This window comes from Polistes dominula, unplaced genomic scaffold (assembly GCF_049000335.1).
Source record: "Polistes dominula isolate Pdom_NZ unplaced genomic scaffold, Pdom_raw_medaka contig_31, whole genome shotgun sequence".
In the NCBI taxonomy this organism is placed as follows: domain Eukaryota; kingdom Metazoa; phylum Arthropoda; class Insecta; order Hymenoptera; family Vespidae; genus Polistes; species Polistes dominula.
This window is the reverse complement of record NW_028300925.1, coordinates 4,270,121-4,537,500: the sequence shown is the minus strand read 5'-3', so window position 1 is coordinate 4,537,500 and position 267,380 is coordinate 4,270,121. Positions and strand designations below refer to the sequence as shown.

At 30.3% G+C, this 267,380-nt stretch overlaps 22 protein-coding genes across 57 annotated transcripts in view; 16 read left to right on the top strand and 6 right to left on the bottom strand.

Annotated features, from left to right (window-relative positions):
• Meltrin (disintegrin and metalloproteinase domain-containing protein meltrin) overlaps positions 1–16,412 on the top strand; it is an 81,650-nt gene extending 65,238 nt beyond the window's left edge. Inside the window, exons 4-13 of the mRNA XM_015334819.2 lie at positions 326–515; positions 2,520–2,584; positions 2,944–3,108; positions 3,934–4,103; positions 4,347–4,538; positions 4,741–5,337; positions 5,406–5,607; positions 5,709–5,913; positions 6,004–6,133; positions 10,135–16,412. Of these exons, the coding sequence (XP_015190305.2) occupies positions 326–515; positions 2,520–2,584; positions 2,944–3,108; positions 3,934–4,103; positions 4,347–4,538; positions 4,741–5,337; positions 5,406–5,607; positions 5,709–5,913; positions 6,004–6,133; positions 10,135–12,949 (4,731 nt within the window). The 3' untranslated portion in view covers positions 12,950–16,412. The remainder of the gene's footprint in view (positions 1–325; positions 516–2,519; positions 2,585–2,943; positions 3,109–3,933; positions 4,104–4,346; positions 4,539–4,740; positions 5,338–5,405; positions 5,608–5,708; positions 5,914–6,003; positions 6,134–10,134) is intronic.
• Positions 16,413–16,637: 225 nt separating this feature from the next.
• PIG-U (phosphatidylinositol glycan anchor biosynthesis class U) lies at positions 16,638–18,494 on the top strand. The gene is made up of 4 exons (XM_015335035.2): positions 16,638–16,898; positions 17,058–17,260; positions 17,356–18,064; positions 18,138–18,494. Exons 1-4 carry the CDS (start codon positions 16,769–16,771, stop codon positions 18,389–18,391), a joined length of 1,296 nt encoding a protein of 431 aa, XP_015190521.1. The 5' UTR covers positions 16,638–16,768; the 3' UTR covers positions 18,392–18,494.
• Positions 18,495–26,654: 8,160 nt separating this feature from the next.
• On the top strand, positions 26,655–38,187 carry Esp (Epidermal stripes and patches). Of its 2 annotated transcripts, none has more exons than XM_015334594.2 (12): positions 26,655–27,216; positions 32,251–32,300; positions 32,389–32,561; positions 33,540–33,793; positions 34,309–34,510; positions 35,188–35,408; positions 35,496–35,667; positions 35,835–36,002; positions 36,228–36,389; positions 36,918–37,058; positions 37,144–37,289; positions 37,522–38,187. In XM_015334594.2, exons 3-12 carry the CDS (start codon positions 32,390–32,392, stop codon positions 37,894–37,896), a joined length of 2,013 nt encoding a protein of 670 aa, XP_015190080.1. In that variant the 5' UTR covers positions 26,655–27,216; positions 32,251–32,300; position 32,389; the 3' UTR covers positions 37,897–38,187. The 2 variants fall into 2 exon arrangements, with proteins under 2 accessions (XP_015190080.1, XP_015190081.1); XM_015334595.2 differs by lacking the exon at positions 26,655–27,216 and adding an exon at positions 30,733–30,827.
• A 194-nt stretch (positions 38,188–38,381) lies between these two features.
• Positions 38,382–93,111, top strand: Dora (zinc finger SWIM domain-containing dorado). Of its 16 annotated transcripts, none has more exons than XM_089171381.1 (22): positions 38,382–38,644; positions 43,797–44,877; positions 74,185–74,452; positions 75,203–75,369; positions 75,921–76,231; positions 76,498–76,930; positions 77,018–77,269; positions 77,372–77,665; positions 77,753–78,358; positions 78,764–78,946; positions 79,033–79,219; positions 79,633–79,762; positions 79,834–79,990; positions 80,071–80,264; positions 80,336–80,828; positions 80,914–81,042; positions 81,133–81,397; positions 81,624–81,949; positions 82,046–82,153; positions 82,235–82,602; positions 82,691–82,840; positions 82,927–93,111. In XM_089171381.1, the coding sequence occupies exons 2-22, from the start codon at positions 44,482–44,484 to the stop codon at positions 82,991–82,993; spliced, it is 5,484 nt and encodes a 1,827-aa protein (XP_089027507.1). In that variant the 5' UTR covers positions 38,382–38,644; positions 43,797–44,481; the 3' UTR covers positions 82,994–93,111. The 16 variants fall into 16 exon arrangements, with proteins under 16 accessions (XP_089027507.1, XP_089027513.1, XP_015190069.1 ...); XM_089171387.1 differs by having other exon boundaries at positions 38,564–38,721; positions 74,201–74,452; positions 78,770–78,946; XM_015334583.2 differs by having other exon boundaries at positions 38,564–38,721; positions 74,201–74,452.
• Positions 93,112–93,938: 827 nt separating this feature from the next.
• Positions 93,939–94,931, top strand: l(1)10Bb (BUD31-like protein). Its single transcript, XM_015335017.2, has 3 exons — positions 93,939–94,288; positions 94,393–94,515; positions 94,647–94,931. Exons 1-3 carry the CDS (start codon positions 94,195–94,197, stop codon positions 94,862–94,864), a joined length of 435 nt encoding a protein of 144 aa, XP_015190503.1. The 5' UTR covers positions 93,939–94,194; the 3' UTR covers positions 94,865–94,931.
• Positions 94,932–95,437: 506 nt separating this feature from the next.
• Positions 95,438–97,158, top strand: LOC107074007 (5'-AMP-activated protein kinase subunit beta-1). 2 transcript variants are annotated; one of them, XR_016176179.1, is made up of 6 exons: positions 95,438–95,596; positions 95,682–95,885; positions 95,961–96,224; positions 96,320–96,550; positions 96,639–96,894; positions 96,995–97,158. XR_016176179.1 is itself a non-coding variant. In XM_015335016.2 (5 exons), exons 2-5 carry the CDS (start codon positions 95,700–95,702, stop codon positions 96,783–96,785), a joined length of 828 nt encoding a protein of 275 aa, XP_015190502.1. In that variant the 5' UTR covers positions 95,438–95,596; positions 95,682–95,699; the 3' UTR covers positions 96,786–97,158. The 2 variants fall into 2 exon arrangements, 1 of the variants encoding a protein (XP_015190502.1); XM_015335016.2 differs by having other exon boundaries at positions 96,639–97,158.
• A 516-nt stretch (positions 97,159–97,674) lies between these two features.
• LOC107073979 (small ribosomal subunit protein eS6) lies at positions 97,675–99,556 on the top strand. Its single transcript, XM_015334972.2, has 5 exons — positions 97,675–98,034; positions 98,266–98,470; positions 98,552–98,697; positions 98,963–99,163; positions 99,254–99,556. Exons 1-5 carry the CDS (start codon positions 98,029–98,031, stop codon positions 99,452–99,454), a joined length of 759 nt encoding a protein of 252 aa, XP_015190458.1. The 5' UTR covers positions 97,675–98,028; the 3' UTR covers positions 99,455–99,556.
• Positions 99,557–102,340: 2,784 nt separating this feature from the next.
• Positions 102,341–103,617, top strand: wrm1 (wurmchen 1 transmembrane protein). Its single transcript, XM_015334970.2, has 3 exons — positions 102,341–102,481; positions 103,031–103,246; positions 103,407–103,617. Exons 2-3 carry the CDS (start codon positions 103,057–103,059, stop codon positions 103,604–103,606), a joined length of 390 nt encoding a protein of 129 aa, XP_015190456.1. The 5' UTR covers positions 102,341–102,481; positions 103,031–103,056; the 3' UTR covers positions 103,607–103,617.
• Positions 103,618–103,808: 191 nt separating this feature from the next.
• Positions 103,809–106,509, top strand: wrm2 (wurmchen 2 transmembrane micropeptide). Its single transcript, XM_089171392.1, has one exon. It carries the CDS (start codon positions 103,809–103,811, stop codon positions 103,986–103,988), a length of 180 nt encoding a protein of 59 aa, XP_089027518.1. The 3' UTR covers positions 103,989–106,509.
• A 34-nt stretch (positions 106,510–106,543) lies between these two features.
• Positions 106,544–130,028, bottom strand: LOC107073885 (uncharacterized). 6 transcript variants are annotated; one of them, XM_015334724.2, is made up of 6 exons: positions 129,891–130,028; positions 129,557–129,679; positions 111,227–111,367; positions 109,294–109,452; positions 108,607–108,774; positions 106,544–107,976 (listed from the first exon to the last, which is right to left on the bottom strand). In XM_015334724.2, the coding sequence occupies exons 3-6, from the start codon at positions 111,357–111,359 to the stop codon at positions 107,942–107,944; spliced, it is 495 nt and encodes a 164-aa protein (XP_015190210.1). In that variant the 5' UTR covers positions 111,360–111,367; positions 129,557–129,679; positions 129,891–130,028; the 3' UTR covers positions 106,544–107,941. The 6 variants fall into 6 exon arrangements, with proteins under 6 accessions (XP_015190210.1, XP_089027516.1, XP_089027517.1 ...); XM_089171390.1 differs by having other exon boundaries at positions 129,821–129,966; XM_089171391.1 differs by having other exon boundaries at positions 109,294–109,449; positions 129,557–129,912.
• PAN3 (Poly(A) specific ribonuclease subunit PAN3) lies at positions 129,737–134,882 on the bottom strand. The gene is made up of 8 exons (XM_015334717.2): positions 134,258–134,882; positions 133,877–134,134; positions 133,362–133,737; positions 133,147–133,263; positions 132,820–133,059; positions 132,460–132,742; positions 131,964–132,318; positions 129,737–131,760 (listed from the first exon to the last, which is right to left on the bottom strand). Exons 1-8 carry the CDS (start codon positions 134,333–134,335, stop codon positions 131,644–131,646), a joined length of 1,824 nt encoding a protein of 607 aa, XP_015190203.2. The 5' UTR covers positions 134,336–134,882; the 3' UTR covers positions 129,737–131,643.
• Positions 134,883–135,495: 613 nt separating this feature from the next.
• On the top strand, positions 135,496–138,124 carry CRIF (growth arrest and DNA damage-inducible proteins-interacting protein CRIF). Of its 2 annotated transcripts, none has more exons than XM_015334723.2 (3): positions 135,496–135,636; positions 137,171–137,542; positions 137,671–138,124. In XM_015334723.2, exons 1-3 carry the CDS (start codon positions 135,593–135,595, stop codon positions 138,002–138,004), a joined length of 750 nt encoding a protein of 249 aa, XP_015190209.2. In that variant the 5' UTR covers positions 135,496–135,592; the 3' UTR covers positions 138,005–138,124. The 2 variants fall into 2 exon arrangements, with proteins under 2 accessions (XP_015190209.2, XP_015190208.2); XM_015334722.2 differs by having other exon boundaries at positions 135,500–135,636; positions 136,570–137,542.
• LOC107073882 (transmembrane protein 184C) lies at positions 135,497–141,845 on the top strand. Of its 2 annotated transcripts, none has more exons than XM_089171388.1 (8): positions 135,497–135,636; positions 138,875–139,214; positions 139,298–139,552; positions 139,628–139,664; positions 139,745–140,022; positions 140,133–140,339; positions 140,444–140,659; positions 140,730–141,845. In XM_089171388.1, exons 3-8 carry the CDS (start codon positions 139,305–139,307, stop codon positions 141,031–141,033), a joined length of 1,290 nt encoding a protein of 429 aa, XP_089027514.1. In that variant the 5' UTR covers positions 135,497–135,636; positions 138,875–139,214; positions 139,298–139,304; the 3' UTR covers positions 141,034–141,845. The 2 variants fall into 2 exon arrangements, with proteins under 2 accessions (XP_089027514.1, XP_015190207.1); XM_015334721.2 differs by having other exon boundaries at positions 135,498–135,636; positions 138,857–139,214.
• A 283-nt stretch (positions 141,846–142,128) lies between these two features.
• Positions 142,129–144,165, top strand: BBS5 (Bardet-Biedl syndrome 5 protein). 2 transcript variants are annotated; one of them, XM_015334968.2, is made up of 8 exons: positions 142,129–142,270; positions 142,502–142,650; positions 142,727–142,767; positions 142,858–142,985; positions 143,066–143,201; positions 143,295–143,396; positions 143,498–143,689; positions 143,789–144,165. In XM_015334968.2, the coding sequence occupies exons 1-8, from the start codon at positions 142,230–142,232 to the stop codon at positions 143,996–143,998; spliced, it is 999 nt and encodes a 332-aa protein (XP_015190454.1). In that variant the 5' UTR covers positions 142,129–142,229; the 3' UTR covers positions 143,999–144,165. The 2 variants fall into 2 exon arrangements, with proteins under 2 accessions (XP_015190454.1, XP_015190453.1); XM_015334967.2 differs by having other exon boundaries at positions 142,727–142,776.
• On the bottom strand, positions 144,082–148,310 carry adp (WD and tetratricopeptide repeats 1). Of its 2 annotated transcripts, none has more exons than XM_015334965.2 (14): positions 148,093–148,310; positions 147,645–147,774; positions 147,414–147,544; positions 147,227–147,338; positions 146,701–147,084; positions 146,510–146,615; positions 146,219–146,398; positions 145,990–146,105; positions 145,726–145,853; positions 145,538–145,618; positions 145,282–145,424; positions 145,057–145,204; positions 144,765–144,957; positions 144,082–144,680 (listed from the first exon to the last, which is right to left on the bottom strand). In XM_015334965.2, the coding sequence occupies exons 2-14, from the start codon at positions 147,711–147,713 to the stop codon at positions 144,468–144,470; spliced, it is 2,004 nt and encodes a 667-aa protein (XP_015190451.1). In that variant the 5' UTR covers positions 147,714–147,774; positions 148,093–148,310; the 3' UTR covers positions 144,082–144,467. The 2 variants fall into 2 exon arrangements, with proteins under 2 accessions (XP_015190451.1, XP_015190452.1); XM_015334966.2 differs by having other exon boundaries at positions 148,153–148,310.
• Positions 148,311–181,547: 33,237 nt separating this feature from the next.
• fd102C (forkhead domain 102C) lies at positions 181,548–184,052 on the bottom strand. Its single transcript, XM_015335042.2, has one exon. It carries the CDS (start codon positions 183,640–183,642, stop codon positions 182,323–182,325), a length of 1,320 nt encoding a protein of 439 aa, XP_015190528.1. The 5' UTR covers positions 183,643–184,052; the 3' UTR covers positions 181,548–182,322.
• A 13,339-nt stretch (positions 184,053–197,391) lies between these two features.
• LOC107072266 (mitochondrial import inner membrane translocase subunit Tim17-A) lies at positions 197,392–198,134 on the top strand. Its single transcript, XM_089170957.1, has 2 exons — positions 197,392–197,484; positions 197,664–198,134. The coding sequence occupies exons 1-2, from the start codon at positions 197,392–197,394 to the stop codon at positions 198,132–198,134; spliced, it is 564 nt and encodes a 187-aa protein (XP_089027083.1).
• Positions 198,135–204,850: 6,716 nt separating this feature from the next.
• On the top strand, positions 204,851–228,567 carry fuss (SKI family transcriptional corepressor fussel). Of its 3 annotated transcripts, none has more exons than XM_089170922.1 (7): positions 204,851–205,412; positions 212,994–213,093; positions 213,174–213,466; positions 213,580–214,172; positions 214,336–214,676; positions 225,068–225,197; positions 228,304–228,567. In XM_089170922.1, exons 2-7 carry the CDS (start codon positions 212,995–212,997, stop codon positions 228,402–228,404), a joined length of 1,557 nt encoding a protein of 518 aa, XP_089027048.1. In that variant the 5' UTR covers positions 204,851–205,412; position 212,994; the 3' UTR covers positions 228,405–228,567. The 3 variants fall into 3 exon arrangements, with proteins under 3 accessions (XP_089027048.1, XP_015190272.1, XP_089027047.1); XM_015334786.2 differs by having other exon boundaries at positions 213,165–213,466; XM_089170921.1 differs by lacking the exon at positions 204,851–205,412 and adding an exon at positions 212,678–212,785 and having other exon boundaries at positions 213,165–213,466.
• Positions 228,568–236,312: 7,745 nt separating this feature from the next.
• On the bottom strand, positions 236,313–251,813 carry EndoA (SH3 domain containing GRB2 like, endophilin-A). 6 transcript variants are annotated; one of them, XM_089171368.1, is made up of 13 exons: positions 251,620–251,813; positions 246,220–246,315; positions 243,454–243,522; positions 242,927–243,143; positions 242,278–242,411; positions 242,110–242,176; positions 241,619–241,681; positions 241,006–241,091; positions 240,822–240,925; positions 240,611–240,729; positions 239,968–240,060; positions 239,086–239,201; positions 236,313–238,882 (listed from the first exon to the last, which is right to left on the bottom strand). In XM_089171368.1, the coding sequence occupies exons 2-13, from the start codon at positions 246,262–246,264 to the stop codon at positions 238,763–238,765; spliced, it is 1,233 nt and encodes a 410-aa protein (XP_089027494.1). In that variant the 5' UTR covers positions 246,265–246,315; positions 251,620–251,813; the 3' UTR covers positions 236,313–238,762. The 6 variants fall into 6 exon arrangements, with proteins under 6 accessions (XP_089027494.1, XP_089027493.1, XP_089027495.1 ...); XM_089171367.1 differs by lacking the exon at positions 251,620–251,813 and adding an exon at positions 247,082–247,433; XM_089171369.1 differs by lacking the exon at positions 251,620–251,813 and adding an exon at positions 247,082–247,432 and having other exon boundaries at positions 240,632–240,729.
• Positions 251,814–252,004: 191 nt separating this feature from the next.
• On the bottom strand, positions 252,005–257,644 carry Impbeta11 (importin beta11). 3 transcript variants are annotated; one of them, XM_015334772.2, is made up of 18 exons: positions 257,514–257,644; positions 256,779–256,910; positions 256,531–256,631; positions 256,266–256,379; positions 255,782–256,188; positions 255,439–255,702; positions 255,162–255,317; positions 255,033–255,073; positions 254,771–254,953; positions 254,546–254,657; positions 254,209–254,429; positions 253,968–254,132; positions 253,692–253,884; positions 253,364–253,601; positions 253,171–253,270; positions 252,805–253,058; positions 252,566–252,707; positions 252,005–252,465 (listed from the first exon to the last, which is right to left on the bottom strand). In XM_015334772.2, the coding sequence occupies exons 2-18, from the start codon at positions 256,899–256,901 to the stop codon at positions 252,346–252,348; spliced, it is 2,934 nt and encodes a 977-aa protein (XP_015190258.1). In that variant the 5' UTR covers positions 256,902–256,910; positions 257,514–257,644; the 3' UTR covers positions 252,005–252,345. The 3 variants fall into 3 exon arrangements, with proteins under 3 accessions (XP_015190258.1, XP_015190256.1, XP_015190257.1); XM_015334770.2 differs by lacking the exon at positions 257,514–257,644 and adding an exon at positions 257,319–257,486; XM_015334771.2 differs by lacking the exon at positions 257,514–257,644 and adding an exon at positions 257,220–257,481.
• A 380-nt stretch (positions 257,645–258,024) lies between these two features.
• On the top strand, positions 258,025–259,813 carry RpS6 (ribosomal protein S6). Its single transcript, XM_015335024.2, has 5 exons — positions 258,025–258,183; positions 258,573–258,777; positions 258,862–259,007; positions 259,273–259,473; positions 259,567–259,813. The coding sequence occupies exons 1-5, from the start codon at positions 258,178–258,180 to the stop codon at positions 259,765–259,767; spliced, it is 759 nt and encodes a 252-aa protein (XP_015190510.1). The 5' UTR covers positions 258,025–258,177; the 3' UTR covers positions 259,768–259,813.
• Positions 259,814–259,966: 153 nt separating this feature from the next.
• LOC107072263 (uncharacterized) overlaps positions 259,967–267,380 on the top strand; it is a 7,697-nt gene continuing 283 nt past the window's right edge. Inside the window, exons 1-8 of the mRNA XM_089170956.1 lie at positions 259,967–261,884; positions 261,963–262,129; positions 262,260–262,289; positions 262,435–262,514; positions 262,593–262,786; positions 263,551–264,117; positions 264,175–264,291; positions 264,376–267,380. The exon at positions 264,376–267,380 is cut by the window's right edge and continues 283 nt beyond it. Coding sequence (XP_089027082.1) covers positions 260,533–261,884; positions 261,963–262,129; positions 262,260–262,289; positions 262,435–262,514; positions 262,593–262,786; positions 263,551–264,117; positions 264,175–264,291; positions 264,376–267,253 — 5,385 coding nt within the window. The 5' untranslated portion in view covers positions 259,967–260,532 and the 3' untranslated portion in view covers positions 267,254–267,380. The remainder of the gene's footprint in view (positions 261,885–261,962; positions 262,130–262,259; positions 262,290–262,434; positions 262,515–262,592; positions 262,787–263,550; positions 264,118–264,174; positions 264,292–264,375) is intronic.

Below are 267,380 nucleotides of genomic sequence, written 5' to 3'. Positions count from 1 at the left end.
ATATTCATCGAGAAAGTTGAACAAAACGATAGAGAAATGGCTGTTGTTACAATTTCAAACAAATATCGTGGAATTTAAATTTAATCCTATTTGAGAAATAATCACACTTTTAGTTTGTAAACTTACAATTTTAATTCTTGTTTAAAATATTTGTCTTTTCTCGAAAGACACACACAAACATATTATACACTCACAAGAAATGAGTATATTGTACCAACGTATTAAAAAGTTATTCGTTAATATTTGTTTTGATTATTGATTTTAAATGAATTTATATAAATTTTGATTTAAAATTGTTTAAATAAATAAAAAATAATATTTTCAGGAACTCTGTCACTATCAAGGTAGCGTACGTGATGTTCCTGGATCATGGGTAGCCTTGTCCACTTGTAATGGCTTACATGGTGTCATCTTTGACGGTGAAAATCTTCATCATGTTCAACCAGAAAAAGATTCCTTGGACTCTAAACACTATCTCTATAAACAGGATGACCTCGTCGCAAATAAGACTTGTGGTAAATTGCACATTCTACTATCCTATGTAGTCCTAGTTTCTTTGTGATAATTATTGAAAACGGTTAGAAATGTAATTCTTTATCACTTCAACCTGTAATACTTGTGGTTATTTTTTGTTCGCTTAAAAATATTCATAAAAAATTCTTTTTTTTTTTTTTGTAATGTTTATTAATATTTTATCAAACTAATTAATATTTATCAAACTTGTCCTATATTTGTGTTCATTTCGTTCTCAATGATGTTGTTGATTCATTTTAATAAAATTTGTAGTAATTAATTGTAATTTATTATAGATAGAATAATTAATTATGTTTAATTAACGTACTACACTATCTAAGAACGAAACTGCATTTGATATTAAAAATATCATATGAAATAATAATAATCGACCTACTAACTCTAACGATAACGCATTGCCTCGTAAAGCCAGACTTGCATTTCCGTTAGAAAGTTTTCATTCGTCGTTGCCCGAAGCTAATTAAACGGCATAACTTTAAAGAGAAAAATAAAAAAATAAAAAAAAATAATATATATATATATATATAGACGGACAGACAGAAAGAAAGAAAGAGAGAGAGAGAGAGAGAGAAAGACAGGTTAAAAGAACGAAAACTATTTGATTGATTGATTGATTGATTGATTGGCAAACTGAGAGAAAAAAATAAAAACAAAATAAAAAATACAGACGGACAAATAAAGGTAGATTAGTTAAAAAAAAATGGAGGGAAGGTGGCTGACAATGGAAAAGAAAATTGTGAGATAAATAAAAAAAAAAAAATAGAAAATAAATCATTAAAAAATCGATGAACAAATAAATGAAATAAAATGTGGAATAATTAATAGTTGATTACTCGTATTTTTGTAGATAGACGAATAAATAAAAAGAGAAAAGGGGGAAGTTTATAAAATTAAAAGTAGGTACAGATTAAAATATAGACAGACAAGCTGAGTATAGAAAATCAGAGAAAGAAAGGTAAAAAGAAAAAACAATAGAATATGACGGACAAAAAGATGAACGAAGAAAAATATGATTAATAATATTTTTTTTTATTTAAAGAAACAGAACTGAACAGAATAATCTTCGACTCATTTAATTTTGAAATTATTTTAATGTTTTAGTTTCAATTTGTTCAAAATTATTATTCGTCTCTGAAGGAAAATTTAAACGACAAAGAGTATTTCTACCAAGCTAATATAATATTATCAAAACTACATGAAATAGTAAAATAAATAGTAACCTTTGCTTTATGTGTCATGCGTATAATATAAATGAACAAATTATACATACGCTTAACAAGCAAACTTTGAAATATATTAAACGAACGAACTAAAGATAAATTATTAAAAAAACATAATAACTCTTATTAATAATTTCTACTTCTACGTAAGAAAAAGATACACGAGCAGAAATAATAGTAAGAAAAAAAATTGAAAAAGAAAACAAAAATAACATAAATAAAAACATATTAACTCTAATAATAATAATAATAATAATAATAATAATTTCCATTTATGTGTGAAAAAAGGGGGCATAAAAGAATGAAAAAAGGACAGATGAATTACCAAAGATGGAAAAACGTATGATTCTTACATAATAATTTCTATTTATATATCATTGAATCCTTGAACAGTTTTATTGTCAAGGTAGAATAATAATCGATCGTTTGAACTTCTTTCAACTTAAGAAGAAGAATTACATGACTCCCTTAGGAGCACCATATTCCTCTAGAAACGGTGTCCTTGCAAGATCCACAAGATGCACGCTCCTTTTGTGGACAGAAGAAGCGTGCTTGGAAACGACAAGAAATACTGGTTTCTCCTTAACCGTTTTAACGAATGTGGGAGCAAGATTTTGTCCTGATCGTTTAGCTCTAACTCTTTGTCCTTAAACTACCTAGGAAAAATTTACTCGAGGATCGTATCCTTGAAAAAGGAACTTTTTATTAACCCTTTTTCTTTTTCTTTTCATTTTTATCTTTTATTTCAACCCCATTTCGTTGCAGGTTACGAAGGAACACCGCACAACGTTCTTGACAGTCACCGTAGTGAAGCTAAAAGGTTGTCAAGGGTAAGTAATGACAATTGTTTAAGAAGCTCCTTCAGTTTTATATCTCTTGTTATAAAATCTCTGATTCATAATTTAATTATCTAAATTCACGTCTGATTTTAAAAATTGTATTTCAATATTAAGCATTCTTTTTTTTATTTTTTATTTAATGATAATACTATAACTTCGTCAGAATTTATTTTTATATTACGAATATCACGAGGAAATCAAATTATTAAAAAAAATGACCGCATGAATATACATCCTTTTCTCTAATATATTTTAATATTTAAATAATCGAAGGATTTGTCAGATTATTTCTAGGATTTGTTTTAAAATTGGAATGCCTTAATGATCATTGATTATTTTCACATTTGCAGCATAAAAGAGCAGCCGAATCGATAAGGGGTCCTTACAATGCTAATAGACAATCACGTTACATCGAGCTGGTTTTAGTAATCGATAAGAAAGGATATATAGCACTTAATGAGAATTTAAACAGGGTTTATCATCACTGCAAAAATATCGCCAATATCGTTAATGCTGTTAGTATATATCTATATCTAATATAGATTATATTTAAACACATTGCAATTGAATCACGACATAGATTTAAATATCAATAAAAAATATTAATTATTTTTTAAACAACTAGAGAAATGTGTGGTTTGCAATATTTTGTTTAAATTTAATATTCATCGATGCTATTGAGTACCGATATATTCAATAAAATATTTTTAATCGATGATTAAAATAAATATATAATTAGTATTTATAATAAAAATATCAATAATTGTGATGCAATCCAGCCCCGTATCATAAATATTGGTAATTTGTTTAAAATATTTGTTATTTAATACGTTCCCTGTTACGTGTACCATTTTTGATACATCAAACAGACATCTTTGTATTTGATTATTTTGTAAGTGATCCAACAAAAACGGGAGATAACATGATATAAATTTTTAATATAAAAAGAAAACAAAATAGGCAAATGTTGTAAAATTTATTAAAGTCTATAGCAGGTAACGCGCGTTTTAGGTATAAGTGGCATGGAAATGATACTTGTTGTCAAAGAAATACAGCTTAGCAGGGAAAGTTTTTTAAAATATTTAAAAATTATAATATTTATACCGAATAAAAATATTTACATGTATTGATCATTTAATTTACAAAAAGTTAACCACAATAATATTTATCCTTGTTTATTTGAATTAAAAAAAAAAAAAAAATCTATAAAAATAAACGTGAAAAATAAATTAGCAATGTGTTAAAAGTCAAGGTAAAAATCATGATTGTCATGATTTTTATAGCGATTTTTATTATGATTGTAATCCGAATAAAACGATTGGAGTTTTTTATTTTTGTAGCTTTTTATGCCACTTAATATATTCGTCGCATTGGTGGGCGTTCAAGTGTGGACTGAAACCGATGAAATAGCTCTCTCTCCAAACGGTGACAACACGCTTTCGAATTTCTTACGATATCGTAGAGAAAAATTAGTACATGATATTCCAAATGACAATGCTCAGTTATTGACGTGAGTATAGACAATGATATATCATAATTTTATATGACGTTCGTAAAAATAGTTCGGAAAATTAATTGTTTGTAAAAACAATATAAATAAAGTCATATTTTTTATTAATTAACAATTAATGCATGTACATTGAGAATATTTTCGTCGAATGTTATTGTGAATTCATTTCATGGAAGATACGTACTGAATTCATTTATTAATTAATTCGTAACAATTTTGATGAATTGTATTTTACGATCGCAGGAAAATACGATTCGAAGGTGGAGTTGTTGGAAAGGCATTGAAAGGACCGATATGTACTTATGAATTTTCTGGTGGTGTCTCTTTCGATCACTCGAATATAGTAGGCCTGGTAGCCGCCACTGTAGCCCATGAAATGGGCCATAACTTTGGTATGGAACATGATACTGCTGATTGCGAATGCCCAGAAGACAAGTAAGTGACCTTGTAAGTTGATACCAAAAGGGTGGGCAATATTTTCGATAATAAAAGTCGCGTTAAATATTTTTCATATACCTATTTTTAAAAATATATTCAATGATTGCCCACCCGTTAGTTTATATAAATCTTTAGCTTACAGATAGCGTAATTTAATCGAATGATTTAAATACATGCAGTCGTATTTTGTTTATTAAAGATGTATCATGGCACCATCGAGTGGATCTTTTGGTCCGTCACATTGGTCAACTTGTTCCTTGGAACATTTAGCATTAGCTTTTGAACATGGTATGGATTATTGCTTAAGAAATAAACCTCAAAAGCTTTTTGACAGTCCTATATGTGGTAATGGATTTGTTGAACCCGGTGAACAATGCGACTGCGGTCTCGAAGAGAAATGTGACAATCCTTGCTGCAACGCAACTACTTGCATGCTCTATACAAATGCCAGTTGTGCTACTGGAGAATGTTGTGACCTAAAAACATGTCGACCTAAATCGGCTGGCACAGAATGTCGAAGCGCCGAACATGAATGCGATTTACCCGAGTATTGTACTGGTCAGAGCGAATATTGTCCTGTGGATGTCTTCAAGATGGATGGCGAATCTTGTAGCATGGGAAAGGCATTCTGTTATCAAGGTTCTTGTAGAACTCACAATGATCAATGTAAATTACTTTGGGGTCCTACAGGTGCTTCATCTGATGCTCAATGCTACGATATGAATAACAAAGGTTCCAAACTTGGTAACTGTGGTTATAACAGGATAGAATCTAGTTACGTTAAATGCAACGATCAGTAAGTTTACTTTTACTACAATTATTGATTGTATTTGCGTCAGTTAAATCTAATCTCTGATATTATAGTGATATATTATGCGGAATGTTACACTGTAAACATTTGAATGAAAGATTGGAATTTGGTATGGAATCAGTAGCGATACTAAGTCATTCTTTTATTAATAATGGTGGAAAGATAATACCTTGTCGTTCAGCAATCGTTGACTTAGGATTAAATCAAGTTGATCCAGGTTTAGCACCCGATGGGGCTAAATGTGCACCTGATAAAGTAAGACATTCCCCTATATTAATCTTATCTATGATATATACGCTATTAACATAGTTTGAATAGTTTTATTTTGATTGATATTATTTTTCTATTTATTCCAGATGTGTGTTAATCAAAAATGTATGCCAATCGCTGACCTAAGAGCGTCCGTGTCTGGTGGTAAAGCGTGTCCTAATAATTGTAGCGGTAATGGAGTGTGTAATAGTCTAGGTCATTGCCATTGTAATCGTGGATTTAGACCACCTGATTGCACTCAACCAGGCGTAGGTGGTTCTGAAGATAGTGGACCAGCAGAAGATCCTAATGGTAGTAAATTAATACATAACCAATATCTATTGGTTTATCATCACTTAACAGGATATATATATAATTGTATTTCTTATTTATCCATTTTAGCGAGAAATGATTTCATTATAGCCATTTACATCATCTTTTTGGGCGTGGTACCTATGTGTGCTCTCATATCGATAGGATATTGGTACCTGAAAAACTGCGGTCAACATTGGAAAAAGGGTGCATTATCTACGTACGTATTTAGTGTCGACCGTTTAAAACCGAAACGTAAGCCGCATGCTTTTGCATCACGCGAACTTAGAGTGCCACAATTAAATTGCACCGCTGGTAAGGAGATCTACGAAAAGACTATCAGTTTCTTTACGACCAGGCAACGTGATTCGGAAGATTCGAAAAGAATTTTCATTATTAGCAACACAAATTTTCCCTCTAAGGAGAAACTTCAAATAACGAAAAAAGATTTGATATCGACTACAAATCCGGATGCCATTAATTCTAGCGATAAAATTGATTTTGTTAAAACCTCGATAGCACCTTGCAAAGTTGAAATTGTTAATAGAAAAAGTGATTGTATGGTTGATAAACCGTTGATTACGATCAATTTGAGAACTCAATCTCAGGAAAAGAAAAATAATACTCCGGTACGTTCGAATCAAATGGGTGCAAAAATTGCCGATCGTATTCAACAATTACAAAAGAGACAATCGAAAAATATTAAAAATTTGACTGTTCAAACGGATTTGAAATTAGACAATTTGAAAGATAATTCGAGCGCAACCACGGCCTATAACGATGTCAATGTTACGCCAAATTCGAGTGGTATTATGTTGCCTGAGAGGAAAGATGCTTTGAACAAATCGCCAGCTCCTTTTTATAATAAAAAACCGCCACCTCCTCCAGCACCAGCCCAAAGTCTTAAACCAAAGGTCTAAACGTCCGTTTTACACATTTATCTTACGTATATAAATATTTCTAATGCATATATGTATACGTGATCTGATTTTGAACAATGTCAGCAAAATATGTTTGGGTTATATATAGCATAGAAATTATTAATACTCGGCTTAATTTTTCTTAATATTAAATATTATACATATATACATGTAATAATAATATTTAAAATATTGATCGTTTGAAATGGCTGTAAGACAAGATTTTTTTTTTTGCAAAAGATAGCATTTGATATTTGCTTGTTTTTTGTACTTTTTCGTTTTTGTTTCTTTTTTTTTTTTTGTGTCCTTTGGAAAACAAGTTTTGCTTTAGTGCAAATGTCACAGACAATTCTAATCTCGGGCTGTGATCTTCGCATTACAAGACATGGTGATGGTGAATATAGAATTTCTTAATTTATACAATATATATAATATATGATGCCAAAATATATACTGAGTGTATATATTTTGTAACTGACGGTACAAACGAGCAGAGAATGATTCTATATGAAAAACTAAGCTGAAAATATAAAATCAATTTTCTTTTATATAAGACTTTGATTTAGAAAAAAAGAAGTTTACAAATTTATCTAATACTTGTGCATTTGATTGAACTTGTAACTCTAAAAATTAAAAACATGTTTAAAATGCTTTCCAAAATATTCAAAAGTAAGAAAATGAAATCAGTCGAACTGAAATAAAATTAAATGCACGTGTACTTGACAAATTTTCGAACTTATTTTTCTTCAAAACAAAATCTTATATTAATTGATTTTATTCTACATAGACGACGAATTTTTTATGTAAAATCATCCCCTAATCGCTTGTACCATCAGTAGTTACAGAACACCATGTAAATTAAATTAATTTCATTTGAGTTCATTGTGCGTATGATCATAATATTTCAATAGTTATAATATAATACTATAATATATAAAAACGTACTTATACGAATTATATTCACAAACTAAGATAAATTTAAATATTTGACATCGAATGATTTATTTGATTACAGTATTTTAGCAAATATAATCGAACATTAGTGGCTGACATATAGTTTTCATTAATATCGTCATATTTTTTGACATCGAATTTATTAAAGTTTATTTTTAATTAAATCAGAAATATTGTTGTTTTAATGCGATGCGTATTTTTTTCTTGTATTAATTTGATTTATTTTATTAGTTTAATGAAATTTCAATGGAAAAGTTAATGAAATTAATATCGTTTATTTTGCTATTAATTAATATATAAATAACAGTATTACACAGTGACAAATATTTTTTTCATTTATTTGAAAAAAAGTTTGTTGTTCCTAAAATCATTGTGAGAAGTTTAAGTATAATGTATTTTCTTTCTCGTGAAAACGAAAGCAAATTTATTGTAATCTCTTTTTTTTTTCCTGTAATAGGATCAACTTCATTTTTTTTTTAGTAGTTGCGTAATTATAAAATTATATTTGTTAATAACGACGCATTGTGATCAATAAAGTTAATTTTTAATCTATTTTTTTAGAGGGGCGGGGGAGAGTATGGAATTACTTTCAATTTAATTTTACGCTCTATCGATTAAACGTAATTTTTTTGTGTATAGTATTTTGTGGCGTTATTATTAAAAAATTTGGCGAGATTATAACGTAGGAAGCATGCGTGAATATATATGTGATCGCATGAGCATGTCTGAATCTCTCTCTGTCTCTCAGTAGCTTTGCATATTACGATGATTTAACATATCACGATAGATCAATAATAGCCTTAAGATAAATAGCGTTTAAAAGCCTTCACACATATTGACTTGGTCAATAAATTTTGTCGGAATTTTCAGTCATTTATATTGCAATAAATAATACTATTTTTATTTTATTCAAAAAATTTTAGTACGAATCTAGATACTTCTCATTAAGTTTATATTTCAATAAAAACATAATATATTTCAATATAATTAAATCTAATATCTTATTATTATTTTTAAGAGTGAAAACATTTTGACTATTATATTAAATGTAGAAATTGATTCGATGCCTCGAATATAAATATTAAATTTGTCTTTAAAAATTGATTTATATCTAAATCTAATAAAATGTAATCCTCTTGTTATGCCATCGTTTAGTGGGAATATTGTTCCATATAAATTCCATCTAAATTCCATATAAATTCACTTGTACATGAGTATCATCGCATGGTATATGGATCGGTCGGCCTTTGCATGAATGAAACTTTTATTTTTCAAAATATTTTAATACTTTATATGAAAACAAACCACATACTAGTATATATTTTATATTGAAAATTCCAACATTTCTTGTTGATCAAGCCAAATAATTAAAATAAAAGTCCTTTGAAATATTAGCGACAAAATGAAATCACGTTTTTATTAATCTCCCTTAGAAAATAAATAATGAAATAATATTTCATAGGACTAGCTTATAACATTTAGCTAAAAAAAAAAAAAAAGTTTATTTTAAAATAATCGATCAAATGAAGAAAAGACAAAGAGGGAGAGAATCTAAATCAATCGATGATCAATTAATTATCGTCGAGATATGTAACTTATCATACTCGTGCCTTAAACACTCTTTCGTTAATCGATAAAATGTTATTTAATGGAAATTAGTTGAATGTACGATCAACAAAATTAATAAAATTTTCGTACTTTCCATATGACGTATTTGTACGACTACAATATTTAGAAAAACAAATGAAAAAACAAAATGGTTTCCTTCTTCCACCGCTTGCTACTAACACTCTAATCTTTTACTAACATTTTCCTGCATTATAATTTTGTATAGTCGTCGCATGCGATTAAAAAGAAAATACCAAAATTCTTAAAATCGATGCGAACAAATTCTCTGTTACGAGGAACGAACTGCTTCTTGACGTCTTGTGCACACTGTTATTTTTTTGTTTATTCTGGTATGCATGCTTTTTCTTATGGCATAGTGTTCGTCCGTGACGTCCGTTTATATATACATATTATATATATATATTACAATATACACAATACACGTTATATACTGAATAAAACAGTTTTTGTTATAAGTTTTTCACTTGGCTAGTTTATCTTAAATGATTTGTGTGCAATATTAATTTTAAAATAAATAAATAAATATTAAATAATTATCCTTATTAAAAAAAAGATTAAAAAAAAAAAAAAATAAAAGATCTACTTATTTCTAAATCGAACAAAAGGGACGATCTAATGAAAAAGAAAAATTAAATTAGAAAAAAAAACGAATACACTGGTTATTACGCTTGTTATCCCAATATTCCTAAACGCTTAAAAATTTGCTTACAAATTTCAGGAACAATCGGTGCCACAATGGAATGTCGATAAAAACGATCGACCGTTCTAGCCCTATGCCACGTAACATCGAAACGATTGACTGCAGTCTAACTCAGGATCCAGCCTGCGCTAGTCTTCTGCCTAAAACAGAGGTCGATGCGCGTTACAACAACAACTTCTTTGGCCAATTTAAAGGGTTCACGATAACGCCTATTCAGAATCATTCAAAATTATCTGAACCAACGATATCAGCACCATCACTGCCTAGCGTTCCTACCGTAGCAATAAAGACGAATCTAAAGGCTAATCAAAAAACAAATACTATACGAAATCAATCATTGGCTGAATCATCTCAAACATTTGAAGATAATAATACTACTGCAGCAGCTCCAAAATTACCACCTATGAATCCAGGTTCTACGGCACGTCCATTAATAAGTAGTCCTGTTTTAGCAGCAACAACTTGTACGTCCGTAGAATTGGTACCATCTAAAGTACCAACTAGACCAGCTCCTGATATACCAACGAGAACTGCTCCCCCGCCACCTGTTCTATTTGCTATACCTAAACCTCAAAGACCCAATAGTACTCCCTTGACAAATTTGGTTGTTGAAGCTGAACAGAAAAAACAAGAAAAAGGTGGTGCGCTTAATAGATTAGCATCTATGTTACGATCGAATTCAAGTGTTACGAGATCAAACTCTCAATCTTCTCAAAAGGACGAAAAGAATATGAATTCTTTGACAAGGAATCAACATCTCAAGGCTAATAAGATGATAGATAAAGAGATATTGAGAAACTTGGAAATATCAAATCCTATACCACAAAAGGAGATTGAAATCCCAACACCGGTGATTCCAGTTGCCTCGGTCAATGAACTAAGTAACCTCGAAACTGAGAAAAAGAACGTTGTCATGCGAGCTCAATCGATGAGAGACACCAAAGTAACGTCCAGACCAGCGATACATACTTTTGGTTCTATGCGTCAAGCTGCACCAACTGTTAAAAGACCAACCAGCATTCCAGCGAGTATCAGACCAACCTCACCACCTCCTGGGCCACCTACCGCCGTTGTTACATCTGAAAAAGAGACGAGTAATGATATTAAAATACCTGGCTTACCTGGTTATCAAAATCCACCAGTTAAAACTCAACAACAAGTTCAACCAGCCAAACAACTGGAGGATGTGTACGACGATTGCATGAATTTAGTTTCTGCACCATCTTTAACCAAGATAATGGAGGAATCGCCATCGAACGATAATATTTATGCGGTTATCGAAGAATCAATCCCAGAGAAGACCAAGAAGAACGTCGAAGTACAGCAGAAGGATGCCGACAACGAATATAAATCACCAAAACGTGTTCAAGCTACACCAAATTTGTCCAGCGGCAGCAGTACTGGCGGCGGCGGTGGCAACGGCGGTGGTGGTGGCGGAGGCAGTGGTTTGGAATCGATGGGCCTTTTATCAGAAATCGTATCAGAAATCTCTAATAGAAATTTCGATTCTATATATTCGACTTCAACGTTGGCAAGAAAGAAAAAGGAAAAGGATGAAATTGCTAAGGCCAGCGAAAATTTAGGATCCAATAGTTCCCTCGGTGGTTACATGAATTCAAATCACTACAAATCACCGGGTAGTGTTTATTCCAATTCCGCATCCGGTTGCAAATTTAATTCATCAAGTTCGACGACTAGTTCTGGTTATCTTAATCCTTGTGCATTAAATGTACCACAATCAGTTAAGGAACGTTTAACGAAAGATACTTCAGAAGATAAAAACACTTGCGAAATTTCACCTTTGTTATCAGGAAATTCTCGTAATAGTAACGTCAATGAAGAAATGTCGAAGGAACTTGGTTTAGGGACGATTCAAAAACCATTTGTTAATATTAACACGGATCGGTCTAGTTTGATCTTATCGACAAACAACAGACTAAATGATAAAAAAGAGGATGGAAAAAGTGCAATCAGTAAGCCATTACAATTAAGTAGAACTAAGACACCACCGAGTCTTACTAATAAAGCTTACACGTCAATGAGAACAACAACTAAACAAAATTCTGAAATAAGTGCGAAATCACCTGTACAATCACCCGACGGTGGTAACAATACTACAACTACTACTATCAAAAATACTTTAGATAAAAATACTAAGGCGAGACAGGTGCCAATTCAAAACAAATCTAATGGCAATATTAATAAACAGAATAATAGCATAGATAAATTAGATTCAAATAATACGAGTGTTAATGGATCATCCGTAAAAAGTGTGCCTTTTAGTACTAACAATAAGGATGACTCCAGTAAATTAAATAGTCCTGATTTAGTCTCGAGTTGTTCGAATTCGAATCAAAATAGTACGAAATCACCGGACGTATTAGGTAATAACCATAAATTAAGTGTGGTACCTAAAACGCAAACACAAAAATCATCGACGTTGTCGAGGGCTACCAAAGCGCCAGCAATGCCGATGAAACCATTGAGTATCGTATCGAAGGCTGCCAGCTTAACGGAGAAAAAAAAATCTCCGTCGGGTAACGTTAACATTATCAAATCTTTTTCTTCATCCACAACTAGGGATAATACTTTAAATAATAAAATATCACCAACTTCGAATAAAAATCCATTGAAAACGAGTGATACGAAAACAACAACGGATTCTACGATCAATCCCGTTCAAAGAGCTGCCAATAGCAAATCGAACGTAGCATCGTTGCAACAAAGATTTGAGGCTAATAAAAATTCCCATGTTAATTCAACTAGAGCTTTGGCAAATGCTAATAAAAAAGCTCTTGGCAAAGTGTCCGATGGTATCACCGCAAAAAAATAATTTCTTTTATTATAATATACTATTATTATGTTCAACGATATCGTTGTGATTATACGACGAAAATATTAATTTTTGTCTTCGTTACGTTAAATTCTAGTCCATCAACAAACGATTAACATTGACACGATCTAGCGATACACGTGCGATATAACTATGAAAGATTGTATCTTTTCTGATCTATCTATACGTACGTACATATACGGGATATCCCAAAAGTTATAGATCCTAATTAAAAAAGATTCAATAATCTGTATCGTCGAAGAAAATGATTTTGTTTTATTCGCGTTAAAACATATAAATTATTTTGTACAAACACATGTAACTTGAAAACGTTTGAGAAATCTATGGGATGACTTTTTAGAAATGATCTAAACTGCACTCCCACCCTTATTTGTTGCTTTTTTTTTTTGGTCGATGATACATGACTTCTTTTGGGACACCTTGTATATAAAAATGCACATTGCAAAAAAGTACAAGAAATGATTTTGTTCCGAGGCTTTACGATATAACATGCTCGACGAACAAAAGCGTTAAGTATATTTTAACATGAGAATGGCGCTCGACTTGAGCGCGTCTTCCGAAGTGAAGATAAATAAACAAAAATATGATATATAAATATAAATATATATTAAAAGTTGTAAATAATAGGATTACGTAAAAATTCTAATATTTTTTGTAGAAGTTATTATGCCATAAAGTTCGAGTGTATATATAATTGTCAGTAATTATTCTAAGGCAGTAACAATATCAATGACTCTTTTGTGAGAATGCAGACGATTCATTAATCGTTAATTAATTAATTAATTAATTATTAAAAAAAGGAATTACGGAAACAATTGGTTTCTTGGAAGTTGATATAACGTAAGCTATATTTTCTGCGTTCCTGGAATGCGTTGATGACGCTTCTACAAAAATCCTGCATTTAAACAAAACACACACACAACAACAATATAACGATAAAATATATTCGAAATGATTCGAATTATTATAAAACGTGAAATTATTCAATTCTGTGATATATGTGTATTAAGAAAAAAATGTTAGTCCCTAAACAAAATAAAAATGATATATCGATGATCAATTTGAAATAATTCACGAAAACATGAGGACGTTAATTTGATTGTAAATTATACAAATGTAAAAACAATGTATAACAAAGAATATTATTAAAAAAACAAAAAAAAACAAAAAAAAAACAAATGAGATTCATCGATAATCAATGTGAAATAATAAATTAAACAGGAAGACGTAAATTTTACTGCAAATTACAACAGTTTAGAAAGTAGTAAGTGTAAAACACGTTCGACAAATCGAGGTTGTGTATTATCATACAATTGCTTGATTGATTAGGTTTTTTTTTTGATGTCGATAAAACGCTAGGGACTATGATTAAAAGAAAAACACTATTCTGTCCTAGATCATTATGCAACAGTTAAATAGAAATAATTGACAAAATTCTATCATTTTCTATGGTAATAATATATTAAATGTGTGTCGAATGAACTTGTACAATACATATACTAGAATCGGTAATATTTTTAGAACTAATATTATAAAAAAACTTATATGTTTAACAGATCTATTTGAACAAAACAACGTTTATGTTTCTTCCAGGTTTTTTTTTATTCATTTTTTCCAAAGAAAAAAGAACCGAAGTCTTGATAATTATATGAATGAATTGTAAAACAAAAAAAATGTATCGAGAGAATTTAACTGAATTAAATTTAAGCTTCTATTTAGATATATATTTTATTTATAATGCGTATTTGTGCATACATGATCTTTTTGATCATTTAAAAAAAAAATAATAATTTTAGGACTGATTACGAAACGTTGTCGCTTTTTTATTAATCGATTGGTCATGCCTAGGATTTAAATTATATTTTACGATTAGGTAACTCGTTTATTCATCTTTTCATGCTTGTATTGTTGTCCTTGTCGCCAAAAGAGAAAAAAAATAAAATACAAAAAAAGGGGTCAAAGCGAAAATATCAATATCATATTTTCGGTTTAATAATAATAATAATAATAATAATAATATTACGTGTAACGTGATTTATAATTGTATCGACGAAAGATATATTTATTCGACTGATTCATGTACATATGTTGATAAGATGAACATAAACATAAGCAACATTTTGTACCATGTACCTTTGTGCTTGATGCGTGTTGTAACTTTTAAGTTACAATCACATCCGTATACCTGCGATTTAAACACAATTATCACATCACATCGGGCAATGTGTTTATTATCATTTCATATATGCGATTAATTGCAATATCCACCTTGCTAGCTAAGACTTTTATTAAATGGACATTATTATAAATATATTTATTTATACATTTAACTTTAGACAAGAAACGATTTAAGTCTGATCTTTTGTATAAAATATTTCTTTTTCTTTTCTTTTTTGTTTGAATAAATTTCGGCTATTATTATTATAAATATTAATCGCCATATTACTTAATTTATTAGTTAACGCGAACAAAATACTGTTCCTACGAAATCACAATTTTCACACATCCTTGCAGCAGATGCAGCTTAATTTTGATATAAATATATAAATACGTATATAAATTTTTCATTATAATTATAAATATATATATAATAATTAAAATAAATTAAATAATCATCGCTTACGCTTGGTTTTATTCAAACGAATTCATTTTGTATGCAGCTATTTTTACGAAAGACAATCACACTTGCTCGAATTTATTTGATTTAATGATGAAAAGCAGGTTTTGAAATATATATATTTAAATACAATATTTTCATGCGTTATATTTATTAAGTTGTTAAAATGCGAAAATTTGAATAATGTAAATAATTATAATATACATTTTATGTAACCGTGTAAGAGGATTAATTTAATGTTTAAACTTAACTTCATATTAAATTAAGTTAATTATCGATGTCCCACGCCAAAGGGCGTGTAAAAAAGGCGAATAGTATTTTTAATTAAAAATTATCAATTAATTATTTACGTCACGTGTATTTAGTATAACTGGTTGTATGTATGTCGGAAGACCATCTATTTTAATTGGAATTTATTAAAAAAAGAAAGAAAGAAAAAAGAATAAAAAATAAAATTATTGAATTCTTACAAAATTCAAATAATTCGAATTTAGCTCTAAATCTTTAAATATCGATGATTCATGATCGTCAAAAGTAATTATTATACATCTCAGTATAAACAATAATTTCATAATTCTCTTTTTAGCACGTCATTGTATTTGTACAATATTATAATGATTGTCGTCATTGCAACAAGCGTTTAGCAGAATTGTCTTGCTTGTGTATGTACATTTAATACCAAAGATAAATAGCTCCTACTTATTATTACATTATACAATTCAAAATAAGGACTACGACAATTACATGAATAATCATTTATCAACAACGTGTACATTTCTTAATTGACAGTTATGTTAATAATAAATTCTTTATTCTAAGAATGTATTTAACTTAAACATTATTATACATGTATGTATAAACTAACCTCAAATTATATTCGTAACGTTCAAATGCATTTCGAATAGGCACAATAAACATTTAAAAGTAAGTATATATTTATCGACAATAATATTGTTTAATTAAGAAAATTTGAAGTTTGGAAATGAATCTACACATTTTTAAATTTTGCGCACTATTTCGTGCGCATGCGCACAATCGAACAATCGTAGAGCCAGGTTAGACGTAAATGTCTCTTTTCACATAAAATACTGTTTACTTGACCATTTAAACTGCCGCACTTAAGCATCAAAGGAGGTTAGGATGTATAAAACCCTGATATGATTAACTATAAATTATAAAAAATGTTGACAAAATGGTTACCCAATTTTATTTTGGCGGTTGCCGTCAGATTTTTATTGATGAACTCTGGATATCAAAAAGTTATTAGCGAACGTGTCGAAGTGTCAACAGCTTTAAATTCTTGGAAAAGAGGTTCATTTAAACTCATATTCTGTATTCTTTTTTTTATTTATAAAGATTGTTTTTTATAGATTTATTAATATTTGCAAACAATATTATTTTACAGTTGCAAAAATCCCTTTTCTTTTTTAAGTTTTTTAATTTTTAACACTAATAAAAAATTTTTTGTAGTTACTGAAGGAGTTTACCTACACAATAATGGTATAGATCCTTATTCCGGTGACTTATTCCATGAAACTCCAATTTGTCTTTACGTGTTTGATATTATACAACGACATTTCCCATGGTATATATTATGTCTCCTGTTTGTAGTCACTGATCTAATGACAGCTCTGTGCCTTGCTTATGTAGGTAATAGTTATGCTAATAATCAGGTAAGTGTATATATCAAATTTAAGATATTCTATATTTTTAAATAGTTTTATTAATTGGAATTGAAATCAATTTATATCATTTACTTTTATTGCAGCGTTTAAAGAAAAATGAAGATAAGACGGAAGAGGTATCACAAGAAAAAGATAATGATACTTCTAATGTGGAAAATGATGTCGCATTGTATGTCTTAATGGCCTATTTGTTTAACCCGTATATAATATTAAATTGCGTGGGATTCACGACTACAGTATTTAGTAATCTGTTAAATTCGATAGCATTAGTGGCTATGGTACGACATTCTATTTTCTGGAGTTGTATTTCTATAGCTTTATTAACATTGCAGAATCTTTATCCTATATCACTGTTAGTACCAATTGGTATTTATATATGTAAGGATAAATCAAAGAAAAATATCAAATCTACCATTTTCATTTTAATAATTACGTTTGTATCCATGTTCACGTTATTACTCGGAATTTGTTATTACATCATGGGCAGTTGGTCTTTCCTTTGGAATATTTTTGGATTTATTTTATTAGTTCCAGATTTACGTCCAAATATTGGACTTTATTGGTACTTCCTTACAGAAATGTTTGAACATTTTAGATCACTATTCATAGCTTCATTCCAAATTAATGTTAGTTTATTGTACATAGTACCATTAGCTTTAAGATTACGTCGTGAGCCAGTTCTATTGGCATTTTCTTATTTAGCCATAATGACTATATTTAAATCCTATCCCTGTGTTGGTGATGTTGGATTTTATGTATCTTTGTTGCCGTTTTGGATGCATCTGTTTCAACGTAAGCTATTAAACTTCCACCATTATTTTTAAATACTTATTTACTCAATTAATCCTATGGTCTTTCATTACAGATATGCAGCAAGGATTCATAATCGGTTGCTTTATATTGGTTTGTACTGGTTTTGCACCAATAGTATGGCATCAATGGATTTATGCCAGATCCGCTAATGCTAACTTTTACTTCGGAGTTACCTTGGCATTCGCTGTTGCACAAATATTCCTCTTAACAGACATTCTTTTTGCAAGTGTCAAACATGAATTTGCATCACGAAACAATATTAACAAAGATATAAATGGAAGTAAAGCGAAGTTACTTTTAGAGTGACTTTTAATTATTTACATGTTACATAATATAAATAAGTATTCTTTATCACATATTGAATACTGCCAAAATGCATTGTTTTATAAATAAATTATTATAAAAACAATGTTTAATATTTACTCATTTATTTATTTATTTCTGTAACTGATGGTTTGAGCGAACATGGAATCTAATTTTGATTTGTTTACTTTCCGTATAGAACATGAACACAACTGCATTTATATTTCTTTTTTATTTTCATTTTTACATTTTAGTTTTTTAGACATTTCTGTCATGAGATAAACGTCCAGATATTATAATTATAAATAGTTAAATTAATTTACCGAGTGTCCTCAATCGGATAAATTTAAAAAACTAGAAGTTCTTGATAACAAGAAAAATCACAGGAAACCCATCCAATAATTATACCGATAATAACGAATTTTATCTTTTTTCTTTTATTGCAAAAATTGAACAATGATCGTCAATTTTTATTTTCTCTATAAATTTTATTTATTTCATTATTTTTATATTATCACTTTTCTAATAGATATTAAAATATTTGTTAATATATATATATATATATATAATTTTTAATTATTATCAATTAAAACATGATAAAAGTATATAATACAGAATTTAAAGAAGCATTACGAGAAATTGCACAAAGAGTGGCGTACTTCAATTCACCTTACGGTAACCTCAACAAATTTGATAATAATTATTAAATAATTAATATTTTCGCGATGGGCTATAGCCGAATAAAATGTTCAGCTAAATACAGTATATAATCTATACAAATCTCTAACTGACATGAGTACGGCAAGATTCTTCTATTTGTATGAATTACAAAGGAAATACAAATTTTTTACATGAATATTAAAAAAAATCCCAATATAATGTTTATGTATATGTAGTAATTTGTTGTTCAAAGCTTTAAAAAAATGAAATATTACAAATGCGTATAGAAAAAATATTTTGTTTAATAAAATTAATATGTGTGATGACTTTACAGATAGATACATATAATTTATTTCAACTTCTGAAATTCCTAAAATTTTTATTTTTTTAAATTACTATCTCTGCGGTAGATCGTTTTTAAATCTACGACTTACTATATTGCCAAGATTTGAATCATCACTGCTTATATTATTTTTATTTTATATCCAAGATTACGGTCAATGTTACAAGATTTAGCATATAATTTAAAAAACTCGTTTTTGTTTCTATATTACGTATTTTTTATATATACACTATGAATAAATTTAAAAACGCCAATTTCAAAATAGTATTACATTACATTTCTTGTATTTCATTGAAGAAAATCTTAAAATACTGTAGAACTGTGTTTCTCGTCGCGAAAGTATTAAGAAAGTTCAGTTTCATCGTGTATCGAAAACGTTACACGTAGCAGAGAATAATGTATTAAACATGAATAATTTTATTCATATTGTTAATAACAAAGACCAATACAATACAATATTCTTATGAATTCATTTTTAAAAAAACTTTACTATAAAATATTATTGTATAAATGTTTTTTTCTTTGGAAGTAGCATAAATTTATTTGCAGTTTTAAAATAATCTTTGTTTTAATTGTTAATTGTATTAATTATTGTATTAATTGTTATCGGATAATGTAATATAATATGTTTATATCTTAAAACATTCAACCCAAATTCATTAACATATTATTTATCAATATTTTTAAATCAATTCACACATACGTCAATTCTTAAATATCTCAAAATAATAATAAATGAATTTATATCACTTTAAAAATAAAAAACCAAATGACACACTTATTGACCAATTCGATAAATTGCAAACAGATAAAGCAACTTCGATCAATTTTCCCTACTTTTTCTTTTTATCGGAGTTAATCGAATTAACCCCAAAAAAAATAATAAGCAACTGATTTTTGTCATTAACTTTAACTTGTATGATTTAGTATGATCTTGCAAAAATAAAAGATAAAAATAAATAAATGATAAAAAGAACAGATCGCATAAGGATCGTTGAATGGAGTCGTCGACTAGCCGGAATTCCAGACAACAGCAACGACGAGATGAAAAATCGAAACGATTACATTCAATTATTAAAAATAATGACACGAGGTGGTCGTTTGCATGGGATTTTTCTTGATCCACCACCCGATAACGATATACCTTCATTGGCTGAAGCAATGTGTAACTTTTTATGTAATAAATGTAAGGATTTACCAAATGCTGGCCCATTGGAACCAATAGTATCAAGACAAACCCCAGACGGTTGTGCTTATATTTCGTTTAGAAAGATCGAAAATAAAGGGATTTTGTGTTATCTGGCAGTTAGTCCCGATGGATTGACCATGCCCGAGAAAAAATAAATATATATGTCTACTTGAACAAATTAAAAAGTATTAATAAAGGTATACATATCTTAAGGCTAATTATAAAAAAAAAAACCAATAAAATGTAATAATGACAGTGCAATGTTAGATATTAAAAATGAATTAAGAACGATAGCAAGATTGTAAATTGATAAAAGTAAAAAAAGAAAATTAAATCTTTAATCCTATTTATATCTGATACAATCCTGACGCACAATCTTAAAGATAATAATAAAACAAACAAATTAACAAATAAAAATTAATAAAACGTGATACAATGAAATGAGGTAAACTGGTTTAACTTGATTAATTTATAGTATAATTATTTGCGTCATATAAATAATATATTGTACATTACGGTAAATGCTTTTATAACAGAATACAAATTAATCTGCTTTTTACTAACTTCGATTTATACTAATTTATAATCATTTTAACAAGATTTCTATTTAACCTGATACAAATTAATCGTGTTATAGGAGGGTTGTCTGTATTTGATTAAAATTAATATATAATTAAGTTATGTATAGCAGTATGAAACTAGTATCACACATATATAAGTGATTAAGAAAGTATAATTTAAAAAATAGTTACTTGTGTCCTAACTAATATAAATTATTAAAAAAAATAAAAAAAATAAATTTAAAAAAATAAACAAAGAAGAAATTGACTAATTTAATAGACTTTAACAAATTCTAATTCCATAATAATATCAATGTAAGTAGAAAGAAATGAATATGATAAAAAAAGAAAGAAAAAAAGGAAAAATATTCATCCTCAATCTCCTTTTGCTATAATTTGTTTTGTTGTTTGTTATACTACGCAATTATAATGCTTAAGATTACACTGTATTTAATTACACGATTGCATTAATTGTTATCACGCGGAATAGATAGCAATTAAGTATAATTCAATAAAAGATTAAAAATTCGTTCTTAATATCGTCAATAAGAGAAAATGAAAGATAACATTAAGTAAAAATGATTAATAAGCTATGATAAACTAACAATACATTAGTTGTACGTAATTTTCATGATCTATCTACATTGTTTTACGTTATCATACTTTCTACTAATGCATTTTTTAACGCGTTAAAATGTTAAATAAAATATTTCACAAAATATTTACATTTCGATGATATTAGATTAATTGATTAAAAACAAATTGATTTGTATTAAAAAATAAAGTGCAATTGTTCCTAGCGGCTTTATTGATGTATCTACACAAAAAAATATAGGAAGTTAGGATGTAAATGTTACATAACTTTTTCCTCTACCATTTGTCTTTATTTTTACTTAAAAAGTGAGCAATAACCTATCCCAGGATTCCCAGAATTATCCTTTATATGTATATACGAATAGCAAAGTGAATAAAAAAAAAAACACATTTAATGACGATAAATCATTACCATAAAAATGAAAGTAAAAAAAGCTAACAATTAATTTTTTTCTTAATATAAAAAAAGATATGAATCAGTTTAAACAATTAAACGAATAAAAATGATGGAAGATCGTTGAAAGAAGGAAGAAAATGAGGATGACAAGTAGAAATAATATTGTTAATCTGATGTGTTAATATTTTGTCTGAAAATGATTTATGAAAAGTATGAATTTTGTTTATGAGATTACTGAACATCTTTGTATTGATCGATCGATCGATTTTGATTCATGGATAAGAACATACAATTTTTCTTTGAGCGCGTATGTGTAGCTGTGCGTGTGAAAGTATCAATGATACAAAATAAAAACCTTCGTAATCCAGTGAGAGTCCAGACTGGTCATGAGACTAGTCACGCGCTTTAACACTTACACCTCCAACCAATTAAACGTATGTGAACGTATACTCAATACTAAGTTGAAACAGAAATAAAGGATTACTAATTACAGTCAATAGCCGATTATTAAGACGCGTACGTTAGGGCAGGCCCCGATGATATACACGATAAGATTACGCATAAAAGCACATTTTTTAACCTTTTGTTATATATACATATATTTTTTTTTTGTTATCATTTTATTTATTTATTTTCTTTTTTTTTACATATATACATACATTCAATAAAATTTACCTTTATTTATATTTTTACTTTTATATATAATCTCTAAATTAATTAATAAATAAATTAATAAATAAGTTAATTAATAAATTAACATTTCATTGATGTAATAAAATTGTTATATTTTTATTTTTATTTTCATCTTATTTTCATATTAATTCAATAAAAATAATCTTTCTTTGGTACAATAATATTTAAATTTATATTCATAAATTATGTTCTTTCGAATTACATTATTTCTTTTTCAAATTTATTTTGCATTTATAATGAATCAAATTCTTGGAAATATAAAAGTGTTTCAGTTTCAAAAATTAATCTCAGTTTATATCCACGCATCGTACAAATATACCGCAACATATACATATATTTATGTATATACGAGATTAATGAAAGATAACAAAATATTTATCTTGGAAAGTAAGATCATCGAGGAAGCATCGTATCCGATAACAAATTGCATATCCCGGTTAGCTTTTAATCTAACTCTGTTAGACTGACATTTTTTTTTATAAAACAAGCTATATAACTGACTCGTGATTTTTCCTCTTGTAAGTTAACCCCCACTTTCACCAAAGACTTGTATGAAAAAAAAATATTATTTTTCCAACTTTCTTTTTCTTATGATTACAGATTGAACATGTGATCAGAAATAAATGAATATGCAAATGAATAACAACTTAAATACACAAATACACCTTAACACATTTTCCTGCATATTCAATATCTTTTTTATTTTTGTTGTTATTTAAATGTTTATAACAAGTTTTAAATATATATATATATATATATGGAAAATGATCTCACGGGGAAGAACCCCTGATGTCAAAACAACGGTGAAAAAAAGAAACAATTGATACAAACATACTCTTTATTCTCAAAAATTTCCCAGGTCTACTATATTTGTACGTAGCTTATAGCTGGAACTGGTTTTAAAAAAAACCAGGTTGTTACCTTGAAACGGTTATCACACGTGTTATAAAGCAAAATATGTTTGCGCAAGAGAGTAGTCATAAGACTAGTCACGGGACATTGATTTAAACGATTAATTTACCTATATCATAATTGTATGTAAACATTTCATTAACTATATCTTTCTCATTCTCTTTCTCTCTCTCTCTCTCTCTCTCTCTCTTTCTCTTGGATGTGCAGACATTTAATACGGAAGATCAATTGGTTACTTGTCCTTGAAATCAATTTCTTTTGTATAATATATAGATATAAATGTATATATGTGTATATGCATGTATATATCGTAATGAATTATTAAAAAGTAAATATCAATTCAATTACATCTATTTTTATCATATTCATTTTTACGAATAACATCTTTGTGTGTCTTATAGTATGTACGTATCATCCTTTTTTAAATTTATTTTTTCAAAAATATGTACACATTGCTAATAAGAAAGAATTACCGTTTTAATTAGTATCGACCTAATGTTGGAAGATTTTCAAGATTTTATCTTGACATTTTTTTAGATTATTCTATGAAGAAACGTTTCTATCAATGTTAATAAGGTTAATCATCTTTTGTTATTTATTTAATTATTTTTGATTAATGATTTTGTTTTTAAGGAGTGTATTATTGATAAATAATAATCAGTTATATTTGTCAAGATAAAATACGTCGTTGGGGTTGACAAATTTTAGGTCCCTTCTTTTTTGTTTTTCTTTTCAATTAAAGTTTGACCGAAAAGAATTGTTTATATTAAAGTATATTTGAAATTAATCAATTCTTCTAATCTTTATAAATAATTGTATTAATTTATAATATGATGTTTGAATTAAATTACACGGACGATAGATTAAAAATGAAATTTAATTTTATTATTCATTATAATTTATTATTATTAAATACCACATTTATATATATATATCATAACGTAACGTTTGTTATCAACATTAAGTTATTTAAAATTATGTCATTGATAATAAAAAAAGAATGGATAAGAAAATAATATTTAAACATTTGATTTATTAATAATAATGAAATAAATGTGATGTTTTTTGTGTATATAAAGTTTTATCAATTTTAAAATCAATGGTAATAAATTCTATCAAAGACAAGCATAATTTCGAAATTTTTAGAAATCGTCTCTAACATTGATTATCTTTTTTTACAATTCTATGAAAGAAAATATCGAAATTTATTTTTTTCCTTTTTACTAAATTTCTAATACTTATTTCTCATAGATGTTTCTTTTTTTATGTTTTGCGAAACGTTTCCAACCATACCAATGATGTTCACGTGAATCATCAATTAAAATGGAAGTTCTTTTATCGTTTTATATAATTAGTACTAAAGAATACTATGTTTTTATGTACATATCTATCTTCTTTCAATGATAAATGTTTTTTTTTGGAACAGTACGTTATTATAAATTAGTTATTATTAAGTAACTAAGGAATTAACACATTTTTTAAATCTTCATAAATCAACTATTTCATCTTTCCTAATAAATTATATAAATAGTTAACACATTCTTTTTAAATCTTCATAAATCAACTATTTCATCTTTCCTAATAAATTATATAAATAGTTAACACATTCTTTTTAAATATTCATAAATATTTGTATTCATTAATATTATAACGTTATAATTATCATTTTCTTCATAAAATATTATAAAAATAAAATTTTTATATTACTTTTTATCATCATCATCATCATCATCAGTATCATTAATAAATACCATTTTTTATGTACTAAAACGTAACGCTATTTTAACATTCAGTACTTCTATTATATTTTTTTGTTATCATACAAAATTTATATATAAATCCTAATTTAACGATAGTATATCAATGATAACAAGTTATCATAACAAATCAATATATTTTAATTAATCTTATATTAATTCAGTTCCAAAAAACGCAATAACCTATCTGACTTGTACAAATCTTTATGATTGAACAAAAAAATACAATCTCTTAATTTTTCCTTTATAATGAAACAATAATTACGCATACATAAATTTTCTTATGCACCATTCTTATTAAAATTTAAATAACGTCGAACAAAATGGGACACATAAATAAAAAAAATTATTACATTTCTGATCATGTAACTCACATGTAAATGAATTATTACAATTGAGTAAACATAATGAAATACAAATTTCAATATAAAAATAGTAATAGAAATAAATTGTAAGATTTTAAATTCAAATTATATTAATGATATTTATCATTACGTAATATTGCATATTAAATATCAATTAAATTGAACAATCTTTATATTTCAACTTAAAATTAGTTGTTTTTGTTTTCATATAAATTAAAGCTAACAATTTCGCGATTGAGTAAACATAAACTCAACATAAAAGAAATAATTAATTTTGAAATTAAAATTGTATCAATGATATTGACCATTCGCTATTATATTTCGTATTAGATATTAAATAAATTAAAATATATTTTCTTTTTTTGTATCGATTATATTAACATTAACTTTTTTTTATCATAAAAATGATATATAAAGTATTTTTCATGATTGTATAAACAGATGCATATAAAGCTTCACATATAAAAAAAAAATCATAAACATTCAAATTAAAATCATATTAATATTTATCATTAACTGATATTTTTTCTTATTAAATATGGATTAAATTACTTAATATATCTCTCTTTCTCGTTTGTTTCTATATCTGTTATTTCTTCGATCATGATCATCGCATTCATCCCCACGTTTTACGTTAGCCACATACCTATACGTACGCATACAATTACATACATACTTATACATCATAGATACAACTACTACATACAATGTGTACCGTTTTCGAGCAACGTTACGACTTTGTAAAAGGGGTGGAGACTTCGAAAGGAATCGAAGTGGGAGTTCAGTTATGTCACCAGACCGGAGAGGTTCGTGAAGTGGCCAAATAACGCGGTGCGTTTAAACGTCTCGGTAGAACTCATTGCAAACTTAGTTTCATCTTCGCTTTGTTTGCGCAAGTCGTCGACGTTGTCTTTCAGATTCTCTTTAGATACTTCCATACGTTTATTTCATTTTTCTTTTCTATTTCCCTTTTTATTTTCCTTTCTTTCTTTCTTTTCTCGCCAACACTAAATTTCTTTTTAAGTATCACAGTGCGTTCTTTCATTCACCATTTTATATTCTCACAAATTTCTTAACAACGTCGTGAATTTATTCCGAAAGAACGAAATGCGACATTAATTTTTTTGTTTAATTGAGATTTTTCTCCAAAAAAAAAAGTCTGATTAACGAGAGTGATAGTTCATTGAAAAAAATTATACATATATTTTTAAATATATATATATATATAACTAATAATATAAAAAAAAAGTGGAAGGTGAGATTGAATCATTGTAAGGGGGATGAAGCCATTAAAGGATCAACGAAACTATTTCATTAGGAAGAAATAGAAGTTCCAAAGTGAACTACGGAGCTCAAAGGTAAGAAAATATGTTACGTTTCTTTTCTTTTTCTTTCCTTTTTTTATTCCTTTTTTTATTCCTTTTTTTCTACAACTGTTTATCTCAGAAACTTGTTTCGATGCTAATACATCGAAGAGAATTTCTTCTCTTTTCTCTATTATTATCTTTTTTCTTCTGTTTCTTTTTCATGACGTTTATAGGATCTTTTATTTTTTGTCTCTCTTAATATTTAGTTCGTTTATTATAAATACAGTTTCTTATTTCAACATAATATAGAAATTACTAAAATACAATGTATTACTCAGAGTAGAACGAATTTACGTTGACACATTATTTTCCTAGACAACGGATTGAATTAAGCTTTAATTGAAATAAGTATGCTTTTGATTGGGTTCTACAATCTTTTCGAAATTCTTTCGATTCATTTATAATTAGACATAGAAAAATGTTATTTCATATTTTGTCGTTTTTGAATTTTTTTTTTTTTTTTTTTGGTTACAGTTGCAGTTTAGTAATTCGACAAAATATATATAATTGATAATCATAAACGTTTCCTTTTGTAAATAATTTTTGTTTGTTTTAATTCGTAGTCTCATAATTCAAAGAAAAATATTTAAATAAATATTATAAACGTTTCCTTACTTTTGTAATTTTTTTTTCTTTTTTTAATTCATGACTACGAATGTACAATAAAACTTTATAGTACAAAAAAATATTCATTATCTTTCCTTCGTTCAGTTGTTCTGAACGTAACGATCTATTCGTTCTATATATCTTTATGAACTACGACTCGGTAATTAACGTTTAATGATGATCGATAGTAAACGATTACTAACGAGAAAAACTATTTATTAATACTAATTTAGAATATCATCATTATTATTATCATTTATCTTTTCTTCTTCAATATATTGAAATTTTAATATGAAAACTGTTCACGTCATTTGATCGTATTGACCAAAGAAAATAAAAATGATATAAAAAGAAACATTTACTTTTAAATGAGTTTTTACCATTTGACAATAAATAATTCACACGCGCGTATATTATTATTATTTTAAAAATTTAAATAAGTATTATTTTATACGATAGATATCATTTCGTTTCCTTTTTCTTTTAAACTTTACACGAAAAGTAAACTTATAAATGAACAAAATCTCTTTTAATGATCAGTGACGTATAACGAATGAAATAAAAAAGATTCAAAATAAAAATTAAAAAAAAAGAGCCAAAATTGGAAGGATAAACCAAGGAGAAGAATTTTGTTGTTTGATAAAATCATTCTTTCTATGTATGACGCATAATAATCTTTTAATATTCAGAACGTTAGAATTGATTTATGTGTAGTACCGAAGCCGATCGTAAGCCGATGAAATGCTTTTAAGCGCGATCGCATGATCCATTAAGTGGTCATATTGCCATTAAATGCGCATATTTTATCGGGGAAAGAAGGGTGAGGAACGTCGCGTGATTTGAAAATTGCTATACAGTTTGTTGATCAAGAGTTGACGAGCGATGTTAAAGCGGAATATATCATAGGCTAATAAACATCGTTCAATCGTTGGTTGAAATTTATTAGAAAATTTCCATTCAGGATTTAATATATATATATATATAATATAAATATATTTACTATACAATACTAAACTGTATCGTATATCGTGCAAGTATACATAGTATATATAGTATACATAAAATATAAAGTATAGACTATATGTATATGTAATATATAGTATGCATGTTATAGAATGATATATGTGGATATATTAATAATATAATACAGTATAGTATAAAAAACATATAGTATAATATGTTATAATAAATAAATAATATATATGATAATAGAGTATTTTATATGAATTAATATAAAAATATAAATATATTATGTAATATATATCATATAACAAATTTAATATGAGTTAATGCAAAATTTTTGTAGCATTAATGATATTAGAATTAACTTACTAAAGTCATTAAAATAATTCTAATGACTCTATGCAAAAGTATATAAGTATACAATGTACATATATACATACAGGTACATTTATAAAAACGTATCACATGATGTGTTTACTAATATATGCTAATAAAAAACTTGATCTGAGGTAATATCAACATATGTTACATCAGTGGAAATACCATTATTTTGTTTTAACTAGAAAAATATTTATAATTATTATAAATAAAAGTATATATGTATCGTGTGAATATATATTATATTTAATATTTAGTAGTAAATCAATTTTATATGAGATAATAGTATTATATATGTGTAATTACAATTAACATGTTAGAAATATAGAACTCACTATATAATTAAAAGTAGAGATTGGTATGAGAGGAAAACAAGTTTAATACAATTTATAGATTAGAATTGATTGTTATCAATTCTTAGTAAAGAATAAAAGATGCAAACAGTAGTAGGTGGTAGAAATATGTACCTATGTATAAAAATGATACGTATTTAATGAGTTTACTATACTGATAAAAGTTGAGTTCATTTGAAAACAGGTTTCAGATAATGCAAATATTCTTTTTTTTTGCAATAATAAACATGTACATAAACATTAATCAATCCGTCAAGTATCTACAATTTTACCAAGCTCGTTTTGTGTGGTATATTAAACGTAATATAGTAAGTCACGGAAATACTCGTATCCGCCTCTGTGCTGTAAATTGTAAATAATTGATATTTACTTGTAATGAAAAGAACTTCAAAATTCTTATACACAGAAACCTGTATTAGAAATATTCAACTTTCTAATTGATATAAATTTTATTGAGAAGAAAAATTGTATTTTTAGAGAAATACCAAATTTTACACGAATAATAAAAAATTAATTTCACACACACAAGAGTATTCATACCTATTCAAGATATAATATAAATATAATTATTATTTTTGTAGATAGTACTTGGTTTATCCTCTCTTGCATCTTATAATACTTTTGATACAATTAGGCATATCTTATAGGACCAACTTTTTTTATCAATTACGCATAATTTTATCTTCCTTATAATGTAATGCTCATTGAGAATAAAATTTATATCAATCTAAAAGTTTAATAATCATAAAATATATTTCTTTTTATAAAAACTTGAAAAAAAAATTTCATTACAAATTGTTTAAAATTGACAATAGTGTTACGAATATTCTTGTGACTCACTGTATTGTGTTTATTTCAAGTATTTCCGGTACTATCAATGTAACATTGTATAGAATATATATATATAGGGTGACTAAGGTATTTTTGGACAAACGGTATTAACGTATTCTGTGCACAAAAATAATTATGTATATAAATACACATTTAGTTTATCAAGCAATACTATGTTCTTAGAAACGTAAAATTGCGTGGTATTGATCTGCGCATAGCAGAGGGATAAAATCTGAAACTTATGAAACCAACCCGTCCCTCATAATGCAGATGTATATCCATTCCTATAACTAGACTTCACGTAACGCGACCATGTACGTGTATATACATCGATGTTTTATATATTCACCATCGCAGTTATAACCGACTTAGTTTGTGCGAAGAAGTATCCTATTTCTATCGTTTGATAATCGGCATTCGATACAAGAATCGCGTTAACATCAATTATTGATATGTCCGATGAGTATGATGGTAACATGATCTGATTCTATGCATTGTTCTTCTCGTGATCATACTATTACCATAATATTTCGTATGTATTTTTATCCACTTCCGGTGTAATCATTAATTACATACTAACATTGAAAAAAATGGGTAATAAATTTTTATATGTTCTATGTAATCGTAATACTGCATTTTCATTTTTGTATAATTTATACTATCGATTCTTCAAATTCCTACATAGATTCTTCAGACATTTTTATCTGGATCATTTAATTGGAATATGGATTTTTCATACATGTACCTAAAAATGTTTTTCATAAATGTTTATATAATAAATACTGATTTTTCAGATTTCTTAAGAAATTTTTTCTAAATTTATATCTAATTGATACAATCATTGAATTAAGTTCTCGTACCTTGGGATAAATATGTGATTAATTTCTATTTGATTTATTCAGTTTGCTGATATGATTTTTCACTTATTTGAAAAAGTATATTATAAATGTATATATAATTGATTTAATCGTTATATTGATTTAATAAATTATTAAACAAATTCCTCATAAATTATTATACAATTGATATAATCATTAAATTGACTTCTCATATCTTTGAGTAAATTTTTTCCAAATTTTTTATCTTTTCTTTGTTTATCCAGTTGATATATTGTTTCTTCGTAAAAAATATTGCATAAATTTCTATATAATTGATGCAATCGTACTGATTTTGTAGATTCTCAAAAGAATATTTCGTAAATTTCTATCTGCAATTACTATACGCTGATTGTCAATAAAATTCTTAGAAAAATGTTACATAAATATGCATGCAATCAATGTTCAATTGTATCGTTAATTCCAAAGAAAATTTCTCATTAATTTTTACCTGATTAATGCAAACGTTAAGTTGACTTTTAATATTAAAAAAATAAAAAAATAAAAAAATAAAATATAGACAAATATTATTAATTTTTATCATATAAATAATCGCAATCATAATGAATGAATTTCAATGCATAAGCTTTCACTTAGTTCGTGAAAGTTACGCGTATACGAATAACTCTTAACTTTCTTTAGATTAAATGGAAAAAGAATTTTTCTAGTAAAATATCATTTATCAAGTTTCTACTCCCTCAACCCCGCGTCCCCTTTAATAGCACATAATCACCCATTACTAATATATACCTATATTCATCGTTAACTGGAAAACGATTATATTTGACTATTTACAAAAATATTTTCTTACGAAAATAATAAAATATAAATTTAATTGATATTTTAATAAATTTTAATGAATATAATAAATATTCGTAAAACAGTTTAATTTTATGATTGGTAATATATTGTACTTCTTTTAATACTAAAAGGCGAACAATAAACAATGACTCTATACTATTACTAAGTATAACATAATATATTATAAACAAATCAAATGAATTTTATTATATTTACAGGCCCAAACATAGTGATATGCAGATTGTACGTAGTTTTTCCATCTGGAAAGGTATCATTATCAATCAATTCAATCAATCATATATTAAGGTGTAATAATTGTCACTTAATGTTAACACTTATTTTCCTTATTGATACAGGATGAAGGAAGGTAACGATATCGACGATCAAAAGACGGGAAACGATAACGGTGCTTACGTACACTGTTCTGAGAAAACGAGCGAAGATAACTTAAACGTTGCTTGCACAAAGGAAGTCATTAAAAATTCGCACAGTATCCATCACGAGATACAAGGCTCGTCGGACTTTATCTGTAAGTACCTATATATTTAACTATGTAATAGTACATTTTTATGTTCTTTTTTCCTTATTTTTTTTTTTAAACAATAGAAACTTTCAAAAAAGTTAACCACGAAAGTAAAAAAACGTTCTTCATGAATTAGTGCAACAACGCGATTCACGTTGATCGTTTAAAATGAGCGTTTTAGCAGTAAAACATAATTTTCATTTTCTCATGCTGCGAGGATGTCACAAAAGTAAGTATCGAAAATGTTATAGATGTATATATAACAGAATCACGTTCGACCGAGATGATCCGGCATTGAAATCACCGTAAATTACAACAGGCAAACCGATAATAGACTATTTTTTACTCTTTTAAACGTTTTTTCTTATAAGTTATGATACTAAACTAATTTGAACAATTTTATCTTTTACATCTTTACACATAAGCAATTTTATTTAACTCGAGAATTTCGACTAACTTTTGTTGCTTTTTAAGATACTAGACAATTTTAAAAGAAAGAAATTTTTCAAATTCAAATATAGAAATATCAATTCGAGTTAAATACTTCATTTGTATTTAAATAATCTTTCTTAAAGATGTCAAGGTCATCAATATCTTTATATATAAATAATTTATGTATATTAATTCGTTTATATAAAAAGAAGAATTGAATCTACTGTATTTATACTATATTTACATATATGTGTAGATATATACTATTATACTTATACTAAATATAATATATACAACTATATATAGGGTGTCTCAAGCGTTGTTTTACCTAATCGAAGAATTAAAATTCTTTTATTTTAGTGGATATTTAAAATGAAACCATACTGTTTTAACAACGAGAATTAGAGATTCTTATATTTAAATAAAATACAAATCATATTTTAATTCTATTGATAATCCTTTTTATTAATTTTTTATTTCGTTTTTCTTTTCTCGATAAAGCGACTTTTAGTATATTTTGTATATTTTTATTATTATTATTATTTATCGCAGTGATCGAAGAGCCAGGGGACAATGGCGCAAAGCGAAAGAATAATTTTTTGGATACGACGTTACGATACGCGAAACGTTGGGTTAAATTCACTTGCACCAAGAAAAAACTTTATAAAAGGTTACCAATTTTAAGTTGGCTGCCAGGTTATAACAATCACGATGCACTTGGAGATCTGATTGCCGGTATTACCGTAGGATTGACTGTTATTCCACAATCACTTGCGTATGCAAATGTAGCTGGGCTACCAACAGAGGTAAACTAAACTATTCTATCATATAAAAATTATTTATAAATTCATGCTATTTAGTAGTGTCTATAAAAGAAAAGTTGCAAAACGTGTTTTAATCGTGTCAAATATTTCTCTCGATTTTTTGGTTTTTATTTTATTGCTGAATATATTAACCGAGTGGCCCAACAACTGCTACTAGCTCAGATATCTTTCTTATTGTAATGTTTTATTTATTTTAATTTAATTTTTTTTTCTTTTTATATTACGCTATAATAATTATTCATTCATCCAATATACTTATAAATAACGAACAAAATGTATAAATTAATAGTTAATAAATTATATTTTAATTCATGCGTGATAAATGTTTAAAAAATTTAGATACACGTGGATATTGATTCTCAATTAATTTATATATTTACTTTTTATTTATATCAAATCAAAAATATTGTGTCCAACATCTTAAATTATATGATTGTTCATCAATTAAGATTACGTCAACGTTTCAAAATCATTAATTTAAATCCGAAATATTACAGTACGGATTATATGGCAGTTTTTTGGGATGTTTCATCTACATATTCTTTGGTTCCTGCAAAGATGTACCCTTTGGTCCAACTGCTATCCTCTCTCTGTTAACTCATCAATCTGTTGCTCATTTGGATGCACCAGAAAAGCATGCAATATTATTATGCTTTCTAGTCGGTATCGTGGAATTAATTATGGGGATTTTCGGACTCGGTGAGAAAATAAATATTAATTATATTATTCTTAAAATTAATTTAAATTTATAGTTGTTCAAACATCGATCCAATATTAATTTTTATTTAAATATAAAATGTCAATATGAAAATTAATATTAAAATAAATTGATTTTTCGTTGTATTTTTCAAAAAAATGAAACTTCAAATCAATCAAATTTATGAGTTTGCATGACATTAAAAATATTAATACAATTATTATTTATTTAACATAGGAAGATAATATTTTTATAGACAAAAAATTTGAAAATATTTAAATTTCAATAAGAAAATGTAGTTTATCTTGTAAACGTGACAGACATTAAATTAGTATTCACTTTCAATTAATATGTGTGCAATCATTTCCTAATTCTTGGAAGCCCTACACTATTAATGAAATATATTTATTTTTTTCTGAGAACATGTTTTTTTATATAATAACAGAATTATCTTTATATATTAATAAATAATAATATTATTACAGTATATATAATAATATTCCTAACACAATAAATACGATAAAATATGAACCCAAATATTTGTTTCAATTTTTTATTAACATATAGAGAAAATTATTCCCCAAACCAATATTACTATGTCAATAAATAGTAATTCTTGCTTAATTACGGTATACTACGTTGTAGTTTATTAAAAATAACTAACTACTTTCATTTTTAGGATTTTTAATCGACTTCGTATCCGGTCCAGTTAGTTCTGGATTTACTTCAGCAATAGCACTGATAATTGTTACGTCACAAATAAAGGATATCCTCGCAATATCTGCCAGGGGATCTACATTTGTACAAATGTGGAGAAGCATTGCTGAGCGCTTTTATCAATCTTCAATATGGGATGCTGTACTTGGTATATGCTGCATAGTTATTCTGTTAATACTCAGGGTAAGAATAACAAACTTCGAACAATTTTCTATCACAAATATTAACGATTTTATTTAGTTGTTTTTAATAATTTTCTTATTAAATTAGATGATCTCTTCCTTTACAATTGGTCCTGACGATCAAGAACTTCGTACAAAAAAGCAAAAAGTTATAAATAAGATTATATGGTTGACCTGTATCTCAAGGAACGCACTTCTCGTTATAGTTTGTGGTTTATTAGGATATTTTTTTAGCGAACATGCACCATTTCAATTGATCGGTAAAATCACGAAATATTGAATTACCTATAAACTTCGTACCAAATGAATATTTCTATAACAGATTTGTTTCTATATTGGCACGAACTTTACGGGTAACCCAATAAATATGTAATCATATAAATCGATTGTAAAAGAAACTAATTAATTTTTGTTTGTTAATAAATAGGTTACATACCAGGAGGTATGCCTAATGTACAGCCACCTCCATTTGGATACATAAAAGATGAAAATACTACAATTACTTTCATTGATATGTGTACGAATTTGGGAAGTGGAATTATCGTTCTTCCGCTTATTTCTTTGATGGAGGACGTGGCTATTTTCAAAGCATTTTGTAAGAATAAATCTTCATATTAAACAAAAAAAAATTTACTCTATACTAATTCAACTGGTTGTTCAGAAAAGTATTATGTAACCAAAAAAATTATTGCCGTTTTAATGGATAGAGGTAAATGATATACACACCTAAGAATGACAAGAACTTTTTTGGTTACCAAAAATTTACATAATTAATAGTCGGCTAGTATTAAAATTAAATTTTTACTGTTTGTAAATTCAGCACAAGGAAAGTCAGTTGATGCCACGCAAGAATTGATAGCGATCGGTATAGCGAACATTGGTAGTTCCTTTGTACAGGCTTTTCCAGGCACTGGATCTCTTAGCAGAAGTGCTGTGTATCACAATTCTGGAGTGAGAACACCAATGGGTGGTTTATATGCAGGTACATTACTTAAATATTTACAGGGTGATTCACTCATTATCAGAGTAAAACTCAAATTACTTGTAAGTTGTAGATAATATAAGAAAATATTTTAAACAAGTAATTAAAATAGTACACAAATAAGGCTAAGTTCACATTGGAAGAACCAGGAGTTCTACTGAAGTTTACACATGCAAGCGCTCCGGGTCAAGAGTCGTCAAACGTGCGTTGAGCGGGCATCAGCTGGGCGCCTCGAGATACATGAAGCGCCATAAAGTTGTACATTTGATCGCGTGATTTTGTTTTTGTTTGAAACACACAAGCAAACACTTCGATGTCCATTTCCGAACAAACAATAAGCCACGTATACTCGCTTTACTAACGCACGTCAAACGCCGTGCTAAGCGCGGTGTATGTACCACAACCAAAGCGCGCTCAACGCAACGCTGAGCGCCCAATGTGAACTTATCCTAAATCACTCTTACGATTCATATCTAATGATAAAACTTTGCATATAGAAAATTTTAACACATGTTTTTTCTTTTATAGGAATATTAGTTATGTTGGCTCTATTTTTCTTTACCCCCTACTTCAGTTTTATACCAAGAGCTACCTTAGCAGCGATCATCATATCTGCTGTTGTGTTCATGGTTGAAGTGAAAGTCATTAAACCGATGTGGAGAACCAAAAGTAAGAATCAAGTTATTAGCAAACAGAAATAGCAAACATAGTCAGTAAATATAGACAAAGTTTTTAATAACTATATCTTTTTCAGAGTCTGATCTAATCCCAGGAATAGGAACTTTCATTGCCTGTCTGGTACTGCAACTTGAAATTGGAATTCTTTGCGGAATTGGTATAAACGTAGTATTCATCCTGTACCACGCAGCCAGACCAAAAATATCTGTCGAGAAATTAACTGTAAATATATCTTTTGTATATTGTATGAAATATATATTAATTTTTATTTACCGTGATAATACATTAAACTATTATAAATTAATAATTTAATTAGATGATAAGACTGTCGAAACATTCAAGTTTATATTATATGCTTTTATAAATAACTTTATAGATTTTTGTCATATGTATCTAAATATATATTATACACAAAAATGTGTACAAGTATTTATACATATATTCTTCATTTCAGACGCATTGTGGAATCGAATACCTGATGTTGACGCCGGATCGTTGTTTAATCTTCCCTTCGGTGGATTATGTGCGAAACTTGGTGACTAAATATAGTCGTAGAACGGAAAACGTAGAAACACCAGTTGTGATAGATTGTTCGCATATTTATGGAGCAGACTATACAGCTGCTACAGTCGTAGAAAGTCTAACTAAAGATTTCGAAATTAGAGGCCAACCACTTTTCTTCTACAATCTAAAGCCTTCTGTTTATGCTGTGTTTGAGGGCATCGCGCCTACTAATTTTGTAGTTTATTATGCTCAAGAAGCATTGGACGATTTACTCAAAGAAAGAGGCTATCTCAATCACATTAAACGAGTTTCATTATCAGCATAAGTTTTAATTGATGTGTCTTCAAGGAACTGTGTTTATCACTTAGCAGTGTTCCATTTGACAAGGCAAAATAGTGCTGATGAATCGGTTATCACAATGACATGGTACAATTAAATAAACTAAATAATTACAAATCTATGGGTAGTTAAAAAAGTCTTTCTACTATTCATTTCTTTTCCTTCATCTGTATGTACATGTAATTCATAAGTGTATCATGAATACAAAGCAAAACTTTGATTTTCTTAAATCTATACACTTTTCTAACCTTTACAAAATACACAATCATTTTTCTTATTCTATTTACTTAATTAATTTTAATATTTATTAATAAAAATACTTTACTTATCTTGAATAACAATTACTGTGCATTCATTTTCTCCAAACCGGTTTAAGGTTTAATATGACAATAGTACTAAATTCCAATGTAAATTCCAATTCCGTGTACAATAGCCAATCCCTTATTGGTTCTTTCTCGTCGTGAACACAGTGCTGTACGTTATCGTCCAATGAAACGCGTATAGTCGGAACGGGTCACGTGACCCATAACTGTTGCATTGCGAACACGAATAGTGTCACGAGCCAATCCGAGTTCGTCCGAAGAGTTCAGATACGAACGAACTCGTGCAGTAACACATTATCCGAAGAACGGTTTTAAAAAGTGTTGGAAAGGAAAGGAGTAAGGAAAGGTTGCGCAAGTGGTGCCATCTGATGAGAGATTACAGAGTAGTAGGAGCGAAGCGATATGTAAAAGGTAGTTCTGCTCGCCATATTTGTTATTATCGTCGATGGGGTAGGCTAGCTGGCGGAGTTACGGAGGTGCGGTGTGCGGTGCGTAATGTTTGGATGTTCGTAAGATTAGAAAGACTTCTATCGGGCTAAGATATTCGGCCGTTGAGTTAACTTGCAAACAAATAATCCTGTATTCACGGTATAAGAGAAACGGTCTCTTATATAAAACTGCTAGGTCCACGGAGGCTCAGCTGTCTTGTTCAGTAGTGTCGAGTGCGCGTTATTCTGTATATGTATGCATGCCAATCTATCTCTATCTCTATCTCTATCTCTCTCTCTCTCTCTCTCTCTCTCTCTCTCTCTTTCTATCAATATATATATATATATATATACATACACATATTATATATATATGTGTATGTATGTATGTGTGCATTATGTTTGCATCTATGTATGCATGCATGTATGTATAGCACTGTGTACCTGATTTTATGCCGCTTGCATTCTTACAGTGGAGCTGGAATTACCAGTGCGTTTTTATTGTTGTTATCGTTGACATTGTCGATAGTGGTGGTGATGGTAGTAGTGATAATATTAAAAAGGTAATGCAGTTATACTAAAACTAATGGTTAAAAGTGGTCTGAAGGTAGTGAAGAAGGTGAAAACCGCTTCTACTCTCGCTGCTGTTGCTGCACTTGTCATTGGTGATAGTAGTAGTAGTAGAGTAGTGGTGGTGGCAAGATAAATGCAGCAGAAAGATTAGTATAGTATAGTATAGCATAGTATAATATAATATAGTAGTAGCCATTGGTAGCAGCATGATGACGATTATGTACAGAGAAGTAGGAAGGTTTAAGAAATAGGAAAAATATTATTACCAATCATTGTCAGGGCTATTTTGGATGTCACCGAAGATAGGTTAAGGGTTGGTATGTACATATATTAACAGGGAGGGAATGAGAAACATGAATAAAAAATGTTTAGACAATATGTACGAGAAAAGATAGATGATGATAAATCGAATGTGTAGAAACGCTTCTTGTGTATATCTCGTTTAGTTGTGTTGTGTGCGCATTCGTGATACTGTAAGAAGGATAAGAAAAGTAAGTGAGTGAAAGAGAGAGGGGTTGCTCTCCTGCACGGGGTCGGGGTCGTCGCACGTTCTTGACGCGGGTCTGTCGACCCGCCAAGGTCTTTGTGTTCCGTTTCTTCGGACTTCGGGGACTCGCTTCGCTAAGATATTTTTATTTTCCTTTCCTCTGTCCCTTCATTTCGTTTCCTTTCCTAAGAAAAGAAAAACTAAATAAGTCAATAAATAGCAAGCAAAACAACGGTGTTTACTTAAATCTATTCTTTATTTTCCTTTTATTTTTGTAGACAGCTTATTTTAAAAATTTTCTTTTTTCTTTTTTTTCAATCAACATACGCATAATATTTGTTGTTCGTAGATTAAATTGATTTATTTATTTATACAATGAATAACGTTTAATATCATGTTACATTTGAAATCGATCGCAAGGATCTAAATCGAGATTTCCTCGTGTCTCTTTTTCGAAGGAAGAAATTAAAATTTTTGTTTCTTACGGGACTCTGGGAATATCGAAAACAAAGAGAAAGAAGAGGGAGTGAAACAGAACGAGAAAACGCGCGCGGCAACGAATAGAGAAAGAGAGAATGAGAAAGAACGTGAGGGAAAGAGGGAGAGGGAAAGACAGGAAAAAGTCGATACGCGTATTTACAGAGAACAAGCTTGCCTGCCATTTTATATTGCACGTGAGCTCGAACTTCTGCCGCGCTTACGATTCGATCTGTCAAAACTAATCTTTCGTTTTAAAAACGTTTTCTTGCATTTTGCTTTTTCTTTTTCGAACTTTCGAGAAGGTTAACCTCTACGTCGTGTCTTCGTATATTTAGTATTTTATCTGGAAACCAAGTTAGGAGGATTTTATCGTAGGTAAAATTTGTTTTATTTATTTATTTATTTCCTTAAATCGTTCTAACCTGTAACACAACATCGTTTAAAAAATCGATACTTTCACTTCGATATATTTGGGATATATCGAGATAACTCTTTGTAGTTGTTGAGGTTATATTATTTGAATACTTGAATAATTTGTCGTATTATAAAGCGCTTGATATTCGTAAAAAAAATTATTGAAAGAATCGATATTTTAACTTCAGTATTCGAGATTTATAAATATCCATTCTTCGAAGTTGTTGACGTCATATTATTTTAATACTCGACTAAATTTATATCTGCAACTCGGTTAAAGGCTGCAAACTAAATTGTTGAATGAATCGATACTTTCACTTCGATATTTTGCCTATATCGATTACCATTCTTTGAATCTGTTGACGGTATATTATTTCAGTTTTTAAATTATTTCATATCATCAGTCATTTTTAAATTGGAAACAAAATTGTTGGAAAAATATAAGAAATATTTCCATTTCGATATAAATATTCATTTTTCGAGATTGCTAACGATATTTTTAAAAACTTGAGTTTATTCATACTACCAACCATTTTATTTTAGAGAATAGAAAAAAAAGTCAATATTTTCCCTTCAATATTCGTGATCGTAATTTAATTGTACATCAATATTCAGTTCTCGAAATTGTTTATATTGTTTTATTTAAATACTAGGTTAAATTCGTATTACAAGTTACTAATGTATAAAAATAATTGTCTACAATATTTTTTTACAAAAATATTTAAATAATTCACTATGTATAACCTATAGACATAGAATAGTAGAAATCGACGCTTTCACTTTTATATTCGCGATCGTAAATTCGTATTATATCGGTAGACATTTTTCAAAATTGTTGACGTTATTTTATCTGAAAACTTGAATTTCGTTTCAAGAGTTATCATAATCTATAACAATAAAATCGTTAGAAAAATTATTTTAACTTAAAAATTTGTTCTTTAACGATATCAATTCTTTGAAGTTGTGATATTATATTATTTAGAAACTCGAATAAATTTGTATTACAGTAGCTATAAGACCTAAAACATAAAATGGTAGAAAAAATCGATACTTCAAACTCAATTTCTAGACTATTATTAACTATTCATTTTTTCGAAGTTATTATTAACGTATTACAAACTCTATTAGGTTTGTATTATAAATCTCTATAACCGAAAAAATAAAATTGTAATAAAAATCGATACTTTCACTTCGATATTTGATCTATATTGATATCAATTCTTCGAAGTTATCAACATAATATTTTTCAAAAACTCTCAACTAAGTTCATATTTTCTAATTAATAATTCTAAAAAATTCTTGACAAATATTTAATTAAGAATAATATTAATAAAAATTATAATAAAAATAAATTTATAGAATATTATCCACAGGTGATGTTTTAAAAGATATAAATAAAATTGTTTCACAAATTTTATTGTAAAAATTCAGAATAAAACGTTAAAATATTTCTTTATTTGTTATTTCTCATGTATACTATACACTATTGATATTAAAAGAAGTTTTGCAAAAATTTATAAAAGTAATACCATCAGGTTGCAATATTTTACAAGGAAGGAAAACACCCTAATCGATATCAGGCAAACATATTTTCTAGTAGAATAATATTCTGCTGGACCAGTATTAGAACTCGAACCTTGCTTTTCAAGAGTTTTTCAACCTGCTTTGAACTACCGAGCTATTCTTCCTTTCGCTCAACCTGTTTACGAATGTGTATATGAATGCTTACTTCCTAAAAATGCACGTGCTCGCACTTTTCTCTCCCTCTTTTTACTTTTTCTTCTCATTGCCTTATTTTACAAAATCTCATTTCGTTTTTTTTTTGTGCATGTACATTAGGATTCTCGTATAACCCCAAATATACATTCCGCATTCTATGAATCTTGTGTTAGTGGGGAATTCAAAGGTCAAAAAAGCAAAAAAGGATTTTTGTTCATGTCACAAATGATTATTATTTTTGAACAATTTCATTGTTTGATATGGAAAAGCTATTTGTAGTGTAATTTGTACTCGTGTTATATGGGTTCCTACTGTATATCGAATTTACATGTAATTTTTCGAAAATTGGTAAATTTTATTCCTTTCATTCATTAGAAGAATATGTAAATTTATGGTAAATGGTAAAACAGATCAAATCATTCAGCAATGATATGTATATCCAGAAAATTTGTAACCATTACGTAATTAATTACTTACATCGGGTCTTCAACTTAAATCTAATTAAAATTTGCACGCGGTCGTACTCGTACGTATTCTACAATACTATATGTGCATGCATGAATAAATACATACATACATACATACATACATATGTACATATATATTGGGTTGCCTGAAAAGTTTTTGTGCAGATTTAAAAATACAATTCAAAGGCAACACCTTTATTTCTATACACTATCGGTCAAAATTATTTTACCATGTAGAAAAATTCCAAAAATTCTTAAAATAAATAAAGAAAAATAATAAATTACCATTTTCTTATTTTCGTGACAAAATTATAAAAATACTTTATTTTTAAAATTTAATTAGAAAAAACTAACACAATGCTTAAAAAATATTTTTTAATTTAGGCTTTATCGAAATTGTTATCTCTTGTTTTAGTATTGCATTATAGACATCCTAAATAACAGCTTCTGCAATGTTATGGAATTAAATTCTTTTAAGAAATACAAACTGAATTATAAACGCGATCAAAAAAATATGTAATCAATATATTAAAAATGCGTTATACATAAATGAAGTTTATGGTGATGTTCAAAACATTCAGATTAAACGTAATTATTAATTTTTGGAAACAGACTATTCATTTCCTTTACAAATATTTATTAATTGTAAGAAAAATTGAATAAGTCATTCATTTAATCTAATTTCAGATCATTTTGTAAAAAAATCAAATAATTTTGACTGGTAGTCTGTATATTATAGGATTCGTAATAAAAAATTGAGCGGTTGGACCAGTAGTTGATCCGTAGAACATTATTTTTCAAACTGTTATTACATGAATAATGTTATCAAAAGTTTTAATTTAACGAACGAAGTGAACAAATATTGTCCATTAGTAAGAATTGTCCTTTCTACTGTTGAATGAATATTAACAACAATAACAGTTTGAAAAACATATTTTCTTATTCTGTAAAAGAGTATAAGTATATTTATGTGTTTGTGTCTTTTGATAAAACAGAACGAGAGAGAGTGAGAGAGAAAGGAACAGTTGGAAAGGAACTGAGTTTGGAAGAAAAAGAAGAAGAAGAAACACGGCGAACGCTTGTTGGTAAGAAGTGTTAAACGTTGTGACGGAGAGGAGATTATTAAGAAAAGCCAATTTAGTGGTTTGTGAAGACTGGAGAATTGTGGATGTGAAAAGGAGCGTCGCCGGTGGCGGAAAAAGTTGGAAGAGGCTGGCGGAGAAGGTGGACGAAGACGAGGAAGAGGAGGAGGAGGCGGCGGTGGTTGGAGTTTCAGTGTTGGAGACCGAGGAAAAAAAGGTGAAGAAAAAGAACAAAAGGAAAAGGAGAAAGACGTGGGACAGTGGAGGAGGTGGTGTTGGTGGTGACGACTGTGGTGATTGTTTTAAGGGTTCATATCGGAAGCGCGCTCGTAGTATCGCGTGTGTCGATTCGTACCAGAATTAAAACTGGCGGGCAATCTGGCTCGATCTCCGGTGCCGGTGGGTGCTGGGGGAGGTGGTGTTGGTGGTGGTAGTAGTAGTGGTAGTAGTGGAAGAAGTGCTGAAAGAGCAGAAGAGGAAGGAGGAAGTGGCGGAGGTTCTGGGGGTGGAGCCGGCGGAGGTTTCATTGGACGAGGTGGAACCGGAACTGGAAATATCATCCCTGGAGAAGGATCAACAGCAGAAAACACTTCCGGAAATGGAATTCAGGCAAATGCGAGTCAAGCGAGCGGAGGTAATGCCAACAGCGGAGGAACTATGGCAATTGGAAATGCTTCCTCAGCTCCATCCACGGGACATTCAACGGGTCCATCAACGACTAATGTTCCCGCGGGAAATCCTACGGGTCAATCAGAGACGGCTAATACTACCACGACTACTCCGTCAGGAACTGCTGGAGCAGTCGATCAAGCTGCATCTAGCGGACGAATTTTGGACTGGGAGGATGTTGATCGTTTCTCCTTCGAAGATTCCGATCATTTCGAAGGAGATTCCATTTGTAGTTGGAGCAGTGAGCCCGAATCACTTTGTAACAATTGGCGAGGATGGCGCCGACCAACAGCTGGATTTACTACCATTAAAAAGTCATCAGAAGGTGAGTTATTTTTAATATTTCTTTGAATCATTATTTTAGCACACAGAGATGATTATTTTTTGTCGATCAACGAATCTCTTCGAATAAAACGTTCAGTTTCATTAATTAATTATAAGACCGAATTGGAAATGAACCGTCTGAATGGAGAGAATTGGAAATATGGAAAAATCGAAGTCTTAATAAAGAAGGACAGTGGTAGTCAGTAAGGAAGATGGAGTGGTTGAGGTCGAGCTTATGGGTCGATGCTGCGGCCCGGTTGTTCGTTCCTTGTAAGAACGAAAGGCACTGGTGTGTGTATGCATGTGCGCGCGTTTACAGGGGCACATTGGTATTCGTTTAAATTCTATGTGTAAGCTGAGAAATTTAGAGGAACCTCTCTATACCTTTAAACTACGATATCTCTTCCATCGAAACTTCGTCGGCTAGCAAGCTAGCTAGTAAGTAAGTTGGTCGTTTGCTTGTTCATGCTACTAAATACGTCTAGGCTAATGAGAAGCTTCCGAAAGTGGTGGTTTCTCCGAAGCACCTTATTACGTATCGCAGTATTAAGCCCTTCAATATCGAGTCGTAAATTTAATTAACTTGGATGATCATTAACACTGAGGCGTTACGTATATTGAACAATCTCATTCCCAAATCCATGAATTATCGTTCTAATCTTCATTCATTTTACTTAAAAGAGAGAGAGCTTTCTTACTAAAGAAAATATACGTTCTCTTATTTTTATTACAATTTCTGAGAAAAGGGTTGAATTATTTAGGATTAATCGAAGATCGTTGATTTTATTTTATTCTTTTACTTACCATTAGATTTATTTGTTTTTAACAATTTATTTATTCATGTTGTATTAGCTTAAAAAGATTACTATTTTCAAAAGTTTAACGATAAGCTTTGTTTTAACGATTTTTTTTTAAATATTTAAAAAAATGGCAGAGTGAAAAGAAGACTAGAGTTGAATGAATGTGAAATTATTGGGGTTTTAATTAGTTATTCTGAAAAATGGTAGAGCGAAAAGAAAACATTAATTGGCTTGACACGGTAAAAGAAGAGAATGCAATTTGATTGATGTTTAAGCGTTAGTTCGTTGATTGATTGTAAAATAGGACTACGAACGTCACTAATAGCGTGGTAACGCTGCTGCATCTTGCAGTCACGCACGTCTATCTATCAATAATAGAAATTAATTTCTAATTGGCTTATTGACGTCATCGATCTTATTTCTATGGCGTTGAGCACCATGAGCTTGATCGCTATATTCTTTTTAATCGTGTTATATGACTATCGAAATTTCTTATTATCTTCAAGATTTTCGTTTAATTTAAAAAATTGTAAAATTTAATATTCAGTTGTTCTTTCAAACTATTCGTTTCTTAACCAATACTAATACCATTGTTTACATTTTAGACAATTTAAGATAATAAAATTGTAATTAATTTAGAAAAAAATGAAATATTATAACGTAAAGAAAGAATACAATGAGATGAGTCAAAGAATAGTGAACGGGCGAAAGTAACTTGAGTAGAAGCTGTGTGTCCCTTGAAATGAAGGTTAGTGACCCTTTCTCTCTGCGTAATTGCGCCACAGGGTAAGATAATGGGTGGGTAGGCAGGTAGGTTGCTAGATATCGCTATCTGACCCATGTACTTCTCAGAAAATGCACATAAACGTTCTCGTGCCAAGGACGAAAGTGCATTTACGTGTATATATAATAGTTGTTCATAGTCATGTTAGGTTTAAATGTAGCTAGGTGACTTCATTCGAATAGAATAGAAAAGTAATGTTGTTCCTAGCCTCTCTCTTTCTCTCATTTTTTTTTCCTTAATTTTCTTATATTTCTGATTCAACAAATAATAAAAGATAAGCATCAAAACTAACGTTGATGAATAATCGTTGTATTAATCAAGTGACGTTTTATTTTTATTATGGATATATATATATAAAGATATCTCTAAAATATTATTTTATAGAAAATGAATAAAGATTTTTCTCTCTCAACTTTCTATCCTTTTTTTTTTTTTTTTTTTTAATTACTTTCTTTTTCTTTTTGTTTTTCTCAGTGACTACGCTACCATGTAATAACGAATAAATTTATTTTATTTATTAACTTGTATTTCAAGATATTTACTTAGAATCTAACATTATCTCAAATGAAAATTTTTATGTAGAAATTGCATGTTGGGAAGAATTTACACATACATTGATATTAAAGTTGATAAAGTGCTGGTGTGACGTCGTTATACTGGCTTTCAACGAAACACATGGAAAGCGTTCATGACGTTGGTAATTAAAAGCAAGCGACATGTTTATATAAATATGTATATATATATACATATATGTGCAGGTTAGACCGTAACGACTTTGCCAAGTTGCTACGTCGTTTTTCAACTCGCATAATATTATATACGCTGGCCGTGGTTCTTTTGATGTCATACTTCTTTTCCCGAAATGGTCTGATCCAGAGATACCAACAGGGGCTTTATGACTCACATGTGAAAACTTAATACCATGCAATACCAATTTTTCTGATTCTGTAAGAACAGTAAGATTAATACGACTGTAGAATCTTATTTTCTTATTTTTATTCGTATAATAATTGCAATATTATCATAATTATATTTTTTCATATTTATAAATGTAGTTTTTAAATTTATTCATTAATTTAATTAAATTAATTTATATCTGATAATAAATTAATCTTTTACACTTCAGCCTAAAACTTGCTCTTAAGGACTAATTATTATTTTTGTTTTATTTTTCTTAAAAAAAAAAAAAAAATAGAAAAAATATGATCGAAAATGGATGTTGTTAATAATAATGAAACATTATCAATATTATCAATTAAATATTGAAATCACATATAGTTCAAATCAAAATTATTAAAGTTTTTTATTTAAAAAGTAAAAAAAAAGGAACTTTCAGCTAGATCTAATAATTTAGAATTACCACGAAATAGTTAAATCAATAATTAAAAAGGAAAGTGAATCATCTTCCGATAGAACAAATATCCTACGAAAAGAAAACACTGCATTAGAATTCTCGAGAGTGATTAATATGTATTCCGTACAAGCGGAAGTAAAAGTTCCTGACAAAGATAGAAAGTGATAACGGCAAGTTGAAGAAATTATGAGAGAAGAAAAAGGATGGGGTTTAGTGGAGAGAAGAAGAGAAGCAAAAGAAACAATTTCAAAGCACGTACTTTTTATTTAATTCTTACATCTCCACCAACCACATCGTAGAGAAAATTTTAATGAATTTTAATATAAATCTTTATCAAGTTTTTTTTTTTTATAAAATTATAATTGTGCCATAATTAAACTTTGATTTATCTCGACAGGATCATTAGAAAGCTAGTCTTTGATCAAATAAATTTGACGATAATTGAAAACATTTTTATGACGTTCTTTACCACGTGTACATGTTGAAACTAATTTCTACGCCAATTTAATGGATCACATGGTTGACCTAAATTTGGTCATACTATAGTGTCCAAATATTTGTGATTTTTTAATGAGCAGGTCATCAGACATATAAATTCAAACATCACACTGAAATTTAAGTTGAAAGTTTCGTTATCGGATGAAATGTGAATGATTGAGGATTCATACATTACTACCATCAAAATTAAATATGTCCCATTTTGTAAAAATTGCTTCATTTGTCCATTCTAGATGTGAAAAAATTGTCCCTTTTCCATGTAAAATATTCATGAAGTTTGTCCAGTAAACTCCTCTATAAACTTGAATGTATGATTTTAAAGTTACATAGTATTCTAAAGAGTTGCATTCACTATTTTTTTCTTCCAAATAATATGTTTTCACTTAGGTATTGTATACGATTCTATCATACGAAGCAAATTATTTCTTTGACGTTATAGAATATGTAACATATGGTAAAGAAAACATAATAATGGTGAAAGTGTAACATATGGCTTTGTGAATATGTGCTAAAAATATAAATGTATAATTTTCTGTTACGTTGTTTTTCCTCTTTTATTTTTATCTATTATTATCGCATCTTTTGAACGAATATAATTATTATAATAACTATTTTTGCAAAGGTCATTTTTTTTTTAAACAATAAATTATAAAAAAAGAATTTAGCGTCGACCAGAAACCGAATCAGGAAAGTTTGCTGACGGCTGATGAGTATTCTACTTCTAAATCATCAATTATTGTGTTTACAAATAGTAGTAAAAATATCTATTACTATTAATATAATTATTAATATATTTATATTGATGATATAAATATATTTTTGCAACAACATTTCAATTACAAAATGTAAATAAATATATAAATGAAACAAAATATAAAAATTGATATATTTTATATATTTATATAAGCTTCTTAAATTCAGATGACGAGTCTCACTCATCAAATGTATCCAAAGTGTTAAAAAACATTCGTATGATTTAGAATTTGTAATAATTCCTTGATATACATTTCGTTTTGTTTATCTCGAAGATTTAAAAAAGAAAATCACGATGTTTCAGTTTGGTAAGCAATGATTCTTAAGAAATTAAAAGTAGATAGAATCTGTGAGGACAAACAGCTAGTAGCATGAAGCCAGTTAACGTAGTCTGTTCCGCCGTTTCTTTCTCTTTGTTGCATCGGAACCACAAAAGTGCAACGTCCGACCTTGAACCATAGTCATCGCACGAAGTTAACGCTCAATTCTTTATCTCTTTTTCTTTACGCGTTAAAACGCGATCGTACTTAGGAGTATATGTTTGCTAATCGACCAATCCATGGGATTAGAATTATAGAATAAATAACGGATGTTCATAAATGATCGATAACATTTCGTTTTTTAACAAATCTTTTTTTCTTACTCGACGATTCGCAATAATTTTGCAAATTTTTCCAACCAAAGTAAAAAATATAGATTTGAGTTAGCATCGTTGTTAAATTCGTTAATTAAGATCTGCCTTATTGTGTTTCGGGGTTACAAAATGGCATCAATTCAGAAAAAAAGGAATAATGATTATTACGGTACGCAAAATCAAAGACAATTATCAATGTTTAACGTAACTTTATGTATTATATTAAATATTGTACATAAGCTCCATCTTATGAAACAATTACGTGTCATGGTAGAACAAATTTACAATAAATGAAAGTTATTGAAATAGGGAATTTAGTGTAGGATATTTGAAAGTTTAAAGAAGAAATTTGATGTTAAAGCTTACTTTATTAATTGTGCAACCCAACGGAAAGCATATCGAATCATGTTAACTTCGTTAATTAAAACTTTAACTTTTTGTCTACTTTCTTTTTCTTTGTTCTATAAAATTAATTATCTTTTAACGTCGATAAATAATAACTTTATTAATGTTATTGATGTTTTCCATTATTTGTTAACACCACTCCCCTGTATTCGAACAAAGTCAATTTTGTTAGACTTATCGATTTTCTGTCTTTTTTATTTGGTTATTTTTCTTCTCTCACTAGTAACCAAAGAATTAAACGAATTCTCGACGATGACGATGCGATTGAGTATAAAGAAAAAAGAATGACGATGCATTACGCATGACGATGATTCGAATGTTCCGTTCATCGTACCGATGACAAATCACTTCGACTTCGCGTTAAATGCATCCTCTTGTAGTCATACCTTTTTTTACTTCGCATACATATTTTAAACATTAGCAGGTGCTTGTTCTCATGCAGCTTGGTTTATAATGTACTTCGATTAAGCAAAAATTTATTTGTAGTAGATATTTTATTATTAAAAAAAAAAAATGTATAGTACTACATTTCATTGGTTTTTCGTGCGATATATACTGAAGTGCAAAATTAAACCAATAATCAAAAGTTTTATAGAAATTTTTATTTAATATCCATACAAAAAATTGATGAACTTTTAATGAATCCAATAATACAGCGTGTCACACTAGTGTTCGTATCTCAATTATCAATTTTAAACGAAAATTCCATTTTTAATTGTATGATATTTAGTATAATTGAATACTATTATTTAATATACGTACAGATGTTTTCTAATATAATAACATGTTATTATTTATGCCTAACCAAAATAAAACAATACACCCTTAAACGTTTTTAGACTCGCTGGCCATGTGCTACTATTTACAATGCCAATATTCTGTCACGTAACAAGTTAATACAAAAGCATTAAAACTATACGACTACCAACTCAGAATTTTATTAAACGTTGCCAAATTTTATTTATTTCTTTTTTTAATATCCAACCAAAAGAAACATATTATGGCACTTTAATGGCCGCTCACACAATATGATAACCGGAACATTGGCCGTTATTTTATTTATAACTTTATATTTATTTACAATTATATATATAATTAAATTTGTTGTTAAATTGTTGTTTTTTGTTTTATATTAATTTTTTACGTGAATGACAATAAAGTTGTTTTTAAATTAATTCTTGAAAAATATTATTACCGGGCCCCTAACGACGTTTGACTGCGTATACGTGCGGCCATTAAAATGTTAATAATATTTTATATGTTTTAAGCTAACATGAATAATTGTTCTTAATTTTTATTCGATTTGTGATTTTAATTTATTTCTTACAGAAAATATTTATTGACTGACTCGTATTTGAATAGTTTTATCGAATAAGGTTTAACGTGTTGCTTGTTGTCAGTATGCAAAACTTTTCAATGCCTTAAATTTTCCTATGTTTACATAAAAATATTGTAATGTCAGTCTTAACACGCTGTTGTTTCTAACTATTTGGACAGATAACATCAAAATGTAAAAATAATACTTTATAAAAAAAGATTTCAACGAAACTTTTGATTATTGGTTCTTTCTTGATTCAGTTTTGCTATTTATCGTCATGGTACAAATGATAATATCATTCTTCGTATCTGCAAATGGAATTGAAACTTTTGAAAATAATTTAGAATAGTCCAATTTAAAATGAACGCACGCGTATTATGTATTTAATTATTAAATTATGTTGATTTAATATATCAATTGGATCGTGAAAATGTTTGACGATATAATTATCTTTGTCCAGCAAAGGACTTTGTTCCTTTATGCGCATTATATAAGGCAATATTTTAAGGTTGTAGTAAAATATTGATACAGGATACATAATGATATCTTATTTTTAATTCTGACCTTATAAATAACAGCCATAAATATATCCTGTTATATCTTATAAGGGAAGGTCCCCCAGGTGTTCCACCATTTTCAATTCAGAACCTATACACGAATGATACAGGTGATACCAATAATATATTCTCAAAGTTACAGCCCCTATCTCTTTGTGTTTAAAAGAATGACGGTGGACATAACATATTTTTAATTAAATAAAAATGCTTTGTGGAAACGAACGAAATGACTCGTAAAAAAAAAGGAAACAAATTTTAATGTAATTTATAATCATATAGCTCGTTTCAAAGTGTTTAATCAGTTTTTCAATGAATATACAAAAATAACATTCACTTTTATTTATTCTTCATACTTTAACATAAATAGTATAATGCGCACAAAAATATAATATGTGTATATGAATTATTATTTACGATTTTCTCTCTCTTTTTTTCTTCTATTTTTTCGTTGATAATTTGTTTAAAAATTTATTTCCTTTCGATTATAAATATATATATATATATAATAAATTATTATTATTATTTATAAATAATATAATATTATAAATAAAATAATAATAAATTATTATGTTATATAATATATATAAAAATTATATATATATTACATTTATTTAGTTAAAATGCAATCGATGTTTTAATATATTTTTCTTTTTGGTTTGATCGATATAAAAATGGCATAGAAAATTAGTTTAAATTAACTGTAACTAATAGATAAATTCTAGCCATCGTTATTTAAAGAAAGAATAAAAAAGAAGCAACATCGTAAGATTCGAACCGTACGCCTCTGTGTGAGGTTCACGGCCATTTCCTTTCAGGGACCATGGATCGATGCTGCAACGAGTTTCAGGAAGACGACTACACGAGAACGTGTTCGTGATCATCATCCTTCACCGTGACTCATTCTTCCTTCCGTAAAAAGGAAAAAAAATCTTACAATTAATGTGTCATAGAAAAACACGTACACACATACACATATGCACACAAAAGATGTAAATAAAATATATACATATATTTTGATACGTACTTCGTATTACAATGTAAAGAAATGTTCAAAATTGCAATATATTTCTAAATGTTCCTAATGTCGAATAGTTCGTTTTGTGTTTGAAAAGAATCGGAAAGTAGATTATTGACAACAAATGTCGGCAAAAGTCTTTTTTCATAATGGCAAATAAAAAAAAGAGAGGAAAAAGCAGCCGGCTGCGGGACAGTTTGTGTAAAGGAAAAAAAAAAGAAACTTGAGGATCGGTTCGACTAGTAAGAGGGGCCAGGTGCATTGACTCTACTCGTTCCATGGCAAACCGGATATCGGACTCGACTGCTTTACCTGCCCCCTGCCCTACCCCCTCGCACTTTTCTGAAGATTCGTCTCCGTCCGGAGTAACTGCTACGGATTATGGACCGACATTTTTCTCTATGTGTAAATGTGTGCTTATCTATGTGTGTTTGTGTATGTGTATGTGTGTGTATGTCTCTTTGCGTGTCGTTTGCGCTTCGATGCCTTTGGGAGAAACCTTTGTTCGCGAAAGCTTAATACGTTAGTTCGGAAAAACAGGTAGATTTTCTATCGGTAATCCTGTAAATCCCCGATTTACTTCTTGACTTCTTGTTTGTGATATTTTTTTTCTTTCTGTAAATTGTAAGGAATTATTATTTAACTATCTTTTGTAAACTATGTCTCCCTTTAACAGTATTCTTAAACCAATTTTATGGGTTTTAAGTCACCTTTCTACGAAATTGTCTCACACATGGGCTACTTTTCCAAAGAAATTGTCATCTTACCGTTTTTCAACTAAAGTCAACGAGATATTATAAAGAATTTCTTTTATCAGGAATACATTAAATTTTATTTATTTTTTTTTTCCCCCGTAGATTAAAATTGATTGAACGTTAAATTTGTAATAGGATTTGATTTATAAAAACATATCGTTCGAAGTACTATCACGTTTGACGTAATCATCCTCTCGCTGATTCAATCTCAATTTATCATTGAAAACTTGGTATTCGGAATAGCATTTATGATTTCACATTGTTGAAAAGTATTGATCATTGGTATCGGAACAATCACATTTCCATTCCTAGTTAGAATCGATATCACCGATTGGATACATTCACTGTTATTTTAATTCAATTCTTATAAATATTGTTTTCCAGTTAAATTCATTAAATATGTAATCAAGTTATACTAATGTATTTATTTCTAGATTGTCTTCGCTTAAACACACTTTATCTATAGTTTTTAAGCAAAAATCTAATAAAATCATTACGATATATTATTTTTAGGAAAATTCATTTTTTATATACATATATAGTGGTTTTCTAATAGTTCTTGGATCTTTGATAGGTACGTTTTCAAAATAAAGACAAAACTGCGTTTCTCTATGACAAAACAAGAAACAACATTTAAAATCTTTATCTTAGAAGCCTTTATTACTTTCTTTCGAATAAGCTTATATTTCTTTATGGAAAAATTTCCTCTCACTACTCTATTTTCCCATATTTTCCTATTGTATTATATTTCTACCGATGTCACTAGCTATGACATTTAGTATTATATATAAATACAATATTAAAGAAAAACACTATATAAAAGATACATGGTTTTCTTATATATATTAAATTTATTTATTCATATATTAAATTATAGATTAATAATAATTGAAATTATAAATTATAAAAAAATTAAATTTATAATTAGAGTTATAATAAAAATTTCTATTAAATAATTTATAATAAGTTTATAATAAATAATAAAAATAAAATATAATAATAAAAATTTAATATATAAATTAAAAATTATGATATATTAATTTTTAAATTATGTTAATAAATTAATTAATATTTTATTAATAAATGAATTTAATTAAATTAAATTTATATATTTCTAAAAAAAAACATTTTGTTTGTCTGAAAATTATTACGAACTTTCCATGCAATATTTTCAAATGTTCAATACAAATACACCAACGACTTATTCTTTTTTCTTTATTCGGTAATAAAGCAATTCTTCTTTTTCTAGGTTTTACAAAAAATAAAGTAATAACACTGATCGATCTTCGATAAGTGAATACATTACTGTTTATAAATTATTTGTTGAACCAAAAAAAAAAAAAAAGAAAAAGAAAGAAGAAAGAAAACGTTATGATGGGAGGTAGCTTCCACATGCAATTACGAGTTTTGCTTTTCCAAAGGAAGAGATCGTAAGTAGTAAATGGGAATAGGGAATAGGGAATAGGGAATAGTTCTCTTTTGCTGCCGAGATGGCCGTCTGCCGTTGTCGAGAATGAACAACAATTTTGCTAGGAGCACAGAAGTCCGCTGGCTTTCTATGAATAAGTGATTCCCCCTTTGTGCACGAACACGAAAAGTCTGGAACGCGAACCACAGTTGCGTCAATTCTCACGGCTACCTTCTCTTTCACTTACTCTCCACCACCACAAATACCACACCACCCTCTTCTTTCTCAACCCCATTACCACACTACCTTCTATCACCTGCCCTTTACCACCTCCTCACTTCACCGTTACTTCACTCGCTACTCACCATTTATGTTCATCATCGTGTTGAATCCTGAATCTTGATGAAATAAAAGATGGCGTCGATATTGTGTGGTCCTCCATATTGTCAGAGATTTGATTAACGTATTCCAAAGAAGATCTCATTGATAAATGATGAACGAAAATTTCATTATTTATTCTCTTTTATGATTAACACTCGTACCTGACAATAATTTATGTATATATTTATTTATATCACAAACGATATAATTACATCATCGTTATTTGAGAAAAATTGTTAAAATAATACATATTAATTTTAACATTACCCTAGTAGCACAAAATATTGAAAAATATTGAACACATGCGTATTTAATATTAAAAAGAGATTTAATGTCTTTTTAATATTAATCTATATTAATATATTAATATAATATATAATAATGTGTATTTAATATTAAATACACATGTATTCAATATTTTTCAATATTTTTTTGTGCTACTAGGGATTATATAATTTATTTAGTAGATATGAATAAAGAAATAGAATTGATTGTAAAGAGAGAAAGATAAGAACAATACAATCTGCTCGTTAAGGTATAAATTTTAATAGCATTACGTAAGATTTTCTTCCACAAATTTATATCAATTGTTATTATAGTTACGTTCGCGAGATTGCATTTATCGATAAGAAGTAATAAAGTATTTTTTAATGAAACAACATTTCTCACTTTAAACTCTAATTGGATACTTTTCTTTTATACCAAGACTATTATTCTTTTTTTTTTTTTTAATTCTTTTTCTCTGTTTTCTTTTGGTTTTCTTTTCTTTTCTTTTCTTTTCTTCACTGAACATCGTGGTTCAGCGCACACTTATTCCTATTATCGAGCTGTACTCTTCTTCTGGCTCCTTCATTCTCTCGTTGAACTTGCTTGGATGAGTTATTGATAAATAGATTAAGTTTGATGGAAGGCGAAGGAAACGAGGCGAATCTCATTTGGATCGGGGCTCGTCGAAGGGTGCCAAATGTCATCTAGATTCCCTTTCCTTCTCCTTCATTCTATACCAATCCTCCCTTTTTCCCCATGCTCAACAATTTCCTTAACTTTGCGATACCTTTCTAACATTCAAATATAGATACAATCGTAGAGACAATTAATTAAAACTTCACATTAATATTTTGTATACGAAAGTTTTAAACAATAATCAAAATGCAACCCTTATACCATTTTCCCCCGTATTGTTAATAATTACTGAACAAAATATTCGTCAAAACATTGTTTTCGTATTATACAAATCAATAGAAATATAACACAAAAAAATAATTCAACGATATTTTCTTGAAATTTTCCTGTTTTTTTTTTTTAATCCTTAGAGTGCTATGAACGCATACATGCATTTGGTAAAAATTACCAGAGTGGTCTATCGACGCATATACGTGTTTGTTAATATTAATGTAAAATAATATAATGTTTATATTAATTAATTAAATTATATTCAGAAAGAAAAACTTCAATTATTAAATATAATTTATTATTAATAAATTATTCCGTTCTTACAAAACATTTTAGTTAAAAGTATTCAGCACTCAAAGGGTTAATAAAATACAATTCATTTTAGGAATGAATTTATCCTTAACATGATGTTTATCAAAGTCAATTGTTTTAACAAAAATAATAAAACTTTGAAAAGTAAAGTATAGAATATTTAGATAATAGTGTAACTCAAGATTGGATTTCCTTTTGGATTTCAATGGAAACGGTATTCGCCATTAAACGTAAGTCCTACCCGAGGGTGTTCTCTAGGGAGATACACAAGCTTCATATAATGAGATGCTAGGAAGTAATGTCATAGACACTAGTCTGTGGATTTAATTTAATAGGAAAACTGGTAATTAAGTAAGGTTGGTAATAGAAGAGCCAGGTAAACTCCTCATTAAATTCACTTGATACGTTTGCGTTTATCTTAGCAATTTTCTAATTCGGATATCTCTTCCATTTTCTTTCCTTTATTTTTTTCCAATGCATAACATAACAAGAATAAAAGGCAAGGAAATTTGTAATAAGGTCTCTCACGTAAAAAAAAATAAATAATTTATTTTTATTTTTATAATAATATATATTATTTTAAAAAATATATTTTATATATTTTATTTTATTATAATAAATAACTTATTTATATTTATTTTTATTATTTATAATTAAATAAATCGAATGAAATATCAATAAATTGTAATTAATTAAGTTTATGCGGAAATCTATTACCAATCTTCAATGATCTGAGATTGAGTAATTTCCGTTTGAAGATTTTAATTTAAAAAAGTATATAATCCCATTTCTAGAGGATATATTTTCTATACATATTTAATTCATTTATTTACACCATTTAGCATAAAGAAAATAAAAAGGGAGAAAGTTGTGAAGTTGTTAGTTGGAAACTAACAACCCTCGATTATTTCGAATTGAGAAAATTTAATTTAAAGATTTTCATTTAAATATAAAAATAAAGTATCTTTATTTCCATTCGGGTATTTATTATTAATGAAATTTTATTTTTTGTTATCGTTTTGTATGATGCTTTTTAAAAGTTTTTAATTATAGTCAGTGTGTGGTATAATTAATATTTAAATATTTCTTAATTTTTTGTACACGTTTTTATTTTTATAATTTTTATTTATTATTTATTTATAATTTATATTATGTATATAAATATATAAATATATTATAAAATATAATTATTATAAAAAAAATCAAAATATATAAAAATATAATTATATATAATTATAATTTATAATTTTATATTAAAACGGTTAGTTCTATAGGTAGATAATATTTTTGTTGAAAAATAAATATTGCAATATTACGTGTTTAATTTTATCTTAATATTATAATTATTTATTATTACAATTTAATTATTATAATTTTTATTTGTTTGACGATTCATTAGAGATTTCCGTATAACCTACAACCAATTATAAATCAATTACAATAAAATTATTATAACTTTTTTATTATATAGACAAATATAAAATGTTAATCTAAATATTTTCATATTTTGGAAATAATTCAAATTTTGTTAATAATATTGCAACTTTCTTTATTATTTATTATACTCATTCTCGACGTCAATTAATATTTACACTCTATATAAAAAAAATTAATTTCACACAATTCTTCTCATTAAAGATCCTTTGCAAAGCATCGAAGTGTTTGCTTTTTATTGACAAACGTATGAACGAGCAATAGAAATATAAAGAAGCAATCAATGAGTATAGTTGTTCATTCATTTCGGTTTTGTTTCTACCAAGACTTACGCTTGAGTCAATTAATTTAAGGTCATTAAAAAAATGATTCACCGCGTAAGCGACTAACGAGAATATTTAAAATAAATGAAAAAATAGTCGGTTTTTAATTATTACGTTATATATATATATATATATATATTATATTAATTGAAACGATTTATAAGTCGTAATCGATACAATCTTTCCAGGAAGATTTATTATTAATTATTACACATTAATATCGAGTTATACTAACACTACTTATCCATCAGTAATAATTTTAGTATCATGCATTTAATAAACAATTGTTAAACACAAAATTTGGCTTCAAAAAGGGAAGATAATAGCGTATCAAATTTTTCTATAGATTTTTTAATTGAAGTTACATTATTGATTGTGTGATTTTTATAATAAATTGGTCATTCGATATTAATAATAAAATTTAATAATAAAAATCATGTAAAAAAAATAGTTTTACAATTATTCTTTCAATTTAATAATAAAAGTGATAGAAATAAATATACGCAAATTGTTGGTAGATTCACTGTTAAAACAATTTCGACACGTAAAGGTAGCGTCGGTAACAGCACAATATTTGTGCGCATATCTGAAACACTTGAGGTATTGAACCCACTGTTAAACAACATGATCCTTAGAATAGAAACACGAACAAAACAAACATTCCACGCGGTAATCCAATTCCGGTACAGAATTATCTTCCTTGCTGATGTTTATTCTTATTCTGTATTTAACAAATGTTTATTTGAAAAATTAAAAAAAAAAAAGTTAATTAAATTAATCTGAAAGAAAATGATTAATGTTTTATTTAAAAGATAATAGAATTAATTTATAACACCGAAATTCTCAAAGTTATTAAGAAAAAAAACTCATCAAATAAATTAACCTTAATGTTATACAAATGTTTTTTTTGTAAAATGACTATAAAAGCTCACTAGGAGAAAAAACAAATTTAAATAATGGCATCTTACTGAAACAATCGTTTCCGAGTGAAAAGGACAATCTCATGCGAAAGACATTGTCATTTGCTTTAATAGTTTCAAACACTACTACAGCATTGCAGTTTCTTTTTTTTTTTTTTTTGTAAAAATACTTATAGAGTATTATATTCTATTATTTGTTTAAATAAATTAAATACAAATTCATGATATATCATATCGATCTTATAAAAATCAAAGACGATAAAAATAATAAATAAAATATTTGTAAAAACAAAAACTCCTCAATCAATTAATAAACCAAAAATAGTGTATCCTCCGTTGCAAAGTTATCCGCCATTTTCAAGAAAGATGGGTGTACTGAAAAAAAGAAATCAATAAAAAGCAAATACCTTGTAAACACAAAAGCATTAAACAATAATACAATTAAAAAAAAATTATAAACAATAAAAATAATAATAATAATAATAAAAGTATTAAAATAAATCAGCAATAAACAATTTAAAGAAGAAAAAAAACGTAATATCCACCATTACAAAGTTATCCGCCATTTTAAGAGAAAGATGATGACTGTAGTATTTTCTCGAAGAAAAAAATCGATGTGAAACGTTCGTACCGTTTGAACTGGAAGGGAGGGGGAAAAAAGATGGGGGAGAATCCTTTTCCTTTTTTTTCTTTTTTTTATAGTCATGTATATGATTAGGACATGTCCCTGGTTCAAAAGTATAAGCCTATTCGCATTAACGAGCAGAGTAGAGAATTCACTGGCTGTGAATCGTTTAGTACATCTCTGAGGCCGGTGAGGATCGATACGGTTGCCATGGTAACCTCTAGGCTCCTCTATACCTTCTGAACGGATACAGGGATACATCTCAATACGAGGCTCTACTCAACTCTTCTCACAGTATCCGTTGCTTTCTCTCTTCTTTCTTCTAACACTTTTCTTCTTATTCTTTTCTTATTCTATTCTTGATCTTCATCATCTTCTTCTTCTTCTTTATTTTCTTTATCTTCATCCTCTTCCTACTACCTAACCCCTAACCCCTTCTCCCTCCTCTTCCACCTTTTCTATTTATTTTCCTGCTATTGTCATCTCGAACTCTGACTCCGTATAATATTCTTATCTTTTTATTTACTCTTCTTATATTCTATATATATATATTTATATGGTATACCTTTTTCTCTCTTTATTTCTCTATAATAAACAGTTTTGTATTTGGAGATATTCTTATGGAAAGTAATAATGAATTTTTGTATAAAATGTCGATAGAAATGACCCCTAGTATCACAAAATATTGAAAAATATTGAATACATGTTTATTTAATATTAAAAAGACATTGTGAATCTCTTTTTAATATTAACCCTTTGCACTTGAGGACTCCGCTACGGAGACAATAGAAAAAAATAAAAACTGAAACAAATTTAATTTAGTTTACAATATATCAACTCTGTGATCTTTTCTTTTAATTACACATATGTCATTAATTTATAATACGTGAATATGATTTTCTTTCCATTGAAATTGCTTTGTAAGTTGTTGATAATATGTGAAATGAAAAATATAACTTCGAGTGCAAAGGGTTAAATACACATGTATTCAATATTTTTCAATATTTTGTGCTACTAAGGGAAATCAAATATATATATAGAGAGAGTGGATGTTTGGTGAAAATTTGTCAACACAAAATAATAGCTTTGTAAACAACCATTATTATATGAACCTATAAAATTGTATATATACTAAAATATTATACGCAAATATATTGGTGATTTTCAAATGAGAAGTGTGTTTCGTCGAGCATATAAATTCAAATATTACACTGAAATTCGGGTCGAAAGGTTTCTTTATCGGCGATGGAATATGAATGATTGAGAATACTAACAAAATTATGCGATACTATTCTTTTGGTAAACCGGTTTTTACCTATTTCAGTATCATTTGTTTATAAATTTTGCAATTAAGTGTTTCGAAAAAGCTAACTTCAGATAATATTTTTTTGTATTCCTATTTCTATGTAAATAATGTTCACATAGTTTGACCAGTAAACCCAGAGATATGTTGAATATTATATATTTTTTGTATTTGTTTACAATTTATTCAATATCGATCGATAAAATTAGCAATCAAAAAAGATAACGTTGTCTGTCGAGAGTATACGAAAGAAGTAGCTTTTACGTATAAGAAATATCCCATAGGAGAAATATCCATGGTGGTATTCCAAACCGGACTGTAATATCGGCATTTTGAAAAGAATAAACTATCAAGATGAACCAATGGAATTCAATTACAAGACGCGACAGGTGCAACAGCTGATCTCGATCCTTTCGTGATCCTTTTTTGGTTTCTTTTTTTTTTTTTGTTTTTGTTTTTTTTTTTTTTTCCAATATCATTTAAAACGCGATAGAATCGAGTTTCATTAGTTTTTACGAACCTGGTGAAAATCTATACTATTAATTTCTCGAATAACAAACAGAACCCATTGTGTTGTATTCGTTTGTAAATGTATATGTGTGTTCATACTTGCATGTGCACATGTACATATTCTCGTATATTTGCGAATTTATGTTTTTGCGTTTCATATATTGGGTTGATCGTATAAAATTCGTTTATAACCCTTTGAGTGCTGAATACTTTTAACTAAAATGTTTTGTTGAAACGGAATAATTTATTATTAACTAAATTCTAATAATAAATTATATGTAATAATTAAAGTCTTTGTTTCTGAATATATTTGGTTGTCCGGGAGGTTCGTACCGATTTTCAATAGATGGCGTAGAGTATTTTTTTGTTGGAAAACCTGAAAAGTTCTTTACTCTTAAATTTTTTAATTAGTCCAGAAATTGTTGAAGTTACCCATAAATATTTATATATAATTTCATAAATATATATGTATAATACCAAAACAAAAGAAAAAACTTAAATGCGTTGCCTTTTAATCTTTCGTCAAAATCGGCACGAAATTTCCGAACCACCCAATAATTTAATTAATTAATATAAACATTAGATAATTTTACATTAATATTAACAAACACGTATATGGGTCGATAGATCACTCTGGTAATTTTTACCAAACGCATATATGCGTCCATAGTACTCTAAGGGTTAAAATTATATCAATTTAAAATAAAAAATTTGAAGACGATACTTTTTTCTTTGAAATTATTGTTATTAAAGAGAAATAAAGAAAAAAATTAATATACAATTATTTTCATGAAAATAATTCGTAAATCGATGTGTTTTACCTTTTTATTTTTTTAAATCGATACGAACTCGAAATAAAAACCTTTATACACGTGTGTCACTTATATGTATATTTATTGTTCTCTGTATTTTATCGATGATGATCGATAGATTTGAGAGAAAAAAAAAAAAGAATGAGACAAGAACATTTCTAAGTAGAAGGATATAGAAAAAGATGTCGTTCATCTGTGTCTCGTTCGTCGGCCATTATGATATGAATTTCGGACAAAGGTTCTTTTCGTCTTCTATTAGAAGATGAATTCTACGTGCTGGATTCTAAGGGGATCTTTATAAAGGGGGAGAATACAACACAAGCTTTCTTTACATTCCTCACTCTGATTTATTATTTTTCTTTTTCATTTTTTTCTTTTCTTTTCTTTTCTTTTTTCTTCCATTTCATTTTATATCTTTTTATCTTGTTGTTTCTCCAAGAAAATATTATTATTGAAATAATTTTCATGATTTTTTTAACGATCGAATTTTTTTTATTTATTACGAATATCGGACAATATTTTTTAAAAAAACAATGAATTTAATTTTGATTCGAGTTAAAAAAAAAAATGTGTTAATAGTTTAACTTACCAGTTAAATTGAAAAATTTAGTTTTAAAAATCTATCACAGGATGCTTAATTAAAATCAAACAATAACGAGTACATACACGCCGTACGTAGAAAAAATTCTCTTATTATAAATTTTATGAACAAAAATAAAAAAAGAACGTGGAATGATTACATTTTTATTCTATACATAACTAAATTAACAATTTGTCGTTGAAAAGTTTATTGTTATTAAACATTTAGACGAAAGTTTCAAAAGAATAATAATCAAATTCTTAAACAAGGAGAAAATATTTTTATAAAAATATATTAATTTCTTATTTTATTCCAGTAAGATATTTTCCAAAGCGCAGGATAACCCAGACGCATTTGGGAAAATAATCAACTCGGTTTGTAAAAAGCAATAAATTCTACTGGGAATAACTGACATACCAAAGAGAATAATCAAACTTTTTTCTTTTTTTTTTGTTATAAAATTCGTAACAGTTTTATTGATAATATAAATAAAACATACCAACAAGTGACATTTTTATTTTACGCAACTAGTGTATATATACCTTAAAACCGCATCGAAATAAAGTTTTGGATTGACGTACATATGCGTCGAATGCAGTTATTTGATTAAATAATAGATTTACTATATTAACTTTAAAATATACGGGTGAATTGAAATATGTCGAGCCTAACATATGTAAAAAAAAAAAAAAAAAAAAAAAAAAAAAAAAAAAAAACACGTTTTTTTCTATAGAAACTTAAAACTTGTCAACTCTTCCTCGTAGTATAATTAATATTAAAATATTAGTATATATAAATTAAATTGAGAAAATCTATAAAAATATTCGCTGTACTTAGTGATGATTCATTATTTGCCCCAATAAAATTAATTACAAAATATTAAATACAATACAAATGCGTAATAATATAACTTCAAAGAACCGTAACGTTAAAGAGAGGTTAAAAATAATTATACGGTAATCGAATAAAACTTGTTGGTAACCCAATACCTACGTACACCTTACATTCTCGATATGACTCATGTCTGTAATTACGGTTATCATTGAACTGTAATTAGTAAAATCGAGTATTACATGCTGATCCCTTCATAACAATCAATAAATACGTTCATTATTAATCAACCCTATTATTACTTTCAAACTCATACACACGCCTGAACGCGTCCCCATTGATCTTTTCAAAAACCCAAGAAAAGATGATTTCCAACAAAAAATTGGGTAAAATGGAAGATAAGAAAATTTGTAATAGACTTTGAGAAGAAATATTTCTTTCCAAATGATTTTTTCTTTAATCTCCGAACCTTCTTCCATCGTCAATAATATAAAAGTAGAAAAAAATCTCCAGAATAAAGCCTACTCGATGTGTTTTATTTAGGTCGAATAAGGGAGGGGAAAAATAATAAAAGAAAAAGGAAAATATAAAAAGAGAGATTAGGTGATGGAAAATGCTGACTAACCTAAGTCTTTTTTTTCTTCTCGTCCTTTCTAATCTCCTTCGGACAAGAACCTAAACCTTATTCGTTTCACTTCATTACCGTGATTTTCCCTTTTGCTTTTTCTCCTCGTCATACTACGTATAGTGAGAACAAATAATAGTTGTGTTGTAGCAAAGGATTATTATATATTTTCGACTTGCTTTTTTTAGGGTTGTCGTTTTATGTAATCCCATAGACCTTACCTTATGCTATTGTGTGTTTAGGATATCGTATAAATTACACTTTTTTGATATACGAATAAATGTAAACGCAAATATCAAGCATAAAAATTCATGTTGCTAACAAAATACATCGAACTCTGATTTTATTTTATTTTTAATATTTTTTTTTTTTTAATTTTATTATAATATGCAATAAAAGTCAAACGAAGTATATTATAAATTTGATTGATTCGTAAACTCTGAAATTCTGTAAGAAAAAGGTTATTTGTTTAATAAGCTTCCGTTCTATTCTACTTAAAGAAAAACAAAGCAGTTGTTATTTTATCCATGTCGTGAAAGTTTTATGGGAACGATGTTGAATGAAGTTCTATGTACGGCACAGCCTGTGTTTTAAGTTTTCCTTTTATCCCCAATCTACTATTGCCTACTCCCACGAATAAAGTAAACACAACTAAATTACATCGAACCTCTTAAGTTTTGCTCCGGGAATCGTAATTCTTCTAATTGATTTTTAAACGTATAAAATACCCCTGTAATTCTTTCGGATTATTTGTAACATTGTCGGTTGTTGTTGTTGTTTTTTTTTTTTTACACAATGTTTTTTAAAAGTTCATTTAACAACGAGTAATGTAATAAATACTATACTAAACTTTCTCTAATTTATACACTCCAAATGGAATTGTAATTTAAATTATTTCTTTTTTAAAGTTAATAATTATACATTAGGTTGTTCGGAAAGTAATTTCGTTTTTTCCTGACACAATAATGGCATTAGTTGATACAATAATGGCAAATAACAACACATGAGAACGATGAGAGGTTAAATTTATCAAATGCAACTGTTCATGACCACTTTAAAGGCCTAGGTTTAACCTTGAAGCAAAAATTGTCTTCACATTTACAAAAAAAACGAAATTACTTTCCGAACAACCCAATAATTGAAATATTATCTTAAGAATCAATCGCATGTAAATTTGACAAATATTCAAACTTATTTTTCTTCAAATCTGAATAAACAAATTGTATTTTACATTTTCATTTTTCTCATATTTTTGTGTGTATAATTACTTCCTGCTCGTTTGTATCATTAGTTACATAAAAGTCTGTATATTATATTTTATATATAACCCAGTACGCGAGCGATGAAAGAAATGAAAAAGAAAAAGTTGTTATAAAATTCTTAAAGGAAAATGTATCTTTTCGAAGTTAAAAGAAAATGTTCATCGTACCTCATAGATAAAGCGATCCCATTAATCTTCGTAAAGTTGACGTAGTAGGTGGATGTAACAATCGTTCAATCAAGACGTTACCGAAGTCCCTGAAATTCATGAATATCTACATCTATACAGAGAATCGAAATGAAATATTAATACGAGTAGAGAGCGTTTCATTCTAAGAAAGACCTTATTGTTCATCAATCATTTGATAGTATGAATGAAAGTCGTTATGTCAGAGTTAATATTAATTGTAGAACCCATAGAAGAAAGACGATTCAATTGTTAGAATTACAATTTTCTAAGGATTATGATTTAGCATTACATGTTTTACAATGTTTCTATTGTTAATTCTTTTCTAATAAAAAAAAATAATTATTTTATCGAATAATAAACATAACAATAAACAATATAATAGTGGGTGTAAAAAGTATTCGTACACCGATCAATTTGAAATAAAATGTTGTGAAATTGTAGTTTATTAAATAATTTTTTATAAACAATGAATTTGTACATATTCTTGAAAGTTTCTACAATAGATAATATCAATATTATTATTTATTATTATTTATATTTTATTTTTTACTATTATTATTTATTATTATATTATAATTAAATAAAAAAATAATTTTTTTCTGAATAAATTAAAAAATTGTTTGCGTGCGATATTGTAATAAATAATAATTTAATTTCAATTTAATTATCTAACTTTGATAATAAAAACACGTGATCAAATAAATTAGAAGAAGAACGCGTGTTTTAAGTTTTAGTGCTGTACAAATATTTATAATTTTTTTTTTTTTTTTTCATTTTAATAATGTGAAAATTAAATAGAAAAAAATTCTTCAACAAAGGATACATTAATGACTGTCGAACAGAATTTCCATAGAAATTTTACCGTGTTTTTGCTTAATTTTTTATTGTTTTTTTTTGTTTTTGTTTTTTTGAGGAATGAAAAAGAGAAAAATATTGAAATTACTCTCTCTCTCTCTCTTTCTTTTTTCTTTTTCTCTCTTTCTGTACAGTGTACCTTCTCATTCGTCCGCTTGCTTTCTACATTGTAAACTGGCCGCAATATCGATCGGTTCGTCGAGGTCGGTGAACGAACCCTTGTGCTTTGTGAAATTCATTTTCTGTTTCCTCTCTCTTTTTTTTTTTTTCTACCAGTGAGAAACGTTTTTAAAAATTTGTTGTCGCTACAAATCAAGCGAAAAAAGGACTTGTCAAATGATTTTTTTTTTCTTCTTTTTCCCTCCCCATCCCTTAGCAACAACGCGTCAGTGATTTTGAAATGGCGTTAAATGTTTTGGAATTTTCCCGAAACTCGCGTCACAAACGGTATAAAAACCAACGTTTATATTTAATAAACGAAAAATACAATATTTCCATTACCGTTTTGAAATATTTTGAAAAATATTTGATCGAATGAAATATCATACAATTATTATATTTTCAAAAATCATTTTTAAATAACAATACGTTTCAATGTATTGAACAAAAATGTATTTCTCTATTTTTTTCTTTTTTCTTGGTTTCTTTATAAAGAATAAAAATAATAATAATAATAGTAACATAATAATACGTTAGTTTTATTAAAAATATAATAATATTAATATATTTTTATTTTATTATTATATTATATAATAATATTATAAATATTATAAAATATTTATTAATAATATTTAATAATATTATAATATTATAAAATATATTATATTATTATGTTATATAATAATATAATATACGTAACGTTAATATATTATATAACGTTATTTTTATTATAGTTATTATATTTCTATAGTTATATATATTATTCTATAATTATTATACTATAGAATAATATATATAACTATAATAATATTATATTATTATATATACATTATTTTCATTTAATGAAATAAATTTGATTTTCAATAAAAAAAGAAAGAATTAGAAAAAGACGTTAAGAAATAAAATAGAAATCGTGATTTATCATATAAAATAAGGGAGAAGAAATCGCGGCAAAAACATCGCTTGGTTTTAAGCCTTTTAATCGAAAAGAAGTGGGTCTGTTTCCGATTCGTCGCTTCGTCAACCCTCTACCCTTCTCCCTCTTGTTCACCCTAGAACGCCACCTTCTACGTTCGGGAAATAGCGCATAAAAGGTAACGTAGTAGGCGTGCGCGACGCACTTTTGGCGTGGCTTTGGCACAGCAACCGTGTAAGAACTATCAACTATACAAAAAGAGAACCTTACCTATCAGATTTAAGATGTCCTCGGAGACATACGCTGGTTATTATTATATTATTACAATTATTTATATTATCATATTTTTTTTTCTTTTCAAAGTATATTTTTATTAAAAACTTGATGATATAAAAGTCTACTATTAAAAGCATACACATCGAGCATATAATAAATATTTTTAATTAAATTTCTGATATAGTTAAATAAATCATACTTTACTCGGTGGATATGTTTATAAAAAAAAAAAAAATATATATATACCGAGAGAGAAATAATTTGTAAAAATAATCTCATTATTTTTATCAAGGAAATATTTAATTCTCAACTACATTCGTGATAACCCATGAAAGTGATTTTTTAGAGATTATATTCATAAAAATCATGTGATATTCATTATCGAATAGGGTTTCATTTTCATTTTACTCTTTATTTTTATATGAATAAAAAATTGTTTCAATCATTTTCTTATCAATGTCATTGTTGCACTTTTCGTGTCGAGTTTGAAATTGTTTGTACCGCCAAATGTGAGATTGTGTGTCTCGTATCTCTTCTCCTACCATCTCCTACAAGTCTTGCCGATCGATATTTCCCCGTTTCTCTCTTTACTACCCTCTACTCAAATAACGCGTTCCCTTCAAAACCTTTCACTTTTTGTTTCACTTGACAATTTTCGGTACTCTCCCTAAGAAATTTCACTTGAAAAATGAATTTACAGCATTTATTATTGATCGAGGTATACAAACACAGTGTTCAGATAATTACACTTTATCAACGTGCCCCCTAGTATCTTCTATATTAAATCAACACTGTGTATGTGAAAATTCACAAAGACTGCTGTCGAATACGTTATGAGAACACTATAGTAACAAAAATTCGCGATCAAACATCACAAGACAATAAACACATATATTCTATACATATTATCTATTATGTATATGTTATATTCATTATCCAGATCTCTTTTAAAAGATTAATGTAAAAATATCCAGAGCAAGGAAATGAGGACCCTCGTTCTCTCGTTCAAGCATTATGGGTGCGGAATAAAAAGAATGTCAGTTAATAATACACACAGCGGCAAGAATTTAATAGATACAATGAAGACCTCAATGAATATAAACGAAACCATTATCGAAGTAATGAAGAAACTTATTATGTTAATAAAAGCAATGAATTATGATTATATATAATAAGGAATTATGATTACGAGGATTAAGATAATTATGATTATTATATGGGGATAATGAATATGGGAATGATTTTTATAAATGAATACATGAAGAACAGAAGTAAGGAATACAAAATATCAAAGAAGGATAATTTGAGGACTAGCTATACACTAACATCAAAATTTAGAATCAATTTTGATTTATTGTTAGAAATGTTTCCTTGATAGTAGATCAATTTTGATTTATTGTTAGAAATGTTTCTTTGATAGTAGATCAATTTTGATTTATTATTAGAAATATTTCTTTGATAGTAGACAGTAAGCATCTTAAAGAATTCTTAATGTTTATAATCGAACAATACATCCAGACCTGACCTAGTTAAAGAATGCATAGTTATTGTTCATGCAATTGTAAATCATTTATTCGCTTCTTGGAAGCTTATTTCTGTTTACTGTTAGGTATAAGTCTTCCTTCCATCATTCCACTTTCCTTAGTCCTATGTGAATTGTAGTCAGGTCACACCTGCGTTCTTGATGATATTGTCAACCCACCTTTGCTTGCAGTTGGATGACCGAAACTTATTTTCACCACTTCTGGGGCCCCACCACTGTGTATAAAAAAAATAAAAGAACCTTATACTCCACCTGTCATTTCTTCTGGTCATGTGCCTTGTCCAATACCAATTCGAGTTTCATAACTCTCTTACAAACGTTTCGAACTTTGCTTTCAACGTAAGGATTTCGGTATTTGAAATTTAGTCTTGGGGATTTAATGTCAAGAATACACCTCTTTGCACTACTGTAACTTTTATTATGTACATAACTACTTGACTTCAGTGTTGTAACAGACAGAGCAAATAAAAAATTGTATTGTTTATTTAGATATAAAATAGTACTAACTATTAGGTAGTTAAGTTAAGCACATTTTTATTTAAACGATCATAACTTTGAAAAATAGTCTTTTCTATATCGAAATGACAAAAATTTTGTTGATACTCCGGAGATATATGAAAAATATTTCAATTATATTATATACGAATATTTTTCTCTTGCCTCTCATTTTTATTTCTTTTAACATTGTATATTTCACAGTAACTGAACACCGAATGGAAATTAATCGAACTGATGCACATTGCGATCGGACTAAAAATAAAATATTCAAATATTTAATATTGTAGTTAACTAAACTGTTATTAAACGAAAATCAATCGTTTAATATTTTTAACAAAATATTCAAGACAATGTCTCCGACACTGTTAATTTAAAAGTTTGATATTTTAACATATGAATACAAGGAATTAAAATAAATAATAATATTTAATATTCGACAAGACTTATAATAAAGAAAAAATAAATGAATAAAAATAATCAAACAAAGAAATATGGTACAATAACAAATGATTATTGTTTGTTAATTCAGAGTTAACGTAGGAGTTTTATTGGAAATTTATACAGCAGTCTCTAACGTGACGTATGAGTTGAAAGGATTTAAGTTTGTAATGGAAGAATGCAGTTGATTCATCAAATAAAATGATTATCCGGATGTTACTTTCCGCAGACGGTCGAACTTCGTTTCCTTCTACCATAATTCGAGGAAATTTGCATCAACCCCAATGAATCACGGAGATCTCCGTCTAAATTTTCCTACCCCTTATTTTCCTGCGAAAGCCGAGGGATTAATAACTTCGTATTTGCGTAAACGCGCATGAATCTTCCTTCGCTTCCCTCTGTGTTTTTCCCTTTTCCCCTTGCGAAAGATTTATTTCCGAGTCGAGTTTCCTTTTCGTACAAATATCATGATATTAACGCAAAAAAAAGTCCTCAGAGGGTGATTGCTAACTGAACATTTTATTTACATTTTATCCATTGTAAATAAAATCAAAATTTCATCCAAATAAACATACCTAAATATATCTTTAGAAAATTATTATTACAATGGAAACTAGTTGGCTATCATCACAAATATATTATTTTTATAATTCATTTAAATCGATCAATTTGTATAAAATTATATTTAAAACAATCTTTTTATTATAATCAAACTTTGGTTATTAGCATTAATTTGAATAATTACACATTTGGGGGACAAACGCGCGCGATCAGTATTTTTATGATAATATTATTATAATAAATATAATAAATCATTGTTTTTTATTATAATATTATTATAATAAACATTCTGATCGAATAAATATTAATTATTTAATTGAATTCGATTTAATGTTATGAATACAATCCTATTTTTTATTAGAATACATAATAAATGTAATAAATTAAATAAGAATATTGACAACTTGCATTTTATTACATTGAAAATAAAATTATTCGAAAAAAGTAATAATGTAATTAATAAAAAAAAAATATAATATAATCATTTGAATAACAATAAAATGATAATCTCATTCTCAATCAAAATAATCAGGACATTATGCAATTAACAAACGTCTGCAATTTATCCTGTACCAATTTAATAGAGAACAATGCCATTTCGATGTCGACGCACTTCTACTAATGGAAATTTCGATTGCTCTCTTTAGAAACGAATGAGGGTTTAGAACGGAAGTACGTGAGAGGAGCATCGATCATGCATCAAGTTCCGATTTTAGTGAAATATCGGTAGCCCATGTTCGGTAGCAGGGGATCATAATTGCATGACGACAGTAACGAACGTCATAATTAATTATGTCATTCATTAACGGTATCAAATAACATCGGGATGTTATAATATAGATCACGTAAACATATACGAGGTGTCTTGGACGGGATTTTTTACCGGCAAAACTACAGAAACATATTGTACAAGTGAAAATGAAAAAAAAGAAAACCCAAAAATGTCATTTGAAATCCGATCAGAAAAACCTTATTACAAATTTATAAATAAATTGAATATAAATAACAAAATTCTAAAGAAATTTTAATGTATGATCACTTCATAGTATAGCTATAGCATCAAAAAATTCCAATACTGTATTATTACATCTCCAAAACTGTTTTATTACAGCCGTAAAGATAGGACGGATATCGTAGAGAGAATAAGCAGAATACCATAAATACTAATGCATAATCACTTGACGGTATAACCAGCACCAAAAAATACCAATATTATCTTATTAGATATCCAAAACTTTCTTATTACATTTGTAAAAATAGGATGTATATTGTAGGAACAATAAGAGTAATAGCACAAATATTAATGCATTATTACTTGAAAGAATCGCTAACATAACAAAAAATACCATTGCCAAAAGTAATACCAATACTATTTTATTACAATCATAAAAATAAAATAAATACAATTACTAATGCATGATTGTTTGACAATGCAACACATAAAAATACGAATACCATTAGACAGTTATTGACTCACACCTCTGTATAAACATTTAAACTGCAATACAATTACAAACAAATTTATTGGTCTGCGCAGCAACAAATATGAAAAATGCTGATTCGTATTATACAATTTAATCGTTTTCAAATATATATATTTGTGTTCATATAAATATGAAAAGAAAATAATAATTTTAATAATGAGATTATACAAAGCTAACAACCCCTTTCATCGTTCATCTCGAATAAAAAATATTATTTCGTTTTGCCTCACGCGCATTAAAATGGTCAAGACACGATAATATCTTGCTAAGGTATAATGATGATAATAAAAAGCAATGAAATAACCGATAAGCGGGAGTTGCACCCTCTACGCATTCGCATCGATCGTGTATTGAATTCCGTGTAGTAGCACGCTATCATCCCCACTTTATCATTTTCTGAATACCCATCAAGATCTCTTTTATTACTTTTTTTTCTTTTTAAAAACACATTATTGATCGTCAGACGATTTAACTGAACTTTCAAATTGATATAGATTTTATTTATTGCAAATTAGTATTTTATTTTTAAAGGATTTTAATTAGATATAAATTAGATAAAACAAAAATGAGATCTCACAGGTGATAATTCGTATCATTTAAATTATGTAATGATATAAGATCAAAATATTTACAAATCTACTTGGTTGGCCTTAGCTTCTTGTAATCTTGTTTCAAATAAGTAATACATCGTTAGTAGACAATATTGAATCATTTCGAATATATGTATGTTAGTTACGGATGAAAATGTCTGAAGTTTTAGTAAATGAAAGAAAAATAATTTATAAGTGGCGTACTAGAGATAAAAGTTATAAAAAAATATTGCAAACATTAATTTTACATGACATTAACAGTCGTCGTACGAATCCACTCTTTCCATTCGGTGTGTATAATCACGTACACGTATTATCGATTAATTATTAATCATGCACTACACATATAAGTAATACTGACTTATATATTTGTAATTTTATAAATGTATTATAGATAGTTATTGATAATGTATGTTAAATAAGGATAGGACTTTTTATTTTCAGATGATCCACCAGTGCCGACGTTGTGTGAACTCGCGGCACGATGCGTCGCTTCACATATACCCTTCGAGTTGGTCGAACACGTTTATCCACCGGTGCCGGAACAATTGCAGTTGAGGATAGCTTTCTGGAGTTTTCCCGATAACGAGGAAGACATAAGACTCTATTCTTGCCTTGCAAATGGCAGCGCTACCGAATTTCAACTTGGCGAACAATTCTATCGTACGAGAAATGTCAAGAATCCCTTGCAAATAGGTAAACGTCGTATAACGAAAATGATCTATACAAAAAAAAAAATAATAGATGAAATTCGCGTCGTATATATAAAATGTCTTTAATTCATTTATTCCGATATTTATATTCGTTTGTATGCATTTATTTATTATTGTTTACGATACAAAAGGTTTACCGACCTTTTTCCGTATAACGAATACCCCAACATATTTTTACGAATAAAAAAAAGAGAAAAATAATATACAAACGTAGCATGAGACAAATAGCTTGATATTTGGTTATTCTAATAAAAGTCATGGATTTGATCCTCCTCGACCTATCTACCGTTGAAATTAATGCTCATTTAATCATTGTCGCAATCACAATGTATAATGAATCGGACAGTCATTCAACTGTATCCATAATTATTGAACAATGACCTCAAGCAGTAAACACAGGTTGTATCAACAAATTAGTTAAATGCTACTACTAATTTGTTCTTGTACTGCATCGAACGAAAACCAATCTATTGTTATTTCATTTTTTTTTTTTGACTTGTTTTGTGACGTATTTTTTTTTATTTCTTGTCTTAGAATATGCTGACATCGTTATGTAGAGAAAGAATTTCTTTTTCTTCTTTTTTCTAAATAATTAGACAATATAAAATTATTCAATGCAAACAATAAAAATATCGATGCAAGTATATGCATGTATATTAGATTTAATAATATATATATATATATATATATATATATATATATATATATATATATATATAAATCTTTTCTATAGGTTTCCACCTAAGCGCCAGCGTGAATCCGTCATTGGTACCTTCATCTGTTTTTAATGTAGCAGTAACTTTTGATCGGCGAAAAATCACATCGTGCAACTGTACGTGTTCCTCCAAGGCTTATTGGTGTTCACACGTAGTTGCTGTTTGTCTTCATAGAATACACATGGTAAACAATTGATATTGATTGTACCATCTTTAAGGAATGTTGCCAAACTATCTATACAAATTTTAACGAGGAATAAGGAAGAGGGCAAACATTTGTTCTTGATAAGTGTATTTCTGTTGAAATCATCTTCCAGTGCCAAGTACGTTTAACGGGATGTTGTGAAGATAATCCGATAATAAATATAAGCTACAGTGGCCAAGTTTAAGCACACAGAATGTGCTCAAAGTTGCGACCATGAACAACGTGGCATGCGCAAGAAGTTGAAAAATTTTCAGAATGCTCTAAAATTTCATAAATAGTTCCAATAGCCTCCTTGTAACGAGGTTTTTAGTGACGTCAATCCGTTCCATTAGTTCGCTTGTTCGGTAGAAAACAAATACACGACTCTTATTATGAAAATCCTCTAGTACTAAAAGGTGACGTCAGTTGGTACAAGTTCGCCAAAATAAAATGTTTGTCTTCTATCTCCCACAAAAATTTGTATAATTTTGTAACATTTTGTATACAAAGATTAAAAGAAAAACGATGAAAAATTTATTAAACATTTTCAGCCGACACAAGTCTGCCTAAGAGCACCAGTTAGCGAATCCCTGTCGCGATTACATCGAGATCAATTGCAAAAATTTGCTCAATATCTTATCAGCGAATTACCACAACAAATTCTACCCACTGCACAATCACTCTTGGACGAACTATTGTCGGCCCAACCAAATGCCATCAATAGCTATTGTGGTGCTCCTGACCCTACAGCAGGTGCTTCGGCACACGATCAAACATCTTGGTATTTGGATGAGAAAACGTTGCATAATAACATTAAGAAAATTCTTATCAAGTTTTGTGTACCAGCGCCTATTGTGTTCAGGTAAACTTTCTTATAGTTACTATAAGCTTAGTTTCTAATATTTGATCAACAAAATGTTAGTAATTATAGATGCTTTATGGCATGGAACTTTCGGAAAAGCCCAATAAGTAATCATCATTGCTAATACACTTAATTAAAGTCCTATCGAACAACTTTCTTGTTTTTTTTTTTTTTTTTTTTTTTTTGTTAAAATATTTATATTATGAAATGAATGTTCATAATAAAATAATTTCGTAGAATGAACATTGCTTAATGACATTTTACAGCGATGTAAACTATTTGAGCACCACCGCACCTCCAGCTGCTGCCGAGTGGTCATCGCTTCTAAGACCATTGAGAGGTCGAGAACCAGAGGGAATGTGGAATCTGCTCTCAATCGTTCGTGAAATGTTCAAGAGAACAGATCGTAACGCAATTCCGCTTTTAGAGATTATCACGGAAGAATGCATGGCCTGCGAACAAATAATTGTCTGGTGGTTTAACACCAAAGTAGCTTTGTTGAATGGTACAGGACATGGTGGTGGTAAACACGGTAATATGAATAGCAATGTTCACGCATCTCAACATGCATGTTCATCGCTTTGTGATGAAATTGTTGTGTTATGGAGATTGGCTGCTCTAAATCCTGGATTGTCACCAGCCGAACGAGAAATGCTTCATGAACAATTTCTGGCATGGCATATGAAAATTATTGACAAGGTAATATTATTAAGAGTATTTTTATTGAATTACCTGAAAAGTTTGTACGGTGCAATCAATTAAAGCTATTGATTTATTTATTTTCAGGTCACAAAAAGTCGTGGTACATCTGTATCTCATAATTCGCATAATAGAAATAATAGTATTAGTTATAAGGATTCATTGAAAAACGACTTGACTGTCTTTGTCGGCTTCAAAACAGCTCTTGAAGCGTGTTATTTAGATTGGGAAGAATATACTCTGCCAGGGATAACGTACACAGCTGAAAGCAATCCCATGTATCATTGCCCATTTACGTGTTTTAGACATGTTGGCGATAGCAGTAATGAAGTAAATCAGGTTTGTTTATTGTTTCTTTCTCCTTCTGTATGCATATTTTATTTTTCGCAATATATTTTTGAATATGTGTATAATATGAAAATACGTATATCTGTGATAAAGGTGAATTCGAGTTCAGCGGTATTAAATTGTCAGCCACCTATTTCTCATCATCACAGCAGACGACCTCTATCATTAGGTCTCGTAGAATTTAGTTATACGGATAGACGAAGATTGAATCCGCGAGAATTTCCAGGCTTGTGTTCAAGAGGTAGCGGTGGAGATGGAAATCGAAGCAGCGTTAGTTCAGAAGGTTTTTGCGAAAATGATACCGATATGGCCGACATTTCAGAACCTCGGCTATTACGGAGACGTGGATGTACTAGGTTAAATAATTGCGGAGATACAGATTCACAGGTTGATATGATCATTATAATTATTTGAAAGTTATTTTTTTATTAATTAAATTAAAATAATAACGTATGATCATGTTTAATCCTTTAGGAGGGTGGAGGTAGTGAGTCATCATCAAACAGTAACGTCAGTTTAAAAAATGTTGAAGGCACGAATAAACATTGTTCTAATATCTCATCGGAAAGTCAGAGTGATAGCAGTGAAAGTAGTAACAATAAGGCTACTAACGAAGTGAAGTGTAACAGGACGAATTTTGTCGACTATCGTGACAATTCGCGAACAGTATCAACTAAAACAACAAGAACTAAGACTGAGCAAGAATCTGAACAAGAAAATGATGCCTCCAGGAGACAATCAAAAGATGAAAGCTCATCCTCTAGCAGCGATAGTCCTTCTGGTGATGAATATAACGTGTACTATTATGATTCGAAGGCAACACTTAATAATACAGGAACTGATTCGAAAACAGAATCACCTTTGACCGTTGTACCCAGCGCCAATACGTTACTGGGTAATCTTAAAAAAATAGAAGATCCCTGGGGAATATTTCTTGCTAGAGCAGAGGGTCTTTATGCTCATGGACATACAAGAGAGGCTTGTATACTTGGTGTTAAATTAGCTGAAGAATTACTAGCCAATCCTCCAGATTTAATGATCGAAGAACCTCCTCTGCCAACCAAGGGAAAAAAGAAAAAAGTAAAATCCAAAGTAGAGATTTTATTTATTAACAACTTGACTGCCGCGCTAATTTTACATGTATTTTTATTGTAAAGGTTACAGTTTTAACCCTTTGCACTCCAATTACCAATATTACGGGCAAACATCGCTCTTGTTCAGTTATGCTGATAAAAATAAAATGTTTTTTTATACAAGAGTTTCTCTACTTTGTCTAACTAATTGATCAACAACAAAAAATGTGTAGGATACAAAAGGTTAAAATAAGATAAAAAAAAATAATCTAATAATACTGGTAACGAGTGACTACCAAGGCTTTAATGAAAAAACAAACGTCGATATTCGTTGACTATCGCGGCAGTCAACATGTTAAACTTCTATCGATTTTAATATATTAGTCAGAGTTGATATTTAATAGATATAAAGTTTCAGCAACAAGTTAATCCAGCATCACATCAACTAACGTGCCTTGCCTCTGCCACTTTGGCTAAATGTTGCTTCTTGTGCACGGTACTCGCTGAAAATCCCGAAAATCACAATCTTGCATTCAGAGTAGGTCTCTATGGCTTGGAAATGGCAAGACCACCAGCGAACACGAAACCTTTAGAAGTAAAATTTATATTTATAAACACAACTTACAGTATTCTCTGCAAGATTATCTTCTATCACATAATTATGTTACCTCTTTTTTTCAGGTCAAACTAGTACATCAGGAAAGCGAGCTCGTAAGTTTGTTAAAAAAAATACCCTTAGGTCCAGCAGAACTGAATATGGTGAGACAGAGAGCAGCGCATTTGCGAGATGGAGTATTACGATCAAGAGGACACGCATTGCTACCAATTATTTTAGCAAGCTTTATATTTGACACTTTAAATACACCGAGTATGTTTACTTTTAACATATATAAGTCTATACATGAATTAAAATTTTTACACATAACTTTTCTATTTTATTTTATTTTAATATATTAATCATATACAGGATAGGCCACCTAAATGTCTCTATTATTTATAGTCTTACGGAAAAAATTGTTAAGAAACAATTACGCTACTTGTATGGAACATATGTAAATTTGTTTTAGACATAATTTTTTAAAAATTAATTATTCTTTTTTCAATGGATTTATATATCTTTCATCATGTTAGTCGATTTATTAGGAATAACATAAGAATGTAATTTATGTTTAGAAAATAGTTCTAAAGGGTTTTATTTTTTTTTTTAAATACTAAAGACCTTGAAATTTCAAAATATTCTCGAAAAAAGAAAAGTTAAGAAAACAAAACAAATATTTACAGGAGGTCCAGAAATTAGCAAAGAAACTGACGAAGCACTCGGTTTCGATGCAGCAGTTGCTGCTTTAGGACTCAAAGCGAACGTGAGTGAAGCGGATCATCCACTTCTTTGCGAAGGAACGAGACGTCAAAGGTACGTTGGTCATAATTAAAAATTAAGACGAAGATAATAAAGTTATTATTTATTTTTCAATGACTTTACAGGGGTGATTTAGCGATTACTCTTCTTGTACATTACAAGGATGCACCAGCTAAAGTAGCAAGAATAATGAACAAACTTTTGGATCGTGATGTTCATCAATTAATTAAGTCTCCTATTCTTAGTAGTTACTATACTGCTAATCTTATTACCAAGCCCGAGGTAAGAATTTAATATTATTACAATAAGTATTTTTTTGTATAATACATTTGAATTAAAAATAATTATAATATATTTTCCAGATGACAAATCATTTACGAGAAGATGAATGTTTGTCGCCTTTAACAGGCACAGACGTTGGAAACAGTGACAACGCTATTGGCAATGGAAGTAGACCACACAGCAGTACTAGTGCAGAATTAGAAAGTAGTATGAATGCATTAACTCTTCAACCACCAATGGTGCAGACTGTACCTACCAGAAATAAAGAAACCAGGTTTGTGTTGCAATGGTAATACTTTTAAATAATATGACCTTATTTTTAACCAATTTTGTATTATTATCTAGGTACAAGAGTAAGCGAATATGTCCATCAATTCCTAATCAACCATCAGAAGCTGGTGCCCATTTTATGTGTGAATTGGCTAAAACTGTGTTAGCTAAAGCAGGTGGTAGTAGTTCCACTTCATTGTTCACTCAAGTATCAACGAATCAAAATCATCACGTACCGCATAGAGCTTTACATATGTGCGCCTTCCAACTGGGCTTATACGCTCTTGGTCTTCATAATTGTGTCAGTCATAATTGGTTGAGTCGTACTTATTCTACTCATGTTTCTTGGATCACTGGACAAGCTGTGGAAATTGGTGCGCCGGCTATATGGTTCCTTATCGAAAGTTGGGAAGGTCATTTAACTCCTCCAGAAGCTGCCAGTATTGCTGATAAGTCTTCCAGAGGAAGTGACCCAAATATGGTCAGAGCGGCCGCAGAATTGGCACTTTCTTGCCTACCACATGCACATGCTCTTAATCCAAATGAAGTACAGAGGGCTATTTTACAGGTAAACTTATGAAATCCTTAATGAAAGTTGAAACAGTTATTTGGCATCTATTTATTAATATTATTAAAATATTCACATTTTACAGTGTAAGGAACAAAGTGATGTCATGTTGGAAAAAGCATGCATCACTGTAGAAAACACGGCTAAAGGTGGCGGTGTTTATCCAGAAGTACTTTTTCAAGTTGCCAAATATTGGTACGAGTTGTACCTCCGTGTAAGTTCTCGATATTACATTAAGCCTTACCTTTATATTTATTATATAAAAAATTAATTAACGTTGTAATTGATTTTTTTTTATATTTAGCACACACCTGGAGGAGAACAACAAGATGAGATGCCACACGATTCTTTACAGTTAGATCTTAACAGTGCCCTTTTAGTAGAACCTGGTCCTACTGTAGATTTATCTGCAGGTCAAATGATACCAGGTCCAACACAGGCTGTCGTTGTAACTAGTACACAACCACCTCCTCAGCCATATCCTGCACATCCCACTATAACGACTCTGGCACCTTTGGGTACAGTACAACAGTATTACAATCACGAAGCACAAATAATACAACAACCAGGTGTTTACATAAAAGTATTTTCTTTTTTTTTTGGCGACATAAGAATAATATTAGTTTTTTTTAAATAACATAAATATTAATTAATATAAAACGTCTAACATTGACGTTATCTGATCGAACGTGTATATAATTATTTACGCATTATAAAATCATTATTCGTAATGCCTTCACGTTGATCACACATTAACTAACAATACATATAACCTTTGTTTCTCTTTCTTTTCAGGAGTTGGCATGCCATATGCGGTAGCCCCCTACAGTTTCGTACATCCGCATCATTCGATTCCAACGTTTGGTGGACCGATGCCTACACATAGAGTAACTCTACCTCCTGCACCACCACACATGCAAATGTATCACACAGCCTTTCCACCTCATCCTAGATGCCCGCAGCATCCTCAACATCCGCAACATCCGCAACATCCACAACATCCGCATCATCCACCGCCAACTGCACAGCCACCTCCAGTGCCGCAATACTACGCACCGCAACCTCCGCCTCCGCCAGGAACGCATCATTTGTTCACCATGCAACAAACCATGCCAGTTAACGTACGCAAATTATTTTTTTCTTTTTCCATTAGATAAACAAACAAAAATTTTAGAAAATTAGTCATTTATCATTGAACAAAAATTTTTTGTTATTAGGTTCAAGCGGGAGTAACTCATGGTCCTATTCCTGGACAAAATGGTTTGCCTGGACCAGCATTAGTACAGGCTCAACCAATCATCTCGACTGTAAGACCGCAACCACAGGTTAATGTATATTACATTATTTTACAATTATCTCTTTTTTTTTAAAATAATGCTTTTCTATTCCATTTTTTGTTCCATTAGGTTCATAACCAGAACCAACGATTTAGGCATCAACAATTTAGAGCATTAGTTGCGGCATATCGCGTAGGTATGCTAGCCTTGGAAACATTAGCTCGTAGAGTACACGACGACAGACCCCAGGCTAAATATGCACGAAATCCACCATATGGAGAAGATGTTAAATGGTTGTTTAGAGTTTCAAAACGTCTGGGTTCTCAATATCTTCAGCAATTATGTGTTTGCACGGTGAACAGTATCTTAAGTCCATTTGTTCTTCACGAAGTGGCACTCGAAGCAGCCCATTATCTCTCCAGAAATAATCCAGCACTGGTTTTACAACACTTGAGATCGGCTCCTCTAGCACCGCTCGTACACAAATGTCAACAAATGTAAGTTACGATAAGCTTAACAGCACATATCATTGACGTATCAAAACTATAAATATAATAATCATTTGAATTTATGATAAATCCATAGGTACATTCAGTGCATACATCAGAAACTATATCATTTGGCACTTAATGATTACGAGGACTTTGCCAGCTTAGTTTGTGCGGCAAGAGCAGCATTCCATATAACTCCGGAAGGGCACACGCAATTCAAGGAATGGCTTCAATCTATCAAAAAGTATTAATTACATTAAACAATGAACTACAGAAAAATAATTTTATTTTTATTTTTTGGAGCAACTGTAAAAGAATAAATGATTTTAGATCTAAGTCGTGCAACAAAGAACTATGGGCGCAAATCAATGCGGCGCTACAGCAAAATGGCAAATGACACAGAGCGGAACCAGGTACATCTAGAGGGACATCGATACCACCTCCACCCCATCCAACATCAGCACCAGGTCCTGTAACGATTAATGCCGTAGCATCAACACCTGCACCAGTACCAGCACCGGTACCAGTACCGGCACAAATACCGGCACCGGCACCAGTACCTGTTACGGCTACAGTAGTTCCATCCATATCACCAATTACGACTACAACAACAACGGCCATAGCAATAACGACTACGCATAGCACGTCAAGCTTAGTTGTGCAGCATCAACCTTCTTCTTCCTCTCATCAAGAACGTCGAACGCGTCCACGCATTGGAGGACACCCTCAACCAGCTAGAATTGGACAGGATTTTCATAATGTCTGTCTACGTTCTCCGTCATGGAAACATCGCGTAAGTGGCAACGATAACAAAGGCAACAACATCGGATGCCGTATGAGTTTTCCGTGTGGTTCGCACGACGGAAATCGTTTTAGGATTCTCGCTCATGGAAGATTCATCTCGGATATATTAACACCCGTACAATCCAATTTGATCAATCCACGATGTCCATGATAACATAAGGCAAAATTGCTTACGTTAAATGTTAAAAGAAATATAATGAAGAACGAAATAATGATATAAAAAAAAAAGATAGGAAAAGAAAATCTCATATCTAAGGATTATCGCGTGTTAAAAATTATGAAATCGAATTACTTTCAAGATAAAGTAAAACGAAATTCGCACTTATTGTATATGAATTATACTGAACGTATATTGTCGTTCTTATTAGAAAAGAGTAAAGATGTCAACTTAAAAAACACGCGTCATCGTTCGTGTTAAATTGTTTTAATCAAAATTACATTTCTTTAACTCTTCGACTGTGGCACTTCACTTTCGCACGAATACTATCACAATAAACGACATTCCTGGAACTATCCATGTAACGGAATTTCGCACATCGTTTTATGCTCATTTTTTTATCGTTCTACATACGTATTTCGTAGTCAAAGGGTTAAATACTCTCGCGTACAGGCGAGTCTCGCGAATTTGAGAGAAATAAAGAGGGAGAGAGTTATCAAAAACAAAAGAAAAGGATAAAAAGAACGGACATATACATAAACAAATAGATATGAAACGAAAAGTTAAGAAAAAATAATACGGGCGAAATAAAAAAAGGAAAAAGGGAAAAGAAAAAGAAAAAATGAAAATAAAATAAAAAATAAAAATGGCATAATAGAAGAAATACTCCTCGTTTTTTAGTTAGATCGTACATACGATTGTCCTTTAGTCGCAATTAGATAGGAAATTTTTATTTTCGAGACTCATTATTATAGATAGAACGAATTTTTCTCTCTTATTTTATTTTTGTAATCGATTAAAAAAAGAAAGAAAAAAAGAAAATTTTAATATCGACGATAATGCCTATTTATATAACTGTAATAGAAAAAAAAAGTAAAAAAAGAAAAAAGAGAAAAGAAAAATAACAGAACGTTTATCCAGATAAGGATATATATTTAAATATTTCTTCAAACACACATTTAATGGAGAATTTTTATAGTCGTTAAAAATAAAATTAAACTAAAAAGAAAATAAAAGAAAATAAAACATTCGGATCATCATAAATCAGTCGGGAAACTGATGATCTCTTTCAGCCAATTGTTCTCGTACTTTGATTGGCCTATTTTTTGTTTGTTTCTTCCCTAGTAGCACAAAATATTGAAAAATATTGAATACATATGTATTTCATATTAAAAAGACATTATGAATCTTTTTTTAATATTAAGTACGCATGTATTCAATAATTTTCAATATTTTATGCTACTAGGGTTAATTCTCACTCATTACTTGTAATTATTATTTTTATCATTATTATTATTATTATTATAATATGTGGTATTTTAATTTTACCTTTATTTGTTATTATTTTTCTTTTCTTTCTTTTGTTTTTCTTTTTTTACTATATCATAGACTTAAAATATATATATATATATTACACGCAGTTCTGCAGCATAATAATTCATCATTGTCTGTTGTCGATTAAAACACGACAATCCGTAAACGAAAAAGAAATGATCTCTGTAATTTTTAAATTTAAAAATAATTTGAAATATACGATAATAAAGGAACAAAGAGTTTATAGCTGACATATCACCTACAAAATTTGAGCCACCCACCCAAAATTTACACGCCACAGTAAAAACTGATAACATTCTAATGGTTCTGTTTTTTTTTTTTTTATTCTTCTATAAAATCCCTCATTATTTTCTTCTAACTTAGAAATATAATTACAATAAGCTTTAAGATTCTAATTGTTTTAAGAAATTAATCGTATAAACTTCTTAAAATCAATATGAAACGCATTTGATATTTTTCGGAACTGATTTGGACGAATTTTGGAGAAAAAATAATTTTTAGTGGCTCCTGAAAGAAAATGAAAAGAAGAAATACTTAACATTAACAAATTAGATTCACGCATACACACCACACATACGCTAAATGAATGAGTTAAATTCGCATCATCGTTAGCTATAGAAGAACGAATAGAGAAACAACAGAAAAACATAGAAACTGAATAATCATAAAATAAAAGATAGAATTATTAATTTGTCACTTGTCACTTTGTCATTTTAAAATTCGGTAGCCCAAGTGGATTATTAAGATTAAGTAATCGAAAATAATCGATAAACAAACCCAAAAAAAAAAGAAGACAAGAAATAAAATAAAATTACCCTACTCGAGATAAACGGTAAGAAGGAACAGAGAGATTTATTTTCAATATGTAAAAATGAAAAAAAAAAAGATGAGAAGAAGAAAAAGAAGAAGAAGAAGATGAAGTTTAAAAAACAATGCTGTACTTTTATGAATAAATAAATATTCGCACGCCCCCCCCCCCAATCCCCTCGCGAATATGCTTTAAGTGTCGCGTGGACGTTGGATATAATTAATAAATATATGTAATATTATTATTGTTTTTAGTATGAACTCTAAACAGTGCCTCGTCGAAATCTATATAACAAAGAAATAAAATTAATGAAAGAAAAAAAAAGAAATACAAGCAAATAGTAATGGAAAAAAAAAAAAATACATAAAATTCTCACAAATACTAAAAATAAAGAAAAAGAACATTTTACGCAACAGAAAGAATTCTATGAAAAGGACGATTTTCTTATCGTCCATTGGGGAGTGGGAAGTAATGATGAAAATAAAAAAAAAATAAAAAGATTAAGAAAAAAAACTCGTCTTAAAAATTATATTATTCTATATCATTCGCCGGTGTTATTATAAAAAAAAAAGTACGCTGTTTTATCATTAAGAAGGATTTAGAAATTACGTACGCGATTACATATATAAATATAAATATATATATATAAAAGAGTAAATGTAAACCATATTAATGTTTTTAAATCTCTTGAAAGACAGTACGCAGAATAATTGAAGAAAAAGATAAGGAGAGAAAATGTTGCGCGTGTATGTATATGTGTGTGTATGTGTGTGACTATATGTAGGATATCAGAAGTTTTTTCTTTTTTGACAAAACGGTATTAGCGTATTCTATGCATGAATATCAATCGAAAAGAACTGATATTCTTTTACTAGAAAATCTGCGTTAATTTAAGCCTTACAACAGTTCAAGTAATTCCGTCGCGCAAACCATTCTCGTAACAAATGTCTGCATATTCTTGGCTTGAAAATATTTTTACCATTTATAGCATAAAAAAAGGTAAATACACATAATCGAATTTAAGAATAATCACGTTGCTGAATAAACGTGAACATTTACAATTGTGAAATCATAACTTTTAAATGATCTACCTTTATTTAATATTTATATTTTATTTTCGTGTATAAAATATGCTGATATCGAAATAACTCCAGGCACCCTGTATATCAGTGTTTCCCAAAATTTTTTGTCCTATCGCCCCCTTTCCTCTGAAGAAATTGCCTCTTTCACCCTTTTGAAAATTTAATTTTTTGGTGACTTTTTTTTAATGCACACCCGACCCCCAATTTTCACCGTGATCGTATCAATCGTCCCCCTCAACCGCTTCATCAACCACCAAACCAACCCACAGGCGCGACAAAAAAACCTAAAGAAGGGAACTTCTTACTAATATTTTATTTTGCCTTTTTAGTACTTCATTTCCCCCATCCCCAAAGTTTACCTGTGGTCGTCATCGCCCCCCTAAACCTCTTCATCACCCACCAGAGGGCGATATCGCCCATTTTGGGAACCACTGCTGTATATTAAACAAAGGACTACATGAAAAATAATATAAACAGCTCGTGTAATTCTTTGTTCCTTTTAACGTTTATTTTCTTTTATAACTAAGTTTCTTTATTTTCTTTTGAATTTTTCAATTCCGTTGATAAAATGATCTCATTATAACATAAAATATGTATTTAAGGAACGTTCATTTTGTGAATGTATGTTGTACGACGCGTATTTTACGTAGAATCGATGATAACGTTATCCATAGCGAATAATAATTAACTAAGTATTCTAAGTAGCCTACTTTATTAGTAAACTCTTTATCGAAACATTATAATCTGCAATTTTAACTGTATGAAAGATTTAACGATAATGATAACAAAGAATGATTAAGAAAAGAGAGACACGAAGAATTCTATAAACACACACACATTATAGAGGTGCATAATATGACACGGAAAGTCCTCACGTAGATCGCTAGCATCCTATTTATTTCTCTGTCGAACATAACATATATTCATATATTGTACATTTACACAACGTGACCAACATAAAGCGTTATAAATTGTTTTTTTATTTATTTAAATCATTGCAGTAATAAATTTCAATGGGTTTCTAATTTTCTTTTTTTTTGTGATCACTAATACAAGAAAATCGAATTGTTCGATTGAAAGATAGTCAAATTATTTTGTACTATTTGAATAAAAATAAAAACAATTTATAAGACTTTATATAGGTCATCCGTTGTATGTGTGTTTATAAAAGGTATCTAGTTGTATGTGAGAACAATCCACATTTGGTATACTTGCTACATACAACCAGACACCCCTGTATGTACAGTGTATCCCGACTTGTTTCCGTATAACAATACAAGGGAACATTATTAATATTAAGAACATTAAAAGAAAAGATCTACCAGATAAAAATTGATAAGTGTAAAAAATGCATTGAAAGAATACGTGCTGCGATCACCTAAGTAAAAAAAAAAGAAATCAACAAGAAATAAAAAAAGTAATCAATCTATTCTTGTACAATATCGAACAAAAATTAGTCCCATTGTTATCTCATACTTTTGCTATAATTTTTGAACGAAACTATTTGTTTCTATATTATTTTTCTCTTATTTTTACTCATAGAATACGTTGGTATAGTTATACGAAGAAAAGTCAGGATATCCTGTATAATATAATATAAATACATATATATATATATATACATATATATACTTATAACAGATAAGTAAATACTATATGTGCATTTGAATATACATAAATATAGACAAATTTACGAAAGAATGAGAAAGTATCGTTCGAAGTAAGTAAATAAGTATCCATGTATTAATTTACGTGTATCGTTCGAGTCTGTGAACAAAAAAAAATATATATATATATAAATATATGGAATGCAATCTCACAGTACATAAGTGAGAAAATGATTGTTCGAAAGTCGCGATCTTATTCTCCACATTTTTTAACGATCGCAAAATGTAGAAAATACAGAAAGAAAGAAAGAAAGAAAGAGTGTCAGATAGAAAGAAAGAAAAAAAAATGGAGAGCGTAAGACAGCACGACGAGAATTATATTTTTACACTTGATCAGAAAAAATAAGCTGAAATAAGTGCTACGTGAGAAAAAAAAAATAAAAAATAAAAGTAAAAAAAAAATAAAAGAAAGATAAAGTGAAGATGATTTAACGCCGCGGGGCGACGTTAGACTCTTATTTTAGTCTTATTAAGGATCCAAACGGTATCAGTGTATCGTAGAAAAACATGAGATCTAATTAAAAAAAAAAAAAAAAAAAAAAAATTTAATAAACTCAAAAAATAGATATCTACCATGTCAATTACGAAATTGATTGAAAATCTTAAAATGGCGTCGAGCATGGCTGTCGTCCTCTCGATCATTTTTCAAAACATTAAAATTAAAAAGACATCTTTGTTTTTATCCGAAAATTACAATTCGTCTGATATTTCTATTAAAAATAAAATGAAAAGTCAAATTTTATTATTTATCAGGTCAGTATTTTTTGAAACATTTTCGAAATTACGTTCTATATCATTGAATGTATTTCAACGTACGGAAACAAATATTTACAAAAAGTACGTGAAAGGAAAATATCTGAAGATTATAAAATATTAATCAAATAAATAAAAGTGACAACAATTGATAATAAAACAATAAGAAAAAAATTCTTTTTATGGCGTACGATCTCATAAACGCGATACACTTTTACTTGCGTGTATTACACGGCTCGAACAATGCGTAAGTTCGAATATGTGTTCAATAATTTAATAAACAAAAAAAAAAATGAAGAAGGAGGAGGAAGGGAAAAGAATTAAAAAAGATAAAGACATAAATATATAAATATAAAGAAAAAAAAATAATAATAACCTCTCCGTCGAAGAACTCTCTCGCGAGTTTTCCGTACGCGGAAAATAAGAAATGCGCCGTTAAAAGAAAAAAAAAAAAAAAAAACACGCGTCGAATCACCCTGTGCGTTTAAAATCTTAAAGGCGACGAACCTTCTTTTCCGACATAAAACTGTGAAAAAAACGTAGGGAAAATTTACGTATTAAAAAGCGAGTACTTTTTAGCCAGTAGTCGCGCGTTTAGAGTATCGATCGCCAACAGCTCAGGTATAATCACGATGACGATGACGATGAAGATAAACAAACAAAAAATACACATAAAAGTAAAAAAAGTTTTTAAAAAAGTAAAAGAAGAGAGAGAAAGGAAGAGAGAGAGAGAGAGAGAGAGAGAAAAAAGAAAATAAGAAATTAAAAAAATTCAGAAAGAATAAAAGAGATAGGAAGGTTTTGATAAACTGCAAATTACGAACATTCCGAGGTAACTTAGCGAAAAAAAAAATCTTCTATCATCCCGATTCGTTGTAAGAGGAAAGATATTTTTTTGTGCGTAATAATCATTGAGATCTCAAGTGTGTATAAAAAAAAGAAAAAAGAAGAAAAAATAGAAAAAGAAAAGAAAAAAAAATTAATACAGGACTAGGGCTAGGATCCGTGGACGAATTAAAAAGCAGATCTCGTCGAAATTGCGACATGAATATCTATCGTTATTAAGAAAAAAAAAATCAAAAAAAAAGATATAAAAAAAAAAACGAATTTTCTATCAAGCAATGTTGTAGCAAAACCGTACACATTACTAAAATATACATACATACATACGTACGTACATACATACATACATACATACGAACATACAAAACATAGATACAACATATATACATACATAAATACATGCATACGTCTGCTTTCTGCACTTTCCAGCAATCATTTTTAAGAAGCTGGATTAGATGATAAATATATAAATAAATAAAAATAAAATCCATCTTCTTCGAGTGACTGGAATAAACGATCGATCGAATGTTTTAGAAAAAAAAAGAAATAAATTAAATTAAATATTAAATTAAATTGAATTAAATTAAAATAAAAGTAAAGAAAATAAATTAAAAGAAAATAAAACAAAACAAGAAGAAGAAGAAGAAGCAATGTATATCTTAGAATAATTCAAAATGACGTATTTACATACGCGTAGCCACAAAAAAATTTGGATATTCCTTATTAACAAATGCAAATTTAGGCTACGGTAATGTTACGTCGCAGGATAGTCGTTAATTTGTGATATATTTTCTTGAAATAGAAACTACGACAATTAATAAAAATAATAGAAATATTATCAAGAGAAAATTTGTAAAAATATGCAGAGAATTTAGAAATTCTACAATTACGATATTTAAGAAAATCGCATTTAACTCTTTCTCTACGGCATGCTAAGGCTTGAGTATCGTTTGTGTGTACGTATATACGACCCCTATATGGGTCGGTTAATCGTTCATACGGAGCCTTTGCATATATGACCCATATATTGGTCGTCAGTAACCAAAGGATTAAATATTTCTTCGTTTTTAATATAATAAAGTCATATTCTGCGACGTAGCAATTTACATAAGTTAAGTAAGTACAAAATTTGAATTATTGAGATATGTATTATTTTATATTAAGAATGAGGATAGTGTGCAAAGATGTTTTCTCGATCGGTGCTTTCGATGATAAGAATAATAATATTAATAATAATAATAACATAATCGGACAAATAATTGATTGGACTGTGTTCAAAATTACGATAGACGACTATAACAAAAAAATGAGCTTTTTATTTTTTAAAAACAATGCGAATTTTAATTTAAAAAGAAAAAAAAACAAGAAACAGTTGACGACATCTGTGGTTTTAATCAAATTGTTTCGTTGGCAAATAAAAAGAAAAAAAAAAAGAATGAAATCGCACAACCTTCTAAATAAACGGCTCAAATATTAATAATAATTATAGCATACAAAATAAACAATTATAAACGTAAAGATTTTCTGATTCCAATTGTTTAAAATAACGTGATTCTACTCTCGAAGGCCCGTATCATCGAAAAAGGTAATTGCACTTGTCCTCCATGTCGGCACATTTATGGTGTAATTTTAAAGAGGGGGAGGGAGTGAAAAAAAAGAAAAGGAAAAAAAAATAATGGAAAAAAAAATGTAGTGTCGTTGAACGTGTGCTACGTCAAATCGAGGTCTCCGTTTTGAACGATTTAATTAAAGGAAAAAGAATATATATATATATAATATTCATTCTATTCGACATTAACCTTGTACTTTTTCGATTATCATACCAAATTTCGATCGCGTGAAAAAAATTGAATGAAACAAAATTGTACACTATATTTATTATTTGTCAAGAAGAAAAATATATATATAAATATAATTATATATAAATTAAACGTCCATAAAAAGACGCATTTAAGAGTATAATAGACAATTCGTAACAAAAATAAAAGTCTAAAAAAAAAAAAATAGAAAAATGGAAAGAAAATACTATCAATGTACATAAAAAAATTTGATGGACGCCTTCGTGAAATTGACATGATTTTCAAACATTAAAAATCATGTTTAAAGATAATCGTTCCAAAAAGTTTTCTTGGATTTTAATTACGCGATCTGGCGTGCGAATCGTGTAGGATAGGCCGAATAAATTAAAAAAATAAAAAATAAAAATAAGAAAATGAAATAGAAACTGAAATCAAACGTCCTTAAGAACGTTGCGTTTCCTTTTTCTTTTAATAATAATTATATGCATTTAAAGACATGTAAAATGATATATGGTCTTTTGGTCGTTAGCATTTAATTTAGAAATATTAATAGTTATTCTATTTTTCCAGAGACTAATCATAATTAATCTCATGATTAGGTCTATCCTACGGTCGATCAACGACAATTTCATTCTATAAATATAATCGTCATGAGAGGCCATACGATCATCATATTTAAAAATATCAGAATTATTCTTCAATTCGTGAAATTGTAGTGCATATTAGCCTTTTTTCAACTTCTAGGTGTTAAAAGACGAAAAATAATATTTTATAAGCCTGTGTATATATTTATAAAAATATATATACATATATATATATATATACATATACATATATATATTGTGTGTGTTTAATATCAATACATAATGGATAGATCCTGGAAATGTAAACCAATGCCGATATATATATGTATGTATGTATGTGTGTATACGTATATGTATATGTATGTTATAAATATATATCGACATGTACAATTCAACAAATCGTGTGGATAACATTGTTATAACAATAACAAAAGTATCCTTAAGTGGCCTCGTTATGCTCTATGAAATAAGGGGCCACTCGCTTACTCTTCTACGAACTAAAAAATAAGAGTATGTAAAATTTGTCATTACTCCTAACGAGATAATTATTAATTATAGTATTATTGTGGCTATTATGACATGGTAATCATGAATGTTGTGGAGTGGATCTATTTATGAATCCGTCGATCGTTAATGTAATCAAATGTGTTCTGCGTGACTTTTAATAGAACACTTCAAATCTACAGTTACTTTTCTAACCCTTTCTCATATTCATCCGATCCTTTAATTCTATACTTAAATTTACAACAACAAGATATTAATATTTCATAAAATAAATATTATTACATCCTAAATATATTTATTTCTATTTCTCTATTTCTATGCCAGCCATATTCAACTTGCTACCTGCCAAGTCTTCTAGTGCAGTCCGTCACGCCCTGTCATTTTTTTGTATTTTACATTAGTAGCCAAAATTAATTGCCAATTACTTTTCTCATCATTTAATTTTGCTTTTGTACAACTAATTTATAAACGCCTTGAATATGTTACTTTATAAAATGACTAGCTAATCCCCCCAAAAAAAATATATATCGATTTATTTAACCATTTGAGCATTAAAGTCTCCAAGAATCTTCGTGTGAACGGTAATGAGGGTACAACCAATCAAATTGAAATTGGTCGTTAATTAATACGTATATAATGAATAGTTTAATTTACGATTATATTTTTTTCAAAAACTGAGGTATAATACTAATATTAACTAAAATAATAAAATATCATATCCTGTAATCTGTTAAATGAAACAACGAATCAACTCTATAACATTTAATGTCGGTCAATATAATATATAATCTAATTTATTTTTTTTTTTTAAATAAAATAATAATCTTCTTTTCCTCTCTGATCCTATGTCAAAATATTTGTCTAATTTCTTTTTTAAGAAATTACGTTTTAGAAAATGTCGATATGTCTCCACACAGCCAATGAAAGGCTTTTGTAATCACCAATCAGCATGCTGGACAAATTTTCGTCTTAGAGTTGGAAAGCAGAAATCATGTATGATAAAGATATATATAAATTCTTCTTTTTGTTTGCTTATGTTTTCTTGAGATCTTAGTTACATGATAACAAAAATTAAAGGAAGTCTTTGTACAATATTAATATAAACTGTGAAAAATAAACATTAGATCTAAAATTAATTTTTCCTGAAGGATCGACACTCTATGTAAAATTTAAATGTTCTTAATCATAGATGAAAGTATCACGTAAACATTAGATTCGTTTAAAATTATAATACTGTATTTATTTATTTATTCGTAAATAAAATGCCGAAGGTACGAAGAAGTAAAAAATCTCCACCTGATGGTTGGGAATTAATTGAACCAACATTAGAAGAGCTGGAACAAAAGATGCGCGAAGGTAAATAAACTAAGATACACTTTAAGGTTATTAATTATCCTATTGAATTCTTGTTTGTGTGATAACTGTAAAGGAATGTTGTAATTAAATAATTCTGTTTACAGCCGAAACAGAGCCACACGAAGGTAAACGTAAACAGGAATCTTTATGGCCGATATTTAAAATACATCATCAAAAATCACGATACATATATGATCTATTTTATAGACGAAAAGCTATAAGTCGCGGTAAGTTATTATCTATAGTATCCTAAATATATATATATATATTTTATTTTTCTATGCATTGCTAATTATTATTATTTATATCATAGTTGTATTATTTACTATAAAATTTTGTACTCTCTCTCTGTTTACAGAATTATACGACTACTGTTTGAATGAAAACATAGCGGACCAAAATCTCATAGCAAAATGGAAAAAAGTTGGATATGAGAACTTGTGTTGTTTGCGTTGTATACAAACAAGAGATACAAATTTCGGTACAAATTGTATTTGTCGTGTACCAAAAGGCAAATTAGAAGAAGGGAGAATAGTGGAATGTATACATTGTGGTTGTAGAGGATGTTCTGGTTGATATGTAATTTTATTAATTAAAATATAACATATACATAAAGTTATAATAATAATAATAATAACTAATAGTAATAATAATCACTTCTTACCTTGCAATGTGTTCCAGCATTTGCTACTATTCTGTTCTTGTAATTTGTATTTCTTTTCTTGTAACTTTTCTGTTTCTTATAACTAAGTTACTTCATATATATGTATATATGAAGGTGTAACTTAGTTATAAGAAATATGTTTGACGTATTCGCTTTATTTTACATATTTTATTCATTGTAATGAATAATTAAAAACTATAGTAAAAATCTATGTCGCTTATGAAAAATTAATATGTTTTCTTAGTAACTTTGTTTTCTCTACTTTATCGACCGATGATCTACATGCTTTATATTCTGTTATGTAAATATCATGTAATTGTTGTAAATATACAAAATATAAAATATTAATATTGTCAACCTTTTTCACTATTATTTAATATCAATTATATTATAAATGAAAAATGAGAACAATATAATTGAAAATGTACAAAAATTGAAAAGATAATTCATATTTCCCGCCTATTTTCTCCACCAAAAACATTAGGTATATTGACTACTACTTACGTTGTTTCTCTTTTAGCTCCATCAGATACAATTACACTTTATAGTTCTTAGCATTTTTTCAACAACTTACGTCGTAAATCGCAGTCATATGAAAAATAAAAAATCAGGATCCTTTGACGTTACTTCGTTTACTTAACTAGGTAAAACTGAAAGAACATTTTATTTCCAAGTGATTATTTTTGATAGAAAAGTAAGATATATTAAAAATTTAACTTGTATACTTAGAGATATTGTTACACAATAATGGGAAATGCGGGGAGTAATCAAACAGTCAGTCATAGCCATAATCCAAGCAGAGATCGTCATGGTAAAGAACATGCACCACCTTCTCCAGGAAAGGAAGGTCAGGCATTTGTATTTGACAAAAAGCCCGATCAAAAGCTAGTCTTCCAATCGTCTCAAGAAGAAGAAGAGCCTTATTATACTAAAGTATTTAACTAACACTATAGAAATTAATTGTGACAATAGATGTATACTTGGTTTTTTATATAAACAACTTAATAGGATAGAAATAACTTTGGTGGACCACGTCCAAGATCTAATACAGTGTCTGAAGGAACGAAAGTTACCGATAGCAAAGTATTGCCTACCGTTTTTAAATGGGAAGGCGGCGGTAAGCAAGTATATATTAGTGGAACGTTCACAGGATGGAAAACGTTGCCTATGGTAAAAAGCCATGGTGATTTTGTTACTATTATTGATCTACCAGAAGGAGAACATCAATACAAATTCTATGTCGATGGAGAATGGAGGCATGACCCTGGTTTGGTGAGATGTAGATCTACTAATTTATTTTAATTTACTTCTATTGTAAAAATTGTATTGTAAATTAAAATAACGATCAATATAAATTATATTTTTAGAAAATAGTTGACAATGGTATGGGTTCTAAAAACAATTTAGTATCGGTAAGAAAATCAGATTTTGAAGTTTTCCAAGCACTTGCTAAAGATAGCGAAGGTGTTTCAAGTAGCATTCAAACTGAATATGGTCAAGAAATACCACCTCATAAACCATGGGAAAAAGTAGTTGGACCCCCAATTTTACCACCACATTTGTTGCAAGTTATTCTTAATAAAGATACACCATTATCAGTGAGTAATTATAAAAGTATTAAACTTTATTAATAGTTTATAAAACTCTATAGGGGAAATATTTATTAATTATTAAATATTTTTTCAGTGTGAGCCAACGCTTTTACCTGAACCAAATCATGTAATGTTAAACCACTTATATGCTTTAAGTATTAAAGATAGTGTAATGGTTTTATCAGCCACGCATCGCTATCGAAAAAAATATGTAACTACTCTCCTATATAAACCAATTTAATGATTTACGTCATTCCTACATGCAACTGTGATAATTGTGATTAATTATTTTGAAACTATATCATTATATGAATGACGAATTGTACTTGTTCAGATATCAAAAACTATAGGTAAGGTGAATTATAAATAACAAAAGTTACCCAAGTGTAAAATATTTATTCTAATAATCAATATTTATTAAAGTGAGTCAAGTATTCATATATTTTTTAGAGGCATAAAAAACATAGTGCTATTATTTAATTCTTCGAATAACGCAAAAAAAAGTGATTAATTGCGATTACTATTAAATAGGTAATAATACATTTGCTGTAATCATTTAAACGATATTTAAGCAATTATAAAAGTCCTATTGCATTAAAATTAATATTTAAATATTATTGTTAATTATTTCTCATAGATACGCATAAGGTGATTTAAATGTTAGTTTAAGAAAATAAGGTTCATCCAAATTTTGATACAAGAATCGTGACAATGAAAAATTCTCCTAGTAAAATTTAGTGCTAGGGATTTTCCTTTACTCTTGACACAATAAAACTAATGTTATAAATGACAAAAAAGATTTAGAAAGTACGTAGTACAAAGTGGCGTCAGCAGTGGTGCCAACTTGCATAATCAACTTGTCGCAAGTAGGGATCCTGTAAGAGGGATGCGCCATTCATATTCAGCTCATGTGCCATTGGCTGAAAATTTTGGGGGACCGCTTGAATTTATAATAATTTTTTCGTGTAACCTATTCTATTTTAATATAAATTTTTAATTATCATTAAATATAGTTCATTTTCTTCTGTATTTGATGCAATTCATTATTTCATAATTATTTCAATGTTTGAATCATTCGCGCGCAAAATCGAATTCCGGTCCCCCAGCAATGTACATGGCGCATCCCTCCTATAGGATCCCTAGTCGCAAGGATCGAGTTATGACAAATAATCTTTTGAGACCATTGGAAAGAAAGGGAATTTGTGAATAGTTTAAACACTACTTGCTTCGATTGCTACGATAACGGCCTATCTCTTTCGCTATTCGACATTCCTATGTTACGCTGACTTTCGTGAACTCTTTCAATCTACATCCTTGTAATCGATCTCCATAAAGACGTATACTGTATGCGGTAGAGTTTAATAGTGATTTTTTTTGTATTCTTTCCTTATACTACACTCCACGTGCGTATCCTTCTTGTGTGTATTTTGCGAGCGTATGGAACGATCAACATAACTCTGCAATAATATTAAAATTTCATTACGATGAAGGTACGAATATAAACATTTTTTCAAAATCTTTTACCCTTTAAGAATTTTCAAAATTTTCAAAATACTACAAAGACTCGAATATTAAATATTAAGTTATTAGATTCTTTTATATTACATTATATTTATATTACTGAATACACGTGTTAAGAATATAACCTAACTGCTATATTTGTAACAACATTCAAATAGAAATTTTCGTAATATTAATCATTAGTGATTATTTTGTTACAGTTGAACGTATCGTTTCCAGCCACAGGATGTCAAAAATTGTTCGAAATTTCGGACGAACACAAGCTCCGAATGTTTTATGAAAAACGTATGGGAGCAGAGGTAGAAGCCGACTCTCTTGGTGATGAATGGAAGGGATACGTAGTACGTATTGCTGGTGGAAATGATAAACAAGGTTTTCCTATGAAGCAGGGTATCTTGACCAATGGTAAGTGTTTTTTAACTTTATATTCATGTAATTGTAGGTATTATTTTTCTCTTGAAGATAATATTATAATACTTGAAATAGGTCGTGTACGATTATTGCTGTCAAAGGGACACTCCTGCTACAGACCCAGGCGTGACGGAGAAAGAAAACGTAAATCTGTACGTGGTTGCATTGTCGATGCAAATTTGTCAGTGCTTGCATTGGTAATTGTGAAAAAGGGAGAACAGGTAAGATAAATCTGAAATTCCAACTGTTTCCTACTGATTCCATGTTACAAGGGTGTATGCAAGAATTGCAAATAATCTTGAAATACTATCGTTGACATGGTAGATTAAAGATCGTTATAATTTGGGAAACTGTTATATTATTTCTTACTGTTTCTCAGTGTACTAACGAGACAATAACAAATTCAATTAAATTATTTTTATCAGATTATATAATTAAAGTACCATTTATTAGATTTGTTAACTTCTGATAATTATTTTCACAAAGGAAATTCCTGGACTTACTGATACACAAGTTCCACGTCGCTTAGGACCAAAGAGAGCTAGTAAAATTCGTAAGCTCTTTAATCTTACAAAAGAAGACGATGTACGCCAATTCGTCGTCAAAAGACCCATCCAGAAAGAAGGCAAGAAGGAGCGTCTTAAGGCTCCTAAAATTCAACGTCTGATTACGCCTTTGACATTACAGGTATAATAAAAAAAAACATTTATTAATATGTATCGAAACATTATCGAATCACTTAAATGATACTAATATATTTGGTCTATATACTTACAGAGAAGGAGACATAGGCGTGCATTGAAAAAGAGGCGTTGCTTGATACGTAAGGAGCAAGCAGCTGATTATGCTAAGCTCTTGGCTCAAAGGCAAAAGGAAGCCAAGAATAGACGTAAAGAAGAAATAAAACGAAGACGCAGTGCTTCAATCCGTGATTCCAAATCATCTAATCCATCTACTACAACTGCAGTTCAGAAGTAAAAGAAGTTCTAATGTATTGTATCAAGTATTCTTAATAGTGTATTAATATTATGATTAAGTAGAATTTGATATCTTTAAAATATATTATTATTTCCAAATGTCGTTATGATTTTTGATTTTAACACTTGGCATATGGGTTACTTTTCATTGTCAAGTTACGCGTTCAGCGGGCGTCTTTTCGTGAATCGCGTGAGAGATTGGTCATTCAATAAAATCGCAATAAATCAAAAACTACTTCGTTTTTATCAAAGAAATTTTTTTATTTTACACTTAAATATATATTCTATATATTTATTTTAACAAAAAAAAAACGACATTTTTACAAAATCACAAAAAAGACGATTTTTAAAGTTTTACTATCTATCCAAAAATATTTGTATGTAATAAGTACAATACAATATAATATAATATAACTGATAACACGTTAATAATTCTTCACAGTGTGGTACCGTTCAAAGCATTTTCCTCTGTGAAGTGGAACCCCGCAGAAGTTACACATGAAATACGTTTCACTTCGCACTTTCTTGGCTGCGCACACGCGACATTGTCTCTGTGGATTTTTCTTCTTCCCTGTACCAACAATTTTCTCCAATACGTGTTTGCGCATATCCATGGATAATCTTCCAGGAGGGTCGCGTTTTGATATCATTTGCTCTGGTTCTTCAATGATGATTTCAGGTAGTTCATCAGTGTTGATTTCAGGTAGTTCATCAGTAACCCAATGCTGTGCGGTGTCGTGCAAAAATTTCTTGAATCTTATTTTTTGCATCTTTGTCGAATTATATACTACATATGCATTGAAAAATGCACAATTCATTATATACATAGTTAAACGCTTTGTCCACTTCACTGTTTTACGCAAAATACTATAGTAGGACAAATACTGATCGGCTCGATCTACTCCTTTCATGTACTTGTTGTAGTCGATCAAAGCATTTGGCATTATAATTTTTTTTCTCGTAGTACGATCAACATTACTACTTTTTTTTCATTTCCGCGGAATGGATTGAAGAGATGAGACTAACTTCTTTCTTAGATTGCCAAACTTGTACCAATATATCCTTTTTTCTGCGAAAGATTGATTCTCCTTTTCTCAAATTAGTTTTTTTCAAGCACTCCGGTAGACCTCTATTCTTCCTTACGGTTCCGCAAATTCGTATTTTTTTTTGTAAAAGGGCTTCCGTGTTATCGACGCTGTTGTAATAATTATCCATATATAAATGGTGCCAGACATCAGTATATGGTGAAACTACTGTGTATATCGTTTCGATCAACGGTGATCCTTGAGCTGCATATACTTGAAAATTACAAATATAACCAGTGTCACTTTCAGATAATATTCTTATAAGTATGCCGTATTTTATAATGTTTTCAGCATTGTAAACTTTAAAAAACAATCGTCCTCTCCAAGGTATTATGCCCTCATGTAACGATATTTGTTGTTTTGGTTTATAAATGTTATTGAATTTTTCAGAAAAATAATTTAGTATAGGTCTGACTTTGTATAATCGATCAGATTCGTCTGTAATGTTTTCATTGTTATTGAAATGCCAAGCTGTCCATATTTGGCGAAATCTATCCCTTGACATTGTTCTAGAAAAAAACGGCGTACTTGTGCAAGGATCAGTTGACCAATAATCGTCTCGTGCGTCTTTACGAACTTGTCCCATGAGAATAATAAGTCCCAAAAATTTCTTCATCTCTGGAATCGTAATATCTCTCCATTTCATTCTTTTGCGAGATATTTTGAACTGATCCATATTTTGATAATAATATCTGTTTGATTCCGTGACTAAATATGCAAAAAAATCGTCACCTATAAATAACTTTACTGCATCAGCTATGGATTCAGGAACATTAGCCATATCAGTTATTCCAGGATGACCTAAAAACTCTTCAAGTACTGGAGGATTGTCAATCGATGACCATTCATCTGTTACTTCATCAGAAATTGTTTCAGAACTGTTAGAAATTCTTTTTTGGATGAATACTTGAGAACGTGGAATAATTTCATCATTGTCGCTTTCTGCAGTATCTAGACTTTCAGAATCACTATCATATGAAAAGTCCGATAATCTGTCAGCGCATATTTCTTCATCAATATTTTTGTTAGAACGGCTCATTTTATCAATTTTGTAGTCAATAATAAAAAACCAAGCATTAAATTGACAAAACACGACTGTACATTTTGGAGCTAGGAATTCGATTGAAGACCAAGTAACTCAGCAAAAGACCGAGTAATTCGACAAGTGAAATTTGTGGAAAGAAACAATACAAAGCGTTGTGTAGCAATTTCTTTTTATGTTTACATACACTGTTACATGTATGTGTGACATTGTATGGTGTGTAATTGTACGTTACTCGCTATCCATTATAAATTTACTAAATGCGTATTTTTACGTGACCCGCGCTCCAGTGACAGACTGCATTAAACGTAAAAATACGTTGCCCGCATGCCAAGTGTTAATCATTGATTATGAAATCCTATGAATGTAGAGAAAATTTTAAAGTATCTATCACAAATGGTGCAATAGTGGCGACAACTTGTGGTAGTGACAAGAAGTATAATCGATTTCTCGCAAGAATCATTTGAGAACAGAACGAGAGTAAACATGGTTGTTCCAATTCTCTTCATTGTACAACTCATTGTATTGTGCTTACAATAGCATTCCAGCATTCAATTATTATTACATCTTTCTAAACTTTAATACTGTAACCATGATTATAATCCACATAATAAAAATGTCAAAATAATATGAAAAATGATGCAATTGAATTTTCGATATGGCGCGCTTTCTATTTCTTTTCTCATTGGTCAAGAATATAGAAATAGTGTATTATGACGTCAGCATCCGCGCGTTTAAAATTCAACGAAATGTTTCTGCTCTATTCATCCCACTATTTATTATGCCCCGCCCAAATACAATTCGATTAAATGCACGTTACGACAACGCAACTAAACACATTCCAACATGGCACACTTGTATTGTTTTACGGACATCTATTGTGTGTTTTTCATTAATTGTTGTAAGTATTTTTATATGTACGAAATTAAGATTGATAGATATTATTTTTCAAAATTATATGTATGTATATGCATGTATATATTTTAAAAATGAATCATATTTTATGTAAATTTAAAGAAAACACGAGACAGATCTATAGTGTATATCATTATAATATCATTATTGGTATATAGTATGTAATTTATAATTGTTTGGATTACTCATTTTTTCACTAAAATCCCTTTAGTTTCTTAAATTAATAAGTTTATTATTAATTACTACTTTACTATTAATTTATTTATTTAAATTGTTTTATGTGTACTTAAAAAGAGTTAGTTAAGTGGAATGCCATGACAACGCCTTATCATATACGCACTTTTCTTTAAGTTTCATTCATCAGATCAAATTCGTTTTTAATGAGTCTCGAATATTCAAGTATTTTACTTGTTAACTAGTTTCAAATAAAATATTGCTGTATTATTTATTTATAAATTACGTATCATTTTATTGCAAGTATATATCCATATTTGTTTGTTACATTATGTTTAATATAAATGGATTTCTTTTTCAGAAACAACCAAGTCTTCAATTTATAAAATGTCTATTCTAGACGAACGCGAAGAATACCTGAAGAATCCATATTTTGTAAAGCACGAATACGGAGATTTCACACCATTTTATATAACCATCACTGTTTGTTCAATAATAGGTGGAATTATATTTCTTTTGAATATAATCTACTGTTGGTGTTCCCGTCACAAAGCTTATTGGCAAGATCGTCATACCGGTAAATGTTTAAATAATAAGATATAATCTTTTGTGTTTCTCATATAGCTATTATTAATATATTTATATTTAATATATATTAATTGCACGTCTACGTCTTATATTTTTACATATATAGATGCATTCAATTCTATATATAATATAATATTACTTTTTTTTAGGAAATCGATACATTCAATCTTTGTGGACAGTATTACCACATAAAACTCCTCCTTTAGATTTAAGTGAACTAGAATCCGTTCACATTGCTCATCCAATTGTTAAGTCTAAAATAGTAGAGTATCACGATACTGAATCATTAGACAAAGGTTCTCATTCGCAAGAATACTTGGAAATGCATAAACGTGAAAGTGAAATTTAATATCACATTTATTTTAATAGCTTAAGATCGAGAAATATATGTACAAAGGTCAGAAAATAGTGTAAACGCATTTAGTATTAGTATAGAAACACTCTCTATGTTTCTTATTTGTACAAAATAGAAAATAATATCGAAAAAAAGATTAATAGAGTCTGATTACAAAGCACATTTTTATTAAGAAGTCTTTTGAAGTAACTGCACAATGGGTTTACACGTATTTTGGCCAGCCAGTGCTTGTTTAACGCTTTTCGTAGTTGGCGTTATAATGGTACTTCTCAAATATGGACCACGTATTTGTAAAGTACGTCATGAATCTCTTCCCTCCGATCAAGAATGGGAGGGAAAAACCTATTCTCGTAAACTTTCTGTTTCTTTAGCATAACTGACATATTTTAAACATATTTTAAAATTCTTTTTTAATATTTAGAAATATATAGAAAAACTATATACACCTAACAGCTTTAAACAAAATTCTTTTAGAGATATATATAGTTGCATAATTATTATATATATATACAATATATATATATATATATTGTTATTAGCTAAAGTCTAATTCAAAGATCTTTTTATTATCATGAATATTATTTTCTTATAGTTTAATAGTGTTATATATGTTTTATTATAAGTGGAACAAATATAAATTCCGTCCATTTCTGTACTAGAAAGAATGCATACTATATATTTATATATACACCAAATTTTTATTAATTTTATATAACACTATCTATTTTATTATATAAAAAATACTCGTATTTTTTATTTCAACTTTAAAAAAATATTTACATCAAGACTGTTTGAAATTGAAACAATAGCTTCGTGAATTTGTAATGTTCAACTCGTTCATACAAAATGTCTTTAAAAAAATTTTTAATAGCCAAAGCAAAGATAATATTTAAATCCGTCCATGATTTTATATTAACAAGTATTATAATCTTTGTATGAATTATTATATAATATCTAGGATATAATATATACAAGTATTTTGTATTTTTTATATAGTCAAAAATTTTTCACTACAAATAAAATGTTTTCCTTTGCATAAATATTCCCATTGTTATATCCCACTTTCATTCATAAGAATAAAATGACAATTTCAAAAACAATATCATTAAAAAATGAATTTATAAGAAAAATTACATGCATTTAGAATTTATATATAATATTTATTTTTTATTGACAACATTGGATTTTTATTACATGTGTAATGATTACACAATATTATTTAATAAGGAGATACATTATACAGTTTTTGTATTATTTTTATTACATAACGCCAATTCCATAAATAAATCCAGTGACAGGCCAAATAAACTAGAAAATATATACCGAGTGAAAAAATTAACGGGAGGAAAGAAAAGAAATAGTAGTTTAATAAAAAAAAAAAAAAACCAATATATATCCCTTAAAAGATCATAAAACAAATATTTAATCTCAACTATTCGGTTCAATCTGTTGAATCAAATTTGATTATGTTCGTGGCAGTGGCTAAATGCTTACTGCATAATGTAAGAGAAAAAAAGTAATAATAATAATAATAATAATAATAATTTATTTAATAATAACGAGCTTAAATTATTTGAACATAGTATCAATGAAATTTGACAATAATTGAACATGATATTGATTATAATGTAATTGAAAATTTTCATTTCATTGCAATGTTGTAGATTTTTAGATTTTATATAAGCCAATAATAATAATAATAATAAAAATAACAATAATAGCAATAATAATAATAATTACATACCGAAATTCGTAATCTCACGTTAAGAGAGAGAGAGAGAGAGAGAGATAGAAAGAGACATTAAAAATCTAACAATAAGTTGTTTGATCTACTATCATCGAAGGATTTGAAAAAATTACTTCTTCTCTAATCATTTAACGTATTTTCTATTAATGTTATGTTACAATGTTGTTTAAAAGACGAAGAACTTTCCTTCTTTTTTTTTCTAATTCTTAAATTCCACACACAGAGAAGTCAAGCATGATGTTTCATTTAAATCCTTAATAGACACGTTTAATGATAATAATAACTATATATTGTATAATAATAATAATGGGCCTATAGATAACGTGTAATGCGCATGGCGCTATCTAAAAACGCCATAATTTCAATAAATTGTATTTTTTAATCATCACGATGATATGGGGTGTAATATACGTAATCTAGACGATAAACTACGATTCTTGATATCATGCTTGTTTACGCTCGATATACTTATATCGTAATCGAGGCACGAAAAATCTTGTCTAAAAGGCGTACTTGATTTGTTATTTTTATTTTATTTTATTCTTTTATTTCATTATTCTTACTTTTTTTTTCCTCTTTTTCTTGCTGTTGTTCTCGTTACCGACAAACTTTTGTATACACATTTAGATTTAAAAACAGTAAATATCGATCTCACAATCAGTTGAATTTGGAGAATAACATTTTGATTTTGTATAGTTTTGGTAAAGATGTTTTATAATTATTGTGAGAACCACATTCTTGACTTTAAAAAGACAAACATGGCCATGGCTGATTGTGAGATATGGTGCCGAAAATTATAAAACTTTTCGAGACAATGTAATATGTTAATGTCATTTGATTTTCGTGCTCATCGGCTTTTATTTTATTTATTTATTTATTTATTTTTGGATCCTTAGCGAGTTATCTTTTCCATTTATAGAGATAAAAAGGATACTTTTCTTTTTTTTTTTTTTTGTATTTTTTGATTTTCTTTTTTATTATTTTTTATACTTTTTTTTTTTTTATTTTTTTTTTTTCAAACGATTGTGAAACTGTGTACAAGAAGGGACACATGTTTGAAAAATGATGGAAAAATTTCAGAATATATATCACGGACAATGTAATCATCGTTAATACGAAGACTGCATATTATTACATAAAATATACATAATCATTTTTAAACATCGACACATCGTACATCTACATGTGTTTATTATCGTTTTAATTTGTTTTTAAATATCCCGTGAAATTAAAATTAAAAAAAAAAAAATATAAAAAGCAAAATATAATTTAATGAACAAATTAATGATGCTTATAGAAAAGTACTATTTAAATATAAAAGTTATCTAATAGATTATTTTTATTAATTTTTTTTCTTTTGTTTTTTTCATTTTGTTGACTTACTGACAATGAGAAAAAAGTCGTCATAGATTAACACGTCATTGAAATTTTAATATATATATATATATATATGCACGCAAACACATACATGGACAAAAGTCATTAGATGGGTCCAAGTTTTTAGTTGATTCTCAAAAACCTATTGCGTACATTTTTTTTTTTAAGAAGTCATGAAAAGGAGTGTAATTGATTTTTAAAATTATTTCAAAACTTTTGACCCATCTAGAGACTTTCTGCAAATATATATATATATATACTATCGTGAAAAACCAAAATTGGAGAATGTCATGATTCACATGGTCGCTTGTCAATACATACCGAATTCGTCGGTGAAAGATTGAAAGCGAACATGTGAATTTTGACATTTTCTATCAATCTTTCATGGTACCATATATATTACATTGAAATTATTTGCAGAAAAAAAAATGAAAAAAGTTTCACAAAACAACAAAATATAATTTTATATTATATATACATATAATATGTACTACATATGTATATATGTAAAATATATTTCACGGAGTAAGTTTTGGCCACGTAAATGGAAGAGCTCATCGTAAATATATATTTATAGAAGCAATAGGGTATCGTATATAATCTCGATACGATTAGTACATATAAACATTATAATAATAATAATTCTTTCTAACGCAATAAGAGTTGATTATTATTTTTTGTTCAATTCTTACGCATGCGTTTGGGGTATCGCGTGCTTCTGCCAAATTTTTAAGGTCGATCAACGAATGTATTTTTTCAGCAAAAGAAAAGATGTGTGTTGTTTCTGGGCTTGTTTATTTGTTTGATTTTATTTGTTACGTAACGAAATTATACACCCCTATACACAGAAACGATTATTTATTCATTTATTATTATTTTATTTCATTTATTATTAATATTATTATCATTATCATTATTATTATTATTATTGTTATTATTATTATAATATTATTATTATTATTACTCTTATTATTATTATTCTTATTCTTATTATTATTTCTATCGATCGACGAAAATGTCTCGATCTTAGTAAGTATACTCGCGATTTATCAATACAACGACAATTCGTTAATCAAACATATCCATATGTACGTTGAAGGAAACTCAAGAATGCATTTTTTGTTCGTTGCCCGTTGTTGGATTTTTGCTGATCGTCGGGTGTTTTACAAAGGGACACGGTAGTACATTTAGACGAAAATATGATTTTACTGCTTGCTCGACTTCTTGTTCGATCGTTCGCCTGGAAAAATATTAACGAATATTAGATTCATGTTGTTACATTGGTGTATATATATATAATTCCTCTTTTAAATAAAAATATATATATAATTTATTTTTGTTTTCTTTAATAGTAAAAAAAAAAAAAAAGAGATAGAAAAAGTTTATGTTTAATAGCAGAGGCTTTTGCGCATCGTATTCGTTGTTTGTTCTGTCCATGACCCCATAGAGACATTACAAGAAGCTATCTTTAACTCTTTCAATGCCGACATCGAGTACACTTGATGAAGAGAGAAAAGAGAGAATGAAAGAGAAAGAGAGAAGGGTCCCCGTCGTTATCGATGTGGGTGTTGCTACTTTCCGCTTCTTCATCAAGTCGAATGAACGCCGAATCTTTATTTTGCTTGTCCTGATAAAAGTCTGCCTTTGCTCTGTCTTTCTCCCTCTTTCTTCCCTCATTTTCTTTTCTCTCTTCCTCTTATTGTTAGTATTTTTGTCTTGCTTTCATTTTGAAAATACTAAAATGTTATCTAAATGAATTTATTTAATATTAATGAATATGGGGCATAAATTATTTTTGATAATTGAGTCGTTAGTATTGATTACTGTAAGTGTGCTTGTTTTATTACAAAAAAATAATATATATATATACCTCCTTTGGCTGATTTCTTGGTATTGGTATTGGTCTCCGACTTACACCTCTTCGTAGTCAAACGTGTCTTATCACAACTGGGATCACTGTTTGCCTTTAAATTGTCCACTCTCGTCGATATTTGATCCACGCATCCGCTCCATGTGCCCTTTTCGTACCGACAGGCTGCTTCACCCGCCACGCATATAATCATAGTACCATAAACTCTTGTCATTGTTATTCTTTAATAACGATTAATTTAATTTTCATTGATGATAAAGAGAAACAATATGTTTTAAACAATATAAACACAATAATTATTAACAAAATAAAACAATATGTATATAAACCAACAAATGTTACATCTATAGGTTTTGTCTTGAAAGTTCGTGCCGATTTTGACGGAAGATAGAAGATGTAACTCATTTAAATTTTTTTTTGTTATATATATATATATAATATATAATTATAAAAAAATAATATAATAATAAATAATAAATATAATAATGTAATAACTTTACAATTTTGTGCTTCAGAACTTTTCAGGTTTTTTTTTTAGCAAGAACACTTTAATGTCATCTATCGAAAATCGGCACGAACTTTCAGGACAACCCAATAATATCATTTCTAAGAAAAATTTGTCAAAATAACTTATCGTGTTTAATGCAACAGATACATGTATAAATCAAGATCATGCTTATTTATTACCTTTTTTGCATTTCTTCTGAATAGTCTTAGTTTGTTCGCAAGATTTGTCCCCCTTTTTAAGATTAAGAGTTCGGGAACGAGTGTTGGTTTTTGAATCACACTCCGACCATTGACCCTTGACGTATCTGCACGAAGCGGCGCTGCCGGATGCTGCTGCTGCTGCATCAGAGATGCAAAACGTCAATAGAGATAATTGGCAAGCGCGGTAGAGTATATCAAGTGGATAGTGAAACTTGGAAGAGCGTAGTAGTAGTATAGCAACGACGTTGACCGAAGCGGTAACCGAGGTGGTGATCAAGGAGACCTTAATTTCGAACGAACGTGCTTTCGTCGTTCTGTTGTGCTACCGATAATTACAATCTAAAATCGGTCCAGCACGTTCAATTGATTGGTGCAAATTCGTTGTCAATTAGTCATCCATTTTCGTGACCATTTCTTAATCACGACGATAGGAAAACTTTAACTTTCTTCTTGAATTCGAATCTTTTTGGTTAATCGTTCGAATATTACTTTATTCACACTTATTTTTAGTGATATATTTTTTCTCTCTCTTTTTTTTTTTTTTTTTTTTTTTTTTAATAAAAATTGTAAAATTATCTAGTATTAAAAATAATGTTCACATGTATAAAAAATCACGTACGACTAGATCATGTAGAACATTATCATTTAAAAGAGATTATTTGAATAGCCTTATCATTTTGTCGTCATCAACATGAACGTATAAACCCTTTTATTTTCTACTATCTAAAAAGACTCTTCGATTTCCGATGGATCGAGCTTTCTGGTGTAAAAAAACATAGAATAGGGAGAGAGAGAGGGGGAGAGGGAGGAGGGGGGGGGCATTGATATGTTTATATACCCGAAGGCTCGATGCGGCACAACAGGGTACCTCGATCGATTAAGCACAGAGAGAGAGAGAGAGCTTTTGCGGTCATGGAAGAAGTTCTTCTAGTAAGATAGAAACAAGAAAAACAGAGAAAGAGTAGGAGGAGGAGGAGTATGAGAAGAAGAAGAAGAAGAAGAAGTAGAAGAATATTTGAGATATCAGAATTTTTTTCTTTTCCTCCCCCACCCCCACTTGAATGATATTCCAGCAGCTACATTTTTCTTTCTCGTTCTTTGAGAAAAAAGAAAATGAAGGAAGATGATGGCGAGAGAGAGAGAGAGAGAGAGAGAGAGAAAAGGGATTGGGAGATAGAACGATGATGTACAAAGAGGGCTTTCAAGCAGTCTCTTTCTCGAGAGTCCAACGTATATGCTTACGTTAGGTATAGATAGTAGTATGTATAAAGAGAGTATACGCTTAAGAGCTTACATTTATTCTTTACCTTGGTTCTTCCTCTCACTCTTTCTCTAGTTTTTTGTCTTCATCTTTTTTATTTGGTTATATATATACAATATAATATCTATAGTTTCGCGTAAGAACACGTACACGCAACGTGTTTTATGATGTTTTCGAACGTGAACCGTATATTACGTATTTGAATTATTTGGAAAAGAGAAAAAAATGTCTGTGATTAATTGTCATAGAAATTAGAATGATAATGTTATCATTAATATACAAAGATAATATTCTTTTGAAATATTTACTCAATATCAGAAATACTTGAAATCCTATCCCTTGAAAATATTATAACTTGTAAAAATGATTATAAATATTGTATAGAAATAATGACAAATGGAATTAGTAGTATATCATTGTTTACAATAAGGATTAAATTCTTCGAATTAATGATTAATTTAAAAGGAACTTCATATTATTATATTCTTTGAGAACATTTGTCGAAGGAAGGCATAATAGGGAAAATGAAAAGACTAAATTAAATATTTCAGAAGGGAAATCTCAAAGGAACAATATTACTCTTCTCTCTCTCTCTCTTCCTCTTTCTTTTCGAAACGAATAATTAAGTTAATTAAAGTTAATGTTTCATACCCTTGGTACCGCGAACGGTTCGTACAAGTATCTCCTTGTCATCTTCCTCCCAAAGCACAGATGCTGCGCCGACGGTGCTGAGGAACATCGATGCGGCGACAAGGACCAACGCTAAACTCCACCACAGCTTCATTCTGTCGACTGATTCATTTGTACGTTCGTTCGTTCATGAAACAAAAGGAAAAAAAAGAATAGAACATAAATGTGTAGAAAAGATTCAACAAAGCTCTTCTTAAATCTTGCCCTTTAATTAGCAGAGCTTATAATTATTACCTACGTTCCACGAATTCGCAGCCTTTTTTCTCTCTTTCTTTCTCTCTCTCTCTCTCTTTCTTTCTGTTTCTTTCTCTTCGTCGAGACAGAATTCAACAAAAAAGAAATCAAAATACATCTCTCTCATCGAGTTTTATGCTATATTTTTAAATTCTTTTTATTATTCTATTTTTCGTTTTAAAATAGATAAATCATATTAACACTAGATATATCAGATCAGTCATTTTGATTGGTCGGGACATTTTAATTTCAAATTTCTACTTCATGTGTAACATTTGAGTTCTGTAAATAATTAAGCGTTTTGTTATTTAAAAATGTCTATAAATTCATTTATCTATTAACAAGTTAAGTGTGGCGATCTGTGCGCACAGCGCGCTCTGGTGTATGTCGCGATAATCAAGCGATGACGGATATAGTCGTCAAACACTGAGTAAGTGGCGCTGTTACAATATTGGTTCAAAAAGACGACTTTATTTTAGGGAATGAACAATTTTGTTAGTAATATACACACAATTTCTTAATATGAACATATATTTATACATAATAAACGGAAAAATTAGAGAAAAAATCGAATATTTATAGAAATTAAAAATTTATTCTTGACTTTTGTTTTTTTTTTGACCTCGAAAAATTTTAAACATATTAAAATTTACGAATATAATTTAGTTTTCGCCAAAATTACAATTTAAACAATAAATTGTAACAAACTTTTACGCATGACGGATATAGTCGTCAAACACGCTTAATTGGTTAATATTATTATTGTTAAACATTTTTTATTATTTTTTAAGAGTAAATAAAGACTGGAAGTCTCAGAAAGTATTTTTTTTATATACCAGTCATTTTGACTAGTGTGTTAGAAATAGGTATACTGAAAATGGTGATATATCTAGTGTTAATAGATGAATTGTTCCATTCGAAAATTTGATAATAAATGATTCAAATTAAATCAAATTGATCAATCTTGTTTCTAATTCTTTTTAAGATATTCTAAACTTTTCATTAATAAGTACTATGTGCTATCTATATTTAATAACTTTTCTAAATGTTCTTACATAGATTTATATACGCGAAACGTAAAATGTAAATGTAACTGAAAATATCTTAGCACAAGGAAAGTTTCAATAAAAATAAGAAATATTGTAGGTTTCTTATATGAATATTAATAAAATAAAAAATATGAAAAATGTGCAATTAATTGTTCCGTTTAATTTCACCAACATATTTATTAATATCAACATCATTTCAATAGTATTTAAAATATAGATATTTAGAAAATTAATTATTCAACTAATCAGTACTTTTTTTTATTAAATTTATATATCATACATTGTATGTATATATATCTACATTAAAATTATTTCAAAGAATTTAAATGGATTAACCGTTTGAGTGCTATAGACGCATATATGCGTTTGATAAAAATTATCAAAGTGGTCTATCGACGCATATGCCTTAGTAGCACAAAATATTGAAAAATAATGAATGCATATGTATTTATTGTAATATTAAAAAGACATTAAATCACTTTTTAATATTAAATACACATTAATATACATTACATTAATTATATTATATATCATATTAATAATTAATAATTAATTAATTGTTATTAATTAGTAATTAATATAATATATAATATATATAATAATATAATAAATTAATTAATTATATTATATATTATATTAAATTTACATTATATTAATATATTAATATACATTAATATTAAAAAGACATTAAATCTCTTTTTAATATTAAATACACATGCATTCAATATTTTTCAATATTTTGTGCCACTAGGGTGTGTTTGTTTATATTAATGTAAAATAATATAATGTTTATATTAATTAATTAAATTATATTTTTCTAAAGAAAAACTTTAATCAATAAATATAATTTATTATTAGAATCTAGTTAATAATAAACAATTTCGTTTCTAGAAAATATTTTAGGTAAAAGTATTCAGCACTCAAAGGGTTACAGAACAAACATTAATTCTGACTTATGTGCATATATATCTATATATATAGATATATATATATATTCATATACGCATGAGATGGTGGGATAAAATGTATGTAACTAATTAATAGGGAAGTGCGAGGGCGAGAAAATGATGCCGAAAGTGATACATATGTCGTTTCACTATGAGAGGAAACGTTCTTCTTCTCTGCCTCTTTTATTGTTAAATTTATTTAGTCACTTCGTATCGTGCTGTCAAGTAGATTTTTATTTAAAAAGATTACAACCGATTGCGAAGATCGTACATATTTAATACGAGTTTCGTTTGAAGGTAAAGATAATAAGTGTCTTCTCTTTATTCAAGAACAGGATGGACCAAAAATTTTCAAGTGACCTTTCAAAATCAATTATTTTCTTTTCTTTTACACTTCTTTAGACTATTCTTTGAATAAATTTCAAAGACTCATTTTGTATTCTAATTTATGTAAAAGAAATAAATATAAAAAAACAAAAAAAGGCAAATCATTTCTCTTCATTAGTTTTGTTTTCTTGATAATCATTTCGATCAATTGTGTGTAACTCATATTTATTATAATATTTATATTATATTATTATTTTATCTTATTTATTTATACATCTTCTTTATTATAAAATATTCTTATTTATTATATTATTTTTACCTTCGATAAATCAAAACCAAAATTCATTAATACGTCATTTCGTTTAATTCGCAAACATGTCAACATAAACGTATGTATATAACGTGCTTTGGTAAAAAGATGTTTAACTGTGTTATAAATCATTCGTAGCGAAGTTAAATTATTAATACAAACTTTTAATCATGTATTGCGTAGTTTAATAATTATTGTAGGAGTTGGGATTGGTCTCATTGTAAAAGATTTTATTCTAGAAGAAAAAAAAAAACAAGGAAAGGTGAAAATTGCTTTATTCGCGTCTTATCCCTTTTTTTATCCGAACATATCGTATATGTATGTATGTGTCTCTAATTTCTCTCTATGCGTGTGTGTGTTGCATATATATAGAAGTAGACCAATATAAATGGACATAAAAAGAAAAGGGAGGTATTATCACGTTCTCTGCTAACGTTTCATGAGAATAAATTAGTCCCTAGCCTTTTGCACTTTAACCCACATTTTTAGCCAACCGGACTTGTTAGAAAATGAGAACGCTACGTGCTTTGCTCGTACAACAAACGACGAAAAGAAATGAAAGAAAGAAAGAAAAAAAAAAAGAAGTCCCTAGTATTTTTTTTGTTCATTTGTTTTTATTACGGTAACTTCATTCATTCCCAATGTTCTCATTTAGTTACTGACAAGGTTTGAGATCAGGGACCACCGGTGTAGCTAGCGAGCCCCAAGAGAATCGACGTTAAAAAAACAAACCAAAAAAAAAAAAAAACAGAAAAAAATCATATCAAATTATTTTTTAACTTTTTTTTTTTTCAAAAACTTTTGACCTCATTTTATTCTTCGTTTCATATTTTTCTCGTTTATTTGAGAAAACGATTTCTCACGTTCTGTCTGTTCTTTTTCTTTAATTTTTTATTCATCCTTTAATCTTTTTCTTCTTCATTCACGAAAATATTAGAAACAAAAGTAAGTTAAGATCTAATATCGCAAAAGGCTTCTCATTTCGCTCGTGCATTTCACTCGAAAAGAAAAAAAAAGAAAAAAAAATAAAAAAAAGAAAGAAATGGTTCATCCATTTCGAAGGCAGTACTTTTTTTTCATGACTTTAAAAGTCTTCAAAGTACTTTAACTCTCGCTACTTTCGTCTCCTTATCGTCGTTTGTTTCGAGTTAATATTCGTGGTCCATTCTTTTCTCTCTCTCTCTCTCTCTCTCTCTCTCTCTCTCTCTCTTTTTCTCTTGCATTCTCTGCCTCTTCTTAAGAATGCAATCATTCCGAAACTCCTTCGCTAGATTCCTAAAAGATTCGTAGAAGTGCAGCTGCAGTTCGTTAACGCGCGGAATGGTTATTAAAATTTTCATCGTTGCTTTTTGGTAACGATTCGCGTCTCGTTAAGATTCATTTTTGTTCATTGAGAAGAAAGAAACCAAGAAAAATAACAAAAAAAAAAAAAAAAAAAAGAATTAAAACAAATAATAGGGAGGAAGAGAAAGAACGTGAAAATGAAAACAATTAAAATCAACAATTATTTTTTTCTTTTCTGGAAAACAGAAAAAAAGGGAGAAATAGTGAAAGAGAAATAGAAAAAAAAGAAAGAAGGAAAACTCAATTCAATAAATGAAATAATTATATGTTTTTTATGGTAAATACCTGACGTGTGTATGTGTGAGAGAAAGAATATTCATTCGACCTCGTTGTTTTCGATTCGTAGCAAAGAATTCGTCGTAATCGTTCTCGCATTTCCGTAACAGTTGGACCGATTAACTCGTGCCGATTAGCGAGCTTTTTCCCGTTTGTCAGCAGAGAGAGAGAGAGAGAGAGAGAGAGAAGAGAGAGAGAGATAAAAGGCTGTGGTACATGTATCAGCTAGGTTCCATTACATTGTAACTTTTAACAATAGCTTCGTCTTTCGAAATTTCGTTTGAAACGAGAATAAAAGAGAAAAAGAGGGAAGTACAGGGAAAGAAAGGAACAATCAGTCAGTCAAACAAAAATATAGTATTTTGTATTTAGTAAAAAAAAAAAAAAAAGAAATAACAATATTTGAAATTAAAAATAAATTATAATGAGAGAGATAAATTATTTGTTAATAATATATAGAAGTTTATATATATATATAATATTATATATTATATTTAATATTTATATATAAATATAATTTTATAAATATAAATTTTTATTTATAAATAATAAATATAATATATAATTTATTTGTATATATTATTTATAATAATAAGATATAATATAATTATTTATAAAAATCTTTTATATATAATAAATATATTTATAAACAATAAATAATAAATAATAAATAATAAAAAAATTTTATTATTTATTATATAAATTATATTTGTATATTATAATTTATTATTTATTCTAGTGAAAATAAATAGAAAGAAATATGTGACGTTGATTTTTGACGAGTCATCTTTCGAATTTGAAAATATTTCTTATTATTAGAGAAAAAACTTGTTAGAAAACAAATTATGGGAGGTGTGACTACGCTGAGAAGTCACATTCTTTGTATTTTTTCAAAGATGTTGATCTTTCGATGGGAAGGAAAATGTAAATCTCACAATCTCTGTGTACGATCGTTTGTATGCCATGCTCGTGTTTCTCGATTCTTTCTTTCTCTACATATTTTTTTTTCCCCCCTTATTTTTTTTTTTCCGTATTTTTTTTTCCTTTTTTCATTTTTTTCTTTTCCTTTTTATCTGTCAACTCATCTTCAACCTTGACAGATTTCTTTTTATCTAACTAAAAGAGAACTAAAAGAGAGAAAAATCTGTAGAAAATAAAACTCGAAGAGAAACAAAATTTTCTTTTTTTTTTATTTTCCTTTTCATTCATCAAATATGTAAATCTTGATTCATTTATTTATATCTATTTTTTTTGTTGTTGATTAATAATATAATAAAATGCATCTAACTATCTTCTGTATTTTTCATTTTATTCTCATTGTACTATGCACTAAATGTAAACAGCTGACAGTAAGACATTTCCTTAAATTTTATTCCTATGAAAATAAATATAATAATTCCTTTTATTTCTGGATCACATGAATATTATATTTTCAGTATTGTGGAAATATAGAAAGAGAGAAGAAGGGACGAATGGTTAAAGTATTGGAATTTCTAGAACGGTATACCCTCCTTCCTTTCAAATTCTACATCCGAAAAGAAAAATATTAAAAATTCATAGATAAAAATTATTCATTTAAAATAGAAATTTTATTTGAAAGAAAGGTAGAGGAATCTCATCATAGATTTAAGTCAACATAAAAATCTATTTAACATGGGAAACTAATATAACATATTGTTGATCGTGCTATGAAGAAAAAATTCTATTAAATCAGAAAAACACCCTCCTAGAGAGTTGTGTAGTCCTCGAAAGTATATTTTTATAAGATTCTCTCCTGGACAGAGATAATCTTGTGTGTATTTGTGTGTGTCTGTGTGTGTGCTGTGCAGACAACTGTTTGCCCATGGATTTAGTTTACGAAGGTTCAAAAAGATAACGTTAACATATGTGTTAAGATTAGATTTGATTTACATAAGGAAAGAAACATTTCTTATAGAAAATAAGAGAAATGCAATTCATTGAAATAATACAGTAAGTGTCAATTTAAATTATACATTTATACGAATATAAGATAATCTAATAACAATAAATTCGATGAAATAAGCTTAAATTTGTAGCATATATACATATATATTATATATATTTATATATACATGCATATTTGATATTTTTCCATATGATTTTAATACGAATTACTCTAATGAAAATATTCATAATATTTCAAATATAGATATATTTTATTTGAATAATTAAGTTAATTTAAATTTATTTACCCTGATTAAAATGATATTAGATGCATACCAATATTGATTAATACACGACTGAAATTTTTCAAAATGAATACGACTCGAATATAAACAAAATATGTGATTGATTGATTTCATTTAAAAGAAAATCTTTCTTGTACTCTCCAAACGAAGTATATTTTATATATTGTTTTAAATAAACAACAAGTAGTATACCATCGACAATCGAGTAAATTCACTTTTTCAAATTCCATATTTGATTTATTGAGAATTGACAAGCAACATACTAGCCAATGAAGTACGACGTTCAGCCTATATTCAATTCCGCTTCAAAGCCGGACCCGGATTGATTTGTTTGCTTGCGCAAATATTATCACACTGCTGTCTTCGATATTTATATTTATATATATATAGAAAATAAATATGTTCCTCGCACCCTACTTTAGACAAAATACGACTATACAATATATATCCTCAAATCAATAAATTTCTTTCTATTATAATATTGTTTCTTTTTTTCTAATTTTTATTTATTCATATTTTGTACTTTATTTTTTTATTTTCAATTAGGATAACCGAGACGAAAAAATATATTCTATATATACAGCATATTTACAAATAGTTTTATAATTTGTGTTTAAACTTTAAATAAACCTGTAGTCACCCTAGTAGCACAAAATATTGAAAAATATTGAATACATGTGTATTTAATATTAAAAAGACATTAAATGTTTTTTTTTTAATATTAAATTAGATTTAAATTAATATTAAATACATATGTGTATTCAATATTTTTCAATATTTTGTGCTACTAGGGAATATATAAAATTTTGTTCTTATTTTTTTTTAAGTGTAGAATGGAAAAAACATATATACAAAAGAATTTTATTATAGAGTAATAAAACTAATTGTTTTAAGGAATAACGATGTTATATATGAATTTGAATTCATTCTTCGTTTTTTTTTGGAAAAAGACGAGTGATTTAAGTCGATAGAAACAGTAAGACTAATAGAAGATCTATTTTCAAAAGACAAAAAGAGATAATAATAGAATTACTACTTATTGTTCCACGTTTATTTTATTTTCTATTATTTTATAGTTTTTCAAGAAAATGTAATTTAATTTCTTAAATCAATAGATAAACTCTATCTCAAAATTAGATAACCTACGCTTAGAAAGCTTTAAAAACGTAAAAATAAATATTTTCTGTCTCTAAATTTACAACAGTGCAGAATAGACAGAAGTATTGAAACCAAATTGAAGAATATTTTTCTCATATACTTGGTACCAAATTTCAATTTCATATTCCTTTATTACTTGCTTGAATACCGTGAATTCATATATTATCTAATTGAAGTGTGTATAATTTTGGTTTCTCGAAGAATTTTAATTGGTTTTAATTTGGTTAATTAAATAATATTTGTCTTATATTTTGTTTTTGGTACCAAATTTCAATCTCATATTCTTTAATTAATTTCTTGAATATTTTGAATTTAAATATTACCTAATTAAATTATGTGTAATTATGATTTTTCTCATATTTTAACAGATCAATATAAGATTTTATCTTTAGGATTTAGTTGGTCATTTTACGAATTACCGGATTATACAAAATAATAATACTTTTAACACATATATATATATATGTATAACATACGTTGTTTTCTTATCGTCCCTCCCTTATTTACAGCGAGGATAAACTTATCGGCGGACGTCGAAGCCTCCGGTTCGAGTATACAATTTCCAGAGAAAGAGAAAGGAAGAAGAAGATAGAGAACAACGAACAGACTAAATGGTGTACGTATATATCCGAATATAAGATCAACGTCCCCTACTTGGATATGTCGACTACTACCACCTCTGCTCTGTTCCCTCGCCACAACCAACCAACCAACCAACCAACCAACCGACCAACCAACCAAGTCTTTCTGTTGAGTCTCTTTGTATTATGTTCTACTTTACTATCTTTCCTTATTTTCCTTCTTTTTCTATTTATCTCCTAATCTATCCTTTTATCTTTCCTTCCCACTCTCCCAATTTCTTTCATTTACATCTTTTTTTTTTCTTTTTTTCATTTATTTGTAATCATATTAATGTGTGTTTTTTAACTTTATATTCCCTAGTAGCACAAAATATTGAAAAATATTGAATACGTGTGTATTTTCTATACATTAAATCTCTTGTTAATATTAAATACACATGTATTCAATATTTTGCGCTACTAGGGTTATTTATTTTGGAATTCTGATATAAAAGAATATTTAAGAATAATAATATTAAAAATTTTGTAAAACAATAAGACAAATAAGACCACATTGAAATTATAATTAAATTAAAAATAAATGAGTTTGAAATATAATCAAAATTTATAAAAAAAAAAAAACGATATTATTAAATGAAAGTATCTTTTGTAACTTTTTCACAAAAATATCTTTTTCGATAAATTTCTAAAGTAACAACCACTACAAACAGGCAGCAATTGTGAATCTTCTAAATCATGGAAACGAAAGTACACTTTGTTATTCATTCACATATCAATTATTCATGACTGTGGTCAAAAAGAAAAATAAGGACAGAAAAGGGACTCGGTTGTAACAACCAAATTGAATACATTCTTTATATACATATATGTATATATTATCATCGAGAGAAGTTTTAAAAAATGTTTCTGTATATGCAGATATATTTAAAGTGACCAATGAGTGGCCAGAAATAATATTTTTCAACGAAATCATCGCTTACATATTTTATTTTTAATTGGAATTTATTTCTTTATCTTCGTCACGCTTATTATTCTTAATCACTTGTAATTTGACTTTATTTCACGATTCAAATATTATATGAAGAATAAATAGAAGCCTTGATTGCTGCAAATTGCTTTCCTTCTCATCGAAATGTTATTGCTGTAACGAGTTCTCTTTTTCTTCCTCATACTCATTCATTCATTCACGTTACTTTTAAAATTCATGAATAAGGACTCACTAACGAGGAAGATATCGAAATTAGGTTCTTGCTATGGCGTTCTCTAATGGCATGAATGTTGAATATCCATCAACTGTCGATTAACACATTGTTTAACGAGAAACTTGAATAAAGAAGAATATTTGAAATATATGTAAATTTATTACTAGCATCGTCATTTAATGAATATATTTGACAATTTTTAATAAAAGATCAAATTTTAATGAAAATATTTACAACGTTATTTCATAATAAATTCATACATATTTGACACATGTTTAAATACGTATTTTCCAAAATGTACCTCTGAACCGAGGTAAAATCAATTTCACAGTACATATACACATATAAACATATCTATTACTTTTTGACGAAAATTGAATAAACGTTAACAAATGGGATGAGAAAAAGAGATAAAGAGAAAAGTGAAAATCGAGAACACGTTAGGACGTTTTATTCGTTGTCAAAAGCAAAGACCATATTGCACGTTTTCGTGTTAATACCTATACCTACATGTAGATAGATACACACATATGTAATACATATGCAGAATGACGATTTTAAAGAAAAAGAGAGAGAGAAAATGGTGCCAACGAAAGGGCAAAAGGAGAATGTAGTTCTACGATCGAAAAACAGCACGGTATACGAGGTCAAAGAAATACCAGCAGCTCAGAGTACTGTATCCGAACGAGCCTTATGCACCGGCACACCACTGACTATATCCAAAAGAGAAATTCTTTGACGATTAATTTTCGGAATTTTTCAAATGGACTCTTCCTACGGGTCAAAGGTACTCTTTGAAACTAAAAAAAAGGGAGAAGCAAAAAAAAAACGAGATAAAAAAGATGGTTGGTACGACGTCGATAATATTGACATACTCTTTGACACTGTTACATTTAAAAAAAAAAAGATTGCTTTATCGAAAAATAACTGCATATTCATTTTCCAAAATTTGTATTCGTTGATATTGAATTTGTGGGTATATCATAAGCCCCCCCCCCCCCACCAATGAATTGAAAATAGAATATACCCCACAGTATTTTTTGTTTTTCGTAAAAAACGACTATTAGGAATTGAATATTCGATTGATAATCCCTTAACCTCATAAAAAGCTCACTTGTTATGGGAACTTGAAGAAGAAGAAAGAAACTGACTGATGAAAGACACATTATCCTGAGCTGCAATACTTTTCTTTATCAAAGGAACAAATATAATATTTTATGATTAGAATTATCTACTGCTCATCGTATTGATAAAAAATAAATATTTTCTTGCAGCTTCTCCACATTTAATGAGATTTCTGGTCATTTCTGTTAAGTGATTTCTTTCTTTATCTTTTTTTTTGTTGCCTCAGTAAGAAGAGAAAAATATACATGTGACCGTTAAGAGGTTAAAAATAATTGATAAACGAGACGACCGGTGCATTTATTCTCTTTTCTTTCTTAATGTCTATCGTAATCGCATTGCGACGAAGTAAAAAAAACGAAACTCGAGATTACGGAGGAATCAATGAGCGCATAACAATTAGTGTGTATGTATTCAATTTTATTTGAAAAAATTAATAACACAAATAATATAACATTTTTCATTTGATATATATATTTGTAATTGATATTTATTAAAATTAAATATCGTCTGATATTAACACTAGATATACCACCATTTTCAGTATACCTATTTATACCACACTAGTAAAAATGGTGTATAAAAGTAAATGCTTTTTGAGACTTCCAGTCTTTATTTACTCTTAAAAAATAACAAAAAATGTTTAACAATAATAATTTTAATAGATAAATAGATTTATAGACATTTTTAAATAATAAAACGCTTAATTATTTACAGAATTCAAATGTTACACATGAAGTAGAAATTTTGAATTAAAATGGCCCGATTAATCAAAATGACTGGTCTGCTATATCTAGTGTTAAAATAGCAATAACAGTAATAAATTGTAAGTATCAAGATTTATTTATTATTATACATAATGATAAATGTAATATAGAGGGGAAGAAAAAAATGGAGTAAGAATTTCGCGTAACAGTTGCATAGCACTAATCGAGTGATTCGTCATCGTTAAAATAAAATTCACGTCTAGCTTATCTTACTGTTTTGTTTGGAACCACGGAAAACACGATTATTCTCGATGAAATTCACATTAGGGGGACATAAATATCGATGGTGTGGTGGGTGTGCTTTCACACGGAAGACAAACACCGTACACGCTGGACATGGTACCCAAATGAGAAATTACAAGCATTATCTTTCTCTTGATTCGTCGATCAATATCATAGCAATTATTGAAGCTTGAAGGAGAACAGATGTAACTTATTTGTGTTCAATTATCGTTTGATTATGCGATCGCATGGAAAGACATTTTATACCGTCGAATATTTTTCTTGAAATTTTTACTTCCAAAATTTGAAATTGAAATATATTATGATTTCTTCCATTTTCAAAGTAGATCAAAAATAATATTATAGTTATATAATCACACGAATAATTTTTATTTCAATAAAACACAACGATGAGATGATATATTTTGAATGAAGAGATAGATAAAAGAAAGAAACTAGAATTTTTTTTTTTTTTTTTTTTTGATCGCATAGACGAGAAAGCAGAATCGACTTGACTTGACTTGACTTGACTTGACTTGACTCGACTCGACTCGAGAAAGCAATTATATGCAGTGTTACGAAATTACCTCGGCTCGCTATACTTGCGACGTCACAAAAGCGGCAGATTCTTTGTGACGATGTGCACTGACCTGGATTTTCAGATGCACGTTTCGTAGACTTGAAAAGAACCGAAGAATAAAAAGAAGAAAAAGAAATAGATAGGTAGGAAGATATAGTAGTGAGGAATCTCTTCTTTTCGTATTGAGATGCAGTTTCGTGAACTCTCGATCCTCTCTCTCTCTCTTTCTCTCTATCTCGATTAAATTCGGATTAAACGAATAATAATTAAAGAAAATTAATAACAATCAAAATCTCATCATTATTTTGCTTGCTTATTATAAAACTTTGATTGATAACAATAATAAGTTACCTTTCTTCTCGAAAATTCGATTCTAATGAGTTTCATATTGAAATGGAAGCATTCGTTAGAAACACGAAAGAGAGATGAGAGAGAAGAGAATAGAGGAAATTGAAACTTGCTTCGATTCGAGGTGTCTCGTTTAACGAGGTTGATTAAATTACGTCGTAAAATTACGTTCACCTGCTAGATCGAAGCTTCCCGCGAATTTCTGGCCGAGTGAACGCATTAGCTGATGCTATTGCCGTTGCTGTTGATGATGGTGTGTATACATATGTATGCGTACATATATGCATATATGCATATATGCATGTGTGTGTGTGTGTGTGTGTGTGTGTGTGTGTACATATGTGTTTAACGTTTAAAGAGATACGGATGTATCAAAGCAAAGGATCACATTCAAAGCAACGCAAAAGAGACTTTGGTTATCTTTGTTCTTTAAACGAGTATCCACTGTAGTCCAAATAGGATAACACTGATAAGAGAGAAAATCACATTCGTGTACGTATGTATGCGTGTATGGTTTAATCGAGTGAAGAGGTGAAATGACGTCATCGTGTCGACGAAAACTATTTCATTAATTGTATTTAAGTCTTAATGACGATGAGGATGATTATTTGATAGCGATCAATAACACGTGTTATTAATGATAATAAAGAGATAACGAAATGAGGAATTTATCGAGAGAAAAAAGTTGTTTTATCGTTAAACCATTTCTTTAGAATATGTTTATTTTCGTTCAATAAAAATAACATTTGAAAATAATAATTCTATCGTTCGATTTAAACGATTGAGATCATTCGAAGACAAATTTGAATCGTTTCAGAGAGACAGAAAGAGAGAGAGAGAGAAACTTCTAGTGAATAGCTCAATTAGGTACGATCGAGAGCTACAAAGAACCGGATATTGTTGCATTTTCGAGATTATCCATGTTAATGGTAGGAAACTCCAGGAACTAACTCTCTTTCTCTTTATATATATAGATATATCTATGTATATATATATATCTTTTATACATATTTATTTCTGTCTCTGTCTCTCTCTCTCTCTCTAACAATTTGCACGAACTTAACTCGATCCTCTCTCAGCGATGACAAGTATTGCCAGCAATTTACCAACAATTTGCCCTCGTGTAACTCGAGCCGCCCTCGACGACGACGATAAATACCGTCCGCAATTTGTCGACCGGATTGTCGCGTCCCAAGCACACTATATATTCTCTCGCTAGTGTTAAGTCCGAGTATAGGTAAAAGAGTGAAAAATAACAAAAAAAAAAAAAAAAAAAAACAGAGACCATCCACGACCTGTGTATCATCTTTCGAGAGTATTCGATATTCTCGAAATTTGAAACAATTTTTGTTATATCATTCGAGATCACGACTTTTTTCGAACACGGTTCAAAGAGCCATTTTTTTTTTTTTTTTTTTTTTTTGTTATTATATTGCCAAATTTTATTTTTCTATACTTTAAAAATACTATTTATACAAAAAAACAAAGTTTGATTTCGACGAATACTTTACTCAAAATAACTGATAATAATTAAGTATGATTGGACACCTGGATGTGCAAGTGGTCTCGAATGGATTAAAATAAAGAAACCAAACAAATCACACATTTTTATTATGTATTAGTTAAAAAATGTTAATTATAATCAATAATAAATGATAACGCATATGTATTTGTTTTCGAACAAAATGTTCATTTTAATCGTTTATTTAATTCCGAAATTTTCTTTAAAACAACATCTAAATAAATTTGTTTCGTACAAAATAAATGTTTGTAATCTCTTCCTCGTGAGTATCTAATCCATATTAATCTCTTAAAAACACGATATATTTTTAAATAAAATCGTGTCCATCTCAAGCACTACATGTAAATGCCGGAACTATAATACTTTACCACTTTACATTCAAACAGATAGATGACATTTTTTTCTCTTTACAATTTACGTTATCATGTTCACTTTAAAACGATCTCTTCTTTCGCATGAATACGGATATACGATAAGCTTTTAAAAATAATAAAAAAAATAAAAGGTCTTTTAAACTCATGTATGTAAGATTTTCACGTAACTAGATTCGAGAGTATATATACTAAATGAGAGTATAATGAAATAAAGAGAGAGAGAAAGAGAGAAAAAATTCCAAAACTAGAAATTCGTAGCACCAATCACGTTTTCGTTTTGCAATTCGCAGCCTTCGAATAGAAACGTGGAATAGAGAAAACATCTCGAAACTATAGATAATACTGATACACGATAAAAACGCGTTATTTTATAGACTTTTTTTTCGAGCAAGAGAAAGAAAGAGAGAGAAAAAAAACGAAAAGATATGAGAATAGTAAAGTGAATAGACGAGAGGTCGAGTTTTATCAATCTTTCCGTTCCCTTTAGTATTAGATATTTTTAAATAGAATAAGTGTCTCCTTAAAATCGTACACCATTATGTTTACTAGATTTTTGCTTGAAAATTATTGATATAATATATTTATGATGAACAAAAATTAGAAATAAATATATTAGTACATATCTTCATTATATATTTTTAATAATTTTAACTTGTAAGTTTTACTTATAATAAGCAAATTAAACAAATACAAAAATAATGTACAAGAAGTACTCTCGTACGTTAAAATCGTACACTTTGGTAAAACAAGAGAATTACTTGGCTAACAATTGATCATCCTTTGTTTTTATTGTTATTGTTTAGTATCAAAATCAATTTAATATTCATTAAAATAAGAATAATTTAAAATACATTTGTTTAAAAATGACATATCTATTAATATACTTCAAATATTCAACAATTTCGATCTAATTTTTATAATATACAAATTTTCAACTCGAGATTATCACTGCGCAGGAACGTTAAAAAAAATATATTTTAGTTTAAACAATCCTAAATATTAATAAAGTACATTAGAGTATTAAACATACCTTAAATGATTGTTAAATAATCGAAAGAAATATTAATTGTAGTGTAAAAACACGGAGTATAAGTTTGATGCACCGTCCTCTTCGAAATCCACCGTTAGACTGACATGGTGTCCTCAATGAAAGTTTCTTTATTGTGAATATTGTTTATATGATACACCGAAGATTTGATATGTATGTTTAACGAGAATAATATACGAAAAGTCATATATAAACAAGAATAAATAAAAGAAAAACTTAAGCTGACTTTCATAGAGGACAACGTGACAGTTTAACAGAGGATTTCAAAAAGGGATGATGTGTCGAACTTATATTCCGTGTTTTTAAACGATAATATACATTTTCTTTGATTAATTACTCACTGCGCTCTCGACAATTTCAAATTTCAAATTTAACTGCAATAAGACATCGAATTCAAATGATTTTTTAATTAACTTCTGAATTCGAGAATCGTGATTGAAAAGAAAGATCGATTGAAAACAAAGATCACGACGACATCACGTATGTATTCCTAATTATATGTATATGTATATATTAAATCTTTTAACAATATTTAATTTATTTTTTAAGTAAAAATTAACAAATTTATAAATCATTTATAATGTTTAATTAACAAAAGCTTTTAAAAAGTAAAAGATATTTTATATGAAACTTTGATATGAAACCAAATATATCGACTTGATGATAATAAAAAAAAAAAAAGGAAAACACAGAAATATATAAATATCGAAAGAGAACCAGGAAAGTTAATAATACATAGATATACAATGTTATGTTAATAAAAGCTTTTAAAAATTAAAAACTCACTGAAATTGATAAAACTTTTACAATATACACATGCGTATATAAGAAAACATATAAAATCAATATTAAAAATAAATCTAAAATCAATGAACCAATGAACCGATAAAATAAATATATAACAATAGAATAATAATAAAAATTTGACCGACGAAGAAAAACCTGAATTAAAACGAAATGTATTAGATGAAAATGTATCATCATTGAAAAATAATTACCTTCGAATTATTAGCTATCATTCTTCCCTATCCTGTCATTAAGAAACATTATTTTTCGTTATAAAGTCGCCTAAACAAGATGATAATATCTAAGAGACAATACCATTGGGATTAAAATTAAGAAGTCAAGTGCTACAAACACCTCTATTGTGATTATGTTATATATGGCTGTGATTACCAATAATAATTAAAGTAGATCACAACAGTGTTAATACTCTGTGATATTAAAGTGTGATACCAGGGAAAAAATAAAAATTTATTTGGAATTGGTAGGAAACTGTAGTAATGAAAATTATTTGATTAGAATTTCTGAGATTCCAATACGACGTGAAGAAATTATACGCGTAGTTAAGTACTGTATAAGGCACTTTTTAAGTCTTAATAACATTTTAATAAATTACAAATATTTCTGCAAAAATGGCAACCTGTGGTGCTCCAGATGCGTTACAAGCACCTATTGTGCATTATGGAAATTTGAAGAATTACTCAATAACAGGTATTACTCCTGATGATTTTATTGAAATGTATGGCGAATTGGAATTTGATATGATTGCTTTGCAAAATGAATTCAAAAAGTATTGTAAAGATTATAAAGAGCCATTGATGATGGATAAGAAATCAAAGGCTGTTGAATTTTGTTCTAAGATTATTTATGAAGTTATTCCTGAATCGAGAAAAATGAAAAAGGAGACAGTTGATAAGATTTGGAATTTTAATTTCTTATATAATGAAGATGAAACAAAGTACACAGTATTAATAACAAAATATAAACAAAAGAATCCATTATTTACGACTGATAATCAATCACATAACATGACTTTGTCATTAAAAGAAGCTGGTTTAATAGCTCAAGAAACATTTAGTAGACTTATAAAGTGGGCTTATAGTCAAGGACAAAAATTGATGACACCACAATCTGATGCATATTTCAATAAAGATAACATGCTTAATTTAGCTAATGAACTTGATTTAGAGGAAGATGAACTTTTAATTAGAATAAGCCAGAGTACACAAAATGGTGGATATATTTTGGAACAATTTGATGTTGATATAGCTATGTGTGCATTATTAGCAGCTACTATAAATGTAAAAAATAAAAACATAAGGAAAAGTATACTTGTCAAAGCACTTGGATATTACATCAACAAAGGTTTTGTTCCTAACAAAAAACGAATAGATATTATTGCAAAGTATACTACTGGAGGTATTCCAGCAGAATTTGCATTAGAAGAACTGATTAAAGAGATTTAATTCGGTGATGATACAGCCAGACATGACCCAAGAGGTGGAGCTGATGCCGGAACATCAAAGGGTAGAAGAAGAGAGAAAGCATAATATGCTTCTCTTATGGGGCGGGTCTTGCCGGCGGAAAATCAATGGATAACGCGAGCGATGCGTGAGAACAAGCTAACGCGAGCCGATTTTGCATTCAGGAAAAGACCACGACGATCCAAGTAACTTATCTTTCACCTCCTTCTTTCACCATCATCGCCCCTACACCTATCTTCTTACTTAAGACTAGCGTTGCTACAATTTTCTCTCTCTCTCTCTTTCTTTCTTACTCTATATTTGTAAATCGAATAAAAAAGATAGGAAGCATTTTAACAGTCGAATTTGTTTATATATATATATATATTATTTAAATAAATGAAAATATTTTTTAATAACTTACCTCGAGTTGCGTCGATCTTCCTCGAAAGACGAACCGGTGATACAAGTTTGACTTCTCTGTCTCTCTCTCTCTCTCTCTCTCTCTGTTCTCTCTCTCTCACTTTCTTTTTTCTATCTGCAGACGCTGTGGATTTTTTTTTAAATTTTAAAAATTTTTTTTTATGGTGTATATATATATGTATTTATTTGTCTTGTTTGGTTTTTTTTTTTTTTTTTTTTTTAAATATATTTATCTGATTATTTTATTATTTGTTTCTTTCTTTGCCTCTTGATTTTTAATTGTCATTGGTTCACGTTTCGCGCGCAAGCCTTTGTCTTCTGTCTGCTGTTCGTACCTGGACCGACGACACAAACGAACTCTCCACCGACGACTACCAAGGATCTAATGCGACTGCGCTAGCAGGCAACGCCACCACACCACCATCAACAACGACCCACAACCTAGACCTTTCCAAGCGTATACTGAAACCACCACCGAATTCATCTCGCTCAGCTCGGTTCATTTGACGATACGCATTTACTCCACGAGAGAGAGAGAGAGAGAGAGAGAGAGAGAGAGAGAGAGAGAAAGAGAAAGAGAGAGAGAAAATCTCTTTTTATTACTCTTCTTTATCTATTGCTTATCATTAATTTGAGATTTATAGTATAGGTCTTCCATTTATTTTTTATTTTTTATAACGTTTATAAGAGAGATTAAATTTAATTAAATTTAGAAACTTAATTAATAACTTTGTACGTAAAAATTATTGTCATAATTAATTACTAATAATAATTGTAAAAATAATATAAAATGTAATAATTAATATTTTAAATGAAGAAATAAAGTTTGGATATTGAATTAATATTAATTCATTGATAATCGATACTAGAAAGCTTTAAAAATAATCAAAATTAATATGAAAATATTAGATTTCGAGATTCATATGTATCATCTTATTATTAATCTTGAAAGAAAATATCCAACGTATATAAAACAAGGACGTTGTTATAAACGATATCGTTCGTATGTCTTTTAGGTTAGCGGGCTTCATCCGTAGGAATAAATAGAATTTAATATTTTCATATTAATGTATATATATATATATATATATATATATATATATATATATATATATATATACTCTTTCAAGTATGTTCAATCTACGATAGGATGATTGTGATAAAAGTGGCAAAGCGCGGGGGAACAAATCACGAGAAGTATTAAGATAATTTAAGTGAAGAGCGATGATCCGAGAGTCGACGCAGTTAACACATTTACTTCTTGATCATTCCTTCGAATTTCATGATCAACCATGACATCAATATTCGTGCCCCTTGCACACACACACACATACCTATACGTATATGTACAATTGTACAAAGGAAATGAGATCAAGTTTGATCGCGCGTAGAGTGATCTAAGAGTAAAAAAACGAGGCTAAGGATAAAAATCTTGTAACCTAACAAAACTCTACTACATTTTCGAATAAGATCAAATAATATTGAACTTTCATCGGACGACCAAAGATAATTTCAAAGAAAATGTTCATCCATTCAAAGACATTTGGGATCGATAAGAGACTAGTTTCAATGCTTGTTAACAAACTAATTTGTATTTTGAAATAACTACAACATAGATTAAGATTGCTTTCAAAAATAAACATTTATTTCAAAATTAATGCTTACCAGCTGTATCCTAAAGACTAAGATCTCTAACCTATTACACCAACAGTGTTTTAGGTGTTTTCTTAAGATATCTTAAGACTTTTTGCATTATTAAGTTATGTGTACACTTTTGTTTTGTATAGTACCATAATGGATTCCACAGCAAATTCAAACCTTTACCAATTTACATTTTATCACATGATTCCCTTGCGTATGTATGTTAGATGTATTATAATTGAGAAGAAATATCCATCTACAGATTCGCGACTTTTGAAAATCATGTTTACAAACTGTATCATTCTCTTATATCGTCACATGAATTCTGTTGTATTCGCACACTTTCTTAAATATATTTATAAAGTTTAAAATGATAGTACCGCTAAATGGTGATATCACATTTATGGTTCGGAGTATGTATCTGGCTAATAAAAAAAGATTATTGGCCTAGACAGCATCTTTTGTCGATTGTACCAATTCCCCAAACGAAGTTTCCAAACATTGTCGTAATTCTGCATAACTTACAACTAATACACTTTGTTCATCCCGTGACATCAAACATATCTACAATGAAATTAAACAAGCCTATAGGGTTATTATAATTATAGATTTATATATGTTACTGTTAATGTACAAAATCTGGACATTGTATAGAATGCCCGGATTCTCTACATTGATCATAACATATATATATATATATATATAAATAGTGATGAAAATACAAATATAAATCTCTTATATTTATATAGAAAATGAATGAATTATACCTTATCATGAGATCCAGAGTCAAGCTTATTTAAGCAAGAGACAACATGTGCCATGTCTAACCAAGGCCTTCCATCTGCGGCTACTTGATGGAAAACATAATCCCTAAATAATTTGAGCATATACCTATCACCAGTTTCTGCCCAAGTGGGTTCCATATTTAATTCTGGTCTTTCATTGATGGTAGCCAATTTAACGAGTAACTTAAATAATCTTCCATTTTCTAATTCCTTGGCAAGCTCATTCTCGAGTACATCAGACCTAAGTTGAGCAGCATCTAATTGAGTATAAAAGCGTGCTCCAATCATTGGCATGAGATCTGTTACACTTCTTCGAGCTTGATTTGAAAGTAAATACCTAAAAGAACATGTTTTTTTTCTTTTTAATAAAAGATGTAGGTCTTCGTTTTTCGTTGTTTTCTTATGTATAGAAAATGCAAAGCAGTATAAGAGCGATATGAATTACTAGGCATACTTGGGACAAATATATAATACGAACAATATGAGATTTCGAAGATCGGTGGAGTAGGATCGTGCGACGAGCTCGAGAGAGGCCTGCATATTGTCGCGATGGACGGCAAGAAGACTGCGACATGCTAAAGCCAATACCAACTTTCCTAGTGCTATTAAATCCTCTTGTTGATAATGAGGTATGAGTGTAAGTGGATTTGTTGCAGTTCCATCAAATGTAACAACATCCGGTATAGCGACGCAACTCAAACGAAGCCGTGTACGTGACGTTAATAATACTTTGGTGGGATCCAAACACCTGTATGCCAAGCCTGCCAAACGCGTTTTATTTAACTATAATTGTAAAGATACAAGCGTATTGTTAGATAATAGAAAAATAAACACGAACCTGCCGCATGAATTACACGTAGGGCAGCAGTGAGTTGAATGATATAACTCCAAATAACACTTTCAGGAAGCATGCTACTATGTTGTTGCCTAAGAATAGTATTTTTTGTATGACTATACGGACGTGGAGCATTGGGATCCGAAGAAAATGGATCGGTATAACCATTCAATTCAGTCGATGAAAAATGCTTGTTTAATAATGTCTCTGATCCAGGATGATAATCATATACGAATACCATGGCTGTAACGATACTAAATTAGACAAAATATATACGATTATACTTATATATAAATATAAATATGTTACGGATAACTGTCAATTACGCACAATGATCGCCAAAGGCCTTAGTAGTAAAGACCTCTCTTAATTGAACTAAATTAGTGTGCGCTAGTCTTTTCCACATATCAACCAAAACCATACATTTTGTATTTGCGAGTCTGAAATCTAAGGACATTTCAAGAATTGTATACAATATAATTTCTATAATAAAGAAATAGATATAAACATGAAAATATATTTAATACGATTACACTGGTGCTCACCATGAACACGACGTAAACAATAACGTGTACCACTTTTTATACTGGTTGCTTTATACGTCGAAGTTTGATATCCAAGTACTGTAGAAGCTGGCTTATGAGTAGGTTCCAATGGACATAACTCGTGATAATTGTCTACCTCATTTGGTAGGTCAGGAAATCTCACCACATCGGGTTGAGCTAATACTAAAGCATTCTTTTGCAGAATGTCCATTCGTAAACTTTCACTGATAAAATAGCTAGGAGCTGCTTGCGGCGGGGGTGTGGAAGGGGCAGAGGAGCTACTTGACGAAGAAGTCTTGGATGGTTTGACAGGTTGCAAATGAGCCGGTGTACCTGGATATACATAGCCTGCTTGACCTGTTCCCATAGTAGCAATCTGAATCAATAAAGAGCAGTGGTCATTTTATAAAATAAAATGTAGATGTATATGTTCTCCAAATCTACACTCTCAAAAATACTGATGTATATCTCCTAACAGTAAATAATGATAAGACATGTTTTGGGGAATAACTTACACCTTCCGTTCCCTCTTCCCCTCCAACAGCATCTGTGCTAGCATTGCCAAGATAAAAATAAGTTGTGCCACCTACATTTTCTTGGGAATGATAGGAATTATTAAAAAGATTAGGGGAACTGCTATTGCTACCAGTTAAACCTCTCCCTGGTACAAATTCTGGGCTGGCAGTTACTTTCTTCTGCGAATCAAGGGAAAGATTGGATAGATGTTTTGTTACTGCGTTAGCATTTAATGTTGTCCCAGGACTTTGACGATTCTATCAGAATACAAACATTATTAAGTATAATTTAATACGATACAACATATAATAATAATAATAATATGTGATAAGCATATTATTTTATATATCCGCTATAATATATACAAACTATATTAATACCATGTAGGTAGCAAGTTTGGACTCCAATGGAACTCCATTTGTTTGAGGGGTGTAAGCAACGAACATTGATGGGTCCATATCTCCTTCAACCACCGCATTTACCACTATTACGTTTAATCTTTGCTTTTGCTCCCTCTTAGAACTATGATTCTTTTTTTAATATAATTGCTTGCTGGTTTATTCCTTAAGTAAAGGTAAGGCAAGAATAATCAATCTCAATATTTCCTTTGCTTTATTTTATGCTTGTACACTTTGATTTTTCTTCCTCAATCTGTAACAGATCTTATAGATATATAAAAAACAAAGAATAAAGAAACATGCACAAGTATAGAGGAAAATGTCTATGTTTACGCATAGACATATAGTTTTGCTTTAATCATAGAAGTATTAAATAAGAAAACCCTGTAAAAAAGGGAATGTGCATTATGCATAAATGAAAAATAAATAGACACTTTATAAAGAAACATTAGCAAATATATTATAAAATTAAATTTCTTTTGTAATCAATATATATTCTAGCTTTCAATTCCCTTTGCATAGCATTCTCCAAATGTTTTATTAAATGCTTATGGCAGTTAACATCACATAAACTTTGAAAATATTACTTTTTATACAAGAAACAAATTTAATTATTTCAAAATAAAATATACAAAGATATTATAAATAAATTTGATATGTTAACTAAAGAAGATTTGAATTATATAATAATAGTAATAAAAGAAGAAGAAAAAATTATCAACAATCTTAAATACTATTGCATGCTAAATAAAAAAAAATAAAAAAATAGAAAAAATAGAAAAAGAAAGAAAAAAAGAAAAATTATTCTATTTACATTTACATGTAGAACAATAAGAGAAAATAAAAAGAAAGAAAAGAATCATTTATAAATGAAATGTAAAAAATAATAATTTTTTGATTGAGAATGAACGCTGTGAAATGTCTTGACACGGATCAAACGGTAATGTAAATAAATAAACTAAAATAATAAATAATAAGGGGAGACAGAAAGTACGTAGTAGATATATCGTCGTAAAGTAAAAGAAACATGACGCTCACACGATCACGACGATGACCACGACGACAAGAGTAGAGTCCTAAGTACGTAAGTACAACACGCTATAGTAGTAATGGCAGCTGATTTTGACAATACACATTGGAAAAGAGACGCACGCATATAACCTTGACTTGACTGAATTTCTCTTTGGATTAGCGCGTTCAATCTAACGTAAGGCCTAAGCGCATCAGTTTCTAGCGCGGGAAAAAAGAAAAAGAAAAAGAAAATATCCATTCGCAGTTCCTGAGAGATAACCGTAACGGGGAAAGAGCTCGTTATCTATGGAAAAAGAAGAAAGAAAGAAAAAAAGGGTCGCTCTGAAAGGGTATGCCAAGTTAACATTAATCTTGTTCCTTGTCACTATACACAAAGTAGAGAGAGAGAAAGAGAGATCGCGTCGGTTAACGTACGGCGCGAAAATATCTTATTAACTGAGCTTTTTCTTTTCTTTCTTTATCATTTCATTCGTATACAACACAGATAGTTGAAAAGATAATATTTTGGAAAAAACTTGATGATTGCAATCTGACCGTTTAATAACATGTTTCCTGCGTCCAATCCAGACACAAAGGACAGAAAAGTAATGATGAAAATGTTCTAATCTTGCGTATTTATGGTCTTCTCCCTTTTGCTTTCTCCGAAACACTCTTATTTCTATCTCCTTCCTTGTCACACCTATTCATGTCCTTCGATCGCAGCTGTCCGCTATCGTTGACTGCTTCGGCTTCGACTTCGACTTCGACTTCGGTTTCTGCTACTGCTACTGCTACTGCTACTGTTACTGCTACTATTACTGCTACTGCTACTGTATCACCACGGTCGTTATCGCCGTGTCGTTGTCGTTAGAAAATCACAACTTATCTTCTTAAGAAATACGCGGTTAATAATAATATATTACTTTTTCGAATTATATTAGAGCATTTTAACGTCATCGTTAAAAAACAATACCGAATATGTTTATGATCGTATGAATTATTTTACGTGACCTTGCTCTTTTATATGATCAAGGTAATAGAAAATTTTCTTTTTTGAATAAGAGATTTTCTCTTTTTTTTTGTCAAAAAAACTATTGGATTATCTGATTTAACAATAATATATGATTCGCACGCGCCCGCGCAATACATACCACGACACACATATTCGTTAATTACCCTTAATCGTAATTTTATTTGTAAATATTTATCAAGGATAAAATTTGTCTTGTTCTTGATCTTAATTTTCCTACTTTCTAGATATAATATTAGATGTATTTATATAGGTAGAATTTTATTCGATCAATGCGTCCAATTGCTTTCCTCTACGTACTATACTCTTGATTCTGATTGGTTTACGTGAAAATGATTCTACGATGTGATTGGTAGTTGGACGACGATGCAATATCTTTATCTTTGATGAAAATTATTAGATTAGAAAAGCGGAAATGAAAGTAAAATATTATTTACATAATAATAATGAAATAAAGGTTTATAAATTTTTTTAATGTTTTTAGTACAATAAAATTAATTATTTGAAAAAATAATTTACAAGACGTATGTGTTGTGTGCTTTATTTAGTAACATTGTAACATTACTATCGATGAAGGATAATTGTGTTTGGTTTGATACTCTATCGTTTTCGTAAGCAATGTTGTATTTAAAATACTTTAACCTATAAATTCAAATTATTATATTATTATAATAAATTTATATTGTCTGATGAGGAAGACAAAAAGGAATTAACGAAACATATATTAAAATAGAAAACAAGATGAGTCTAAAAATGTTATTTAATTTGAATACATCTTTATATATACGTATGCAAAATATATTAAGCAGTAGATATTTTTCATCAAAAGTAGATAAAGATATTATTGTTGGTAGTGAAAAATCCATTTATGAGACTGCTGAAGAGACACCCGTTTATGATACTTATCAAGAAATAGAAAATATTGAACTTGAAAAGAAAAGAAACAAATCGAGACTTAATAAAGAGCATAGAAATATATTATTTGGACAGCGACCTTATGAAGAAGCCCAAGAATGGTATCACAATACTATTAAATATAAGAAGCGTCTGCTAGGTAGATATGGTATGAAAGCGGTTGAAGAACCAGCAGGGTTTGTCTGGCCAACTCCAGAAGAAGTCAACGATATGAAGGAATACGAAAGAGTTGCTTATCCGTATAGTATTCAAGAAGAATGGGCAAGGATAGAAGAGAAAAACAGAACAAACGCAGAAGCAATAAAGGCTAGGTATCATATAATTTGTATAATTTTTAGAGTTGATAGCTTCCCTTGTATCATCTTGTTTTTGTTTTTCTTTCTTTTTTGAGAATAAAATCTTATCTTTCATATATCAAGTGTATTAAAAAATTTTCTAGAGAAGCTGAAGTATCTCAAAAAATGGCCAAACTGGATAAATGGATAAATGATTTAAATACAAGAATTGCTAAAAAAGAAGCAGATTTATTAGAAGCGAAGAAACGTAAAGATCGTTTAATACAAGAAGTTAGATTAGAGCTTGGTTCACACGTGTCTATACACGATGAGAAATTTAAAGCAGTAATGGCAGAAAAAGAGAAGCTTGAAAAAAAGAAATTGAAGGAAGCTAAAAAGAAAGTAAAGGAAGAAAAAAAATTGGCTAGATTAGCAAAATTATCACAAGCTGATGGAGACACAACTACTGCATCTTCTTCGAATGAACAAATTAAATAAATGACACTATGTAGATGCTGTACAAAATGCAACAATAATTTAATGTACATATACACATACAGATAAATATATAGACATTTTTTCATCGTATAATCTAATAAAGTATACAAATTTTCATAAGTCTTATATGCATATACACCTAAAGTAAAGAATAAATTGTTGCATTTAAAGACAAAAAGTGCAATGTATGAAGATAGATTGTTTATATTGAATGTTGATTGGCCAATTTTTACGTCGCTACTAGTATTAACCAATCAGAATCTAGTATAGAATCTAATCATATTACGACTTTTATTATATTTTAAAATTCTTTTCTTTTAACATAAAAATACACACGTACGCGTATTACTTTGTTATTAACTAATTAAAATGAAAATTAAACAAATATATTATATTATTTATCAAGTTAAAATCTCATAAATACTCTTTCCTCCGCTTCCTCTGTGAATCATCGAATAAAAAAGTTCAATATTTACATTTATTTGTCTTTATGTAGAAATCGATAATCGATAATCGGTAGAGATATTAGACTTTATCTAATTATATTAGATAATTAAAAGATAGGTTGAAAAGCGATTCTTAGAAAAAGAAACGCAATTATTGGTCGGGTTTTCTCGAATTAGTCTATCGATGGCAAGTCAGTGTTTTGGGGATGCACGCATACATTGTATTTAATTATGTTAATTTTTTTCGATCTATAAAATATATGTTCGCGATGGTGGAATTGTTACTTTGCAAATAATATCTATATATATGCTTTATATGCTTACATATATATACAAACATATATATATATATATATATATATATATATACATACATATATATTTTGATAAAACATTGTATTTTTAGAAAATTTATGTTCTATAGATAAATAGAATGAATTTAAAGAAGGAATAATATCTTAAAGTGAATAGAACTGTCAAATTGAAGATTATTCGAAAGAAGAGGTTAAAATGATTGACATCATCGAACTGTCATTGTTGAACGATTTCTCCTAGTGTTTTAACCTATTCACGATTTGATCAAGAATATAGCAATGACTGGAGTGTTTACGTTATCTCTATAAACTTTTATTCTCTAACGATGAACATTGCTAATAACGTATTGTACAATTTTGACGAAAATAAATAACGTTTTATCGGTCGAGTGATAAAATTGTTCAACTTTGATTTTGATATTTGTTCAATCAACGATTCATAGTAGTATGGTATGTATATATAGGAGTATTTATTGTTATTTTCAGTGCAAGAGTTTATTTTATTAAAGTATGTAAAATACTGTACATTATAGAAAAGCAATGGCTTCGATCTGTAGACGATGGAGATTATGGATATTACCAGTTTTGACTTGTCTTTATGCTCTCTTAATTATTATATTAGTACCAGTCTTAATAGCTAATTCTATTAAGAATGGCTTTCAAAAACAAGATCAAGGTGCATTGGTGGGTGGAGCATTTGTATTGTTGGCGTTGCCAATAGCTTTCTACGAAATCGTCCAACATATGATATATTACACTCAGCCTAGGTTACAAAAATATATCATTAGGTATATTATTGTTTTATATATCATTTTCTTTTATATATATATAAATAATTTAACAAATATTATCATTTCGTTTAGAATATTATGGATGGTACCTATTTACGCGGTTAATGCTGTAAGTTGGATAATCTTTATATTAAGTAGATATGTATTTTGAACATTTATATATGTACTTTTTTTCGTTTGACATTTCAGTGGTTAGGACTTGTCTATCCCGAGGGCAGTATATATGTTGATAGTTTAAGAGAGTGTTATGAGGCATACGTAATATATAATTTTATGATGTATCTGTTGGCCTATCTAAATGCGGATCATCAATTAGAACACAGACTGGAAATGTCTCCTCAGGTACATCATATGTTTCCTTTATGTTGTCTTCCTGATTGGGAGATGGGAAGAGAATTTGTACATATGTGCAAACATGGTATTTTACAATACACAGCGGTTAGGCCTATATCAACTTTAGTATCTTTGTAAGTATCATGGAATTAATACAGGATAATCTTTTTTATTTAAATAGCTCGCTTAGGTCAAAAAATATCTTCTAGCTTCTAATATATTTGATATTATTGTATCTTTTCAGTATATGCGAACTAAATGGAGTATATGGAGAAGGAGAATTCAGAGCAGATGTTGCTTTTCCATACATGATCGCTCTAAATAATTTGTCCCAGTTTATTGCAATGTATTGCTTAGTTCTTTTCTATCGTGCTAATTCAATAGCTCTGAAACCCATGAAACCAATTGGGAAGTTTTTGTGTATTAAAGCAGTCGTTTTCTTTTCGTTTTTGTAAGTTTTTTAATATTAGCTTTTCTTAAAATGGAAAAAAAGAAGAGATAGAAAGAAAAACAATGACTTACCTAATCATATAATTTTTTCACTTTTTCTTACAGCCAAGGAGTTATGATAGCTCTATTAGTATACTTTGATGTAATATCAAGTATATTTAAGACGGTGGACACACACGATATAAGAAATATATCTTCCAAATTACAAGATTTTTTAATTTGTATCGAAATGTTTTTAGCTGCCATAGCGCATCACTACAGTTTTACATATAAACCATTTGTAAATTTAGCACAGAGTCAAGCTTGGTGGGATGCATTTAGGTATTAATCAAACATTGCTGGTATTCAATTTTAATTAATTAACCAAATACATTTATTCATTTTTATTTAGAGCAATGTGGGATGTTTCCGATGTACATAACGATATTAAGGAACATTTAGGAGTTGTTGGATCATCCTTAAGTCGCAGAATTATAGGACGCAGTGCTTATCAACAAGCATGGGGAAGCGCGACAGAACGTACATCGCTTCTTCCTGAAGCAGCAGCAGCGATGCCAAGAAGTGCACCAGCTTGTTCATTTTCTAGCTATAATACAGCTGAAAATGGACAGAACAATAATCCTGGTGATAGTTTTTCTATATCAACTGACGTAAATATCGACACGCAGCATACTACTAATAGCATAAGTACATAATTCTGTGTCGAAATCATTCATATGTGAGTAAGAATATTTCATTGGATATAATTATACTTTCTTTACATCAATCGACATTATATGTTATTTATAAATGAAACGAAACAAAAAGTAAAAAATGCGATTGTACAAATTCTCATAAGTATAATAATAATAACAACAATAACAACAACAACAAGAATAACAGTGATAATAATAATAATAAAAATAATAATAATAGTAATAATGCTAATAATAGTAATAATGCTAATAATAATAATAATACTAATAATAATAATAATCTACCTTTGTAAGGTATAAAAACAAGGATTTGATAAAACAACAATAACAATATAAATGATGTAAACTTAGTTTTCTATATCTTTATTTAATAGAATTGATTATTTTTATGTTACCAATGATATTACCAAATATTGTCCATACGTATATTAGTTCCTTATATAGAACAAATTTTATTTACGGTCTACTTGTCACGTTGGTGTGTGTGTGTGTGTTTATGCGCGCGTCTGTATAGTAGCATATGTATAACAATGTTTTCTATCTTTAATATTACTTTTGCAGGATATGTGATATTTTTCTTTTGTAGATTCTTTTTATTTCTATAGCAAACATAAAAATTAGAATCCCGGAAATTAAATTTCCACAGTAAATTTAAATTACACATATCATATGGAAAAGAACCATATTCTTTGCTATCAGAAAAGTACCTATTGGAGTTTAGTGTTACATTTAATTACGTTGTTAATGTGAATGAATTATAATTCTGTTGTAATATTATAAATTATTTCTTATACATATATTTCATTGCTTAATATGCGAATGATTTATTTAGATATATGTTTATAGTAATTATTTAATAATACTTGTGCATGTTATTTTTAATTCTAATTTTGTTTTAAACGCATATCTTTAGCTTAAAAAAAAAATATGTAGAATTATATACTTTCCTATGCGTATAGCATAAGATCGATATATTTTGTTTATGTTTGTGTAAGAGATACGTGAGGTTATGTTATGAAATTAAAAAAATTGACGTCATTTGGTAACTATGCAATATGGCAGTACTCGTCGCGCGTATACTATAATATAAATATAGTATTAAGAGATATCGACGAAGAACGTTTTATTCGAAGTATTTTTCAAATTTATCAATTAAACTTCTTATAGGTTTTTAAAACGTTATCAAATACGTGATAATGTGGCAAGATAAAGAGATAAGATTTGATGTATTTTACAAGTAATTATTTTATCACAATAATCATTTCATAAAGCTATGGCACATTTGAGAAATTATTTCTTTCTTTCTGCGATATTTTTTTTTAATTTTATCTTTGGTATTTTTTGTTATTCGTTACATTAAGGATTATTCTTTAGCATTTACTAGATGATAATATATTAGAAAATATGAAACAAAATATAACGCAATAGGGATAATAATTACATCGATTATTTGTCCTTTTAAATGTAGTCAAATGCAATTAAGAGCTGGTGAAATGGTGGTAGATAAACTTGATCTGATAGAAGACACGAAAGGAAATTCTGGTGACAATGGAAGATTAATTGTAACGAATCTACGAATTTTATGGCATTCTTTGTCTTTACCAAGAATTAATTTAAGTATGTTTGAAATGGCATCAATTTTATCAATTTAAGAAACAAAAAAAATGATGCTTAATTTTTGTCACTTTCTCAGGTATTGGTTTCAATACTTTTGTTACAATAAATTCAAAAACTGTAAGTACAGTAAGTGTCCTTCGACTAGGGGTTTAAATAGATTATTAGAAATTATAGTATATATATATAAATTTTTTTCTAATATTTTAGATTAAAGGTGGATACACACAAGCCTTACACATTTTAACGTCTTTTCGAAATAGTCAATATGAATTTATATTCACAAATTTAGATTCGAAAAGTACTAGACATTATACCTCAGTTATTGGCGTATATAGGTGTGATTTTGTTTGTTTTTATTATAAATAAGATACTTTGAATAACAATTAAAAAATAAAAGCAAGTAATTTTTCTGCAGAGCTTATACGTCATCCAAAATTTATCGAGAAATTAAATTAAGAAGTGGTATTATTAATGAAAATAGATTGACTTTGTTGCCACATGAAAAAGTTCAATCCAGTTCACCAGATGTATGGAATTTATCCGTGGAACAGGTTTCATATTTTTAACTTTATATATATTTCTCCTTCTTTTTGTTTTCTTTTCAAAATAACAATAACAAAATAACATTGATGATAATATTTTAGGGAAATGTCGGAACTTTGATTGTTACGAATATTCGGCTTGTATGGTTTGCAGATATGAATAATCAATTTAATGTATCGATACCATACCTATCGATTGCTAGCGTAAGTGATCGATAAATGGTACATCTCTGTATAGAGATATTATTCATGATATTTGTACGATGTGATGTCACTAGTTTATTAAAAGTTAATCTCGTTTTTAGGTTACAATTAGAAATTCAAAATTTGGGCCGACTTTGGTAGTATTAAGCGACGAAAATAATGGTGGATATATATTAGGATTTCGTATAAATCCAATACAAAAACTTAATACTCTTCATAAAGAAATAAATATATTAGTAACAGCGTATAATAAATCACCAATCTTTGGCGTAGATTACACTCTTGAATATCAGGTAAAGTTGTTTTATACAAATATAGATTTTATAATTAGATAAAGTTTAGATAAAATATATTTAGATATTTTTTGGTCAAATATATGGAATTGTGTCTAGGGACCGATGGAAGAAGAGATTCACCCAGAACGTTTCAATGAAATACAAGATAATCAGGCTGACATTTCAGATGTTTTTGGGTATTATTTTTTTGAAGGAGGCTTCACGCAAAGAAAAGCAAATTTTTCAAATTATTTAGGATTAGCTATCGAAGATCCCAGAGAAGGAAGCACTTTACAAAATTTATGGGAACTCGTTCCATCTACTTGATTCATTTTTCTATGCGTTAAGAATATTTTCTTATATAGACATCATTTTGGCATATAATAAAGGTAAGATTAATTTACAAATAGTAAAACTAGTATAATCTATTTTATTAAATACAATTTGCAAAAACAAAAAGACTATATATTAATATTTTTCTTCTGTACACTTGATCTTTATTATTGTTTATAAATGAATCCTTCTATCGAAAAGAGTAGAACGAATGTGTGGTGCGTAGTCTCCAAATATTTTACTTAATATCAAACAAAATAATAATAATAATAATAATAATAATAATAATAATAATAATAATAATAATAATAATAATAATAATAATAATATGCAAGAAGAGCTTAAAGAGAAACAAAAATGGAATAAGATATATTACAAATATAAGGCGTGCAACATTTTTTGGTGACCAAATTTTATCAAATGATCGACATTTGTTATTTCTTTTTTTCTTTTTTTCAAAGGCTTAACTTGGTCTACAATTTAAAGGATGAACAATTGGTTGATCATTTTGATCATCAATTTCTTCATTAGCTTCATTCTCTTCGGGTTGTCCGATTGGTAATCTATAACCCATATTAATGAGCATTAATTCAAATGGATCTCTATTCATACGTATTTGATTTGCTAATGCGGCATCTTCTAAATTTTTTATTTCCCTGTCATTGATACTGCCATCCTAAAATTTATTTCAATAAAAAATCAGTTTTTTTTTCTTTATATAATTAATTTTATAAATGAAATCTATGAAATATGAAAATACTTCTGGAAGCGGACTCCACAATCTGATAACTGGATCTATACCGCTTGTTGCCAATAGACACGTCGATGGATGTGGCTGAAGGCAATTAACAATTCGATCGTCACCTCTTAATACGCGTACAATATTTGTTGTATTTCGATCCCAAATGAAAAAGGAACCATCGTCTGATCCGGCTACTATATACTGTCCATTGCTTGAGTAAAAATCAATATAATTTTAATTATATATATGATGAATTTAACATTATTAACATTATTATATATTATTTCATATCAATGATTATTTTACATACTTTCCAAAAAAATTGGCTTCTTTTATGTCGGTTGTAGTGTTACAATGACCACAAAATCTCATGTTATAATCTATAGTATTGCTTCTCCATTCTTTCTCATAGCCTGAGATACGTGGAAGTTCTTGTTCAAAACTATCAACGTCTCTGCCTAAAAGATGAAAATATAGATTTTTTGTTAGATGATCAAAATTAATATCTTTAAGGTTAAAGTTATTGCAAACAAACCAGAATCAATAGCTGCCTTAATATCCATTTTTAAAGCTCTACATGCAGAATTGGATGCGTATTCAGGAAATTTGTATAGGAAATTTTTAATAACTTTTTCAGCTTCTACCGATCTATTAAGATCGAACAAACATCGTGCTAACCTATAAATATCGTACAAATGTTAAAAATAAAACAAATAAAAAAAAATGGAATGATTGGGTAAGTTTGATTTCATTGTCAGTTATGGAAGAATAAAAGAAATTGTCTTTTTAACCTAAAGTGTGCCTTCACATGTTGCGGGTCAAAAAGCAAAGTTGTCCGACAGTCGCGTAAAGCGGCATAGGTATCGCCATCCCTGTAAATTGCAATAATATAGTGGTAATAATATAAAACAGCTATTCAAGAGTAATAGTACTTATACTGTCTAATTATGGATAATAATATTAATAATTGTTTACTTACCAAGCACGTTTCATAAATGCTGCAGCTCGATTAGCAAAAAGTACAGCTGCTGTGGGGCAGTAACTAATTGCTTTATTATATAAATTGATTGCTATAGTATATTTTTGTTGTTCAAAGCCTTCGTTAGCCTATAAAAAGAAAAGTAAAAGAAAGAGAAAGAGAAAAAATTGTAGAAAAAAGAGGTAAAATCTTGAATAATAGTAACAGACAAATTCAATTAATGACAATTATTAAATTCATAATACATGATGATGTATAATATACCTGACGCTTTAAATCTTCGACATGATGAGGCAGAGTTCTAATATTTTTACTAGAAAGATTAACATCATAGCCTTCTATACAACCATTTTTTGATTTGGAATCTTTTTCATTAGTCTCTGTAAAAAATGATAATGAACTTGATTGAATTTATCATTTCTTAAGTATTTAATGACTGAAATAAATGGAATAAATAAAAGTAAAGATACGCGTAAACGTCTCTATTTTTTACCTGAAATATTTTTAACATTGTAACTTTGAAATATTTTCGAATTTTTCGAATTGTTGATATCGTATAAATAAATCTGCTCTCCGCCCATATTAACTAGCAATTCATTCCCATCGGCACTAAAGGTCAAATATGTTGCTGTAAGACTTCTGTTACCATCACGCGGACGTGAGTGCAGGTGGCCTATTTAATGTAAAAGAATAGTCTCCGTTAGAGAAATCATGTAAGAGGCATCAAAAAGGAGGAGTAAGTATAAAGGAGCCGCGTACGCTATCTCTGATCGTACGAACGAACCCGCGATAAAATACTGTGCGCAACCCAATGGTACATTATCCTCCGGATCACCTGCACCAGCTCGAATGAAGTCAAAATGTCTCCTGCCCCAGTCAACGATAGGTAGCTGTATTATGGAATAGATAAAAAATGTTTTTCAATCTATACGATGATATGCATACAAATGATTATTCAATAAAGATAAAAATAACCTGAGAAAGTTTGATCATTCTACGATCATACATCCTTATGTAAGCGTCATTAGCTCCGACAGCTACCAATTCTGGTCTCTTAGGATTTATGGAGATACATTTTCCTTCCGCAAATTTTCCCATATGATTGACCAAGTTTATAAGTACGTTAGGCTCATTATATTCACACGTATGTGGTGCACGTATATCGTACTGTAAGACCAAACCATCCTCAGCCACACTCCAAAATAATGAAGGTATACTTCCTATCGTAGCAATACGTTTAACACGTCCTAGATGACAATTGCATGCAAGGATGGGTTCTGTTAGACTAAGATCGTGCACTCGTACTTTACAATCCGCTGCCCCTGATACCAATACATTATTATTTGTCTTTGGCATGAACTAAAAAAAAATATTTATTATAACGATGAGCCATAACTTAACTCAGATTGGCAAAGTGAAAGTATCAAACAAATGCTTTTATAAACAAATTGACAAAATAATTATAATAATTAACCATCTTTACTTATAAATATAGAAATACCTTTGCAGAAAATATATTTCCACGGTGTCCTGTCTGAATAACTACTTTTTTTTCATAACGAAATGGATCCCATAATATAATATTTGTATCATCCGAGGCAGAAGCTAGTATCCTAAAAATATAACCATATTTATCACCAAATTTACATTGATTTCATTTTATTGAGAAATAAATAAATAATACTTACTTTCCAGTTTCATCCCATTCCAAACAATTAACACAACCCGAATGACCATTCAATTCTTTTTCTAGTCCTAATCGCAATATCAAATTTTCAGTAACGTGCAATTTTTGAGAGACCGTATACGCTATGGATTCCTATAGAAAATAAGATCGCATAGATAAAGAATGAAATATATAATAATAAAATAATAACTTAAATAAATAGAAATTAGGACAAGTAATGAATAAATCTTACTTGTATTTCCCTTTGTCGGATTAGATTTATAAGCTTGTTGTTATCTTTTTCTTGCCTATGCACTGCCATGGTTATCACGTATATCGTCTGTTTCTTAATATTTACAATAGTAATATATTAAATTCAGTAACTAAAAAGAGAAAGAAATAAAATATAATTAAAAGAAAATATTCACTTTTGTGAAATCTCTTTTGAGAAAAGAAATGTTAAAGAAATATTAAAGATAAGTTTAATGATTGGAGGAAATATTCATAAAAACATACCAACTATACCAATATTATAAATACAAGACATAATTAAATGTTCACTACAGAAGTTAAGTCAATATTTTATGTAAGAGTCGAACATTTACATATGTTAAAGATATTTATAATACAGTCATCGATAGATAATAATACATTAACCGAAAGTTAATCAAAGTACATTAAGGGTGATTATAACAACTCACCTATTTTCAAATTGTACGAGACATATTTTAATTAATATAAAGAAACCCATATATACTAACATTTTCAGTCTTATTTCACGTTGACATAATAATTTTCAAAATCACCATATTTCATTCTCTTTCGTAAATAATAGAATAGTAGAAATAAATATTCGGTAAAAGTTCTTTCGTGAAAAAAACACTGATTAACGTTGCATTTCCACCATCGAATATCAGAAGCAGTGCTCTCAATCTGAAAATGAAGAATTTCCTACCGACGTATTTTGAAAATTTACACTTTTCCCGCCAGTAGAATCAAACTTTCTTAGTACTAAAAAAGTCATACAAATTAAAAGTGTCATCTTATATTGCTTCTATTAACAAAATTACATTTAATTAAAATTATTATTAATTTTTTCCTTATCTTTTTTATATGTAATCTATTATATTTTATTTCACAATCAGTAAAGAAATTTACTACCTTATCGAATTACCAACCGAGTAAAAACGATTTATCTAGCTTCTTCATTTTGTATAGTAGTTAATTCGTTGGTAATGTAGAACGCGGCTAAAACGTAACGGTTTTCGCGTCTTTTCAAATCGGATTTGTTGGAAATTTCATTTTATTCTATATTTTGTTTTATTTTATCATTAAAAGTGGTTATACAGTTAAAGTTTATTTACACAATATTTCTAAAGACAAATCAGGTAAAGAATTGTTATTTTTTCAATATAATTGATCTCATAAGGATAAAAATATTAACAAAATAACCTAATTTAATAATGTACCATTGTAAATAATTATCTCTCTTTCTAAGTTTTATTAAATAATTTATATTAATAATATGATATAGTCTCATTATTATTATAATTATTATTGTTCTCATTATTAAATTATTCTAATATTCTTAAATATATTTATTGATTAAAATTAATTTATTTCTTTATTTTACAGATACCATGAAATATTTATATCAGTTTATATGTACCTATTTATGATTGCTGCAAAGGATCATTGCTATTTTTAAGTAAATATTTAACAACGTGCGAGGTAAGATATTTAAATATATGTGTACATTTATTCTAACACATAAGATTAATTGTGTGAATCTCTCTCTTTCTCTTTCTATATAGTCTTAAGATAAGCAATATCGATTCCTCCTATACGTTGAAAAAAAGTATCGAAAATCGACTGGAGGACAATTCAAAGTCGCAGTCGTCGGACACAGTTGTTGCAATTATTGTTGCAGTCGCAGTTGCAGCCACAGTCACAGTTTATAATTCATAGTTTATAGTCAGTCATAGTCACAGTCACAGTAACAGTCACAGTTACACTTTCGATGTAGGAAAATTCGAAGTAGAAACTTTACAAGAGCGAGACGTATATCGTGCCCGTTGTGGTTTCTGCAAAGTCCCGTGGCAAAGACGAAAGTCTAGCTAACGAGGGAGCCAAGAACAGCTTACTTGGCGGAGGCAGACCATTTTCGAAAGTTCCTCGAGTTGTGTAACAAACTTTACTCGGGATTGGTTGCCCGAAGGGACGGGTGGGGCTGTCGGAAGTGAGGAAAGGATAGAGAGATAGACAAAGAAAGAGAGTAAAGAGAGAGAGAGAGAGAGAGAGAGAGAGAGAGATAAGCGAGGAGAAGTAAGTCTCAAGTAACATGGCCAAAGAGGAAGGGAACGATGGAGAAGAGTTCCTCCGAGAGAAGAGATTCAGTTAGGATACTACATAACTGATATATATATATATATATATGTACATAGTATATACCTATATATATATATATCTTATGTATGTATGTACTCGTATATATCTACAACGCGTCCGATAAAATACGTGCAAGCACGTAATAGCAAGCGATACGGAGATACCTTTGGGAACGTGCTTCTTTTCGCAAGCTTTCCATTTCAAAATTAGAAATATAGCATATCTAATGAATTTGTATATTTTCATTTTTCTTAAATGTAAGAGTAGTATTTATGTTTGTAAATTGGGTCAAGAAAGAATAGTGCAGCATTTAGAAAAGACACGGCGATTAGAGGTCGCGATCTAAAACCATGAAATGTATCCATAAAATGCATTTCGCGGCTGCATGAGCGAAAATGTAGCCGCGACAGGATCGGCCGGTCTAATGCCCTCGCGTTTCTAATTCCGGCGCTCGCTCACTCGCTCGCGCGGACGTCAAACAAACAACCGGCAATTAAATGCAAATACGGCTAATGCGTTCTGGGTCGGATGTGCAAGTCACCGTGCTCGTTATGGAGATCCACCCGCGGCCATGTTGTTTCGTCCAGTGTGTGTTAGCTGAATGTGTTACTCTATCTATCTATCTATCTATCTATCTTTTTCTTTTTTATTTTTTCTCTTTCTATTTCTTTCTCTTTCTCTTTCTTTCTCTCTCTTTCTCTTTATTTCTTTCTTTTACAAGTCAATATCGATGTAAACGTCCGTTATATAAAACCGGCTTAAGATAAAACACGAAGATACTTATCGAAATAAAAGAAAAAGAATAATAAGGTTCTACAAATAACTATAAGCATCATCGGACGTGTTCACACTCCTTTTACAATTTTCTATTCAATCTTTTTACGAAGATCTAATGATTCCGGCCCAACTAACTAATTATCTTAACTGAAAAAAAGAAAAAAAAATATTTCTTTGAGTATTATATACATATATCTAAGATAGTAAATTAGTTTAATTAATAACATTTTGGAGATGGAGAACAATTTTTTCATAGATCTTTGAACGATCTTATATACAAGCTATAATTTAGTCTTGTAATTATCGTCGATGTGAAAAGAGAATTAAATTAATAAGATAATCGGGCCGGGGGTAAGGAAAATTTTTCTTTTGAAAAAATTTCACGATCGTATTAATTAATTATAATATCTAAATAAAAATAATAACATTTTATCCGTACTCTTTTTCTTTTTTTTCGATCAAACGATAATTAAAACGATTGAACATATAACATAAATGACGATTTTCGATAAGAAGAGAGACCACGAGAAATGGTTTTCTCATTAGAACGAGTCGGATTATAGGATTTGTCTTGAATTTGTCGAATCGTTCTGGTTCCTTCCGATATTCTCCAAGGACGTTGATCCCAGGCTATTGAAAATCGCGGGAGAAGAGTATAAACCTAGTATGACGATAGATCCTTTTCGTCCTGCTAGGTCTTCCTTTTGACGCGACGCATCATCAACGTATATACGTATATCTATCAGCAGAGTATATACCCACAGCTATTGAATGGGGATGGTGCCATAGACGAAGAGAGAGAGAAAGAGAGTGTGTGAGAGAGAGAGAGAGAGAGAGAGAGCGTGCATCGTGTTGTGTGTTCGTGTATACGTCGATCCGCATTATGGACTATGTTCGTATATTACCGGTTCTCGATACACGAAGCCTATGCACGTCGCATAGAATAGACTGGTGGATTACGCGTTATATACAGTCTATGGGATTTAAGGGATATCGTGTAGTAGTACACACACAAGAGAGTACATCTTTTCCTTCCTCTTTTTTTTCTTTTTCTAATTGTAAGAAGGAGCCATTTAGAAGGAAAGAGAGAGAGAGATATCTTTAAGAAGATTAGTAGTCTTTTTATTGTCATTTATTTGATCGAGTTTTATCTAATAGTTTTTCATTTATTTCCATCTATTAAACTTTATGTAATTTTTTCATATTTCTTAGAATTATATTTGTGTGTGAGATTAAGTTGACCCTAGAAATATGACCACTACAAAAGTTGATCTTATCTTATATATACCCTATGTATTTAGTTATAGGGAATCTTAAATTAGGATTGTGAAGAGGCATTATATTTACTTACAATCAGAATCTAAACGAGATTCACGTTTTAAGTAGTATATATCCATATATCTTATACATATATACACGTATAAATATATATATGTAAGTATATTTATATATATATAGCTATATGGATTGGTTCGCACGTACGTGGTGTAGAATCTAGTCGAGCAAGCGTGCAATACACGTTCGAGCGTGACAGCACGTGGCTACAATATCGAAATCTTGATCAGCGTATAGATCGAGCGAAGAGCATTCGTCAAGGTTCTCCGAGCTCCCTACAAAATTGTGATACCGATCTTTTTCCTTGCATTAAGCCGCTCGTCACGTGTCCGAACATTTTTCGTACGAAACGTTTCGAATAATACGCAAGCATGTAGGTGTATTACATTGGTATGATTAGGGCTAAACTAAAAAGTTTGATGATCCCAATGATTCGGTTCTTACGATGTTATATCTTTTGTTTTCTCTTATAATAGTTTATTCTTATTTTAAATTGCAAATAAAGCATTGACTTAGAAAAGATTTAATGAAATAAAGTAATCACAATAAATTACTAAAAAGATATATCTATCGACATTTAGAGATTACAAATATATATATATGTATTTACTTAAAAATGGCAATGATCCTTTGCAGCAATCATAAATAGATATATATAAATTGACATAAATATTTAATGATATCTAATTATATTATATTTAATAGATAATTTAAATATATATTATTGTAATATAATATATAATATATATATATATAAATTTTAACTATATACATATATATTAGTTGTATGTGTGTATCTATTGTAACTATTCTAATGATGTATACAGATGTACAATCATCATCGATAGTCGACTTTTCGAAGGATGTAGGAGAATCGGGGGTTGCGCTAAAGCATCGACATCTTCCGTTTTGAGATGAACTCCCTAACGAGGAAGAGACGTGCTTAGAGGACGCGATAGCGAAGAGAACGCGATAGCGAAGAGGACGAGAAGGATGTCTCGGCGGTGGTAACAGCGACGAACAGAAGCGGAAACAATTAAATGCTCATGCTCGAGCGATTGCATTGTTCGCGCGTTGTAGAGGGTGTAGAGCGGGGGTTGGGACCGCGGGGGTTGGTACCGCGGCGGGTGCTCGCGATTCGCCGGATCACCGGCATTCAATCGAATCGTTCGTACGGGATACATCGTTGACTCTTCAGACCATTTGTGTGCGTCCATATTGTGTGTCACCTTTATTCTTCGAATGCCCTCTGATTTGACCAAGGGTAAAAAAGAAAAAGAATATGTTTTCTCTCCCTATCTATCTAACGTCACGTGAGAATCAATCCTCTCATCGAAAACGGAAACTAGCTGACGGATGATCGACTGAGCGAAAACTAATCGACTAAATTTATCTCTTCTACGAGATCATTCTCGTTAACGCAATACTATATTTAGAATATACTATAGTTATTACTATATCTAGTCTATGTCTAATATAACGAAGGAATTGTATAGTTCTTAGAAAGTTATTTACACTTTTGTACTTTTACAATCTTAGGGAATCCTAGATTATTTTATCATCCTTAATAGAAACGTAATTGTGCACTCAAATATTTTCGTAGAGGAAAGAAAAAAAGAATTTGAATTTTGACACGCGTCACATTTTGACGAAAAACTGCGATATGCAAATGTGTACAAAGCAAACGAGAACATATTTTCTCTCCCTTTTCTTTTTTCTCGTTCTTCTTCACTACCTAAGTACACACGCGTACATACAAGTATATACGTATATACGTACATTTATATATATATATATATATATATATATATATATATATATAGATAGAGGTACAGACGAATTTCATGGAAAATAGAGAAGCATCTAACCAGCACCGAACGAGCCTTCGACCATCCTTCTCTCTATTTCTCTCCTTTCCTTTCGTTTAACTCCTCCGTTTTCGCACATCTGTACAACGACGATCTGTACACCGACCGACCGGTCGGTCGGTTGGTCCCTAGGCATTATTTTGCTCGAGGCTACAGCCAACGAAGTCGTCGTCGCTCTCTCTGAACACGGTGTATGAATAAAATATTATTTTCACGCCATGTCGCATCAGGCAAGGTCCATTTTATAGTTTTCTTTCTTTTTCTTCTTCTACTTCTTCTTATTCTTCTTTATCCGTTCGATCTTTTTCATATACCCAAAACTTCTATCGACACATTTTCAATGATTTCTATGTAAAGTATCTTAAAAAAATAATCGAATAGTCTAATTTTTTAGTGTTATATCACATATATACTGAATCGTCTAAAATTGTCTACCCTAGTAGTGTTACAATGTGAACGAAAAATAATAAAGTTCAATCCGTATTAGTCTACATGAATTTGTATTACGTATTACGAAGAGTAGTTATAACATACTTACTTCGAAGGCGACGTTCAAATAGGCGTGTACTCTTTCAAAGTAGATATCTACTGTTGGAGTTAGCAAGCAGCTATGAAAGATAAAGATCACGTTGAACGATGAAAATAATATCGTTAGATAGGACTAATGGAGGAGCCGCGAAAATTATTGCTCAAACGTAGCATATTTATCCTTTACTACGCTTGGTACCGGTCGAGAATGGTAGAGGAGGATGAGGAAGGGAGGAAGAGGAGGAAGAAGGAGAGAGAAGAGTGGATGGAAAGGGGGCGAAGAGCAATGGGAAAAGCAGGTTGGCAGCCACCCTCCGTCGGTGCTGTCGGTGCAACGTGTAATGTATTTTAAAAGCGTGCCTTCCAAGGGTGGCGTCAAAAGCCGATACAAAATATGATCAAATAAAGCGAGAGAGAATTCAATTTGGCAAGCTCTTTCTCCGCGCGGCGGCTTCGGGCCGCATGAAAAATCGCATCAAAACGTTCTCCGGTCCTCTCTTTTCTCTCCCTCTCTTTCTCTTTTTCTTTTTCTCTCTCTCTCTCTCTCTCTTAAAAAGTAACGCGTCGATTCTTACACGCCAAAGTTACACAATTGTCATGGTTATTACTATATTTAAAAAGATTTATGATCCGATTGGATGGTTTGTATCTAATCATCAATTCGATTCGATTTCGTTTGATTTTATTTGATTTTTATTTGCTGACGTGAACGACAACAAATATTTGCTTGATCTTTCTTCTCGTTCATAGAACGATTTTATAAAAAAGTATCGTACTCAACGGTTTGTCACTTGTTGTTGCCAAATATTATATTATTATTTGTTAAACAAAATAAAAGAAAACAAAGCTAGAAAAAGGGTTGAGTGAAAAAAAAATTCGTCATTCCATGTTGGTACGCTAAACGTGCGCTAAGCATTAGTTTTCGGCTAGTTGTAGTATGAGAGAAAGCAAAAGAAATAGTAGATAGGGATAGGTATATACGATAGAATGAGTATTTTACACGTGTTCCGGGGATACCTATGAATTCGCAAGAGAGTGTGAGAGTGCGAGAGAGAGAGGGAGAGAGAGAGAGTAGGAAAGAGGATAGAAGGAAGACAGAGAACAAATGTACGCGCTTACGAGCGCGCGTGTTCGAGGATGCCTACATGGCAGGTTAATACGGTAGAGTGGAGGGTGGCTGCTGATGTAATTTTTGCCCGTTTGATGTCTTTAATGGAATCAGGCGCGTATCTAGCAGGCGCCACTCAATTTGCCAGGGTGCGACTAATGGCTGCCGAGAGGTAGACGTGGTCGGACCAACGAACGCGCGCGCGCTTTCTCTCTCTCTCTCTCTCTCCCTCTCTCTCTTTACTCTGGTCTTTCTCTCTCTCTCTCTATCTCTCTCTCTCTCTATCTCTATCTATCTATCTATTTATCTATCTATCTCTACCTCTATCTTTCGCTCGCTTGTACTTCCTGCAAAAGATCCTACTTCAGTTTTGGTCACCGTTCTTCTTCTTCTTCTTCTTCTTCTTCTTTCTTTACTCCTTCTTATTTTATTAACTTGTTCCTATTTTACAATTTGTAACATTACCAAGCGGTGGATTTTATTTCTTGAGTGATTTTTTACTATTGCGCGATAAGTAAGTATTCTTGATTTTGATTGTGCTTTTGCGTAAGAATGAAAACAGCGAATCTTTATTGATAACTTGGTTCGATCATTTTCATTTTTGTCTTTCAATTTCGAGTATATTTTTTGAACACTTTCATTTCAAACCTTTGCACTGCCTATTACTTTTTAAATTTCAAGTATTTATCTTCATATCTTATTTTTTTTTTCTTTTTTTATCGACGATTAATTTCACTCGAGATTTATTCAATTTGTCCACTTTCGTTTTTGATTACACTAGGGTAAAAAAGAAGAAAAAAAAGAAAGAACAAAAAGAAGAAAAGAATATGAAAGGAGTTAGGAATCGTTTATACTGGTTACTTCATCCCTAAAATATATATATATATATATATTACGTCCCTCTCATTATCACTCTATTCTTCGCAAGCGATCGCGTGGAATGATAGAACATCGACTACGAGTGAGTGTATTTAACCGAACACCCCGAGTTCGACCTAAATGTTTGACATTACCAACAACAGCCATGGACTTGGTGTAGCTTCCCTTTCTCTCTCTTTCTCTCATACACACGCACGTAAATATATATATATATATATATATATATATATATATATATATATATATATATATATGTATATATGTATATACAAACTCTTCCCCATCATCCATAAGCGTGCCCTTCTCTAGTCGATGTCCCATTCCCCTCCTCAGTCCCCTCTCATCCTCTCCCCCCTCTGTTTCTGCCCTCGAAATGCGTTTTCACGCCAATTTGTCTCTCCGGAAGCTTTCACGAGTCTTTACGCTTCCCTCTCGATAGTGTCGCGCTTCTGGATGTAACCACGCGCGCACGTTTCGCATCCTGCCGGCTTTATTCTTTGTATTTGTTTAACATGTCAAAGTATATATATCTACTTCATTTTTTAATTCATCGTAAGGAACGATTATTATATTTTTTATGCTATACCAAAAAGTTTTATTTATTTTATATAGGGGGTATATCGGAATGGGTGGTACAATTGGGTGATACATGTTGGAAAAATGAAGAAACGTTTTTACGTTTGTGTTTTTGAAAACATTGTTTATACAAATTCTGCGGAGAAAGCGTACATTTAATTAATTTTTTTTATTACTTATTTGTTAGAAACATTTTTTTTTCATCTATGCTTTCGTATTCATTGTTCTCAATAATGTTAATATGATTTTGTCAACATACACGTACGACTTCTTTCTTTTCAGTTTAGTCTGTTTCTAGTAATCGATTCATTGATAATGATGCATCGCCAACAGTTAAATATTTATAGAAAAAGATTTCAAAATTCTTGTTATTCAAATAAGAGAGTGATAAGGAAGAAATAGGAGAGAGAAAAAAAAGGTTCCTTTTATAAATCTGATTGTGGGGAATAGGTAATATGGATTATTACACATAGTAAAGGATCCAATTATAAAATTCTATAATTATAGAATTTTTAGAACATAATTTTTTTTGAAAATCATTCCTCAAATGAACAAATTTTATTTTCACACATAAAATTATACCCTCCTTAATTATACTATTCGTCTAGGTACACCCAGCTTACGTACACATAAATATACTTTAATGTAACAAATTTATTATTATAAAATAACAATTATAAAATAGCAACCCTAAAAATCATTTTATTGAATTTTGTATGAGTACGCGTAAACCTCTACAACAAATATACATATATATTTAATAATAAATTAGTATTATTATGAGAGCATAATGCATGATGTTATTACAAACAAATCTATATACTAGCTGTGTCCCGCCACGCGTTGCTGTGCCTCAGTCTGATTAAATGGAATAGAAAAAAAAAAAATAAGCAAGTGACAAAGAATTCAAAATTATTAGCGTTTCACAAATGCCATACGATTTTCAAAATTATCTATCGTAGAATAGACGAGAAAAAAAATTAATAGGAAATTAAAAATGTGTATACAAATGTGATATTATTAAAAAAGGATTCCAAAAAAAAAACAACATGTGTGCAGATCACACGTGTTAGAAGTAAACCTTCAAAAAATTAAGTTTCGAGAGAATGAGACGAATGCAGAATATGAGGTGTAGGATAATTGTAGGAGATTTATTTTTAATAATATTATTATTATAATATTGTTACCACATTCAAAAATTATTTTACGTTTTATTGACATATAATACATAACATATTACATAGTAAGCAAGTTCTCAATTTGAAGAAATGAGACGAGTTGCTTATGGTAACTAAAATATGTACGGTAACTAAACATTACTCTGCGTGCACAAAATGCACGAATGCGTTCCGTCAAACTCTTTGAAACTTCCCTAATATTTTCTTTCTGCAGATTTTCACGACACTGTTCGACGTTAATTTTCGGTCGAGACACACTTGAATCAATTCACAATATCCAATTGCGAATCATCTGAATAGAAAATAAAAAAAGCATAGCAAAAAGCTATGATGAGGGGAAAATGAGAGAATTTCAAATGAGAAATAAAACATGTGATCGTACCTAATAGATGGCATAATAAAACAATATTTATTCGTTAAAGAAAAGCTTCCCTTCTTAAGAAACCATAGTTTATATATTAGAAATATTATGTCTATACAAAGTATAGTAAATACCATTACTACTTAGTACTAGTATACTAGTACTTAGATTATACGTTATACTATATTTATACTATACTAAGTTAGTAGTACTTATACTAACAAGGACTACTAGTCCTACTTAGTATACTAGTACTACTAGTAGTACTACTAGTATACGCGTTTCGCGTTAATCGTTTCATGATAAGCGTTTCGCGTTAATCGTTTCATGATAAGCGTTTCGCGTTAATCGTTTCATGATAAGCGTTTCGCGTTAAACGTTTCATGTTAAGAGTTTCGCGTTAAGCGTACTGGAGCTACGTAAGCGAGCCTCGTAAACGAGCCTCGTAAACTCATTCATCATTCAACATGATCAACATTCATCATTCATCATGAACGAAGCTCGTTTACGAGGCTCTTTTACGTGGCTCGTCTACGAGGCTCTTTCACGAGGCTCTTTTACGAGGCCTCCTAGGAGGCCGCATAGGATTCCCCACCAATTCTCCAAAGATCCTCAGGGATTCTCCACAATTTCCCTTGGGGATCCTTATAGGGATTCTACTTCTTACTTTCGTTAATTCCTACTTCCGTTACTTCCTTGTTTTCTATTACTTCCTACTTCCTACATCTTACTTCCTACTTCCTTACTTCCTACTTCCTTATTTCTGGATACTTCCTTACTTCCGGTTACTTCGTTCCATACGGTTACTTCCTACTTCTGGGTACTTCCGGTTGCCTCTTTACTTTCGGTTACTTCCTTCATTACTGTTACTTCCTACTTCCTTACTTCCGGCTACTTCCTTCCTTACGATTACTTCTTACTTCTTTACTTTCGGCTACTTCCTTACTTCCGGTTACCTTTTTACTTTCTGTTATCTCCTTCATTACGATTACTTCCTACTTCCTTACTTCCGGTTATCTTTTCACTTCCAGTTACTTCCTACTTCCTTACTTTCGGTTATTTCCTTCCTTACGATTACTTCTTACTTCTTTATTTCCGGTTTCTTCCTTACTTCCCGTTATCTCTACTTTCGGTTACTTCCCATTTTTTACTTCCTACTTCCTTTTTTCTTCCTCTTCTTTTTCCCTTTTCCCTTTTTCCCCTTTTCTCTTCTTCTTACCATTTCCCTTTTCCCTTCCCCACTGAGAAATGCTATGCACTTCGTTATTTAATGGCACAGAAACAAAAACGACGTGAAGGGCACGCGCGACGGAGAATTCTTCGCCACTGCAAGTGCTTAAATATTAGAAATATTGAATTAAATGGCAATAAAAATTGAACATAAATATTGAAAAATCAGACTGGGCCTTAATACACTCGTAATACACTCGTCGTTAAGCTGTACCGAATTAAGAAGACAATCTCTGGTTTCCTTCGTTTTTCTTATATTCTTATCACCCCATCATTGTTTTTCACTTCTTCCTTCATTCTTTCTCGAAGTCTCCAGATCATTCTCGATAAATTAAAGATTAGATCTCTTCTATACCTTTGAATCGGAAATGTTTGAAAGACTTCAGCGCATTCATCATACACAAAGTAATAATATGAAGTAGTGTCATCTTACAAATAAAACACGTTCGCTTTCTTTTCAGTCGAAACACTCTTACGCACACACTCACACTCATATCGCCGCACGTACCAACTAAGGGCATTTTCCCGATGTCTCCATCGATACTTTTAGAAATATTCCTACACATGACACACGCACTCTTTATCTTTTCTCTCATCCTACAAATTTTCAATTATTCTGCGTGAATATATTTACAAAGGTTCAAATGTTCCGAGAACTCACGGAAATCTACAGCAATATAAAAACAATTATTTTTAAAAAATTAAATAATTATTTTATACATAAAATAATGTAATAAAAACCTAACTGTATGCGAAAGCAACGTTGCGTCAAATTCTCAAGACAATTGGTAAAGTACTTTTGGAGATTACCGAATAGGCACAAACGAAATCTACATTTTTATATATATAGATATACACATATATGTATTTGCATATGCACATGTATCATATACATTATAAATTTTCCTTTCATCTAAGCTTTCTGCTGCAATTTGATTAAAAATACATTTTTCAACTTGTAATAAAAATCTTTAATATATACGTTTTTATAATATAAGAAGAGAGAGAGAGAGAGAGAAAGAAAGGTAAAGAGAGAAGGAGAGAAAAAAGATCTTTAGGTAGCGGAAAACGCATGTGTATAATAACGAGAGGAAACCCGGACGAGCTTTATTTCCCTCGGGGGGACCTCGCGAGAGCTTAGCCACCCCCACGTGCTACCCATTCGACTCGTTCACGAAGAGAACGAGGAGTAAAGACGCGGAAGATCATATCGGAGCAGATAATTGGTCGACGATCCTTTCTTATAAAACCCCCGGACAAGTATCGTTCTTTTTCAACCCTCTTCTCTTTCTCTATCTTTCTATTTCTAACTTTTTGGTCGGATCGAAGCACAGGGAAAGAGGGAGAAAGCCGACGGATTCGAGGATTGTTTTAATTAAAAGCAACCCGTCGAACCGGTACAGACAGTATATTCCTCCCCCTCTCTTTCTCCTTCTCTCCCTCTTTCTATCTGCTCTTTTACTTTTTTTCTTTTTAACGTTGGAAATAGAGAACGAAGTGGTAGTAAAGATTTGATCAAAAAACCATGGTTTTGGAATAAAGTAAAAATAGATAAATAATTTACAAAATGTATATACAATAATATATTATATTTTATTATATATAGTATGTCTTTAAATTATTTTATTATAGACATTACTATACTATTATTAGACATATATGTCTTTAAACATATCACTTAAAAATAAAGTGTGAGAGAGATATGAATCGTACTCCTAACGAATATTTTGTTTAAATTTTAATATTATGAAGACATATTTACATATTTACATATTTACATATTATATATAAATAAATAGATATATTTATATATAAATACATATATGTAAATATATCATATTACCTATATAAATAATGACCAATATAGAGAAAAAAAAGTATAAGTGAGTCTCTCTTTGAAATGTTCCGTGGATGACTATCGATAAGCATTCGGGCCGGTGAATCGAATCTTTAGCATCGCATGTGATATTCAGTCGGAAGCTGAGAACATAGTGGCTCAGGTTTTACGGTAACGTCGGCATCGGTCGGTGATTATAGGGCCGCGTCTACGTCGGACGAGTCGCGCAAGGTCGAAAGCTTTCCTGATCGAAGAGAAAGAGAAGAGAAAAGAGAAACTGGCCGATGCGAGTCAGTCGATAGCGATCAAAGTCGCCGCTAGAACCAAAGAAATATATTCTTTCAACGAAAAATAAGAAAGAAAGAAAGAAAAAGAAAAAAGAATAGAGAGAAGAAAACTTGCTGAGTAAAAACATTTCATTAAAAATAGAAACAAAACGTTTATATTCGTACAACGTTTTAAAAGGACATAGAAGAAAAATGATTGAAAGATGAGGAAAAGAGAGAGAGAGAGGAGAGTGAGAGAAGGGGGAGGGGGGGAGGAGAGGAAGGTTGGTAGATTCTTTGGAAGGTGCGAATTTATTGAGGGTGAAAGTTATCAAAAAAAAAAAAAAAAACAGAAGGAAGGGGGGATAGGAATGAGAGGAAAAAGTAATGGGCGAAGACAACGGACGAAAGAAGAGTTGAAGGAAAAGGGGGGATAGGGAGGAGAGGGAAGAAGGGCGATGCACTCGGTGTTCTCTTCAAGGCACAGGCAGGATAAATAAACGCGGCTTGCCGCCCTCTCATCTTGGACACCTCTATTCCAACTCATCTCGAATCGCAAGTCATTGCCTCCCGTTTCTTTATCATGGATAGCTTGAAAAGATGAAGAGAGAGAGAGAGAGAGAGAGAGAGAGAGAGAAAGAGAAAGAGAGAGAGAGTTTTACTATCCTTTATGTTAATTCTAGAGAGAAAAATCTGATCAATTTCAGTATTGCGATTGTTTATATTTCGTGTTTAAGTATTTTCAAAAACACTCTATTTGAACGAATCAACATTTATCTATTTAGATGATTAGGATAAAAAATTCAAATCTCAATTGACGTATAATCAAATCAAAAGTAAGTTATAGGATAGTAAAAATTCATAAAAAAGAAAATATTCGAAGATAAAGAAGGCGAATGTAAAAAAGCCTATAGAATGAGATAAAAAAAGAAAAGAGAAAAAAGAATATGTACGATATAGGAGGAGTATGTTATAGGTATTTATTGAAAGGATTTTCATGGATCTCTCGGTACTCTCGATTACCTGTAATGACTCTTGTCGGGTGATCCTCCTCATCTGGTCGAACCTCCCCTGTGTTCTCCCTCTTTGGCGCGAGCCGTTCGTCGTTTGCAGCTCGTACGGGCTGCAACGTGACAATGGTTGCTCATTATCGGCTCGCTATTGGCCCATTGTTGTCGGTGAGAGAGCCGGAACGGCCTTACCGACTGCGGCGACGAGTGATACCGGGTACACCGCAGGATGACTCGTTCTTTTTCGATGGGTTGCCAACCGAACCTGAGCACATGTATTCCGCATGCAAAGAGAATCTCGTTCGTATTCGATACAATGATCCAACTTTGTATGCTCTTAAACAGATGAGTTTTTCGTTAAAGACAGACAGACAGATAGACAGATAGACAGACAGAGAGAAAAAGAGAAGCTCGATTAACGATTTTTAATATCAATTTTTGTTTCTGTCTATATTTCCATTTTTTTTTTTAATTCAATATTAATAACAGAGATAAAGTATTCGATTTATAATTTAATGTACGATTTTTATTTCTCTCTCTCTCTCTCTCTTTATCTATCTTTCAATTTCTACCATCCCTCTCTTTACGTTATATCAATAATGTGAAAAGCGAGAGAAGAAATTCCCTTTTCGAATATGCGATACCGATCTACTACTGTCTACGATTGAAGCGTTTCCGACTTGACGATTCATAGGGTGTGAGCCATGGATATCATTGTTACTGAACCACGATGAAATAACAGAGAGCGAAATAGAAACGATCTATTTAATGGTTGCTCACTCCGAATACGATCCCAGTATCGTTCGAAATGGTTCACATTGAGATCATACCTATTGAATTTCACGCGATAATGCATTTTCGATGAATTTTGAGAAACGATTCACCAAACTTATTTTTGATATATTTAATCTATTTAATTAAACTATCAATGATATTCAACAATATTTAATATTGTTAGATTTAAAATATCGTAAAACAAAATCGTGACGGATCGAAATGTTCTTAACTCAGGCCAGAATATGAAAGGAGAAAGGAAAGAAAAAGAGAGTGTGTGTGAGAGAGAGAGTGAGAGTGGGAGCGGGAAAGGGAGAGGAAGAGGAAGAGGAAGAGGGAGGAAGATAGCTTATTGATATTCCGATGGCTCGACGAGCACCTTCACCGAGAAAAACCAAGAAAAATAATTTCCTTTCTCCGGTCGGTCTTGTTGGCGTTCCACCTCCAGGCAACTTGAATCCCTCTCTCCTGTCGTTCCTCCACCTCCTGCCCTCCTGACTCTAACCCCGTCGTAGTCAGAAAAGCAAGCAGAAAACGTAGGCAGACAGTTGAAACCCGATGGGCGCGGGCAGGGCGTGCTAAAACATGCAAAATCATGCAAATTGCGTTCGTTCGAACGCCACCCACCTCCTTTTCCTCCAAAGCCCCCATACCTCCTCATCCTCCAAAGCCTCGTTCTCTAACTCTCCTCCACCTCCAACGGTGTGGATCCACCGCTTTCTCCACACTTTTCCGATCTCCTTCTATCTTTCTATCTTTTTTTTTTTATTCCCCCTCATCTATCTTTTTCTAACCCGAACGAAACAGAGGGAGATGGATGGATGGATGGATGGATGGATGGGGATGATGGAGGAATGAAATGCCGCGCCGCGCCGCGCCGCGGGGAAGGTGAGGGAGGAGGAAGAGGAGATGGCCGGCGTCAAAAATGTTTCGACGATTGTGTGCCGTGGCGTTTGTTCCTTTATTTTTGCCGAGGGGTGGAATACCGAAGCTGGGCGGGGCAGACCCCGTCCGTGGACACACGGAGGGGAATGAAACTTCAGCCATATTTACGTCTCTCTACCTAGTGGGAAGCGGAAAAAAAAGTGCGGAAAATCGCTAAGTCAACCCCTTTGTGCGCGCGCGACGTACTAGATACTACGCCATACCGTTACCACTTTTTCATACTTTTCCTTTTGTTCCAGACCCAACCGACCAATTCCTATATGTAATATATATATTATAGTCTATCTTTATTTTTTATTTTTGTTTTCAGACAGAAAATCACAATTTTTTCTTTTTATATTTTCCGAAACTGTAATAATACATTAGATTTATCTATCTATATTATAATATACTTCAAAACAAATATTAAGCCATGTCTAATTTCATATTTTAAACTAAAAATTAATCTTACAAAGAGCGATGTGACTTTTGTTTACAACCATGGATTAATCTGTTTTGTCACTTAAACTAACTCGTTTCAATTCATTTCTTTAAGAAATGAAAATTGCTTTTTCATTTATCATAATTATACTAATATAATTATATAGAAAAGTATAGTATAGTATAGTATCTTTAGAATACATTGTCTTGTATATCTCGTTATACTGAAATTTTCCCTAGTTTTTCTCGAGCTTTGATAATCCCAAAGAGAGATTTCGGACCGTCCACGTAATCCGGCTGCTGTTCGCTAATGAAATTAAAAAAAAAAGGAAGAATGTGGGAGGAAGAGGGGGGGGGGGTGGGCGACGGGAAGAAGTGGAGTAATATAGGAGCAGGAGTAGGAGTAGGAGGAGAGGTCTCGATGGACAAAAAATGAAAGAGCCAACGCCGAGAGGATTTACGGCGGCGTTGATTAAAACCGCGACGACGTATGGCTGCTGCATTCGGCGAACAGTGGATTTAGCACGAGTCGGAGGGAGAGACAGAACGATAGAATAAACGTGTGTGGTAGAGTCATATGTTATAACGTGTAAATGTATTTCCGTGTTCTCTCTAGTATACACATGTATATATGTATGCCAACATGTATTCGTTGGAGTCGCAATTTTTGTCGTTCCATCGTCGCAACTATGGAAGAAACGGAATGGTAAATACCTCAGAGTGGATTCGGGGGAGATAGAAAATGCACCGACGTCGTTCTTTATGCATAAAAAGGTATTTTAATTTTCCTCCCTATTTTACGTTATTCTCATTTTTATTTTATTTTATTTTTTTTCTTTTCCTATTTTTTTTTCCTTCTATCGGTTAATTATCATCGGATATCTATTCACGACAATGATAAAAAAGAATATAAAAATGATATTAGATTTAAATATAAATTCCTAGATTCGTACTAAATTTGTTGTTTTCATGCATTCTTAAACTTCAACAGTCGTAAACTTTCACATAATTTTCAAACTTTTCAGATATAATACTGCGTTTTACATACTGTTGTACAGAATTGCATATGCTTTTAATTTTTTTCTCTCTCTCTCTCTCTCTCTCTCTCTCTCTGTTCCGCCTTTGTTCTTAGCAAGTTAATGTATTTCTACATATAACTACAGCTTCGATTGATTTCGTGGCAAGAAAGGTGTGCTCGTTGAGCAACGAAACGAGCTTGTAACGATGATCATGCAAAAGGAAAGACGATATTAGCGATACAAGGGAGCGTAGTAGTTTAACACGTTTGAATGCTGGGATATTTTCAAATTAATTTCCATTTAGGTATGAAAAAAAAAAAAACGATAAGAAAGAAAAAGAAACGATCTTATATTTTCGCGCAAGGAGATATACCTACCTTTTTCGAAAGATTCATAGAAAAAACAAAAAAACAAAAAAGAACAAAATAAATGTGTGACTAAAGTATATTGCTTTTCTCGAAACAACTTAAAAACTTTGAACGGACTCTAAAATATAGTAACTATACTTTAGACAGGTAAAAGTTAAAAACCTCTCGACTCATCGTACAAAATTACCCTCGCTGTCTGGTCTCGCCCAAATTAGTTGAAATTTTCTCCTTGAACCCATCCTGCCAGCTTTCATTTTTTTGACATTGATATAGAAACGACAAGATACACACATAAAAGATATTTAAATAATTAAGCAAATAAAAAAGAAAACACACACAAAAAAAGGTGAGATTAATAAAACACAATAAATAAAGATATGTATCTATTTTCATCGTATTTTGTTCTTTTAAGAAATTTCAAAAAAAGTTGTCATTTAAAAAAATTGATTGATCGTGTTTTTCTTTTTCTTTATTCATATGATTGGGAATAATACACAAACGATAAAATATATAAATGTACTTATAATATATTATGATAAAAATACTTGTGCATATCAGATCAAACACATATGTTTGAAAATGTGAAATATCCATTGTAAACTGATTTACGCAGTCTCACGACGAATCCTTTGATCTTTTATCGTCGTTCATCCAGGATCGATCTCTCCGACAAGATATAAAGGATCTCCATATCAACGGGAAAGGAACAATTATTGATAGGCGTTAAGATGTTTGGCGCTTCGTTCTCGAACGTGGCAGGGTTATGGCCAACAAAGGCTCCACTGTTACGTTGGGAGCCTTCGGTGTTCAATGTTTATTTAACTAACAAACCGAGATGCCAATGTTGGTACTACCGACATCATCTTTTCGATCCTTTCCTCTCCTCTTCTTTCTTTTGTACGTGTAGGAGAATTCGAGACTTTAATAGTTTTTTTATTTTGTTTATTTTTTCTTCTTTTTTATCGTTTATATTTTTTTTTTGTTTTTTTTTTGTTTTAATGAAATAGATTTCTTTTCCGATGCCTATAAATGGATAGTTTTATAATAATATTTTTTTTACATAATAATAACTACGAGAAAGAAAAATTCTTCAAATTCTCATTATAGTCATATTTTTTTTCTTTGCAATTTTAATTTAATAATGTAATAAATAATGTAATAAATAATTAATTTCATATTGTATGTTAAATAGTTTTTATATTGTGTGTTTTTTTTCAGAATTATACAAAAATATAATCTTTTTCATTTCCTTTCAATCGATAATTTTATTTTTCTACGAATTGAAAAATTTGTTCAAAATTTAAATCAGAATTATGACTGTTTTTCTTTTCAAATTTTTGATCTCTTTTTCTAAATGTATTGAATTCAAAGAATGAAAACATCTTATAAAATATCTGTTTTTCAACATTATATACTTTGTGTGTAACGTTAATTTCACACGTCAGAAAGGATTTGTAGAAATCGACATTTTTGTTGTTTTTTTTTTCCTTTTTATTATTTTGATCTCCTTTTAAATGACTGCAAACACTTCTTAATCTTATTCTTGTCTATAATACAAAATCGAAGAAAGTTTTTTTAAGTTCGAGATTAAGAGTACATTTTCTCTTTTGTATTTTTCTCTATAACGAAATATTTAACATAAACCTGGGAAAAAAGCATTATCTTTTGTTACCTACATTATTTTTCTTTTTTGAAGGCGATTCTTTCAATTCTTTAGAATGTTAAAGCCAAGCGAAGGATTAGGGTTGGAAGGATCGTAAAAGAATCCTTTATAAATTCTTATGGCTCTGACAATCTTGATCCTTTTTAATCTCGCGAAAGAAGCCTAGTCCAATCTCGTTTTCGTTTGCATCTCCTTCCTCTTCCTTCCTGTCATCGTCAACGATTTTGAGGAAGAAGAAGAAGAAAAAGAAGAAGATGAAACAGGAATTGAAGCAGTCGAAAAAGTAAGCCAACCTTCGTAAAATAGGTCTCAAAAGGATACTCACGTAGTAATAATAGTAGTAATACTAGAAAATAATGTATACATAATAGTATTAAGTATTGAATTGACAAAATAAGCGATGACCACAATTTTATAATATCAAAAATATCTTCTATAGGGTATTGTTTATTTAAATATAAAATATAACATTTTTTTAATATAAAAAAAAATACTAATATTAATTATTTAAATATAAACTACGAGTTCTGACATTCTACCTATATACCTACTTATTGGCCAACCTAATAGTAGTAAGTACGTGCTACTCACATCTTTCGGTTTCTTCGACGGAGAGAATCTAAACGGATCTTTCTTTGGAAAAAAGAGATAAATAGAGAGAGAGAGAGAGAGCACAGCTTCCTTTCGTGACTTGCTCGAGTAGTATTTGTCGGGCACTCGGTCCACGTATATCGGTCTCGGCAAAGCGATGACCTAAAGTTTTGAGCAAACACAGCACCCACCTTGACGACAAGCGGTCAAGCTATATATTCATTTCACAGGGCCGCTATAACTTTGTTTGTATCTATTATTCAACTTTCTCTTTAAAAAATAGTAGAAAATATATATATATATATATATGCTAAGATATATACATATGTATATACGAACATATAAAATAGATTCAATTGAATATAAATAATCAAAATTGAACGTAATTGTTTTAACTTATACTTTGTTTTGCATATTGTTTTATCAATAACGGAATAAAGAAATTATTTAGTATTATAGTTTTTGAAATATTTTTGTAAAAGAAAGGTATCTTTATAATTCTCTTTATTTAATTTTCCAATAATTTTCGATGATTATAACAGATGCGAATGATCTTTTTTTCCTTTTTATTAGTCAAAGTGGCAGATACTTAAATACATCCCTGATCAAGAAAGAAAATAATTTTACCTTGAGTATAGTTGGAGATATATCTTTGGGTACAATACATTAACAGTTCGTCACCTTACACAGTAAGGTAGTCGAGTGTGTAGACACTCCATTACGCGCGACGGTAGCAACACGACAGAGACGACAAACGGTCTGTTTCGAATGCTATACACAACGTGTCTTGGTATTATAGTAGTCGATCCAAAAGAAATAGTCATCTTAATTGACTCATAATATAATACATCATTGTACCGTTTTTTCAACTTTTCAACAACTTTTCTCCTGCTTTTAGTATTTAAAAAAGAAAAGGCGCGAATAATAAAGGGCTTGATAAAGTATAATCTTAGTCCGCAGGTAGGCGAAAAATTAGTATTCCAAGTTAGCTATCGGTGAAACGTTTATCTTTACGAGAATACCTCCTCTTGCTACAGGAGTTACAATAAAGAGAGTAAGGAGAGAGAGGAAGTGGATGAAAGGATCGGAGAGATTCGTCCTGTCACGTGCTTTGCACTTCTCAAAGAGAAAGATAGAGAGGGTAGGAGATAGACCCGTTGAAGGGAGGGACGGGCTAGAGAAAGAGAGAGAGAGATACAGTGTAATGGGTATGTCACCAAACTGTTGGGACATCTAACCAATACAAGCTCGATTGCTCGAAGCAACGAAGAAGAAGGTTGCACGAATGATGTCGCGTCGATCTTGCAGGCTTCTGAAAGGGCAAGGCCGAGCCAAGTTACTCTAAAAAGATAGTAAGAGAGAGAGAGAGAGAGAGAGAGGGAGAGAGGGAGAGGAGGGTTTTCGTCGATGGAAAGAGGGAGGTAGGGAGGAGGAAGGGGAAGAGGAAGAAGGGATGAGGAAGGGGTGGAGGAAGGGAGGAGGGCGTAGAAGAAGAGACGGAGAAAGAGGGTGAAACGGTGGATGGAGTAAGGGGCGGTGCATGCTGGGAGCAAACTACAGCCGCCATCTTGCACGTGAATGGAATCGCTTCAACGGAATTACCGAATAGATACTGGCACGAGTTTTGAGACAAGCCAGAGACGATCTCAGGGAGACGTCATCGACATACCTTTTCATTTTCTAACTATATATCGATTAGACATAGTTGAATCAACGTTTGATTTCGATTAGCTATATAAACAGACTTATTTTTATTTATATCTTTATTATTGTTTAAATCATTATTGCACATTGTTATTGATTTATTATCATAATTAAATTAGTAGATTGTTAATAGATATTATTATAGAATTAGGAAGACAAAAACAGAGAGAGAAAGAGACAAATGTACAAAATATAAAGTATTAGCAATATGTTCCAAAATTAGAAAATGATTACTATATCTATCTATATATATATATATATATATATATTTACTATAAAGTATAATTTAAGAGAAAATATACAAAAAGTAAATAACTAATGTTACAAAAGTCAATCCCTACAAGTTACTTTTGTAAACCATCAATGTTTTTTAAAAAACAACAGCTTTGTAGAGTTTATCCTTTCTCTCTGAATGAAAATGTTTCTTCTCTTTTTCTCTCCTTTACTCCCTTTCTCCTTTTCTCTTTCTATTCCGTTCATGGTCCTTACATACATCCCAGGCAATAGACGATTAGCATTGGGTCCACGTAGGCTCTCCCTAAACACTATACCCTATTTAGGCTAACTTGGTAATCACCGAGGGACTGCTAATCGCTAGGGGGTTGTCGTTTCCTCCCGCGTACCAGCCTGCGGGTAATTACAGGCCCGGTGACGTTGAATAAAGTCATTAGATTTCTCGATTCTACGATCACATACGACACGTACACTTCATACTCTCAACCTCTCTCTCTATATCTACTTATATAATATATATATATATATATATATATATATATATATATATATATATATATATATATATATGTATATACATTATATTCATGGTGAAACCGCCTTGCTGTAACTCCACAACGTTCATATTCATTTTCGTCAAACCATCGTTCGATAATACATAAGTACCAAGTCATATCTTTGACAATCTTTCGATTGTCATTGTAAAAGAAAAAGAAGCAAATGAAAATGTGTATGTTGCATCTGCATCTGTGGGGCAGGTGCTCTTTGTATTATTCTACATTTTTATTCGAGAATAAAAAAGAAAAACAAAACAAAAGACATCTCTTCTCGTTTAATTATGCAATAATCATTTTGCACGTTGGAAAAAAAAGAAACATGCTATGCTAAATGATGATAGAGTTAGAGGGTGACTGAACAGGAAAATCCACAGATTAGGTAACCGAGAATGTAACGAGAATGAGAGCGACGGTAATGCTCGATATTAGCTTGTTAAATGCTTTTCTCGTTGGGCCTCTGCTTGTCCATCTCTCCCTATTTCTCTCCCCCCTCTCTTCCCCCCTTTCCCTTTATCTCTCTCTTTCACTCTTTCTTTTTCCCTTTTATATTACACAGAACTCGGTGTTCTCTGTCTTTCTCGTGGGAATCAAGAGAGGGGAAAATTTGGCCTGGAGCTCGACAAGCATCTTCCCGAGGGATACGAGCGGCACCTCGATCGGGAATCAGACGATCGAGTTTCGTTCAGGCTGTGCCCAGGCTGTGACTGGCTCTATATTCTCCGTGCAAAACTAACGCGAACTACGGCTCCCGTTACTAACCTTGTAACCAGTTGGCCAATCGAACCTCGATAACGTGAAACTTTGACACGTTATATTCTATTTATGTATTATATATTTACTTACATTTCTTTTCTTTTTTTTTTTATTTGATACGAGAATGTTTCTGAATTTGTAGCATCTATTATCTCTTTTTCTTTTTCTTCTTATCATCATTATAGTATTTTTGTTTTTCCATTGATTCAAATATCGTAAATTTAATCTTATTTTATCTAAAATTTAATCTATCTAATAAAATAATAAGAACATATTAATATCTAAAAAAAAAAAATAATAATAGTGTAATATGAAATATAAAAAAAAAATAATGATGATCTTTAAATGTATAGAAAATCCTACAAGGTATAGGGAATGGAATAAAGAAGAGAATCTTGATTCTTGGCACGATCTTCGTAAGTCGTATCGAAAATCGAGCAAAGAGAAGGTAAAAATGAGCCGAGCGAGCTACTTGTTCTTTGTAAGAGTGAGTAAGGTTACTCGTTTGTTTACCATGCGACTCCCGGTAGCCGTGCCGATCGAGGTGTCTTCCAAGGTATTTCTTTACACACGCACGGCTTTTTTGCCCTCGCGAGTCGTTTATTCTTTTTCTTTTTTTTCTCGCTCGTCTTCGTCTTCGTCGTCGTCGTCGTCGTCGTCGTCGTCGTCGTCATAGTCGTTGTCGTCGTTGTCTTCTTCTTCTTCTTCTTTTTCTTGTTCATCGTCCTCTAGACGACTATGCCTTGTAGAGGACAGAGAGGGCACAACCAACGTGCCTGGCTAATGGATGTCACTCGAGACCACTTTGGTCGACGCAAACATCGACGACGTTTCTGAAAACCCATCCGCGACTCTTTCTTTTTTTCTGCTTTTTGTTTCTTCATCCGAAATACGTTCCAAGTTCCGACCTTATAGATGAGTATTAAATAATTTCTCTTATCATTTGTACGTTACAAATGATCTCTCACGTTGAAATTATTGTTTTCTTTTTAATTTTTAGATTTAACAGACGTTTTATAAAAAGACATTTACGAATGTGCGCGAATCTTTTTTTTTTTTTTTTTAGTTAACACACGTGTTAGTTAATATGTATATGATTATCGAATAATCTATTAGTAATTTTGCATTAAAGTTTATAAAAGGATAAAATTGTCATTAATCATACAATTGTCATTAAAATCAAGCTATCGTAAGGATGTTAAATACAATAAGAAAATTAGCATTGTAAATGAAATATTGAAAAAAAAATATATTGTACATATAATATATAATCTTATCACATAATATAAAATATGTTATATTGTATATATATTAGATATTATATATTATACACATTATAATATACATATTATAATATTATATATTTATATTATATAATATAATTTTATATTTTATTTTAATTTTAATTTATTTTAATTTTATTTTTATTATATTAATGTATAATATTATAGTATACATATTATAATATATATATATATATATATATGTATATAATTAATATAATCTCGTGCTTTTCTGTAGATGAAAATATATAAACAGTTCGAGTATGATCGAATTAAATTAAAAATAAATCATGTAACTCTTTGTATGCAATAAGTACATATATCTATATAATTCCTTCGATAAAAGTACAACGATAAGAATGAAGCCAAGTGGTGGGTACTTGTTGGTTTATCGAAGAACACTCAAGGGTGTAACGGAGTATGTGATCGAATATATTGAATGGTCCTCGAGCACTTGGAATCACCCTCTCTGTTCTTTCTTTCTTTCTCTTTTTGTTGTCTCAACTTCTCTTTCGTGAAATAAATCGGAAACAAATTGGAAAAGCTCGGTGAGATTCGACCTTGCTTACGATCCACTCGCTACTACTACGACTATTACTACTACTACTACTTGGTCAGACATCGTAACGACGTTCGGTCGTGCGTGAAGAGAAGTTGCTAGGACGGATTCGAGTCGTCCCTTGGGAGTGTCCTCTCTCAAGAGAGAGGATGAGAGGGTGAAATGTTGAAAGGAAGAGGAAGAGGAGAACGACGACGATGTACCAGAATGATACGTCTAAGTCTTAAGACAAAAATTATATAATAACAAAAATATAATATATTTAATTTTAAGGAGTAATAAATTCGTTGGAAAAATTGACGAGATAATTCGACTCGCTGTGAAGGTAGAAAATTACAAAATTTGATCAAACATTCCTTGACACTCGTCGGTTTTCTATTGAAAACGTTTAATAATATATTATAAAGTACACATTTCATAAAAAATATAAAATTTCGTTTGGGAACGCGTTTACCATTAATATGGTCTACTTTTTGTTAGATTACGAAAGAAAAGAATTTTGGTAAACAATCGTAGATCTGATGTCAAACGTATTTTACGAGTACAACAAAATAACAAAACAGATATTAAAAACGATAAAAAAGAATAAATAAAACAAACGTGCTTTTTTTTTTTTAAATTTATAACCACGGTCGTTATGATATTATGCGGTTTTAAAACCTGCGTATGGATTCATTTTTGTCTTAAAATTAATTAACTTTTCTATCATCATCTATCCTTCTTAGGCCCTTGAAATGTTTACAAAAAAAAAAAAACGATTAAGAGAGAAGTCGTGGGTAGAGTTGGTCCATGCTATTACATAGGTATACCTATGTATATAAATCTAGGTATGAAGCATAGGAACGTAGTGGTAGGTGCATCAGTACTGACAACTCCGAAATTCGTGGATTATCCTGTTACGCTTGTGCATTAGCGTAGAGCCGATAATGGTTTCGGGCAAAAGGCCCACCAGAGAATTTGTAAAACCTCGTACATCCGCAGTTGGCGTTGTTCCGCCATTCTATTCGGTCATTCTGTTAGTTCTCTCTCTCTCTCTCTCTCTCTTTCTCTCTCTCTTACTCACTCACTCACTCACTCACCCTCTGTATGTGTTATAGGTATTCGAGTAAATTTATATATCCTCGTGCATACGTTTACGTGGGCACGTTGCAAATTGCACGCGACCATCGATTGATTTTCAACGATTCGCCTCTGGCTGTAAATAAATAACGGATGCTCGTAGTCAGTGGTGAGTTCCTCTCTCCTCTCCTCTCCGCACCCACCCCCTTGTCTATATTCTACTGTATTCTACGGTACTCTTCACTCTTCGACCTCTCACTCGGGGGAACGGAAAATAGGCAGAACGTTCTACCCAATACGCGGTGGCGTTTCATAATGCGGATGTCACTGGAAAATATTTGGGCAACATCGGCTTCAGAGTGGCCGTTTCGATTCGTCAAAATTTCACCGAATATATTTCTCTCGTCATTTTACACGATACAATACCCCGCGCGTTCGTAATAACTATTCTTTTCTTTTTTATTCTTTTTTTTTTGACAAAACCTATCACGCTTTTGTTTCATTTAGGCATACTCTAAATAATATATATATATTTTTTAATATTTATATTTTTTCAAAAATAATATCTACTTTTATTATATTTGTATAAAATACAATATATATGAAACTTTAGTTACAGAGAGTTTTGTTGATAATATAAATACGTGTAATAGATATTTTTTTCTTTTTAGATTTGAAACGATACGTTGATATTAGATTTTATTTTTTTTTTTTTTACGTATATATAACAAATGTTTTACTTGCAATTCTTTATAATTGAATCGTCGAGGTGGAAAAATAAAACTAAACGATTTTCGTATTACGCTCGAACGAAGAACGATAATATGAAGTAGTTTGTTAACTTCCGTCATTAAATCGCGTCACACGAAAGGATGTTTTTCGTGTTGAGAACTCGTGCAGAGAGGGGGACCCGAGGGGACGGGGGGTCGTTTTGACGCTTACCACCACCAACACCTATTTGTATTTCGCGCAAGAAATTGAAGAAGGTGCCAGCTGCGTTCGTAGCATTCAACGGTGGGGGGTTGCTGGTTTAAAATCGTCGTCGGTTTAAAGATCGAGCCGACGAAAAAGCAAAAGCAAAAGCAAAAGCAAAAGCAAACGCAAACGCAATAGCATCTACGATTGATTGTTCGGACTTATTCAAGCAACGAATTCACTCTCGAGGAAAAATAATTATGTTGCATAACGCGCATTTGTGAATTTAAGTTTTGATCATAGGTACGAGCGTGTCCAATTTGAACGAACACGAATGAGTGAGTCCCAATTAGAGTAATAAGATTTTTCTTTGATATATTTTTTTTTCACAATAAGTTTAAATAATTATTATATCATACTAAATGATAAGCGTGTTATTCGATTATGAACATTTTTGCTGGGACTTTGAATTGTATATACCTGATACAACAGTTCATACTAATCTAATAAAGAATAACATATAGTTTGTGAGAAGATTTTCAAAATAAATCTGTCAAAGATTTACAAAGTAGGTATCTCTAGAATTGTAGATTTCTTCTATTAATGCCCGGATATGTAACGAGATATTACATTCATAAGAAACAGTAACAGACGCAAACGTGACGAAGAAAATGAAGAAAAAAGAAAGAAAAATAAGAAGCACAGGAAAGAGTCTGTCAAAAGTAAACCATTTTCGTGTCAATTGCTTTAGAGAAAATTCTGTAGGTAAATGTAACAATGATGAATACAACTAGTCAAAGATTTGAGGATAAGATAAATTTTGGGTAAGAGCTTGTAGCCAAGCCCTTTGGTGATATTATCGAGGAAGGAAGGAAGGTGTGTATTTAGATCAGATTGTTGGATCGTCAGGACACAAGGTAGTCGTCCTTGTTTGGCACAACGTTCGAATACCCCCCTATATCTACATATATGCATGTATGTAGATATGTATTCCAGCCGATTGATTCGCTGGCCTCGATGTTCTCTCGGTGATCTCGACGGTCAGGAGCTTCAGGCAATAGTTCCAATGTGTATGCTACGTGTACCTAGAGATACATACAAATATACCGGATATATCTATATACTATGACGTTATATCTATTTATCTTGATCTATCTATATCTATATATGCATTTATATATGCATTTATATATGCATCCATATATGCATTTATGTATACATGTGTGTGTATATGTATATATATGTAAATATATAGGATATGGACCACATTGTCCATGTGATGGTATCGCACATTGGTAGGAGTGATCAGCTATACCCGTCATACATACAGGGCCTAGAGAATCGGTTGCTGATCTCGTTACCTGCATAGTTGTTGCTCTGCAAATGGATTTGCGGCTGCGCAGATTAGGATGCATTGCTGAAGGGACACCAGTGTAGATATTCTATAGAGATGATCTAATGACGAAGAAAACTACCTATTGCATTATTAATTATGCAACGAGATCACACGCACACACACATATATATATATATAAATATAAATATAAATATTCTTTTTTAAATCTCTTTCATCAGTATATCCTGCTTAAAAGATAGATGTATGAGATAAAGTCAATCTCGAGTATGATATTAATTAACAGTATCATTTCCATGTCATTTTGATGTGTAGTACTAATCGATCGATAGATATACGATAAAGTCAATCTTCAGTGTGATAATAATTAAAAGAATTATTTTCATATAATTATTTAATTGATATGAAATGATAGGAATTATATTACACATATATTTGATATTATATTTCAATGCTATACTTTCCTTTCAATAATAGGGAAGCAAAAGAATTGTGAGAGTCGGTCAACATTTTTTTCCCTCGGCAGGTAAAATATTAGCCGTTCGTTCTACTCCTTGGGAGATTCCGTTGGAATTCAGAAAAGGTCCTTCAAGAGGACGTATTTTAAGTATGTATTCGATCTATACTACATATGCATATATATATATATATATAGCAACCGTTTTTCTTCTTCTTCTTGAGTGCTCGTTTTGAGCAGACGGCAGAAGTTTGGCTCAGGTGTGACGATTCTGACGCCTAATAATCCATTTATAAGGCCTATTCTAGTAGGTTACCCACCGAATGTATTTTTAGGATCGGTCCTTACGATCTTTCTTCAATTTTTTCTTTTTTTCTGTCCTTTTTCCTCGAAATTGAGTGTACTTCTCTCTCCCTCTCTTTTTTTCTCCCTATTTTTAAATGTATGCTCCGATATTACTTTTACCTTTAAATCTAGCTACTTTGAAAGTTATGTAGTATCATCTGTCTACTTGATAGATACGTAACATTTCCGCTTTTAAATTACCTCGAGTTTTCTTTGGATAGGTATATATATATATATATTGAAAATGATGCTTAATATTCTATGATTTCATGGATTTTGATCATTCAATTTTGAATGAATTTATCGTGGATATTTCCAAAGTGTATTTAGTTGCGTTTGAGAAATATATATTTATTTATATTATATTTGATATTTGTATTATATATTATCAATATAAATAAGCTAAAAAAGCAAACATATCTATATAATAAATAGAAATGAGAAATTTGCAAGTAATAAGAACGTAAAAAAATGTTTCTAGGGCGATTTTGAATTATCGTTTTAATCATTTTCTATAGCCGTCGGCTAAAAAGACGATGTATTATTTTAAGAAAATTCATCGTCACTTGATCTTGCACTATGGGTTTGATTGAACTACTATAGTACTACCTGATGCAACGCTATTATTTGTTAAATATTCGAAAAATTCTAGATATAGATAGATGAGATGCATTGACAGAAAAAAAAGAGAGAGAGAGAGAGACCGAGGAAGATGGAAAGAGGGGAAACGAACGGTTAAAAACAACAAACCCAGAGTTCGGTTTGCATAGTTTGAATGTACTCTTACGAGACCGAACAAACGTCTTTCTATGTTTTTCCAACACCCTGTCGTTTCGTTTGATCTACTATCTATACACACAGTCTACTGTGGGAAATTTTTCTTTATTTTTTTCCAACGTCTTTTTGTATACCTGCATTCTTTTCATTTCGAAAAGGTATCGATTAAAAATGAAAAATAATAAAATCAAATAGAGCTGTCAGTGAGATGAATATAACATTTCGTGTATGTTTAAGTTAAATAGAGAAGAAATAAAAGAGCAAACGCGTGGATGATATGAAACAGAGAGAGACAGTGAGAGGAGAATGGATAGAAAATCAACTAGTTATGATTTGTGTGATACAAGAGGAGAGAGAGAGAGAGAGAGAATAGTGATGCTCGTTTAAATCGAGCATTACTATGGGTCCGGTGTTTGCGCCGTTTATATCGTCGAAAGCAATATTTAACAAATTGCTTTCGTTTCCGTTGTCGGGTTTCCTATCGTCATTCGTGTCCCACAAAGGATTTGGCTGGAACGACTCACTTAGCAATTAGCTAAGGTTTCATTTGATGAACTGAAAGACAATAGGATGCTGTATATAATACGCTCACGAGATTAAATACTCAAGAGAGCTTTTCTATTCATTGATATAGTTAGATACCTACCTATAACCTAATTAACTTTGATCATTGATATACCGATTGGTAGAAAACATACAAATTCTTAACTATAATAACAATAATTAGTTAAAATTTATTATCTATCGGAACAAATTCCCAGTTTTGGTATAATAATATACTGGATGTTGCTGAAGATGTGTGAACATAACTTTGGAAATAGATTAAATATATTAAAACATGAAAAAAAATGTTCATGTAAACATATATACTCGATATGATCTTGTTTCCGAATAATAGCAGATTTTTATGTGAAACCTGTTATTTAATAATTTTCATAAAAATTATTCAAAGTGTGCTTATCCTCGGCTTGAATAGAAGTTTCCAAACGTCGGATCATAGATCTTCTCACTTGTTTCAAAATACCACGTGTTGTTTGAATTTGTCAACAGTACTCTTGAATACGATATTGTAGTTATTTAACATTGTTTACTGATGTGTTGTAAATCAAAGACTTTAAATGCCCTCATTAGCGAAAATCTAATAGGTTTAGATTAGGTAATAGAATAATTCATTTATTGGGAAATCTCTCATTTCAAAACTGTCTCAATATAGCCGATTAAAATGTGGTGGTGCATCATCATGTATAAACCATTATGACATCAAACGATACGTCTTCCAATAGTTCATACAAGTTTTCCCTTAAAAATAAACTGTATGATTCACCAGTTAATGTCTATTCAGAAAAACTGATCCGATTAAATGGTCAACAATGGAACTGGTCTTGTTTTGGGTCTAATAGTATTTACATAACCGTCCAGAAGATTGTGCATGAGATAAAAAGCGTTACTTGTAAACAATTAAAGAAAGCAAACAACAACAAAGTCATAAGAATTATTAGAAAACAAAGAAGCTTATAATTCGGAAACTAATTCATGTTAGCCGTATATTATGTTTATTTATATATATTTGTAATATTTTATAATATATATAGATTTATATAATATTATATTTTTTCTTATTTTTTTTTTTTAATGTATAGAGAATCTATCTTTTAAGTTATGTCATCTAAATATTATTCCATTTATTTCTCATGATTTAGAATAGCTTAACATATTTTTAATAAATAAAAAAATAAATAAATATAAATATTATATTTATAGAATTTACTTTTCTTAGGTTTTTTTAAAAAAAATATATGTTACATAGTGAAGAAAAGAAAGGAAAGAAAAAACTCTTCAATCTGTGTGTCATTTCTTAAGAAGGATAAAAGTAAGACTACCTGTCGGACCTAAAAATGTGGCTACCCAAAGGTTTTACGATAAACAAATTTAACCCGTTTATAAACTAGATCCACATGATTTTCTTATTTCTTGAAAAATATGAATAATAGAAATTCTTACTAGAAGACGGCTTATATTTCTTTAAGATGTTGTTAACTTTTTCAAAACATGAGAAAACTAGTAAAGAAAGAAATCCTTTCTATGGATTAAAATATTTTTCGAATGTTTGAATTTATAAAATTTTCTTTTAAAATAACAAGAGAAAAAAGGAAATACTTAAAAAAATATATCTGTATATATATTTGTTATAGGAATTTTTCTATTTATCCAATGAAACATTGAATATTTATGAGTAAGTTACTTAATAAGGAAATAACTAAGTATTCAAATGAGTATATAAGTATTGGGTTTAGGTAATCGATAGCAAGTTTTAATTAGTTACTTGGGTAGATGTTTAATTAAATATTCTAATTCTTATTTATAATAGTTGCTGCATTATACGCGATAAACGTTCCTTATTTGCAATCCGTATTTCAGTGAACATATTTTATATGTAAAATGAGTTTAAAAACTTGACTTTGTGTTAGAAGGAAGTACTTATAGATACTTTGTTGTAAGATTGTTATTGCATTTTCTTCAATATATGTGCATACTAATTTTTGTTCTAACATCGACATTTTGTTTATCTTTTACTTCGGTTACCTTTGTTAATCGGTAGATTGTCAGTAAACTACTTTCAACGACGAACGACCGATGAATATTTTATGAAAATAGATAAGATTTCTTTTTTTTTTCGACATATAAAAATTACTTTTATTAAAACAATTAAAGTCTATTTACTTGTAAAATGAAATGAAGATATTGTTAGGTTAAGAAGTATTAGGTGTATGGAAAAAAGAGAAAGATTCATTGTTACGTTATTATTTTTCTTTATGGGAACAGAAACTTTATTAAATTGTATTTATTTATTAATCATTCTAGGCTCGCAATCGTGCCACTTGTAATTCATTTATTTATATTCCAGTTTTCATATTTCTCGAGAGACAATTTATCGACGAAAAAACTCGTGTTACCAAGTACATCGAATTTGTTTTTTTTTTAAAAAAAACATTCTCTCTCTCTACGTTTATAACTTCGAGTTATAACATTCGTTCTCATTTTCTTCTTTTTCTTCTTCTTCTTCTTCTTCTTCTTCCTAATACCGACGACAATGACGACGATGATGAGGATGAGGATGATGGCGATGGCGATAATGATTTTCATCGCTAGACACTGATCGAGCGATATCCAATCACATAAACATATACATACACACTTATCATACATACATACATACATACATACATACATACATACAAACGGGAAAGTTATACGAAGGTTCTTTGTACACAAGATAAATTCTTTTTTTTTTTCTTTTAGTACATTCAAAAAAAAAGAAATGTCTATTTTTATAATACACTACGTATATCTATGCGATTTTAATGCTTTCTCTTTTATATCACACTTTAAACATTCGAGAGAGATCTCAAAGTTATCTCGATTCGTTTTCTTATTTACAATTGTACCTATATAGATTTCTCTCGCACTTTAAATTAATTTTTATATTTAGTTTATTTGTTGAATTATTTTGACATCCTTCTATCTCTTTCTTCATTTATCTTTTTTTTTTTTTTTTAGGAGACACCAAGCTCATTTGATCGATCTTGACAAACAGATAGAGAAGCTTATTGCACTGTTGACGTAAATCATACGTCTGAATAGAATATCGATGAAGAGGTCACCATATTTTTCGACACTTTAGTGAGATCTGATGTCGTTGAAGAAAAAGAGATAGATAACCAGCACGCGCGCACACACATGCACATACGCATGCACACACACATGCATACACACATGCATAAACAACATGGTTTGGACACACTTGAGATTCGATTAGACGCCAGAAGCGTTACTGGCGTTAGTTGGTACGTAATAATTCCTAACGTGTACGTGATTGTGAAGATGAAGAGATGGTAATTGTTGAGGTCCAGTTTGCAAACTCCGATCATTCCAATGACCAGCAATCGGCGAGACCAATTTAGCTTCTGGACTAGCCGAGGGTGTCCCAGTAGGCGAGGGGAGAGCGTTGCCTTCAACAACGTCAACGTCGACGTCTACGTCAACCTCTTCGTCTTGTTCCTGTTCTTGTTCTTGCAGGTCGTGCAATTCGTCTTCGCTGCAACTGAATCTTCTAGATTTAGGCAGCCTTAAATCTGACTCGATGTGGTGATGGTGTTGGTCGTCCGGCGCCAAGAGTGAAGCTACATCGAACAGTCGTTTTCTCGATGGTTGAAGAGATGAGGATTGTCTGATGGAACGACTTTGAAACATATGTTGTTGCTGCTGTTGTTGCTGTTGTTGCTGCTGTTGCGGTTGTTGATGATGATGATGATGGTGGTGATGGTGATGATGAGAATGGGGTGGGGGGCCAGGTGGAGCTGGCGCAGGGCTCGTCCAAATTCCGGTTAATTGTTGAGAAGCGACGGGTGGACCTAATGCCGATGCGGTAGGTGGTGGTGTAGCTGGTAAAGGTGGTGGGCTAGGACTGTCTGGCTCTTCGTCTACTGCTAAACCCATATGCCTTCGTACCTTCCTTTGGGCTTTGCGCCTTCGGAAATCTCCGCGTCGGAAATCTTCCAAATTGGCAGGATGAATGGCCCAATAGTGGCCCTTACCGTTAGCACTTCTACCCGATTTGACGAAACAATCATTCAACGATAAATTATGTCTTATAGAATTTCTCCATCCTGGACCACGCGTACGAAAATATGGATAATGTTCTAATATATGTTGATAAATATCCGAAAGGACCAATTTCTTTTCCGGAGACGATAGTATAGCCATTGCTATTAAACCGATGTAACTATGTTGTGGTTTAGGTTCCTCTGGTATTCTCTGATGATGAGGATGAAGCAATGCCATGGACAATGCCAATCGACTCGGATATCCAGCTGCTGCTGCCGCTGGATATAATGGTAATGGAGCAGGAAATGCAGCACCTAATCCAAGATGAGCTGGTGAACCCGACGGTGGATGACCGACCCCAGGATGTTGTGGGTGTAACTGTTGCGCTATACGTAATCTCTCAGTCATGGCATAATGATAAAGATGAAGACGATATTGGTCAAAGCCTGGAAAGAACCCGACCATCGAATTACCCAATCCGACAGCCAACGGTTCCTTAGCTGGTGGTGGACTTTCGTTACTACACATTATTTTATATTATTCTTTTATTCTTCTTATTCTTCTTCTACTCCTTCCCCTTCTTCTCACGTGTCAATCAAATTCAAAGAATTGTTTTGACGATCGATCGGATCGCTTAATTTCACCTTGGAGTCCAAAAATGCATCGATAAAATATAGAGAAATATGATAGCACTTGAATTTCTCTTTAATTCATAGACACTACAACTTTTTTTGATCTCTTCTTTCTTTTCACTTGAACGAAAAAAACAAGAAAGAGGAATCCACAAGTACATATACATATATTATACACATGTATATACATATAAATAAGGAAACTCGTGACACTATTCTTAGGGACTTAGTTTTTCCACGAATTTGTACCCTATTTGTTGTTTGATGCGCTCCGAACGACCGACTGGCCATGATTTACAGCTTGGTTATCTGCTAGGATGACGGTACTGGCTGGTTTTACCCCCACCAGTAGGAAAGCAGGAAGGATTTAAGCTCCGCCTATCTGTCCCAGAGTATAACTTGGGGAATATTACGGTTGCGAAGAGCGACTCTCGGTTAGAACCTAACAACCAATCGGAACGAAGTGGGCGTTAGTAAGATGGACCCTTCGATGCTGAACAAGAATAACTTGGCTACGCCCATCGTTGCTGGGATATTGATCCCGAAACTATACCTAATAAACTATACCTACCGTCCGGAGGGTGGATGACGACGACGACTACGACGACGACGAAGGAGACGATGCCGGTGACGACGGTGACGACGGTGACGATGGCGATGACATGGTGTTGCGTGTTCGTTGCCTTCGTCGTCTTTCTTGTTTCGGTTAGACATAGATCTTATCTGATCATAATATAACGATAGACATAGCAGTAAATAAGTATTTACACAATATACTTCAAAACTAATTTTTCTATTACCATTCAAGGTTTTTTTTGAAAAAAAAAAAAACAAGAAATAAAGACATAACAAAATTTGGTATACGTATATAATTTTAACTCAATGAATTAATAGAACACAATAAGAAAAACGTCTACAAAAATATGTCTGTCATATATTTAAAAAAAGAACCAATGGAGATCTAGGGGAGAAAGAGTATAAAGTTGCATCGAAGACTCTCTTTCTCTCTTTCTCCCCTCTCTTAGTTTGGATGGAACAAAGGAAGGAGAGTACGGCTTGGTGTGGTGCGGCGCGCCGCTTCGTGCATTTATATGGAGGTGCCGCCCTGCAACTATTTGTAAGCATCCGCCATGCTGCTTTCATATCTGCCGCGTTTCGGCTTGCACAAAAACATTATTTTCAAAGCAACCCAGATGCAACATGGCGTTTACGAAGGCTACCAGCATGAACGTACACGCGCGCACATTGTGTCACACCGATTCTATCTTTATGTGTGTTTGTGTGTGTGTGTGTATAGTTGTGTTCGTGTACGTGTACGTTGAGTTGCAATCGTTACGTTTCGCTGCAAATAACACGGGTCGAGGTTCCCCTCCCCCAACCATATACTCCAACTATACCCCATACCCTACTCATCTCACCTCCCTGATCCTCCCCCTCCCCCCTTTTATCAAACCCTCTCACCCACCCTAACACCCTCTCTCTTTCTCTTTCTCTATAGCTATCGACATCGGTCTTCCGTTACTATTGCGTACGTGCTGCCTTTTCTCACGTTGTACACGTTTGACGGATATACAATACGCTTAGGTGCAATGTAACGAGCTCGTTTTCGTCCAGATATCGGCTGCATTGAATTTATCAGTTAGTTCCGATGCATTCATGAGAAATGTTATCTTTTTGACGATGATAATGGGTATTTTAAGGGTTGCATTTTGAATTTTTCGTGTTATTTCATTGAAAGTATGCATTTGGATACACATATCGATAGATGATTTTTTAATACTTTCATAAATTTTGGTGCTAATTATCGCAATATAATTATAAAATATATATATTTTTATATTTACAATGAGCTTATATATTCAATGTAACTAGTACAGTTACGTCTAGATATCAATAGCATTAAATTTATCAGGTGGTTTTGACATTTTGTGAAAAATGTTATCATTTTGTCGATGATAATGAGAAATGTCAGGTCGAGCTGCGGTTTGTTCAATTATTTATGTATATAAAAAAAAAGAAAGACTTTGACGCATTTATGATAAATTGTTATCTTTTTTTTTTTGACGATAATAGAATAATGTCACGTTGCATTTAGTTTAAAAACTATAATGATTTAGCTATTTTTTGTATACATATATAGATCGATGTAGATTTACTTATGCTAGTACCTATATATATACACGCCTTAAAAATAGTATTCTTAACAATAATAGATTTCGAAAGCTACTCGAATTTTGCTCGAAATAACGAGAAATCGAGACGGATTTATCCGTCGATGATAATCTCGATGATCCGGTAACTCTATATTTTGGTACTGTGTTCGAATACAATTGGTAAGCAAAAAAAAAAAAAAGAAAGAAGGCAAAAAGAAAGTTCTTTTTTCTTCCTTTCGTTTTTTTTTTGCGAGGTAGAAGGATCCTATTGGCAATAGAGTAGCTCGCGGTGCGAAAAATCAAAAGAAGAGAGAGGGAAGTAGAGAACAGATAGATAGATAGATAGATAGATAAATCTTATAGTGGTTGCACGAAACCAGACTCGCCGCTGTCAAAACACAATAAAACTCGATCGCAGGGAAGAATCGATGGTTGGACCACTCGAGTTTGCCTCCCTTCACCATCCCTCGTCAGCAATCCATTTGTCTCTCAACACATATCTATATACTCATCCCTGCATACCTATACGTGTACTCACAGATATCTATCTATCTATCATCATCCACACGTATACACAATTACATCACCATATTACACATATACAAGAGGAGAAAACGTATATAGATATCGAGTCCATTGTGAACGACGGAGCTCCAACTAAAATGCTCTCCCCGTGTCGAATAATGGCGATAATTGTGACAAAATGGAGCATCATTGTGGGAAAAAAGGTAGTGTAACGATCGAGGGTGGTGCACCCTGGGATAGGTAGAGTAAGTGCCAGATGCATGGACCTCCCTTGACAGCTTCTTCTCCGATTTCCTCTTCCTCTTTTTCTCTCTTACCTCTCTCGTCTGTTGAGATACAATATATGCCTTTTCCCTCCTACCCCTCCCCCTTTATTCTTATTTCTATTATACAACAGTTACACTAACTTGCTTATTTGTGTCATATTCTCTATTTTATTTATATTAAATATAAATAGTTGAAAATTAGCTAATATTAATCTATCCTAATTGAAAGCAAGTTATTTTAGATAACAGATAGCAGAACTCTCATGTTGAAGTTAATAAACGTCGTGGTCCCGTATAAGCTTTAAACTTGGAAGCTTTCGAGTTTCGTTGCAAGGCGTCCAGCTCGTTTTCGTGTTTCGATATACACTCCTAATCGGTTTTCAAACTCTCCTACTCTCAGCTTGTGCTGTCGAAGAGATACCTACACCTAAAGATCTAGATATTCCACGTTGACAATAACTTTTCTAATTGTTTATACTAATAATCATTTATTTTCTTTTTTTACTCCATTTATTATATATTTAATTTGATAATAAATATTGATTTACATCGAATTTGTTCTATTACATTAGACTTATAGTTTTAACATTTGTAATTCTCAAATATCCACAAATTTTATCTCAGGTTATTCTTTAATCGGTAGAAAATCTCAATTGTATCTTTGTTTCATGTCAAAATTAACTTTTAGTAGATGTTTGAGAAGTACTTATCTTTTGAAATTACAACAAAAATGAGTTTATTTATAACTATGTATGTAATAACGAAGTTGCGATCAACTATTACTAAACATTCGCCGAGGCTTCCGTTTTCGAGTTATTTGAACGAAAAGGGTAGGAAAATACTTAAGAGAGAAAGAGATAGAAACAACGAGAGAGGAAAAGATAGTTCAGCTACTCTTTACAGTCGATGAAAGAGTGATAGAGAGGGTGATAGAGAAAGAGAGAGAGAGAGAGAGAAGGAGAGATTGAGTCCATTAGCTTTGACGCTCGTCTCAAAGGGATGTTCTCGTTTTAGCGTCGTATACCATCCTGTTTCCTAAGCATCCCTTTTACACTGGCCGACGTTATTGCATCCGAGATAGGAAAATAGCAGTTTCGCGAAAAGCCTCTGCTGTCATTCTCTCTTGAAATATTCATAATTTATAAATTCTCTGAACGTTGTGCTACCATCTAATGCGGCACATGAAGATTTTCATATTTTTCTTTCGTCTAATATTATTCTTGTTTATATATATATATATATATTATATCATTGTGTAATTCTCACAGACGCGTATTAGATTCTTACATATAAACGTTAGTTATTTATTTCATTAGAAATATTTTACAATATCGGATAATCCCACTTAAATGGAAACATATTTATTTTGATTTGATAATCAAATAAAAGAAGCATTCACGAATAAGAAATCGAGTATTCTGAAGTAGGAGGAGGCGATCACGCGAGAAAACGCGAAATAAACGAATTGCCACTAGAAAACTCAAGCAAGAGAACACTTCTCAGCAGGGTGTCGTCGATGCTTTACTTTGAGTTTAACGAAGTATGTCAAAACTCTTAGGGATAAGTCTAAAGAGAGAGAGAGAGAGAGAGAGAGAGAGAGAGAGAATAGGTAGAAAATGGGGTTGCTTTGGTACGAGATCATACAAGTTCTTTGTGGTTAACCATAATAGTTTTTCTAGAGTATGTCACGTGCATGGGAAAAAGAAGGAGGGAGAAAGTTAGAGTGAGAGAGACAGAGATATAATAAAACGGAACAAGATTTAGTATTGTTAAATTTAGTTTATGTCGTCTATATGAACTCTACCCTTGTACATATAAATGCTGTAGTTAAACGGAGCGGAAGTCCTTAAAAATTTGTTTAGCACCTTCTTGATTCCGTCGAATCTTTATGAGAGAAAATGTGACCGTTTAGTCATGTAACAGGATTAATGGTTTCTCTCTCTCTCTCTCTCTCTCTTTTTCTTTCTCTTTCACTTTTCTTCATAGATTAGATTTAAGATATTATTTGAAAAAGTTCACTATTCTTTCTTATTTTTCCCTTACTTTATTCATGTCGTGTGGCTCTCATAGAAACTGTCTATACCATGACGATAGAATTTTCGCCAATATTTTGCCTGTTTAGCCTTTGTTACGGAACAGTGGTCATTGTAGCAGTGAATTCAAGTATGGGCGTGGTAGTTCATACTCGAGAAAAGAAACCGCTCACTTTCTTCTCCATTTTCTATTTCTTATTGCTTTACTCTTTGGTTCTTTTAACAATGGAACACGCTCTCTTGCCTCTTGGCATACTTCTTTCCTTCGTTGCTCTAATCTTACTGTCGACTCACCATCTCTGTCATTTTAGTTGCCTTTAAATTTCCCCTTTTAATTCTTTCTCTTTTTCTCTTTTCTTTTCCTTTTCTTTCTAATCATTCAATTTAATTTACTTAAACTATTCTTGTGTAGTATTGTTATTTTTATGGAAGTAAATATTAGTAAAGTGTCTTTTGTTTATATAATATTAGACGTACATTAGTTATCTTGATCTTTGTTTATTCTTACAAATCAGCTACTTTGGGTAAAGGATGTAAAATAGGCAAATAAAACTAAATACATACATACATACATACATACAAGCACTCACAATCGCATATACAACAGCATGCACAAATCTACTATGTAATATTATATTGTAAGATTACTTGAATGCATCCAGAAGTTTAGTAAGCAAGTATATGCAAAGATGTAAGGAAGGAAAGAGAATCGATCCAAGGGCTAATAACTACTATGTGCCTTAAGGGCTAAACGTTCCCTTGGATCTCGTATAATGTATCAAGCAGGAGAGAATCAAAGTTAGTATAAGATAAAGTCGCAAGTCTTATATACTTTATACTATATATATTATATATGTATTGTATATGAATCGATCGAGTTGCTTAACTTAGATACACGTAAGAGGGGTTGAACAAAATAATGTTGCAGGAAACATGTTGCAACTCCGTACACGTGGGACGCTTTCATTATTTTATTCAACCTCACTATATATTTGCAAGAACACAAGTACATACATATGTATATATATATATATATATATAAACCTACTAGTACATAAGAGAAAGGATAGATGTTTTTTGTTGGGACATAAGGCGATATCATAGGATAACTCACTTTGGATAGAACCAACCGCTTAAGCGCTTGGCACGACCGACAAAAGGGTTTCATCCCCGCGATAGTCCTCTCTACGTGCTAATAAATTACACAAATGCTCTTTGAGGGAACGATATTCGTTCGTTCGATCCTCCTCCTCCTCCTCCTCCACCTTCTTTTGCTAAACGTACTATGAGATGGGCGGATTCCGCTCTTGAAATATTCATTCTACTTGGATCCACGTCGTTGAGGACATTTCGAGCTAACAATAAGCTTCGCAGCTTTTCATCTGTCGTGCATTACCTAATAGATATTCAATACGATATCTATATTTTATTATTTCATTAAAAAAAAAAAGATTTACCTTTTTTCTGTTCATATATATGTTTATATATGTAAGCACTTTCTAATGCATTGAATGAATTAAGTATACCACCTCATAGTGCCTTTTTTTTCTATTATAATCATAGTAATCGTTTGACCTATGAAAACACTTGAAATGTTGCGACAGCCGTTTAGAACTTTTCCTCTCGATTCTATCTTAAAACTTGGACGACTACATTGCTTTTGGATGTGAATTTTCTTTACCTGAACGTTGATCAATCATTTTTCTTTTCTTTTTTTTCTTTTCTTTCCTTTTTGAAACTTCTTTTGGGAAGATGCTGAAAATTTTCAAATCAAACAAAAAGTGAAAGATTTTTAAGAGAACTCGTTATTTAGATGGAGGGGTAGAAATCGGGAAAATATCGATCGGGTAAAGCTTGCGGGGACTATATGACAGAGGGATTCGTGATATCCACGCGTACCGGGTATAAACAATTTAAAAACGCACAATAATGTCTTTGATAAGAATATTATTGAATAAATATTTTATTGAGACAATAATAATAAAGAGTATGAGAACGAAATTAATGGAAAATAAAATTCAATTGAGCATCGAAATTTATAATATTGTGCTTTATTTGATCGAACTCTACTTTTGATTTTATTTTCATGGAATATTGCGAATTTATATTAAGTATTCTTAATTAACAATTATATTACAAATTATTTGATCTGACATATTTTTTCTAAACATTCCCTAAGTAAAATATAATTTGTTTTTATTATAAATAATTATAATATGTTTAATTTATTCCTAGTAGTATATATTGTATCTATATATTATATCAAGTAAAATATAATTTGTTTTTATCATAAATAATTAAAATATGTTTAATTTATTCTTGGTAACTATCAGGAATATATTAAACATATATTTACGTATATGCTCGACGTATTTTCAACACTTAGGTATAATATGATTTTTTAATATTTACGCATATATATACATTGCAGTTAAATATCTGAAATTTGAGATATATTTCAAAATTATTTTTTAATAATTTTAATCAAATAATTTATATATATGTTCTAATATATTATTAATATGTAATAATATTATATATAATAATAATATAATTAATATAATATATTATTATTAATATAATTATTAATTATTTAAATTTTCTAGGAATTTAATATATTTGATATATTATTAATTATTATAATAATTTAATATTATATAATGTAATATATATATATTAATATATAATAATTAGTAAATATAATAATATGATATATATTATTTTATATATTTTTAAAGTATAATATAATTAATATATAATTTATATTATTAATATAATTATTAATTATTTATATTTCCTAGTAACTTAATATATTTAATGTATATTCTAATATGTATATATACATATTAATTAGGGATATTAAAAATTCAAGACTTTACTTAATAATTATTTTTAAAATTATTTCAATCGAAGAACCAATATGAATACACATCTACGTGTATTTATTAACCATTTATATATTAAGAAATAAATAACAATCTATCTTTAGAAATACGAAACATAGATCAATAAAAAAGTAGCTTTAAATACGTTCGTTCCATGTTTTTTATTTTTGGAATATCTTATAACATAAATATTTGCTTTTTATTTTTACGGGGAATAATAATTCATACGATTGAATGTATATAGAGACAGATAGAGAAAGAGAGAGAGAGAGAGAGAGAGAGAGAGAAAGGGATAGATGAAGGTGAAGGCCATGGTTAAACGTGGCAAGTATCAGTTATGTTTATTTCGTTCGGCTAATTCTAGGAAATTCGGCCTGTATCAACTACACATAGAAAAACATCTCTGAATAACTGACTAAGGTGAGTAAAAGGGGGAAGGTGACTCGTACATACGAAATATTTTATTTTGATTTTGAACATCGTAGAGATCAGACATAATGTGTACGCTTTGCGCGTAAGAATTTATTTTTTAAGTAATTACATAATATTTTAATGCACAATTTAATATTTAATTAAATTTCATTTGATTTGCAGGTTTATGCATCGTCGTCATCGATGGTGTGAATGTTTTAAAATTAAGTAAGAAAATCTGTAATGCCAGTGGCCAATGGTTGACGTTGATGTATTACAAAATTGTAACTTTTCGTTTCGTTAATTAATTTTATTATGAATGAAATGATTTATTGAATTAATTTTTTTAATTGCATGTTGCAATATTGTTCTATAAAATTTTATTGACTAAAATTTATTTTAGGTATTGTAGTATTAAATTTATAAATAATTCAAGGTACTTTCAATTGATTCTATATATATATATATATATATAATTTATTGTTTAAATTATTATTTTTAATTATTATACCTTGCTTAATTTTACAAAAATGCTATATGTATCCTTTCTTTTATGTATTAACGCTATGGTAAAATAATTCTATCCCAATCAAATTTATTTTATGAAAAATAGAATACAATTTTTATTATTTTATTATTTTATTATAATAATTTTCATTTAAATTTTATCTTATTTTTTATATAGTTAGCAAGTTTGTGGTTACATCTTTTAAATATTTTTTTAATAATAATTAAAACATATAAATAGTGTTATTATATTTTGTTATTAAATTTTAAAACGATTAGAATATTTTTTATTTATAGTAAAATAAATAAACATAAGTATGTTATTACTTGTTTTAATTAAACTTTGATTTTCAGAGTTTCAGTTGTGATTGCGTGCAATGCAATCTTAGAGCTAGTATTTCTTTTGAAAAAGAGTATTTTATTATGCAATCGCATAAATTGCTTTAAGAATAATTGATCAATCTTAATTAGTACTTCTAATTAATTTTTTAAATCATGCATTTCTTCATTCGTGGTTTACGTTCATGAATAAGATATTAAATGATATAAAACATAATTAATTTTATTTTGTGTTTTTAATTACAGTTTAATCATCGATTCTATGATTCAACAATACAAAGGTTTAATGATTCAAGAATTCAACAATTCATTCAATTTTAATCAACTTCACGGCATTATTCGGTCAAATGCGAAGGGGATTGCTTTGGAGCCATCGCAAAAGTTTCTTCAGTAGAGTAAGTGTTGAAGTTCTAAGTTCCTTCAGTGTCCAATCATGCCGAAGATGAAAGGTTCAATATTGGTACGGATTACTGGTTGTATTGTTAGATTTTTCTAGTCTGAAATGAGTATAGGCGATTGTAAGCAAAATCTTTAATTTTGTTCATAAGTAACTTCCCGATTGATATATAATTGTCTATTTATTTTACAATTTGATTAGGATAGGGTTTTCTTGTTTTATCTGTTTCAATTTATTTAATTAAATGTAAGTAATTCAAATATCTACATATCTATCTTTACTCTTGCGTTATTTTTTAGAGAACGTTAGTAGTGATAAAATCGAGTATTAATTTAAATAAATTTTGATAAATATATATACATATATATATTTATATTATTTGTATTAATTGTATGTAATATAATAATATTTATTTATTATATTTGTAATTATATTAATTTTATTTATTTATAATTATAATTATAATAAATATATATATATATATATATATATATATATATATATATATATATAATATATTAATATTTAATATATATTAATTATATATATAATATTAATTTATTATTATATTTATTAACATATTAATTATATATATATATGATAAATAAAAATTGTTTACAAATTTATTGAAGATAATAATAATAATAATAATAATAAAAATAATTATAATATCTCACTACCATCATTATTAATATCATTTAATATCACATTTAATACAGTCAATATTATATTAATATAAGTATATTTGTTGCCAATGTTAACATAATTGGAATATATTAGTAAAGAAGTACCTATAGAAATCGAAGAAAGTAAAAAGGATGAAAGGAATGATTATTCTAGCGATCATTCTTGTGATCATCGACAAAAGGGTAGTTGAATATCTCTTGAAAGATCGTTAAATCGAAAGGACATCGATACCATCGAACAACTGTCGCGTGGCGATCCACAACAATACTCGAGGTCTACAATGTGGACCTCGAAACTACAAAGAGGAAGGATAACTTTTTCGATCGTTCGTTGTAATGAAAAGCGAAAGGGTTTGTCCCATAAGCTATGACCTATAAGCGACCATTTTCCGAGCTTTTAAATCACCATATACTGTAAATAAACAGTTTATTCTATCATTTAGAATATTTATTTACCTTTCGTTTTTTTTTTTATTTTCTATATTTTATTATTATTTTTATATTTTGCCCATATTATAGCCATAATTAACAGATAAGAGAATTTCTTTCGTTAGAGGTAGAAATGTTTTTCTAAATGAAGGTATATCGTAAACTTGTTACTCTAAGTGTTTATATTATACATACATCTATGTTTAATATCTAAACGTGTTACTGTTACAATACTCTAGCTACATGTCAATTGATAACATCAGGGGAAATAGAAAATGTTTATAGATAATTAGATAAAATACTTCAATTATGTATTGAAACAAACGGTCACCATTTTGAGCACCTGTAGCCTATGTTATTAGTACACATTTTCTAAAGACAATAATGTTTACATTAAAATATAAATTTATGATCTAGTATGTTTTAATTATTTTTAGATTTAAATATCTCAAAAATAAATGATCCTCTATTTGTTTTTCATTATGCTCAAAAAAAATTATTTCAACCATTAAATTTCCAAACTGTAATAATGCAATTTTTTAGTCAAAGCTTTTCTTCTTATACGAACTCAAGTAACGGAGATATTTAAGTGTTATACTTACCGTAAATTTTCCTTGTATATATTCATATTTTACTTATTTATACTGATGAATATTATATAAATAAATTAGATAATTGAAACAAACTTAAGGCAACAGATTCTATACTGAATTTGTTTTTTTTTTTTTTTTTTATTAAAATTTCGTTTATTGTCTTTTACTTCTTTTTTTTTGAATGAAAATATAAGAGATATCTAGTTAAAAGTATTATTCGATTAGATCCTTGAAACTGGTCGAAAAATCATTCGGAAAATCGGTCGATTCGTATTTGCTTTCATTCTCGTGCGTACGCTTAGCTACAAAGGCAGACATGAAGGCAAAGCAGGTAGGCTTTACGTAAAAGCGGATTGGATTAGGATTTGGAAGAAAGGGGTGGTTGTGGTAGGACGGGCCGAACCCAATTTGCATACCATAAACCACGTCGTAGCCTCTGAGATTCAATTTGATGAAAAAAAAGAAAGAAAAGAAGACATCCAGTTTTTTTTTCCTTATGTTATAGAATACATCGAGTAGTTCAACAACAAAAACATCCAAAAATAATAAGTAATTATGAGATTTTTTAAATACATCTTCTATATACATATATAATCTAAAAATTCAGTGTCAGAATGTTTGTCCGCTTATAACTCTGAAACTACTCGACTGATTTTAATGAAATTTTTTTTTATTTTGTGCAATTTCTTCTAACTTAGAATATAGGTTAGTTTTTATAGCGATTATTTTTTATTTTTTATTTGCTAATTTAAAAATTTATTATTTAGAGGTTATATAGATTTCTAGGTTTTGTAAATGTTCAATAGATGGCGTCATATTTCAATTCAATTCTTTCACTTTATTTCACGTCAAACTATTTTTTTAGATTTACATACGACATAACTTTACTTTTTCTATTTTTTCGTGTATTAGTATATTTTCATATATTGTTATAATAAACAACATTGTAGATAATTCAAGTAATATATTATACTCAAAAGAACTATTACTCAAATATGAGATGAATAAAATGTAAAATTAAAAATCTTATATTGTTTTGCGCTTAATTTCAACTTTTCAAAATTATAAGTGAATTTGAATAATTTAGTATTACATTAAATCAACGTATTATAAAAAAAAGTCACAGCAACGTGTGACCAATTCACCTAATAAAAAAAAAAATATATTTACGATGGTGGTAAATTTACAAGAATAACATTTAATTCGTATTAAATTTATGTCAATTTATTTTTTGTTTATATTGCAACGTTATAAATATGTAATTAAATATTCATTATTTCACATATTTTTTTGTATCGGTTTTGTTTGAAGTTTGTTATTTTCATTGTTCTACCGAAAGTGTTTAGTTAAAATGACAATCTATGTTTACGAAGATAGATATTAATTGGATATAAAATGTAATAATTTGGTAGAGAAACACGCGACAGATGCAAGAACATGTGTTTCTGAAAGGCGTGAAACGTGTGTTCTATCGTGATTACTATAGCGTGTAGTACTAGTATGACGGTATATAACGTATGTATATACATACGATCGATTTATATTCGGTTTGTCATCGGATCCATCGTCCAAAGCGAAACTCCACGCTTATTTCTCGTATTACAAACGGTGGCGAGCACAGTGAGTTAGATAATCATCGTATAATAGCAAAGGAATAATAAATTCCAGAGACTAGGACAAAGAAGAAGAGGGAGGGGGGGGAATCAGGAGCAGAAGGATGGGGTAGGAGGCGAATTTTATTCGGTAAGGGAAAGAGAGAAAGAGAGAGAGAGAGAGAGAGCGTAAAAGAGGAAAAACGCCTGCGGCTTTTGCTAGGGGACCAATATGGGCACCTTAAACCAACGCGAAGGCACCCTCATATAAAAACCACCCTCTGCCGTATCTAACCAACCTCTTCCACCCCCGATGATGTTTATTATTCACTTAGGATGCTCACGTTCTCTCTATTTATCCCCCGCAGAGGCAGATCAAGAATCGTGTTACCCTTTCTAATGGTCCGACGATTAAATACTTTACTTTATCTTCTTCTTCTCCTTTGTATTATTATTATTATTATTATTATCATTATTATTATTATTTTATTATTTTCATGGTTTTTAGTCGGGTTAATTAGTTCATTGGCAGTTTAATATTTTAGATACTCTCAAAAATGTTCATACAATTACATAGTTCATTTTTTTATTCCAAGTTTTGTGATAACGCATCCAAGTGTACGAACTTGTCGTTAGATTGACAAAATCGAATCGCGAGATCGAGAGGTGACACGTTTTTTTTAAGGTTATTTTATATTTATTTTGACCATTATTATTATTAGGATTATCAATTGCATATCATTCGGAGATCATGGCTCGATTTCTCGTGTTTCCTTGAAGAAATTAAGATCGAAACGTTTTGTAACATAAAAGTAGTTGATAGAAAAAGATGGAATATACGCGAGAACCTTGTCCTTGGAGAGTAATCGACGATTGCGGGGGTGCATTTGCTATGGGCTTGATAGGAGGCTCACTTTTTCAAGTAAATTCATGACCCATCTCATTAATTATATTAGTTTTATCAGAAATGTCTTTTTTTGTTTTTCTTAACAACTTGCATTGAACGAAAATAGAATAAATGTAAAAAGTACTAATGTTATATTGTTGATAGTTAAAAGGGGAAAAAAAAAGAAAAAGCTATAAAGGAAACAAAATTTTCAGAGCTTTATCGGTTTCCGTAACGCTCCATCAGGCTTTCGAAGACGACTTTACGGTGGTTTGACTGCGGTTAAGACACGAGGACCTCAAGTGGCTGGTAACTTCGCAGTATGGGGTGGCCTATTCTCGGCGTTCGAGTGTACGCTGATTCGTTGTCGTTCGAAGGAAGACCCATGGAACTCGATAATGAGCGGAGCTTTGACTGGTGGCATTTTAGCAGCAAGAACTGGCATACCATCGATGTTAGGTAGCGCAACATTTGGCGGCTTCTTATTGGCAGTGATAGAAGGTGTTGGTATAATGGTTACCCGCCTTCAAGCGGATTTCTTTGCTCAACATAACAGCATATACGAATTAGAACAAGTGCCAACCGGCAAGAGATATGTTTATACGGGAAATGTATCAAACGTTGAAAGACAATCGAATAATGTACCAACTAATTTAGAACTCGAGCGAATCGCCAAAATTTGGTAAAGTTTTTTTAATTTTTATATCTATTTTTATTAACAATCACGTCATTTTGTATATTTTAATACTTTGTAATTTCTTTATTTATTTAATATTTCATCTTTTATTGAAATAGTCTCTTTCTTTTGTATGCATTTATATCAATTGTCATTAAGAAATATGTATATAGAAAAAGCTAGGGTGTTTATTCTATTCGTCTTATTGTGATCGTTGTTATCGTTGTCATCTACGTCGTCCTCGTCGTCAATTTTCTTGTCTACAGATTCTCAGAGCAAAAGGAAAAATCATCAAATCGAAGCAAGTGGATGGAACTAAAATCGTTTATTGCAAGATTTTAATGATTGTTTTGACAGCGGTTCCCCATTTTCAAAATCCCCAGTTGATGGACAAGCTTGTAGTTACACACGAAATCTTCATTGTTGCTGTAGACCGATTGGTATCAATATTTACAATTGAGGCCTTTTAAGCTAAGGATTAACCGATCCTACCAACCCTTTTCCATATAGTTGGAAAAGATTGAAAACGGGAACTTTAACGAGCATTGAAGTTTATCTTTTCTTGGAGAGACCACCATCAAATTGTCCGATTGTCAAATTGTCACTTTGCTCACGTGCTTATATATGTGTATAATATATACATGTACACATCTTTTTCCATTTCATTCGTTTTCTTTCAAATAAGTGGAAGCACGCTTCTCTCTTCGCTCGAGGACCACTACAAATAATTCTTTCAACGATTCCACGTGTCCAGGAATAACTAAATGGTTGAAAGGAGAGAAAAAATTTAGGGAGTTGTGCTAGAGGCGTGACACTATACCGGTAGGTATTTAGTTAGGGGTGAGAATCGACTACAATGCAAAAACCCTCTTTCTCTCTTTCTCTCTCTTTCTCACTCTCTTGATCTTCATTGTCCTCTTTCATTGGCGCGTTTCGTTCAACGATTACGAACACCGTACGTAGGTCGTCCACGTGGAATGTTCAAGTCCGATCAACGGTCTGTAGATAATTCTTTATTGGATTAACTAACAGAACTCTCTGGGAATAGATTTTTTTTCTTTCTCTCTATTATATATATATATATATATTTTCGAGCTAAATCTTTCTTTTTTTCTCGCGTAATCTCGTACATTATTGGATATCAATTGAATAGTTATTTAAAATTTCTTCGTAGACATCTTATAAAATTATTTAAGTTACATTAAATATTGTATATGTTTAAATAATTGATCAGTTTCACAATAAATTATCATATTTTTTGAGTAGCCTTTCATTCAATTTTAAAAAATGGTTAAAATATTAGATACTGTTAAAAGCAATTTCTTTTTTACCGACCGTGTCGTGACTTAAATGTTGGTTAAATCTGTCGGTAATAAACTCGCGAGATAATTCATGGCTCCTATTATTGACGGTGATTTATCGATATAAAAGTTTACGTCAGTCGATAACATCTATTTGATTCTTCTGCCGATAAAAATGTTTTCTGTATTTATCAACGTTAGAACAACTTGTTGACGATAACAATATCTTTACTATTCTTACAAGTAGAATACTGTTGGAAGATAATTAATAGATGGAATTGTTAAAAATGTTTAATAGTACGATTTTTATAAATGAATATCAGGTAAAATTTTTTTTTGTTTTTTAAATAAATTTCGTTACATATAATAGTAATAAATAAAATAATAAAATATATATTGATTATAACAAATACTAATTGTAAGATTCTGTAAGTAATAATATTTTGTATTGTTGAGAAAAAATATGTATAAGAGTCAAAGATTGAAATAGGATCGGACGAGGACGAATGTGGTTCTCATAATAATAATCGCATAATAGTAGCCGCATAATAAAGCCATTATTTGGATATTTAGGATTACGTTAGCGATAGAACGTGGGTCGAAACTCGAGGCAAGTCTAAGGCACATCGCTAAAATCGTTGTGGACAAAAGGTTCCTATTCGATCTCTTTATAGTTACGTCGAAGCACGTGCCCCACATAATTCACTATTGATGGTTATATTCCATTGTGGAGGAGCCCTATTACCAACGTTTACGTGCGGACTTGGAACGAAACGACGAAATTGTAAATACGTCGTCCCGACAACGACGACGACGACCAAGTCATCATTCGGATATTTTCCTTTTTCATCGCTTATGTCCTAAAAAGAAATTCCAATTGACTAATCGTTTTTACGAGTTTTAGGATCTTATCGCGTCGTTATTTTTCTAAACGATCAAACTTGCTGATACGATAACTTAAAGTTATATTTTTATCAGAAAACAATTCGACTCTTAATAAAATTAAATCGTAAAATAATATAATACTTAATCATAAATGTGGACATATTAATTCTATTATAAATTTACATTTACCTTTCGAATTATTTTTCAAACAAAATTCATTTCAATTATCCAAGATAATAATTGCAATTATAATCGAGGTTATACGCAATTAAACGCGAACACGTTATCAGATAAATCTAAACTCCTCTTACAATTGAGCATACAAAGGACAATAGAAAAGAAGATAAAGAGGGGCTGGTTCGAAAGCACCCTAGGTAAGTGTTAAGTGTAACAACAAACCCTTCTCTCCCTACTCAAAAGTAAAGGTTCACAAGCGTTATACAACGACCCTATTACGAACTGGAGAGGATTGTGTTTTGTAAAGATCATAAACTGAATCGTAAACGTTTGGATAATTAATCGATCGTTACCATATTCGATTAAATTCAATTAAGTCAACAATATCAAATATTATTACTATTGTTCTTTATTACAAGATGAAGCTTTTAAATGTTTACGGATAAAATTGTATAAAAATACAAGAAGAAAAAGACGATGGCCCACATACACACACACACACACACACATAAAATCGTGTTTTTCTTTCCAAAGAAAATATATTCTTCTTCGTGAGCAACGAAGAAGAAAAAGATAAAGAAGAAGATGAAGCAAGGGGTAAGAGAGGAAAAAAAAATAATCGAGAATCGATTCGTACAAGAGTGCTGACCAGGATAGGGAAACCGATTTGCGATTGCTACGGAATTGTTTCGGATTGGCATTCGAGTGGCAAACACGTTCGCGGAGAAGATTCAAGGGAATAGGATGGAGGACATATTCCGATAAGAAGGAGGAAGAAGGAAGGAAGAAAGGAGTTTGATAAAAGGAGAGTAAGAGAGAGTAAGAGAGACTAAGAGAAAGAGAGAGAGAGAAGGAGGGTCGTAATCTGTATTATCCCTCGACTATTAGTGTCAAGAGGATCCAGTCTTGCAGAGATTACAATTATTACAGAAAATTACAGGAAATGCGCGCATAGAAACACTCTAGACGGTATTACCTCCCCTTTAATTGCCACTTGAAATTACGTTTCTCTCTCTCTCCCTTTCTCTCTCACTTGAAGAACGCAAGATTGGCCCGGGAGATCTTTGATTTGTGGTTTTACGCAAGTATGTACATTATTTTTGTTGTCCCTTATTCCCAAATCTGTAAATGAACAACACGTTTTTTATCTTATTTACTTTATTGTTTTGTTTTGTTTTGTCTTCTTAATCAATGATTCGACATCGATATCTCGAGGATAACGATACTAACGAAGGTAAAAAAAGATGTAGAGAAAGAGGGGAGGGAGGGAGGGAGGGTGGATTTTTTTTTTGGTTGAAAGCAGACGACAACTGTCGAGCTATTAAACTAATTGACCGCGCAGTATGCCGTTGTTACTAGTAGCGTACTAAACTCCCAACTTGGCTACGACGTTTACGCATGCACGAAACTCTCTCTCTCTCTCTCTTTCTCTTCTCTTCTCTTCTCTTCTCTTCTCTTTCTATACATATGTCTATCTCCGTTAGGATAGGCAGAGAGAAGGATCGCACCACGTCGATTACGAGGAAAAAGGGACCCTCTCTTCTCGCGCCAAATTTCGTACGCATCGTCGCCTTCGAACGGACCACCGAGGAAATTCGATCTTGTTATGCAAATAAAAACGCCAAGTGGTGACACTTTTTATTTTTTAACCACTAGGATACGGTGTAATCTTGACTTATCTTTAAATACATTCTTACTATAATACATCGGTTATTTTTCTATTAAAATTAATTGAAATTTTATAAGTCGAGTAATCATATGGATCAATGTATCAATGAATTATCCTCATCGTTTATTATTATCATAATTAATTGTGAACATAATACTGAACTAAATAATCAAGAGCTTTTTACAAGTTGGATTTATTATGAATGGGCAGAGTACACTTCGTTATCCAGATCAGGATTTCGATATAAAAGAGAATAAGTTGAATTTCGATTTAATACCAGGCACGCGCCATCATCAAAGTGATTCCAGCCACTATTCGGTAGTCCGTTGAAAAGTTCGCTTAACCACTTCATCTTCTTACAACTAGAAATCGCCAATGTGGTTTTAGGGTGTGCTCGTTACCTAGCTCGTTTCACCGAGAGAAAGAGAAAGAGAGAAAGAGAAAGACAGCATCGTTATTCCACGATCTACGATAAACCTCGCTTAATTTTATCGACGAAGAAGAAGAAGTAGAAGAAAAAGAATAATCGAACAGCACACAGTAACTCTAATAATTGGATCTCGTCATACTAAAGGAAGATAATAAATCGAATTGTGAAAGAATCATTAATGAAATCTAACGATTCCATTCTTATTCTTATTATTATTATTATTATTCTTTTATTCAATTCGATATTATCAATAAGAGAAAAAAAAAAGATAATAACAAAATTTCAGATAGTTAAGGGTTGCTACAAGATCGTAGTAAAAAGATATAGGTAGTAGGTATCACACTATGGGTAGGGGTGACCATGACGATTAATGAAATAATGCAGTCACGGATTTCTCGTACACTCGACTCGCCACGGCGAGTAATGGGGGAGGAGAAGAAGGGTGGAAGGGAAGGGGAAGAAAAGGGCACGGGGGAGAGAGAGGCGTGCTCCAGCGAACGCGTGGATTCGACCTTATGTTCGCACCATGCTCTCGTCATTGTGTCTCCTGTCTATCGTTTGTGTATCGGAAGTGTGAGATGAGATCGGGAGAAAAGGAAAGCGAGGACCAGTGCCGTATAATTGGCAGGGGTGCGCTACGATATTTATTACATCGAAGGGCGGGAAAAATCATAATGGCCAACTGGGGTATAAACTGCACCAGCCTCTTTTGCGGTTCGTTAAACGGTGTTTCGTTCCGAAGAAGGGTCCCGTTCTGAAGAAAAAGATTTCTTTTTTTAGGAAACACAATATTTTCCCTATTCTTTATTTTCATTTTCTTTTCTGTTTTTTTTTTTTTTTTTTTTTGTTTTTTTGGCAGTTATAAAATGTTCTTACGAATGAGAAGAAAGAGAAAGAGAGAAAGAGTGGGCTAAAGAAGAGGAAGAAAAAATACTCAGGTATGAAAGATAATATTGGAGAATAAAATGAAAGGAAAATTTTACTTCATTTTGATCTTCATAACGAATAACGTTGAAGCTCAGATTATTTGTTCATTCGCGATTGATTAAAGAATTAGATCAATTAAAACAAAATTTCAAGCGATTTTATTTAATGGTCTTTAGGATTAACCAAGTCAGATTTTGAAAGTTAATTAAAAAGATTTTTAAAAGGAGCGAATGTATTCGCCAAAGAGAGACGCTTTAGATGGTCGAATTTTATCTTTAATAAAACTGTAAGGAAAATTACTACAATAAAAAATAAAAAAAGAGAAAGAAAAGAAAAACAATACAAAACATACCTTCGTCCATATTAATTAACAACGTAAGTATTAATGGTTTTTTGTTCGATATTATTTATAACACAATTAATTATGTACATATAACCGTTTGCACTGTGTTGTCTCAACTGTGCTAATAATTGTAAATTTTTTGTTAAGTGATTTGTCTTTAAAAACACTTGCCACTTCTATAATTTTAAACTCAAATTGTAGACTAAGGTAAAAAAAAAAAAATGTGTGAATTACATATTGTAATAGAAATATTATATTTACAGATTACAGTTCTAGTTTGATTTTAATATCCCCAAATATCAACAAATTCACATATCTAAACACAAAAGTTAATTAAAATCAATCGAATATAAAACAAAACAAAAAAAAAACGCGGATTAAAGATTTGACAAAAATATTCATAGAAAACTACTAGACTAAATAGATTAAAATTGTCTAACAAAAGACAAAGAGAAAGAGAAAAAATCAAAGAAGAAGAAGAAGAAGAGATACCACCTATACCTAAAGATAAAAATGAAAAACAAAGAAAAAAAATGATAAAAAGAAAATCAAGAGAATTCGCATCCCCGTATATACTAATACAAATATATATATATATAGGTGTACACGTATGTATGTATGTATGTATGTAAGTATGTATGTGTACGCGTGGCTCGAGAGTAGTGCGGGCACGATAATAATGTTCGGTAAGTACGTGTTTGTAGTTACCCCTGAGGTGAGCCACCCACGAGAGAGCCAAGAGAACGAAGCTCCGCCTTCGGTCACGTTACCAACCGGCTTGTACATTGGGGTTGGTTGTCACGGGGGTGCCACGTTCGGGGGCGGTTCTTTCCTTTCTCTCCCCGGCCTCGTTTCGCCAGAGATTCGAGAGAGGGAGCACAATTCGTGTTAGATACAAGAAGAGAGAGAGAGAGAGAAAGAGATAGATAGATAGATAGATAGATAGAGAGAGAGAGAGAGAGAGAGAAACTTGGGGATGGAAAGCAAGTCTTCCGGAGTACGTAACGCAAAACGGGCTGCGTTTTGTGGCCAGTCGCTCTTACGAATCTCTTCCTCGCTTTTCTTCGCGCGTTTTTAACCAGTTATTTCTCTTCTTACGTTATCCCTCGTGTAATAAAAATTTAACAATAAGTTGCATTTTTTTATTCTTTAATTTTTTTCTATATCTTTCTTTCATTCTTTCTTTTTTTATAAAGTCCTGTCCTCTCATTGTATATTCTTTTTTTTTCCTATTTTTTTTTTCTTTTTTTTTCTTTTCGTAAATAAAAAATCAGTGATCGGAGGAAAAAATAAAAAGAGAGAGAGAGAGAGAGAATTAAATTGAAAGGGGAACAATTTTTGGGTGAAGTTTTTTTTTCTCGTCGGAAAACTCTTTTCTTTTTTTCATTCCTGTTTTTCTTTTCTTTTCTATTTTTTTCCCTTCCTTTTTTTTTTTTATTTTTCTTCCATTTTTTCGAGGATTCTCTCTCTCTCTCTCTCTCTGTCTGTCTTTCTTACTTGGACTGTTGGTGGTGTCATTTCTCTACGCGGGAATCATTGTTTGTTATTATATACAGGTATGTTTGTTATTTTCGATGATTACTTAATGTTTTATTCTTTTTTTAATTAATTTCGATAAAAAAATATTTATAATGATGTTTGTTGGGTGTTTTAATAAAAGAGGTATGTGTGTTGTGTTATTGTCGATGATTACCTAATATTTTATTCTGTAAAAAAAAAAAAAAAAAAGAGTATAGTTCTTTAATTAATTAATTTCGATAGAAAATATTTATAATAATTTTAGTGGGATGTTTTAAGGAAAGATTACAATATATGTATATATTTATTGTGACATAATATCTCTTCGTAAATTATATTTTTATCATGATCTCTAATTTAATTAAAGTATCTCGAGTTCGCAGTTAAATTAATTATAAATCAAAGAACATTTGGAATCATCAGTTGTTTTTTTATTGATCACGAAGTGAGTATAGTCTTCTAATGACATCTTCAAATACTTTTTACTCTTGTTTTTTCTTTTCCTTGGAAAAAATGTCGATCTATAATATATAGTGTTTTTGGAACGTGTCGTAAAAAGTGCTTCTTTAAAAAACAGATCGCTGGTAAATAAATTGATAGTCGATTCACGGGTAGAGGGGTAAACTGGTCCCGCGGGACACAAGGGGTCGTTCTCTCTCTCTTTTCATGGGGAGACTTTAGCCAGACGTAGATACGCGACGGTACGTACGCTCGACGAACAAATGCCATAAACTGTTTGGATTAGGATTAACCGATCGAGAGATTCATCCCTCTCCCGGAAAGAAAACTTTACAAATAACTAACATAAGTCTTCTTATCTATTCTCTTGTTTTCTCTCTTTTTCTTTTTCACATATTATTATTTCATTCGATGAGATTCATTACTGTATTAGGTGGACTAGAAAGTAATGTCACTTTCTAACCTTAAATTCAAACGAATAACTTTTTAATAAATTTTTATTTACAAATCAATAATGTAATTATTAATCCTCCTTATCAACAACCTTTTTGAACCTGGTATGTAAATTTTTTAATACCGAACTAAGAAAAATCAATCAGTTTTTGATTAAAATATAAAAATATACATGTGTAGAAACGACATTACTTTCCAGTCCTCCTAATAGAATAATCGGTGTTACATTGATAAGACGAAAATATTATTCTTTATTTATTTTTACATATACTGACTTGAGATTAAAACTTGAGTATAAAAAATAATTAAGATTTTTTTTTTATTGTAAATAATTATAATCTAAATATAATAAAATATAATAATAAATATAATCTCTATAATAGAAATATTTCAAAATTAATTAAACTATTTTCAAGTATCTAAATTATGTGTGTTTTCCATTTTAAAGCATTAGAATAATAATCTATTCGTTTATCAAGAATTACTCGCAATTACGATAATACTTGGATCGTTTAATTAACATCATTTTGATCTCTCTCTCTCTCTCTCTCTTTTTTTTAAAACCGATAAAAAGGTTTTTAATATATCCACTTGTAAGAAAAAAGGCAAAAAAAAAATGTAGAGGAAAAACGAAGGGCTTGATAAATAGTCCGATGATTGTTTTCATTCTTTCTTAACGTAGCCAAACATCATAATCGAGATAAGCTTCTCTTCTCAAGAGACTCTTTCGTTCTGGTATGGACGCGTGTGCATTTCGATTATTAAATTGATGACACGAGCGACGACGTATGATCTCTTTAATCCTCTCGAGATATTCCGGTGGCCTGCAGCGTTGTTTAACGCATTCGAGTTGAACGGGGAAGAGAGAAAGAGGGTAGATTTCAAAACGTGAAACGTTCTCTTGTTCACTCGGTATAATAAAATATATATATATTTATATGTATGCGTGAATGAGACGATCGGTGGATTATCTTTCGATTGAGCTATTAAATTCGACTACTTTTGAAGAATTCAATGGCTTTTGAGTATTAACCCTTTTCGATATGTGAAATATCGATTAAAGGTCAAAAGAGAAAAAAGAAAACAAAAGAAAAAAGAAAAGTCCAAATGAAAAGGAAAAAAAAAAAACGAATTGTCAACAAAATTTCCGAAATAATTTCTTTGAAAAATATCTTAATTATAATTAGTAATTAAATATCTTAACCCTTTCTAGTTTTGATCCTCTCCCCACCTGCCATTCCCTCTTGAAAATTGTCCAAAGGGGGAAAAAATCATAATTGAAATCATTGATACGTTTTAATAGAGGGATGGGGGCGGGGATGGGGGTCCGATTAATATGCAAAGTGTCAACAGGAACGTTAGTTAACGCTCAAAATGACTTCGCAAAATCGACGATCGACTTTGCGATAGCAATCAGCACTCGACGGGGCAATCAGGTACTCAACGCACGCGTGCAAATTTGTAGATTACATTGCATTTACCGTGGGAAAACGAGCGACGCGCGAGACCTGTAAGAGAGGGATGATGATTATGGTGAAAGAGTATGGGTTGGTAGCTTGGTATACGAGAACAGAAAGAAGAGAGGGAACGAGAGAGGGAACGAGAGAGGGTACGAGAGAGGGTACAAGAGAGGGAGAAGGAAGATTCTACCATACCCGTTAGTAATATTGCCAGAGAACGAATTAAAATGCGATCGACGTTTTCATCAGGATAATTGCCGGTCGATCTACGACAAAGCCGCTCTTCTACAAAACCTCTTTTCTCTCTCTCTCTCTCTCTCTCTCTCTCTCTCTCTCTCTCTTCGTTACAATGGGAATCCCAATGAAATTTTACAACACGTAACCTTCCATTTCCCTTTTGTATTTGATCGTTTTAAACGTTTCATTCGCGCTCAACGCGACTCGTATTACTCTTGGATAACTTTGTGATAATGTATCATCGTAAAAAATTATTGAAAAGAAAAAAATTTCATTTCAATTTGCAATTCTTTTTTATTTTATTTTTAATTTCCAATTGTACGAAGAATATATTATAACATCGATAGTGATTATTTATCACTTCATATATGATACACAGGTTTAAATTTGCTTTTTGCTCGTTCATATAATAATACAATTACCGAGAGATCATTAAAAGATTGTACCGATATCATCTTGAACAAAATAATAATATTATATAAAGATAAATACTATTAAAATATAGAAATGACAATTATTATTATTATTATTAACAATGAGAAAAAGAACGAAACAGGGATTTTTGTAAAAACGTTATAACGATTGTCTAAAATAACTAGAATAGATTTTTCATTTGGTTTATATCTTCTTGTTATTTTTTTACACAATATCATTTGTAATTATTATATACCTACTTTATATAATTCTTATGATATTATAAATGTAATAACTTTGAGATTAAGTTGGAAAGCTATCATCGAATTTAAGGAAATCCTTAAGGGTTTATAAATCATGCAAAAGAGGGGAGTGTACAATTACCGAGAGAGAAAGAGAAAGAGAGAGAGATGGAAAGAGAAAAAGATAGAAAAGACGGCTAGAACTAACAATAAGATGAAGAAAGATGTAGAATGGAAATAGAGTCGTGATGGAAGGACGGAGATTTAACAACGTTACAATGAACGAACGAACGAACGAACGAACGAACGAGAAGCATTTTCCCCGTTCCACTTTGGTCTTGCGTGCGCGCGCACGCGCGTATGGACCTGGTGCCTCCTGCCTGGTGCAAAAAGAGAGAAAGAGAGAGAGAGAGAAAGAGAGAGAGAAGCGGAGGATCGCAGATTGAATTGTAAAATAACCGAGAGAGGGGAACAATGCGCCTCGCTACAACACAGTGTTTGCATTTAAATAATCTGCGAGCCCACGGGTACGCTTATATTCCGCGACTTCGTTTCTATCTCTCTGTACCTATTTCTCTCTCTCTCTCTTTTTGTTTTTTTTGTTCTACTATCTCTTTCTTTCTCTCTCTCTCTCTCTTTGTCAAAGTTGAGAGAGAGAGAGATAGAGGAAAAAAACGCGTTTTCGTTTTCATCTTTTGCAGCATGCGTATATGCATTCGATAGAGAAGAGAATATGTCGCAAACGGCCGAGTTTTCGCTAGCGAAACTAAAATATCTCGCACAAAACGTTACAATTCTTTTTTTTTTTTGTTCCTCCCCATTATCATCTCTTTCTATTTGTTAGATTTGTTTTTATGATTTTTGTTTTTTGTTTTTCTTCTTTTTTATGTTTGCACTCTTTACTGTCTCTCTTTCTCTTTTTACGTATCAAAATTTAATCGATAAAAATGATGATTATCTTTGAAAGAATTTTCATTTTATTCGTATTCATGCATGATAAATAATATAGTTATACATATAAGTTCGCACATATATAAACTTTATTTTCAAAACAAGAAATTAATAAAAGTTAATACACCGATATCTTCATCGCTCGAATATATATAAATATATATATTATTTGTTAAAATTCGATCGTTGACTTACCAGTTGATAATTAGAACGAACATTTATAGATGAATGATCAATCCACGTTTAACGAGCTTTTGATGAATGTCGATAATTACGTTTATGTACACATGCGACATCGTATATCGAGGGATTACCACCGATGACACATGTTAAATCTTATATCTATATAATATGTAATGAAATAGAGAAAGAGAGGGGAGGAAGAGAGAGAGAAATTGACAGATCAGTGAAAGAAAAAAAAGTGTAGAAAAATTTCAATGAAAGAAAGATAGAATAAATACATACATACATACATACATACATATAGATAGTTAGATATATCCAGATAAGATATCGAATGGGGAGAAGGATAAAAGCCATGTATCTCGTTCGTGTTCGAACTAATTGTAAGTAGCCAGTAATTAATGCGGTCGATTCGAATCCGATCCATACGACCGCTGATCAGTAGTGGATTGACGAAAGAGAAATAGAGAGAATAGAGAGAGAGATCCCTTCCTATACGAATAAGAGAGATGAGAAAAGGATAGAAGAGCTTCAATTGGGTTCAGATGGTACACCTGACTATACGTATAAGAGTATGGGAGGAGCAGAGGAGAAAGAGACACGGTAGGAGGGATAAAGGGGGTGCACCGGAGCTGGGATGGCCGGGGGTTGTTCCGGGTCGGGCACCGACATTGTTTCACGGTGGATGAGAATTTAATTTGCACGACGAAGAGAGGAGTGGAAGGAGAAACGAGCGAGAGAAAGAGAGAGCTTTGGATGGGTGCTGCCTTGTTTAAGCGCGGGTGGGGGTGTCAAATTGAATTACCCCCGCGTACCAGCATCCCCAGGGACGTTTGCTGGCGTCCACCATCCTCCCTCTCCCTACCTTCCTCTCTCTCTCTCTCTTTCTCTCTCGCTGCGGCGGATTCACTTTATTCGTGTGCATGCCCCTCTCTCTCTCTCTCTCTTTCTCTGTGCATTGAAGATAGAGGGAGAGAGAGAGAGAGAGAAGAGTCACGCACGCGTATAACGGTTAGCACGACGTGTACCTTCATGGAAGCGTTTTCAATTAAAATCAACACTGAGGGAATATCTTTTCTCTCTCTCTCTCTTTCTCTCTCGTATATCTTTCCTTCCTTCCTTCCTTCCTTCCTTCCTTTCTATCTTCCTTCCCTTTTCGTCCTTTATCTCCTTACCTTTTTTCGACGTGGCACTTGCTTCCTCTCACACAAGTTCGTTCATCCAATAGAGAACACTTAATTTCTTAGCCTTGGAAAATTCACAATCCCAATAAAGTCTTCGTCGAGTGTTAAATTAATGGAAGAAGATCTTATTCGTCTAGCAAGGATGGAATCTATGCTATATTCAATATCTTTCTTCTTCTTCTTCATCATCATCTTCTTCTTCACCGAATTCGAAGGCATCTTCATGAGTTAAGAGGATAAGGATCTCTATTTCTAAACTTCCTATCACCGTTTCCATCTTTCTCACTACTTTTTCTTGGCTTTTATCCACCGTTAAATTCTATTCATAGATACAGAGGAACCTAGTCTTGTTTGGTACACGGAAGTTTAGTAACGAGTTTTCCCTACTTACTTTCAAAGGAACTCGACTTGGTCTCATATTAAATAAGACAAATTACTTTAGACAAGAGATAAATATAAAAGATATTTTTATCAGTGATTACTCGAATAGTTATTACAAAATATGATTTTATATAAGACACATAATTATACTGTAAATAAATTCTCCTAAGAAAAGATTTCATTTGTAAAGAATCTTTTCCACGAGATTATCAAACGTTATGTTTGGACAAAACTTGTCTAGTAAAATCTAATACTCGTAAGTATAAGGTCATTGAGAAAAAAGGGATCATTTAATCGTTAAGATCTTTTAAAGATAAGTCACGTGACTTGATCGTTCACGAACTTCTTTTTCATAATTCACTAATGACCATTTTTTACGTTTATTTTTTTGTAACAGTCAGTCGTTTGAGAAATCGTAGAAAATGAATTTACGAGAAGAGAGAGAAAGAGAGGGAGAAACAGAGAATGAGAAACAGAGAATACTGGCAACCCGACGAAACCGATTTAATTGAGCTAAATGCGCGCGAACGCGCTTAATGGCGGCGGACTTTGCGTTCGTTCGAGCGGACAAGGTAATCGATAAAATGTAATAAATATAATTACACGAGCGTGGGGGAGGAAATGTTGGAAGAATAAAGAGAGAGAGAAAGAGAGAAGGGTATGGAGAGCAAGAGCTTCCATCCATGCAGTTCGTTTTTTTATACCGACCAGTCGCCATTGCGTTGAAACGTGTATGGGTGTGAGTTACTTTAACTCTTTATTTCAAATTACTAGTTTGAATGTGAAATATGAACACATACACATACACAAATATATATTTAAAGGGTTAGTCTCCTAACATGACAACTTCAAATAACTCGAAAGTTATTTTTTATACGAGCAAATATTTCAAATAAAAGTTCCATGTTATCTAAGGAATGACATACATTGCTCTAATTATTTTATTAGCTTACTTTATTATTAAATGTAATGTCTAATATTTTTCTTCGAATTCCTATAAATTATCAAATTTGTCGTAAAAAAAGTATTATACTTTTAATACTTAACTCTATTAAGAACTCTCTTCTTAAAATGATTAATTACCGATATATGTTCAAATTAATAATTTTCTATTGAGAAATACGTTTAATCAACGTGATTCTTAACACAACTTTGTTTACGATGACAGGAGGTCATGACTGTAAACATATTCTCTGTTAGATGTTAGAAATAATCAACATGTGAACTGTCTAGTTTGTATCTTATAAGTATCCGATATAACATAATAAATTGCTATACTTTTGAAATTTTATCCAGTTGTAGGAGTCGTTTAAAACAATACCGTATAAGTGATAAGGAGTATAAGTGATATAACTCAACCATTTTCAAGACATCGAAAGGAGAAAAAGATATTAGATATTTAATTTTAAAAACTGTATGAAGATCACTTTTACATCATAATAAAAAAGTAAAGTATGCCTCCCCCCCCCTAGATATCATGCACAATTTTTATTTGAAACATTTTTTCGTACAACGAATAACTTACGAGTATCATATTTGATTTCTTCATGTTAGGTGACTCATTCTGTATAAAAGATAGAAATAAATAAATAATTAAATGCATCAATAATAAGAAAATGAAATCTTTCTTATTTTGTCGCGTTTGTTCGTTATAGGATGGATGGTCCAGCGGTGTTGTCGATGCCACCGTTGACCGGAAGTCAAAAGTCGACAGCACAATCATCTCAATCGCAATCTCATTCTAAGCCGAATCAAGTAAGAAAAATTATGTTCCGAACGATGAGTTTTGATCGCTTTTGGACCACGTGGTACATCTAAAACAATAGGAGTTACAGGTTGGTACGGTATCGCTTTATGGGATTCACATCGTTTCGTTGGTCATCGAAGGACAAGAAAGACTTTGCCTCGCGCAAATAAGTAATACCTTGTTGAAGCAATTCAGCTATAACGAAATTCATAATCGTCGAGTTGCATTGGGTATTACTTGCGTGCAATGTACACCAGTTCAATTAGAGATACTTCGGCGTGCCGGTGCAATGCCAGTGTCCTCGAGAAGATGCGGAATGATTACTCGAAGAGAAGCTGAAAGGCTTTGTAAATCTTTTCTTGGCGATAATGCTCCTCCTAGGTAAGTATCTCTTTTAATACATTTAATTGTTATTTATGCGTTTATTTTCTCCTTTGATCTGAATTTAGAAGAGAAATGTAGAAAAGAGAAAAAAGTGTTGGGATTGATCGCAGGTTACCAGAAGATTTTGCATTCTCCGTTCACCACGAGTGTGCCTGGGGTTGCCGGGGTGCTTTCTTACCAGCACGTTATAACAGTTCCAGAGCTAAATGTATCAAATGTGCTTATTGTGGTTTATTCTTTTCGCCGAACAAATTCATCTTCCATTCGCATAGAATCGGCCCGTCGGACAAATACGTACAACCAGACGCGGCCAATTTTAATTCATGGCGACGGCATATGAAACTTTCCGGTAATCCACCGGACGAGGTGGTACATGCTTGGGAAGATGTTAAAGCCATGTTCAATGGTGGCACGAGAAAGAGATTATTGAGTAATCCGAATTCCCGAGAATCACCTAGTCCAGCTAAACAACCAAGATCATCGCCTACCATGCCGGTTTCTACTCTCGTATCTTCCCCAACTCATCCGAGAGTACCGCCATTCCCGGAATTACCATTACCTTTGTCCAGGAGTCTCGTCATGGATTATGTTTGGCATCAACATCAACAGGCAGCAGCTGTAGCCGTAGCCAAGACTCCAGGATTTGCTTTTCCACCCTATGCTTTACCTTGGCTCGCTAAGAGGAGCCCGGTTCTGTTTCCAGGTAATGACTTGTCGTCATTCCTTTGTCTAATTTCATATAGGTAGGTAGATAACTAGGTGTGTACAGTTTGATTCCTACGTTTGAAATAATGTCAAGTTCAATTTGTTTATTTTCAGTCTTTGTCAATCGATTAAAAACATTGACATTTGATTTTTTCGGTCAGGACCAATGGCACCACCAATAAGTGGTTCCAGCCCAACCGAACCTCCCCTGATACCAACGATGAATCCTCCGTTACATCAATCAGCATTCCGACCAGTGATTCGTGGTCCACCGATCGGTGAACAATCACTTGCTCTTCAAGAAACATCTCAAGACGCTCATTCCAATAGTAAAGAGGAAAACTCCGACGACGAGGTTGACATCGAAACGACGGAAGATGATCCAGCTACTCCGCTTAACGCGACTCTTCACAATCTTCATTCTGCTACTAATTCTAGCATTGGTAATCATGCTACAGGAAGAAATGCATCTCCTCAATGTTGGAGTCCACCTCGGGAAACGGTAAGACAATTACACTTAGATTTCTTTCAATTTATCTTATTTATCTTTCATCTAATTTTCGTTTGATTGCATAAAAAGGAGATTAACTTTTTTCGGAAGAGAAAAATAATATTTCATTTATCGTATAGAAAATCTATTCACAATGATAGTTTTGATTTTTTTATCAAGTTCCTGAAACAAATCTCTTGAAGGTTAAAATAAAGCATCTCGTTAATCGTGGATACCGTATGCGATTGTGTGATATTTATTTGTGTACTTTAAATGGCACGTGACCCATTGTTACGTTCTCAAGGGAGAAACAGGTTACAAATGGTAGTACACGACACGTTCGTTGCCGGTAAACACTCGACACGCTCTCTCTGTCTCTCTCTCTTATTGAGTTTAGGACCACGCTAGAAATATGTTATAACGTGCTTGGCCGGTTTCGTTTTTGAATGTTTCTCTCTCTCTCTCTCTCTCTCTCTCTCTCTCTCTCTCTCTAACCCTTTCGCGTCAATAAACATGTAATATCGTGGCAAAATAGTGCGTGCAAAGTTATATAGGTACAATCGCGTTTCCATCAACTAACACGCAATTTTAAAGGGATCAAAGGGATGTCCTCCGATCTGTCCAACTTTTCTAATTTTCATTTTTGTCAAACGTTCCAAAGACTATTTATGGTGAAGCATACGTAGAATGAGATCGTAGAATGATCGTCGATCTTTAATCATTCGATAGTGAATAAAAAGAGCACCATGTTTCAGTAGACTTTAATAACGGAGTATATTTACGTTGTAAATGAAGCGATAGAACACTCCACCCAACTCATGAGAGAGAAAGAGAGAGAGAGAGAGAGATATCCCACGCTCCCCTGTAAACGAAAACGAGCGACGTCTTCGCGTAACCTGATCCGGACAAACGGTTTTAGTCGTAGAGTTAATCGAATTGCTTTTCTCCAACATTACTTACAAAATGAGTTCTCCGTGTTTTTTTTTCTGTGGGGAAAAAAAAGAATAGATAGGGAGAGAAAGAGAAAAAAAAATAAAGAAAAGAGAGAAAATTATTTAACTTGAGACCCATCGTAAGTAAATAAATTTAAAAAAGTAATATTATTATTATCATTATTCCATCTATTTTTATTGAATTTTTGGTTGATTACCGAAATGGATTTTTATTTTCTATCAGCGTAAACTCGATAAATAGGATTCTTATAGGTAGCTAATAAAAATTGCGAGAATGCATTTTTAAAAAAAATAATAATCATTGGAATTGACTCGATAGGATATAAGGATTATCAAGAAAATCGATGATTTGACGTTGCCATAGGCTCGATAGAGAAACGAAGGGTTATAGGTAGATACGATAGGTAGGTAATAGAAGGGGTGAGGATGTCTACCCGTGTAATACTACTCGACGTCCCTAGAATTTGCTCTGCGGTCTGACTGCTCGTACGGCAGCCCTCGTCAATCGCGATAATTATTGTGTCAGTAAATACTCCGTAACCATTACAAACTCAACGGCTCGTGCGATGCCGATTGGTGGGATCCGTAATAGACTCACCTAGATGATATATATACATTTCTACTAGAATGATATAATTAAATGAACAATATTATTTTCATTCAACCAATCATAATGATAAAATTCACTTTTATATATCTATTTTATTATACTGTATATTTTAAGTTAAATATATCTGTCCATTAATTTAATATTATTTTTTTAAATTATAACGTTTTCTATTTATATAAATATTTTTTTTAAACAGCAAATAGATAATAATACTAAAGAAAATCCTCTTTCATCGATCCATAACATGAGTTTTGCATGACAAAATCCTACAATTGCATGCGATAACGATCTTCAAACACGTAGGAGACATACTAGCAGACTCGTTATCATTAAATGCCATCTAAAAAGTCTCCTCTTATATAGAGTAACTCTTAATAATTAATGAAAATACTTAGTAATCGTTTATAAATATTTAAATTCAAATTGAATAAAGCTATTCCATAGAAACCCTTTAAGAATCTTTATAATTGTTTATCCATTAAACGTATACGCACACGGGATAACAAAGTAAAGGATTAAAAGTGGATAAAAAAAAATATCAACAAAGACATGCAGATATTAGCGAGAAAAAAAGGGAAAAAGGAAGGAAGAAATAAAGATAATGATGAAGAGAGAGAAAAAGAGAGAGAAAGGAAGGTCCGGTGCAAGATAAAAGAGAGAAAAGAACATAGGAAACGGGAAAAGCGGATCGACCTTGCGAGTGAAGGGATGTTGAAAGAAAGAGAGATAGAGAGAGATAGGCTTGGATAAGCCATCCGGATTGCCAGATAGCTTTTCAATTCCCCCTTGTCGTCGGTGAACGTGTCGAGTGGAGTACAGAGCTGCCGTGTATTTTGTGCAGAGATTCACAGCCCTTCTCTACTATCTTTCTCTCTCTCTCTAACTCACTTTAACTCAGTCAGTCAGTAGCTATGTCGAAGATGGTTAACGCGTGTAGTACCATCTCTACACTACACAGCTCTATATCCTTGTCACAAAGCTATCCACAAACAGAGACGGACGGATAGACACGGTATGTACAAGTAGTAGCGAAAACCCAGTTACTCAGACCTACCATATACACCGATGTATATATATATATATATATATATTGGTAGATAGATAGATAGAGAGAGAGAGAGAGAGAGAGAGAGAGGCCATGTTAGTAGGACCGCAACTCGGATGTTGCGGTAACTAAGTAATCCCCGAACGTTATTTGCAGTTATTTCTCGCTCCGCTGGACCGACTGAGAAGCACGCGCGCGCGCACGCAAGAGAAAGAGAAAGAGAGAGAGAGGATTCCGAACGTTTTCATTTTCGGGACATCTGTGAAAGCAACTTTTATCTGTACCCCTATATATATATATACGTTTCTTTTTTTTTTTTATTTTATTTTTTGATCTATTTTTTCTCTTAATAAAAGAAAGGAAAAAAAAAACAAAAAGAAAGTTAATCTTGACGTTTAGGACGATTTTTACAATCTTTTCGAGAAGACGAAAAAGGTTTCCCAAATGCATGAGATTTCATTCCTACGTTCTCTTTCTATCTATCTATCTATCTATCTATCTGTCTTATTCTTTCTTTTAGTAGATAAAGGTACATTCACGAGATCGGACATTCATTTAAATGCAATTAAGCAACGTCACGTAGAGAATCGGGAGATGGTTAGTGGGGTAGCTTCGGAAAACGTTTAAATCAAAGTACGACTCGTTTTAGTTAGCTCAGACCGCAACTTTTAATTGCGCTTCGACCGTCTGGAGAGTCATTAGCTTTCCTAAAGAGACCTTCTGCGTTTTCTCCCTCTTTACTGGGAAAACCCTCCTACCATCCCAATTCCTCACTTCCTTTCCTCTTTTATCTACTTTTTTAACACATCGTTTGATCCATTCCCGTATAAAAAGGATTTTCAAGAATCTACGACTTTTCTGAACGCGTGCAGAAAAAAAATAGATATACCTATGAACGAATAAAATCACTTTTTGAGAATGTATACCAAATTTTTTATTCAATCAGGTATATTCTAAAATTATTAATATCAGAAAAAAAGATGACCTTTGATTGAAACTAGTAAAACTTCAAAAAAAATTGTATAAATAAGATTCTCGTATGCATCCGAATAATGTATCTTCATACGCATAAATAACATATCTCTTTCCTTCTTTTTCTTCTACTCCTTTTTTTTCTCTTTTCAAAGAATCGTTAAATAAAGACGTGCATCTGGCATTTTTTGAAGAGTCGTTGAACAAAGCTGAAGTTTCTTACTTGGAAATGCCACTAGTTGACCTTTTATCCGGAGATACGAAGGGAGAAATCCTTCGGGACACTCTGTGATTAAATTGGACTGACATACTAAGTATATATATATATACAGTATGTAGTATATATTGTAGTATGGTCTGTGTATGCGTCTCTCTCTCTCTCTCTCTCTCTCTCTATTTCTCTCTCTTATGCTCATCAAAAGAGATTCGTTTAACCTCATAACATTTTCAATTCATTTTACAAAGAAATGCAATGTCCTAGAATCATATTTATGATTATGGTCGATATGAAATGTCAACTATTAAGAAAAAAAAATAATAAAGAGAAGAAAAGAGAGAGAGAAAGAGAGAGAAAGAAAGAAAGAAAGAAAAACGAGACGTTTTGTTCGCACCTTATTCAGTTTCAATTTCCATGGGTATTCGTTGTATCGAAATACGAAGAAGAGAGAGAGAGATGAACGATGGCTTTTCGCCATGAAAAGCGAGGGCGGTGACTGTTGATTTAATTATTATCGTTAGTCCGGACCAGCTCCGCCCTTCAAGCCCTCAAATCCAATACGAATATCTTCTATTTCTTTTTTTTTATCTTTTATCTTTTTAAGTTTATTGTGAAAGAGGACCACGGATTTGTTATTATTCGTATTAAAGAAGGACTGATGGTGTAATCGAAAGAATTTTCATCTTTTTGTAAATAGATATTAATTAAAAAAATTTGAAACATATGTTAAAATTATTGCAAAAGAAGTTTTCTTATCGTCGATAATTCGAAGAGACCGAATTCTTACAAAACGATATATTGATAGTAATTATTAGAATTTATATAGGAATCGGTGAACGAAAGAAGTAAAAATATAAGTGTATGTAGTAATTACGTTACATATAAGTTAATTCTTACGTGAACATGCAATAAGTTTTTCAAAAAGATTGCTTACGATGTAGAACTCCTTTCATAAATAATAAAAGTTTATTTACATCGAAATAGAGTTGATTTTAAGACCGATGTTAATTAGACATTTTTTTATTCATTTTGGTGATTACTACAAGCCCTTCAAATATCAAATCTTTTTTTTTACCACCCTGTATATTATAGAATTATTTATGTAGAGAAAATTACGATAAAGAAGTGTTAGAAAATGTGTTATAGTTATTTATACTATTAAATACATTCTTTTCAATTGGATAAGAAAACTAAATAACGTAATTAAAAGTAAATGTTACGATTTCAATCTATTGCGACTGACATCGAATTTGTATTTTGTATTTTTATTCGATCATTTTGTATTACATCGTGAAAATTCGTGAAAATCCCTGAAACTCCGAGTAGATAATATGACAGAAATCGTTTCTTTGAAAAGAAGTAAAGACCATTTCTTCGATGCTATAAAAAAAAACAGATTACGAGAGCTGCCAATCGAATTCTATCCTGTTTGAAATTAGATTTGTCGATTCATTGGAGAAAATCGTTTACGATAGACACGAAGAAGGATTCGTAATGAACTTCCTTCTTCGCATATATTATCAAAGATATAAAAGAACAAAAAATCCCTTGCTAAAGAGTCATTTTAACATAGACAAATAGTAAAAAAGGAAAAAACAATTATTATATAGAGAGAATACAAATAAAATATTGATGGAATTGATACACTTATGTGTATTGTAATTTATTATATAAAGATTTTTATACATAAAAAATACTTATATATAAAGATCTTTATACATAAAAATTTAGTGTCACATTGTATAGTTTCCAATGAACTTCAAAACTACTGAACCGATCTTAATGAAATTTTTTTCATTTTGTGTCATTTTTTTCAACTTGGTATATAGGATAGTTTTTATCTCGATATTTTTATTTTTTATTGCTAATTCAAAGATTTATTATTTAAAGGTTATCTAGATTTCTAGGTACTGTTAGTTTTCAATAGATAGCGCTATATTACAATTTAATTATTTCGATATATTCACGTCATACGTTTTTTTCATATTTACATGTGACATAACCTTACTTTTTTTTATTTTTTTCATGTATTCATTATTTTATGTATTCCGTTCTAATTGTGGTATTGTTTTGTGTGTTGTTATAATTTACTAAATATTTTCAAATTTTATGAAATCAACATTTCATAACAAAACCACAATAACACGTAGGCCGCAGCATTCTAGTATTGTACTATAAAGAAAAAATTGTCAAAAATATGTAGACACTCTCGACTAACATAAGTTAATGTATGACAAAGTGACGAGTATGTACTTTAATAGAATTAGATTCATCGTATAGGGACGGATAACGAATAACGGATAACGGATAACGGATAACGTTAGCATATAAGTCTGGAATTATTGAGAGTATAATCAATTTCCCGGGCATAATTCCGATGGTGCACGGATTCGTCGACGAGATCGTTCGACCGAAAGCAATGCGACTAATGCGATTGCGTATTAACTTTACACCCATCGAACAGTTCCCCGTTCTCGATTCCAACTTGTTCTACTTTCGCTTCGAAACGAACTCCAATGTCCGCCTACCGATCAAGAAAATCAACGATCCGATCCTAAACCAATCCGATTTCATAGCCTTCCTTTTTTTTTTATTAATAAATCTCGATCATTAAAGATCTTCTTAATCACATTCTCGTTGGAAAATAAAATATTTACTAAAGGAAAAAATAAAATGGGGGGGGGGGGAGGAAAGAAATCGATAATCCCATCGTTTCGACGTCGATAAGAAAAAAAGTGAATAGTTGAATGGAAAAGAGAGGGAAGAGGTGGAAGAGGAGGAGGGGGAGGAAGGGAGCAGTTGTTGGAAAGTTTTGCCGTTTAGGTAAAATCCATCGTGCAACGGAACGAGTTTGTTCGAAAACGAGTGGTGAACGGAGTGTAGGAGAAAAGGGGGAAGGGGTTGGATTGCGAGGGGTAGGGTTGCGAGAGAAGCAGCAGCAGCAACGGCAGATGGGGGTGGTGGTTCTGCACGCTACAATTGTTTCGCCGTAATCCTTTATTGGATCAACGGGGCTGAAACAATTGAGCGAGCCATAACGCGAGGATGGGCCGGTGAAACGGCAGTAACACAACACGATAGCAGCAGTAACTGCGTCGTCAGGTAGGGGGGCCCCCAAACGACCATGTCGGCATTTCGGTTCTCCTGGTTTCGATATTCTGAAGCCAGGGATTCGTTCGGTTTTACGTACTTTCGGGATAGGATCAGTGGAAGAGAAAGAAAGAGAAAGAGAGAGAGAGAGAGAGAGAGAGAGAGAGGAAGAGAAAGAGAATTGTTGGATATTTCAGGGGTGGATTTCAATGATGAAAGTGGCTAAGGATTTCTACTTTACCTGCTCAACGGAGTTACAAATTGCGAAAATTCATTCAAGAATGTGAAAAATCCATTTAAAGTCTTTCAATTTATTTTTCATTTTCATTTCTTTTTATTATTTTATTTATTTACGTAGATATTTATATATAAATGAAATAAAGATATTGTTATTATATAAATAATAAAAAAAAAATGGAATAAGAGTTTCGAATAAAAATGATAACGATTGTTTCAACAATCTTTCTTCCTTTCTTTTCTTGTTTCTTTCTTGGTTTCTATCGTAAACGCTATAAACACGAGTAGGTTATACGTCACGTTCCAACTATAGGATTGCAAGGATCGCGTAATGTGATTCGTAACGAGGCCTACATGCTAGGAATTTTAGTAGCTCTATTTTCTATTTCTATTTCTTTCTTATTTTATACGTGTAATCTCATGTAATCTGTCACTCAAACGATACCCAAGGGTAATCCAGAAAATCCAAAGATACCCTTCGTTTTCGATTATAATCGAGATATTCTCTCACAAACTTTAGATAACCATAGTATTAACAATTTATCTATTTTTTGTATACCCCTTTTCCTTTTCTTTCTTTTTTTGTTTGTTTGTTGTTGTAGTTATCAAAAGCAGGTGGTCGGTATAACTCGAGTCAATATATCCTTTAGCACATATGTTCCTTACAATAACCATACTCCTAACTCCCTTTCAGAATGTAATACTTCAAGAGCGTAACGATATGAATTCGTTACTCTTGATAGATCAATTCGTTATGGTGAAATCTCCTCGTATGTAGTTTTGGTACGAACTAAATAGAAAGACCGCGATACTAGTATAATAATAAATACACATATGTACTTATTTGATTAATTATAACAAAAGATATAATTTGCTTTAAAAGTGTTGATCAAACGTTATTAGAAAATAAAATAAAAAACATAGATATATTTGGAAAGGAAAGAACGATTATCGAATAAAAATCCCTCATTTCTTTACCACCTCGGTTCTTTGTCGAATTACTTGACAATAGACAGACCCCCCCTTATTTTCGAATCGTCTCTCTTTCTCTCTCTTTCTCTCTCTCCCCCTTATTCTTCCATACACAAAACATACCTAATTACTTCAAATCCCAAACAGCATAAAAGTTTCATCGGCTACGTTGCTCGTTGCGAACCATTAGCTATTGGACGATGATTAATGTTTACTCATATGAGAATGAAAACTTTGAAAGAAAGGGAAAGAGAGAGAGAGAGAGAAAAAGAAAGAAGAAGTATGTCACGGACGTCATAAATACACGAGGGAACTTTTGGAAGATCGGTCATCTTATTCGATTTTAAAGAGATGTGATTTGATTTCATTTCATTAGCGTAAAAAGCAAAAAATTATGGTGTTATATGAACGATAACTGTCAGATCAAATCTCTTAATCGATTAATATAAAATAAATATTTTTCGTCGAGAACAAGGATAAGAGAGATATCTCATTAAAATAAATGTACACAAAACGTAGATAATCTTGAATCTTTAAAAAAAAAACAAGAAATAATTTATATCGTGAATAAGATACCGATAATTATTATTAAATCACGTGTCTTAAGTCGATTAACGAAATGAATTAAATAAAAATTCTTTTAGAAGGGAGGAAGAGAGATGATGAAGGGTGAAGCAGAAAAATCCTATTATATAATTTCTTGGTTTTTTCTCTTTTTTTTTTTTTCTTAATATCAGGAATATACATATACGAAACGATTGCGTTAGACGATATCTCGAAAAAGCAAGCAAAAGTAAATGTAATCATCGTAGCGTCGCTCGTGTGTTACGTGACAACGTAAACGGCACGATAGGATGAATATTTTATTATAGTCTGCTAGTAATGTTACGCGCTACACAATCGGTTCCGACTGTCATTTCAAACGTATTACTATCTCTACTCGTGCATCTACCATTTCGTATCTTTAGGATGCTTTGACAAAAACCTACCAACCTAACCATCTACATTCTAACGTTCGTAAAGCACCTCGTTCATCGATTAAGATGTTTCTCAATCGGTTTCTTTCCTTTTACGATTTATAGATTCATTATCTTTCCTTTCTATTTGTTTTTCATTTAATTTAATTTAATTTCATTTCATTTCATTTCATTTCATTTCTACTTATTTTCGTTTCTTTTAATTCGTTTCCTTTTTCTTGAATTATTGATCATAATTTTCTTTTTTTTTTACGTTAATTTATTATAGACATTGTTATTGTTTAAAATCCTACAGGTAGGGTAGCATATAACGATCGTGTTTCATAGTTGAAAAGTAAGGGCATCAAAGTTTTATTAAAAATGCATTCTCGCGTGCGAATTCTCCAAGCTCAGTATACCTACCAACCTTATTGTCTCTCTCCTGTTAAAATTATACATATTTTTGTTTTTTTTTTTATTTCTTTGTCTTCTAATTATTCCTCTATCTCTCGAATATGTCACACGATGAAGAGTAAATGACGTAGAAGTAAAATAAGTCATTCTGATTCTTTACTTTTTTCTTTTTTTTTTTTTTACATCGAAATAATATCCTTCGTGGTGCATCATTATCATCATTTTTATTTAATACTATATTTAGATTGACTTTTAACTAACAACTTTTCTTTCTTAATTATTATCAAGTAATCTTAATCCATTTATATATCGATTTTGATGTAAAGACAAAGGTCCCTTATCTTTTAAAAAAAAGAAAAGAAAAGAAAGAGAGAGAAAGAGAGAGAGAGAAGAAAGAAGAGTCAATGTGACTCGTGTTTATAAATAATTCAAAACAATCGATCGACATAAGCTATCTCTCTCTCTCTCTCTCTCTCTCATACGTACTTTCCAGCAGCAAAAAGGGAATTAATTTAAGTAATTCGGTGATTTCTATCAGCGGAAACATTAAACAAAGCAGGAACGAGCAAGGTAAATTCAACTGTCCGTTGAACGCGTGTCCCTATTCAAGTTAGAATAACCAGCAGGATATGTGTTGGGAACTCGATCGTGGTCATCGTTGCATAACAGAGTTCTCCAATGTCATTTAGCCCTTTTCAAATATCGAGTCATCTCTTTAACGCTAATGCAAACAAACTTTTCTTCGGTCATTCCTATCATCTAATCATAAAGATAATAGAAAACTTATTTAATTAGACAGGTGATGAAGTTATTTCAATATCATTAAACACACATATATATAATCGTATCGTCGTAATAGGAGAGGAAAAAAAAAGAATTGAAATGATAAATCGATGAGATATAAATTATAATATGAATAGTATAAATTTATTTGTAGGAACGAGAAGCGGAGAAAATAGCTGAAGAAAGTGCATCACTGCGTGACGTGAAAGCTGAGCCAATAGTAACAAGAAATCCTGAAACTTGGAACGGTGCATCATTTTATCGACACTTAAATATACTTAAGGGTAAGAACCAATATTGATTGTTTAACCCAGTGGTTCTTAACCTTTCTCGAAGTTACGGAACAATTTTGATTAGAAGAAAAATTTGCGGAACACCAAAATCATTAAGACGATTAAGATCATAAAATCAAGAAAAAAATGTGCGTAAACATTTAACTTTTATTAATATTGAAAGTTATATATATATATATATATATATATATATATATATATATATATATATATATAAGATTATACATTATACATAACAATATAATACAACATATTTAACATTTAATTATAGATATTATAAAGATAATAGATTATTATAAAAATAGAAAATAAAAAAAGAAAAAATTAATTTAAAAATATTATATTAGTAAAAACTTTTAACTCTTTTTTAAAATTGTATTTCGTCAATTTTAGTGCGATATCTGAGCTTGTTGACTTTTGCAGATTTTAATAATATCAATATGAGATAAAGTTACTCTCCTTTATTTGTCTATATTAGTAAACATTCATAAAATTTCGCGAAACACCGGTTAAGAACCATTTGTTTAACCAATATATTAGAATAATCTTCTATATGAAAATAGATGATATAGTTAACTAACTGATGATATAATTACGAGAAAAATGAAATATCGAAGAAATAATAGTTAGAGTATATTTCAATAATAATCTAACATTACCCCACCATCCGTTCAGACGAGAAATAGCCAAATTACAGTTTGATACGATAGCCGTGAAAGGACCATGCGGGTTGGTACTTAAACCTAGCGAATATCGGTACGCGTGTAACTTTGATATTTAGTAATTAGCCTGATTCAAATGAAAGAGACAGAAATAGGAGTTAGAGAAGGAGAAGGTGAGACAGAGAAAAGAGAGTTTCAATCAATTAGCGTAATTAGTCGCGACTGGAGTGTTAAATGGGAACGAGGTTTGCCTTGATATCAGACGGAGGGTGGATCTTTCACTCTCTCTCTCTCTCTCTCTCTCTCTCTTTCTCTCTCACTCTGTATATATGTGTGTGTGTGTCTGTTTCGAGCCGTGGTAATACGGAAAGGGGTTGCGGGTGGATTCTCGTCGCTAGGAAGGGGCGTGATTCTCTTCACGCTTGCGCATATCTAAAGTGAACGAAACATGGAACGCGACACGCGTTATGGGGACCTATGATACTAAAACTTGTATGACCGATTTTATTCTTATCTTCGATAAAAGTCAAATAATTATCTTTTTTCATAGTTATATGTGGTAGTATCAAAATCAATATATTTTTTAATTTATTATCAAACCAATCAGAACACTCCAATATATATAAATAAAAATAAGTATTCGAACAAAAGATTAAATCAAATTATTATATAGGTTTGTATTTTTTTTTTTTATTTAAATTAAATTAATGAAAAACAAATGTATTACCCGATATAGATGTTTATCTCAAGAATAAGAATAAATTTGATCTCTCCTTCTATTTCTAATACATATAAGGTATATACGATATGACATTTAGTTTGAATATTAATCGAGAATATAAATTCATACCTTACATATATATATATAGATATGAGTAGGTATGAATGTATATAATAATGTGTAAGTACAGAGATCGGCTCGTTAGTTGGAGAGAATTTAATGTTGTATTGGTTATATCGATATGCCGTTTCGGTAATATCGGTCTTTCTATACGAAGTACGCGTAAGCCGAAAATAACGAGATACATTGATGTGGTATCTTCGCGGTGAATGCGAATGCGTAGGATCATTGGCAGTGAACGAAGGTACTTTGACTAACGGATAATTGACGCAACACTGTTTATAAGCCCTAAAAAAAAAAAAAGAAAAGTCGTACGAATCACGTCGATTAACGATGTAACATTTATATTTTTTACATATTATACATATACAGTAGAGCCTGTTTTTGTGCGGAGGATAGGGACCGAATAAAAAAAGTCACACTTAGATAATACATCAATTATTTACGAAATAAAGCAGAAAATGCTTTCCTACAAATTAAATAAGTAAATTAGACCTGGAAATATTTTTTGAACACTTAATTTTTCATTGTATACATGCAGAAATTTTCAAAATATACATTAAATAATTCACAGCTATTCGTAATCCAAAACGCGCATTTCATTTTCTTGTGACGAATTGATTTCATATCGCTTTCGTCGTTTGAAGATACGATTTCAATTGATTTTGGCACCAGAAAGTCAGTGATCAATTTTTGTGACGTCAGTCGATTGGTCAGTTGCTTGTACACGTCACGATAGCAAGAAATGCATGATCTTAGCTTTTTTTGGAATTTCTAGCTTTTTTAAGAATTAGTATCTATTTTAAGAAAATGCGTTTCCAATTTTTTAGAAATCCGGATCCATGCATATATTTTATCGGCTGTAATAGATTCCGGTTCTTCTTGTCCGACTTCATAATCTATCAAATTATTGATAATGTCACTATCATTGACAGTTTCGTCCTCAATTATTTCGTCAAGATCATTTACGCCGAAAGTATCAAAGCCCTCTCCGCTGATGTTACGTGCGAGTGCAGTAATTTCAGATAATAACGTGGACGCATTTTCGGTAACATTTCGATTAATTACACATTCAGGCAAGATCGCTTTCCAGCACGAATTTAATGTGTGTTGTTTTATTTGACCAATTGCTGCAGTAATATAGTTTATGCAGTTTAAAATTGAGAGTTTTTTCCAAACTTCAGTCAGGCCTAATTCATCGTTCTCTAGTTTTTTCAGAATGTAGCTTAAAGTTAATTTGAGATAATGCTTCTTAAAATTTGCGATTATGCCCTGATCCAATGATTGTATGAAGTTCCATTATCGTCAAGGAGTCCACGTAGTCAGGGTTGGTCCATACATGTATATGTACACTGATAGAAAACATTAAACTGGTGCCAACACCGCTGTAATTTATATACCGCATATAAAATCGCACGAAAAAAATTGCATAAAAAAGGACCGCACAAAAACAGGCTCTACTGTATATTTGATCTATTTTTTTTTTTTTTTTTTTTTTTTTTTTAAAAGATCAACACCGTTAGATAAATTTTGCTCGATTGATTTGTTTAGTTTCGTTCATACTTTTCGTTTTGTTTTTTGTTGATCTTTATAGGAAACGAATCAACGGAGAGAGCAACATCAGATTGTTCGGCTTGTCGTCCACGAGGTATATTTTACGGACAGATGCATAGTCCATCAGCGCCAACAAATTAAATTCAACCGACTTAGGAGGAAGGCGAACCCAAACCCAACTGCAACGAACGAACGAGTGAAGAAAAACAAGATCAATTTTTCCATCATCCTTATTGCTTTCTTCTTGTTCCGCGATTTGTGGAATGTTCGTTATTATAACAAAAAAAAAAAAAATAAGAAAGAAGGAAGAAGAAAAGAAATCGCGCGAAAATTTCTTTTTACATTAATCCTCGCGAACTTTCTTCACCCGTATCGTATCAACACCTCTCTCCTTTACTCTGTATTATAAAATTATATTGTATCATGATATAATTATAATTAGCAAAAGGTAATCATTTTAAATTAGATGCTAACTCTATCTCGCGTACTATTACGATTATTCTACTAATCGACGATTTTAAAAAAGCGAGTAAGAGTAAAAGAGGATAAGAGAGAGAGAGAGAGAAAGAGAGATGAGGGAAAGACGACTCTAGACAAAAAAGAAAAAACCGAACAAGAAGCAAATAAACTAAAAAAAATACTTTTATTTGTTATTCTTGACGGGTGACGACGAGAGAGAGAGAGAGAGAGAGAGAGCACTGTTAATCGTAGTCAAGTAAAACACACTCATTTATTCCGAATAAAAATAAAATGACGTTCATTCGAAATCATATTAAAAATTATATTATATATACCTACCTTTATTATTATTATTATTATTATTATTATTATTATTATTATTATTTTTTTATTATTATTGTTGTTGTTGTTGTTATTGTTATTATTATTATCAAAATATTTTTATTTTCTTCTTTATTTATTATAAAATCTAATATTATTATTAATATTTTATTATTATTGTAATATAATTTATATATATATATATATATATATATATATATATAATTAAAATTAAATTAATAATAAATTTTTTTATAATATTATATATTAAATATTTAATATATAATATTTTTTAAATATATTCGCAAATAATTTGCGAAGTTGGTCACTGATTTATGACTAAAAAACAAAGACAGAGATAGGTAGATAGATAGATAGAGAGAGAAAGAGAGAAAGAGAGAGAGAGAGAGAGAAAGAAAGAGAGAAAGTTAGAGAAAATAAAAATATAGGATAGAGACAGAAAAAACAAATCTTTTTCAATTACCGGAGGAAGATCGTGGAAACGCACTTGTGTAATCTTGCTCGATGGATATATCTCACTGTTAAGATCCTTGGGGAGCCTTCCTACGAATAGTAAGAACGCAAGGACGGTTCAGTGAGCAGAAGCCCTTTTTAACAGAAAGAAAGAAAGAATGAGCGAGAGAGAGAGAGAGAGAAAGAGATGGAAAGAGGAAGAATATCTCGATAAGATTTTTCGTTGCCTTTAGATCGTAAAAAAATGATCGTCAGCAAAATTTTAGATTTCCAGATTTACGCTATAAAATTTCTTTTTTTTTTTTTTTATTTCGTCGTTCTGACAATGACAGAAAATAGAAGAAATGCAAAAATAAAACAAATTTGTATTCGCAAAAATCGAATTTTATCTCGGCAACATTCAACTTTAAATCATCGAACTGATTGTGAGTGATTGTCAATAATACTTGTTTTCGTACATAGATAGATATATGTATATATATACGCACCAAAAGCAGCGCAGCAGGCGGCTAATGTTCCGGCAAATTGGCAAGCAGAAGGAAACTTTACGTTTTTTTCTCTCTCTCCTCTTTCTTTCTCTCCCTCTCTCTCTTTCTTTCTCTCTCTCTCGGGAGAAATCTTGCGTTTTATATAGAGAACTTGAGATTTGTCTCTTTTAAGTACGTCACGTCTCGACAAAACGACCGCTCATGTTTTTCTTTTTCGTGAACGTAAGTAGAAAGAGAGAGAAAGAGAAAATATATACATATATATCTTATTTATTAGTTAGTATAAAATTTATCTCAAGAATCAAGCAATCGATGTTCTTCAAGATCCTACGAATTTTATAAGAGACACATTGTCTACAAAATTAATCGTTGTTGATAATAATTTTCCTAAACGTATATATTATTTTTGTTTATTATATATATATTAATTAATAAATTATATATTATATTTTTTTTATTATTTTTATTTTATTATTATTATATTTTATTATTAATATATATATATATATTAATCGTTTCAATATAAACTATATTTTCTTTAGCATTATTTCTTATTTTATTATGCTATTTGAAAAATAACATATTATATATAATATATATATTATAATAACATATTATATATATATTATATATAAATTTAATATATAATTAAAATTTATTCTATTATTTTTTTTTTAATTTAATATATAATAAAAATTAATTATATATTATATTTAATTATATAATATATATATTAAAATAAGTTTTCAATGTTAATTTAACCATTTACTTGAAGAATCACGTATAACAAATCGTCGAATTAAATTCAAACTCGAAATATCCACAATGAAAATAGGTGTAGGAGAAAGAAAGAGAGAAAGAGACAAAAAGGAAAAAGGGAGAAGTTGGTTGTACGAGAGAAAAGGAGGTGGGGGTATTTAAAGAAACATTTTAATTGCAGGAAATAAGCCGCTTACGTAGCCCTCTCTTGCGTACGTTAATAAAAACAGCCCTCCTGTTCTGAAATAGCATAGTAAAAGACTGTACGTACGTATGCGGAGAGATGCGCGAATGCGCATTGGGCCCTTTAAGGATGGCAAAGTATGTTGTTCGCTTCTTCTTCTTCTTCTTCTTTTTCTTACCCTCTTTCGATATAATATGTCGTCAAGAAGCATAAAGAAAGAAAACGATTTTTTCACCCTATAGCTAAGAATAATCTGAAGAATTGACGATGCGACAAAAATAAAAAAAAACATAAAAAAAGAAGTAATTGAAAAATAGAATCGTTGAAACAACAACAAAAAATAGATTTATCTTATCCCTAGTAGCACAAAATATTGAAAAATATTGAATACATGTGTATTTAATATTAAAAAGACATTAAGGGGACACGTCACCTTCGAGTGCAAAAAAAAGCGGTTTTTTTGTGAATTTTATTTTTTTTTTGTGAATTATTATACATTATATTAATTATATTATATATTATATTATATTATATATACATTATATTAATAAATTAATATACATTAATATTAAAAAGACATTGAATCTCTTTTTAATATTAATTACACATGCATTCAATATTTTTCAATATTTTGTGCTACTAGGGATAATTTTCCTTATTCTATTATAATCAATATGGTTTTCTACTTTTATTCTAAATACTTTTCTTTTTCTATTTCTAATTATGAGCAAATCAATAAAAGAAAAAAACAAACAAAAAGAAAATATAAAAATTTGATAAAATCAAATTCTTATGAGTATCGTCAATCGATCGACAAAATAAAGATCACAAACGATTCATATAGATAAAATATGAACAAAATAAAAAATAAAGAAAGAAGCGAGTCTGTAATTGGGCATCGAAAGACGATATTTTTTCTCTCTTTCACGAGAAAATAAGGTAAAATAGAACGAAGGCTCGATCTTGCGGATTACAATAGAAAGAAGAGCTTGGAAGGGTGAAACAGAGAGAGAGAGAGAGAAAGAGAGAATGTTAGTGCTGCTCGCGCAAGTTTACGATATCCAAGTTGTAATGCCACGTGGGAAAATGGCAAGGTTGATATGCCGATGGTATGGCTTGTTACCGAGGTGCCACAAGAGGAATGGCCCTTCCCTAGGGTAATATCGCATACAATTATGTGTCTATACGAACAAGAGAGAACATGCATTATGTATGTGCGGTCTGTACGATAGTAAATCATGTCTTCTTGGGCATGGTTAACTCTGCAAATGATCTCTTAGATCTTTTAACATTTAACGCATGAAATATATTTAGAATAAAAAAAAAGAAAGAAGGGAATAAGGATTGAATATTAAGGGACTAGAGCGAGAGGGAGAGAGAGAGAGAGAGAGAGAAAATTAGTATTACAGAAAAATAATTAACGCCATGACATAGAGCACACTTTATTTCTTAGTTAATGATAATAATCATTTAGCATTGACCGAAATCGAATATATTTATATATACATATGTATATATATATGCATACACATATACATATGTATACGTATACGTCTATGTATATGTATATATATATATATGTATTATGTATCGTATATTCTTTTGTATTTGACTTTATTTTATATAATCGTAATAGATTAATTTACCAATATAAGTGTAATTAATTGTAATGTATTGTCTGAAAGTATCACTGCGTCGCATCCACTGGCCGTCTCTCTTTTGTTTATATATTTATATATATTTATATATTTATATTTTTTGTATTTTTTCAACATGGTTATGACGGCTAACGAAAGGGCTCATAAATATAAAGGAAATAGAGAGAGAGAGGAATAAAGATAAAAGAGAAATAAAGAATAAATATATATATATATATATATAAGTGGGATAAAAAGAAGAAAGGAGGGAGAAGGATAAAATACAAATCACTGTAACGTTAATCCTCACTTTTTTCGTGTCTCCCGTAAATTCCGGTTTTTCTGACGCTTAGAAAATATAAGTGGATCCCGGTATTTTCGAGAAACATGAAATCACTCTCTCTCTCTCTCTCTCTCTCTCTCTCTTCTTTTTCTGTCAAGTCTCATGTGGTAACGTACATGTTTAGAAGATTTTGTAAACCAAATGACAAGAAAAAAGAGAGAAGAAGAAAAAGAAATGAAAAAATTAAAAACGAAAGGATAAGCTTTTGAAAAAGCTGTTTAAAAGTAGATCGAAAAGATTTAAAGTTATGGTAGAGAAGATAATAGAGAGAGCGAGGAAGAAAAAAGGATAAAATAGGTACAAATGTTGGTTTAATAGATAATATTTTGTCGTGACCAAGGATGCTCAGTGATATTAATTGTAGAAATCGATAGATCCGATACGTCTAATCGATTTCTATTGTTAGTTAAGATTACGATCAGAATGCGGAGAGCCTCGTTTTTTAAACGTGGATATTATTTGAAATTTCTAACATTTCAAAAATTCGTCTTTATCTTTAAATAAATAATATGAGGAATTGTTTTGGGATTATAATAATTTGGTATAAAATGTAATAATTCAAGTTCTAATTTGAATTCAACGTTCGTCATACTTTAGCACTAGTCGAATCTAACGCAAATCGAAATATCTGTGTATGTATCTCTATGTATATTTATTATGTTTGTATATATATATATATATATATATTTCGATTTAACGAAAAAAAGTCAATTGCTTTATTAAATTTTTCCACTTGACTAAAAACGCAAGTTCTCCGCAGAACAATATTTTCAACATTTAACAATAGCCAACATTTATAGAATAAGAGATACCGATTGTTTTTTTTTTCTTTTTTAATTTTTATATTATTAATTTCAGGTGTCTTCTTTCTTTCTTCTTTCTTTCTTTCTTTCTTTCTTTCTTTCTTTTTCTTTTTCTCCCAGGATAGTCAAACGATCTTTCTATTTTTGTTGTGTTAATATTATCTCTTCTTCTTCTTCTTCTTCTTCTTCATATCTTTTTGTTTTGTTATTTAAATAGTTCTGATCTGAACGAGAACGAAACAATTAATATCACACATTTAATTACTTCTTTCTTCTTGTCTTTTTTTTTTTTTTTTTATTACAATTTTTCTTTTTTTTTTTCACGAACTATTTATTCTCGAAATCATTTCTCCGTCACCGTACCACAGTGTTTCTCAAATTATGACGCGAATTAACGGATGCGTTTATTCGCTTATTCGTCATCGAATAATTTTAATTGATCGAATTGACAATCTCTCAACAAGAAAACTTGAAATTTTCAGCTCATATTTTTTGGATTTTTGGATTTTTATTGCTATCGTACGCACGAGGTTGCGAGTTTCTCTTTTTTCTAAGAAATAAAAGCATAAACATTCGAATTGGTCGATTATCATACACACACATATCATACTTATATATATATATATATATGTGTATATGTAAGACGCATGTATATATACGAATTTGACGACCAATTCAAATCATTCGAAAAAATATACTTTCGAGATAAAACTCGAGCCTCGATGCCCTTCTAATTATTTTAATCGTCATAATTACTTTATTTGTTTGTTTATTTATTTTTTTTTTTTACTGTTAAATCTTGTTACTCCTTTTGTGTATTCAAAGCTAATTGACAAAATCTTCGGACAGGTACTGACATATGTATATGCACACGGTGAACTTAAACTTTCTATGTGGCCCAAAAGTGATTTTAAAAATCAATTACATTCCTTTACACGAGACATTTTAAAGTAAGTTTTAATTTCTTTGTCGTTTATTTAAGATTGTAAGACTACTACAAGCCCAACACGAGTGTAAAAAGTTTCAAACTGGAATAATAGACTTTTAAATATTACGTAGAAAGTTTAGGCCAACCTTGTATACATATATCATCGGACAAGCCAAGTTTCAAAAGCGAGATCTTCCTTTAACATTAAAATGAGAAAACAAATTGAAAAAAAAAAGTACTATTATTTTATAATAATATATTAACCCTTCTATAACGGCATGCAATCTGATGAAGCCATATATATGTATATATTTCGTATACTTTAAATATAAGCTGAATTTTCATTATTACAATATAGTATAATTATAACAAGTGGGCTAAAATTTCTTCAAATTGGGCCAGACATTTCTAGGTAATTTAAAAAATGAATTACTCTATTTCGAGGCCATTTTAGGCTTATAATTAGGCTTGTAGTTTTACAAGCTAGGCTACGATTCAATATGAAAAGAAAAATAAAAGAGATTTCATAATCTCGAAAAATAGTAATGGATTTTTAAAATCACCTCAAAACTTTTGGCCCCGACTGTCTATCCAAATTTTGACATTATGCGATTTTTGCGTAGAGACGAAAAAAATCAAACTCTTTTATAGAGGGTTAACAAAATTAATATTCATTTGCATGCAATGCCCCTGAGGTATTAGAAAGATATATATATATATTAGACCGATTGAAAAAATTTATTTATCGCTCGCATTTAAAAAAAAAAAAAAAATGGTGCGTACCCAAAAAGTCCCGCGTTATATTTCAAAATGTTTTTCCTATCTTCTTTTTTTCCCCGGTCATTATTTCTCTTTTTTATCATTAATCATCACTCTAGTCATACTCTCATTATTATTATTAATCTTACTATTATTATTATTATTATTATTAATATTATTATCATATTATATTATAATATTTATAAATATTAATATTATTATTATCGTTATTATTATTATTATTATTATTATTATTATTATCATTATCATTATTATTATTATTACTTATTATTATTACTGTTATTATTATTATTATTATTTCCTAAATTTTTCTTTTGTTTTTATTTTCTTTTTCTTTTTCTTTTTGAGAAACACTGATCCACAAACGCAATATTTCTAGCAATCGTTTTCATCTTACAAAGATGTTAAAATTACAATTAAATTCACAGCGTTAAAATGAGACATACATAGAATATCTCGAAATTTTCATAGAAATGTTGCACATATTTTTGAAAAAATTGTATCGATTGTTAGATATCGTTCGTGTCAATTTTTAAATCGTTTGTAACGATCAAACAGTATGGTGACGGTAAAATAAGAATTTGCGAATATCATCGAGTACTCGACTTTAGAACTAGCAGTTTAATTTTCTGATTGATTAATTAATTAACAAATTAAAAAGAGACAAAGAGAGAGAGACAGAGAGAGAGAGAGAGAGAGAAAGAGGAATACATTATTAAACCGAATTTCGACTCCTAATATATATATATATAAGATGTACGTATATATATATATATATATACATATATATATATATATATATATATATATATATATATATATATATTATCTACATATATCTATGCATATATAATATATACATATATCATGATAATAATCTCGTAAGGTAAACTGGAGAACAAGTAAAAAAATCAACTTCCGATGAGTATATAAAGTAGAGTCGAAAAACGGTTATTATGATTTGTTGTTTATTTTATTTTTGTCTTTTTTTTTTTTTGTTTTTTTTTTTGCGTTTTCATTTCTCCCAAACTTACTGTTAGATCAAACGAGAGATCATTCATTCTGTAAAACCGAAAATACGGCACAAAATTCAAAATCATTGCTAAAATCTTATACATATATATATAAGATTGTATTATATATACATATGCGAAACGCAAACAGGAATGATAAAACGGTGAGTGACGATGACGACTTTGAAAAGAAAACAAATGAATAAAATAACAGCAATAACAAAAAAAATATGTATATATATACATATATATATATAAAAAGAAACAATTTAAAACAATCGTCATCCTTAAATGCCATCGTCTTGTGTGACCGTATTTCGGCTACTTATAAGTAGAATTAATATAATATACATATATATATATATATATATATATATATATATATATATATATATATGTATATATCTAATATCATTAAATTTATGCTTAACAAATATCGTTCGAAGATTACTTAAAATCCACGTGTGGCAACAGATAATCAAGTTCTTTTTATCATTTACTTAATTGCTTTACTTTTCTTTTCCTTCCCTTTTTTTTAATTGTATATTTTTCTTTCTTTCTTTCTTTCTTTCTTTCTTCTTTAATTACTTTCATTGTTATGGCGGTTTTACTCTCATACATCAAAGTCAAGAATAGAAGGAAATAACTAATTAATTTAATGCAATTTAAACCACATGCTTCTTAAATATATTCTTAAAAACAAAATTATCCCGTTAAATAAGCTATTACGAACGTATGAAGTAACAAAAGAAAAGAACAAAAAAAATATATAATGTATATATAATATTAAATTGGCCAAATACGTATATATATATATATATGGTAGATAATATTTTCTTTATATATTTTTTCTCTTTCGTAATAAAAATTATCTTGTATGAACTGTAATAACAAATATGAAAATAAAGACTTCGTGGAAGAAAGATTCGCCGCCATTTCGAGGTTTTCGCTTAAACTAAACTCTAATCGTAAATTTGTTGTTTAAACACGTCTTCTACAAAAAGGATTATTACAAAAAAGGTCGTGCTAAACGATCGAGGAAGAAGGGTTTCAATCGACTTACGAGAAGAGAGAGAATGGAAAAAATTAGAAAGAAGAAGAAGGAAAAGAAAAAGATAGGATTAGGGAGGACAAAGGACATTAGGGAATGATATTTAAAAGATGAAAGGAAAAAGAAAATAAGAAAAATACTACGGAGGTAAAGTGTCATTAAATGCAAATGAAAAAATTTTCAATTCAATTTCTTCTTTCTTTTTTCTTATATCAACGATATAATTTTTTTCTTTTGCATTGACATGGACCAACGCAAGCCATACGAAATTTTTCGATGATAATGAAAAATAAATAAATAAAATGAATAGAATGAAAACGAATGAAATCTATTTTTGACATGATCGATGATCTCGAAAGATTAAAATAGATAAATTTATTCACGAAACAAATGATGAAATCTACGAATGACCAACGAGAATGATTTTTTTGTGCGGTCGAATCGCGGGAGTTATTTTGAAATTGTTCTATTTTTTTGGAAATAATAATTATTATTATTATTTTGTATTATCATTGAGAATATGAAGACAGATATGAGAGATAAAATGAATGTAAAGAAAATGAAGGAGATAGATAGATAACCGCCCCCATCGCAGTGGACTATAACCGTAGTAGGTACTTTCATAAATGCATGCATTTATGTATGTACGTATGTATGTATGTATGTATGTATATGAATGATCGGTGTTTAGTTAATAGCGTGTGTAATAACGTATCTGCGTAAATCTATATATATATATATATACTTTGTGAGAATGTATCCCGTGTTCGTCTGGGCGCGCGAAGGTCCTTCTTAATGTCGATAAAAGACACTATTATAACGTTATATATATGTACATTATTAACATGCGTATAATTGAGGCTATTCTTGGAAAAAAAGAAAGAGGAAGTGAGAGATAGATAGAGAGAGAGAACAAATGGGATATAAGAGGGAAAGAAAGAGACAGAAATAGAGTTAGAAATATAGTCAAGGATGGGGATAGAGATAGAAACACTTTTTTGAGGATCGTTTAAGAAAAGGCTCGTTAAATCATAACAATAATGCAATAGATAATACCTTTTCTAATCTCTTTTGGTGTAATTCTATGCTAAATTGAAGAAGAGAGAAAGAGAAAGAAAGAGAGAGAGAGAGAAAGGGGGGAGAGAGAGAGAGACATAATAATAACAATTATTATTATTAATAATTTGTCGTGATTAATAGACGCTAGCGAACGACTTTGCAAGGGTCTCTCTTTGGTAAGTCAAGTTATCCGCTTAATTTTAGGGAAGCGGTACTACGACTTGAACGTAAGTCACAGGGAAGTATCCTTTGCGTCCATTTAAGCTACCTTCATACCAATTTTCATCGATCTTTTGAATCAGGGTGATCGTTTCATTTTCCTAGAAAAATATATGTATATATATTTTCTTGAATTGTGCAATATGAGCATCATATTATTTTTTTTATTAACCCCTTAAGGAACAATTTTGGCTCAACGTGATACAACGCCGCTCGAGTTAACTCGAGCGTGCAACTTAAGGGGTTAATGTCGCGATTTAAAAAAAAATCATCCTATTATGTGTTAAAACATTAATATATTAACCTTGAATCCAAGTTCTCCCTCATTCTCAGGTATAAAATCGTATAGAGCCGTGCAACATGGTTGTCTCGCCATTGGCGTCCTTGCTGGTGATTTGCTCGGTGATGGCAACGGTGAAGCTGAAAGAAATAATAAATAAATAATACATAATAATTAATAAATTATAATAAAATAATAATGTTAAAACTAAATTTTTCGGATTATTATTTATTATATTTATATAATAATAATAATTTATTTAATGCTGTTTTTTTTTTTTTCATTTAGCCTCGACAATTAACCCTCTGTAACGTCATGTAACATATAAAATCACGCATTTCCATAACATATTGTAAATATATATATAGATTACAAGGTCTATTTAAGATAATCCTATTGTTAGAAAGAAATAAAAAGAAATAGAGTTAAAGAGGATTAATTTTTTTCATAATTGTGCGCTTTTGAATGATTGCATTATATGCTGCATTATCATAATAATCTTAGTGTAAATTGGTATTAGAAAAAAGTGAAACATTAAGTGATAGATTACGTATACAAAGTGCAAGGAAAATGAAGAAATGATACGAATAGTGGCCGAAAAAATGAACTGAATAATAATTCAAGGAAATATGAAATATATATATCTAGAACAAATTGAAGGAGAAGACATCTAACGATCACAAAAAATGATTAGCATGCTGACAAGATCAAAAATATATTATACTTTTTCGTGTTGCTTTCTCGTTAATTAATAGTTCAATAAAATGATAAATTAATAATAATAATAATAATGGAATGCTAAAAGCGAAAGGATAAATAATTGTTTAACTTTCATATGACGATTGATTTTACGCTTTAGGACGATAGAAAAAAAAAAACAGGAAAGCAACCCCATGCAAAATTTACCATTGGCGGATTGCGGCGGATTTCCGGCTGGGAATAGTTCGAGCTGCGAACGCTTCCCATCTCCATGGATCGGAGAACCGGCTCGACTTGACCCTACATCGTGTCAGAAGGACAGACATTCAAGTATGCGACAAGTAATTCAAACTTACACACCGAACGATCTAATGATATATGTGTATGTACGTGTATCGTCATTTAATTATTACACAAATGAAATCTTTAGATTGTTGACACGGATTTTAGCGAAATATTTCTGATTTCTTTTTTCTTTTATTTCTGGACAATTCTTTTACGTTTAGAATATATTTGGAATTAGTAGAAGAAAAAGATAAGCGAAGAAAGATAGAAAGAGAAATGTGTAAAACATTCGTATGCATGTATATATGTCATATGAATTGTACGGATTGTATATAGATGTATATATATATATATACGTGCTGATAATAGAACATTAGAGAAACATTTTTACGTTTGTCCGTGGAGTAAACGTAGTTGTATAGAATACACGCAAACACGTTGCATTATAGGAGAGGAGACAGAAAACAATTAAAGACACATCTAAATCAATCACCCTGAGACACGTGTTTTTAGTTAAATTATTATACGATCATAGTCATATGTATGTTTGTGAAATGGCTTTTACCGTGAAGGGAGAAGTTCCCACCGTTCATGGCATCCGAAGATGTTAAACCTTCGACGTGTAGATCAGCAAATGGCTTAGGAACGAATTCCATTTTTGGTCTGATCGCTGCTTCTTCTTTCCTAAGAAAAATAAATAAACCAAAATGATTAGGGATATATAAATAATTAATAATAAATTCTAAATCTTAATTAATACTACAATTATTACTTACTTCTCAAAAAGTTTCTCAGTAAGAACTCGCAAAATTTCGGTGCATTGTTGATGATATTCTAAAAGAGCTTCGCTAAAAGTCGCCAATTGAGCCACTTGTTCGACCTAAAAAAAAAAGAAAATGGTATTAAATAAACAATCTTATTAAATAAAATGCTTAGAATACGTACATAACCATGACTTACATCGTTTTCGAGCAAATTAAACATGCCCAATTGTGCGAGATGAAGACTCTCGACAAACTTTTCTTCGGCTTGTTTAACCTCGTCGTCTGAAAAGTTAGAACCTGTTCGCAAAAAGTTGCGCCGTTGGTCTATTAAAAAGTTGCACTACAGTGTCGCTCAATGTATATTACATAATATCAATCATTACAACATAAATATTCTTAATTCTACGGAAAAATTCGATGAATGTTAACAGAAAGGAAAATGAAAATGAAAATGTGCATATTATATGAAATGTGAATGAAAACAATTATTACAGTGGTGTTCGTAAATGAAACGGTGCATTGGTGTAATTGTTAAAGCGATAATATAGCTATGTTTGTAATATATTGTATATATACACGTATATTGTACCATTTGCATTATTGTCACTGGCATCAGCTTTCTCTGGAGAGTTTGGCTAGCTAAATAAATGCTTATTGGCCAAGCGATTATCATAAAACGATATATATAAAATCGCACTCGACAAATATTAAATCTATATTAACAAACAAAAAATGAATAAAGAAATACAAAAATAAAGAAATAAAAGTAGTATACGCAGTGATACGTATACCAGCATAGAACCACGTACCAGCATAGGGTGCAGTTTTAGCTGGACTTCCAAAGTGTGGGCTTCCCGATCTTTTTCCCACAGCTATCGTTTCAAAGTAGAAGAAAGAAAAGAGAAAAAGAAAGAAATACAGGAAAAAAAAATATGAAAAACTTGAAAGAAATATAAGAAAAAACATAATTAAAATGATATTATGTGTATGATTCGCGTAATATAATCTTCAAGTTAATCGAGTTAATAACATTAATGTCGCATGCTGCATTCGTTTGATCTAATCTAAAATAATATTATGAATATCTATTATAAATAACGAATGTGATGGATCGAACATCATTGAACGGTTCAAATGAAATATATCGATCAATCGATCCAAAATATTCCCATTGGTTCGAATTGTAAAAAATATTTTATACGATCATGGATTTTTGAAGTCGCGTACATTTAACAATAATAATCAATGATGATGTCTGAAAAATATAAACGAAAGGATCGAAAAAATCATGATAAAATACCTTTTGCTTGACGTCTTCGCTTGCAGTCAAAGTCCAATCGCCTTCCCTGAAGTTTCTTCCGATGGTGCTACAAAAAAATGACAAAAAAAGAAAAAAGAATAGTTAAATAATTATATTAAGAGCATCCAAGTATTTTAACAGTAATATTAAAAGCACTCGCGCGCGTACCATTACTTCCTTGAGATCCTTGGTCTGCAGATGATGCAACGGTTCCAAAAAGTTTTGCTTTATATTATCGTCCAAGGAATATTTTACGTCAGCCATTTGCTTCATTGCATCACCCATTTCAATAAGAGCCTGGGCTACATAAAATTATCATAAGAATAAGAAATGTTCTTGACATACAATATAATATCGAAGATAAAAATATTAAACATTGTATTATTAATCACATTAGAAACTATTCAAATATTTAAACTACGCGCGTTTGGAATATGCAACACTTTATACCCAGTCGGTAATTAAGATCGTGAATGCCGTCTTTTGATAAGAAACTTTTTTATACCCTCGCAGGCCATATTACGTGGTCTATTATAAGGGGACAGCGAATGCCCCTAATAGTATGCAACTTACTCCTGTTTTATACTGATAGATGACGCAATTATCAACCAAGTATGAAACATTGCATATTTTCAGGCGCAATTTGCTTAACATTTAAAAAATTGAATTCTTTTATTAATAGTAGTTATTTTAATGATTAAAATAACGTTAATTACTATTATTGAATATACTTGTCCGTTAAATTTATTAGTTACGATATAAAAATATAAGAAAAACTCTGATGTTATTCGTATAAACAAAACAATCATTGACCTACCAAAAATACTGTCCTCGCCTAATTTTTTTCCATACATGAGCATGCAATCGCCAAGAACACCTTCGGGTTGAGGGTAGGTCGAGGCCTTTGCTTGGCCGCTGAGTTTACTAATGCCCTTGACCGCCGCCATCTTTGCTCTCGCGGTTGGATTCGGTTGAAGAAATTCTTTCGTTTTCATCTGCAGTTCTTCCACCAGCTCGTTAGTCACGTCTGTTTTCTATAAATTCACGATAAAACTTCGAATGAAATAATCTTTTTCTAACGTCATTTACTTGATTATTTTCTTTTTTCTTTTTCAATGATTGATACGTGCAAAGAAGGCAATTTATTATTTGCAATTATAACGAATCAAGTTGTCACTTACGTAAAGATGAAAAAAAAATGTAAGGATACTTTGAAAGGGTGTAAAAATGGCATTGTTAGCGTTAGAGTCTCATAATACTTTCGTGGCTCCCCATAATGGATTGACTTTTATAACTGGCGGAAATTAAGGTCTGTCTCTTAAAGTAAAGAAAATATCCGCTCACCCTCTCCATATCGACGAAGTCGACATCGAGCTTAGTCCCCTCGGCACCGCCCATCTTCTCGGTCATATACTTGAAAAAGAAAGACGAAATAAAATGAAAACAAATTGGCATGCGTCAAATAAATCTATTTAATTATCATTCTAAATGATATTAATTGATGATACATTATAAAACCATAATCAAACATATACCATTATTTAATGATTACGACACTTATTCGTAGATACTGTTATTAAACACTTGCATTGCATAAGTATAGCAAAGACAACATACATATTTTGTAACATAACTCTACAGACGTCCCTAGAGTAAAGCATACTCGTATATCTACGATATAAAGTACCATTAGATGTTTGTACTCTCCTATAAATTGAAGTACGTAGAGGACTTGAAAACTACAAGAGTTACAAGACTCTTGTAAAATGATATCACAAATGAATGGTTCCAATAAAAATGTTTCGAATGAGAATATTTCTTTCTTATTCTCAATTGAATGATTTATCATAGAAAAAGTTAAGTATATAAGAAAAAAAGAAAATTTATATACATAGAAATTGGTACTTGTGAAGAAGAGGACTTGAAGAAAAGAAGAAATTGCGAAAGAATTTAATTGTATTTTAAACAGAGATCATCCTCCATAGACGACGATAGGAGATATTTTTTTGCTAAGAGCTTGAAGGATATCTTTCTTAAGGGTAATGATGAACGGGAGGAATGGAAGAGGTCAAAAGGAGAGAAAAATATCGGTGACAAGCATAATGGACGAGTCGGATCGATAACTTATATAGTAAGTAGTAGTCAGTCGGTTGATCTAACGTCGTGACGTGCTCTTGAAAATTTGCCAGCAAAGAAGGTAGACAAAAAAGAATGAATGAATGAATGAAAGAAAGAAAGAAAAAAAGAAAGAAAAAACGATGCGTTTTATGCCAAAGAAAATCGTACATACGAGTCGTATATATTTTCTTTCTTTCTATCTTTTTCTTTTTTTTTTTTTATCAAAGAATTACATCACATATGCGTATGTTCTTCCGTAACATATTCCTAATATTTCTTGCATATATTATACATACAAATAAATATGAATAAAAGTAAAAATATATACAAGATAAAGAGTTATGCATATTAAATGCATACATATTTACATATATATCAAATAAAAGTCGATATAAGGGTTGAAAATTAATAGGAAGAAATGCGTATGCTATGTAATAAAAAATAAAAAAAGGGAGGAGGGATATATTGCCGGGAGGTTTGACACGTAGTATAGCTAGGACGACGACTACTACTACTACTATGACGATGACGACGACGATTGTTCAGGAAAGCTTTCCCTCGTATGTGTGGCCGTGACCTATATCCATTGGTGACCTAGATCGTAAAAGGGGTTGAGAGAGAGAGAGAGAGATCCTTTACGCTTACGCGAAAACGTAGCCATCGTGTAAACTCAACGTAAATTTGACCTATATATTCGATGCAATGTCTACTTCGATGTTTGATTTGATCATTCTCTATTATGTATTACATATATTCTATTTATCGACAAGTGCGATAAAGTTACGTCAGCGGAAAACATATATCTATTAAACGCATTTATTATTCCTAATATAGATATACAAATATACAAATCTCATCTAAGATGAGACCTATAGATGGACAGACTACCTAGCCACTATAAAAAGAAAAAAGATCAGAGAGAAAAATAAAACAAAAGGTCGAAGAGAAAATATATCATATATATATATAGGCTATAGGTCGAATCTACTTCTTCGAGTTTGCTATCTGTATAGAGTATATAAAATACAATTAAGGAACGGAAAGTGAAGCGTTACCTATGCACCTAACACGGATCACCTAGGTTTGTTTTCTCTCCTCTACACACCGGTTCGTCCATTGGACTCTACTCTTAGTCGTTCATTCATTAAAGGTTCGCTGATGCAATTAAAGGACGAAGGTCGACAAGCTTCGATCGCTTCTCTTTATTGTTTGTATTCTCTACCTATTATCTATCTTTTCTAACATATATATTAGATATCATTAAATTCATTCAACAAAATCCCCTAATTTCTATATTAATCTCTTCTAGGTCTTTGCCACATACGTTAACAAAATGAATGAGTGTAATTCATTTTTCTCTTTTATTTGATTATTGAAATAATTTATTTTGATGACTATAAAATAATATATATTATATTCAATCTTTATGTTACTATATATATATATATATATATATATAAAGAACAATCTCATGTTTGTGTAATTGTCTCGTTAAAGATATTCAAATTGTTTAGACGAACATAATGGTAATCAAATGTCTTTGAAGAAAAATAATAAATTTAGCAGAAATAATATCGTTTGAAATTGGTTGGTTGGGCAACCGATTAAAATTTCAGGGATGCTCGCGCCTCGGTATCGACCAAAGTTCCTCCAAATGAGGACCGAGTAGGATGATGGCTCCTTTTCATTCTTACGAGCATTGATAATGCATATATACTTGCATACATATTATGAGTAAGCGATTATTGAGGCTAAGGATTAAGTGAAAAATTAAAAAAGTAATTAATTTATCGTACAACTCATATAATCATCATATCATTGCCATACAAATTATTGCCATTGCCATACAATTTTTGTCCATTTCTGACTTACGCGGTTAGCGATATTTATGTTTAGTTTACATAATCGCCAGCTCATATATATAACCGTTATTACAAATGAATTATCTTAGATAAAGACTAAGGAAAAAAACAAGAAAATGATTAGGATTACCTGATTAGCTTTGTTGATTTGTTTTTTTAATCCAGCGAACGCCATGGTGTTGGCTTGGTAACTTCTCTGTCAAATTTCTTAAATGAAGAAACTGATCTGAAACCAAACATAAGAAAAATCACGTGAAATATTAGGATTATTTCATTTTTTTGGTAAATACAATTATTAATAATTAATCATTGATTATAAAAATAATAAAAGAGAGATGAAATATCGAATGTCTGGCTAAAAGCCAAGAGATTTGGAACATGATCTTCAATGTTATCGATCGTCCACATTTTCACCTACATTCAATTTTTGATATAATTTTTTATATCCCACACAAACAATAAAAAAATCATTTATACACACATGCACATACACACTCATACACATACACAGTAGAATAAATGAAGAAAAAGAAGAAGAAGAAGCATGTTTGTATCTTAATCTCAATACCTCGACAACTTCGGTTCCTTTCTTGTAATAGACTCTAATGAGAGTAAATGTTCTCTTAATGAGAAGAAACATTTTACATCTAGTCGAACGTATGTCTCTCTCTATGTTTCTGCTTATTTATTTCTATTTCTCTAAAGGGGAAAAATGCATTTGTAAAGGTTATCATAATATCAACATTAATTCGCAAATATATTTATAATTACTTTAATAAATAACTAAATAGTATTATTCGTATTATATATTTGTTTTCTAATCTTATATTCCTCGAATATTCACAAAAGAAAGAGAGAAATAGAGATAAAGAGAGAAAGAGAGTGTTACGAAATCGGTGTAAATTATAGTAAAAACAGGTTGACTACTACATACAAGATGACTATCTAATCTACTTAATGATACGAATGATACAAAAGAATAAATGTCTCACCTGAAAGTTTCGTTGATACAAAGAAATTCGAATAGAAAAATCCTCTCGATTAACTAATATTCTCCTCTTCTCTTTTTGCGATACAAAAAGAGAAAGAGGCCGACCGAATAAGAGAAAGAGAAAGAGAGAGAGAGAGAAAGAGAAATAGAGAGAAATATAAATAAAGAAAGATAGATAGAAAGACAAAAAGAGAAGGAAGAAAAGGAAGAATAGAGAGTATAACACGTCCGAGAGAAGAGACTAGAGATTCTCCGCGTGGGCTGACAACAGCAGCACCATCACCACTACTACTACTACTACTTCTTCTTCTACCACCGAGGTACCATCGATGGAAACAGCAGAAGCAGAAGCAGAAGAAGAGTAGAAGCGGCACCACCACCACTACCACCACCACCACCACCAACGCCACCTCCACCACCACTAAAACCACCAGGCACCAATAGAAGCACCAGTAATAGAACCACCATCTACTCTCCCAGCTTTCTCTCTCTCTCCCTCTCTTGCTCGACCCTCCCTCCCCCGCCCCCTGCCAGCCCCTCTTCTTCCTACTAAGGGTAGTTTTCTACTAGACGATCGATACATGGCCATGGCTCGATTCTCCCTTCCACTTTTCTCTATACACCAACCCCTTTGCGAGTATACCGGGTATTCATGAAATATAGCGCCGACGCAAACCCGCAGGACTAAAAGTCAACCCTCTTCCTTTCCCTCACCCGTTCCCACACTTATACAAACGTAATAAAGAGATGGAGAAGAGGGAAGAAGGGAAAGAGAGAGTGAGAAAGAGACGGAGCTTTGGATAATGGGAACGAGATACCAGCTAAATAATTAGACAAGATTTTCTCGATAGAAATGGTCATGTACTTCGTGTACTTCGAATCAAAGATCGTCAAATAAATATGTATATACAATGGAGGCCATATATTTACGGTCACTTAAAAAAAATTGATATTTTTATTACCAAACATTGCAATGTTATATGCAATTATACGATAGTCATTAGTAGGTAAACACTACTGCAACTACTAATGGTAAGTGTAATACTATGATAGCAACACATCTTTAATTATGTACAAATACTTCAAATGATCCATGATTCTCTCTATGTGATGTATGAGATCGATTCTATTAATACTCATTACATCCCCCCCCCAAATAAGAATAGAATCTTTACCATCTTTGACTCTGTGGATTTAGTATAAATCTTTTTAAATTCTTCTCCTATATGGGGATCTCACTTATGTTTTTCCGTTAGAATTATATCGACTTTAGACCATTGTTCCAACGTCCAATAAAAATGTTCTTTGGCAAATGCAATTCTCGCTTGTCGATTCTTTTCCAAGATGAATAGTTTTTTTCCGCGCCACTCGACCCATTAAACCAAACTCATTTAAACGACGACGTATCGTTCTAACACTTACTTTTTTCTTTTTTTTTATCTAAACCAGAATTAATTTCTGAATGAGGATAGATACTGCAGTTTTAAATGTGTCTGTCTCGGAAAAGTCAATGAATTCTTTGATCAGTTTTGGCATCGGTTTTTCGTTGCTTAACTCTTTACGAGATACATTATCTGTGGTTTCAAAACGTTCGATATAATTTATGGTTTGAAAATAGGTAATTCTAGATATTCCAAACTTCGAAGAAATTTGGCGATAATACTTTCCACTTTTTCGTAAGAATTGCATTTGTTTTCGTTGTTCCAATACGATATTTCTACCCTTAATCATATGTTAACATTCTATATAATATATCTAACTAAACGAATTACTCAATCAAGACTGATAAAGACGGTTTATTATTCCGTATAGTATCATAAGTATTTGACCATTACAGTAATTGACCCTTCAAACAGAACAATCATATTACTTCTTATTTCTTAATAAAATACGAAAAAAATATGTACTCTAATATATTTACATTTTCAATATAAATTTTAAATGTTACAATTATTTTATTTTTACATAATTTTTGGTTTAACTTCCAAATATATTTTTATCTTATCACTTAACAGAAGGATCGAATCTGTTCTGTCTTTCCTAGTTTCCGAGCATTTTTCAGGAGAATTAAATAAACATGAATGTATGAATTTAAATCGTTGTAGTTTTATTAAATCAATTATATTTCTTATAATATTTTATAACGGTATTTATACTTGTAACTGATGATATCATGAAAAAATAACAATGTGCATACAAAAAAAACCCTAATGCAACATACTAAAAATTCATGGAAAAACGTAGATCTACGTGGCCCGTCCTAGAAAGTCACAACGGAAAAACGTAAATCTACGGGGCCCGTCCGTAAGTGTTATCCTTAAGTTATGACTGCTGCAGTATATTATATATATATATGCATATGCATATGTATAAATGAAAAAAAAAAAATAAAAGAGTAGCTCTGAATAGATCTGAGATGATCAATATGCGAATTAGATGCCAAAAAGCATCGGACTTAAAAAAAGAGAGAAAAGAAAACTCTTTCCCTTGCGAAGATCTTTCTTCATTTATTTCTTTCGATCGAAATAAACGATGATTTGACTAATGAATAGTCTATAGAAATTAATTAAACTCCTATTATCATCGAAAAGATTAATTATTAAGAAAATTTACATTGAAAAGGAACCGTATTCTTGGGCACATTGAATGAACGTACTAAAAGGGTTGAAATCAAATAATTTCAGTCTTTTCCAATTGTCTATTCTTTTAAAAGTTCATGTGCGAATGTTATTGACAGTCGATGAATATTGTGAGAGACGGGTCACGACCCCGGTATATCTGACATTTTAGACAATATAGTTTCATATATTAGAATATATCCTCGAGAATAAAAAAGAGAGAGAGAGAAAAAGAGAGAGAGAGAGGAAGAAAGAGTTCCTAAGGACGCCCACATGCCTTAGAAAATCCGTCACACTTTTCCTCTTCCCATCTATCTATGTTTCTTTCTTTTTATTTATCTATTTGTTTTAAAAGAAAAAGTCAAAGAAAGTGAATTCACAAAAGTGACCTAGTGTCGTCCACAAAGGATACAAAACGTGAGAAAAATCTATAAAGAGATTATATATATTTTTTTTTCTTTTTGTCTCTCTCTCTCTCTCTATTTTTTTTTTGTATAACCTTTTTTTATACGCTTATTTTTTTAAAAAGACTTTGAATAAATAAAAGTTCGTATGATCGTCAGCTCACCCACGTTTCACGACTTTCACGATGATAGAAAATTATCGGTTGATAAAATTTGTCGTTCTAAACGCCCCCGTAAATCCCGAACTTACATCCGTTCTCTTTCTTCGATTACCCCAGCGTCATTCTCAGATAATAATCATTTAACGATGAATCTTTCAAGACAATTTTCAAATTGTTTATCTTTTTTATAATTTACGAATACATCAAATATATCGATCTTTGGAAAATCGATGAATAATTTCTAGCTTCAATCGAATATTATTGATTTTTAAAAACTTTAAAAATATTTTTTCAATTGTTGTATTGATTATTTTTTATTTTTAATATATCTCTAAAGAGAATAGATGAATAATTTATAACCGTGATTAAAAAGACGAAAAGATCGATTTTCGATCGAACAATAATTTCTCGAGATAAGTTTTATAGATCAGAGTGATTATAAATACCGATAACTTTATCGAGATTTTATCGAGATAGCTTAGGAAAGCGAAAAGATTCACAAAACATTCACAAAGAGATAATGATAAAAATGTAATTTCAACAGAGAATGTAAAAATCGTCTGGTTTGTAACTAGCGTATCGGAGTGCATGCCTTTCCGGTGAATATTTAATAATTCGTCATTAGAGTTTATTAATCGCTATAGAGAACGGGATATGCTTGCGTGAATCATTAATGCTTGTAAAATCCAACGATATGTCGCGAAAAAGAAATGTACTTTATTCTTTACAAAAAAAAAATTCTCAATATGTAAAATGAATAAATTAATAAATTGAAATTATTTGTAAGTATAAATAAAATATTTAAAAAGAGAAAAGGTACATGTAACCTAACTCTTTTATATTTACTATAAGAGACCATTGGACCGACATATTCTCTTTAAAGACTAAACGTTTAAATCGATTTCCTTTGTGAGACAAGTATCGTTTGTAAAGTCTCTGTTAGAAAATAATTCAAAAATGAAATAATTATGAAAATGATCTTTGTAATATATAAGGGACGATCGGAATGATCGCGGAGACGGAAGGGAGAATGAAAAAAAAAAGAGAAAGGGAGAAATAAAAACGAGATGAGAGTAAAAATTTAAAATCCCAAAGCAACGGTGCGGTACGACTCGACCAATCAAATGCTGATGCGGTGCGTAGTCGATGACAAAACATGGCGTCTTCGCGAGGGCATTTGTTTTCAATTTAAGTCGAAAATCGACAAATACGAAAGACGCATCTATTAATCATTCATACGTTTATTCATACATTCGAAACATTCCAAATGAAAAGACAGAAAGAAAAAAAGATTTGATTTTCGAATTATTAGATAAAAAAAAAGATCTCTCTTGTGTAACTAAGTCAATCACTCACATGTAATTCCTTTTTTTCTCTCGTTTCTTCTTTTTCTCAATTATATTAAATCTCCAAAGTATCGAAACTTTTCGATTCTTGACACACACCAATTGAACCTAACTATTTATTTCACTCGCTCGTAAATCGATTTACGAGCGCCAGTAATTGGAACAGGGCTAACCCCCTGCCGAGGATTTGACACAGAGACAACTACAGCTGTTTGTAGTTTGCGATAATAGCGTTGCGAGCGCTGGATCACGTGATCCTTCACTAACTACCGGGAAATTTTAAATTCTATTAATTGTGAGATATGAGTAAGTAGTATTATATTTCTTTTCATAGAAATAAACGATTGTAAAATAAATATTTTTATATTAAAAATATGTAGACGTATTATATTGCGTATTTTTAATAATCACACGATTTTATTTATATTCACATTTTGTGATCTATCCTCAACACGATATTTTATGACCGTGTTAATATTTTTTCAGTGGCGACATAGGTCCTTTTATAATCAACATTATTAATACAGTGAAACAGGTAGTATCATACAGTAAAATAGTGCCGTTTTACAGTAGAGCATGGTAAAGCTTTTTTTACATGTTGCATTGGTATGTGTTAGTTTGTGTGTACGCGCACGCGCGTATGTGTGTGTATATGTGTAGCATTTGAGAAAGTATCTTTTATTTTTGTCGACCACATATTTATTTCTGATTTTCTTTTTTAATTATCATTTTTTCTTCATAGTACTAAATCTCGCAATCCAAGACATGAATTAAGTTCCTCGTTGACATCAGGATTAAGAGCGCTAAACAATTGATCGAATTGATCATTCCCCATCGTTCTTCGTAATTTATTAAACTAAAATAAATATTATTTTAATGGAATGACACTCTCTCTCTCTCTATATATATATATCAATAGACAATACTTTATCATCAATTTAAATTATGCTTCTTACTTGGTTAGTGAGCGTATTGTGTAAGGACAAATTGTGAACTGGATCATTGTAAGCGAGTCTCTTTCTTCTTTGTCCATGTTCAGTTTCATAATCTACATCCTCGTATTGAGATGGACTAAGTTGATCACTTAACAACAGAGAACTGACAAAATAATGATTGTTAATAAAAAAAAATTTAGAAATATCATGTAATTGATAGTATAAATATTATTATATTACAAATGAAAAATAATTCTTACTCTGTAGGACATCCAGCATCATCGTATTTCGTTATATCGTTAAGAGTTTCAACTATATTAGATATAATTAATGGAAAATGTTGGATAACGCTTGGTAGACTATTAGCCTCCAAAAGGGAACAAAGTGCAAGAGCTAATAACTTGCGCTGTTCAGGTTGAGAAACATTAGGCATTCGTTTTACCCAAATATATACTATTTGTCCTAGTACAGCTTCCTCGTATGCTTCAACACTTTTTGATAATTCACCGATTACCTGTAATTATTTCTTTTACGTAATTCGTATACACATATTTCCACATATACATACATATATAAGCATATCATATATCTATAGACATAATAAATAGTATAGAACTGTCTATCACCTGTACAAAAATATTTCTACAACAGAGTAAAACTCTAGCAACAATAGACAAACACATAGTAGTCATAACCATTGGATATTCTTCGCCTTTGTAAACGCTTCTAAAAAATGGAAAGTTTATTATTTTTATTAAATCAATTTGAGAAGACTGAGATGTAAAGCATTCCTTATAATTTCATTCCGCTTAAACTTACTCAAATATTTTCATTAAAAGAGGTTTGATTAATTCTGCACCTTGTTCGGGAGAAGCTTTAAGACATGTTTCAAACAATCTCAATATCGCAACAATACCTTCCCAAGCTAAGTCTGTTAGAAGAGATCTCAATGTATCAATTATTACTATTCCTCTTTGGCAGAGAAATTCTTGAGGACTTAATAATACATATGCTTGAAGTATGTACAAACATAGTCTTAAGCTTTCTGTGGATGATTCTGTAAAATAAAATATGTAAGTACACATATACGAGTATATAATAATATCCAATGTATATAGTTCTATGCATAGAGTTATATTCTGTCAACCTAATAAAGGTGGCATGTTTCGGAAAAGATCCATTATCTCTGGTGTCGGTGCTGGCGCATTTTCCAAAAGAGCTAACCATAATTCTAAACCATCTTCCAACAAATAAACGTGTCCTTCTTGATTAACATCACAACTTAGGTCAACAACACGCACTACCAATGGTTGCAACATAATGCTATCCGAGCCTAAAGACTATAAAAGAACATTTGTTTTATTAAATTTAATTATATATGGTTTATTTTGTTATTTATGTATAAATTCTGATTTATAATTACCTTTTCCAAATGAACTAAGGTTGTTACTATAGAGCATCTCAACATATTATGATCTTCAGATTGTTGCCATAATAGTGATAAGTATGAGTTAAGAGCATTAACATATGGTTTGACATCATTTCCCACCCGCTCAATTACACAGGATAATACATAAAGAACATGCATCTATGGTATAAGAGAAATAATCAGTTAAAAAAATGAAAGAACAATTTCATAATAAAGATATAAGGAGTGATCATACTTTGGTATCGCATTCGGTAACTTCTTTTAGCAAAGCGAATAATAAGGTAAACGTAGGCTCCAAATAAGGTGTAAACTCTTCTTTTCTAAATTGAAAGTCATCTATACCAAGTTTTAAGGCATCGATAGCTGCCAAACGAACACCCAAGTCTTCTTCTGGACTTAAAGCTTCTATCATAAGTTTATAAAAGTCTGGTTTCAACTTAGCACTTAATTTTACACCTATGTAACAATGATATCATCTTATGAATATATGAATCTTCAATTATAATTTATATAATTAATAGTACTTTTTTATCACGCACATTATCATGTTATATTTCATTATCTTTACTTACTTGCCCATCGACCAATAAGCCAACATACGCGTCTTCTAATAATTCTGTAGTTATTACTTTTCTCTTTCAATTCATCCTTTAGAGTTGTTGAAAACCATTGATCAAAGTTAACCTAACGTTAAGAAAACATATTGACTTAATAAAGCATTTATGTATTATTTATATTAAATTACATTTACATTGCAGACTATATATATTGATATATATATTTTATATTATATTTACTTCGTCATACAAATCGAAAGCTGCTAAACCAACTGCATTATACACCGCATCTTTCAACAAAATTGCAGGTAAATTATTTGGTTCAATAGGTTGATGATACCTATGTATCAAGTCGAGCAGAACAGAGGCAAGAACATCTTTATATTGATGGAAAACTGCCATAAATAAAAGTTGAGTACAAGCCTGAAATGAAATTATTATTATGAATATAAAAAAAAAGTTATGCATTTAGTACAAAAAGAATGCATTAGTTTATACTTACTCTTAAATTATACTTCCATGGTTCACCTCCATCGTCGGCAGCTTTAAGAAACAAAGAATTTATATTATTTATAAGACGAGTAGAAAAAATAAAAATATATAGAATATATATAGATATATTAATGTTTACCTAAGTTCTCAGGATCAGTGTCCCACAATTCCAGGTCCGCGGGTGTTAGAAGGAAATAATGAGTAACGAGTCTTGTACAAATTTCGGTTAAGGTTTCGCGCACAAAAAATTTCTGTCTTAATTCATAGGCTCTCAATGTCAATGGATCTTTAGTCTCTGTTTTACATAATAAAAAATATGAATAATAAATTATAATATGATTAAATATAATAATAAAATTAAAATATATCACATTTTCTATTTAGATGATAAGGAACGAACAATGGTATATATGTACCTTCGATTACTTTAGCCGGTCTATACCCAACTGATAATAAAATAGATTTCATTAAATTTAAACATTGTATGAGAAATTTTTCAAAAGCTAATGCTTGACCAGCTTCCGTAAAGCAGTAAAAAACTGAGAATTCTAAAGTTGTAGGTATCAATTCGACGTAACAAAGTGGATGCATTTCTAATACCTCTATTAACACTTTGGTCAAATTAATTATGAATTTATCACAAACCTCCATTTGTATACCTCTGGAAGCTAATGTTTTACCTAAAATAAGAAAAGTAAATTTATTCGAATTAAATGATAAGACAAAAAAAGAAAAGGGCATAAATTATGTTATACTAACGCCATTCAAGACATGTACGTGCTCGCTCAAATATTACTTCTAAAAATAACATGGCATCTTGAGATTGAGATGGTTTACTAAATCCATGGACAATAAGTTTACGTAATGTTTTTAATAATAGTAATGCTTTTTCTAAAGATTCTTGTATTTGATTTGCATCTGCTCCATTAGATGCCATTATAAGAAATGATTCCGTATATGTATTCCACGTATTAAGAATAAAAGTAATCACATTGCTTGTTAATTCTTGGAAGAGTCGTACATCTGGCATTAAACGCTTAGAAGCTAACGCTTTGACAACATGATGCAATATAAGAAGCGCTCTATGCTGTGCTAAAGAATTTTGACCTCTAATAATATCCAAAAGCGTAGGAATTAATACATCCCATTCTCTGGGACAATCGAATCTATAAGAAAAAATAGAACAAAAGTAATAAATATGATTTTTAGAGCATCTATTATATTAGATATTTTAATATCTTACCTTGCTATCTTAGCAATGAGAACTGCTAATTGAACTGCTAATTGATTTACAGGTTCCTCAAAATTACTTATCAAACGTTGTCGTAAAAATTCTTTTTCGTCTTCTGCTATTCCACTAATATAAAAGAAAATAATTAGATCGTTCAATAAAGAAGTTAATCTTAAATATGATTAGTTTATGATAGCAATATAATATGAATATCTAGAAATTTAGAAATTAAGGTATAAGATACAACGTATCACAATATATGTGCAATAATCCTTACTTTGGTGCATTTTTTCTCCAATATCTATCAACGCCATTCTTAAAGTACAAAACAGCCATCCATCTAATATTAACATCAAAGGAATGATTTGAAAATACATTCTGAAACAATAAACGAAAAATTAAATTTGTAAATCAATATGTATACAAATTGTTTCCATGAAACGTGCTTAGAAATAAATTACGTTCATGATGAAATAACAAATACTGTAGACTAACATAATTGTATTCCTCTAGCAAATAACTTACATATAGAGCAGTGTAAAATCCTCTTTGAGTTTCCCATTGCTTTAACGTTTGTTCAGCTGGTTTTAAAACATTAGGATTTTGACTACCTGCCTGCTGGAGAACTTCTATCACTGCAGCATCCATTTCTTCCCACTAAATATTATAAACATTCAGAGACACATGAAATAGTTCACAGAGCATTACGAAAATGTTTACACATTTGTATATTATATGCTTGAGTTAATAAAACTTTTTTCTTTTCTCTCTTTTTGTTTTTTGTTTTTTTGTCAAAAGCAGTGTCTTTGAAAACAACCGATAGACATGCGAGATAATAACAGTCTTCTTATATTCCTTGTTACGATCGTAATAACATACGCATTTCATTAGCAATAGATCTATATAGTATTCAAATTCGCTTGAATATTCCTAAGTAATAAAATAAATCGTGAAAAATCACGTTACATCATTTTCCTTGTGCGAAGGTTTAGTCGTTACAACGTCTATAACCTATATACGTCCAAATGCACGCATCTCTCGCTACAATCTAGATTTGAAACCTACATTTACACTTAAATTGCATTCCATGCGTTCTTTTTATCCGAAATACTTGTTTACCGAGTTGATGCATTTAATAGACATAACGTAAGATACTCTAAATAACTTTTTCTAATATCGAATTGTTACACACGCCCGCAAATCGGCATTTCTATGTGCTGCCACTCTCTAGCCTATTTTTCTCCTCCGCGGTTTACTCACCGTCACACTTTATTACCGGTCATCCCTGAGGTGTAACACAAAAATATATATACAAAAATATCAAATCTATAGAAATAAGATCTATTATATATCTAAAACGTTTTTTAATTACCTATTACCGGTCTACATCGACTATATACTATAAGTAACGATTATTCTTTCTTACAAGTATTGCAACTATACATTATTAATCCTCTCCGCATGATCTTACCTATTAAATATCGCTTCTTCTGCATTTCTCTTTAATATGTTTTCCAAAGTTTAATATCTATTTATTTATTTATTTAATAAATAAATAATTATGGATAGTTTACAATCATCAATTAAGTTTAAACATTTGTAAAGAAATGCATATTTTACTAAACTCCGAAGTCATATGTATGTAAATATGTATCTATGTTTATGAAGATAAAATTTTTTACTTTTTACGTTTCTTTAAACATTTACATTATAATATTATTTCTTTTTTTTACGAATATATTAATCCATGGATTTAATTTCTTAAACGAAACGCAAAGATAATGTTTACAAAAAATTGATTTTAAAATTATTAGGATTCCATATTTACAGGATATCCGGTTAGCGCGCTCTGGTGAATATATTTGAGTAACTCGGACGTTCTTTCTTTTTAGGTGTATGCGAGGAACTCGCACTTCGTTGAAAAATGAAGGTAAGAATCCAATAATATTTTAGAAATCTTACTTTAATTAAGCAATTTGATAACTTTTACAAATACTATGAAAATTTGCAGATATTTTATTTGCATTCATAATTTTCTCTATTTATATTTAGTATTGATTATACGAATCGTCAACATCATGTTGCCCCGACTTTTCGTGATTGTTTATTAGTGTTTAAAAACAATTATTATATATTTTTTTTCTGATATAATATAATGTTATATTTATTTAATAATAAAAGATTTCGATTTTAGTATTTTTCGAATGAAAATAGTTACCGAAAAAACGCGTTAAGAATACAATCCTAACCTCTATATTTGTAACAACATTCAAACAAAAATTTTCATAATTTTAATCATTATTGATTATTTTGTTATAGTTGAACGTATCCTTTCCTGCTACAGGATGTCAAAAATTATTCGAAATTTCGGACGAGCACAAGCTCCGGATGTTTTATGAAAAACGCATGGGAGCAGAGGTAGAAGCCGATTCTCTTGGTGATGAATGGAAGGGATATGTTGTACGTATTTCTGGTGGAAATGACAAACAAGGCTTTCCAATGAAGCAGGGTATCTTGACTAATGGTAAGTGTTTTTTAAATTTATTTTTATGTAATTGTAGATATTATTTCTTTCCTTTTGAAGATAATATTATGATACTTGAAATAGGTCGTGTACGATTATTGCTGTCAAAGGGACACTCCTGCTACAGACCCAGACGTGACGGAGAAAGAAAACGTAAATCTGTACGTGGTTGCATTGTCGATGCAAATTTGTCAGTACTTGCATTGGTAATTGTGAAGAAGGGAGAACAGGTAAGATAAATCTGAAATTCCAACTGTTCCCTACTGATTCCATGTTACAAGGGTGTATGCAAGAATTACAAATAATCTTGAAATACTATCGTTGACATGGTAGATTAAAGATCGTTATAATTTGGGAAACTGTTATATTATTTCTTACTGTTTCTCAGTGTACTAACGAGACAATGACAAATTCAATTGAATTATTTTTATCAGATTAGATAATCAAAGTACTACAAATGAAATTTGTTAATTCCTGACAATTATTTTCACAAAGGAAATTCCTGGACTCACTGATACGCAAGTTCCACGTCGTTTAGGACCAAAAAGAGCTAGTAAAATTCGTAAGCTCTTTAATCTTTCGAAGGAAGATGACGTACGTCAATTCGTCGTCAAAAGACCAGTCCAAAAAGAAGGCAAGAAGGAGCGTCTTAAGGCTCCTAAAATTCAACGTTTGATTACGCCTTTGACATTACAGGTATAATAAAATAAAAGAAACATTTATCACATGTATCGAGACATTATCGAATTACTTAAATGATACTAATATATTTGGTTTATGTACTTACAGAGAAGAAGACATAGGCGTGCATTGAAAAAGAGGCGTTGCTTGGCTCGCAAAGAACAAGCTGCTGATTATGCTAAGTTGCTAGCTCAGAGGCAAAAAGAAGCAAAGAATAGACGTCAAGAAGAGATCAAACGAAGACGTAGTGCTTCAATGCGAGACTCTAAATCATCTAACCAATCTACTCCAACTGCCACGCAAAAATGAAAAGAGAATTAAAATGTTTTTAAAATAATAAAAAATTCTCTATATATTTTTCCATGTTATTCTTTACCCGTCAATGAATAATCAACTATATGTGCTCATAGTTATGAAAGTGGTGTAAGTCAAAATTAAAAAAAAAAAGACTTTATCAGTTATTTCACATCACATTATTTTAAACTAAATTAATTCAATGTAATTCTCCGATATTTTCAAAAATGAACTGTTAGATAGTGTATGTTATTTCAATATTATATAGAATCATTTAGTGCTCGAATATAATTCTTTGAATATCTCAAAACAAAAGATATATGACTCAGACCACTTTCAATCTAAATGATCAAAATAGTAGAAGTAATAAGGATCCATGTAAAAGTGGATAGATACTATGAGAATGTATTTGTAAATGTAAAAACGACATTAAATAAAATCTCATTTGTTTTTTATTGGAAAAAATGAGATATCGTAAAATATTTTGTAAATTGACCAATCAACGAGCAAATACGAAACAAATGAACTAACAAATCTGAACTTTCTGATATTCCTAATTTATAACGATAATCGCATTGACGAAATTTTAACCATGTGAAACACTAAAATAGTTCTAATCTTGCAAGTAATAAGTATCGTGTATTGTGTGTTAATGTTATATATCAAAACTATGTGTATGTTACATTCTATATTTTATATCTAATGTAAAAAAGTATATTCTTAACATTCATATCGTATACGACACTTATATTTCAAAAAAGAACAAAATAGACCAAAAAGATGTGTAACAGTGCAGGAAGACAATCTATTTCGGAAAAAAAAACCTTATCATCTCGTAACGGTTTAATGTCTGCACCATCGAGAGATGAAAATCCTTACGTCGAATCATCTGATTCTAAACTTAGTAAAAACGATAGAAGAAAAAAATTGTTAAACGAATGTGAATATTTATTGAGAAATCGACCTCCTAAGGGTAATCAGAAATCATCTTCAAGGAAATGTGATAAATCTTCGACTTCGTGTAAAAATGCAAATGACCTTGATTTCTCGAAATATTGGATATCAGGAGAACAATTCTTTCAAACACCTCCAAAGAATTTCAACGAATCCGACGAATGTAGCAACGAACAAGATTCTGCAACTTTCGTACAACTTTTTGGTAATGACGACGACGATAATATTTTTCAAAGTCATCGTCGTGTAAGTTCTAATGATTCGAAACTTGATGATACTTTTGTTGTCCCAACTAAAGAAAATAATGACGATAACAAATTGGATATGTTAAAAGATGTTAAAATAAGTTCACATATAGATGAAGATTTTCTTCATCGTTTCAAATTACCATTTTATCGGCCTGAATCAGAAAACGATAATAAAATAACAAGTAAGCCTGTTGTATCGAAATTTTTAAGAAAAGAAGATTCAAAGGAAACATTGGATTGGATTATTGATTTAGAAAAAACAAGAAAAGAACATTATTCTAATAATTTTGTAAATCATAAAAAATTGAGAAATTCATTATTAGATTCTAATTTCGCGATTGACACGAGCAATTTTAACGAAACGAACCGAACTAGTCCGAACAAGAACGTTCGGAAATCGAATGTAACCGAAGATATCCGATCTTGTTGTTTCGAATCTTCGAAAGAAGGATACTGCGAGGATGCAGTAATGAATATTAGAAAATCAAATTCTCAAGGTAAATTGAGTAGTTGGACGATTGAAAATATATCTGATTTAAGTATCGCGAAGGAATCATCTTTGAATTTGACGAATTCAACTCAGTTTATTCCAAATACAACCAATGTATACAACAATTATATTTATCTATCGTCAGAGAATTTAAAAAAATTCATTGATATAACAAAATTAACGAAATTACTGCGAAAAGGTGCACGAATTAATCGCATTAAACGGAGAACTTTCAAAAGAGTTAATTATAGAAGAAAAATTCATTTGGTCACTTCTCGACAAAGAAATCATTCGAGAAAAAACGTTTATGAAATTTTAGAGGGAATTAAAAACGAGCTATCGTTGATCACACAAAAAAAATGTCATGAAATATTACCGAATTCTATTCATTCTATTTTTACATCGAAAGTTCAGGAAACTTTGAACGAACTTATTACGAGGTATTATCCATTTATTTGAATTTTACTTTTTCGATCATAATGATATACTTTTTTCTTTTTCTTTTTTATGTTATATAGGTGTAAGAATTACATTTGTTATAATAATTACCGCGAAGAAGCTATTGATAAAATAAATGATTTATTGGGAAAAAACATAAACAATATTCAAAAAGTATTGAAAGAAGAAAGGCTCTCTCTGTCTAAAAAAAGCTTAAGAAAATTTACGGAAGGTTTATATAATTATTGTATACATTAATTAATTGTTTTTCTATGTTATGTTAAGTATGCATTAGTGGTAAACATCAAATATTTTTTTATACTTGAATACCTAACGTCAATTTTAAGTACATTTTTTCTTTTTGCAAATCTAACTAGGCCTAAAGTTTAATCAATTTACTATGAGAAGTATCTGTACCTTTTTTTAAGAAAAGTGCATAATTGCCGATATATTCAAAGACGATTACTGTCTGGTGTCGAATTGATCAAATATGCATTTAATGATATTTTATTATATAATATAATTTTCTTTTTATTTTTCTTTTTCTGATAGAACAATATTCTACTCCTTTAGAATTGAAATTTATTAAGGAAAAAGAAGATTTTCAAAAGATAAGGACTTCAAAAGATGACGTAAGAGTACTAACCATGAGTACTAAATTCTTTTTGATAAATATATGTGCACGTATAATCATATTTATATTTTTGTAGGGTAAGCAAACTTCATTAAGTGGTGGAAAGAAAATAATCGGTCGGAAAGACAAAGTAAAGAAATGGTTAAACAATATGTTGCTTTTAATCGATGATATTTCTATTATAGAATATAATAAAGAAAATATTAAAAAACATAATCATCATCGAAAGACTTCTTGGGATAATCTGAAAAGAAGATCATCTTATAATAGGTTAGTTTATTTAAATATTCTAATCAAATATAATACAAGGGACCGTGGATAGGACGAAAAAGTGAAAAGAAGTTCAAAAGAATAGTATATTACTCACCTAGGGAGGTAAAGTAAGAAATGTCTCAGAGCACATGTTTGTTGACCTCGGCTTCGCCTCGGCCACCAATTATATGTACTCTGAGGCTTTCTTATTTACTGCCCATGGTGAGTATACATTTTTTCTGCTCGACGTAGGCAGAAAGCGGCAACTTCGTTTTGAACAGCGGGAGAAAAGTTCACGCCTTTCGCCCGGAGGGAAGAAAAAGTTATTTTTTGGGGTCTTTTAATAATAGGGATGTATTTAGTGAACTTTATAGGGTCTTTGATCAACTATTTGTTATAGATAAGTGCTTATGCATACTTGCGTGTAAATAATTAGTTGAAACATGAACGTCGAACACATTACATGTATGAATTGTTGTTTCCAAAAACTTACGATCACTGCAGTTAATATTTATCCGATTTTAGCATATAAATATGAAATCTTCACTTGACAATAAGTACAATTGAATAATGTTTATTAAAATTTACCAAAAAAAAAAAACATTTGTAAACATTAACATTTTTGACAATTAAAATTAAAACAAATGTTTTTGTTTTTATCTAAATTATCTTTGATTTTAAGTTCGGTATTTTGTTCTTTAACAAAATAATATCAAATTTAAATAAAATTTTACTTAATTAATAGATTTTTTAACAGTATAATAAAAATGATATGATTTCAGAATGGAAAGTACAAAGAATCGAGGTCAAAATATAAAATTAAGTTCGATAAAGAAAGAAAACCAAATGGAAAGTGAAATAAATGTTGGATCCAAATCTCGAGTAAATCCTTCCTCGAATGTTGGAAAAAATAAAATGATAATCTCGAAGAAAGATAAAACGTTAAGAGAAAAGCAAAATTGTTCAGAGAAGCCGATCGTTTGTCAATACAAATTATTCGAAAATTCAAATAGGACGAAGCAATCGACAGATACAATTTCAAATATTTCTTTTAGTAATAAGAAAGAAAAAATTAAAAATAGTGTTGGGCCACGTTTCGAAACTGTTGAATTATTTAAAGAGAAAAAAGCAAGAAAGGTATCACCGTCGATCTATCCTACCTGCAGACATCTTGATCAAATGAAGAAACATAATGGCATTCGTCTAAATCGGCAAGTTAACGTTCAACCCGTTTGGAAACCAGCTGGTGCTGTTAAACCGCTTGCTTCTAATCCGACTTTTTTAAATAATGAACCAATTAACTTTCGCTCGCAGACGTTGTTTAATAAAGATAATCAAATAGTTAAAAGGTAATTTGTTTATATTACATATATACTTATCATAATAAACAAATAAAATATTTTCAGATCAATTGCTAATCCATCAGAGTCAACAGTCTTGAGAAGAAAGCATTTCTTGAAGGATAATCGAAGAAATGAGAATTTGATCGAGGAAGGTGTAAACGATTTATGCGAATTGTTCGCGTAAGTAATATTATTATGGTTTAATTACAGCATTAACTAATATAGTTATACAGATATATTTCCATTCATATTTTTCTTGTTCAGAAAAACACAAATAACATCGAAAGGACGAGAAGGTAATAGAAATTCGTCGAATATGTCTTTAATGAATGTTCGAGGTAAAAGTAGAGAATTAAATTTAACGAAAAACAAGTCTCAATCTAAATTGCATCCGCGTATATTTAATTTAACACCAAGGAATACATCGCAGATTTTGTTTAAAAATAAACAAGATGGTAAGTTACCTATGGCAAATAATTCTTCTACAAATATTCCTACGAAAGTTTTCATTAAAAATTATGAGAAAAATGACGAGATAAAGGACCAAATTCTAAACGGTCTAGAAAATAACGATAATAGAAAGTCATCGATGCATTTATTAAAAATTCATGATAAATTTCCTGCAAATCAATCATCAACGTATCAAAATCAAGAAACTGAACAGTCAACGAAGAAAGAAATGAAAGAAGAATCATCTAAAGAAAAATTACATTTATCTGATGAAGAGACTATTAAGATAGATGATTCCAATTATTCATCTGATGAAAAGACTATTAAGATAGACGATTCCAATTATTCACCAAAGTCAGTATTGAAAAGTTATGAAAATTTAGATCATCATACACCAATTGAGAATCAACCAAGTTTAACATCTTCCACAAATATTAGCTATAAAACTGATCTTAGTTCAGTATCTAATTTAATGACAGCGGCAACTGCATCAAAATGTTGTCAAGCATCATCTCTCTCTTCGTCAGAATCAAAAATCAGTATGATTTTTAATCAGTTTATTAAGCAAAATCAATCAGCAACGATTGATAAAGATTCTTTAGATATTTCGATGGATTATAATCGCGAAAAAGATGAATCGGATGAGTTAAGTGAATTGAATGATCGATTTAAACAAGATTCCGATGTAATTGACAATAATGAGAAAGATAAAACCTCTCCTAACTTAGTATCAAATGTCTTATATTCTTCAAAAATAAATGATACTTTGAAAAATCCTTTAAACAAACTTTCCATTGATACTACATTAAACATCAGTAATGATTTAGAGACAGAATCAATGAACTTAACGATAATGGAAAAGCTTCGATCTAACGATAATGAATCGATTGATCAGATGATCAATGAAAAGAAATCTAAAATTTCGCAAACTATATCGAATTTAAAATCGGTTTGCGATGCTTTTACTAACATCGATGATATCAAACCTAATTGTTCTGAACAATTCAATAAAACAATTATTTCTTCATCTCCCAATGAAATTGATGTAAATGTTTCATTGAAAGATGTTGCTACCGAAGTTCTTTCACAAGATCAATCGATACTATTACCAATTCAAATGATTCAAACTCGAACGAACGAACGTTCCTATAAAGTAATGAAAAATAATGCTACTAATCTAAATATAAATTTAATAAATAATTGCGATGAGACTGATGCTATCGTAAACGTTGAATCCAAATCAATAGGAACAAGTGATGAAGAAAATTTAAATCATAATGATAGATGGGTAATGGAAACCGTAGAGTTATATTGCGAACAACCCAACGACAATCTATCGAAAATAGAAGACAAAGATCAAAAAGAAAATATTGATTCTCCTAATGATCAATGGGTTGATGAAACTGTAGAGTTATATTGTGAACAACCTAAGGATGAAAATGAATATAAAGAAGATAAAATTAAATTGAAAAAATGTAACGAATTGTTAGTCAAAATAAATAGTGGCGATGAACAACCAAACGATGAAAATGAATATAAAGAAGATAAAATCAAATTGAAAAAATACAACGAATTGTTAACAAAAATAAATAATAACGATGATAACATTGAAAAATCTACTTTATCTGAATCGCTGATGAACCAATTAAACGGTATCAAAGAACAATTGCAAAGTGTTGATATGCAATTGAATAAATTACAGGCGACCACAATTCAAGCTAACGATGTATTATATCGAATTGACAAAACCACTATCCCACTTGATTATAATTCTAAAAAAATGACTGTATCGTCGAATGATTTATCAGAATCATTGAATGAAAAGAAAGTAAAGAACGACGATAGATTTTCTAATGAAGATTTACGTAAATCTTCATTAATAGAAACTTCGTTATCTTCTTGTCATTCTTTCGAACGATCATCGAAAATTTCAGAAGAACATTTTCAATTACTTAATACAGATCTCAATAAAATAAGTGATAACGTGAATACATTGCAAACGACTTCTCATTATTCAACAAATTTCTACGAAGTTCTACGAATTTCCGAAGATAATTCGAATGATAATCAATCAAAAGAAAGTAAAGAAAAGTTTTCAACAAAATCTAACTCGTTATCCGAAGATTCTCTAGAAAAATTCGTTGAAAAAGAAGAATCTATTGAACGTGATAAACGATTATCCTGTGAATATTTTAATGAGAATTGTCATTTTTACAACAATCTCAATGATTTCAACGACAAAGTCGAAAATATTTTGGATATGAAAATGAAATCACTTTCTGTCGAGAATATCTTTTGTGAATCTAAGCCAATTGATTATTCATTATCAAATGATGAATCTGACGAGACCAATAGTTTCGTCTTTGTTTCAAGGAGAAATTCAGACAACACGGAAGAGAAAGAAATGAAAATAATATCAAATGAATCTCAACATTCCATTTTTTTCAATACTAATAATTCCACAGGAACAGTATCAAATGCTTCGAATATAAGAGATCAAGGTTTACAAGTGATGAAGTACTGTGAAAAAGAGATTTCATCTCCGAATCTTCAGAATGAAGAAGATGAATTTAATGATTTTCAAGATTTAGGTATTACTAGAGAAGGCTTACTTCTCTTGATCTATTTTACTGTGTGTTCCTTTGTATTTTTTTGTTTGAACTTTTCTTTTAATTGCGAGACGTTCATTTAGTAATATTAAATTTTATTTTTTTTCCGCGTAGTTGATATTACATATGCTCGTTAGATTTTCATGCATTGTTTTTCACGTATTTTCTCGTTACGTTTTTGTTTTTAATAAAATTTATTAAAACTTATTG

Excerpts from the sequence above, each read along its gene's own strand:
- wrm2 (XM_089171392.1), top strand. The coding sequence starts at position 103,809 with ATGGGTTTACACGTATTTTGGCCAGCCAGTGCTTGTTTAACGCTTTTC.
- adp (XM_015334965.2), bottom strand. The coding sequence starts at position 147,713 with ATGGCAGTGCATAGGCAAGAAAAAGATAACAACAAGCTTATAAATCTA. Across the intron at positions 145,854-145,989 it reads TCGAAGATTTAAAGCGTCAG|GCTAACGAAGGCTTTGAACA; the intron begins GTATATTATACA and ends TTCTTTTTATAG. Across the intron at positions 144,958-145,056 it reads GAAGCCAATTTTTTTGGAAA|CAATGGACAGTATATAGTAG; the intron begins GTATGTAAAATA and ends TTTTTACTCAAG.
- fd102C (XM_015335042.2), bottom strand. The coding sequence starts at position 183,642 with ATGTGTAGTAACGAAAGTCCACCACCAGCTAAGGAACCGTTGGCTGTC.
- LOC107072266 (XM_089170957.1), top strand. The coding sequence starts at position 197,392 with ATGGAATATACGCGAGAACCTTGTCCTTGGAGAGTAATCGACGATTGC. Across the intron at positions 197,485-197,663 it reads TAGGAGGCTCACTTTTTCAA|AGCTTTATCGGTTTCCGTAA; the intron begins GTAAATTCATGA and ends CAAAATTTTCAG.
- BBS5 (XM_015334967.2), top strand. The coding sequence starts at position 142,230 with ATGTGGCAAGATAAAGAGATAAGATTTGATGTATTTTACAA. Across the intron at positions 142,986-143,065 it reads TCAGTTATTGGCGTATATAG|AGCTTATACGTCATCCAAAA; the intron begins GTGTGATTTTGT and ends ATTTTTCTGCAG. Across the intron at positions 143,690-143,788 it reads ATTACACTCTTGAATATCAG|GGACCGATGGAAGAAGAGAT; the intron begins GTAAAGTTGTTT and ends AATTGTGTCTAG.
- LOC107073979 (XM_015334972.2), top strand. Across the intron at positions 98,471-98,551 it reads GCAGGGTATCTTGACCAATG|GTCGTGTACGATTATTGCTG; the intron begins GTAAGTGTTTTT and ends TACTTGAAATAG. Across the intron at positions 98,698-98,962 it reads TTGTGAAAAAGGGAGAACAG|GAAATTCCTGGACTTACTGA; the intron begins GTAAGATAAATC and ends ATTTTCACAAAG.
- wrm1 (XM_015334970.2), top strand. The coding sequence starts at position 103,057 with ATGTCTATTCTAGACGAACGCGAAGAATACCTGAAGAATCCATATTTT. Across the intron at positions 103,247-103,406 it reads TTGGCAAGATCGTCATACCG|GAAATCGATACATTCAATCT; the intron begins GTAAATGTTTAA and ends ACTTTTTTTTAG.
- PIG-U (XM_015335035.2), top strand. The coding sequence starts at position 16,769 with ATGTTGACAAAATGGTTACCCAATTTTATTTTGGCGGTTGCCGTCAGA. Across the intron at positions 16,899-17,057 it reads TTTAAATTCTTGGAAAAGAG|TTACTGAAGGAGTTTACCTA; the intron begins GTTCATTTAAAC and ends AATTTTTTGTAG. Across the intron at positions 17,261-17,355 it reads ATAGTTATGCTAATAATCAG|CGTTTAAAGAAAAATGAAGA; the intron begins GTAAGTGTATAT and ends CTTTTATTGCAG.
- Dora (XM_089171381.1), top strand. The coding sequence starts at position 44,482 with ATGGAATTCAGGCAAATGCGAGTCAAGCGAGCGGAGGTAATGCCAACA. Across the intron at positions 78,947-79,032 it reads CGAACACGAAACCTTTAGAA|GTCAAACTAGTACATCAGGA; the intron begins GTAAAATTTATA and ends TCTTTTTTTCAG. Across the intron at positions 79,763-79,833 it reads GAAGGAACGAGACGTCAAAG|GGGTGATTTAGCGATTACTC; the intron begins GTACGTTGGTCA and ends ATGACTTTACAG.
- LOC107074007 (XM_015335016.2), top strand. The coding sequence starts at position 95,700 with ATGGGAAATGCGGGGAGTAATCAAACAGTCAGTCATAGCCATAATCCA. Across the intron at positions 95,886-95,960 it reads AAGAGCCTTATTATACTAAA|GATAGAAATAACTTTGGTGG; the intron begins GTATTTAACTAA and ends ACAACTTAATAG. Across the intron at positions 96,225-96,319 it reads GGAGGCATGACCCTGGTTTG|AAAATAGTTGACAATGGTAT; the intron begins GTGAGATGTAGA and ends TTATATTTTTAG.
- LOC107073882 (XM_089171388.1), top strand. The coding sequence starts at position 139,305 with ATGGCTTCGATCTGTAGACGATGGAGATTATGGATATTACCAGTTTTG. Across the intron at positions 140,340-140,443 it reads GTCGTTTTCTTTTCGTTTTT|CCAAGGAGTTATGATAGCTC; the intron begins GTAAGTTTTTTA and ends TTTTTCTTACAG. Across the intron at positions 140,660-140,729 it reads GCTTGGTGGGATGCATTTAG|AGCAATGTGGGATGTTTCCG; the intron begins GTATTAATCAAA and ends ATTTTTATTTAG.
- PAN3 (XM_015334717.2), bottom strand. The coding sequence starts at position 134,335 with ATGGACCCATCAATGTTCGTTGCTTACACCCCTCAAACAAATGGAGTT. Across the intron at positions 133,738-133,876 it reads GGGAAGAGGGAACGGAAGGT|ATTGCTACTATGGGAACAGG; the intron begins GTAAGTTATTCC and ends TTATTGATTCAG. Across the intron at positions 133,060-133,146 it reads TAAGGCCTTTGGCGATCATT|CCATGGTATTCGTATATGAT; the intron begins GTGCGTAATTGA and ends GTATCGTTACAG.
- LOC107073885 (XM_015334724.2), bottom strand. The coding sequence starts at position 111,359 with ATGAAGCTGTGGTGGAGTTTAGCGTTGGTCCTTGTCGCCGCATCGATG. Across the intron at positions 109,453-111,226 it reads AACCGTTCGCGGTACCAAGG|CAGCAGCAGCATCCGGCAGC; the intron begins GTATGAAACATT and ends TCTCTGATGCAG. Across the intron at positions 108,775-109,293 it reads TCAGAAGAAATGCAAAAAAG|CAGCCTGTCGGTACGAAAAG; the intron begins GTAATAAATAAG and ends TGGCGGGTGAAG.
- CRIF (XM_015334722.2), top strand. The coding sequence starts at position 137,058 with ATGAGTCTAAAAATGTTATTTAATTTGAATACATCTTTATATATACGT. Across the intron at positions 137,543-137,670 it reads GCAGAAGCAATAAAGGCTAG|AGAAGCTGAAGTATCTCAAA; the intron begins GTATCATATAAT and ends AAAATTTTCTAG.
- RpS6 (XM_015335024.2), top strand. Across the intron at positions 258,778-258,861 it reads GCAGGGTATCTTGACTAATG|GTCGTGTACGATTATTGCTG; the intron begins GTAAGTGTTTTT and ends TACTTGAAATAG. Across the intron at positions 259,474-259,566 it reads TTACGCCTTTGACATTACAG|AGAAGAAGACATAGGCGTGC; the intron begins GTATAATAAAAT and ends ATGTACTTACAG.
- EndoA (XM_089171368.1), bottom strand. The coding sequence starts at position 246,264 with ATGGCGTTCGCTGGATTAAAAAAACAAATCAACAAAGCTAATCAG. Across the intron at positions 243,523-246,219 it reads AAATCAACAAAGCTAATCAG|TATATGACCGAGAAGATGGG; the intron begins GTAATCCTAATC and ends TTCTTTTTCAAG. Across the intron at positions 241,092-241,618 it reads TAAAACTGCACCCTATGCTG|ACGACGAGGTTAAACAAGCC; the intron begins GTACGTGGTTCT and ends CTAACTTTTCAG.
- fuss (XM_015334786.2), top strand. The coding sequence starts at position 212,995 with ATGGATGGTCCAGCGGTGTTGTCGATGCCACCGTTGACCGGAAGTCAA. Across the intron at positions 213,467-213,579 it reads GGCGATAATGCTCCTCCTAG|GTTACCAGAAGATTTTGCAT; the intron begins GTAAGTATCTCT and ends GATTGATCGCAG. Across the intron at positions 214,173-214,335 it reads GAGCCCGGTTCTGTTTCCAG|GACCAATGGCACCACCAATA; the intron begins GTAATGACTTGT and ends TTTTTCGGTCAG.
- Impbeta11 (XM_015334770.2), bottom strand. The coding sequence starts at position 257,342 with ATGGAATGCAATTTAAGTGTAAAT. Across the intron at positions 256,380-256,530 it reads TGGAGAAAAAATGCACCAAA|TGGAATAGCAGAAGACGAAA; the intron begins GTAAGGATTATT and ends CTTTTATATTAG. Across the intron at positions 255,703-255,781 it reads ACGTACATGTCTTGAATGGC|GTAAAACATTAGCTTCCAGA; the intron begins GTTAGTATAACA and ends TTCTTATTTTAG.
- Esp (XM_015334594.2), top strand. The coding sequence starts at position 32,390 with ATGAAGGAAGGTAACGATATCGACGATCAAAAGACGGGAAACGATAAC. Across the intron at positions 34,511-35,187 it reads TATGGGGATTTTCGGACTCG|GATTTTTAATCGACTTCGTA; the intron begins GTGAGAAAATAA and ends TTTCATTTTTAG. Across the intron at positions 36,390-36,917 it reads AATGGGTGGTTTATATGCAG|GAATATTAGTTATGTTGGCT; the intron begins GTACATTACTTA and ends TTTCTTTTATAG.